Source organism: Lynx canadensis, chromosome A1 (genome assembly GCF_007474595.2).
Source record: "Lynx canadensis isolate LIC74 chromosome A1, mLynCan4.pri.v2, whole genome shotgun sequence".
In the NCBI taxonomy this organism is placed as follows: domain Eukaryota; kingdom Metazoa; phylum Chordata; class Mammalia; order Carnivora; family Felidae; genus Lynx; species Lynx canadensis.
In genome coordinates this window covers 137074571-137362928 of record NC_044303.2, presented here as the reverse complement: position 1 = coordinate 137362928, position 288358 = coordinate 137074571, and the positions used below count along the sequence as shown (strand labels likewise).

At 41.3% G+C, this 288358-nt stretch overlaps 3 protein-coding genes across 6 annotated transcripts; 1 reads left to right on the top strand and 2 right to left on the bottom strand.

The window, feature by feature from the left end:
- Nucleotides 1-47185: 47185 nt before the first annotated feature.
- Nucleotides 47186-80936, bottom strand: PTCD2 (pentatricopeptide repeat domain 2). Of its 2 annotated transcripts, XM_030322718.1 has the most exons (11): nt 80820-80936; nt 79268-79360; nt 75779-75908; nt 71735-71852; nt 68535-68613; nt 68019-68110; nt 65670-65783; nt 62094-62168; nt 53866-53979; nt 52835-52995; nt 48363-48452 (listed from the first exon to the last, which is right to left on the bottom strand). In XM_030322718.1, the coding sequence occupies exons 1-10, from the start codon at nt 80929-80931 to the stop codon at nt 52963-52965; spliced, it is 960 nt and encodes a 319-aa protein (XP_030178578.1). In that variant the 5' UTR covers nt 80932-80936; the 3' UTR covers nt 48363-48452; nt 52835-52962. The 2 variants fall into 2 exon arrangements, with proteins under 2 accessions (XP_030178587.1, XP_030178578.1); XM_030322727.1 differs by lacking the exons at nt 52835-52995; nt 75779-75908; nt 80820-80936 and having other exon boundaries at nt 47186-48452; nt 79268-79335.
- Nucleotides 80937-81044: 108 nt separating this feature from the next.
- Nucleotides 81045-174999, top strand: MRPS27 (mitochondrial ribosomal protein S27). 2 transcript variants are annotated; one of them, XM_030322699.1, is made up of 11 exons: nt 81045-81121; nt 86074-86151; nt 97435-97505; nt 99759-99817; nt 149034-149148; nt 152872-152950; nt 156144-156259; nt 159927-160029; nt 162635-162777; nt 164721-164888; nt 167393-174999. In XM_030322699.1, exons 1-11 carry the CDS (start codon nt 81049-81051, stop codon nt 167630-167632), a joined length of 1245 nt encoding a protein of 414 aa, XP_030178559.1. In that variant the 5' UTR covers nt 81045-81048; the 3' UTR covers nt 167633-174999. The 2 variants fall into 2 exon arrangements, with proteins under 2 accessions (XP_030178559.1, XP_030178567.1); XM_030322707.1 differs by lacking the exon at nt 81045-81121 and adding an exon at nt 94862-95032 and having other exon boundaries at nt 86071-86151.
- Nucleotides 175000-178239: 3240 nt separating this feature from the next.
- On the bottom strand, nt 178240-275224 carry MAP1B (microtubule associated protein 1B). Of its 2 annotated transcripts, XM_030322679.1 has the most exons (7): nt 274940-275224; nt 266584-266685; nt 203299-203381; nt 200577-200717; nt 183369-189876; nt 179725-179963; nt 178240-178524 (listed from the first exon to the last, which is right to left on the bottom strand). In XM_030322679.1, exons 1-7 carry the CDS (start codon nt 275121-275123, stop codon nt 178369-178371), a joined length of 7413 nt encoding a protein of 2470 aa, XP_030178539.1. In that variant the 5' UTR covers nt 275124-275224; the 3' UTR covers nt 178240-178368. The 2 variants fall into 2 exon arrangements, with proteins under 2 accessions (XP_030178539.1, XP_030178547.1); XM_030322687.1 differs by lacking the exons at nt 266584-266685; nt 274940-275224 and adding an exon at nt 206542-206838.
- Between the last annotated feature and the right edge of the window lie 13134 nt (nt 275225-288358).

Here is a 288358-nt window from a genome sequence, read left to right as displayed (position 1 = left end):
GGTTTGGGAGGGAAATCCCACTTTCTCATAAAAAATACAGTTTATATCTTTTTGCTTCAAATTAGAAACAGAACACGGTTTTTATTTATGCTGAGATCGCAAGAATTCACAATAAGCCTCACTGGGACTATGCCACCTATAACTTAGCAGGAAGATGAGCTGTTTTTGGAAAAGAGCTTGAATAGTGTCACCTATACTAGACTGTGAAATATTTTAGGGTTCAAATCCACTTTTTACCCTCCTTTTACAGATGACTATGAGCCTAGATTATAGTGGGCAGTAATGACTTGTGGAGGAACCAGTGACTGTAAAACAGACCATTTTTGCTTTATAGACAAGGCTAAAGTGTGGTGTGCACAGACTATGATGGAGTCAAATCAGAAACATTAAAATCAATTTCTGTAGTCTAGCTGAAGGACCCAAACAAGAATTTTATAAGCCTGGTGAGAGAATGAATACAAAGGTGTCTCCTGGGAATGTCCGTAAAATCACAAAAATATAAACCAGAAACCATTATTTTCTTTATACACTGTGAATGGAAGTTTTCAAGAGGCGTAGCAACCAGTTCAGTCACTTGCTATCCAAAGCAGACTTTGTCTCCTGGATGTGGACAAAGCCACTCATCTTGAGCCATCTCCCTGCAGGTGTGCTGTTTCTTTGCCAGCTGGAATTCTCAGTCAGGGAATCCAAGACAAGAGGTGAGTCAGTGTCCTCTATTGGTTTCAGCACAATTTTACTTAGTGCTATACCTGTACTGATTTGCACTATAAAATCACTGGGCTTGAAGTCCAAACTCGAGGGAATCTGATGCATGCCATGATAAGGAAGACAAAAATGGGAAGACTAAGTGTCGTGACAATACAAACGATTGATGTGTAATGCTAAAGTGTGAGCAACAGATTCATGTATCCACCCACTCATCCATTCAATGAATATATATTGAGGTCTTGGTCAGAGGGGCACTCTCTTACCCAGTGCAGGTCATCCACAGACGTTTCCATGCTCTGTGTAAAGTTCTGGGGGAACAATGGACAGTCCCTGCCTTCACGGAGCTCTCAGTGCAGTGGGAGAAAGGCACAAGTGCTCAGGGAAGTACAATGCAGAGTAGAAAGTCAGAAGATGCAATAGTTAGCATGGGCAAACCTGTGGAAGGCGGGATACTTGCCCAGCCTTGGGGGGATCAAAGGCAGCTGCTTGCAAAAGGCTTCACCTGAGAAAACTCTGAAGCAGCAGACAGGATCTAACCAAGCTAGGAAGAGAAGGGAGGACAATCCAGGGTGAAGACGCAGCACTCACAAATGTGAGGGTTGAAGGAGAGAAGGTGGGCCATCCAGAAGAAGTCATTTTGGATCAGCTGAGTCGACACAGGAAAGAAGAAAGCTGCCAAGACAAGAAGATGAGAGAAGGGGAGGGGAAAGGAGGAAAAGAAGAGGGAAGGCAAAGATGGGGAGAGCAGGAGAGGAGAGGACATAGCCAGTGTCCAAAGCCGGCTTGGTTCTCACCCCTCCCATGGCCTGTGGTCAGATTCCCTGGGTTTTTGCATGTGGATCTTTTCTTGCATTAGCATGTGGCCACATTGCTCCTTATAATCAAAGGCATTCTAACCATAACAGGGGCTCTCGATTCTTTTGATATTCAACAGACTGAAATGCAAGTGGGCTTTTTTATTTTTATTTATCTTTTTAAAGCATGTGGCTGATAAGCATGTGACTTACAAAGAGTAGTTCAATTAAACTGCCATCTTGATATTCTGGGTTTAAACAGCTACTCAGGACCAGAGGTGGAAATCAGCTGGTTTTACTCCTTTATTTACTGCCACTTCTATCAAACACTCCCTCTGCTATTCACTGGCTTGGGTCTGCCCGCTTGAAGAAATACTTGCTCTAAAGTCCTCCCTCTGGTCTTGAGGGTCAACAGTTAGGCATCCATCTACAGGATAATTAGGAGAAATATACTGCTGACTTTTCAAAGCCAGATTTCAACTTAATGATCAACATACCCTAATGTGAAAAGTTCTACAAAAGAGGTTTTAAAAAATAAGTAACAGGGGCTCCTGGGTGGTTCAGTCTGTTAAACATCTGACTCTTGATTTTGGCTCAGGTCATGATCTCACAGCTCCTGGAATCAGCCCCACAACGGGTTCTGTGCTGACAGCACAGAGTCTGCTTGGGATTCTCTCTCTCTCTCTCTCTCTCTCTCTCTCTCTCTCTCTGTCTCCTGCTTGTGTGCGCACATATGCATGTGCTCTTTCTCTCAAAATAAAGACATAAACTTAAAAAAAAAGGTAACGAGGGTGCCTGGGTTGCTCAGTCAGTTAAGCATCCTTTGGCTCAGATCATGATCTCACGGTTCAAGAGTTTGAGCCCCACATTGGGCTTGCTGCTGTCAGCACAGAGCCCACGTGGAATCCTCTGTCTCCCTCTCTCTGCCCCTCCCCTACTCATGCTCCCTCTCTCTTTCTCAAAAATGAATAAACATTTTTTAAAAAGTAACAAAACAAGCCCTATGTCTTCCTAGACAACAACTCTCTTATCTTCATAATTCCTATACTTAAAAAAATCTAGCTCAACGAATAATAAGTGCTTAACAACAATAATAACAAAAATGCTTTAACCCTACTTTGGACAATTCATTCATTTCTCTCTACTCTCCAACTTCCTATTCAATCATTTCTATTAAGTTTTTTTCACACCACACTCAGAAACCGATAACACAAAGTTACCGAGCATAAACATTTCTAGCCTACCTCTTTCTTGCAGTTTTGTTCCTCATTTTTCTTCCCACTTCCCCTTAAGGAGGATTTTTCTCTCTTTCCTAAAAGGGCTCAAGCCCATAATTAGTCCTGTGAAAGTTTGTGCGGGATCTTATTTTCGAATGTTTTCTCACGCAAAATGCCTTTAGGGCTCTAATCTCAACACAAAGATCTCCCAAAATACAGTGGCTATTTTTGGGAGAAAAAAGAAATTCTAAAAAGCCTGGTTACAAATGAGTAGGGTTTGCAAACCATTGGAGCCATTAACAAAAAACAGAAAGATTTTCACATGTGCCCTTGTGAATATCAGTCTTTATTTTCTTAGTCACACTTTCGAATTACAAGTCTTCTGTTAAGAATATCAATGTAACATTAGGGTCATTAATGTCCCTCTTCTCACGTCTCGCTTTCTGTTGTCTGCCTAATACTTTCTTATTACCAGCCATTTTTAGTCCATCCCATCATCCCTTTGCCTCTATACTACATGGGCTGTGCCCAAGGGCTTAAAACTGAGCATCTAGCAATCAGATGTCACCTACTGTGTTCTTCATTTCACTGACAGCCTTGAGGGACCTTGTCACTCTCCTGCTGGAGCCCTTCACATTCCCTTGGCTGAGCCATTTCCCATGCCGTGTGAACCACACTCTATCTCTACTTCTCTCTGGAAGTTTCAATTCTTAAAACTTGGTAAAACTGAATCTCTTCTTCATTTCCCTCCAACAAACTGAATTCCTCTCTAGGGGTACACTTTTCTCTCAGAATATTTTTTTTTTAAACCTTGGCTGTTACTTTCTTTTGCTTCCCCCTCTGCAAGCTTCTTTCTTACCTTGAACCGTTTAGTATCAGTGTTATCCTTCCTGCCAATCTAAAATGGGCAAATACAGGCTAATTCTCTTACTCAACTTCTTTTTAAAAAACTTAAAAACATCTTAAGAAAATGTGTTCTGCTTATTCAGGTATTTTCAAAATATGTTTAAGCAACAGTGACCCTTGAGAATGGAACTGAGGTGGTTTGGGGGTGAGGATTGAGAGGGGAACAGGGCACCCTTACATTTTATTTTACTTATTTTTGCTTAAAGTGTTCATAGTAATGTACTATTTTTGAAATTAAAAAATATTTCTTTTACTCAAACATATCTTTACATTGTTCTGAAAGAAAAAACTCCTCTAAGATAACAGCTATCCAGGTTTTCACAATTAAATCGTTATTTGCTGAAAAGAGGAAGAAAACAGAGATAGAGACTGAATCTCTGGGAGAGAGTATTGCTCAAAGTCAGCATTCCCTTTACTTGTGTTTCAGCTGTGAGCGTACAACCAAGAGCTGTGAGCACGACACTATGAGGCTGAGCATAGAGACAGTATCGATAATTCTGAACTAAAACCATGTAAATTATTTTGATGTATCTTTAGAAACTTGTGATTCAAAAGGAAAAGGTGCCTCTCAATGTTGCCTCTATACAGATTGATATTCAGAAATATTTCAAAATCAGCATATGTTGCTATTGTAGTTATACACACACACACACACACACACACACACACACACACAGACAAAATTCCCATTCTCCCAAGGTTGATAAATTTAATCAGGTTTCTTTCCTAACCTAGCACTAAAGTATGAATTTGCCAGGGTCCCCCCAGGGATCTAGGGGGCAAAGGGCCCTGCGATACAATCCAAACAGGGCAGCCTCCCAGGGCTGAGAGCAGAGTGGTGGAGGGTGGAGAAAAGATAAAGAAGAAAGAATGAGAAATATTCAGCACAGGTGTGAGGAATAGGTTATTTTAGTACTTACATTTTTATAGAACATCATATTTAAGTATTGAAGCATATATCTTAAAACTTTGTCATAGCCATTATATAAGCCACAGATAAATCTGCCTGGTGGGTCTAGGCAGCTGGGTGCTGGCAACCAGGTTTGCAGACCTAGAAAATTAGGGGCAAATTGCCAGTCTCTGGAAATACTCTTTTCAATGACAATCTATTTAATTGTGACATACGTGGGCCACGGTATTCCTGTAATCCCAGGTGTAGGCCCAGGCCCTTTAAATGATCTGTCCTTCAATTGTCTTCCTGATTCACATAATCCATTGCAAATTTCGAGGCCTTCCACCTTTAATTACTATGTCTAACATTGCAATCTGAGAGTTACCCATCCCCAGCATCACATTCCAAAATATCAACATTTTATGAATTCCTATATAAAGAAGATTCTATCTCTGTGTTTCCTGCATGTTAATTTTTCAATACTGGCATGTGTCTTAAGGGAGGAATTCTTTATTTCTGCTTTCTTATTTTATTCAAAATTCATTCCCTCTTTAGGGGGTTTTTGGGGCAACTCTCTTATCAACCCCCTTAAAATCTCTCTGGAAAGTCTCTTTCTGGCAAATGCAGTCTTACTTCTATGAAAAGCTTTTCCTCATGGTAGAATCATAAACAAGAAATGGCCTCAGAGGTTAGCTATGACAACCCCTTCATTTGACTAGTGAGAAAAACTCTTCCCGTTTTTTTCTTTTTTAATGATAGTGCTTAGATAACAACTAATCTCTTCCTCTTTGTCCTCCAGTATCATTTATCTTTCAATTAGAGTCTAAGATTGCCTATACCTCTAATAACTTCAGATAAAAACAACAACAAAAAAACCTCTGGGGTTTCTTTCTCCCAGAGAGCCTTTCCTATATTTCACTCCTCAAATCAGATTACTAATGACACTGGGATTCTTTTCCTTAGTGTCTGGTTAGGTAAATTTACAGCAGGAATGTAGAATTTTGCCACGAATTGTTGTTTTAATCTCTCAACTTGTGGGACCTAATGCCAGCACACTTTCCACCCCTAAGTATGCTTTGCCCCTGAACTTCTCTGGGTCCTTGTGGTTGAGTTGACTGAGGTCCTATTGTGCAGCAGGCACATTTACAAGTAGCACCCCCCCCAACCCGATCTTCATAAACCCCTGTGAAGTGGAATTGTTGTTCCCATCTTAAAGGGGGAAGAAACCAACACTCTGAGATCAAGTGGGGGCACAGCCAGGATATAAGCCTGAGTTTTCTGACTCCCAACATTTCTACATTATGTTCTGTATATATTACTGACTGAGTGCTCTGTTCTTCCCACTCTTTGACACTCTACTAAGTCACTCAATCTGTGTCACCAGAAGAGAGGTAGGGGAATAATAGAGAAGAAGATATCACCAGCCCCTCACATGGCCCCACCAAGAGTTAAAGTCTCTCCAAAGGCCTCTTTTTCTTTTAGAATCCCCAGAAAGAATCAACAATATTAACTTTTTGGCCACTTCTTACCCCTTTTCCTCCATCCTCTTGTGACTATTAATTTAATGTTAGGTTTACCACACCATTTCTGTAACAGTAACTTCCGTGTTGTGTTTTAAGTTTTGCTCCCACTTCATCTCATGCAAGCTCATTTGTCTTCATTCTTGAGACAGTCTTTTAGAGATATGCCAGTATGGAAACTCTTCTGTACTGTAGTTTTCCTTCAGTAGAATATTGCTGTGCATGGGGCCCCTGAGTGGCTTAGGTGGTTAACATCCAACTGTTGACTTCAGCTCAGGTCATGATCTCACAATTTGTGGATTTGAGCCCCACGTCAGGCTCTGTACTGACAGTGTGGAGCCTGTTTGGGATTCTCTTTATCTCCTTTCTCTGCCCCTCTCCCTACATGTGCTCGTGCTCTCTCTCTCTGAATAAATAAATGAATAAATGTTTTAAGTAAAAGAATATTTCTGTGCAATTTTAGGGATATAGCAAAGGGGACAGGGGAGAATATATGTTCTCATGAACCAGTTTATCGTAGAACCAAAAAGAAAAAGGGAAGAAAAAGAAAAAGCCAGTAACACCAAAAGACGATCCATAAAATAAAAATATTGATACATTGGACTTCATCAATATTAAAAACTTTTGTGCTCCAAAAGGAAACTAAGAAAACAATCAACAGGTCACAGACTGGGAGAAAAAATATTTGCAAGTCATATGACTAATGAAAGACTTGTATCCAGAATATATGAAGAATTCTCACAACTCAATAAGACAAATAACCCAATAAAAAATAAGCAAAAGATTTAAATAGATATTTTACCAAAGAAGATATAGCAATATTTAATAAGCATATGCAAAAGTGTACACACCATTACTCATCAAGGAAATGCAAATTAAAACAAGAATGACTTACCTTTTCATACTTATCAGAATAGCTAAAATCAAGATAGACAGTAACAAGTGTTGGAGGGGACATGGGGAAATAGGAACTTTAATACATTGCTGATGGGCATGGAAAATGGTAGAGCCACTTTGGAAAACCGTTTGGCAGTTTCTTAAAAAGTTAAACATAATCTTACCATACAATTTAGAAATCCCACTCTGAAGTATTTACCCCCCAAATAAAAATCAAACATCTACAGAGACTTATACAGAATATTCATCACAGTGTTATTCATAATAGTCAAATGATGCCAATTGAAAGAAGCCAAATGTACAAAAGAGAACATATTGTATTCCATTTATATGAAATCTATAGAGACAGAAATTAGATTAGTTCCTGAGCCTGAGGCTAGAGTGGAGATTTACTGCAAATGGGCATAAGAGAACTTTCTGGAGCCATAGAAAAGTTCTAAAACTGGGACTGATGATGGCTGCACAACTGCCAATTGGTTAAAAATAATTGAACACTCACAACGGGTAAATTTTATGGTATGTAAATTAGTGAATTGTTCTTTACCTCAATTTTGCTAAGTTTTTATCTTTAGCTTTATTGACTTTTCAACCTATAAACCCACACTACTTTGCTATGCATTCATTCATTTCCGGTAAAATTCTAGGATCACATAGGACAGCGAATCCAAACACATTACACTGTCCCTTGTTTGGAAACTGAGCAATCTAAATTACAATTAGACTTGAAAGTGTATGTTAATTTCCTTTAGGGGATATACAAGATCTTGATAATGTTAGTCAGCATCTTCAAAATCTAACATTAAATAAACTGACATATTTGAAATGCTGACTCCTAAGCGAGCAAGAATGGTTTCATTTTGTTTAGTCAATTAAAAGATTTAAAGACAAGTGGTGAAAAAAGACCACATATTTTGCTTTCATCAGAGTCAACTTTTCTCATCAAAATCTGGGTCCTCCCTTACCCAACAGATTAGGTTTCTTCCTAAAAAGAGGGTACTAACCTATTCTGGTTTCACATTGGTAAAAGGAATGTTTGCCACAAATCCTCACCCCATCTAAACATGATGTGGCCTGCTTTAGAGCCGTGCTATTTTAGTAATGAGAATTATCCTGCTTGGGAAAAGGGCCAGAGTGGCTGAAGAAACCAGCCAAAAGGAGGCTAATGGATATACTCTCCTTGATTTGGCTTTTGGTACATGGAAAGAAATTACATTTCCTTGTCAGACTATTTACACAATTGTGATTGCCACATCGATGATAACTGGTCTCTGCACTGAACACCTGAGGCAATTTACCTATCACATACCAAATACATTAGTATGTTAAAGTAAGAAGTTGTGAGATTCTTTGCTTAGCAAACGTTTTCAGCAACCATGAAACAGTCATGAACAATAGAGGAAACTAGGTTGTGATTCATTAAAGAACCCCAACTTAAATGCTATGATCTTCATGGATTCCTTGAGGGCTTACAAGTGTGAATTCTCCCTCTGTTTATATAGGTCATTGGTACATTTGAAAACAGAAAAGCATTTTAATAATGCCTATCTCCAGAAGTACAGCAAGCTAGTTGCCAAGAGACTCCTCATAAGGTATTTACCTTGATAATTTACTAGTGCATGCCTAACAGTCTTAAAACTAAAATGTTACGAATCCATTGCTTGACTGATTGATATTTGGGATACTGAGAATGGACTCCTCCTGCAGGGGCAGGCTCACATTAACCAAGCTCACTGGGACTGGTATACACAAACCACAATGTCAACCCGTGAATTTACCATGCATTGTCACATTATCCCAAAGACTCAAAAACTTGTGTTAGCAAATGGGTGCATCCTACTCTCACCCCCAGCCACGGGAAGCCCAGGTAAAATCAAAACTGCCGGTGTGAGAAATGCAACCGTGAAGCTGAAATAATCTTAGGTTTCCCCCCACTGCACCATCTCTCTCCCTCCTTCCCCCAACCCCCTCCTCAGCACCTCTCTCATTCTCTTTCTCTCTCAACTTGTTACATGGTGAACCAATTTACCCAAAGGTGATGATGGAATCACAACAATGGTAATTAATCAATCTTAAGGAGCATCTCTCTACTTAGAAAGATGGATGCCCTCTCACCCACCAGAGGGACAGTTTGCCATGGAAATGGAAACATTTCAGGTTGTTGGGCCAAGACCCCTCCCTTGTGCTGGACTTGGAGAGGTGTCAATAACCTCAGCCTGCTCTCCCACTCTCTTTTCTTTGTTTCCATGGTGAGCCAATTCAATTTTGACTGGCACACTCAGCCAGGTATAGTCATTTCTAAGAGGCCTGTAGTCATCCCATCTCCTTAAGGATATGTGGGTTATCTTGACTATGAAACATGATAAATTGATTTCTGAGGCTAACTTGTAATCAAGATGTTAAACAAGAACAATTCTTGGGATGTCCTCATCAAGCAGGTTTCTCTTGTGTCCTGTCTCTTTTAATTCACTCTTTGCACTAGTTCTTCCCTAGTCTCTGGAAAAATATCTAGAACAATCCCATGATGTTTCTGCTCACTCTCTGAGAACATGCAATAGGTTATGGTCTCAGTTCAGTAAGCAAAATATCCAGCTTTATGTGATCACTGAAACTCCAAACTCATTTTAAAGTTGAGAGTCTTCCCTTCCTCCAGCTTGCAGGTCACAATCAGATAGATAAAGGGGCTTGGATGGCTTCTCACTGTGTAGTCTGTTCAGGCTATCACAACAAAATACTGTAGACTGGGTAGTTTCAACAACACACATCTATTTGTCACAGTGTGAAGGCTAGGAAGTCCAAGATCAAGGTCCTGGCCAGTTCAGTTCCTGGTGAGGACTATCTTCCTGGGTTGGAGATAATTGCCTTCTTGTTGTATCCTTACCAGGTGGATAGAGAGTTCTCTCTGGTGTCTCTTCTTATAAGGGGACTAATCCTGTAGGATAAGGGCTCTACCCTTATGACTTCATTTAACTCTAAGCACTTTCTTAAAGGCTCTGTCATAAATTCAGCTACAATGGGAGTTAGGCTTCAATATTTGAAATGAAGCTGAGGGACACAATTTAGTCCACAGAACTTGCTTTCATCCCCATGCAGCTCCTGCTCCTTCCTTCTTACACCTAATTTCTGACTCATAAATATGGGGAGTGAAGAGAGTTAAGGAAGCGACCATTTGTACTTATCTGAAGCTGGCCTGAGCCTTCGGCACACTCCCCAGGCCTGGCACAGTGTAAAAAGAGATTGCTTCTCCCCGGGTTAAAGTTTGTCAGTTCTTGGGAGTCCTTCTTGATGTGGTTGCTACACTCTCCTCCTACTCTGTGCTTATGGCTCTTTGCTCAGTCCCTAAGAATTCACAGCTGAACTCCATCCTCTTCCTGCTGAAGCTCCTCCTCTGATCCAGACAACCCATTTGCACAGACATGAGTCAATTGCACAACAGCTTTCTCTTGACTGGGGGCCATTATGTCCATTAGAAACCTTCACGCTTCCTTTCACTTTCTTCCTTTCAGTCTCAAATTCTGGGAGAACAGGCCAGTCACAATGCAGCACCAAAATCACCTTTGTTCCTACAGTCAGAGCACCTCTCATTTTTAGGTTCCCCAGGCAGGGATCAGAATTCACACCCCCTCATCCCTTGGAAACTGCAAGCCACAAAGAACACATTTCTAGCTTTTTGAGTAGTGTCCCTAAAGCTCATCTTCCTGCACCTGAAGGAAATGGGAATCACCCCCCTGACACGACCCCCCCACCTAATCCTCCCTTCTATAGCAGACGCGGTGAATTGGTCCCTAGCATCATTTCTGATTTCTTTTCTTGTGAGCTTCCTATATTGCAAAATTGAAAATAATCATTTTCAGATTCTCCTGTAGTTAGGGCTCTGGATACAAATTAGGTTCTGCTAATTGATGGCACTTGAACAAGACTTAGAAGGCAGAACAGAGCAGGGAGGTGGGCAAGAGGTCTCTCAGTGTGAGCAAGGCCACAGAGGTGGAGATAGCACTCCTCTGCATCCATGTTTCAGTGTCCACCCATCATCTTCACGGACATGAAGAATCATTTCCATCAGTCATGGCAGAGGTTTCCTTATCTCTGGATCACAGCTTCGGCAGTTTGCACTCGACATCATGGTTCATGTTCTAGTATCAGCTTCTTGACGCCTCACCTCTGGATGGTGGCCAGAGCAACAGCTCCCCTGGGTGCCCATTCAGTGGATCTGTTCCGAAAGTCACTTCTGCAGGCCTAGCCTACAGTCCACTCCTCCAGCCCTTCTAAAATTTCCTAACCACCAAATTCCTTGAAATAAACCTCATTCTGATTAAAATATCTAGAGTAGTTTCTGTTTCCTGCAGTCTCTGACTAACCCACCTCCTCCACTTAGGAAAGGCAGCACAGAATGAAATTCACTGGAACATCAAACAACTAGGCTGAAACTTCCATTTTGACATCCTCGTACAAACTCCCTGGGGGCAGTCCTTATTTTCAGGCCTTGAAGAGCCCCTCACCAGAGCTCCTATGTCCTCACTGTACCTTGATCACATGAAGAGGGCCCAATGTATTTAAAATAGCACACTTCACCCACAATGAAGAACTCTCCATTTGTATATGTTTGCATACTCAAGAATCTATCCAATATTTTACTTGACTAATGACGGTGTAATCTCTCCCCATCCTAAAAACACTGGCTACATCCCTGGATGCTGATGTGGCCTGGCCTCAGGAGCAGGCAGAGAGGTAGACAAACATCAGAGCCTGTGAAGACCAACTTCTCTTCCAGAGTACTCACTCCTCCAACTCATATTGCACCCCAAATAGATGGATTCTTTGGCCCAGGTTTCGTTCCCTGACATAATGCAGATAGCCCACTCACTGTAACAATTGTGTCTATGATCCAGAAGTGCCTTTTCCGAGCTCATCCTGACCTGTTTTCAAAGCAAGTTTTGATGACAAGGAAGCAGAGAACATGAAGGCCACGGCCAGCAGTACAAAGGATGAAGTATGTGACTTGGGGAGGATCTCACTTTCTCCAATCTCCCAGAACACTTCGTATAAAGTAAGAGAAATATTGTTTGAGGTGAATAATTAACTTTCTTTTAATACTCGTAGAATGTGAATAAAAACATCTTTTGGAAACTCTGTTATTTGTCTTGCTGTATCTCATTCTCAAATTGCAGTCCTTAAGCATGTCCCCCCCCCCACTACAGAAATTGGGCATTAGATGGTGGAGGATGCCATCCAAAGTGGGAGAAAGCTGAGGATGAGAAAGTGGGGACCCAGCCAGGGTTGGTACCTCCTTTGCAATGTTGCCAGGAGGCAACATACCTCATTTTTTATTAACCTTCATCATGCTTAAGCCCCAAAATAACCACACAAAAAATCATCCCCCCCCCTCCAAAGCTTGCATCATGCTCTTTTATTCCAATCTGAGTCACAGCAATGTTCTTTGAGTCATCTGCCAGGACTTAATTCAAATTTCACAATGTCCTTCCTATGTGAATGCTTTCTGGTTTCTTCCTTAAATTTTATTTTGGCAACAAAATATCCTTTGAAAAAATGGTTCCAAGGATCTCCTGTGGTCTCTCTCTTCTCTTCGGGGCCCCTGGCAAGGTCACCAACTCCCTTTGTCCTTCCTTCTTCCCTTGCCCGTTGTGTCACTTTCCTGCCTCCTTTCCTTGTATTATTTTCTCCACTGAAAGCTTCTTCCCCCTCTCGGTGCCCTTCTAATCCCCAGGGGACAGTTGCTTCACTGGCTCAAAAAGAAAGACCCCAGGCTGAGAAGGAGGCGGACGGCTCAGTGCCCCTCAACTTTGGACGAGTTCCTAAATGTCTCAGGGCCTGTTTTCCGTAAATTCAAATGGTTCTCAGTTCATATCCACAGTTGGTTTCAGCGTTTAGAGAAAAATTGTACGACAGCATAGGTACATACATTCTCCCCTTACATAGAAAGAATCCTACCATTACATAGAAAACTTCTTATTTGAAAGTAAATTTCTAAATGTTTACTAATGGGATGCTGGCAAGATAGTGATCCATTCATTAAAAGGTATGAAGTGGCTCTTAAAGTACAGTGTCTTGAGAGTAAAAAAGTAGTTTGCAGAACAATATATGTAGTAGAGTCCCTATTTTAAAAAATCTATCCTAGGGGCGCCTGGGTGGCTCGGTCGGTTAGGTGTCCAACTTTGGCTCAGGTCATGATCTCACGGTCCGTGATTTAGAGCCCCCTGTCGGGCTCTGTGCTGACAGCTCAGAGCCTGGAGCCTGCTTCGGATTCTGTGTCTCCCTCTCTCTCTGGCCCTCCCCCCGTTCATGCTTTGTCTCTCTCTGTCTCAAAAATAAATAAACGTTAAAAAAATTTTTTTTTAAATCTATGCTACATGCTATGTGTCAGTTCTATGTTACCTATTACACATAAATCTGCGTATTCTTAGAAGCAATGGGAAAGGATTTGGACCACATGTAACAGTGGTTGGTTTGAGTGGAGGAGGAGGTGTGGGAAGGGAGAAAGGGAATTTTAGTTTTTTCTATGCTTCTGAATTGTTTGAACTTTTTTCCAGCATTTCCTCAACGATTACCGCCAATTTCTGAATCATATGGGTGGTGGAAAGCATCTTCTACATCCCGGATTAATGCTTGATTGATATGTTTAAAATCTTGTAAAATAAATTATCTTATAGTAAGCATTTTCCTTTCATCCCCATTCATAAAATGTCGTTTGTAAGTAAGTAAGTAAACAAATTAACTGACTGCTTTGCACTGTGGGAAAGCGAGAGCTCAGCTGACCCCAGTTTTTCGTTGTAGCCTCAGGTAGGAGTCCCCCTCCTTCCTGCCTGCAACATGTCAATCACCCAAGCCACAGCTTGCAGCCTCAAGAGAGGAAATGGGGTTAAAGGCCGAGGTGAAGCAGAGTGCTGAGTCTCCTTTCCCTAATGAGGCTCAAAACAAAGAACACTATTTTCTGTGATAAAGTCATTACCCAGAGAACAGGCCCACATTCTACGTTACAGACTGTAGCTTCTCTAGAGGGACTTGACCAAATTATTTATTTCAAACCTGTTTATTTGCTGCCAAACAATTTAGATGCACATGAAGTTTACTATGGTGGTGGTGGTGGGGGGGTGGTATTTATGTCACCAAGTGAAGCCATTTCTCTTGAAACCTTTTCACTAATGGAATTTCTGTGAACTTGTTTTGTTTATAGTTAACTATGGTGACGTACGGGTTATTAGAGTAGCGAAACACACACAGATGCACACAGAATCTTCAGTCTCTATATCCTCCCAGGATGACCTGATACATCTTTGATAACGGATCACGCACCCAATGCCCCAAAAAGGATATTAGTAAGGGCAACTTGGGAGTATGATTTCCTCCTTCTCTCCTTCTACCGTCCAGCCTATTTTAAGACAACTGTATATAAATGGACTGTTGCCTGCATGACTCAGGCTTTGCTAATCACAGAGAACAGGAGTTTGCTTGGCAGAAGAATCAGTCACTGTCTCTCAGCTCCTATGGTTATGGCTGGTGTAGGTGTTCCCTTCTACCCAGGCAAGAGAAGTCAATAAAAATAAAAGTTACATAAAAATTACAAGTCAATCCTATGCATTTATGTGGAAAGTGGACATTATTTGTTCCATAATGTTAGTGCATTTCTTGGGAGCAACATCAACATTAAGACACTCAATCCTTGTTATTTTTAGAAAGCATTTATTTAACTATGAGGTATATTTATTTGTGCATTTTCAGGGCCCCACTGCCATCAGCCTACAGAAGCCCCATCACCTCTCACTCACTGCTGCAATGCCTCCTAACTGGTCTCCCTGACTCTTGTACTGGCCCCACTACAACTGGTTCTCTTCGTATAATGCACAGCAATCACTTTAAGAAGCTATGAAATAAGTCCGTCAGAGAAAGACAGATACTGTATGATTTCACTCATATGTGCAATTTAAGAAACAAAACAAACAAGCAAAGGGGGAAAAAGAGAGAGAGAGAAACAAAGAAACAGACTCTTAACTGTAGAGAACAAACTGATGGTCTTAACTGTAGAGAACAGACTGATGGTTACCAGCGGGGAGGGGATGGGGATGGGTGAAATAGGTGATGGAGAATAAGGGGTGCACTTACGATGAGCATCAGGTGATGTATGGAAGTGTTGAATCACTATACTGTACACCTGAAACTAATATTACATGTATGTTAACTAACTGGAATTTGAATAAGAACTTAAGAAAAAACCAAGGGTAATAATAATGAATAATAATAATAATAATAATAATAATAATAATAAAAGAATGATAGAATCTGCCTGTTAAACCATCTGATCCTGGTGCTTTTGTGATTGACATTTTAGAAACATCTATTTGTATGGGAAAACAAACAAGTAAACAAATAAGAGGCAAACCAGGTCTAACCCCAACCTGGTTGACAAACTCGTCACTAGTTTACCACTGTATGTCGAATAAAACACCGGTCTGGCTCACTCTCCACTTCAGCGTTCGGCATCGTCCCCCTGCACTCCAGCCACACAGGCTTTCCCCAACTTCAGAAATCACACCAGGCTCATCCTGCCTCAGTGCTTTGCACTGCTCTCCTCTGACTGGGAGCTCACTCTCTGCTTGTTCCCTTAACCAGCACCTTTTCTTTCCTCTACTCAAAGCCTCCTCAAAATGTCTCCCCTGTAGGCTTTACCAAAGTGGTCCCTCCTTATTTTCCTTTACAGCTTCCTGTTTGTGCCATTTTACTACTTACTATACTCTATAATTACTTGTTTATTGTCTCTCCCCAGGTGGCTGAAAATTTCATGTGGGGATGGACCATTAGAGCTTGTGTTTTGAATGCTTCATTCGGGGACCCACCAGAACCCATAGAGATTAGGGAACTGACAAAGATTCTTTGCTTGACCATATGTGAGTCAGGCTCCTGAACCTTCTCCTAGACCCTATCTTTGCACTTCCTTGTAAAATCCTGTCTTAGCAAGAACCCTGCCGAGTCAGTTTAACCAGAACCTCCTACCCTGGATATCTGATCATCCCTCTCCATCCTTCAGGCCATGTCCCATCACCCTGGTCTGTCTTCAGTAAGGATTCTGTTAGGTTGGTTTAGCCAAAATGCCCAACCCCTGATGTTTCCTCTAAGTAATTTTCCAAGCACTGATTCCCACTCAATTCCTTGGCTATAAATTCCCACTTGCCCATGGGGTATTCAAAGTTGAATCCAATCTCTCTCCCCCACTGCAAAATTCTATCAAAGTGGTCCCTACACCTAGTGGTACCAAATAAAGTCTGCCTCACCATCTTGAATAAGTGTCATTGGATTTTTTTTTTTTTTTTTTTTTTTTTTTTTACGAAAGCCCAGGTTATGAACTCCTACAATATCATGAGTGTGAGTCATCATTAGCAAAATTTGTACTAACATTCTTGTTAACATTATCAACTTAATTTTACTGGGCAATCTGCCAATAGCAGTCTAAATCTATTAACGTCTTTTCCAGTTAAAATCTGTAAGTAAAGATTCTAGGTCAACATCAAGGAAGTAGGATACAGAAAAGAGGCAGCTTTGAGACAGAAAGTGTTGCTTATGTTCGCTTTCCATCAGTTTGAAGGGTGCAATTGCCAATTTTTCTGACGGGGTAAAGATCGGGGAGCAGTTTGATAGGATAGGATAAAAAAGTATGACTCAGCTCTCCCAAACCAAATCTTTTCACGATGACCTCACTTTATTTGAAACAATGAGAATTCCAGGATCATTGACACATTTGTACCCAAAAATAAAAAGGAAAATATTTTAACCTTCTCTTAAGTTTCGGTATCAATGTCTCCTTCCATTCAGGTTTATAATCAGTGAGATTTCTTTTATGTGTTCACACAGAAGTATTAAAGCAATCAGAGTTTAAATTTCTTTAGTTTTCAACAATAAAATTATTTGCATATTTGTGAAGATTTAATCAAAATCACAGATAGGAATCACTGTTATTTTATGAGAAGGTGGATTCAAAATACAGAAAATTAAGTATAAAGCTATTACAAGACATACTTTATATTATCTACATAATTCCACAGTTTTGAAACAAAGTAGCCATGATTGTTGCTACTGACAAAAGACTAATTAAGGGCTTATGTGAGTATCATATAACCAGTCAGTTGAATTGACACACATTTATTGAGCTTTGTTTTTTTTAAAACATTTTTTAAAGTTTATTTATTTTGAGAGGGAGAAAGCATGTGTGCACGCAGGGGAGGGGCAGAGAGAGACAGACAGAGAGAGAGAGAGAGAGGGAGAATCCCAAGCAGGCTCCACGCTGTCAGCGCAGAGCCTGACGTGGGGCGCAATCCCACAAACCATAAGATTATGACCTGAGCTGAGATAAAAGTCAGATGCTTAACCAACTGAGCCATCCAGGTGCCCTTTATTAAGCTTCTACTATGACCTCAAGAAGAACAGACATGGTCCCTCCCTGCCAGAAGCTTATGTTTAGGGGAGAAAGGTAGCACATAGGTTATTACATTTTACATTTATTACATCATTAAGTGCCTACTTACATATATTAAGTGCTCACTACCAAGTTCTCTGTTAATACCTTACATGCACTATTTTATTTCATCCTTACCATAACACATCAGGTACTTTAACTATATAGCAATTTAACATTTAAGACAACTGTGGAGGATATAAAATCAATGCACAAAAATCGGTTGCATTCCTATACACCAATAATGAAGCAACAGAAGGAAATCAAGGAATCGATCCTATTTACAATTGCACCAAAAACCATAAAATACCTAACCAAATACCTAACCAAATACCTAATCTAACCAAAAAGGCAAAAAATCTATACACTAAAAACTATAGACAGCTTATGAAAGAAATTGAAGACACAAAAAATGAAAAAATAGTCCATGCTCCTGGATAGGAAGAACAAATATTGTTAAAATGTCAATACTAGCCAAAGAAATCTACATATTCAATGCAATCCCTATCAAAATAACACCAGCATTCTTCACAGAGCTAGAACAAATCTTAAACAATCTTAAACAATCTTAAAATTTGTATGGAACCAGAAAAGACCCCGTGTAGCCAAAGCAATCTTGAAAAAGAAAACCAAAGCAGGAGGCATCACAATCCTGGACTTCAAGTTGTATTACAAAGCTGTAATCATCAAGACAGTATGGTACTGGAACAAAAACAGGCACTCAAATCAATGGAACAGAATAGAGAATCCAGAAATGGACCCACAAATGTATGGCCAAGTAATCTTTGACAAAGCAGGAAAGAATATCTGATGGAATAAAGACAGTCTCTTCAGCAAGTGGTGCTGGGAAAACTGGACAGCAACATGCAGAAGAATGAACCTGGACAACTTTCTTACACCATACACAAAAATAAACTCAAAATGGATGAAAGACCTAAATGCAAAACAGGAAGCCATCAAAATCCTCGAGGAGAAAGCAGGCAAAACTTCTTTGATTGAGGTCGCAGCAACTTCTTACTCAACACGTCTCCGGAGGCAAGGGAAACCAAAACAAAAATGAACTATTGGGACCTCATCAAAATAAAAGCTTCTGCACAGCAAAGGAAACAATCAGCAAACTAAAAGGCAACTGATGGAATGGGAGAAGATATTTGCAAATGACATATCAGATACAGGTTTAGTATCCAAAATCTATAGAGAACTTATCAAACTCAACACCCAAAAAACAAATAATCCGGTGAAGAAATGGGCAAAAGACATGAACAGACACTTCTCCAAAGAAGACATCCAGATGGCCAACCGACACATGGAAAAATGCTCAATATCACTCATCATCAGGGAAATACAAATCAAAACACAGGGAGATACAACCTCACACCTGTCAGAATGGCTTACATTAATAACTCAGGCAACAACAGATGTTGGCAAGGATGTGAAGAGAGAGGATCTCTTTTGCATTGTTGGTGGGAATGCAAGCTGGTGCAGCCACTCTGAAAAACAGTATGGAGGTTCCTCAAAAAACTAAAAATAGAACTACCCTATGACCTAGCAATTGGACTACTAGGTATTTATCCAAGCGAAACAGGTGTGCTGTTTTGAAGGGGCACATGCACCCCAATGTGTATAGCAGCACTATCAACAATAGCCAAAGTATGGAAAGAGCCCAAATGTCCATTGATGGATGAATGGATAAAGAAGATGTGGTGCATATATATACATTGGAGTATTATTCAGCGAGCAAAAAGAATGAAATCTTGCCATTTGCAACTACGTGGATGCTGCTAGAAGGTATCATGCTGGGCAAAATTAGTCAGAGAAAGACAAATATCATATGACTTCACTCATATGAGGACTAAATTAAATTAAATTTAATTTAATTTAATTAAAAAAAAAGACAACTGTGACTCAGAGCAGTTAGTTGGCTTGTCTACGGTCACACAGCCGGTAAGTGGCAGAGCTGAGATTCCTCCCAGATCTGCCTGATTCCAAGGCTCAGAGCCTTCTCTGTCATAAAAATGTGCTGTGGTCAGATACTACTCAGAGCCTTCCGAGGAATGAAAAAATAAGACTTGATAATAAGATTAGAATGTGAATTTCATGAAGGATAGACCACATCCATTCTGTTCCCCATTTTAACACCAAAACTCAGGATGGTGACTGGCACACAGTAGGACCTTCATAAATTTTTTAACTTATTAAGTGTTGAAAGCAACAGATTCTAGCTCAGAGCGGGGACATGCAGAGGGAGGTTAAATTTTTTTTTTTTAATGTTTATTTATTTTTGAGAGAGACAGAGACAGAATGCGAGTGGGTTAGGGGCAGAGAGAGAGGGAGACACAAAAGCAGAAGCAGGCTCCAGGCTCTGAGCTGTCGGCACAGAGCCCAATGCAGGGCCTGAACTCATGAGCTGTGGGATCATGACCTGAGCTGAAGTCGAATGCTCAACCGACTGAGCCACCCAGGCACCCCATAGAGGGAGATTAAAAAGACAACTCTCAGGTGAATATAGGAACCTCCTGACAGTTTACAAAGATCTGATGTATGTGTATTTTTCTGGAGAAAGGGAACACAGCCTTCATCAGATTTTCAAGGGATTGTGACCCAAAAATATTTATAAACCACTGATAAAATCTATCCCCTTAATTTAAATTATGGGAAGAATAAGGCTCAGAAAGCCAAGTGATTGGTCCAAGGTTCTGCAGCTACTTAAGGACTGGATGTGAATGCACACCACAGATATACAGATCACCTGACCTTTGAACTTCTTCCAAAATGCCACCCGTAAAAGGATAATACAGTGTTGTAGGACTCAGCCACAAGCAAATCAGGCTTTCCTCTGAAATCAACACTCAGCTCCCCAACAGAAGATAGAGAGCTCTTTATAGAACAGGCTCACTGTTGAAACAAATAATCCCCAAATCTCAGCCACTTAACACAATTAAGACTTTATTTATCACTCTCATCACATCTGATATGGATTGTGAGGCTTTCCTCCAAGTGATGATTCAAGGGCCTAGGCTTCTTCCATTGAATGGCCCCACCACCTTGGTGTCTTTTACCTTCAGGCATTCAGATAAAAAAGAAAGAGGGCATAGACGGTAATGGAAAATACAACAGGGCCTCACTAACACCCACATTCCATGGTTTCAACCCACTGCAAGAGACAGTGGGAAATACATTCTTCCTGTGGGCCCCGTAGGGTAACCAATCATGCTGGTTTGCCTGGGACTGTCCCAGTCTTAGCACCTGAAGCCCGACCTCCCACATGAATGAGGAGAGTTGATCAGCGTAGTGCTGCAAGAAGTGGCAGCGGCTGTGGTGAACATCTAACAGCCACAGGATGCTTGACAGGGCCTAATAAATAGCATTATTTAGCCCCTGCTCAACTTCTGAAACAACTGAGAAGTAAGAAACATAGATGGGGGTCACCTTTTTCACGAAGAAACCTACATTAGGTAACAAGGCTTTTATCTTTGGGAGGGGCTCCCTAATACTGAACCCCATAATGAGGTAGACTTTCCCACTCAGGCAGTGCTGGACCTCTCACATGGGAAGCATGACCTTTGGCACACAGGAGAAATCCCACTCTCTGTGAGCAGGTCTACTGCCAAAGAGAAAAAAAGGGGCTGCCCTTGTATACCCATTTGTCCCCCAAAGTTACCAAGTAGAGAAGCCACTCTATCTTCCTGGACGGTGAGGAGGGGAGGGGGTGAGTGAAGGGGGAGGGAAACCTGAGAATAAACTGAGAGTTGATGGGGAGTGGGAGGGAGGGAAGGATGGATGATGGGCACTGAGGAGGGCACCTGTTGGGAGGAGCACTGGGTGTTGTATGGAAACCAATTTGACAATAAATTTCATATTAAAAAAATAAAAATAAATAATAAATAAAAAAGAAAGTCCAGGCCACTGTAATGTTTGATCTTCCCTCATAAAGAAGGAAACATCGGCCAGAGGAAAAAGCATTCTGATGTAGTGAGGAGTAGACCACGGAGTCTAACTGCATGACTTGAGAGTAGAGGGCACCCAGGATTTCACCCCCAGAGAACTCAATGACAGGACTGGAATGTTATTGTGCTTTAGTTGGAGAAAGATGCATGAACAGAAAGGCACGGACTAGAACATAGAAAATGGAATCTAGAACACGAGAAGCGGGAGGTGGCCACCTCAGCAAGCTCTAGTTGTGAGAGGAGGGAGTACGCTGTCAGGGCCTGCTAAAAACTGACATTGTGGAGCCAATTTCCCTTGTTTTGTACCTCGAGTAAACTGTCCGCCCTTCTCCACTAGCATCACCACCACCATCACCACCACTGGTATAGTTTTCACTGCAAGCTAAAGAATCAGCATTCCGGTTTGTATGTATCAATCTCTGTGACTACAGTTAACACAGAGTTCCTGGGAAGGAGAGACCCTCCAGCAGTATAGGACAAATCAGGTTCCATGACTGCAAGGCTGAAGATGAGGTCTTGGACCACCGTGAATTCCCACGGAATAAATGCCACTTTGAAAGGCCCCTTGACAGCTAACAAGTAGCTCTCTTAGACGATACTCCACTGGACCATGCAGGGACCAAATGTTTCCTTCGAACTGACATTATCCCAGAGTGTGTAACTGTAAGAAAATGCATGCTAATTCTAGACCAAAAGGAGATTATCAACTGCACAAATACTCTCCGGAGCTGATGCTATGGTACATGTTGGGAAGTGCAGAGAGGGGAAATGAAAGGCAATAACTTTCACTGGGCACCTGACTTGTTTTTCCCAGGTCCTACCTCCTTATTTTAAATAAAAAGAATTACCAGGGAACAGACAAGGGGACGGTAAGTAAATTGACCAGAATCATAAAACTAGTAGCTCTACAGGATGGTATTCAAGCCTACGTCCATCTAGTTTGAAGAAGAATAATAATGACAAAAGGAGATAATTAGTATAGATACAAAGTGCCCTTGTAATAAGACCTAGAAATTAGAATGCATAGTTACCTAAGAGACACTCTCTCCTCGGGTTCTTTTTCAAACATTCAATAGATGCATGTTGTCTGGAATCATTTTTCAGTCCTACATGAAGGCAGAGAGATAATAAGCTCAATGAGAAACTCTGGGATAAAGGGAATCTATGCAGTGTACTTCCTGCTCCTCCTGCCCCTGACCCACCATGTGTTATGTGTTTGAACAAGGGCTGGGAGAAGTGATGGAGACTCAGTATTTATATGATTTGGTCCTGCCTTTGTGGAATCTTGCTCTTGGATTTTGAAAACGGATTAATTTCCAAATTAAAATTGCCACACTGCTGCTTAATATTCACTTTTTATAAACCTCCAACAGGAAAGATTCAATATTTGCATTGTTTTAAAAAATTTTTAATGTTTATTTATTTTTGAGAGAGAGAGAGCACAAGCAGGAAAGTGGCAGAGAGAGAGGAAGACACAGGTTCCAGGCTCTGAGCTGTCAGCACAGAGCCAAAAGCAGGGCTCGAATTCACCAGCCTTGCAAACATGACTTGAGACAAAGTCAGATGCTCAAATGACTGAGCCACCCAGGTGCCCCTGCATTGCTTTTTAAAAGAGCCCCTCGGTGGAGCATGTGACTAGAACCTTCCTCCTGGGCCAGAGGATGAGATGGAATGAGTCTTTTTTGGTGCAGATCCCGAGAACAGTGATTTAACTGGACTAGAAAGCCGCCTTTGGTTAATGTAAAATTCCAGCTAGCACCCACACCTGTACCTCTGACTTTCCTTATTCCTTATGTCTCATCAGTGCTTCTCTAAGTATAGGCATCTGGACAAGTAGGGCACAATCTTCTGGGATGAATTTTCAAAATGCATCAGAATTAAATTTTTTGGGTAAACCTTAGGATTGAGAATCACTGCTTTAATCAAGGTGGTCCTAGTAGGAAAGCTGCCTTAAGCCTCACTTTGACTCAGAGTTTGGACTTTGTCTTGTGAGCACCGGGGAAGCACCAAAGGGATTAAAGCAGAGAAAAGACGAGGTCACATTTTGGACTGAAAAACATTAGCCCAGCTATAGTGTGAATAGACTGCTCAGACTAAGAAGACAAGATAGGAGGCTGTGGTTCAGGTGAGGGAGAGTGTTGACCTAAGGTGGAGCAGTGCCAGTGAATGGGTTTGCGAGGCACCTAGGGACAAGAATCAACAGAGCCTGGAGACTCACTGGATGGAGGGTGGGGAGATCAACACATGCTGGAGAGGAAGAAATTAAAAATGAACCTCCTATGTTTGAAGTGGGAGACACTAACATGAGCATCCCATTTTACCATAGAAGTCAGATTATATCCAGATGCTCTGATACTTAGGGTTTTTCAAATATATCATACTTCTTCAATCTGTATGATATTAACTAAGTGATGGGGCTTTCATTTTACAATTAAAAAAAGGGTATTCTTTGAAACAAAATTTTTGGCTTGGTTGGGGTGGGAGGGCCTTGATAATATAATTACATAATGTAATTAAAAGAATACATTGAGGCAGCTGTTGAAGTTATTTCTCTGTTTAGGTTCTCTGAGCAGTTGAACAATGAACCAAAGCTTCAGCTCTCATGCCATAGGACTGAAAATACCCTAGTCTCCTAACTTGAAATGTGCAAGTAGCACCATCTTTTTAAATATCATTGGTAAATCATCTCTTCCTTTTCCTCTCTGTCTCACTCCCTCTATCCTAGATTTTCCTGGGAAGCTTTATTTGGAGATTTTTAGTCCACAGATAGGTGATATCTGACTGGAACTGGAGGAATTGGGAGACTGAATGTAGCAATAGTAGTAAGGAAGAGGTAAAATCTGATCATTTGATTTTTCAGTTCCATTCTTTATATTTACAGTGGCTTCTTCTTGATTATGAATCATAAAAAATTATCATTATTGGAAATTCAAATAGTACCGGAAAGTATGATACAGAAAGGGAAAAATACTCTGTCATCATGGGCTGCCCGGGTGGCTCAGTTGGTTAAGCATCCAACTTAGGCTCAGGTCATGAACTCATAGTTTGTGAGTTGGAGCCCCACATTGGGTTCTGTGCTGACAGCGGGAAGCCTGTCTGGGATTCTCTCTTTCTCTCTCCCTATCTTCCCCTCCCCCACTCATACTTTCTCTTTCTCTCTCAAAATAAATAAATAAACTAAAAAAAAATACTCTGTCATCTCAGCCTCACAGATAACCATGTTCACACTTTGGTATCTAATCTCCCAGATTCCTGCATTAACAGAGGATTAAGGTTAGGAAGGAGCCAGGCATTGAGGGGGCGGGGGCAGGGCTGAGAGAGCATGTGTTCTTAAGAGAATGCTGGACGTGGTAGAGATGCTGGGGACTCTGTATATGCTAGAAAAAGACATGTGAGGTGAACCTGGCAAGATGTGAGGGTGGAAGCAGGAAGGGACCTTTCAGAGCACTGTGTGCATCTGTGTGTGCCCATGCACATGTACTCGCTTGTGCACCTTTTAAAGAAATTGGATCATACTATGGATTCTCTTCCAAAACTTGTTTTTTCACATAGAGATCTTCCCGCATCAGTACATTTAGATATAGTTCATTGCTTTAAAAAGAGCTATATATAGCACTCTATTATTTGGATGTACAAAATTTGTTGAACCAATCCACTTTTGATGCAAGTAATTTCCTGATTTTTGCTATTAAGAGCAAATGGACATTGTTAAATAAATGCCCATAGAAAAATTTCTGATGGCTTAATTCCTAGGATTGCTATCACTAAGTCAATGGCTATGCAGATTTAAAATTTTGCATTACCTGCTGCATACAAGGTTGGCTTATTTGCTTACCCCCTTAGCAGCCTGGATGCAATTTATTTGTTGCCAATCTGATGGCCTAAAAAAAAAAAAAAAAAAAATCTCATTTAAAATTTTATTTATTACTGGGATTGAACACCTTTTCATACCTTTCTTTCCTGTAGGTATTTATTATGTGAATTATCAGTTCACACCTTTTGTATCTGAATACTTTAGGTCAACTGTATCTCTGGGCCACTAAAAATTTTACTGTAGTGTTGTGCATCGTTTTACTAGAGCATTTGCTGTGTTGGAGGAGCAGTGAAAGTCGATGACCTTCAGTATCTTGGAGTCATTTGGGCCTTTCAGGTTTTACTAAAACTGCAGGGCATTTAATCTCTTTTATAATTACCTATATTTTTGCCTGACCTTATTCTTTTGACCTGTACCTCCTTGATCTGTGGACCCCCAAATTCTTAATTTCCACCAATTTAATCTTTTAAAGAAGAAAATTTAAAAGGCCATGTGGAATGCTTTGGGCTCCATGCTTTCATTTTCTATTTATGGATTTATGGTTTTCTGGGAAGGAGATACATCTTGCCTTTTGAATATGGTCTGTCTTCCTATTTCGACTTCACAGTTCTCCATCAGCAACCGGGAGAATTTGTGCCACTAGGAACCTAAATTAGTTCATGTGTCTGTTCCAACTAGCTTTGGACTGAAAAACACCAGATTTCCCCCCAACATTTTTATACTTAGCCTGTAGCTGGACAACCTGAAATAGTAAGTTTTCCTAAGAATTGTGTCACAGACTGCTTTCCGGATCATCAGGGATAAGAAAGAAAAACAAGGTAAGGAATTTTAAATAGAAATGTAAGGAGTCATTGGAGTCATAGATCTGGGATGTTTGGAGATCTTAGAATCTGGGCATTTGGAATGAAAATGCCCTTTTGATAAGGCACAAACCACTTCCCTTGTTTTATGGGCGAGACCCAGAGGGGTCGCGTGTGCCACCTAGACAGAGTCTTTCTTTTCTTTCTAGGCTATCTCTTTCTTATCTAACTGGAGGAAGAATTCTACCTAGAAGATTAATATGTTATTAATTCCAGAAGTCACTTTAGCGATCAGATGTCACAAGGGAAGAAACTGACACTCAGAGAGTTGAAATGACTTGCTCAGGGTCACTAATCACAGGGCACAGGTGGCATGCTTTCTCATTGCCAAAGACGGCTCTCTCTTCCAAGTCACCCTGGCATTCCCACCAGGGATGGTCCCAGTCCTCAGAGCAGGTGGGAATATTTTCAAAGTGTCAGACTGTGGTGGTTTCCTTCAGAAGTGAAGCAATAAGAGACTCCCTGCTGCCAGTGCTCTGAGAAAACATTAATCTGTACTGTAAGGTAGTCTAACCCTGCACTTATTGCGTCTTATTGAAAATAAATAATCCTCATGGTTCTATTGGTTTTGTGACTTGTGGAATAGTGTGTGTATTCAGAATAAGTGCATTTATATTCTTCAAGTAGTAAAATATCTCACTGCTTTCCTACTGTGTAAGCTGGTTCTTTTGTTTATAAGGAATACTCATGTAAGCTAGCTTGAGACGGGGGTTTTACTGTAGGAACTGAGACAGCTCCAAAGACTGAGACAGCCTGAGGAACTGGTCAACTCCAGTGACCCACTGCTCTCTCTATCCCTTTCTTATGGCTTCTCGCTTCTGCTTGTGCTTCTGTTCAGTTCTTCTCACTCTACTAAATTGGCTGATCCTGTTTATGTTTCTGAGCTTTTTTAACTCTGGCTTTCTCATGGCTTTTGCTTACCATGTCCCTGACTCTCCCTCAAGGCATCCTCACGGGTTCTGCTCTTGTTGCTACAGGCTCATTCCTTCTGTGTTTCCTAGTTCCAATTCTTGAAAGACAGGGAATCTGATTGGCTTGGCTCATATTTTTGCACTGGAACGTAAGTCATAGTTAGCCTCCAGACTATGGGATTGGCTGCCCCTCGGTCAGGTGCCCATCCCTGCACCAATCAGATGTGCACAAAGAGGGGTTCCCTCACATGACACTGACTGCAAATTTAGGGTCTGTTAATGGGTCGATTTCTTTCAAAGGGGCTGAGGAATCATAAGCACATCTAATGTCTCTGCTTTTTTTTCTTTTTAAGATTCAAGTATCATGGAACTGAATCTGTCAACTGGCCTCTTTTGTCAATTTTTAAGGAATTAGAAAAATGTGTTATTCAGGAATTTTTTCAACTATCTAACAGGGAGTTCTGGCAATACTGTGATTTCCCAACTGTGGACTGGTTGGCTCTTTTCCAAGTACTTGTATTGGGTTCATTCCCTTGAAACTGAAATTTCAGTGTGTCATTGCCAGAAATGAACCCATGTGCCTTGGCCTCTGAGTTTTGTCCTGAGAGGGTCTTGTGATTTTTACATTCCTGACCTGGCCCATTCCTTGCTGATAACTTTACTGCACCTAAGTCTTATTGTCTTATGTAAACCATATTTTGTGGCCCATTTGATAGGAATTAGGACCTTGGGAATGTGTGTGGGGTTGGGTAGATACGCAGAAAAAAGGAATTAAGCTTTACTGAGCATATATCATGAACCTGATATGAACATTCACATTTTATAGTTGAGGAAACAGAGGTTCCTAGAAGATAAGGCACTTGCCCAATGACACACAGCAAACAGGTAGTGGGGCTAAAATTTGACCCAGATCTACCTAATTCCGAATCCCACTCTCCGTATCAGGCTTTGGAGTTGAGTGTTGAGGAGCGGGGTAGGAAGAGGAGGCTATTCCATGTGAAGAGAATAGAGACCATCACAGGTAAAGGTACAGAGGCAGGCAAATAGGAAGTGAGGCAGAGACTCTTGACAGGAGTGGCAGATTCCTGCAGAAGAGAGAGGGAGATTAAATGTCAGAGGCAGTCAGATTCTTGCACAATATAAAGGCCAGCCTAGGGTGTAACTGACATTTTTGGAGGCCTTGGGGAGTTACTAAAGACGAAGCATGATGTGACCAAGGCAGCTGTTTAGATTACAAGGATTAGTCTGGAGACAGGTGTCAGAAGGATAGGAATAGGAAAAGACTTGAGGTGATTTAGGCACACATAGCTTTGGCGGGTCCCTGTAATCTTAGAGCATGTCTCACAGCTGGCTTCATCGTCTCAAGCAGGGACCCCTTTCAAGTCCTCTACCTCCTCGTCTTCTCTGTGACAGTCACAAGCTTGGAACTGTCAGTCCTCTGGGAAATGAGCTCTCCTATAAAGCATCACCTTTGATGGAGAGAAATGCTGTTCATTTCTCATAATGTTTCCAACTCGAAGCTTCCAAGTGTTGCATTTTTTTATTATTATTTTTAAAAACAGAACTACTCCAAAGGGTAGTGAGCACTGGGAAGCTGAGGCTGTGGTCTAAATTTCCCCTGAAAGTCTTAACCACTAGTGAGATTTTGTATATGTATCAATCATATCATTTCCATCCTTGTTCTCTGTTCCTGTCACTCCAAGTGTGAGAAGAGATGGACGACTGAGATAAAGGAGAAGTTCCTAGGACTTTACCTTCTATTTCTCCTTTTTCTTTTCTATAGTAAAATTACCATGAAATTGCTTACAAGAAGTTGCCAGCAATCTGGGTAAGCTACTCGTGGATTTATCTTGGGACGAGTGAAAATCCGTAAATTTTATTTTCTTCCTGGCATTTTGCAGCTATCAGGGCTATTTATTTAATTTGGGCATGCCAAACAACATAAATAATGTTGGCACGGAAACAAGTCTTTCTGTCACTGGAGATTAAGTATCACGTTTGGAGGTGAGTTGGTTTGTAAGCTTTATTGCAGAGAAGACTAAAGAAGAGGGAGTTTAACCCCTAGATCCCAAGGGGTCATGTAATAATAATATAGGTGGAAACCCAGTGGATAAAAATGGTGACAGGTTGACCTGCCTTTTCCTTTTACCCAAGGCTAAACTTGGAGCCTCTCTTCCTTGAAATAGCTCAAGTCCTAAAACAAACTTACAACCTGGACAAAACAGAGGAAGAAGTCCTCTGTGCAAAAGTTAAACTGGTGATTCCTCCCACTTAATGAAATATTAATGAAACCAAATAAAAAACCTTAATTGGTTTCCCTCAATGTGTACCGCACTATGCTAGGAGCCAACACTGAATACTTTTTCCCTAAGTTTAGGTACAGAGAAAATTTGTCCTTTCATAGTTAACAGTCATTATTGAAGCAGAGCTAAGTTGTTAAAATTCTGAATTCTATTTAACAACCTCAAGGATACACTCTTTACCCAGTGGTTTCTCTGATGAGTGCTGAAGTCAACTCATGTATTGTCTAGTGCTTAAAGCATAGGCCATTCGATGTTTCAGACAATATGAGACCTATGGATTCCTTAAAAAGCTGCCTTTTCTGGGGACTCTCTGGATGTGGAAGCAGGTCCTAGCCATCAAGTCATGGGGCTTTGCTGTCAGACATGGGAGAAGGCCAGGTGCTGGGTGAACCTTAAACTAATTCCTTAATCTGGTGGCTAGAATCACCATGTCTTCCTCTTGATCCCGTCACAGATACATTGGGTGGATATAAGGGTTAAAAGAGTTTTAGGTAGGAATAGTGAAAAATAGGATCTATTCAACATAATGGAGTTGGTCCAGGCAAGCTTTGTGCACAGTTCTGTTGATATTTAGTCCTAATCCAGGGTAGTTGTGATGGTCATATCTATACAGTTTCTGTCTGTAGGAATTCTAGGATCCAGGGAAGACTAGCCATGGTAGATCTGTTGATCTGTTTAAGCTCTCTAGAAAACAAAGGGAATTGTGGGATTCTTGAACAATGAGAGTAGACTGTCTGTGCCATCCTCTCAGCAGGAAGAGGGATTCCAAGTGGGCAAAGAACTCTCTGATGTGAAGGAGGGCTCATATTCCCCATCTTGAGACATGCATTTTTCATAGTCAAGGAATGCTTTTGAGTACAACAGAGAGTTGTATCTTCCTGCCCAGGGACCAAGTAAATTCCTACATAGAGGCTGCCTCAAGGGGCCTTCAATGTCGGTGGTCACCTAAGGGTCAGACTATTCACTTATCTGGAAAAGTTGTATTTGCTTGGGGTGGGGGCTAGGGTACAAACCCTCCAGTTTTGAGAGAAACTGAGCAGAGCAGGGACTACAGAAGAATTGGAGATGGCAGGAAAGAATGAAAGCATTCACTGAAAAATGAAACAGTCTAACAGAACTGACAAATCCTTTGAGATACCAGCGATCACTGGGGAAGGGAGGGACTTAGGTTGAGTTACAGTAACACAACCATGTGAAAAATCAGAGCCAAATACCTTCTTGCCCATAATTCAAGCTTTAAATATCGCCAAGGCCTGTGTAGCCCCCCCCAAATGAGGGTTTCTCAATGTTCAGTGAAATGCTGTCTCCTTTAAGGTCATCGCCATTTTCATCCAAGTTTTGTGGTATAAAAGACTTGGGAAAGTGAACATAAGTAAGGGACTGGTCTGGGTGGTATGCTAGCTGCAGGGGGTCAGGGAGAAAAAAGAGAGGCCAAGATTAGCTCTTGGGGTCAGAACTGTCCCACTATTTGGAGACTTGACCTATAGGCCTGACATGATTAAATAACATTAGGCAGTGATAGTCAACATTTGTCTAATGTGGCAAATAGCACCAGGGGGACCTTCTCACTTTCCTCAAGTTGGTTGCTGAGAATGTCTATCTTAGTTACCTCTTCAGTTGGAGGGAAGGACAAGTCCTAATTTGGTTAAAACCAGACTTCCTTATCCATTAGCTCTTGTGAACTGAGGTGGTCAAGAACCAGGATTGACCATGTGGGACATATCTCTTTACTGATACTCACACAACCATATAATGACAGTGTATTGTTTACTTATTGCTCTGTAACAAATTACCCCAAGATGGGGTGCCTGGGTAGCTCAGTTGGTTAAGTATCCAACTTCAGCTCAGGTCATGATCTCAGAGCTCGTGAGTTCAAGCCCTGCATCAGGCTCTGGGCTGATAGCTCAGAGCCTAGAGCCTGCTTCAGATTCTGAGTCTCCCTCTCTCTCTGTCCCTCCCCTGCTTGTGTTCTGTTTTTCTCTCTCTCTCTCAAAAATAAATAAACATTTAAAAAAATTTAAAAAACCCACAATAAGAATTTATTTCAGACAATTTCTGTGGGCCAGGAATCCAGGACATGCTTAACCAGGGGTTTCTGGCTCTAAGTCTCTCTTGAGGTTGTAGTCAAGATGTTGGACAGCGTTGCATCATCTGAAGGACCGACTGGGACTGGAGGATCAGAGTACAAGATGGCACACTTGTATGAATGGTGACTTGATGCTGGCTGTTGGTAGGAAGTCTAGTTCTTCACCACATGGGCTTCTCGATAGGGCTGCTTGAAGTATCTTCATGATATGGTGTCTTCCTCTCCACCAGAGCAGATGATCCAGAGAGAACAAAGTGGAAGCCTCAATGATTTTTATGACCTAGTCTCATAAGCCACTCTGTCAATGCTCCAATGTCCTATTGGTCACATAGTTTGCCCTATTCAAACAGTGTGAAAAAGAACTGTGGATACGAGGAGGTGAAAGTCACCGAGAGCCATCTTGAGCTACTCTCTACTGAGAATTTACCGTGAGACAGGCACCTTCCCAAGCATTTTACATACAATAACCCTGAAGGGTTATTTCTTATCATCCATACTTTACAGATGAGGAAACTGAGTCTTTGAGAGGGTAAATGACTTTTGCAAGGATTTTCCATGCCCACTTTGCCCTTGATTTGCACTTCTAAAGAAAAAAGTTCATGCCACGCTTTTCTTTCATCACACAAGCACTGAGTGCCTACTATGAAACAGACTATTAGGATCTAGGAATCCAAGAATAGCAAGACCGGGCCCTGAGGCATGTGACAGAGTTACATGTGGGGTGCCTGGGTGGCTCAGTAGGGTGAGCGTCCAACTCTTGGTTTTGGCTCAGGTCATGATCTCACGGTTTGTGAGTTCCAGCCCCACACTGGGCTCTGCGCTGACAGTGCAGAGCCTCCTTGGGATTTTCTCTCCCACTCTGCCCCTCCCCCACTTGATCTGTCTCAAAATAAATAAGCTTAAAATTTTTTTTTTAAAGAGTTACATGCACAAAGATAGTACATACACAAAGTATTTAAGGTATGGTGGGGCTCAACCAAGAAAGTAATCACTATTTTGTGGGTAGGAATACCCTTCTTGTAGGCTTGATGCTTGAAAGACATCTTAAAAGGGATCAGGCACTTTCTCAACCATGAATGCATTACTACCTATAGGCCTGAGAATAGGAGTGGGACTTCCACTGATTCCTACATAGGGTAACCATCTTCAACTCCTAGTTTTGGTGTATGTTTGGTGAAGCTGGATGACACCTGATAATATGGTCTAGTGAATGGAGTCATGGGGTTCCAGAATCAGGACACAGGTTTCACACCTTGTTTTTCCACTAACCCCCTATGTGACCTCTGGGAAATTCTTCAAGTACATATGTCTTGGCTCTAGTTTTTGTTAAATGGGCATAAAGTAATCTTTCCCTACATCATGCGAGAGAGAGTAGTAATGACAATTGAATAAGTTAAAAGATGAAAAAATTTAAAAAGTTCAAAGCTCTGCTTTCAAGAAGACTGAAGTCATCTAGTCATCTAGAACTGAGCTAGTTCTTCTGTAACATATTTCTTACCACTGCCACCCTGTCCTATGCCCACCATACAAACATGGAGAGGCCGTCATTTTGACTTCATTTTCACAGTTTAAATTTAGCCAAGGGGGAAAATAATAGCTCCTGAGGATGTTTGATGTAATAGGCTACCTCTGAAACACTTTAGAGACACTTCAATTGTCCATCCAAAGTCATGTTGCTGCCAACTGTTGGATGATGATGGACAGAGAGAAAGAAGTGTAATGTTTGTGACTGTGACATCATTCGTGCTTTGTGTAGCTTTCAGGACGAGTACCTTTCAGGACGAGGTAGATGACATGTTCTGATGTTCACTGTTGCAATACATTTCATTCTCTGAGAAGTCAAGGAGATTCATTTCTGATGTGATAATCCTGTGGTTTACTATTATTATTGCATAAGCAGATGAGCAATATTTTCCTGTGAACAGTCCTTTCATACATATGTCAACCACAGAAGGATGCTGACTATCCTTACCCTGAACCGGATGCTAATGGGGTAGTATTCCAGATAAAGGTCATGGTCACTTTCCCATATATACGCTGGGCCCCACTGTCATCATAGATGAACAGACTAGATATTGAAGGGGAGTATAAAATTCCTCAGAAATAACAATTATTTCATATATGCATGAATCTGGTAACATTATTCCTATGAATAATAAAATAGGATATTGATCTCTTTTAAAATCAAGTCCCTTCGTTTCATTATGCTCTCTGCTCCTTTTCTCACCCTGGGCCTTAGAAAGCTAGCCTCACACTTTTAGGCACTCTCTTATCACTACACAACAGTGTCAGATTGATACAATGTTGTGACGTTGTATACACCTCAAAGGATGGTGGTAAACCTGCTCCAATATACATCATGTTTTGAAAATATTTTCTCTCTTCTGCCCAAGGAGGCTCAAGCAATTCTGGGGTGAAGTTTGGCAACCCTGGATTGGGAAGTGAAGATCACCTTGTTCTATGGAAAGTGAAAGAGGAATTGAAGCAAGGAAGCTGAAGCTCTTCATTTGGTTCCAGAATATCTACTTGCCCCTCTCCCTTGAACACTCCAATTACCAGTGGTCAAGGCGTTGTGCCTGGCACAACGCTTCACTGTGGTTAGAAGAATACATGTGTTAAGTATTAAAAGCCCATCATATTCTTCAGCAACAATTCTTATGTTTTTTTTAATTAACATACAGTTAAATTAAATTCTTTGATGTGCAGTTTTATGAGTTTTAATGCCTGTATGGATTCATGTAACAACCACCACAATCAGGATACATAAGTTCTGTCACCCTCAAAGCTCTCATGCTCTTCCCTTGTGGTCACACAGTCTCCCTACTCTAAGCCCTTGTAACCACTAATTTGTGCTCACTATAGTTTTGCCTTTTCCAGAAAGACACACAAATTAAGTCAGGCAGTATGTAACCTTTTGAGACTGTCTTCTTTCCCTTAGCATCATGGCTATGAGGCTCATCCACATTGCTGCACTTATCAGAAGCATATTCCTTCTTATTGCTGATTGCTGAGTAGGGTTCTATTGTCCTAAGGCACAGTTAATTTGGCACATTTCAGTATGGCGCAAGCCCCAGGAGCCCCTAGAAGAAATGGCACTTGGGTAACGAAGTAAAGAAGTAATTAATATTTACTTCTCGAATTCTATAGCTACTTGTCATACTCATGTTGGATGATCATCTGGAGATAAAAAAGAATAGGCAGTTTTTATTCCAGAGACCCAGGTTTCCCAGTGTGGGTTACTGGCACCATCTAATGCAGTGGTAACCAAAAGAGGGATATTGCCCCCCACGGGACATTTAGTGATATCTGCAGACAGTTTGATTGTCACACTGCAGGAGTGCTACTGGCATCTAGGGTGTAGGGGCCAGGGATGCTATTAAACATCCTACAATGCACAGGATACCTCCAAAACAAAAAGTATTGGTCCAAATGTCATTAGTGCCAAGGTTGAGAAATCTTGGTATAATGTATCCCAGACATCTCTTTAAAAAATACATTTAATGTGTTTTGAGTTGGGCCAAAAACATCAGCAGGAGAATAGTAGGCTTTTTGAAGCAGTAATTACTTTTCTCCAATTTTTAAATAGCAACCAAGGAAACAAGAGTCAGAAAGACGAAGACAGTGATTATTCAAACCTATAAAGAAATTGTTCAAACCTCCTTCAAACAACCCTCATTTACCACACAAATTGTGGATCCCCTAGACAACTGTGGTTGCCTATCTCTGTACCAATACATGTCCTATCCTCTGCCTGAAACGCCTTCACAATTTTCTTAGCTTGGAGAACTCATCCCTAGGGATCACTATGTTTTGATGCCTTGGTCAGGTATCTTTCTTTATGGCTCCTAAAACAACTGTCATGAAGAACATGACATTCTTCATAGCACAATTTAATTTATTGGTTTCTTATCATTGTGCTATCTTCTGCAAAGAGTCCAATGCCTGGCACAAGTTGGTGCTCAGTAATTACTGAATCAAGAAAATAATTTTTTAGATATATTTGGATACTCATTCATCCAGATGCTCAACCATTTAATAAATATTTATCAAATACTAAGTGCCACGTAATATGAGTGTTGGAGATATAGGAGTTAGCAAAAGGCATTAAATCCCCTGTCCTCATAGGGCTTACATTCTAGAGCAGCGGTTGGCAAGCTTTTTCTGTAAAGAGCCAGATAATAAATATTTTTGGCTTCATGGACTATGCAGTCTCTATTGCAACTACTTAACTTTAAATAAAACAACACAACATGTAAATGAACAAGAGCAGCTGTATATTAATAAAACTTTATTTACAAAAATAGGCAGCATTTTTGTAAATAAAGAGGACTGTTATGATTTAGCCCTCATACTGTAGTTTTTCAGTTTTAGAGAGAAATCAAATAATAAATAACTAAATATAAAACTCAAGTAGTAAAAAAAAAAAGCAGAATAAGGAATAGCAAGAAGAGAAGGTGGAATTTAAAGCAGTTGGTCAGGGAAGGCCTCTCTGAGGAGATGACATTTGACAGACATCTGAATGAAGTGAGGGGGCAGGCCAGAGGAAGAGCCAGTGCAAAGGCCCTGAAGCAGGAATGTGCTGGGGGTCTTGTGGGGCAGTAAGAAGACCCGTTGCAACAGGAAAGATACAAGCAAGGAAGGTAAGAGTTGAGGTCGCAGAGGTCAAAGGGACCAGACTGGGTTACCATGTGGCCCTGGAGTTGATTCTCAGTGTGATGAGAAGCCTGTGGAGGTTGTGAGAGAGGTAATAACCAATAAGAAGCGGTCAGGGTGACTTTTGACATCCCCTACTTGTCCATTCCGTGGATTTGGGTCAATTAGGAAAAGGAAAATCCAGCCTTGGATTTTAGTCTCCACTTAGTCCCTCTGACAAGCGTCCTTGGGATTGTTGGGATACAATTCAGACAGCTGTGCATCATGGTCCTTAGTCTTATGTGCTGCTGAAGTTGCCTAAGAAACCCCAAATCAAATGGTATCAAATAGTATTCTTGAGACTTTCTAGAACTTTGACATCTTTCGTACGCAAATTAAAGCAATGATTTCTGGGGCCCCATCTCAGTGTTTTGAGGCAAACAGGAGGGTGCTGAATCTTAGAGGTGCCCGTTCCTTTTCCCCAGGGATCACATCCAATTCCTGAGACCTTTCACCTCTCAGACAAGTACTTCCTTTTCTTCATTTTGAGATAATGTAGAGCAGTATAGATAAAATAGGACAGAGAGTAAGCAGCAAGGTACCTCTCTAAGTTATGGAAACTTGTGTAAAAGAAACCTTGTGGTGACAATGATGGTTTCACTTCCTGTTCTTTGTTGAACTACAGGTTGCCAGGAAAGCCCTGTCACACATTTGCATGCAGGTTAAATTTCTCAAAACCTGAGCCACAACAGCTTAGTACCTATGGGGAATATGATACAAATGCTGCTGTGCTGTGGTCATTGTCAGTGGGTAAATTTCTTTAGCAACTTGATGTGGCTGTTTTATTGGATCTGACTGGAACAAATCCAGTCATGGGCTATTTGTTAGTTGCTTTTCCTTCCTTTTGACATACTGTTTTGGACAGAGAGTCTGAGAGACAAGATGGAGAAACAAAATACGTTTTCATTATCATTAAATACTACAGGGACTTCCAAAATAACCCTAGACAAACTCATCATGGGCCAGCATCTTTTACTTTTCTATGTGCTTTTGGAGGTTTTGACACCACGGATGAAAATGTGCTTTCCAAACAGTGTGGACTTTACCTAAAAGTGTTGTCAACTGAGTCATAATGAGCATCGTGGTTCATTCTTTTCCCATTGTTGTCTTCATTAGGTGTACAATTTTCCCTAATCTCACATGCATACAGTCTTTGACTTTTTACCCACAGGTCTGATTAAGCATCTTCTATTCATTTATCAATGTCTAAGAATGAGCAAATGGGGATCAACTCCAAAATAAATATTCCTCTCCTAGTTGCCACGGCCAAATGCAATTTGATCTTGGCTTAAAACAATAAAGATGGAAGTGATGAAATAATATTAATTTTGTGCTAATAAGCATCTTCCAAGCTATAACAGAGGATGGGAAATGTAGTCCCAAAATTGGACTTTAAACTTGGATCTGAACTTCAGAGTTGTTAGTAGGTATCTTAATATTAGGTCTGGAGATGTTGAACTGGCACACACATTGTTATTTCTAATCTGTCCTCTCTGTTTTCCGGGCAAAATGGACACTTGCTAAATATTCTCTGTTGAACGAACTGGGAAAGTGGAAATGTACCCTAGGTTGCAGTAAAAGACAGTTTTAGCAGGTTAATCTTGCCCAAGCCCTACTTTGAGGGACTTAACTCATGTGGAAGGCTACATAAGACCCTGGGTATGGGAGTTATATTTGGGGAGCAAATGGGCAGCTCCAAATGGTTTTGTTGCCTTTCTACAGAATATAGCCCCAGAGGCGCTGGTGAGGAAGATGGGGTTTAGGCTTGTTGCTTGCTTCTATCAATATGGCCTATTCAGACTTCTTCCCTTAAAATTAGAGCTTTATGCTAGGGAGAAAACAGGACTGAAAACAAACTGAGGTTTCTCTTAAGTTCCAGTAAAGCAGCCTCCACTCTGAGTCAGTGAGTGAAACAGTGAGGGCACAGGAAGCTAAATTCCGTCACCGAAGAGCCCCAGAAAAAGGGATCTAAAATACTTTTTTTTTTTTCCAAAGGAGAACGCATTAATAAAATGATGGGGAAGACACAAAATAGAAGAACAGAGAAAGAAGAAAGAGGAAGTAGAATTCAGGAGGAAAAAAATTTTAAGACATTAGCCCATTGAAATGTGAGCAGAAGGCACAATCACATCCAACCTACTCCAGCCCGGTTTACCTGCCAAAACTTTAACTCAACGACATGGGACTCCCATCAACTATTTGTCTCAGAATCTGCAAAATGAAGTCAGGAGATCTGCTAGTACCAATGGTGTGCTGGTTATCTTTGTTTCCCCCTATGTATCCAGATGTTTTGCACCTGAGGAGATTCCAACAGAGTGAAATAATCAATAACTTATAAGCCATGTCTACAAATGCAAAGTGAAATGCAGAATTGAGATGGTATGGAGGAGGAAAAGATTTTAAAAATGAACCTGAACGATCCATATGAATAATAGATTTACACTTTTGTTCCAGAACCATGGCCCACTGAGATTCGGATTTTGATTCTAAGGGGATAACAAAGGTTGTGGGAGCCCAGGGGTACAGACGTCCAGAGTTGCCATTCATACAAGTTGGTTCACTGGTTAACTACTTAGCTCTCGACCTTGTCAAAACAGATCCTGACTGAGCTTCATGACACTGATTCTTTACCTGCAATATACGCATTATGTAATAGTGAGATCACCTCCACTCTGTGCAGTGTAGTGGAAAGTTACCTTCATATGGCCCTCTCTCTACATCCAACATCTAATGGGATAAAAGCCTGCTAACACAGCATGTAAAGACAGATTTAGTTTTGGCCACTGCACTCCAGACTCCTAGAGGAGTGTGACCAAATGCCCATCAACCAGGTGGACAGAGAGTTTTTCATTTCATAAGTGAGAAAAATCAAAGACAATATGTGCGGAATAGCATGTACTATAGGATTTTCCCCTGGGTCTTCTTTTCGGTACCTTTATCCCTGAACTGTTACACCCAAGCCATACCAACTCAGTAGGCCACATTTAGACTACTTAACACTTTCTCTCTTTAATCTCACCAGTTGCACAGAATCTCTTCCAGGTACTTTTGGTCGTTCCCAGAAGTAATCTACTGAAGACTTATGAGCAAAAGTCATCTTCAGCAAGAGCACCCACCGCTCCCCTCTTCCTGGGTCTCGGGTGTTTGTCAGGACATCTTTCACCAGAATCCCAACCCCAGCTCATGGTAATAATTAGTACTCTGCGAAATCCCAAAGTATATTAAAGATGTGTGATAATGAAAAGTTGATCTTCGACCTACTCTTAGAAATGGACAGGGATGAATACACCAGAATACTGAGATCCCCCTTACTTTAAAGGAGAAAGCTCCAAGTAACTCAGTGATGATGGCAGGAAGAGACAGGTGGCTGTTTGATGGATTTGGGTAGGGAGAAAAGACAGAACAAATAATTAAGAGCCTAATTCTTTGTTTGGTTATTTTTTTTTTTAACATTTATTTTTTGAGAGACATAGAGACACAGAGCACAAGTTGGGGAGGGGCAGAGAGAAGGGGACCCAGAATGTGAAGCAGGCTCTAGGCTCTGAGCTGTCAGCACAGAGCCCAACATGGGGCTCGAACCCACAAACTGTGAGATCATGACCTGAGCCAAAGTCAGACGCTTAACCGACTGAGCCACCCCTAATTCCTTTTTACTTCTTTCCCATACCAATATGATTTTAGTAAATAATAGCAAACCATTCATTCTGGATTTTTTTCCTCTTAATTTAGGAGGAAACCCCTTCCCAAGTGAGACAAAGGCTCATTCTTTTCTTTCATAAGGAGCTGAAGATGTTTTTTCATGAAACATCTAGCGTATGCCCACATACACTTGCATCAGAATGCTATCTACAGAGGATCATCCTGTTTTCTCTCTTCTAAAAACACCCTTTCAACACAAGAACTGTCAATATGAGTGAAGGGAATATTCTGTTTCATCCCTGAAGTCTGTCTACAGCTACCTTTGCCTTCTAGCCTGCAATGTGGACCTCTGTTCTCCCTGAATTCCAGAAATGAAAGATGCCTTCAAAAACGAACACCTTTTAAAAATAGTGACTCTGGGCGCCCTCTGCTGTCTACTTAAGTTGTTCAGCTGTATATGAGTGATAAGAGCAAAGCATGAAGCTGGGGAGGGATTACACCTTACACAAACATTAAGTATGTATGTGTCTCTATGTGTATATAGCACATGCATATATATGTATGTATGTGTGTATGCATGTATATTTTAACCTTTTTCACTCAGTGGCCCCTTCGAGGTTCTGCTGAAAAGTGCACATATGAGCATGTGCATGCACACATATACACACAGCCACCATTTGGACACACAATACAGAGACAGAATTAAAAACATGAGCTCTGGCATCAGACCACCTGTGCTTGCCCACTCCCTGGTATTACATCTATGGTCAAGAACTTAACTTCTCTCAGCTTGTTTCGTCACCGGTGAAATGGGGTTTTCCTGAGCATTAAATGAGATACTGTCTACCATGTGCTTGGTACAGAGACAGCCACGCAATCATTAACTCTTATTATGTGTTAGCAGGTTTTTTAAATGTTATAAACCCTAGCATACAAAGCATGTTGTTGTGAAATTCCCTGTTACTTTAGCACCGATGTGTCAAAGAAATGGCTCTGCTAATCTAAATTGGAAATGACATTTCCTCTGCTCTCCATAGTTTTAAACAGGATGAAAAGCCCGATGGCCCCAAAGCCTCATGTGGAGTTGCTTGATCTCTCCTGGCTTCTCAGTGAGCAGCATTCCTGTTGATTTATCTTTGGACGGGCACGTAGCCATCATGGCACTGGCTACAATCAGAACATACTCTTTCAACTGATACTAATTCAGTAATTCCCAGCCATGAAAGTGAAGGAAGGCCTCCTTAATCCCCTTGAACCTTAATGGTTACATAATGTGCCCCCCCGGAGTGCAATGGGGTACATCAGGAGGCTCTGCTGCTGAGCTACCAGGCATGTGCCTTGGATTCGTGGATTTAAAATCAATTCAAGTGGTAGGGCAGTCACTTTGTGGAGGTTCTGTCTTCCTTTGTGATGTCACTTGTAATTCGACGGGATGATCTTGCTGACCGGCAACAAGGGAGATCTGTGGAATGTGTGATGTGGTACTGCTGGGCTCTTCTGGGTGAGGAGGTTGGCCTGACTTGGGATAGGAAAAAGGAATCAGCAAAGATGAAGGATGTGAACATCACTAATCAGGCAATGCATTTCCCAGGCAGGCCTGCAGGTGACAGACCACGATTCCTTGATGTCTTCCAGGTGGGCTCAGGGGCTGGTGGTGCATTTTCCTCTCAGAGCCTAATTAAATGAGGTCTTCTATCCCAGACACCCGGCTTTGGAGTATTTCAGCTGTAGGGCACTGATTAGCAGCCAAACGTGGGGTTCTTTTCTTTCTGCTGGGCCTTCTTTTCCAGACCCCACCTTTAATCACTGTGGTAAATATGCCCCTGAGGCTCGTGGAGGTCACAGTCCCAGAAGATCAACTCAATAAGGTACGTAAGTGGGTAGAATGTGCAGTTCAGCAAGGTTCTGAACTCTTCCGTTAACAGCTGGGAAAACTCGAGTGAAACTCTTGTACCCTCCCCCTATTCCCTTTTCTCCCCAAATCACTTCTGTCTCAGATTAGCTGAGAGCCTGGAAATACTGGAGGGAAAACCCCATGCAGTGAAACGAAGATAAAGGGCTCTGGTCAGCGTGTTAATGCACACTAGTCACCTACACTCCCTTCTTGGGCATTCTACTTCTCTAGGTCTCGGCTGTCTTATGTAAAACTAAGAAAGAGCAACCAGTTTATGAGAAAGTTGTGAAATACTCAAAGCATAGCATGGGAGGCCATACATATTAACTAAAACATGTCAATTAATTCACCCTTTCAAAAAATATAAAGGCCACATTATAGTATCATAGTATAGGAATATGCTACACAGGCACTTTGGGGTCATAAAACACAGGTAGGATAGTTTGTCCTTCAGGAGACACTAGATGTACTGTACTTGGAAAAATTTCTCTAACAGCACAAGGTAATGTACTTTACATGTCAAAATGAACAACACAATTGGTGCTATGAAAGACCAGAAAAGGTCCTCTCTGTGTATGTGCCCGTATTTTCACAACGCATGCCACTTATTTATTCCACAGAGTGATGTAAGTATCACCCTGGCCTTACCCCAACTGTAAAAATGTGGTCACCTGCAGGGTTACTCACTTAATGTCTGTTCCTCTTGGAGAATGCCAAGTTCATGAAAACAGAGGGCATTTTTTAATCCCCTCGTTTTGACACATTAACAACAACAAAAATTTCAATCAGAATTACACCAAGTTTTGCTCAAGATATTTAAGTGGCTTTTTTTTAGTATTCATTTATTTTTGAAAGAAACAGAGTGCGTGCAAGTGGCGGAGGGGCAGAGACAGCCAGAAAGGAGACAGACTCTGAAGCAGGCCCGGAGCAGTCAGCCCAACGCCGGATGCAGGCCCGAACCCACGAAATGTGTGAGATCATGACCTGAGCCGAAGTCGGAAGGTCAACCGAGTCACCCATGTGCCCCACTCAAGATATTTTTGAGGTAATGCTGTTCAAGCCAACTTAATTCCTTCATTCATTGTTTATGCAGTACAAACCATTTCCTTTTAAAAACTCTCTTTTAGGGGCGCCTGGGTGGCGCAGTCGGTTAAGCGTCCGACTTCAGCCAGGTCACGATCTTGCGGTCCGTGAGTTCGAGCCCCGCGTCAGGCTCTGGGCTGATGGCTCAGAGCCTGGAGCCTGTTTCCGATTCTGTGTCTCCCTCTCTCTCTGCCCCTCCCCCGTTCATGCTCTGTCTCTCTCTGTCCCAAAAATAAATAAACGTTGAAAAAAAAAAAAAATTTAAAAAAAAAAAATAAAAAAATAAAAACTCTCTTTTACTTTTCTGAAATATTTCCACTGGGGGGTTAATTCACAATGATTTGGCTCACCGCACATTTTTAAATGCATAATGTATGTCAAATTTGTAGATAGAAATGTTATTAAGTACATTTAAATCTTGGGTTTCTGTTGTCAAGCTCTGTGCTATTCTGCCATATGCTGCCTTAGTTGACATGGATATTTATACATAGGTGTATACATATCTATTTGTGTGTGTATGTATAATTTGAAAAAACTAAATACATTTTTCATTGATCTTAAATCATAATGACCTGGGATTCCTGATTCATTGACTCCAGTGGAGAGGCTGTGAGGTGGAGGTGGGTCAACATTAGACTGAGGGTCCTCAGGAGGCACATGGCAGTCAATACACACCTCAGCAGATACTTGCTCAGGAGTCCAGGGACAAGACCCCATTGCCTGCTCTTCCCTCCTGGTCACAGCAGAGACCAGAAGAACGGAGATGGTAACTGAAGCCCAAGTCTCCCCTGCACATAAGAAAACATAAGCTTCCTAAAAAAAATAGTGGTTTAAACTACAGTCCCCAGACTAGCAACAGAGAATTTATTAGAAATTTATTAGAAATACACATTCTTAGACTCTGCTCCAGATCTGTGGAATCAAAAACTCTGGAGATGGGTCCCAGGATTCTGGGTTTGAATAAACTCTCCAGGTATCTCTGATGCTTGCTGAAGTCTGAGAACCACTGCCTTATACCCAGCTGTCATTTTATCTATGAAAAGGAGTGAAAGGAAGCTATGCAGAAAGATCAAACATTTACCTAAAGGAAAAAAAATCAAAGCTCAAAATATCCTTTAAGCAAGATCAAGTCTTCCATCAATTCCTCTGGGGTTCTAAACAGAGAGTACAGAGTGCGTAAGAAATTTGTTTGCTTGTGGGGCGCCTGGGTGGCTCAGTCTGATCTCGTGGTCTGTTGAGTTTGAGCCCTGCATTGGGCTCTGTGCTGACAGCTCAGAGCCTGGAGCCTGCTTCGCATTCTGTGTCTCCCTCTCTCTCTCTGCACCTCCCCTGCTCACACTCTGCCTCTCTCTCTCAGAAACAAATAAACGTTAAAAAAAAAAAAAAAAAAAGACAAAGAAAAGAAATTTGTTTGCTTGCAAAGAAAAAGGAAACCTCCAATTCTGCCTACCTAAATTACAGCAGATAAATCTTTACCTCCCCATTATAATTTCTCAGTAATAATCATTAGGAATTGGTTCAATTTTGTATTAACTTCTTAGATTGCTGTCAAAAAAATGTCAGCCTGAATTGCTTAGGATTGGTCTGTTTCACTACTGAGTATTCTTCGGGAAGATTTTGATCACTCTGTAAGGAGTACTGTCTAAGGAGCAATGAACAAATGACTAGACCAAAAGGTCCTTAAGTTCAACATGGCAGGGTAAAAATGTTCTGCTTTGGGAAATGGAGATGATGTGTTCTTCCTGTGGCATCTTAGGAGCCTTTCATAGTGCCTTGTCCAGTGTAAGCTGCTCAATATTGACTTTGTGAATGAGTGAATGGAGAATCCATAAGGGCTCTCCATTTTGAGAACATCTTATGGAAGAGGTGACGTGAGGTGAATCCTGAATAGGCAGAAAAGGATGGATAAAGTGGGAGGGCGTTTTAGGTTGGAGGAGAAAAGGATACAAAATAGGCTGAGCAAAAGCCTGGGGTCAGGCCTAAATGTGGAGTGTCTGGGACTGAGTAGAAGTCACTGGAGAGAAAAAGCTGTTCACAGGGGGATATGATGACAACCAACATCACTACACAGTACAAATGAGTTTTGTGAGTTGAGGAGTCCTCATCCTCTGATATGATCCCTACCGTGCTCTGGGCAAACAACAGAGAACAAGATAGACATGACACCTAAATGTGGTGAAGGATGGAGAACAATGGCAGCAGCATGGTATGCGTGTTGATAAGTGAGGCACAGGGGCACGGAAGCAGTTCACCTAACCTGAACTTGAGGTAGGTGGATGGACAGAGAAAGCCTTTCCAGATGAAAAAATATCTAAGTTATGGCCTGAAAAATGAGTGAGAGGGAAGAAGGAGTGTGGAGTAGCAAGGGATAGGGCTGGCTGGGCAAACCGGGGCCAGATTACGAACGGCCTTCTAAACCATGTTGAAGAGACAGAGCTTTATCCAGAGGGATGTGAAGAGCCCTCAGCAGGTTCTAAACAGAAAAGGACAAATTTGTTTTGGAAACCTCGTGGGCTATAGTAGAGAAGATAGCTGAAAGACACAGGACTACTGATGGCGACTTTAATTAGACAAGCAGCAATGGGAAAGAAGTTTAAAGAGCTTGCTGGAAAAAAAGTCTCCGGTAGTTTAAAACATGTGTTCCCTCGACATTGCCACCACTGAAAGCTGGAATGAATGTGCCCTCGCCTTGAATGTGGATGAGCTTGTGATTTGAGTGGAAGTGCTACCACAGGACTTCTGAAACCAGGTGGTAAAAGGTGACAACAGCTTCCGCCTGGTCCTCTTGGCACACTCCCTAGTACTCGGCCACTATGCTGTCAGGGAGCCTCAGCTGAGGACCTAGCGTCAACTGCCACAAATATTAAGTGAAGAAACCTTTGAGGTGACTCTAATCCCAGCCACCAACAACTGATAACCACCTGAGACCCAGAGTAAGAGCAGCCTGCCTGAGCCAGTCAATTCTAATGATAATGAGAAAATGATTGGTGTTTCAAGCCACTAAGTTCTAGTGGCTTAGAGACACAGCAAGACATAACCAGAACACTATCCTGATAACACCTAGTGAAGGAGGGATCTTTTCCTCTCCTCACACTGTGCTGTATCCACCAGGATGACATCTGGACTCTGAAGCAAGAGACATTTATAATAAATGAAACAATCTACAAAGGCACATAACAGGGTTGGGGAATAAGATGTTCTGTCCAAATATTCTCATTAACAGAGTAAGTGCATGCTTTAGGCAAATTATCGATTGCAAGAAAACATCATTTTTCAAGGAAATTATGAAACTTTAAAGAATGAAATGCTCATGATCCACTAAGCAAACTTTCTCCTTGATGGGGTTTTAGCCTTCAGAATCATCTATTATTTTGGGGTAAACATAAGGCTCATTAGTTCATGCTGTACTGCTGCCTCTCAGCATCACTTCTGGGAACAGATCGAATTGCCCAGTTTCTGCAGTCAGCAGAGCCACCATAGCCACCAGCTGTTCAGAGCAATAGAGCTTAGGAAGGTCATGGTTGCTATTTACTGCCTTTTTTTTTTTTTTTTTTTTGGTAATGAATGGTTGTTAGCTGTTCACACAGGGCATAAAAGGCATTTTAATGCTCTTTGTGAAAGTCAGACAAGATAAAAGGTAAGTTGGGGGACAGGAAGCATGCCCTATTATTCCCTAAGACTTTGAAGGTAGAGAAATCCAAACAGGAGGCATAAAAAATACAATTAAGATTCTACGAAGGCCCAGAGTTTTCTTTAAAAGGGGTAAGGCCTCACCAAGCATAAGCAAAAGAAATTCTTTCGGGTTTTCTTTACAGAAGGAAGAACACATTTGTTTATATAATTCTTCAACTAGGTACCCACATTCTGAGTGCTACTGACAGAAATGACGATACTTAACGTTCATTCAGCACTTGCTCGGTGCCAGCCACTGTTCGGCTTGCTTTACATTGATCACCTCATTCCACTCTCACATCAGGCCTAGGAGGTGGGTATGATTAGCTCATTTAACAAACAAGGAAACTGCAGTGAGCCCATGGCCACACAGTGAGTCGCCACACTGTGAGTCGTGGGAGCCCTCCTTTAGTATTCGAACTCTGAAGAGACATGTGCTCTAGTGGGAAGGGTATCAGACCAGGGATCGGGAGTTTCATCTCAGCTCCACCTGCAACTAATTATACCAATTTGGACAAGTCATTTCTTTCACCTGAAAGACGAGGGAGTTAAATTAGGAGATTCAGAAGATTCCTCCTACTCTAAAATTGCTGATTCTATGCACACTTCTTGCCTCTGAATAACAATCAGCTAAAAGCAAACCTTACTTTTTAAAAAAAAATTTTAATGTTTATTTATTTTTAGAGAGAGAGAGAGCGAGAGAGAGAGCGAGAGCGAGCATGCACGTGCACACGAGCAGGGGAGGGGCAGAGAGAGAAGGAGACACAGAATCTGAAGCAGGCTCCAGGCTCTGAGTTGTCAGCAGAGCCTGATGCAGGGCTCCAACTCACCAACTGTGAGATCATAACCTGAGCTAAGGCGGACACTTAACCCACTGAGCCACCCAGGCATCCCCAAACCTCACTTTTTGAAGCAGCACTGAAGAAAGAGTATACAGAACTCTAGGAAGATGGGTGAAAGGTGCGAACATCACGTGGGCCTTGAGAAACAAAAGGCACAACTCACCGGTGCTGTGTTTCAAACTATCGTGTGACTGATCAGAATGAGGAAACTTTAACCTGCTGTCAGGACACATTTACTTTTACAAAAAAATAAAGCATTCCAAGAGAAAAGAGAAGATCATCAATAAGATGAAATGTAGGACCAAATACTTAAAAAACAAACAAAAAATACAGAGAGCATATGTGTCTTTGCTGGCATTTATTTTGAAAAGCAATTGGCCTGCCTATGACCACAGTAATAACCATTTAAATTTTGGTTAACTTATCACTTCTGAGAGCTAAGTCCTGGGTTAGTTTGTGCTGCTGAGAAAACAAAACGTAACTTCAAGATATCTTCTCAGGAATCTTTTATTTCTCTCATTTTTTAGAAAATGTGACCCTAATGAAACTTAAATGAAAATTTCAAGTCAATATGCAGATTCACAAGCATCTTATTTAGGGTCACAGACAGATGATGACAGAAATAGTGAGAACATCCTGAGCCATTGCCCACAGTAGCAAAATAGGGTTTCAGACCTCCTGAAATCAGCAAGAGTATGGTCTGCAAGTAACTACTCCCCCCAAAATTTACTGGAGTTGACCACTTATGGCAATTTCCTTCCCACTAGTGCTTACTTGGTTCTACGCTGGTACCGGCAGTTGGACTGGAGACCATAGTCATGTTCCTTCAAGGATCCTTAGAACTTTATACGCAGGAAGTGTCCTTTCTGAGGGAGCGGAGCTTTCTGCTGGACTCGATTTAGATCTTCACGGTGGCACAACATTAACTTCTCAGATCAGCATGACAGTTCGAAATCAACTCAGAAATTTAAGGAGACCAAGTGTTTGTTAACAGAGCATCCACTGGAGTACAATGCCTGATTTCTTAGGAAGCCATTAACTCACTGGGAGGCCCCTTCCAGCTCAGACCCATGAGTGACTTGAGCATAGGGTTATTCAGCCCACAGAGACTGGTTGAGAGGCTGGAAGGTCCGATGGCTGACTGTCCTCTTACTTAATAGTACCATGTGGGATTTTCTGTCCCCAGGGGTGTGGCAGAGGAGAGTATCCAAAGTGCAAGTGGTGACCTGGCCATTAATGTGGAGTTTCCCATAGATCTCATCAAATTTGGCGAGAAGGGTGGGCACATCCTTCACTTTTTTCCTTGCTTTGGCCAGCTGGAAAAAGCCAAAGAGCAGATCATTATCACTATGCAAGATTTCTTCCTTGTTCTTCTGATTCTCCAAGAAGCGGAGGTCCAAATGCACTAAAACGTATAGTATATACCTATAACGGTGAAAACCAGGGTACTGGGCCACACAGAAGTATGAATAACTACATAGGATTCTATAAGCTATACAAAAAATTCACAATTAGTACTTGAAAATCATTCCTGATATTGAATAAAGCAATCCCAATCAAAATTACACCAGCGTTCTTCTTGAAGCTAGAACAAGCAATCCTAAAATTTGTATGGAACCACAAAAGACCCCGAATAGCCAAAGTAATTTTGAAGAAGAAGACCAAAGCGGAAGGCATCATAATCCCAGACTTTAGCCTCTACTACAAAGCTGTAATCATCAAGACAGCATGGTATTGGCACAAAAACAGACACATAGACCAATGGAATAGAATAGAAACCCCAGAATTAGACCCACAAAGGTATGGCCAACTTATCTTTGACAAAGCAGGAAAGAATATCCAATGGAAAAAAGACAGTCTCTTTAACAAATGGTGCCGGGAGAACTGGACAGCAACTTGCAGAAGGTTGAAACTAGACCACTTTCTTACACCATTCACAAAAATAAACTCAAAATGGATAAAGGACCTGAATGTGAGACAGGAAACCATCAAAACTCTAGAGGAGAAAGCAGGAAAAAACCTCTCTGACCTTAGCCGCAGCAATTTCTTACTCGACACATCCCCAAAGGCAAGAGAATTAAAAGCAAAAATGAACTACTGGGACCTCATGAAGATAAAAAGCTTCTGCACTGCAAAGGAAACAATCAACAAAACTATAAGGTAACCTACGGAATGGGAAAAGATATTTGCAAATGACATATCGGACAAAGGGCTAGTATCCAAAATCTATAAAGAGCTCACCAAACTCCACACCCGAAAAACAAATAATCCAGTGAAGAAATGGGCAGAAAACATGAACAGACACTTCTCTAAAGAAGACATCCAGATGGCCAACAGGCACATGAAAAGATGCTCAACGTCGCTCCTCATCAGGGAAATACAAATCAAAACCACACTCAGATACCACATCACGCCAGTCAGAGTGGCTAAAATGAACAAATTAGGAGACTATAGATGCTGGAGGGGATGTGGAGAAACGGGAACCCTCTTGCACTGTTGGTGGGAATGCAAACTGGTGCAGCTGCTCTGGAAAACAGTGCGAAGGTTCCTCCAAAAATTAAAAATAGACCTACCCTATGACCCAGCAATAGCACTGCTAGGAATTTACCCAAGGGATACAAGAGTGCTGATGCATAGGGGCACTTGTACCCCAATGTTTATAGCAGCACTTTCAACAATAGCCAAATGATGGAAAGAGCCTAAATGTCCATCAACTGATGAATGGATAAAGAAATTGTGGTTTATATACACAATGGAATACTATGTGGCAATGAGAAAGAATGAAAATATGGCCTTTTGTAGCAACGTGGATGGAACTGGAGAGTGTTATGCTAAGTGAAATAAGTCATACAGAGAAAGACAGATACTGTATGTTTTTACTATTATGTGGATCTTGAGAAACTTAACAGAAGACCATGGGGGGAGGGGAAGGGGAAAAAAAAGGTTAGAGAGGGAGGGAGCCAAACCATAAGAGACTCTTAAAAACTGAGAACAAACGAGGGTTGATGGGGGTGGGAAGGCGGGGAGGGTGGGTGATGGCTATTGAGGAGGGCACCTGTTGGGATGAGCACTGGGTGTTGTATGGAAACCAATGTGACAATAAATTTCATATTAAAAAAAAGGGTGTTTATGTGGTACATACTATACAATGAAACATACTAGGAAAAGGAGTCAAACAGCAATGGAACAAGTTTACCAAATTTAACAATCAGAGCATGAGGGACGGCCAAAATGCAGGGTTTTATACATGGTTAAGTTTTCTGGAATGTATTCTAGAAGCTGTCAGAAGGTCCAAATTAGGACAGGATCTGATTTAGGTTTAAACATCTGCAGATAATGTTTAAACGTGTAGAGAAAGGGAGGGTGGAGACTAATCCAGAGGCCAATACCACAGTCCACATGAGAGAGGATCACAGTCTAGACTGGAAAACATAGACACAACATGCTGAAGTAGACATCTATCAAGTATATCTGGGGAGTTAAACTGAAAGGATTTATTGAGGAAGAGGTCAAGGAAAGGGAGGAATCAAAGACATCTTCCTAATTTGGGCTTTAGTAACTTGGTGATGGGTGAGGTAATTAATAGAGATGGGCAAGATGGGAGGAACAGATTTGGAAGCATAAAAACATCAAGAGTTCTGGTTGAGATGCCTGTGAAAGTTCTAAGTGGGTAAGTCAAGAGGTTGTTGGATATACACAAATATGAGGCATGGAGATGTCTAAACCAAAGGTATAAACATTGGACTCAAAAGTGTAAGAATGGCATTTAATTCTACAAAAATGGGTGAGCTCTAAATAACAATGTAAAGCTACTTTTGAACAAAATCAATAGTTGACTTCGTTCAATCCTTATTTATGATACAATCCAACAACACATCTTATAAAATTTACGTGTGATCAAGGTCCCTAAGAAATCCTCTGGTCACCTTCTAGATAGATCATAACCCTATCTGCTGCCAACATACCTTCCTTTCAAATAAGGGCTCCCAGGAACCTTCAGGTAAGAAGTTTCAGCATTTTATGTTATTCTTAAGAAGAATGAATAGCTTGTTTAGTCCCTGCCCCATGTTGACCTAATGGGCAGCATATGGTTTCCGAAAGCAGCCAAGCAAACATGCCAAGCTGGAGATAACTTTGCTCTAATTGCATATACTGCATCAATTCTCTCCCATCACTACACAAATACCAAATGGTGTCACAGGGACCATTCTACAACTTAGGCAGAAAAGAGATTTTACTCCATTGTTAGGTTAGTTTCAAAAAAGAAATCAGTGAAGAAACAGTGAATGTTTGGAGAGATTTTAGTCATAGTAATTAAAAAAAAAACAACCCAACAATTCTTTTCAACATTCCTTTGGTGGTAGGTATAACCTTATCTCCACACACGAAACATCTTTTTTTTTTTTTTTTTTTTAACGTTTATTTATTTTTGAGACAGAGAGAGACAGAGCATGAACAGGGGAGGGGCAGAGAGAGAGGGAGACACAGAATCTGAAACAGGCTCCAGGCTCTGAGCGGTCAGCACAGAGCCCGATGCGGGGCTCGAGCTCACGAACCGCGAGATCACGACCTGAGCCGAAGTCGGACGCTTAACCGACTGAGCCACCGAGGCGCCCCTAGTTTATTCATTTTTGAGAGACAGAGACAGAGCGTGAGTGGGGGAGGGGTAGAGAGAGAGAGAGAGAGGGAGACACAGAATCGGAAGCAGGCTCCAGGCTACGAGCTGCCAGCACAGAGCCTGACACTGGGCTCAAACTCACAAACCACAAGATCATGACCTGAGCCGAAGTCAGACGCTTAACCGACCGAGCCACCCAGGCGCCCCATACGAGACATCTTTAATAGCTGTTGGCATCAACACTACCCAGAGCACTTGTAAAATGCAGGTTTTATAATGGAGGACTCTGCATACAGTCTTACAAGTGTTATTTAGAGCTGTTCAAAGGCTACTGGAGTTAGAGCATTTATTTATTTCTCAACGGCAGTTCCCCATGCAGCCTCACAACAGCCAGGAACACACTCAGCTAGAGGGGGAGCTTTTGAAATAAGTCAATCTTACAGACTTTGGGGAAAAAAATCAGTATTTCTCAATGTGGTGTTTGTTTGGGTGCTTCTGTCATATAATGGAGACAACATATTGATAAACCAGATCTAAGTAGAGTGATAAGCATTAGTGCTGCTGGGGAAACTGAAGTTGTGTCAGTAATGGATGCACATGCACAAACTGTGCACTTTAAAACAGGTTTACATTTCCAGTTACCCTACTTTCCTAAAACATACTCCAAAAGGGTTTGGGTGGATCACAACCTCCACAGCGCTAAGGAATCCAAACAGAAGCTTTAAATTAATCATATCCAGTTAGTTTCCTGACAAGCTCCCTTTGCCAGCAGGTAGAAGCCTTTGGGTGCAAGTCCAAAAAAGGGATAGGGCTGGGAGGGCAACAGAATGTCAGAGGGGGAGAAAGGAGCCTGCTGCCCTCTCCCGCCAACCAGCAGGCATCAGTACCGTCAGAAGGCAAGGGAAGGAGGGAGAAAAGCAGGGAGGGCGAACCAATCAAACAGGCCTCTTCATTAGTCAAAACGACAATACCAATATCATTAGTAACAAACTCATCACTGCCAGTCATTTACGATTTCCTTACAGTTTTTTTTTCCCTTTAGCTACTGATGGACAAATTACTAAATTTCAAAGGACTTACAGTAGCTCCTCTTTGTGTGCTTCAGCCATCAGTGTGAGACATAGGTTCCTTTGTTTCCTTCTGGTTTCAATTTTTTGAAACTGCTTATCATTTCTATTTAATTTTGTTTTATAGTTTTGCAAAAACATTTATACAGTTCCATTAGTTGGTCTATTCAGTACCTAAAACCAAAGTTCTGATTATAGAAGCATTAATACGGTTAAATTTCTGGCAGGTCTAGCACCCCTCCCTGCTCTCCTCTCACAAGGTTTTCCCAGTTATTCTTGTTAGTTTGTTCTTCCTACTAAACTTTAACCACACAAACAAAACTAATGGCACTTTTATTAGGTTACATTATCACAATAAGTTGGGAAGAACTGACTTTATGGGGTTGAGTCCTCCTATCTCAACACACAGTGTCTTTTTATTTGTGTAAGTAGAGACACTTTTTGTTTTTTTAATTTTTAAGATGAGAGCTACTGTAGCTTATTGCTGATGGGAATGATCCCCAGGGACGGGGATGTTCATGATGCTCAAAAGAGGGAAAAATATCTTCTGAACTGATGTCCTACAGTGGGTCTGAGGGATGGGCTCTAGGGCTCAGTGGGGAAGCCTGCTCCAGAGAGGTGCATTCAATTGCCATGGCTTCAGGAGGAAAGATGAGCAGGCGGGACAGGAGGTGGTTGGTGAGGCAGCAGTTCTCTCCTGATTGCTCTTACTTCCGCCATGAACCAGGGCGCAGGGGTCAGGGAGTGGGCAGAAGGTACTGGAGGGCTTGAGGAAAAAGGGGACCCAGGATGCAGGAAAACACTATGTGGGGGGTGGGGAAATAATGTAAGAGGACCAAGTTTTCCTAGAATTTCAGAGGATACTTCCTGTTGGAAGAAAAAAAACCTTTGCACCCAAACAGAAATCTTTTAACAGGAAAAAGAGAGATGTTGTCATACTTGACGCTCTTTAAGGTGGCGGCCTATAGAATGAAGACAGTAAGTGGATACTCTAATGCATGTCCTTTCACCTTTAAATCATCTCTGCAGCAATCTCATACTCACCACTTCTTCTGAGAACTCCTGTCTTTTCACAAATTTTGATAAATTTCCGTCTGCAGCATCCTTTAATATCTTTATCAGGGTTTTCAACATATTTGACTGGATATGAATCAAAATCTGAATACAAAGAACAAACAAGCAAAAACAAGACTGAGCCAGCGCTCAACAATGATGTATGAACCCTACATTTACAGGCATCTACCTGCTTTCATGCTATTACCTAATTCATTCTCTTGCACAAATTCAAAGATGCTTCGAATATATGTCTATCAGCCAGAACTTGGGTTTCCAACAGCTAATTAAAACACCTCAACCTCAAAACTTACCTAAAGATAGAAATGGAGAAAATACAGATTTTGGAGTCTGGCATATTTGGGCTGGACTCCTGGCATGGGCAATTATGAGCTATGTAACTCTGGCCATGTATTTAAGCTCTTCCAACTTTTGCATTTATAAAATTAGGAAAATAGGTTTACATCTCACATTTGGAATTACTGTGAATATCGAATAAAATACCAGCACACAGCAGGTACTCAAACATTACTATCAGTTTCTTCCTATTTCTTCCAGATTCGGAGCAGAGGACTATGAGACTATCTCCTAAGATCGACTGTGGGGTGAAATATACCTTTACCTTTCCTTCCTTCCTTCCTTCCTTCCTTCCTTCCTTCCTTCCTTCCTCCCTCCCTCCCTCCCTCCCTCCCTCCCTCCCTCCCTCCCTCCCTTCCTTCCTAGAAATTGCAGGCTAATCAGTTGCAGGTATCAAGAGGAAGCTGGTTCAAGTACTCCTATTTACACTGTGGCTATTAAGGAACTTGGCTTTTAAGATGGTACCACTAACTACCTTCCATCAGATAGACATATTTAACCCAAGGAAAAAAACACATTCCCCCCTTCGCTCCACCCATTACCAATATTCACTAGTACAATTTGAAAAATACATAAAAGGTTAAAGAAAATAACAGGGCGTCTGTGTGGTTCAGCAGGTTGAGCATCCAACTTCGGCTCAGGTCATGATCTCACAGTTTGTGGGTTCGAGCCCTGCATTGGGCTCTGTGCCTACAGCTCAGAGCCTGGAGCCTGCTTTGGATTCTGGGTCTCCCTCTCTTTCTGCCCCTCCCCTGCTGGTGCTCTCTCTCTCTCTCAAAAATAAATAAAACATTAAAAAAGAAAAGAAAATCAGAATGACTCAGAATTCCCCAACTAATGTTATCCACTGTTTACAATTTCATGTATTATCTTCCAAATGTATTTAATTTTCCCCCAGATCCGATTCTTTCTGTCAACTATTATACAGTGAATATTTTCTCATTAAGAAATTATAGAATACCTCATTTTTAATGATGAATGCGTATATGATAATTTGTTAATTTAAGCAGTACCACTCTTCAATATATTGGTAAGTTCAACATATTGATAAATGCATACATTAAAAAAAAAAAAAAAAACCTTGTTAATATCTAGGACTTGATTCCCAGAAGTGAAATTATAAAGTCAAAGAATATAAACATTTTAAAGGCTCTTGATCCTTTGGAAAAGAGTTTTTCTGGAAGAGATATTTCTTTTCATATAGCAAACCAGCTTAGTTCTTTCTACAGACCATTATAACAATTTAAGTTTGTTTAAAAGTTGATCGGGATGAGGGGCTAACTTTGGTCCCAAAGAACAGAATGAAATGATTCCAAGTAGGCTAAATCTAAAGAACCCAATCTAAGTTCAGTGTTGCAAAGCACAGGCCAAGTCATGAGCACACTTTTCACTGGGAGGCAACACTCTACAGATTTCTCACATTCAAGCAGAAGAAGTACTACCTGCCTTTATTCCAGACTATCTTTTCAAGGATATTCATAGAACCCACAGCCTGGAAAGACCGACATGGTGCCTCATGTAGAGAAAAGGGCAGGCATGCTTACTGCCATTTTGAGAGATCTGGGTTCTCCGGTATGTATAAGAGGCATATAGACCTCGGGTTGCCATGTGGGAACTGGGTCCAAGAAACTGATGCAAAAATGCTAATGTTGTGGCTACTACTGTTGCTCTGATTTAAGGAAATGTCCTTCACCTCTCAGTACCTTGTGAACTCTACCAGCATCCATGAAACTATGGAAGGTTTACTCATTAGCTTAAAAGTAGGGTAAAGTCTCTGACTCTCAATAGTACTTCAAATTCTTACATTAATAATAACCAATTCTGATTGGGTTGGCAATTGTCTGTCCTATTGAGGGCAAGGAGAAATTGACCTTGTTAGGTGTTAGGTCTCTAGTGCCTTGCACCTAGTAGACCTTCGCCAATAATGAATGAGAAGGAGAACAGAGGTCCCCTAGCAATTTACACAGATAAACCTCCTGAAGCTCCATGCTAGGATCTATTAATGATGTGCTCCTGGAAGATTTCAACTTCTCTTCTTAAGTCTTCCCAATTTCCCTCCCTGCCTCCAGCAACTACCTGTGATTCAGAAGGGATTTCAAGAGTAAAGTTCAATACCTCAAAATAGACTGATGAAGGACAATATAGATGAGGCAGTTACTGATAAAAGGCAAAGAGAGAATTTAAAGCTAGAATTGGTCTCAAACTGAAACCTCAGGGTACAGTTAAGGAAAACTAGATCAAGGTACAGCACAATGCTTCAATCTTACAGATTTCAAACCAAAGACTAAGAAAATTAGCAAGGAATAGGGCGAATTTAGGTAAGAAAAACTACTCTAAGAACTACAGAAGGACACCTCCTGCCCCTCTGGTTTTCTGAAACGTCAAAAAATGTTCACAAGTCTTTGGGTGCCTTTGACCAAAATAAAGGACCAGAAGCTCTGAACATGCAGAAATTAGCATTTTGTCTTTGTCTTTTAAGTTAGCTATATTTGAAGTAGAATATCATAGTGCCATAGAGACTGCTAGTTTTCTAAACAATATCAGTCCTCCCCTTCTTTTTTGATTAACAGAACTCCCTAACTTCAACTGATGCTGTCATGTACAGAATTCTAAGACTATATTTCTCAGGTTTCTTTGCTACTACTACGTATGGTTACAGGATTCAGTTCTGGCCAATAACATGTAAGTACAAGTGGCTGGGTGAGACATTTGGGAAAGCATCCTCAAAAGGGTCCAGTGTCTTTCTCCTCCATTCTTCCTCTATCTTGCTGGAAAAGACGTAATAGATAAAAATCATACGCTTACAATGGTGGTATGGAAACACAGAAAGAGGCTGGGTCCCTGATGTTATCATAAAATGTCACACCAGACCTAGACTGACCATCTACATGGTTTTTATACATGGAAGAAAAACAAAGCTTCTCAGTTGTACAGACTCCTTTTTTTCCCCTCAAGTCTACATTGCTCTTAGCGAAAATGCAATTCTTAAGTTCCAAAATCTTAAGGGATTTATGAGAAAGAGTCCTATCTCCTTGCCTACCCCATGCAGCCTAGGAGGCTTCCTAGCATGGACTGTAACTTTAGGGGGACCTTAGTGACTGCAGAAAGGGGCATTAAAACATCTATCTGGGGGAGCCTGGGTGGCTCAGTCGGTTAAGCATCCAACTTCGGCTCAGGTCACGATCTCATGGTTCCTGGGTTTGAGCCCCGCATCGGGCTGTGTGCTGACAGCTCAGAGCCTGGAGCCTGTTTCAGATTCTGTGTCTCCCTCTCTCTCTGCCCCTCCCCCACTCGTGCTCTGTCTCCCTGTGTCTCAAAAATAAACAAACATTTAAAAAAACCCAAAAAACCGAAAAACATCTATCTGTGTTGGGGAACCTGAGTGGCTCAGTCAGCTGAGCGTCTGACTCTTGATTTCAGCTTGGGTCATGATCTCATGGTTGGTGGGATCAAGCCCCCCCCTGGACTCTGCACTGACAGCATGGAGCCTGCTTGGAATTCTCTCCTCTCTCTGCCCCTTCCCCATTCACGTAAGCACACATGCACATGCTCTCTCTTTCTCAAAAATAAATATTAAAAAAAAAAAACATTTTTCTGTGTCAACAAATAATGGTAAAAGTAGCAAAACTAACCAATTGTCAATTCCCCTGCAAGGTAATTGAATTCCAAAATGGGTATCCACTTGGAGACATGCCTTATTTCTAGAGACATGATTGGAATTCAAATAGCATCAGTGGAAAGCTATCCCATGTTGGTCTCAGCTCTTTCAAACATTATTTAGAAGTGGAGATTAATCTTTTGATATTGATTAACATTGCTAAAGAGGGGGCTACAGTTCTTTTGAAATTGATGAGTTTGAATTCAGACAGCAGAGCCAACATGCATGCGCCTCCATGAGATCATCTGAGAAATCAATTCAGTATGTAGCAAGTATTAGCTGGGAAAATGGAAAATCAGGCCCTCTGGGTCATATTGGCAGCAAGAGCAGTTTTGATGAAAAGAAAATTAAGTTGAAGGGGAAAAATTAGGTAAGTTCAAATTCCAACTGGCAGCAGGAAAAGATTTTAGTAGAAGACATTAATTTCTAAAGTAGATCAGAAAAAAAAAAAAAAAAACTTCATTTATTTCTGCTAATACTGACTGAACTGACTTTCTACCGCAGCCTATTTGTCAGGTTTCCATTTCTTAATAATTAACAAATTGCCCTTAGGGATTCCAAGTAGATGACTCAGCCTTAGAGAAGCTAGGGCCCATTAAATCAGTTTTTAAAAGCCTGCTCTAATAACAGAGATCTGAATCTGAAAGATTATTAAACCTGAGAATGGCAACCATCTTTTTTCAATATCCCTAAGGAAGCCAAAACAGGTTTACCCTGAAATATAAGACACTTGGTTGGACATTTGGAAGAAGTTCCTGAGTGAGCACTTTTAAACAATAAACGATAAAATGGTCTTTTAGTGTCTGAACAATGTATATTTCTGTGACCCAGTTCATGGAGGGACAATTGATATTCAAGATGAGTTCAAGGTTCCTTATATAGTGTTTGCCCAAAACATACCCATTCCACCAAGTTTATCAGCTGCCCTTCCTTCCCAGCTCTCAGAGAAAAGAAGCTAGTCCTGCTGTCCTGGCTGGTGGGCGCACTCCCCACCATGCTCTGGGCTCTGGATTTCTCCTACTGTGAGTGGACAGCTTCACTCTCAGGCTATGTTTTATTTCCACCAAAGCACTTTCTCAGATGAAAAAAAAAATTATCACTAGATTCTCATAATAAATGTGACAGCCAAGGAGTGCAAGAGATGAAGCCTCTCAACACAAGAACATGGAGCATGTGCACTACCAGCAACTTGGCTTTTTGACACCCAATCCTATTCCTTTTCATCATTCAGGAGGATCAGCTAGTCCCAATCCTGAATAAAAAGACACAACCCTTATCTCTGCAGGTCTGGAGTGGTGGGGAAACCCTAAGCTTTGTAATCAAACAGATGTGTTTGTGTTACAGCCTAACTCGGTACATAATTAGCTTCAAGAACTTGGGTAATTTATTTACCCTTTGAATCTCCATTTTCCACATGTGTGATATGGGGAAATATTGTTCCTACATTGTATAAAATGAACCAATGAGTATTAAGTACCTAGCGTGGTACCTTAGCTAATTAAATGGAAACTGTGCTGATCTGTATCTCTTCAATTTCTCACCACCAATCCTTACTGATCCTCCCAAGCTCATTTCAACTCTAGGAAAAGCTACCAATGATCCACAGAACACTCCTCTTTCCTACCTGATACTATGAACCACTTGGAATCCTAGCAATTCTACTTCTGTCCAATCCTGAAAGGAGTTCATCTGCAGGCCATTCCCTCTCTCAGAAGCAATTATGTACTTGGATACCTGGAGTCATCAAAACCCAGTAGCCAGCAGAGAAGGCACAACACACACAGCACCTGCTGGAAGAGTAGGCTTCCTCCCGTTTGGCTTACTGATACTATTGGCTCAAATGACCTGAACTTCTGGACTCTGGACCTTTGCCACCTTGACCTCCCAGATCTCATGCCTGTGAGCTTTTCAGGCTGACCCATCTGCTCTGACCTGCAGTTTCTGCATAGGCACCCAGTCTTGGGACAGGGGCTGTCTGAAGCAGGCTGTGACGGGCAGGGTTATCAGTCCTCTTCGATTTCTATACACTGGTGCTATTTCTTCCCTGTCTTTTTCTGGGGATTCCTCTGCCTCATTGCTGTCTTATTAAACTCACTTCTTGGTCCTCTTCACTTTTTTGTGGCATTTGTCAGTTCATATCAGACCCACTGCTGGTCTTATATAGATGAGCTCTTAACTAACAGCTATGATATTCACCCCCATCTAGGTTCCTGCCCTTTAAAAACTACAAGATCTTTTTTTGGATATTTTCGTAGTATTTAGTCTCTTCCCTCCCAAAACCATGCTTTTTTTCAGTTTCTCTATTATCACTGTATCCATCTTTCTCATTCCCTGGCCATCTTTCCCTCACACAAAAGGACTTTGAAAAGTCAATGTGAGGTCAAATATAAGGTATTCTTATCTCAGATTTTTTGGCAACCTTATTCTCCAAACTTTACCAGAAAGGCTCATCTAGTCCTTCTCTCTCTTTTTTCTTATGTTTATTTTTAAGAGAGAGAGAAAAAACAAGTGGGAGAGGGACAGAGAGACAGGGAGACACAGAATCTGAAGCAGGCTCCAGGTCTGAGCTGTCAGCACAGAGTCCAATGAGGGGCTTGAACTTACGAACCATGAGATTCCGACCTGAGCCAAAATTGGACGCTAACCCACTGAGCCACCCAAGCACCCCTAGTCCTTTCTTGAAACTCATCTGGGCCCTGGTCTGGGGGTGACATTTGAGGATAATCACTATGGAAGAACAGAAAACCATGGAACCTTGGAGTTATGCCTAATTCCTACTCACTGGGTTCTAGGATTTGGTAAATATAAATATTCCTCTTTACGTAACACACTTCATTTCAAACAAATGCTTCTGGTATTAGCAAGCATTCACTGAACACTGATTACATGCCAGGTACTGTGTTATCTACTTTATACGCATTACTCTTTCAATTTTCACAATGACAGGATGGTAATATTTCTATTACTATTGCTGTTTCAGATAAAAGGAAAATGGAGACCATAGAGGTTAAATAAGTTGCCTAAGGACTTAAGGCTAGTAAGAAGTCGTTACAATTAAAAGTTTGCAGGGGTGCCTGGGTGGCTCAGTTTAGCATCGAACTCTCGATTTCGGCTAAGGTCATGATCTCATGATTCGTGGTTGGACTTTGTGCTGACAGCGCAGAGCCTGTGTGGGATTCCCTCCATCTCTCCCTGCTCTCTCTGCACCACACCCCCCTCAAAATAAGAAAATAAGTAAAAAATATTTTAAAAAGTTTATATTCTTTTAATGGGAACCCTCAGCAAAACTAATCTCCTAACAAAGAATGCCCTTTAACCCTCATCCCTTCAATCCCATGGTCCTGTCCTCTTTCAGACACTGCTCAACAACTCTCTCTTCACTGAGACCTGCTCAGTTTGCTCCCACTGGCCAGCACTTCACTCCCCAGGTTGCAACACTGCCCTGGCTGTGACCCTTTGTCCTAGTTCATACCACACTGGCATTAACACATTTCTGTTCTTTTGACAATGTTTTCCTCATCTTGACCTTGTGATGTTTCAGGAGACTAAGTTCTTGAAACTTATGGGCTTTCTTTTCAACTCCCCATAACACAAGTATACTCAGCATACAAGCAGGGCCTCAGCAGGGGTTAGCTGAATGGGGTGTATGAGGTCTTTAATGACAAGAGTCTCGTTGTCTTTTTAATTGCACCAGTAAGGCGTAGATGACTCATTGCTCACTGGGACAGATGGGCCATGGCAGGCTGGCAACACAAGAATGAAAACAACTAACATTTGTTGAGTTCTTACCATGTCAAGCACTATTTTATGCACCATAGGTATACTAACTCCCTGGGTTAGGTACCATAAACAGGATGCAATTAGCACAAAGATTATTCTCAAGTCTCAGTCAAGACAAAGTTAAGAGTCTATCTCCTTCCTCTCTGTATTCACAGCTTTCTGTAGTCATGTGTTATACCTGCAGCATTTAGCTACATCTTGTATCTGAGCATATCTACATTTCTCACCCGTTTATAAACTCCTGGAAGCACAGCCGGTTGACTCCTGTTAGAGGGGCTATAACGTAACTTTAACACAGAGCTCAATAAATCACTGAATTGAATCAAGATCTTAGGAGATCAAAATTCCTTATACACAGATTTAAAAAATCTAGACATCATCTTACTACCTTTCAAGACTTACTTTAAACAAAGAAGTCACTTACATTTAAATTGGTGCAGATAATGCTTTCTGGCTTCATGATTTGAGAAAAAATTGATATAGCTTTCGCCACCTGGTTCTAGAAGAAAGAAAACCAAGTTATACTTCAAATCATATGAACATTACTCTGCTGTCATAAAGACTTTTTAAACACAGCAGGATATTCCTATTCGTGGTGCCCCAGGGGTTTTGAAGTCCACAAAGAAAAAGGTTTTTGGTAATCAAAAATGACCTTTCTGGGCGCCTGGGTGGTTCAGTTGGTTAAGCACCTGACTCTTGTTCAGGTCATGATCTCATGGTTCATGAATCCAAGCCCCGAGATGGGCTCTGTGCTGACAGTACAGAGCCTACTTGGGATTCCTCTCTCTGCCCCTCCCCCACTCGTGCTCACTCACACGCTCTCTACATAAATAAATAAATAAATAAATAAATAAATAAATGTTTGCAGGAAAAACAATGAACTTTCTACAAAATATTTCCTACATTTGCATATTACTAAATTTTAAAAATAGTTTCCAAAATACTTTATTTTATTGAAATATAATCAACACACAGTGTTACGTTAGTTTTAGGTGTACAACATAGTGACTCAACAAGTCTATATAATAAATTGTGCTCTCCACAAGTGTAGGTGCCATCTGTCACCATACAACGCTATTACAAGGCTATCGACTATACTCCTTATGGTGTGTCTTTCATCCTGTGACCTATGCACTCCAAATCTAGAAAATTACCAAACATTTTAATAAGCTGAGTTCGTTTTTTTTAAAATGCTTATTTATTTATTTTGAGAGAGAGAGACACCGGATGAGCAAGGGAGAGGCAGAGAGAGAATCCCAAGTGGGCTCTGCAGTGACAGAGGTTCAAACCCACGAACTGTGAAATCATGACCTGAGCTGAAATCAAGAGTCAGACACTTAACCAACTGAGCCACCTAGGTGCCTCTGAGTTCTAGTTTTTAAGATGGGGGCATAAAGTTGGCATTTCTCCTTCTCCCACTGGACAAGTTTTGAAGAAAAAAAAAAGAAATCAAGATTGAGAAGCAGAAATGCGAACTCCACGCCTGACATAATTAGAAGAGCAGAAACCTTAAAGCTCACAAGAGATGGAAGTACTGCCAACAACATGGGAGACAGAGAACAGGGTGAGTTCTAGATAAAGCAGTGAGCAGAGAACATTGCTGCCTATCTTAGGAGCCCACAAAGTAGTTCTCAAAGGTGAGGGCCACGATCTGAAGTACAAAATCTGAATTCCTGTTTACAACAATGGCAATGGAATTTAGGACTACTAAGGAGAACTCCTCTGGATCCTTTTTGTGGCAAAAGTGAGGCTAACCAAAAACTTACATAGATAAGCCATACTCACAGGAAAGAGTCTGTCACTACGACAGGGGCAGAGAATGAGATTCTTCACTGAAAACTGCCTCCATGTCTATTCCCAGTAGCCAAGGAGAAATAAGGCCTAGGCATTTTTGTAGACAAAACTCAAACATAAAAAAAAGTCCTACTAGTCTAGAACATGACAACATGGCTCTGCTTTCTCCCTGACCTGGATTTTCTGTAAATGGCTGGTGTAAGAAACTTGTCTATCAATGAGTACTCAAAAATGAGCCAGCACATGATCTATATAAAGACACCATGAGGAAAAAGAAGAGCTGCCTTTCAATCAACAAAGGGATGACTGGAAAACCAATAGTAAATGAATATTTTAAAATATATGAATATGTTCAAGTATATGTAAGAATACATATTTAAATACATACAGGACTAAAACTAATGTGGGGAGTACGGTTGCAGAATGAAGCACAAAGTGTTATGTAGTTGGATAATGAAGACAACGGGAGAAACACTATATATAAGAGAAAGTATGCTTAGTTGCCTTGTCTTTATTATGTGTGGTCAGAAAAACAGCATTTAAAGCTGACAAATAAGCATACTTAAGAAAAAAATGAGTACTATGAAAAGTAACATATCAACCAAAATTGGGTGGTGGAGAGGAGGAAAACGAGAAAAAAGAGGAAATATACTAATTTCAGCATTACTCACAGTAGGGAACTAATAGGTACAGTCAAATTCATTAGAATACTAAGAAGATTAAATCAAGTTATGGTTTTAAAGTAACCACTAATGCAAAAATACAAACCAAAAAAAAAAAAAAAAAGAAAACCACCACATGCTAGAAGCAATTTTAAAAGTTGAAAACAAAAACAAAAACAAAACATAACTGAAACCTAAGATTAAATACACCACGTCTATCTAGATGGAGGACATTAAAAGACTAGCAGCATATCGTAAGACAATGTTGAAATCTATGTAGTGTACAAGAGATACACACAAAACAATTCAGAAAAGATGGCAAATAAAAGGATAGGAAAAGATGTGGGAGGCGAATGCAAACCTAATTAAACCAAAGAGGCAAACAAAAACTGGGGTTGCAGGGGTGGGGTGGGGGGGCACCTGGGTGGCTCAATTACGCTTGGTTAAGCATCCAACTTCGGCTCATGTCATGATCTCATGGTTCATGAGTTTGAGCCCCACATCAGGCTCTGTGCTGACAGCTCAGAGTCTGGGGCCTGCTTCGGATTCTGTGTCTCCCTCTCTCTTTGCCTGTCCATGTTTACAGTCTGTCTCTCAAAAATAAAAACTTTAAAAAAAATTAAAAAAAACCTGGGATGGGGTGGGAGAGATATTAACATTAGACAAGGTAAAATCCCAAAAAGAAGCATTCTAAACAAAACCAAAAGAGGCACTTTGTAATGCGACAGTGACAGACTCACAATGATATATACGTCAATGATAGAGCATAACTATGTATCTAAGCACCAAATGGCATAACTTTTTAACTTTTTAAAAAAATACTTATTTATTTTTGGGAGAGTACAAGCAGGGCAGGGGCAGAGATAGAGGGACAGAGGATCTGAACTGGGCTCTGTGCTGACAGGCTGACAGCAGAGAGCCCGATGCAGGGCTCAAACTCATGAACCATGAGATCATTCCAGGGTTCCAGCTCTAATTGTCCTTCACTGCTATGTGATGGCAGGAAAGTCCTCTCCTCTCTCTGACCTCAGTTGCCTTCATTTGTCCTGAGACACGGAGAGGCTAAAAGATCACTAAAACCTCTTCCAAATGGAGTATTTGGGTCTAAGAAATATACGATGACTCCACTTAAACAGCAAACTGACCCAGGATTCCTCATTCACTTCAAGTAAATTCCACTTTGGAGAGCACTAAGTTAAAGTGTTCTGAAACGTTACACGGTAAAACAATCATTTAAAATTTTCATTTGAATTACTTGACAAATTTCTCTCAGAGTAGAGCTTCCCTCACTTGAGTCTCCACAGAAATCTTGGCCAGCCCCTTCTAAACAGCAATGCATGTTAGGTCCTCAACTGTAAACAAAAACATCCTTTGGAGGCACAGCTGTAGATGTAGGTTGCCATGGCACCAAAGGCATTGGTCTCTTTATGGGAACTTGTTCTTTAGGATACAGTCAGAAGGAAAAAAATAAATAAAAGAACAAATGCAAGTAGTCAAGTCTTCCCACTCCCAATTCACTTATGTACACCCTGAAGCCTTATTACCTGATTCAGAGCTAGTGCCACAGCAAAACAGGATGCTCTCCTGGAGAGGACTTCTCCTTTGATTAGGGCTTCTTCTCTTAATGTAGTACAGATTTTCAAAGATTCAGGGCTATTCTGGCAGGAGACAGGATTGCTCAGTAAATAAATGTCATGTACCTTTAAGTTTAACAAAATGATTGATAGTGCTCAGTATTTCAGATTTCCTTCTAAAAGAATTTCCCAGAGCCTATATCAACCCATTTAACAGATTAAGCCCCATATACAGGCTACTTGCAAAAAGACCAAGTTATCTATATATTAGCAGTTCAAATCTAAATTAACTTCATTTGTAAAGCTTTTGGTCAATTTTCTGAATTGGGGCCTTTTTACCACCGAGTGTACAAGTCTCTTTGTATTTGGGCAGACTGGTTTCTAGACACAAGTACCACAACGTTAAAACTGTAAAAACTCAGTCTGTTACTCTGTGAAATAACAGAGTAAAGCCCAACAACACTAAAAAGTTTTTCTGAGGGGATTTCCAATCTGAAAATATCCATGTAAGTCAAATACTTAAAAACGTGAACACTTATATGAATGGAAATGATAGAATCCCATGAAAAGACAAACCTTAAAAAAAATCCAAGAACTAAATGACACACAAACCAGCAGACAGCAGCAGTAAAAGTGAATTGTCTTCCTTTGTATATGCTGTAGGTGGATTAGGTTTGTGAGAACAGCATTAGCTTTATATCTATGTATTTCTGTCATGACGCGATCCACAACTCAAAACCCAAAGTAAAACCTGAATTCGATGAGCGAGGACAGTTTCCAGAACTGGCTGGGAATCTATAGCGGCTGACTGGTTCAATTTTTCAACTCTCATCTTCAATGAGTGAAACAAGTTATTTTCAGACACAGTACAGGGGAGAAAAGTCCTCTGGCCTTCCTAAGGAGCAGAATTAAATTCTCTCCACTTTAGCACACACTCAGGAAGGCATCTCTAAATTTTAAAGGTCAGAAAGCTCAGTAACACAGAGCTGAATAAACTGATGCTCAGGTGTTGTGTGTTTGGCATTCTGTTTCATAAAATAAGAAAATGATATGATTGTAAAGGATCACCTAATAATCCAGCAAGGAGCAAACTATAAGACCCTTAGCCAAGTCAAGCTTATGGCTAAAAATGGTTTTCAAAATTTTTAAGGTTTGTAAAAACAAAAACAAAGATAGAATATGTGACAAAGACCATATGTGGTAGAGACTGTACATAGCCTCTAAAGCCTAAAGCGTTTACTATCTGGCCTTTTATAGTAAAAGCTTGGGGCTCTTGAAATCAACCCTTTCATTTCACAAATGAATTACATGACCACTTCAAAGCCAGTGAATGCTAAAGTTGAGACTATATGTTTCTCAATTTCCCAGAAGATTTTTCTTTCCACTATCACCCTACTTACTGCCTCTCTTACTTTGGAAAATTATTGCTACCCTTTTTAGGGAAATGTTTTCATGGACCATGCTCTTCCACCTTACCTGGTGTTCCTCCTTTTTCCCCATAAAAAGGTTATGTTAAGTTTCCGAAGTTTAAATAACACAAATGTCTATAGTAAAGCATGCAACCTTGGTCACTGCACTATATCAGCTGTCATGTATTCACTGATTCATTCACTCAGTAAAGAAGAAATAGTTTCTGTATGTAAAAAAACAATCTTGATATAGTAATGACATATGGACTTCTAAGTCACGTTTTCTGTCTTGAAGGAGTTTATCTTAGTGTCACATACACTTATTAAAGATCAACTATACACCAGGCACTGTTAGATGCTGGTACAAAAAAATGCCTCAAACTTAACCTCCAGTGGGGAGGATGAAACATACATCTAGTTAGAATAACATCAACCAGTGATAAATGTCACATAGGTGATATAAATAGGGCACAATGAAAGGATATTACTTCCAACTCTGAATCACAGAAAATATTCAGATGAAATTAAAGTAGCCCTTGAGTTCACCAAAGAAGGTTGGTCAGATTTCCATGGGAGAGAACTAGAGGGAGGTCTTGTCTCAACGAGTTCAGCATGAGACTGATAGCAAGGGGATCCTTCGCAGACCTTGAACCCAGCCAGCACACTGTTTCTTGTTCTCCCTATCCACAGAATTGCCAAAGAAGAGTGAAAGATGATAAAATTGCTTTCTCCATGATAAAACTGACGTGGCTAACTTGAGTTTTCTAAAAATGAACACATTTAAAATTGAAATATCTGCACCAGATGGAAAAAAAGACTTCAGAGAAACTAAATTATTCTTTGTAGAAAAAAAAATCCTCTCTCAAACACTACCCACAGTGCTCTAAAAGTTAAGAGAAGACAGTTTTACCAGTTTGTAGCAAATTGCAAAAGCAAGGACATAGGTTTCTTTGTTGAATTTCACATCTTGGTTTTTCATCTCTATCAGCACTTCCAGCGCACCTACCAAAAATGAGAAGTGGGCGGACAGTGTTAAATGCATTCAGGTGAGTTCAGAGTCGTCTACTATTGATTCCCAACATTCTAATCTGTTCAGTACCACCTACTGAAAAGTATATTCCAGAAGCAAGTCAAAGCTATCTGTCAAAGTCATTTATCAATTAACTAAATTTCAAAGAAATTATCAAACGATACAGTAAGAACTAATATTTTAAACCTACTTATACTTTCAGCATAAGTAAAATCAGGGTGTTTAGTTTAAGGTATGACATGAGATGCAATAATGTTGTTTTCAAACTTAAAAGAATGAAGTCTCCAGAGTTCAGTCATTCATCAAGAATATAAGGATCATTTTTGCATGGTCCATTGTTTTTCCTAATTGCTATATTACCAAAGACAGAATTTTTCAACAAATTCTAATACTCACTTGTATATTTGCCTTTAATAAATAACATATCCATCAAAATATTGAATGACGTGGTGTCTGAGAAGAAACCTCGTAAATGCTAATAAAAAACAAACAAACACAGTTTGGTTAAAAGTTTTTAACTATTGAGGACATATTTTTATAATTCTATCTTCTCTATACAGGACTTATTTTTGCATATACTTTATTCATTTGGTCCCCTGAATTCTCTAATAAATCTCTGATATACCAGGATTTATTTTTCCAAAAAAATTCAAATGCTGCCCACTCTATCGACTGTCATGTCTTTGGCTGGGCATACAAACGAGGCAAGCAGTATGGCAAGAGCTCTCTGGGTTTCAGAAATACAGTGAAGGACATCTTCATTATACATGGCTCTCCGGTGCTTACAAAAAAAGAAACAAGTCAATTAACTTTGGTAAGGGGGTCCTGCAATGTAGGTGGCAGTATATTAATATGAAAAGGCCAGGGGCACCTGGGTGGCTCAATTGGTTAAGCGTTCGGACTTTGGCTCAGGTTATGATCTCACTGTTTCAAGCCCTGCATCGGGCTCTGTGCTGACAGCTCAGAGCCTGGAGCCTGCTTTGGATTCTGTGTCTCCCTCTCTCTGCCCCTCCCCTGCTCATGTTCTGTCTTTTTCTCTCTCTCTCAAAAATGAATAAATGTCAAAAAAATATGAAAAGGCAGGTATAAGTATGCATGAGGACTAAGCAAGAAGAGTCTTACAAAGCTGTGATGCTCTTTTGGCAAATGAATAATACTCACTTTTTGAAATAATTCACTAGAAGAGTGTTTCTCAACATTTTTAATATCACGATAATGCAACACATGCTATTCAAATATGCCATTAAATGCCTCCTTGCTCTAGTTTGTTCTTATTTTGAAAGCCCACTATGCAGACCCTGTTCTAGGGGCTGAAAATAAAGAAATAATAAACAAGACACATAACCCTGCCCTAACTCTAGTGGGGCTTATAATCTAGTAGAGCTTAAATTCTGACATGGGAGACGATGAACGAGTAAAACCAGTGAAGAAGTAAAAATGTAATTTCAAGTTATCAATAAGGGCTACGAAGAGCAATGAAGCGGGAAAAAGGGATAGACTAGATGACAGAAGGTCATCAGGGAAGACTTTCTGAGGAGACCTCAATGGAGTAAAGGAGAGCCTTGATGACGAGGGTGTAGACCATTCTAGTCTGAGACCATGGGTGTGGCAGTTCTTGGAATAAGAAAGCCCAAGAGTGGAGTGAGCAAGGGGGATGGCAGGTGATGAGACACTACAAGGGACCTCTAAGTCATGGTCAGGGGTCTGAGTTCTCCTCTGAGTATGATGGGAAGGCCCAGAGCAGCCCTGTCCACAGTGTGAGCCATATATGTGGTTCTACATTTTCAAGTAGCTTCATTAAAAAAAGTAGAAATACAGGAAGTCAGTTTTAATGATGTTACCTAAGCCACTAAATGCAAAATATAATTTCAACATGTAATCAATAAAAAAAATTAAGCACTTTTTCTTTTTTATATCAAGCATGTGAAATCCATCATGCATTCTACCCTTACAGCCCATGTAATTTCAACTAGCCACAGTCCAAGGGCTCCATAGATACATGCAGACAGTGGCTATGATATGGGCAGCACTACAGGGTTCAGGGTAGGGGACACAATAAGAGTGGAAACAGGATTAGTCTTTAATGTCACTGGACTCAAATTCCGTTTAATCTGCTACTCCAGGCAACTTGGTTGTATATGATTATTTCATGCATGGGTCTAAGTTTAAAACAAAAAAACCAAAAAAACAACTGAAGTTGCATTTTCTTTTTGCTTTTTAATCATTAGACTCATGGCTGTCATTACAGTGAAATTTTCATTTTCCTTCATTTTCCTTTAATTACAACACATGATTACTGAAGTCAAACAATACAAAAACATATAAAGTAAAAAGTAAGAATTTCCTGTAATTCTACCCCCTAAAGATAAGCAGTTGGGATTTCATGTAGATCCTTGCAGATTTTTAATAGATATATACTAAAATATAAATATGTATATTTTTCTTTTAGGAAAAATATAGGTTCAAACCAATCCTCATTGTTGTAAAACCCCCTTTTCTCTGGTTACTAACACAGTATGATCCTCTTTCTAAACAATGGGTGTCCTTAAAAGAGGGGAAAGTCAAGAGTTCACAGCTCTACCATGGAAAGAACACTTTAGGGGTGCCTGGGTGGCTCAGTCAGTTAAGTATCTGACTTAGGCTCAGGTCATGATCTCACAGCTTGTGAGTTCGAACCCCGCATCGGGCTCTGTGCTGACAGCTTGGAGCCTGGAGCCTGCTTCGGATTCTGTGTCTCCCTCTCTTTCTGCCCCTCCCCCGCTCATGCTCTATCTCTCTCTCTCTCAAAAAATAAACAAACATTAAACAAAAAAAAAAGAAAGAACACTTTATACGAAGAGTACAAAACAGAAACACAATTTAGTAGAGGGTTCCTAAAAATACAAAAGGGTCCCAGGTGGCCAGCCCTGGCCCCAAAATAAATGTTTCTGACCATGTATGAATTTACCATGTGTCTAAGTGCCAGTTTCCTCATCAGTAAAATGGATAGAATGACAGTATCCACCTCACCACGGTCTGTGCGAAATAAATCAAGCAGGTATAGTGCTTAAGCACAGTGTTGAGGACACAGTATATGTTCAATAAATAATTACAGAAATAATTATCATTATTTTTGTCTTTAAGAAAAGAAAATCAGAAGATGTGAAGCTATTCTGAAAACCAGAAAAGCACTATACAAGGTGGCCATCAACAAGAAGTAAATAATATAAAAAGAAAGGAGAATCACAGGTGGGTAACAGGAAAGGCAATCTTAAAATGGCTGCCTGTCTTAAACAATCCCCTGCTAAAAGCTTCTCTGAGAGGTTAGTCCCAGGTCACAACCAAGGAAGGTAGACCCCTTATAATTTGTCCATACATCTCTTCCACACCTGTCCTACACCTCTGTCTGAAAAGAGCAAGGCCTCTTCATAGCAATGGACTCCAAGGAAACCTTAAAATACAGGTAAGAGCTCATTCCTTCAGCTTAGGAACCTTGATCTGAAAAATCTAAGCCAGGAATAATGTAAGAGAGATGCCTTCCCCAACATCACTAAAAACACCCAAGGCTCAGCACAAGGAAATCACACTGACAGGGACAGTAATCGGGAGACAATAACCTGGTCTTTGATGAGTTCCAATGCAGATTCCTCAAGATCCAACTCGTAGCACAACCTCATGAAAAGTGGTCCAAATTTATACTCTCCCAAAGTGACATTTCTGTTCTCTGTATGGTACCTGGTAATGAAAATGATTCAGTGAGTCAAATAGTGAGATGCAGGGAAAAGGACAGACCGACTGTGTCATGTACTCTGCTAGATGCTGGGGACACAATAAAGAACGAGGTACTCTCACAGTCCGGAGGGAGAAAAGTGCAGAAACGAGGACAATCAGAGGAATTCTGGAGTGAAGTATGCCAGACATTTAAATACAAAGGATTTGTGAGAGGCCCACATGACCACATGAAATCAAAGAATGGAAAAACGTACATTGTAATTATCTTCTCAATATATCAACAAACTGCTAGGATGAGTGCTAGCAAAAGTCAGGGAACAACAGGGCTCTTGCACAGCAAACTCGAGAGAATGGCACTGTGTCTTTGTATGGACCCCATCTAGAGAGGAACGAATCAAAGGAGTGAAGTGATGCTCTGTCCTCCTCAAATGTGACTTCTCCATAGAGGATGACAGACAACCTACAGATGTACTTTACAATTTAGACCCATCGCTGTTTTCCTCTGCTCGGGAAAAGGCATATGTGATCTACCATCACCTAGCTAAACAAATTAAATGCTGTTTTGAAGTTTAGTTTTAGCAAAACGCTAATTTCGGACAGTGACATCTTATACGTGCCTTGAGGTTTCTACAAGCAGTCAGTCCACCAGTTAGGATACAGAACTAAAAATTGCTAGCATAAATTTACTTTCAATAATCAACTCTTTCTGTTTTAGTCACGAAGAAGACAATCTGGTGACAAAATAAGTATCGCAAGATTACTTGTAAACCAGATTTTACTAAGACTCATTATGTGAATAAATCACACATACCACGGAGAATAGCTCTGACTTTAAAACCAGAACGCTTTTTAGCCTTCTGCCGAAATCACGGAGGACAGTCACAGTAACATCATGGATAGCGTATCCCAAACATACATAATGCCAAATAGAATGATGATATGTACTTTCAAAGATACACTTCGTAGTCAAATTATAGAAATTATAAAATATATTCAGTGCTTCATTACAAGTTATGAATTAAATTATATCAGTTGTACACCTTAAATATACCTGAGTTTTAGTTGTCAATCATACCTCAGTAATACTAGGGGGGAAAGAATTAGGTTATTTAAAGGCAATACAGTACGTGACTAAGGATTTTTAGATTCTGATTCCAAGCTGACAGTTCAAATCCCATTTCTTTTACTTACTAACTGTATAACCAGGAGCAAATAAGTTAACCACTCCATGCCTCAGTTTCTTCATTTGTAAATGGAGATAAAAGTTCAACTCAAAGTTTTTGTAACGATTAATTAAGATGACATGCCTACTAGCACACGGAAAATCTGCCATTTGTGTCAGCTCTTATAAAATATAAGGCATGCTGTGGAAAAGATCTTTAAAAATCAATACATTCCAAAAATAGTGTCATGAAAAATTTGTGCCAGATTAAAAATAAAATAATGCAAAAACAAAAGTTTTCCGAATTTAGAGAACATTTACACTAATAAAAGCGCTAGAAATTCACAAAGATAAAGTATTACCTCTTCTTGACAAGAAATGTTCAAATCAGAGAATCTAAAATACCCCTAATAAACCACACACCAGCATGTGGTCAAGGCTATGGGGGGGATTAAGTTGCTCCTCACTTTTGACTCCATAAAGAGCTTATGTTCTAGCTCATTACTCTTCCTCCCCAGTAGTGGGGTGCCTGTGTCAGCAAGACAGAGAACAGGTTGGTTAGGCCATGGACCTGCCCATTTTCCCACTTTTCCAGCTGTCCACCAGTAGAGGGAAGAGACAGCAACTGGGCAGAGTTATTAGCAATGATTTAGATTTGGGTAGTAAAAACTGACAATAAAACAAGCCAGAGGGTCTAATATGATTCATCTTTGTGAAACTGAGATAGTATTAGGATTCCTAATGCCATGCAAATGTAAATTAGCATAACTCTTTTGGAAAATAATCTGGCATTTGTATCAACAAATTTTAAAATGTTCATATTCTCTGATCATCTCCAAAACAGAAAGAGTATGTTTTATGCATAGAGTTGCTCATCACGGCATTATTCATACTGATGAAAATATCAAAAATCAGACATTCAACAAGAGGGGCACCTGACATACAATGGAATATTATAAAGTCATTAAAATATAACTCCTAAGGTATATTAACAAAAAAACTATGCTGTAATACTAAGTAGAAAACGCTATCATTATATATACAGTAATTATTAGGAAAGTATAAATAAACCCTATCAAAACCATACAATCTTTGCACGTAAAAAATTAGTGAGAAAATGGGGATGTCTGGTGGCTCAGTCAGCTAAGTATCCAGCCTCGACTCAGGTCATGATCTTGTGGTTTGTGGATTCGAGCTCTGCATCAGGCTCTGTGCTGACAGCTCAGAGCCTGGAGCCTACTTCAGATTCTGTCTTTCTCTCTGCCCCTCCCCGACTTACGCTCTGCCTGCCTCCCCGCTCAAAAATAAACAGTGAAAAAAAGTTTAAAAAAAAACAGTGACAAAATGTATCAAATATCAACAGTGGTTGATCCATCCGGAGGTGGAACTGTTGCTCCTCCCTGCTGAGTGTGGGAGTGCCAGGTAACTTGCCTTGACCAAGACAATGTGACAGAAGTGAAGCTGTGCCAGTTCCAGGCAGCTTTACAAGGCCTGCAGCTTCCACTTGTGCAGGGTGCTAGTGCAGCCCAGGCTACACTCATGAACGACAAGACACTCCAAGGAGAGAGGGGTCACGCGGACTCAGGCATCAGAAATACAAGTAAAGCCTCTTGGACCTTCCAGCTCAGACCAGCCAGCAGCTGACCATAGAGGAGCAAGTGACTTTAGCAGACACTAATACAGAACTAGCAGGCCTCAATTCCTGACCCACAAAAATAATAGATAATAGATAATAATAGATAACAGAAAAAAAACAGTTATCATGTTCTGGTGTGCAACAAGAGACAACAGAAATAGCAGAATCTGTGATGTATTTCTTCTACTTTTTTGGTGTTTCTCAAACTTTTAATGGATTGTGTGTAATTTTATGTTTTTTCCTTTTAAAGATAACATTAATTTTTCATATTATAAAATTGATAATGCCCACTGTAGACAAGTTTGAGAGACTAAAAAAAATACATATTTAAACCAAAAAATATGTATAATTCCCAGAGAACCACAATTAACTTTTGGTACATACTCTTCCAGTATTCTACATATGAACACACTTATACTACTCTCTCTACATTATAAATGCAGGTCCACGTGTAGAAACCTATCTTTCAAGAATCGGTTCATACACTTCCCGAGTAAGTGAAACCTTTGCTAGGTTTCCTAACAGCAGACTATGATTACACGGGAATTCCCCTGACGTGGGAAAATGACAACGGATCAGAGAAAGAGACATTTGCCGTGAGGAGACAGATGATCGAGGAGTCCATGAAGTGGTCCAAGTGAGAGATGACGAGGCCTGAGCTAAGACACTGGTAACGAGGACAGAGAGAGGAAGGCCAGAGATGAGAGATACCAGGGAAGTGGAAGCAGTAGGATTTCTCATCCTGTCAGGGAGGAGAGCAAGTAAGGTTAGAGGAAAGAGGCTCCCAGTTATCCATCCTGAGGGGTCAGTACGACAGAAAATAGTAAAAAGAAGCAATTTGTGTGAGTTGAATGTGAAGACCTAGGGGATATGTAAGTGGACTTCATCAGGCTGGTGATTTCTTAGGACATGAATTCTGGTTTTCTATCCTTAGTACCTGGCATATAGAAGGAATCCAGGAAGCGATTGCTAAGTGAACATAAATGTCTGGAGCTGGGGCAGGCATGTGGACACGAGATTTGAAAGTCATCAATGTATAGTTGCCAGCTGAATCCATGTTAAATGGATGAGATTCTTCAGGAAAAAGAAAGAAGAAACCAAACCTGGCAGAATTGTACAGAAATGCCTCACCTGTAAATGACATTTTTAGCCAGTTCCACATCATCCCGGGTATCACACAAATGAAGGAAGGTTTTCAACTCGTCCTTCAAGATGAGCTTATTCTGGGCCAATTTCTCTTTCATGTTTCTCAGGTAGGTTGCTGGAAGAAAGCATAGTGTGGTGGCCGTCACTCAGGCTGACTGGGACTGTCAGGAGTCTGACCTCAGGGAGAAGGGGAAGCTGGATTCTGGCACACTGCAAAGAGGCACTGAGAGGGGCTCCCATCACTGACTAGTGTCCTTAAGAGCAGTATCACAGAAGGTCTATGAAGCAAACCATCTGTGCTACAGGAGCACAGGGTGGGGGCCCACTCAAAACTTTCTAACATACAATCTTTGAGGGTAAAAACACAGGAATATGCAATTTTGACTACCTGGGTGATCCTTCTGCACACTAAAGTTTTAAGAACTATGTCCCAGAGGCTTAGTCCAAAAAACTATCGACAGGTGATCCATTAGGAAAAAAAAAAAAAATGCAACCAAGACATCTAAACCAACAATTGGCAGGGTATCTAGCAGGAAAACTGAAAGGAAAATGTGTACTGAAGATGGGTTTGCCCCAGTGGTTGACCCACACGATTTAGCAATATTTCAAGTCTCTTGCACTTGGTTCAACTCTACCTTTCATTTCTCTTGCTCTCCCTACTCAGTTATTAGACAGCATGACACAGTACTACATAATGCACACAGGGTAAAAAAACCCATCCTCTCAACAGCAGCAAACATTCTTGGTAACAGAATCATTTCAAAATGCTTATACTTATCTCTGTCCCGTCTTGTATCTGATCAACTGTGGAGACAAACACCAAAAGGAAACACTGCTTCTTGGCATTAGGAAGGGATCAGATTCTCAGCAGAATGTGGGGTGAGATGCAAGCCCAGCACTAAAGAAGCATCTGCTTTCTAGAAGGCAGAGCTGTTCTCAGTATCAGGAGCTGCCAAGAAAAGTCTACGGGTTTTGCTCCAAGGCCCAGAGCTTTGAAGGAAGGCTGCTTAAAGGAATGGCACAATATGTATTAAAACACAAGACTGGGAAGCTGAGGCAGACACTGCTCTCAATTTAAAGAAAAGGAGGTCCACCTGGTTTAAGTTAATACTGTGGACCATCCAATCTTTATTTGCAGAGCCAGATCATGGTTAAAGGTTTTAGAGGTGGAGAGGCCTGGACTATAAGCTAGGCTCTGCTACTTGCATGCTATGGAGAGACCCTTGTCTGTTAGACTTGATTCCATGTGTAAAGTGAGAATCGTGGGAGCTACCTCATGAGGTATCCTGACATAATGTACGTTAAGCATTTAGCACAGGACAAATCATTTTTTGTTCTCATTTTCATTCCATCACTTATTAGATTTAAGAGAATTTATACTATTAACTGTTTCTAAACAATTTCTAATCTAAATAATTCTAATGGGATGACTTACACTTTTCAATAAGCCTTAAGAATCCAAAATTTCAACAGTATAATTTGCACTTTCAAACAAATAATCAAGATTTAAGTGTTTGTGAGCAACACAAGGAAGGCTAAGGCAGGGTTCCCGTCCTGAAAGAACTTAATCTATTTGAAAAAACATGACACAGTTACGCAAAGCTATCTGAAAACAATGACTGAGGGGCACATGAGTGGCTCAGTCAGTTAAGCGTCCGACTTCTGCTCAGGTTATGATCTCACGGTTTGTGAGTTCAAGCCCCGCGTCAGGCTCTGTGCTGACAGCTCTGAGCCTGGAGCCTGCTGTGGATTCTGTGTCTCCTTCTCTGCCCCTCCCCTCGCTCGCAATCTGTCTCTCTCACTCAAAAATAATAAACATTAAAAAAATTTTTTTTGAAAACAATTACTGAGGGAGTGACAGGTGACCAACTATATAAATAGAAAGAAATCAGGGTGGCAGAAATAGACCAGGTTTGGCAGATGTGGAAAGGTACCAGAAAGGAAGTGGCTGGATAGGGTTGGAGAAACTCAGGAGAGGGGATCATTCTTGGTATAAGAATCAGCACGAACAATAGCATAGAACTGGGCACAGGGGAAGGTGGTGAGGGAAGAACTGTGATTACATTAACAGGAAATCATACTGGACTCCATAAAGGGTAAGGGGCCCATTATGGAGGAGCTGGGAAGCTGGTGGCAGTGCGTGGGTGGCTGTGTGGGGGGGGAATGTACACAATATGGTATAGGACAGAGGACCACTGTCGGTTCTTATAGTGAAGAAATGTTAACAGGATTTTTATAAATATCAATCTGACCATGGAGTAGATTGGCACTCATTACATTAACTGCCTTTCAGAACATATGCTCAATTGTGACAGCTTTAGAAACACTACAACAATTGGATGTAACTAAAAAATGACATGAGGCCCTAACTGCCAACTTCACAAAGCTCCAAAAGTGATGAGTAAAAAGAAGACTGAAGTAAAATCCAGGCTGAGTAAAATCAGAAGTAAAATGTCCACTGGAGATTAACATATTCTCCCTCACTCTGAAGGCTTATCTACTCATTCCATAGGTGGTATGATGTATATGAATAGAAAAGTGGTGAAGAAAAACTGATTTCTGGAGGGCTAGAAGCAGTGTTTATTACGTGCCCATAAACATTTGACAGTGAGAGGAAGGAGATCTGAGAAATTTAGAAGGAACAAACTAAACTATTAACAAAGGGAAGTCTTGCTACGCTTATCAAGGAATTTAAAGTACCGGAAAAAATGTGGAGAGAGGGAATGAATTCAACAAGAGTTCTCAGATGCTGACAGGAATAAGAACTAGGATAGTAGTGTGTTTTCAGCTTTTTGTAATAAAAATTTTCAAACATACCCCAAAACAGAAAGAGAACAGTATAATGACCTCTCATGTGCCCATCACCTGGGTTCCAAAATGACCAATATTTTGCTAATTAAAAAAAAAAAAATGTTTTACCCTATTGACTTTTTCGCAGAGTAGAAAAATATGAAAATGCATCCCACAAGATGGTTTTGTTTCGCTGTGTTTCATTTGTGTATAGATATGTATGTGTACAGTGGGGATGCTATGCAAAATGTACTTTTTACTCAGAGGTGTAGCAAAAAATGTTAAAGCCAGTCATCTTGAGCAGTTCTTCTCAGACCTTACTGTGCATATTAATAGTCTGGGCTTTAAGTTGGGCATCTCTATGAAACTCCCAGTTGCTGCTAATCCTTGACCTTTAGTTTAGGTGGCAGGGATCTGAGGGAACTCGTTCCAACACGAGTTTTAGTATTTCTCTGGGATCCTGGGAAAAGTGACAAGAGGAGAGCTGTAGGCTCTGTAGTAGCAGAAAGTGAGATGAAAAGTACGTTTAAGAGTAGACTAGGAAATCAAGAATAAACTATGTCAATCTCTTCTCGGACATAAGGTCATTAGAGGAGACCAAACGGATAAAGACAAAAAAAAAACAAACAAAAAAAAACCTGAATGACACATCGATGAAAGAACCAACAAAATAGATTCAATTACCTTTAGTACCAGGAAGATGATTTGCAATAACCACCTTCTTATGCTGAAATTCTTTTAATTTCACAACATTATCTGTAAGTAGATATCTTTTAGCTACAAATAAAAGAAAAAAGCAAAATCATTTTAATTCCTTTTTTTTTAATTTTTTTTTTAACATTTATTTATTTTTTTTTTTTAATTTTTTTTTTTCAACGTTTATTTATTTTTGGGACAGAGAGAGACAGAGCATGAACGGGGGAGGGGCAGAGAGAGAGGGAGACACAGAATCGGAAACAGGCTCCAGGCTCCGAGCCATCAGCCCAGAGCCCGACGCAGGGCTCGAACTCACAGACCGCGAGATCGTGACCTGGCTGAAGTCGGACGCTTAACCGACTGCGCCACCCAGGCGCCCCTAACATTTATTTATTTTTAAGACAGGGAGAGACAGAGCATGAACAGGGGAGGGTCAGAGAGAGGGAGACACAGAATATGAAGCAGGTTCCAGGCTCTGAGCGGTCAGCACAGAGCCCGACGCGGGGCTAGAACTCACGGACCGCAAGATCATGACCTGAGCCGAAGTCAGCCACCCAACCGACTGAGCCACCCAGGCGCCCCTCATTTTAATTCTTTTATAGTTAGTGAAGAACATGAATAGAGGTTGATTGTCTCTGGGGCGCCTGGGGGCTTAGTTAAGCCTCCGACTTCGACTCAGGTTATGATCTCACAGTTAGAGCCCCAAATTGGGCTCACGGCTGTCAGTACAGAGCCTTCTTCGGATCCTCTCTCCCCCTCTCTCTCTGCCCTTCCCTGCGTGTGCTCTCTCTCAAAAATAAATAAAACATTAAATTTTTTTTTTTAAAAAAAGTGTTGTCTATTTATGAGAAGGCACTCCAGAGAAGTGGTTACAGTAGGAATATACTGTTGCGCTGCCTGAGGGCAAATCTCTCCTCTACCAGATTCCTCTGACCTTGGGCTAATTACTTGGCCTTGCTGTTTCCATCTTTGTAAACCAAGAAAAGAATGGTAACTCTCTCATTGGGTAGTTTCAAGAGAAAAGGAATATACTTAAAATGCAGAGTAATAGCTGACACTAAGTGTCAAATATTTTATTATCACTCACCAGCATAATGAAATTTAATCATTCCCGTAAAGCTATTAATGGACAATCTTACAAATGAAGACACCTGCTCAAGGTCTTTTAGACTCTTAGCTCTCCAGTTGGGACACCAAACTCAGTCTAAGACCTCGACTCCCAAACTTTGCAGAACAGTACACCCAAAGGGGAGAGGGATTTCCAGACAACAGCGTCGCCCCATCTGAAGGACTACTATAGCCCCCAGGTCAAGACCCCAGCCTGGCTGTCCTCTGGTTCCCAGCAAAGGGGCTTCGACGACACCGAAGGGCCAGTGCTGTACACGCGCGCAACCAAAGGGCACAAGAGCATAGGCTGCTCCAGGCCAGTGAGCGACTGAGGCAGGCGCTTTTATTTCCCCCAAAAGCGATGCCTGTTAAGGTGTCAATCTCCCTTCTTTCCCATTCCTCCCCTCCTTCACGACCAGAAGCCCGCGGATACCTCCGAGAGGGCAGCGGCAGCATGTGGAGCCTGAGCCTCCCACCCCGGGAGACACGGAACTCTGCAGCGTAAACAGCAAAACGTGACTCGGCCGCCGAAATGCGGCAGCCATGTTATCCTGGGCCGCAACAACTACGCGCGCCGGGGAAGGGGGCGGAGCATTAGCCTGTGACCCCACCCCTTCCTTTCCCTCAACCCCTGGGCGTTCTTCCTCTTGGTATGCTCCAAGATGGCAGCCCCCATAGCGAGGCGCCTGTTTCTTCTGGCGCGGAGAGTGTCTCTGCCTCCAATCTCCCTGGCAGGTTTGTGGCTGCTTTCCTTTTGTGGGGTACTTCATTAGGCACCTGAACACTCTTCCTTAAGTCAAAGGAGCTGTGGGTTTTCATCAGGACAGGAAAGGCTTCTGGGTTCTAGTTGCTAGAGAAACCGTTTGGAGCGTTGGGTAGCACAGAAGGGGGAAGGTAAGGCCACCGACCTGTATGCTTGCCTAGAATAGTGCCTGCCAGCCCAAAAGTGCGAAGAGTAGAGGAAGTCATGGCATGAGGGCTCTTACCTGTGATTTGCAGGGTTTGTATTAGGGTGGTCGTCTCTTCACTGACCATGAAGAGCCCAAATGTGCCCACCCCAGAGCTAGAACTTTTCCTCCCCGCTTAAGTGTTCTTGGAGGGGCGTCGAAAACCTCACCACCTCACACTTGACCAGACCTTTCATTTCCACATGGGATAAGTATTTCAGTACTAATTTCGCATTACTTAATGATCTGGGGCACAACTTTTGAATGACATTTCTATGCCACAGTTTTCCATGTGTAGAGACAATAGGCACTTCTGAAGTACCTTTGACCTTTGAACAAGTCAGGGATTAGGGACATGATACCAGGCAGTTGAAAATTTGTGTTTAAGTTTTGACTCCTCCCTTACCCATCACAGTCCATTAACACTTTTTTTATGTCTTAGGCAATTTTATACTGTATTCTTAACAGTATGATTAAATGACTAAAATGCAGTAATCACAGTTGATGTTTCCAACATACCTCCTCTAACTCCTGTTAAAAACCGGCACATACACTGTTGTTCACACTTGTTTAGCAACAGCCATTAACTATGGGCATGAAACCTCATTGATAGCCACCAGGTTTTCTGAGAATTAATTGGTTGACCTGGCAGGTGAAAGTGTTTAGTGCCGCATGTTAAGTAAAGTATGTACAGTACCTGGCATCTCATTAAGAATTAGCTGCTGTACCTATTTGCTAGCATGTTTAATTATGGTGGTTACTAAATGCTTTTCAATTTAAACAAGACCTTGAATTGCTTATCAGGGAGACCATCATGGTTGCATTGTGTTTGGGGCAATCATTCTGATAAGGGAATGGAAATTAGGTAAGGGTGACTTACGAGAATTTTCAGTTAGCATTTGTTCTTAAACTGGTGAACGTGTAATTTACACCTGTGTTCTTCCATTGTGGTAGCTACTAGCTACTTGTGGCTATTGAGATTAAATTCAATTTTAGTCACACATTTTTTAAATGTTTAGTAGAGACCTATGCTTGGTGGCTATAGCTCAGAACATTTCCATCATTATAGGAAGTTCTATTGAATAAGCACTAGGTTAGACCCTAGAAGAAAGGAGTCTTGAAACGAGTAACTGGAAACTGTAAGGCAAGTAATAGAATTATGTAGGAACTTCAGTCAGGAAAGACATACTATGTGATTTCACTCCTGTGTGCAATTTAAGATACAAAAAAACATATCAGCATAGGGGAAGGGAAAAAAAAGAGGGAAGCAAACTGTAAGAGACTCTTAACTAGAGAGAACAAACCGGGTTGATGGAGGGAGGCGAGTGCAGATGGGCTAAATGGGTGATGGGTATCAAGGAGGGTACTTGTGATGAGCACTGGGTGTTTTAAGTGATCACTAAATTCTACACCTGAAACCAGTTTTACTCTATGTTAACTAAGAATTTAAATAAAAACTTGAAATAAAAAAGTACCTAAGATAGTGCATTATAACCCATTCAGGATTTGAAAATGCTGATAAGGAGCTTGACTATTAAGTCATCAAAATATTTTGAGCCATTACAGGGTAAGAGAGAAAAAAAATATACTTAGCACAAATTAGAAAAGTGATTTAAATACCTGAAGAGGGGAGTACCTGGGTGGCTCAGTCAGTTAAACATCTGAATCTTGGTTTTGGCTTGGGGATGTGATCTCACAAACCGTGACATCGAGCCGCACATTGGGCTCTGTACTGACTCTGCAGAGCCTGCTTGGGATTCTCCCTCTCTCTCTGTCCATCTGCCCCTGCCCTGACATAAATAAGCTTTAAAAAAAAAAGTATTTTAAAAATAAATAACATGAATAGGGTAGAGAAAAGAAATTTACTGGGTACCTACTACATAGTGAACATTAAACACATAATGTGCCCTTATTTAAACTGATCAAGGTAGGCGCTGTCTTTTGTATCATGAAAGGAGCTCAGCTTGTGCAACTTGCCCCCATTTCATACCATTTCTTAGCAAGCCAAGGATTCCAACTTAAGATTTTGTGACTCTAAAAGGCTATCTGTATCGACAGTCACACTGCTTTTCTTTGGATGGTAAACATGTTTGGAGACATTGGTCTAAAGGCCAAAGTAACTACAAAATGACTAAGAATATAGATACAGCCAATCACTTTTCACTAAACATTGAGATTCTGGTCCTTGGAGGTACCTTTTTAGGATTAAACGGAGAAATTACTTCTTATAGTGGATAGTTATTTTAGAGAATATGGTTGCCACCAAAGCTAACTGGCTGAAGGATAATTAAGTTCAAGAAAGGTTTGTAAATACTGCTGGGTGGACTATTCAGAGCGGAATTTACAGACTCAGACACCTAAACCTAAACCTGTGAGGCTCTTACTGTCTTTAAAAGGCTTACAGAAACATTCTTTAAAGAATGTTTGTTTTAAGGTGCATTGATTTCCTATTGTAGTTTTAACAAATTACTACAAATAAAGTGGTATAAAACAATACAACTATTACAGTTCTGTAGGTCACAAGTCTGACAGAGGGTCTTGCTATGTTGAAATCAGGGTGTTGAAAGGGACAGGTTCCTTGCAAATTCTGTAGGGGACTCTGTTTCCAGGTCTTGTCCCTCTTCATGAAACCACTTGAAATCCTTGGCTGATGCTCCCCTTTTTCAAATACATTTAACACGAGTAAGAGCAAGTCACATCTTTACATCACTCCATCCTTCCTTCATCTCGGTATCTGTCTTTTCCACTTTTATTTATTTATTTTTTTAATTTTTTTTTTTAATTTTAACGTTTATTTATTTTTGAGACAGAGAGAGACAGAGCCATGAATGGGGAAGGGTCAGAGAGAGAGAGGGAGACACAGAATCTGAAACAGGCTCCAGGCTCTGAGCTGTCAGCACAGAGCCCGACGCGGGGCTTGAACTCACGAACCGCGAGATCATGACCTGAGCTGAAGTCGGACGCTTAACGGACTGAGCCACCCAGGCGCCCCTCTTTTCCACTTTTAAAGACCTTGTGATTACACTGGGCCCACCTGGATAAGCCAATATAGTCGCCTCATTTTAAGATCAGATGATTTGTGATCTTAATTCTATCTGTAACCTTAATCCCCCTTAGCTATTACCCTAACATATTCGTAGGTTTGGGAGAGTAAGACATGGACATCTTTTGGAGGGACATGATTCTGCCTACCAAATTTGGCCACACATTTCTACATTTATTACTTGTTTCTATTGGTCTAGGAAAGTTTTCTATTTGCTAAATTTAAATTCTTCATCCTTATACCCTTATCCTTTTGTTCTACACTCAATGGAGATGGAAAGTGATTAGTTACTTTCTTAAAAAGCAAACATTAAATAGTTCATATATATAAAGTGATTAGTTACTTTCTTAAAAAGCAAACATGAAATAGTTCATATATATAAATAGTTCATATATAATAGTTCAGCTTACCTTTTGTAGATTTACTAGTCCTTATTTGTTTTTTTGTTTTCAGTTCATGTGATGCCCTTGAACAACTGCACACAAAGGGCATTCTTGAACTCCTCTACCTTTCCCCACTCTGACCACCCCTACTTTTTGTCTCATCTCCCAATTCGAAATTCTTCATTGACCTAGATAATTGTTTCTTCTGACTCCAGAATGGGGGGGGGGTTATTTTTTTATGCTAGAATGAAGCATATTCTAGAAAAATAAATAGAGAATAAGAAATTCTAATAATAAGACAATAAGTCACTGGTATCCTTAAGTGTATAGCTTAACAGTCCTATCATTAGCTCTTGCTCACATCGAGAAGGGCTGTTCCTGTTTCTGACAGAAAGGAGAGACCTTCCTGGTTTAAAAAAATTTTTTTTGAATGTTTATTTTTGAGAGAGAGAGAGCAAGAGCGAGTGGAGGAGGGGTGGAGAGAGGGAGAGGAGACACAGAATCTGAAGCAGGCTCCAGGCTCTGCACTGTCAGCACAGAGCCTGACGCGGGGCTCGGATCCATGAACCGTGAGATCATGACTTGAGCCAAAGTTGGACACCCAACCAACTGAGCCCCCTAGGCAACCCTGTGCTTTCACTTTCTTAATGGTGTCCTTTGAAACATAAAAGCTTCTAGTTTTGTTTAAGTTTATGCTCATTCTTTCTCATTCATTCCTTGAACTCCTGTCTATTGGGCATTGCCATATGCCAGTCATTGCGCCAGGTGCCCTGAATGCAGCTCTGCCCTCTAGTGAGTTACCTCAAATCTGGCTTGTTAGGTTTTTCTTATTCATAACTAGGGTGCTAGGTTACTGGGCAGGATACTCTGCTTTAGGTGAAGTTAGGGTAAATGTGCTGATCCAAGTCAGATGGAAATGTTTTTAGGACTAACGATTATAAAGCATTCAATTTGTGAGTAAAGCAATAGTTCAGCAAGTATTTGGGTTCTGAGGAGTTCTAGGGCTCACCTATGCTATAATTTAGGGGGAACAAGTGGTTTCCAGTCCTAAACTTACAGGAACAAAATTACTAGCATTCTTACCCATAACCTTATTGTAGACATTGTCAGTTTTTTCTGCATCTTCTACTTGGCAGATGTTGAATGCATGTTGTCATGTACTGAATTATGAACTGGGCAATATTGGTTAGAGTATCATACAAAAATCTTTACATAATCTAGTACATTGAAAATAGGACAAAGATATCTTTAATAAGACATATAAACTGAACTTGTTGTGAAACTACACCTGTTGATAATTGACTTTTTCTTCAGGTAAAAGATGCCTCCTTTCTGCAGCATATGTGGACAGCCACAAATGGGAAGCAAGAGAAAAAGAACATTGTCACCTTGGTAGGTACCTATTAGGCTGTTATATAGGTCAAGTCAATCACTCTATATTTACCATCATGTTCATATATTTATGAAATGATGCTCTTATGATCCCATTCAGATAAGCACATTTTAAGTCTTAAAAAGAATTAGACTGTAACTTCACACATGGCAAAATCATTTTTGCTCTCCTGTAGATTTCTTTTTAATTTTTGCCTTGATGATTAGTGTCCCTAAATTATGTAAATGACTCTTTCTTGTTTTTTGCCCACTTTTGTCATATAGTTAGTTACCATGCAGCTTGTCTCTGTTTTACATTATCTGCAGAGAAAAATATTTTTTATATTTTCATCCTTTTTTATTGTTATTTCTTAACTTGTGGTCTTCAGAGTTGTTTCTGACTCTTTTCTATTTTATTTATTTCCCTTTCCCTGTTCTTTAGGTCATATTACACAGATAGCAGCCTTTCTTTTCTAAAATAACAAAGCCTGGAGAAAATCACTGATCATATGAGCACTTTGTAGAAATATAAATACTTCATATATGTAATATATATTATGCATAACATCAATAGAACATTAATAAAGTCAGACAGTTAAAAAAGGGAGGGGGCACCTGGGTGGCTCAGTCATTCAAGCACCCAACTCTTGATTTTGGCTTAGTTCACAACCTCATGGTTTGTGGCATTGAGCCCTGTGCTTGGGATTCTCTCTCTCCCTCTCTCTCTGCCCCTCCCCTGCTTGCTATGTCTCAAAATAAATCAATAAACTTAAAAAAAATAATAAAGTCAGACAATTGGTGACAGTTTTGTGGGATTGATTTAATATTTTGTCAGTTCCAGTGCCGATCTAATCTTCTCACTCAGATTTCTTTGTCTGCTTTTTTGGGCCTATGTTAAAGAATAAAGTCCCCCTCTGTTTATGGATTCTTCTCATAACAGGGGTCTGGGGGAGACACTGTTTTGTAGCTGTGTGCAGTGGCTAGCTTAGGAAAGAGGTAGGGGTTGCAAATAACTCATTTTCTCCCCTGATGTTGTTATTGCAAGAGCAGAGTTGGTTTCTGTGTCCTGGAATGGGTGTATAGACAGGGACTAACCAAGGCAGAGCTGTGGAGAATCTGAAGGTGAGCCACTATGTACTTGCACTGAAATGTAGAAATCAGATAGACATGCAAATGGATATAGATGTGGTTGGTATACTGGCAAACTCCAATACCAGGAGCGGCATTATCATGAGCGACACAGATTTATTCACAAAATGGTGAACAACTCTTGGTAAAGTTCTGAACAAAGCAAACTGCTTTCTTCAGTTTACATGGTAGTTGCATCTATGAAAAAATTCAGCTTATTTTCAAATTACGCCCCCAAAAGTACTTTGTGTTTATATGTAAAATGGAGTTGTTAGTTATCAATAGGTTGCCTTTTTTTTAATCGTGTAATTGTCTGCCATGTCCTATATGCCATGGTATGTGGGGCAAATATTTTAACTTTTTATTTGCAAATTTTAAACTTACAAAAAATTGTAAGAGTAATACAAAAAGCATCTATAGTCTCTGCCTAGATTCACCAGGTGTCATCATTTTGACCCTTTTGTTTTGCTTTCTCATTTATCTACAGTCACACTTTTTTTTTTTTTTTTTTTTTTTTACCCATTTGGGAGTTTGTGGCATATACTATTGCCTTTAAACTGACTGCTTTGGTGTAGACTACCCGACGTTTCTTAAGAAGCGAGTCCCTTTTTTTAATAGAATATTCTTCTTTTGGGGTTTGTTTTATATTTCTTCATAATTAGATTCAAAAGGCTCCCCGGCCAGAATATTGTCAGGGATATTGTGTCCTTTTCAGGACGACTTCTCATCTGGAGACACCTGATGTCCCTCTGCCCTCACTGCTGAGGTCAACTTTGATCATCCAGTCAAATGTGTCTGATCTTTCCACCGTAGAGTTACTGTTTATCTCCCTTGTGACTAATGGGCAATTTGTGGGGAGATACTTTAATATCATGCCAGTGTCCTGCTGCTTATCAAGAGTTTCCCCCTAAGATTTAGTATCCATTCAGCTTCTTGTCTGAATCAATCTTTAATATAATGTTTGCAAAACAATGGTTTTCCAATTCTATTAATACCTTCACATTTCGTGATTAGTACTCAGTATTCTAATGTAAGCAGGAGCCCTCCCTTTTCTCCCATTTCTTTCTTTCTCTGTTTATTATCAGTATGGTCTTGTGGGTTGTGGATTCCTCTTTTACTTTTAATGATTCATTACCATCCTTGTATTTTAGTGGTCAAATTGTTTCAGAGTTGGCTGGTAGAAGCCCTTTCAACCTGAGTCCCAATGTTCCATCCTGTATCTTCCTGCTCTATCCCTGGAATCAATTATTTCTCCAAGGAGTCCTGCTTCCTTTTAATAAGGAATGGTGTTAGAAACCAAGATCTGTGCACTACTTGTCCTCTTGCTACTATGGGATTTTTGCTTCTTGGTCTATTCAGTAGATAGAGCTAGGAAAAATAAAGGTACGTATACACATAAACACATGCACATACATGCATATAAGCTTACATGTACATACATTACAAATAATTAATTCATGCTAAAACCTCCAATTCCAGTTCATACCCGGAGGGTTCTTCCTTGCCTTCCTCTAGTCCATATTTGTATCAGCCTTCTATACTGAAAACTCTGGCCCCCAACAGGGACAGTGTTTTAATGTGTTGTACAGTCTCTGCGTTGCAGGTTATCTAATTTTCTTGTCTGCTGATGACTCACTACTCCCTGTAGTCATTGTGAGAGTCAAAAAAAAAAAAAAAATACCCCCATATTTCTTTAGAAAATGGGCATTTATGCCATCTGGGGCCAATAGTGCTCTTTTTGGGAACAACCATTCCAATGATGAAACCAACATGGACTCCATGAATTATATTGCAAGGTTGTTATGATATGCCAGGAAAGCTATTCAGCTATTAACACTTTCCTAGGTACGAAGGGAAATTTAGAAAAGACAATTGTATTTGGTGCCTTGGTATAGGATGTAGTAAGCCCTGTGTATTAGGGGACAAAATTATGGAACCTTTGTCATAGATTCCTGAATAAGCAGAAGCTATTTGCCAGAGAATGAGAATTATAAGTCTGCAACCAATGTAGGTAATTGTCTTCTCTCTCTTAAGATTAGTATACTTGGAAAGTAGTAATGGCTACCATTTACTGAATGGTACTCTGCCTAGAATATCCTCTGTACGTCTTGGATCCCTATCCAGTCAGAATTGATTTTTTTGCTCACCCTGTATTCCTGCAGCACTTTGTGTCTTTGTTGTGTCGTTTGATGTGGTGAAAAGTCTGCACTTCGAGGACACATCTGGATGTGAGCCCAAGCTCTGACAGCTTTCAGAAACTGTTACTTAACCCATGTTCTTGTTGCCATAAATTAGGGAGGATTATAAAGCCTGCTTCAGTTAACACTCTGACATATAATAGGTGCTCCCGAAATAGGTGAAATGAATGAATCCCTAGCCTCTTGATTCTACACTGTATAAAAGATTAGGCCATGAAGTGAGATAGGGTTTTAAAACTCCAACTGCTCTAAAGGAAAAGAGGCTATCTGAGACAGTATTTTTTTTCTTTCTACGTAACAAAATGTAATTAAAACTTTCGCGCATGTTTTCCCTAACTCTTGAGCGTTTGGGTTGAGATGTGGGTCCTCAGAATTGAGGCACTGCGCCCAGGGCTGCATCCCGAGGATCGTACAGTAGGTGGCAGCGCCGCCTCTGCGGAGACCGCCGCGCAGCCTTTGGAACTGGGCATTTGGGTGCGGACCTTTCGGGAAGCCTCCTCCGTACGTGCGTGCACGCGCGCGCGCGGAGTCCTGCCCTTAGCATGTGGAGCGCTGTGATTGGGCGCTGGGACCTGGTGCGGGCTCGTTGATTGGGGGAGGGAGGAGGGGCGATATGAGGCATTTACTCCACGCGTCTTCATTGGAGGGCGTGGGGTGGAGTGGAGCTGGGTGGGAGAGGTAAGGTTCCTGGGTGGGTGTAGGGCTTTGGCTTCCATCTGCTTACGTGATTTCGCCTCCACGCGGGTTACTTGCGGATGAGAGATGTTCGGTGCTTGCTCTGACGGGCGTGAGGCTCTGGTGCCTCCTGTTCAGTCTCAGTGGTTTTCTATTAGAGCCTTGGGGGCGCCCTAATGGGGATCTGTCCAGCCCCGGTAGGAAGGTAATTTATTACTACGGAGGTCTTGATTAAAACCGCGGGTGCTATTTGGTACCTACACTGCAGTTTAGGGATCAAGCAGGGTATGAATGCAAGTCATGTGTTGTGGCAAAAGAGTCGAAAGGCAGCCTTCATTCGTTACTAGTTCTGTGCTGAGCACTTAAGACGCACCATCCCATTTAATGCACACAACAGCCAGCTAATGCAGCTGCTGCTTATAGATGAGGAAACTGAGGCCATATTTTGACATTTACTTGAGCCCATTTCCTTTATGCTGAAAAATAGTTTTCTCGGTGATATCTGTAGTAGTGTCTTCCCTCGCACTGAACAGTGGATTTCTTGCTTTAAAAAAAAAAAATACATTTTGGGGCGCCTGGGTGGCTCAGTCGGTTAAGCCTCCGACCTTGGCCCAGTTCGTGAGTTCGAGCCCCGCGTGGGGGCTCTCTCCTGACAAGCTCGGAGCCCGGAGCCTGCTTTGGATTCTGTGTGTGTGTGTGTGTGTGTGTGTGTGTGTGTGTGTGTGTGTGTGTGTGTCTCTGCCTCTCCCCTGCTCACACTGTCTCTCTCTCAAAAAACTAAATAAATAAATAAACATTAAAAGTTAAAAAATACCTTTTGGTTGCAGTATAATGTATACTGAAAAAGTCCATAAATCATAATGTTTACATTGGTATACTATCACAAGGTGGACAAACCTATGTAAGAAATAAAACATTCCTTCCCCTCAAGAAGTACTAATACTGGCCCCCATTAGCAGCTCATGGCTAATATTTACTTCATCTCTAATTCTGATTGTACCATGCTGATCCTTTGGTTTATTTTGAGGCAAATCCCAGATAGTATCTAATTTCATCCATAAATATTTTAATATATATCTCAAATATAAGGGTACTTTTAATACCACTATCACACTTAAATTTTTAATAATTATTTAAATGTGAAAGACACAGTGTTCAAATTACCCTGATAATTTCATAAATCTTTTTAGTGGTTTGGTTGAATCAGTATGCAGATAAGGTCCATACAATGCAATTCATTATATCCTCCCCTTCTCTTGCCTCTTTTAAAATCTTTTTTATAGAAATATATAGAAGTAGAGAGGTTGGTATAATGAACCTCCGGAGTACTGTCGCCCGGTACAACTGCTTCAGCAGTTGTCAATTCCTTCTAGACTTGTTTCATCAATCCCCTTTCCCATGACCTGATTACTTTTTAACATTTGTTAGCAGATCATTTTATGTGTATTTTCACATGTACCTCTAAAAGATAAGGATTTTTTAAAAATACAATTGTAATACCATTCTCATTTTAAAAAATTAGTCATTCCTTAACATCATTCGATGTGCCATCAATGTTTACATTTCCCCAAATGTCTTATACGTTTCTTTTTAATTTATAGTTTGTTGAAATGGGCCCAGGTAAGGTTCATACACTGTAATGTGTTGAGATGTCTTTCAATTAAATATTTTTTAATCTATAAGTTTCTTTTTCTTGCTGTTATTTGTTGAGGAAAACAGGTCTTTTGTTCCCACATTCTGGATTTGCTGTTTTCATTCTTTTGGTGGTGTTTAACATGTTCTTCTACCTTCCATTTGTCTGCTAAAGCTGGTAGTTAGAGTTGGACACTTGATCAGATTTAGGTTTTTTGTTTTTTTGTTTTTCTTTTGGCATGAATATAAGTGTTGTTTACTTTTGTCAAGAGGCACACAGCATTTGTTTATGTTAAAGGCCTCTGTGATGTTAAAGGCCAGTCATGACTATTGCTTATATCTACTCTTTTATTAGGAGCTGCAAAATGTTACCATTTTAATTCTATTGTTTCTTATTTATTATCCAGAAAATGTCTTAGAAGAATTCTCTTTCATCAGCAGTTAAGTTATCTCTTTCATCAGCAGTACAGTTTGTATGAAAGAGGCAGCTTTCAAAATCATGGGTTGACCTCCTGCCATCCTCCAAAAATTATCACTGGTGATAGATTTTTTTAAATATCAGTATGAACTCATGGATTTAAGTATTCCACACATTTTAACCCATTCCAGTTGATATTTTTATTGAAAGGGCCTTACTTTTACCAACTGAGCTTCAGAGAACCCTAGGGGTTCTTGGGCTTTCCATTTCAAGTCAGAAGATTACAGTTTTAAACTGTTTTCTGTACTGGGCTTGCCTTTGGTTAAAATAAACACTGAATTAAAGCATCGCCTCTGAAATTCCTCCACTAACCATGCAGATCTATTGAGGAGGTAGAAGGTGCAAGTTAACAGCATTAACCAGTGAGCAGCTTTTGAATTACAGACTAGGGTCCACAGTGAATGGGACTAAGGAGAAACCCTTTTTGGCAAACTGATAGGGTGCCAGTAGGAGGGCAGGCCTGATGGGGAAGCTCCCTGCTTTCTATGAGAAAAAGTTCTCTGGCTTGCATCACCTTGCTAGGGGTAAGGGCCCTGGTGATGAGCTGAATTGGATTTCTGAGCCCTACTGAATTAAATGTTTTATTTCTGATTTTTCAGTTTATAAGTAATTATAAAGTAAGGGATACCTTTAGGTTTTCAGCACTTTTTTTTTTTTTTTAAGAACTCCCTTTCGGAATCAAAGAAGTATATACACCACTGACTCGTTTGAATTAGGGTGAAGCAAAGCACTGTGGTCCTCTCTTACAAACATTTCTCTCATTAGCTGAGGTTTAGTTTTGCTGTGTCATTTCAGCTGTGGAGGCCTTTGGCTTGTTGCAGTGATTTTTCAAACCTTGCTCTTGAAGCCTGACATTTTCTGAAACCAGCTTTCCTAATCTTTCAGTTCCATATCATCCTCCGTTAGTCTCTTTTTCTTAGTATATATGCGTATAAAGCTTGCCTTTAGATTTTTCCTTTATTGAAACTGTTTGTTTTAAAGCTTCTGGTGACAGACAAATGGATACATGAAAATCTAAACATCTACATTCAGAATGGTTTCTAGGTGTTTCCTACTCCCTCCTTCCTTCTTTCGCTTCTGTACATATGTCATGTGTGCCTGTATTTGCTTTTTAATACTGGATACAGAAACATAGCTTCATATTCTATGTTCTGATCACTTCTAGGAGGTAACAACAATAATTTGTATCTAGTTTATTATGTAAATTCAATGAGGTACACAGATTTTTTTTTTTTAATGTATTCTCAAGTTAGTTAACGTACAGTATAGTCTTGGCTTCAGGAGTTAGAATCCAGTGATACATCACTTATCTATAACAATCAGTGCTTATCCCAACAAGTGTCCTCCTTAATGCCCTTCACCCATTTTTCCCAAGGTACACAGATCTTCTTAAGCCCAGAAAGAGTTTAGTGTTTACTGATGAACAGTCATGTACAGTCACATAGAAATCATAAAAAACCAAAACCATCTAATAATTTCTCACCTAAAACTGTCATATATATGAATTTTTAAAAAATATTTTATTTAGGTGTTTTATTTTCCACCTTTTTCCAGAAATAGAATTCAGTTTAATATCATCTTTGAACTTAAGAGCAATATTGAAGATGTGTTTTGTGTTCTCTCCATGGCAGTTCTCAAACATAATTCACTCTAGTTCTTGTGAGGTTGCATTGCAATCTCTTGGGGTCTTTTGTTTAAAAATTGGTATTTCCGTGGTCTCACTTCAGGCCTACAGAATTAAAATCGCTCTCTGGGTGTGAAGCATAGGAATCTGAAGTTTTAAAGTTCTTTTTTTTTTTTTTTTTTAGGTTTATTTATTTCGAGAGAGAGAAAAAAATGCAAGTTGGAGAGGGGCAGCGACAGAGAGAGAGAGAGAGAGAGAGAGAGAGAGAGAATGAATCCCATGCTGATAGCTTGGAGCCCTAAGTGGGTCTCCATCTCACAAACCAGTGAGATCATGACCTAAGCCAAAATCAGGAGTTGGTCACTTAACCAACTGAGCCACGCAGGTGCCCCTGAAATTTTAGAGTTTTAAAATCCTGCACATGATTCAAATCCTCAACCGGGTTTGTGAACAAGTACCCTCCTATACTTGGAATCATGCAGGATCCTTAAATAAAATCTTTTATGACTTTAAATCATCAATGGTATTGTTTTCTTCAGATAAGAACATTTTATACTAGTATACATTTCATTTCTTGGACATACTTTCACATTGTCTATACAGCTTTAAGTTTCGTTAAATGAAGATGCATTTTCCCATATGGCTTTTGTGGACCTCAGCTGTCTGCTGCGGTCCTGAGGAGCTGAATGACAGGGAAGAAGGCATCTTCTGTGGCACATTTTTTTGAACAAAACCTGGGGATTTGTGGGCCCCTCACTGAAACACGAAGTGTTTTTTTGGCTGTTGAAGTCCGTGGTCCAGAAGCCTATGGCGCTGGCCCTCTGTAGGCCACAGCTGCTCCAGCTTTCCTGGCCATCTCTGCTCTGTGCAGTTTTCTGCCTCATTCATCACGCCAACACTATCGTGTAAGGTGATTGGTCACATAGAATATTTAGCAGCAAACCCCTCTCTGACTTATAATATGCAAATGTTATTCATCTGATGCTTGCTATGCAGCTGTTGCTTTTTTGAGGCCCCAACCAATTTCACTTGACTGAAGAAGATGTCTTGGTGTGAAGGATTAAAATGGAATCTTGAGTTACCACGCTACAGAAGCCAACTCAATCCAACGTATATCAAAAAGATTTGGTACCATGAGACTGCTGTTTAATATCCCTTTCTGAGCAAGTAGGTTTAACAATAGTAATTTGCCTTAATGTGAAGAGGTTTTAGAGACCTCCATGTGTGTGTGTGTTTTAATAGTCTTTAATTACCTGGTGTCAATCCCTTTAAGGTAGTTGTAAGAAAAGTAATTACTTTTACATTATATCAGGTTTTTAGGGTTTTGTGTTGCTTTCCCCCAGTAGCTACTGAGTCGTTGAGAGCATTACTCCAGGGAAAGGAAAGAGGAAAAAAAATGGCTAAATGCACAGCAATAAGTCTTCAAGAATTACTTGTTGATTGATTACCTCTGCTTCTTCTAAGTGTAAAAGACAGAAAATACAAAAAACAAACACAGACTAGCTTATGTAGGCATTTGTAGGTCATAGAAAATATTTTGGATTTTATTCCAAGTATGATAGAAAGCTGTTGGCTGGTTGAGAAGAGAAAATGACAGTATTTGATTTATCTTTTTTTAAAAGTCTTGCTCAGACTGCTGTGTAGAGGTTAGATTGTAAGTGGGGGGGGGGGGCAATAGTTAACATGACTAGTCGGGAGGTGTGAGATTAGCAGTGGTAGTAGGAAAAAATACATATTTATATTTATGTTTCAAATCTAGAGCCTTTAGTACTTGTTGACAGTTGGTTATACAGTGAAAAAGAATGAGGTTGAGGAAGACATCTAGGTTTTTGACCTGAATAAGCCAGTAGATGTAATAGCTGTTTACTGAGATGCGAAAAGCAAGTTTGAGGGAAAGGTTGTAGAATTAAGAGGACCTGCCATGTTTAGATACCTGTTAGGCATCCAAATGGAGATGTCACCTCTGCTGTTGGAAACACAAGTCTGAAGTTACAGGCAGAAAGAAGTCAGGGTAGGCATATATACGTGGAATAAATAATCCGTAGATGATATTAAAGCTGTGGGAGGGCATGAGATCACCCAGGGACTGAGAAGATGGTGAAAAGTCTACCACTGAGACTTAGGCACTCCAGCACTTAGAAGTCAATAAGAGGAGATTTTGCAAAGGAACCCAAGAAAGTGAAGAAAGAGTACAGAATGGTCAACTATGTTAACATGCTAGTGAGAGGTCAAGTAAGATGTGGATGAAATATTAACCGTTGGATTTAACACTGTGGAGGTGGTCTTTGGTGTTAGTGGAATAATGGAAACTAAAACCTGATTTGAATGAGTTCAAGAGAGAAAGGACCTAAGGAAGTAGTAATAGTTGTGTCAGGGATGACTGATTTGAGAACTCTTGCTGCTGAGGGGTACAGAGCAACGGAGAAGTTATCTGGAAGGAGATAGGAGGTTAAAGGAGGTTTTTGTCATTTTGGTTTGATAAAGTTCATCCTTTGTTAAAAAATAGAAGGCAGAGTATATGTGCATAGATGCTGGTAGCTTGGAGACCTGGTGGGAGGAGGATGAAGTTCTGTTGATTGCTTCTATTTTATACTCAGGGAAAGAAGACACAAAACCATGAGCTCAAGGGAGGAAAGAAGGGGAAAGAACATATTGTAACTTTGAGAAGCAATGAGAAGGTGTGAAATAATTCTTTTGAGAGTATGTTGCTTGGTGTTTCAGATCTTTTTAGACTCTGAGATAACAATGTAATCTCAGGAATGCCAAGTATTTCTGTGGATATTCTGCTCAAAACAACCAGAATAGGAATTAGTTCAGGCCAAAAATTACTAAACGTAGTCAGAATGCCTCTCAGATTTGTTCAGAAAATGTGTAAAAGTCATTTCATAAATTCCAATCTTTAAATTTTTGAAGAGCTAATACAGCTAGCTACCTGGTTCAAAATGCAAAAAGAATAAATGTGTAAGCAACGAAGGATCTCCTTTCTTTGGTTCCCTACTATGTAATTCCTTTCCCTGGAAAGTGTCAGTGATAACACTTTCTTCTATCTCCTTCGAGAGGTGCTTTATTGATCCACTGTTTAAAAGCTAACTATATGGTCGAGGGCATGGGTGGCTCAGTGGGTTAAGCGTCTGACGTCAGCTCAGGTTATGATCTCGCGGTTTGTGAGTTCAAGCCCCGTGTCGGGCTTGTGCTGACAGCTCACAGCCTGGAGCCTGTTTCAGATTCTGTGTCTCCCTCTCTCTCTGCCCCTTCCTGGCTTATGTGCTCTCTATCTCTCTCTCTTAAAAATAAATAAACGTTAAAAAAAATTAAAAAGCTAAATAATGGTAGGATTTTAAAAATAATCCTTACTCCAGTTAAGTAAACCATTTTTAAAATATTACTAATATTCCTTCATCCTTTCTAATTTATACAAAAATGATTTATAAAAAGAGCAAGAAAGAGCATCTGTTTTAATAATAACTTCACAATGTTGGCAGCCATCTGGTAGGAGTTGTTATCTGTTAGATTTTTCTTAAGAAATATGTGTATTTGACAACGTTCTTTTTCCTTCTTTGTCTTCACAGCTGATCTAGCATCTTTAATGGATAAAACATATGAGAGAAAGCTGCCTGTTAGTTCTTTAACAATATCACGGGTAAGAAAACTTAAACGTCTATATTTTCAAAGGAGGAGGATGAGAGGCTCTTTATTTAAATGAAGCTGTGTAAATAAAGGCTACCTTTCATAGGAAATACTCTTGCATAGTAGGGTATGTTTTTGTAGTTACTAATAGATATTTTGTGGTAAAGTAGCAAATTTCTATAACTGAAATAAAAAGTAATAAATTTACCAGACTCTGATGTCAGTGATCATTGTTGTGTATCTGATTTGAATTTTTCTAGGATATGATATTCTGTTCTATGATACTATGATTTTTTTATGTTGATACACCCTTCAAAGTTGTAGTATTTCACTTGTTAATATTGGAAGTGATTTTGATATTTGAGAAAGTCTATAAAAGAATGGATATTACTGTTTAATACTGCAGTGCAGTGGAGCAGAGGATAATATTAGGCTGAAAATCAGGAATGGTAATTGATAGTAACTGTTACTGAACACTTTCTATACCAGCTATTGTACTAGCTTCTTAATGTACATTACCTCTATTAATTCATATAATGGCCGTATGAGATAAGCACTGTTAACTGCATTTTATATGTAAGACTCAGACTGGTTGATAACTTACTCAGGTACACACAGTTCACAAATAGAAAAATTGAGCTTCAAACCCAAATCTCTGTGACATCAAAGTCTTTCTCTGTTGCCTCCCTCAAGTAGATCTGATCTTTTCTTTATCATGAATTCATTTTGTGACATTAGGCAATTGAGCCCCTCTCAATTTCCTCATTTCCACTGTGGGATCAGTAGTATCTCCCCACAGGGCTGGTATGCTAAAATGAGATCTTAATTGTGAAAATTCTTTGTAGAAATTAATGGCACCATAAAATTCAGGATGTTTTTAAATTTACGTGAGGAAAAGTAAAGAAACCCTTATCCTTTTTAGTCTCAGTCTTTTCTTTCTGCCTCTTGATATTTTCCTTTTAGTAGGGAAGCAGTTTTAACTAGGTCATAACCTAAATTGTGTAGCCTCAATTTTCAGAGGGGGACTGAAAAGCCATTGCTCATCTCTTACATGATGGATAAGATTTCTGTATGCCATAATACCTGATACTTGTTTAAGCAGCACTTGAGAGCTTAAAGAGCTTCACGTACATTTTCTCACTGGAGTCTCACACTCTTCAGTGTAGGTGCCCTTATTCTTTTAATGCAGATGGACCAGCTAAGTTCCGGAGTGGCTGTACCATCTGTCTTTGCCACACAGCAAACACTCACTCAGGAGAATGAGTTCTCAACTTTAAGTCCTGTGTTTGAATTGTGTTTTATCTGCTCCTTAATGAGATTTCTAAATAAAATCCCTAAGTCCTAGACATTTTTAGAAAGCCTCTCCGCTTTTGCTCTTTTTCTTCATAAAGTTTCAATTTTAGGCACAACATGCATTTTGTCCTACTCCATCCTTTTTGCCTGTGTCTCCTATAGGATAGAATACATCCTTGGAATAATTATTTTTGTTTGTTTCTTTACTTTGGAGTTAGGAGCATACACAAGGATTTTATGGTTCAAAGGAAGACTTTGTTGGTGGAAGGATCACAGGTTGACTGGTTCATAGCAGGGTCAGAGTAGGAAAAATGGTCGTAAGGCTCCATTTTCTAAATTTAGATTTTCATCTCTTGGGCCATATTTTTTCAGCCATTAGAGTCTTTCTCCTTTCACCTACCTGTTCTCATGTTTGGAGTTTGGAACATAGAGAAAATATCAAAGGGAAATATTGATAACTAATTATAAACATAGTAGGAGGAGCTCTCTCGTACTGGGCAAGTTTCATGTTTGGTTTTCAAACAGTTTTTCTTATCAAGGTTGATCTACACACAGAAAAACAGAAGGCTTTGTGTGTTCTTTGCATTAGCACAAAAGGGTTTCAAGAATGGAGCCGTACCATGGGAACAGTGTTCGAATAAAATGGATGTCCTATCTTTTAAAAAAAAAATTTTTAAGTTTATTTATTTTTGAGAGAGAGAGAGCAAGTGAGCATGAGCTGGGGAGGGGCAGAGAGAGAGGGGAAACACAGAATCCAAAGCAGGCTCCAAGCTATGAGCTGTCAGCACAGAGTCCGACACGGGGCTCGAACTCACAAACCATGAGATAATAACCTGAGCTTAAGTTGGATGCTTACTCAGTTGAGCCACCCAGGTGCCCCTGGATGTCCTATCTTTTTTAAGGTCATTGTGTGAATCAGGTCCAATATATAGCATAATCTGTATTCAAAGTTTTTTTTTTTTCTGTCTTTCAGTTTGTGGACAACATTTCATCTAGAGAAGAGATAGACCATGCAGAGTATTACCTTTACAAGTAAGTTTTCCATTTGATCTGACTATATTCTCTCACAAAGGGTGGTAGGTATTATGCATAATGTTTAGCACCTTTTTAAGTTTGTGTTTTGGAGATATTTCCATATCACTATATAGACAGCTTCCTCATTTTTTATATGCATCATATTCCGTATTGTGAATGTATTATTTAAACCAGTTCTCTATTATAGGACTTTAGGTTGTTTGCTCTGTCTCTTTGTAGTAGGTGTAGTAGAGTAATTAACAACCCTGTACACATGTAATTTTATTTTTAAATTTTTTTTTTTTCAACGTTTATTTATTTTTGGGACAGAGAGAGACAGAGCATGAACGGGGGAGGGGCAGAGAGAGAGGGAGACACAGAATCGGAAGCAGGCTCCAGGCTCCGAGCCATCAGCCCAGAGCCTGACGCGGGGCTCGAACTCACGGACTGCGAGATCGTGACCTGGCTGAAGTCGGACGCCCAACCGACTGCGCCACCCAGGCGCCCCAAGTACACATGTAATTTTACACATAATCCTCATAAGTGTATACATTTGTAATTATAATAGCTGCTGCCAAATTGCTTTCTATTGAGATTTCACCAGCTGACATTACTGCCAGCACTGGAGTAGAAAGGCCTGTTTTTACAGGTTGGCCAACAGGTGTTTTCACACTTTGAGATTTTTTGTCAGTCTGATAGGTGAACAATTTTATATATCTCTTCTCTCCCTTTCTTATTCAGATGGAAGTACAGTCTATATCCACTATTCAGCACCTATTTTTAATTAACACTATATTATAAAACTTTACGGACATTACCACATTTGCTTCATACTTGCCCACAGCTGTGAACAATCCTACTGTGAACTACAGACACACTCACCTGTGTGTACAAAGAAAAAGAAGCTTGTTCACTATAGCACCATCTGTGGTAGCAAAAGATGTGAATAACCTAAAGCTTGTTAAATAAGGGACTGGTCAAATAAATTCTGATTTTTTTCTTATAGTTTCATCTATCAGATCAAAATGATACCTTACAACTTTTTATTGTGATTCCTTGTTGTGATTTAAAAAATGTGATTTATGATTTGTTCCAATTCCTGGGTTTCATACATAGATTCAAATTGACGCTTAAAATGTTTTGGGGTGCCTGGGTGGCTCAGTTGATTAAGCACCTGACTCTTGATTTCAGCTCAGGTCATGATCGCATGGTTTATGAGTTCGAGCCCCACATCTGGCTACGTGCTAACAAAGTGGAGCTTGTGTGAGATTCTCTCTCTCTCCCTCTCTCTCTACCCCTCCCTAGCTTGCACTTTCTCTCTCTCAAAATATATAAGTTAATTAAAAAAATGTTCTTAGTAAGCATTACAGTAGAATTTGCCATTTGTCCTTTGTTTTGATTAAGAGAGTTTTTTATTTTTTCCATCTGGGTATTTTTTATTATTTCTTTTAATGTTTATTTTATTTTTGAGAGAGAGCATAAGTGGGAGAGGGGCAGGCAGAGAGGGGGACAGAGGCTCCCAAGCGGGTTCCACAATGATAGCAACAAACTGGATGCGTGGCTTGAACTCATGAGCCTGAGATCATGACCTGAGCCAAAGTAAGACACTCAACCAACTGAGCCATGCAGGTATCCCCTAGGTACATTTTTTAAAGCTTTCTTTGTATTAATGAAAATGTATTCAATTTTCTTTTACATGATTTTGCTACATAGTAATGAGCCTTTTTTTTTTTTTCTTTCTTTCTGAATTGGGTAAATTCTGCCACCTTTTTGGTGTTTTGTGTACAAATGTAAATCTTAAGTACATTAGATTTCACACCTGAAATATACTTATTTAGAAGTTTATTTTTGAGAGAGAGAGAGAGTGTGTGCACGTGGTAGCTGGGGAGGGACAGAGAGAATCCCAAGCAGGCTCCATGCTGCCAGTTCAGAGCCTGATATAGGGCTCGAACCCATGAACAGTGAGATCATGACTTGAGCTGGAACCAAGAGTCAGACATTCAACCGAGTGGGCTACCCAGGCGCCCTTAAAAGCATTTATTTTAAATTTAAGATTGCTTTTAATCATTTCATAATTTTAAATTCTAGTCCTGAAATCATAATTGCAAGTGCTCTCCTAAATATAAATGTATTCTTTAATGAGAGTAAGCCCTGCCTTTTTTAGTGGTTCTTTGGCACCATAGGGCTCCTTTGATAGTTATTTTTGCCTGCGGTGGAAAGTGTATTCAGGCCACCATCTTCCCAGTTCTTGTTCTTTTGCTTTGTTGATGGCAAAATGCAGAAAATAGTTCCAATGTCTACAGAGAAATTATTTCTTAGAATTCTGTCCTGTGGGACACAGTGCCATGATTTTGGAAGAAATACAACCCAAATTTACAAGTACCTCTGTAGTGTATAATTGATTTCAGTGATTCAACATTCAGCAAGTGTTTACTGAGCACCTGTTACATGCCTAGGCTGTGTCCAAGGTGCTGGAGTATAGAGACCAAGTTAAAGACTGTCCCATTCCTCATACGTTAAAGTTTAACTGAGAAATTTAAGTCCCGCCTTTAAGACCATCATGATTCCTCTCATGATGTCAGTTTTGTTAGGCCTAGACTCTTACTGAAAGTTTCCTAAACTCTCTCCTGTTTCCATATAGGTTATATAGAAGACTCTTACCCATCTTAAGATGAGTCACTGTTTAATTTGACATCCCATCCTTTGCTTAATCAAAACTGAGGTTCTAATATATTGAATGTCAACTCTACTTCAATAAAAAAAAAAAAAAAACTATTGTTCTAACAATGACATCGCTTTATTTCTGTTGTTTCTCCTCCCTTCCATTGCCAAGAAAATTGGCTCTCTTTTTCTCAGCCTTTTTTTTTTTTTTTTTAAAGAAATAAACATTTTTGTGACTTCATGAAATTACTGTTATATGTGTATGGGGACTAGGTATAACCCCAAAAAACTGCATCAAGATGTAGATAATGGAGATTGGCTACATTCACTCATTAGGTAAATGTCTCATTCCTGCTTTCCAGCATTAGAGAATATATAAAGGTTGTGCCTCAGCAAAATTAGAAGTTACAAGTAATGAACTCTCAAGGTTTCTCTGCATTAATTGAAGTCAGGAATGTCGATCCAAAAGACACCAAGGGCCTGTGGTATTGCCACCAGTTAGGTCTTCAGCATGTAGTGGTTGTGATGCCCGGCATCCCCACATGGGATGACTTTAGACATCTTAGAGAAGTTTATGATCACCAGTCTAGAATAAGGAAATGAAGCCATTTCTTAATCCCAAATAACTGACAGCTTCTTGGGAGGATTTCTCACTCCCCAGGCAGTACCATCTTTGAGGGTAGGGCCCACAACAGGACTTTGGGCTGCCACTTCTGTCATTGGCTCAACTCTTTCTCTGCCTCAGCCTGTGCGGGTCAGGCTCAGCAAGCAGAGCCTGACTGCTGCGTTCTCCCATCTTCTAGTGATCGGTCTCCCCACTGATGATGTAAGCAGTATTAGAGCCAGAGAAGTTTGGAACCTTGCATGACCAGTGGAGGGCTGACTGAGGATCTGACGTTGACTCAGGTGCACAAGTTCCAGCAGTTCAGGGTGCTGCTGGCACAGGCCGGCTTGTTACCATTCTATCCTCCCAGGAGAGAATTTTAGCCTTTGACTCTCCTGAGGGACACAGGTTTAAAAGTTCAGAGGCTTCAAGATTGAGATTCCCAGGGTCTTTTAAGGAGAGTTAGAAAGGCTGCGTTTGAGAGAGTATGAGGGAAAAGAATATCCAAACACCCCTATTTGACCCCTGGGGGACTGCAACCTGATGATCAGCTTTTCCCCCTACCATTCATTAAACAACAACAACGAACAAACAAAATCAAAATCAAAAACGAGGAAAGGGCAGTGATGCTTAAAACAAAGGAATAATGTGAACTAAAGGTGATTAAAGCAGTTAATACCAGACACTATATAGGTTGACAAGAAAAAGAGTCCCTGATAATATTCTACACATCTAATGGGAAAATAAAACCAAGAGTAAAAATGAGTACAACAGCACAAGCGCTGAACTGACGTACAATAAACAAAATCCGTCAGTAAGAAACAAGAGAAGGCATGCTAAGAACTGGTGGGCTATAACAAAATAAAGGAAACAAGATTAAAATAGGAGAATAAAAAAGTGAAAAGAAAATGAGGTAAGAAGAACCCGATCCCCCACATACTCTGTTCACACCATATGTATAGATACAGCTGGGAGAGTGGGAAAATAGGCATAGGCGTGCTATTGCACTCGTACTCTCAACAGGCCGAATAGTACCTTCTTTGTGAGTGCTTTTCAAGCTGCTTCCAACAAGCCTTGGAGCTGATTGCTTACAGGGGCCTCAGGGCTGTGGGCTGGGGAGGAAAAGGCAGTGACAGAGAAGCCAGGCAATGCTGCCACCAGCCCTCTGCTTCTGTTTCTGCTTCTGTTTAAGCCAGGGAAGCTGTTCCTCCAACTGCTTCATGTATATGTTGGGGTCTGCGGAGAGAATGTAGAGAGGTCTATGAACTTCAATGAGAATAAAACTATGTATTTTCACTAAACTCTCAATATTTAGCATTTCCTTCAATTATGAATATTTGCAACAGATCACAGTATTATAAGCAACATCTGTGTCTTTCTCACTAATAAAAGCAGATTTTTCAAATCTCACACGTTTGTTGCAGATCTCTTGACAAATTATGCTCATCACTGCTTAGAAATTAAATTTGGGGGGGCCCTGGGTGGCTTATTTGGCTCCGGTCGTCATCTCGTGGTTCGTGAGTTTGAGCCTCGCTTTGGGCTCTGTGCTGACAGTTGAGAGCCTGGAGCCTGCTTCAAAGTCTGTGTCTCCCTCTTTCTCTGCCCTCCCCCTACTCATTCTCTCTCTCTTTCTCAAAAAAAAAAAAAAAAAATAATACATAAACACTGCATTTGGAATTAAACTACTGCTAGATAGTGTTAATTCGTGCATTAATACAGAAGCACATGTTCCCACATCTTAAGGATTTTTTCAATATTTTGATAATTGTATTTCACTGTAACTGGTTTCCTTTGTGATCCTGTGTGCTTTTATTTTATGCATTTAAAACATCATTCTGAGAAGGAGTTTATGAGCTTCATCAGACTGCCGGAGAATTCATGCCACAAAGAAATGTCAAGAACCCTGCTATGAGATTGTGTTTGAAAAGTCCTTTGCTTAGGTTTCCTCCAGGCCTTTTGAAATTTTCTAGGTCTTTGTTTTTTCCTTCTTACAAAGAAGGCTTTCTTTTCTTATTTTAGTTTAGACTTTATAGAGTAAGACGAACATATGGTTTATAGGTGTGCTGTGTTCCACATGAAAGCTTAAATACAGCCAGTCTCATAAGCTTCTCCACAGAACTTGAAGAAGATGTGGGGAAAGTGAAGAGATGCAGACTGGCCAGAGATGCTGTAGGCAGGAGATCATTGCAGGGGCGGGGTTGAGCAGGATACACTTCTGCCCGGTTTTGGTATCGCCACCCATCCGTTCTCTGGGCTTGGTGAGGGAGAAGCCATGATGCTGCTTAGCAGTAAGCAGAGGTGTTAAGGCACTGAGGAGAAAAGTAACTGTGCAACCAATGGCTGCTGAGAGGAAAGGGCCCTTCACAGGGCATCTGACTGCTAGGCATAAGAAGTTGACAGCTCAGTTATGCTCTATATTTGCTAAAAAAGAGTTTTATATGCCCTGTGTTAGTGTGAAAAGGAGTTGAGCAAAATATTTTTCCCTTGGGCATAGGATTAATTTCTGTTTCCTACCCATGTACCCTCTCTTTGGCGTTGGAAGAAAAATGTCTTTCTGTCTTTGTTTTACTATAAACTTACAACATTCCTAAGAATTAGATTTGCATCTTTATTTTACTGATGCCGAGACTAAGGCATAGAGATTCCCTGAGAGCAGCCAACATAGATGGTATGCACGTAAGCGGCTGTCTAACCCAGGCAGAGAAGGGAAGCCAAAAGGATGTAATGTAAACAGAGGGACAGTACTATGAAAACAGCAGTGTTTGCACAGTGGAAGATATTATCAGTAAGGGTCCCAGTATGCTTTTTTTTTCAAGGAAACTGAGACAGAAGGAATTCCATAGAGACCAGAGTATAGAGCATGGTAAAGCAGGAGAAAATTAAAATTAAGAGATAGGAGGAAATGTGTTATATTTTGTGTAGTCTCTGGGTTGTTGATGGTACTTGGTTTCTAGAGGCTGTGGTCTTAGCCTTTTCTCCACAAGAGATCCCTTTTAAAATCTGTCAACTTGAAGTCTGTTATAGTGAGCTTACCTACAGTTTTCCTTTATCAGTTGGTGAAAAGCGTCTCTTTCTCAGGCTACCTTGTCAATAGTTCTGAGCTCAGGACTCCCCAAGTCCATGTGTGCTGCCCACATATATACACGTGATCCCCGAGGCAGGCTCTAATCTCCATTTTCAGGAGATAAAACTGTATGTCATCGGTAAAATTGTGGCATCAGTAAAAGCCATTGTTTTCATGGTTCTAACAAGCTTTAACAATTCCTGTGTTGGTATTTGATTACTGAATTAATTGAATGCAAAGTCAAGCCATAAAAACTCCTTCTTTCCACGTGTATCTTCCTCTTCACCAAGGATGTTTGCAAATTACATCTTTAAAGTCTTATTTAGACTTTCCGGTACTTTTGAGACCATGGCAGTTTAGCATGCATAAAATTAAACTTGTTCCTTTTACTGTCAGAGTGTCAGTAATCAGAACTGATAATTTAATCTGCAGCACAATTATCATTCTTGAAGGCTAAGTGATAGAAATTTCTGATGTACATAACATATTCTCTCTATTTTAAGAATGTAACATTTTTTAAAAATAGTCTTGGTTTTAGCAAAAATGTGGGGAATACTGAATTCATTGCCTTATAATAAGAAGAGATTGTCACAGAGCTGCATGAGAAGGTTTTTGTCCTCAGAATACAGCTCCGTATTGTCATGGGAAGTGACCTGCCACCCATTAATGAGCGGAAGTCAAGGTAGTGAGTGTGGCAGGCTGTGTGCTGCCAACACGTTCATCCACACCGTACCTTAGCCTCAAGCATCTCTCCTGAGTTGCTTAACTGACCTGGCAGATAGCAGGCATCCGTGGTTGGGGACGGATGGCAGGTCAGCAACAGCTGGGGTGAGGCAGATGGCAGCCTGCATGTCTCCAGGTCCCAGGTTGGCAGCCAGTCTAAAAAAGGACGGTCCAAAATAGCTCCATTCTTTCAATAAACAAAAATATCCCTGTGGCTCCTTGGAAGGTGAGCGCACTACCCTAGGCCCATGTTGTAAGAATCTGTGTCTGTCTGTCGAAAGAGGGGAAGGTGGGAGCTGATGAGGAGCTTAAGCAGTAGTAATTTTCCTTTGCAGGCATGGAGATTGTGTATTACAGCAATGAAAGGAAATCAGAGATTTTTCTGTTAGCCTGTTGCCAGGTGTCATTATGTTTCAACGTTATTAAGAAACGAGTAAGAGCCCAAGAGGAGGGAAATGACTTGTAACAGCATTTTTAAAAAACACTTCCATTCTTTAATATTGCCAAGTGCTTTATTTACTTCCTATTTGCTAATCCTTACCACAGGCCTAGGAGACAGTTTCTTACTGTTACTGGCTCTGCAATAGAGAATAGTCCATTGATTGTCAGGGGCACTGTCTGCACCTTGCCAAAGACCCGCTGGAGCAGTGTGCTGGGAGTTAGGGTGAGAACTGTGTCCCCAGCTCCTTTAGACTGTGCACTTAACTCCTGACCAGTCTCACTGCAGCCTGGGGGCCTCATCATACCAGAGGGGTGACCTTCAAGGGTATTTTCCTGGCTTTTGTCCACACATGCTACCTAGCTTTCCCAGCGGGATCTGATACCTTAGATAGGTACTTTATTTTTCCGGAGTGATGAGTCCCCTGGAGGCTCTCATCCTAGGAGTCCATAACAGTCCAGGCAGCTGCAAACATCTATGTACGAAGCTTTGTAGGGACCGATGCCTTCATTTCTTTGTGGTAAATACCTGGGAGTGGAATGGGTGGAGCATATGGTAGGTAGACATTTTCCGAACTGTTTTTCAAAGTGGTTTTACTGTCTTACCATCCCAACAGCAGTTCCAGATCCTCCACATTGTTGCCAACACGTTTAGCCTTATTAATAGGGTTTAGTGGTATCTCATTGTGGTCTTAATTTATTTTTGCCTAAATGACTCATGATGTAGAACATCTTTTCATGTGTGTTTCTGCTGTGTCTACGTCTCCTTTGGTAACGTGACTGTTCAACTCCTTTTCCTATTTTTCTTTTTATTGGATTGCTTGCGTTTTTATTAGTGGGTGTTGAGAATTCTTTATCTCATAGTTGTGTTTTTTTGCTCACTTAACAGTGATTTTCAGAGGGCAGTTTTTAGTTTTGATGGAAGTCCAGTTTGTCAGTTCTTTTCTTTTATGGATTGTGCTTTTGCCACCAGTGGAGAAGTTTTTGCCTAGCCCAACAGCATAAAGATTTTTCTCCTGTGTTTCCTTTAAGTTCCTAGCTTTAGGCCTCATAGTTTGGACTGTGATCCATTCTGGGTTATGTGTTGTATACGGTGTGAGGTAAGAATCCAAGGTAATTCTTTGGCATAAGAATACCTGGTTGTATCGGCACCGTTTGTTGAAAAGTCTATTCTTTCTGAACTGAATTACCTCTGAGTTTCTGTGGAAAATCAGTTGTTTGTATATGTGTGAGTCTACTTCAGTACTGTTTTGTTCCATTGACCTCTGTTCCATTGCTATCTTGATGCCAGTACCACACTGTCTTGATGCCTTTAGTTTTATAATAAGTCTTAAAATTAGCTATTCTAAGCCCTCCAACTCGGTTCTTTTCCAGAATCATTTTGGCTGGTTCAGGTCCTTTGCATCCCATATCAGTTTTAGGGTGTGTTCTCACACACATAATGCACACACACACACACCTATGAAATAATATCCATTACAAAAAGTAAAAGATTATGTTGATCTACAGGGGCATGATTAATTATTAACAGTACAATACAGGGCAATGAAAAGAATGAAAACTTTATTCATATTTCCGATGGAACAAGTTATAAAACGCATTCAGTGAAAAAAAGTATAGACTTTTTTTATTACATTACCATCATGGATTCTATGTAAATGTAATATGTGTATATGTACTTTGATACATATGTGTGTATATGTGTTTATATGCATAGACTGTCTCTGGAATGGCATATATATACCCACAAAAACTGGTAATACTGGTTTCTTTGGGGGAACAGTCCTGGGTGTTTTTTTTGTTTTTTTTTTTAAAGACCTGGGTTGACTACTGACTGAATTCTCTCTTGTACCTTCTGAATTTCATACCATGGATATATATTATTCAAAGAAAAATTTTAAAAAGATCCTCAACATAGTTATCAGTAGATTCTTTTTTTAAATTTTTAAAAAATCTTTATTTATTTTTGAGAGAGAGAGAGAGAGAGAGAGAGAGACAGAGTGCAAGTGGGGGAGGAACAGAGAGACTGGGGGCGGGGGTGGGGGTAAGACGCAGAATCTAAAGCAGGCTCCAGGGTCTGAGCTGTCACCACAGAGTACGACGCAGGGCTCGAACTCATGACCCTCGAGATCATGACCTGGGCCGAAGTCGAATGTTTACCTGATTGAGCCACCCAGGTGTCCCTCAGTAGATTCTTGAGAAGTATGTATCATAATAAAGGTATTTCAGGAATATTAATAACAGTAAATTTTAGATTGAAAGGGATAAGTGTCGAAGGGAAATTAATTGTCTGCATAAGGTGATAAAAGGCCTGTTGTGTGGTAGTTGACAATGGAAATGAAGAGAGAAATGTTTTGCACATAGGAAGGAAAAAAATCGATCAACAGGATTAGTGACAGGTTGAATGTGATGATACAAAACAAGGATCAAAAATGAGGTGAAAATGGAACTTCAGGTAAATGAGAAAATGGCTAGTCCATTGATGGAAGTATTGAACCGGAAGCAGATTTAGACAGCAAGACAGCAAGATGGTAGGTTTTTCTTTGGTGTTTTTACTGTACATGTACAGATTTCTGAGTTTGCTGTATCACGTCTTATATCTACCAACCACATTTGAACTGTTTCAGAGGAACTAGTCACAGACTTTTGGAGAAAGAACAGCTGGAAAACATACCTATGTTGGGGTCTTCCTGATGTCCTTGTGCCAGCTGGGAAATTTTGGAGTAGGCATTCTCTCAAGTCCTGTTAACTTTCAGAGTCTATGAAATTGAGACTTGGGCAGGCAGGCTAAGCAATCTCTTACAAGCCACGTAACAAATCCAAGCACTGGCTACAGATGAAGGCCTCACTTCCAATTCACAGGCTCATCAGTTAGACCAACGTATCTCATAGTGCCAGTTCTTTGTCCTAAGGCAGCCTAAGGAATAAAGCAGAACATAAAGACTCAGTGAATACTTGAATACCTTATAACAGAGTAACATAAAACTAATTAAACTCAGAAAAAAACTAGCATATACAGAGATACAACTAAAAAAAATGCATAATTATGAAAAAAAAAAGTGTAAAGACCCTGAAGGAATCAGGATGGCAGGAAATGGGTGACATGGATTTTAGGACCAATTTAGTTTCCACTTTGATCTGTAACTTGGAGCCAGTTAATGAACTCTCTGGAGATTAGCTTTCTGGATGAGCAAATGATCTTGGATGCTTCCCAAGTCACCATGCATATCTAAAATTCTGTGTTTCTCAATCCCATTGATCTAGAAGCTAGACCTTATCACCAGAAACCTCAGACTTTGAAGGCCTGAGATTCTGGTTTTTGTTTAGTTTCTTACCCAGGACTTTACTTAAATAGTGGAGTTGAATTTTCAGCCACATTAACTATAAATATCTATAGAAAAACTAGTGAATATAGATAAACAACAGAAAGTGTAAGGGGATCTCTTAATTTCTTTTGGATTTGGGTGACATTCTTCATTTGCTATCTTCTTTGTAAATACTTTTAGTAAATCTCTTGGTATAAGAAGTTGGGTATTCACTCTTATTTTCCAGGAAGCCAGTTTTTTGTATGTTTTTGATACTTTCCTATTATCTTTCTCTGGAGGGCCCACAAAGCACCTCTTCTTGATGCTTTGCATATACATGGAATTTAAAAGCAAAATAGATCTATTTTGATAGCTGCTGAACCCTCTGTGGATTAAGCCTAAAAAAAGTTATGTAGTTTCATATAAAAAGATATATCCCAAGTTGTTTTTTTCCAGAGCATAAAGTCCTTTGATCAGAAAAAGAGAAAATCATTTTCTTGGCTGTTTTCATAACTGCAAAGTCATTATCAAGGTAGCAGAAATTATAGCTATAGGACAGAAAGACATAACTGTAATGTCTTATGCTTAGAGTCTTCAGCAGGATTTTGCATGTAAGGCAGTTTGATTTAGAGATAATTAAGAAATTTTCTCAGGAGCTGGTATGGTATTTAAGGGAAAGATAGTAGTTACACAGAAGTTTCAAGAAGACCTTTGTGAGAACTGATTTCATCATGAGTTTTGAGGCCACTGGCAAGTAAATTCCGAAGTATTTTCAGATGCCATGTGTCTAGGCGACACTTGAGGAACTAGAAGTAATTGATGTGAATTCTCTTTGGTGCCCATGCTGTAATGATTTTCTTGATAGATTTCTAGTTATGTTTGTTTTTACCATACAGACTTTATATTTTGAGATCTATTCTGTTCTTCTTTTTAATAGCAATGCTGATTTTAAGACCCATGGTGTACCACATTTCATAGCTAGTAATGGGCAAGGCTGGGACATAAAACCAGGTTGTCCAACTCTAGGCCAGTATAGCACATAATCAGTATATTTATGACACACTGGCTATTAGATGGCCGTGTGTTGGATGTACCAAGAGCTGAGATGCAGATTGGCCATTTGTCTTCATTGATGAAAGCCATGCAGAGTTTTGATATATATATGTGTGTATGTATACACACACACACGCACACACACACACACACACACACACACACACAGCTTGTTATAGCCCTCCATTTTCTGAGATAATAGCAGGTACTATCTCTTAACATGGATGGCACACTTTCACAAAGCTTTCACACTCCAACCAGAAATGGACTGCTATTCTCTGAGTGCACCACATGTTTTCTTCTCTTTGGCCTCTCCCCATCTCCTTCTGATAAAATGCAGCCTTTCTTTTAAGGCCTGTCCCAACCAAATACTGCTACATCCATAAATTTGCCCTGATTTTCACCATTTGAATATGATCTCTCTGACCCTCTTCCAGAGAATTTTCTTTTATCTACTCAGGGGTGCTTAGTTGGTTTATTTATTTATTTATTTTTTGACTAGTCAGAAATATGTATTTCTTATTTTTTCTTTACTTGAGGAGTAGTATAGTATAGTAGATAAGAACATGAATGGGGTGCCTGGGTGGCTCAGTCAGTTAAGCATCAGGCTTCAGCTCAGGTCATGACCTCACAGTTCATGAGGTTGAGCCCGCATCAGGCTCTGTGCTGCCAGCTCAGAGGCTGGATCCTGCTTTGGATTCTGTGTCTCCCTCTCTCTCTGCCCCTCCCCCTCTCGCACTCTGTCCCTCTCTCAAAAATAAATAAACGTTAAAAAAAAAAAAAAGGAGGGGCGCCTGGGTGGCTCAGTTGGTTGACCGTCCGACTTCCGCTCAGGTCATGATCTCACAGTCCATGAGTTTGAGCCCCACGTTGGACTCTGTGCTGACAGATCAGAGCCTGGAGCCTGCTTCAAATTCTGTGTCTCCCTCTCTCTCTGCCCCTCCCCCACTCATGTTCTGTCTCTCTCAAAAATAAACATTAAAAAAATTTTTTAAATAAATAAAGGAAAAGAGCATGGCCTCTGGAGCCAATCTGGTTAGATTTGAATCCCAGATGTGCCATCTCTTAGCTGTTTGATTTAGTCACTTATAGTCTCAGTCCCTCAGTTTCCTCATCAAAATAGGGATTAAAATAATTCTCGTACTTTAGAGTAGATCCTTAGAACAGTCTTGGGACCGAGTAGGTCGGTGCTCAGTAAGTTTTAGCCTTAATATTGTCCATGATGCACTGTAACATCTTGAAGAGCAAGGACTATTTCTTCCCCAAATCTCTCTCCTTAGGGAAAACATTTTGAACTCTAATTTCAGTTGCTAAGTAGTCCTTCACTATTGTCACTACCCTCACCTAAGGCATCAAGGTGCAGAGTATCAGGACTCAGGGATAGGGAGAAATAGATGCTTATGAATACTCCTAGTTTAACACTCAGATGGAAAGGATATCACAATTTGGGGAGACACTCTCTGACCCTAAGAGACAACTAATTGAAGGTCCTATGTATCTACCCTTATTGCTAAGCTTACAGCGGTCAAAAACCAGAAGGGGGCAGCAGAAAGTCATCTACTTCTCATCTGTGGAGAAGGGAGAGAAGCCCAGAAGTGATCAGTTGCCATTTAGGGACAACCTGCACCAAAACTGATGTCCGATAAGATGTTATTGAATCAATGATCACAGTGCACATTGGAACTGAAAGGAGAGGTCTCCTCTGAGGGCTGGGAGCGTGACAGAACATTTAAAGAGTTGAGATAGAAATTGAGGGACTGCTTCCAGTGATGTTAGCTCTGATGTTTGGAGTATACAGGAGCAGCTCAGAATGTCTGAAGATCTTTAATGCTGTCAACATTCCCATTTATTTTATTTTACTGTTCCCCCCCCATCCCCGATGTAGAAATTCAGAATTCCTATTTGTGTGGCCTATTGTGTTTTGGAAAATTGGGCTGCAACTTACAAAAGAAAAATCACTTTGTTTTTAGTGTATTTCCCTCCAGGCTTTCAACTACATCTTTTCATTTAATTTGTTTTAAACTAGTTGACACTAACTCTCAGATTTCTTCTATAAGCTAATGCAGTTCCAACCAAAATCTCAGCAAAATTTTTTGTGGAACCTGAAAAGATGATCCTGAAATGCAAATGAAAGAGTAAAGGGCTAAGAATAACTAAGATATTTTCAAAAAGACTAAAATGATTGGTCTACTAGATAACAAGACTTCGAAAGCTATGGTAACTAAAAATGAGATGTTGTCTTAGACTTTTGGAACTAAATGGAGAGAGCCCAGAGATGCATCTATACACATATGGAAACTACCATGATAGACTTGTACAATGGAATGCCATCCAGCATTGAGAAAGAATGAACTAAAGCAGTACATCTCAGCTTGGCTCTCTCAAAAATGTAATGAGTGGAAAAAAGCATGGTGAATAATCATTCATACAGGGGCACCTGGGTGCTTCGGTTAAGTCGGTTAAGCGTCTGACTTCGGCTCAGATCATGATTTCATGGTTTGAGTTCTAGCCCTGCATCTGGCTCTCTCTGCTGTCAGCATGGAGCCCCTTCAGATCCTTGTCTCTCGCTCTCTCTCTGCGCCCCCCCCCCCCCGCTCATGCTCTCTCTCAAAAATAAACATTAAAAAAAAAAAAAAGAATCATACAGCGTAACATTTAGGTAGTTTGAAAACATGCAAAGCAATGCCCTGGCTTATATGTTTATATGGATGCATGTAGAAAATGTAAGAGTGTCGGGGCGCCTGGGTGGCGCAGTCGGTTAAGCGTCCGACTTCAGCCAGGTCACGATCTCGCGGTCCGTGAGTTCGAGCCCCGCGTCGGGCTCTGGGCTGATGGCTCAGAGCCTGGAGCCTGCTTCCGATGCTGTGTCTCCCTCTCTCTCTGCCCCTCCCCCGTTCATGCTCTGTCTCTCTCTGTCCCAAAAATAAATAAACGTTGAAAAAAAAAAAAAAATTAAAAAAAAAAAAAAAAAAAAAAAAGAAAATGTAAGAGTGTGAAAACGCTTTAGAATGAAAAAGAGTTGAGGATATCATTTACCTGTGAAGAAGGACAATGTGATAGGAATAGGATCAGGAGATGTATATTAGGAGGCTTCAGCTGCATTTAAACTCTTCTCCCACCACACAGAAAAATAACCATTTTTACATTTGTTAAGAAATTTATTTGAATAGATTTGAGGATAATTCCTTCTTACTTCCTGCTTGAAAAATCTTGAGATAGGACTGGCCCACCTTGGAGCAGAGTCTACCTTGCCCAGAAAGATAGGGTAATATACGTGTTTGGGTGAGGTAACTACCCACTTTCTTTCTTTTTAATTTTTTTTTTTTAATGTTTATTTCTGACACAGAGACAGGGCATGAGTGGGGGAGGGGCAGAGAGAGATCGAGAGAGAGAGAGAGAGAGAGAGAGAGAGAGAGAGAGAGAGAGAGAGAGAATCTGAAGCAGGCTCCAGGCTCCGAACTGTCAGCACAGACCCCAACGCGGGGCTCAAACTCACAAACCGTGAGATCATGACCTGAGCCGAAGTCAGTCGCTCAACTGACTGAGCCACCCAGGCGCCCCAAGTAACTACCCACTTTCTAAGGATAACAATCGTGGGCCTCATATGGCTCTTTTCTGTATACAGTCCTTTAAAAATGTAAAAACTCTTTTTAGCCCAGAGCCTGTACAGAAATAGGCTGCAGACCAGATGTGGTCCATAGACCCTTGTTTGCCAACCTTTGATCTACACCCTCATTTTCTCCTGTCCTTAAAATTTTCAGAGAAAAATCCCTGTATGTCATTTCGTCCATCCTTACTGTTTTGTTTTGTTGGGAAAGAAGTAAAGACTAACATATAAACTAACTGCTGAGCTATCTGATTTTGCAACTTGGAGCTTGAGGGGGGACAATCAGTTGCATGGCTATTTTGTATCCCATGAGGGGCATAGGTATAAATTTCATCAGCCCTGTAACAAATGCTGGACCATAGCAAATGGCTGGCATGTGTTTTTTTTTTTTAACCTAGGCCCCAGAAGAAGAAAGATGACCTTTTTAACTGATAGATACCCAATTTACACAGATATTATTTATTAATACTGATAAGTTGACCTTTTACTTAGGCATTTCTCCTATATAACTACTATGCAATGATTAAAATCAGAACATTTAGCAGGACTACAAGAGTGTGATCTAGTATATAGTCCCTATTCAAATTTTGTCAGTTGCCTCATTAATGTTCTTTATGGGTCCTAGCCCAGAATCCAAACTGGGGTTGTACTTTATATTTAGTTATCATATATCTTTTCAGTCTCCTTTAATTTGAAACACTTCCTCAACTTTAATGTGTGTGTGCATGTGTGTTTCCTAACCTTGACGTTTTTTAAGAGTACAGGCCAGTTTTACTGTAGAATGTCACACAGGTTTCTATGATATTTCAGTTATGCAGTTATGGTATTTCCTAGGAAGGAAGGCATTTGTGGACAGGAGTACCACAGAAGTGATGTTGTGTTCTCAATGTATTTTACCAGGCAATGTGTATTGATCATTCATTACAGTATTGGTGATGTTAAGTTTGATCACCTTATTAAGGTGGTATCTCCCAGATGTCATGACTTGATTTTATTCTCTAAGTTATAATCCATTACTTATTTTGAGACTCAAAATGTCCCCTATATGGTGAGTAGGAAACCCTGCTTCTTGCATTGTTTTGATATGTTCTGTCCTTCCTTGAGCATTTTTTACTTTTCTAGACAAAACATCTTTTAATGTCATCTTACACCATACCTGCCCCAGCCTTGGAACCAGCCATTTTTCTAAAGAGCCCCAGTTCTTTTTAGAGGGAGAATGGCATTCAGAAGTCAAAATCTGCTTATAGGAAGTGCTGATTGCTACTGAGTTATTATGTTTCCCAGACTTTCTCAGTGGACAGAGCTAGCATATCAATGTATCCATTCATGTGGATATATTTTTATATGTATTATGTTTATATTATATATAAAAAATATATATATCTTTAAACTATCTCTTCTTCCTGATGTTTCCAATTCCAGTCTAACACTTCAAGTTTCCTTGTGGACTTGTCCCTTCTCTAATTTTGTAATTCTCTTCCGGCAGTGAAAAATCTGATTCTCAGTATCTTTTGTCATCTATCTGTTTTGCAAATATTCTCTCCCAGTATATAAGGCTTTTCTATTTGTTTTCTTAATGACATGATTTGATGAGCAGAATTTTTATTTTGATGAAATCTAATTTAGCAGTCTTTTACTTTATGGTTATTGTTTTCTGTGTCCTAAGTAGTTATGCCTACTCCTTAGTCATAGATATTCTTCTATTTTCTTCTTTAAAGTGTCAAAATTTTAGATTTTATGTCTCAATTTCATTTTACATATCAAACCAATTCTTGAATATGGTATGAGTGTGGGTATTCTTTTTTTTTTTTCTTTATGGATGTTTCTGCTTTCTGTACTGTTTTCCATTCATCTGTCTATCTTACTGCAATATCTTACTGCAATATCTTACTACTGTAAGTCTTGAAACCAGATAGTGTAAGTCCTTCAGCTTTGTTATTTTTTAATATTATTCTGGTTATTTTAGTTCCTTTACCTTCCCATAAACATTTTGGAATTGGGTGGTCAATTTTTCTTAAATAGGCCTACCTGGATTCCAGTTGGAATTTTGTTAAATCTATAGATCAATTTAAGAAGAATTGGCATCTTAATTGGGACCTTATATGACATCATAAAATATTGAATCTTCCAACCCATGGACACGGTTTAACTCTTTTTTTTTTTTAAGATCTTATTTCTCTCAGCAATGCTTTATAAATTTCATTGTAGAGACCTTGCAAGTCTTTTGTTAAATTTATTTCTAACTATTTTACAGATTTTGATGTTACTGTAAGTGAAGTTATTTTTCTGAATTTTGTTTTCCAAATTTTTCCTTCTAGAAATAGTTGATTTTTGTCTCATGACCTTATATCCTGAGAGCTTGATAAACATACTCATTAATCCTAGTAGTAGATTCCTTAGTGTTTTCTACATATCCAGTCATGTTGTTTATGAATAGAAATACATTTATATCTTTCCAAATTTTAGCCCTTTCAGTTTCTTTTTCTTGCCTTATTGCACTAGCTAGGACCTCCAACACAATGTTGAATAAAAGTAGTGGAGGCAGGTATCCTTGCTTTTTGTTCCCAGTCTTGGCAGGAAGTATTTAATATCACACCTTTAGGAATGATGTTAGTTGTGGGTTTTTCATAGTTGCCCTTTATCAGTTTGAGGAAGTTCACTTTTAGTCCTAGTTTCCTGACAGTTTTTATCATAATTGGATGCTGAATTCTGTTAAATATTGTTTCTTCAAAGATAAAGATGATCATATGGGTTTACTCCTCCATTCTGTTAGAATAGTGAATTACTTTGGTTTTCAGATGTTAACCCTGCCTTGCATTCTTGGGATGAATTCTCAAGAATGTATTGTTCAGAAGTATTCTTAAAGTAAATTTGCTAATATTTGTCAGAGATACTTGTGTCTGTGTTGCTGATAATACTGGCCTCTAAATTTTTTTGCTTATAATATCCTTGTGAGGTTTTGGCATTAGGATTATGTGATGTCATAAAATATACTGATAAGTGTTCTCTGCTTTCATTTTCTAAAATTTGGTGTAAGATTTATATTATTTCTTTAATATGTGATAGCATTCATTAGTGAAGTCACCTGAATGGACCTGGAGTTTTCTTTTAAAGATCATTTTTTTTCAACGTTTTTTTTTTATTTTATTTTTGGGACAGAGAGAGACAGAGCATGAACGGGGGAGGGGCAGAGAGAGAGGGAGACACAGCATCGGAAACAGGCTCCAGGCTCCGAGCCATCAGCCCAGAGCCTGACGCGGGGCTCGAACTCACGGACCGCGAGATCGTGACCTGGCTGAAGTCGGACGCTTAACCGACTGCGCCACCCAGGCGCCCCTAAAGATCATTTTAATTAAGGGTTCATATTTTTGAACAGACTTGGATCTTCTCAATATAATTTTAGTTTGCATTTTTCCTTATTGGTGATGTTGACATACTCTTACATGCTTAACGATCATTCATATTTCTTTGAACTTTCTTATCTTTTATCCTGTCTTTTGACTGCATCGTTGGTCTTTTATTAGTTTGTAGGACCTCTCAATGTTTAGGGAATAGCTTTGAATGATGAATATTTTTATTTTTCTCATTTCTTTTTTTGTTTTTTGTAAATTATTTTGCTTTATGATAGTTTTTGCTGTGTAGACTTTTTTAAAAAATGTGATTGAATTTATCAGGCTTTTCTTTTATGGCTTTCACATCAAACTAAGAATGACATTCTCCATCCCAAGAAATTTCCCCCTATTTTCTTTTGGTGAATGTATGCTTTCATTTTTAACATGTAAATATACAATTGACCTGTAGTTTATTTTGGTTTAATTATATGAAGTACAGATTCATACATACATATACCCACATTTTTTAAAAATGGCTACACAGTTATCCTAATGCCATTTTTTGAATAATCCCTCATTTGCCTGCTGCTATTTTATGCTGCGTTAGCATATACTAATTCCTTGTTTGAGTTTGGGTCTGTCTCTGAACTCTGCTGTTCCACTGATCTGCCTTTTCATCCAGTAGCATCATACTTGTTTTAATTAGCTTCTGAATATGTTTTAATAGCTGATGAGGAAGTCCACAATTCTGTCCACTTCTCTGCTCAACTTCCACTATTTCCCTTTCTCTTTTGTTTAATAACGTTGTTAAATTGTTAGAAATATTTTTCAAATACCTTATTTGAATATACAGTCTTTCCTCTTTTCCTGTAGTGGGGAGGCTCAAGTGATGGTTGAAAGTCTCAGATATGTGACTTGGGCCTCAAATAGCCTTTAGGTCATCTTTATGCAAACAAGAAATAGACTGCCTGTTCTAAACAGATAAATTGGGGGAAAGTACCTTTTTCTGAAAAATGCAGCCTTGTACCTGATTACACAGTTGCTAGGGCTGGGTTTTGTCTCTCTTCACACCTTTAGGCCGCGCTCACTCAAAATGAACCACTTTACAATCATAACAATCTTGAATTGTACTGCACCATGTAAATAATGTAGCCAGGGAAAGAATTACCAGGAAAGCCAGATGCATATTCCTTCCCTTGCCTCCTCCTCCCCATCTGAGCTGCCAGCCCCAGAGCTGGCTAATTACATCATTCAATAATGTGCTTCCTTAAGTGGGAGTACAAGTGGCTGTTCACACTAAACAACTCCCTGCCTTCGGGAATGCCCAGATTGGGATCAGAGTAGATAAACCTCTTGAAAGTCCAGTTGGCCACCCAATCAGTTAGAGTGACATTGTGGGCCATCACGATAAAGGTCAAATAATAATAATTACTTGTATCCATACAAAAGTACCTTGTTATCTCATTTTTGTTTATCATCCTCTTGGAAAAGTTTGCAAAACAGAAAGGGCAGGTATTGTTTTTGCCCTTCTTTTGTGGGTAAAGGAAGTCAGCCAGAGCAGAAACATTTCCAAAGTCAAACAGCTAGTGAGTGACAGCTTACTTGATCTTACATCTTTTGAAGGTTGAGGTTCTTCCCCTCAACCTGAAAGAACACTTATTTCTGTTACATGTCACATAATCTTATAAAAACATTATTTGTTAATTCCACAAGCATTCAGGCAGATTAAATGTATATCATCAGTAAATTGTGGTGGTATGTTTTATCTTGCTGAGAGTACACTCTCATATTTCTGGCATGTTCATATCACCCTTCCCTAGTGGTACCAGAATACGTCCTATTCAGAAATACTCAGTGATACAAAGAGAATAATAATTGTTTTGATGTGTTGGTAGAGGTCCATAAGCTTCCGGGCTTTTCGACGATCAGAAGAAAATGATTTTGAGAGTAAGGTTATGTTGTGGGTATAGTCCTATGATAAGTTTGTCATGTTTATGATTCTATAAATTACCATATTTTAAGGAGTTGGCTTTTTGATCCTTTTTTTTTTTAATGTGGTCTTTCTCTGCCATAAAAACAAAAGTTAATTTCAAGTCTCTGGATACAATATAGATTTGGAACCGAGTAGGAAAACTACTGAAGCTGCTTTTGAGGTTGGGAGTCACTGTGAAAGTAGTTTTTAATGCCTCTAGATTTCTCCCTGCCTTTCTCTCTCTCTCTCTTTCTAAATATTACTTTTCTTTTTAGATAGTAATCATTTGGACTCTCGTGTCAAACCTTTCTGGCCAAGTATTTTATAGTGATTGACATAGTTCACCAAGATATTTATTTAGAAAGCAGCATCTGAACACACATTGTTTTTAAAAATCTTGATATCTTGTTACTGCAAGATAGTACAGATTCTTTTTAATTTGTTTTGATATCTGCATATTTGGTAACAGAAAATTGGGTTTTCACTGTAGGTATTTTTGACTTCAAACAAAATGCATTTCTAGAGAACCACCGATCTCAGGTGAATTTTTTGAAGATAATGATTATATCTTATCTCATTTTGTATTCCTAGTGCTTAATCCATGCCTGGAACATAGCTGACTCTCAATAAATATCTGTTAAATGAATGATGGATTGAAGTCTGTAGCAAATTAACGTCATTTTTAATTCTGACACTTTGTCTTCTTTTGTCTGTACATTGTTTGAACTCATTTAACAACTAAGGATAAATTTTTTAGACATTTCAAATAAATTTCATTGTGAAACAGAATAGAAAAGTAATGTGGTTGGCAGTAAGCCCTAGACTGGAATTGGAAGTTCGATGTGCTTCTTGAAAATGATTATAGTCTGATCCTGGTCAGGCCACTTAGCCTTGCTGACCTCAGTTTTCTCATCTTTAAAATAAAGATGGAAAGTTATATAGAAATCACTTAGCTCATACATGTCGGGATGTTCTGGAAAGGTTAAAAGCTTTCTCGATGTACACGGGTACTGCTTTCTTGATGGCTTTCCCTAGAGCTCTGAGCCAGAGTTTGGGAAGGTTTGGGGTCCCTTTTGCCATAAAACTCAGCACTTTTTTACTATGAAGAAAGGTTCATGAACATAATGGTAACACATAGCACATTCCTGGTTCCTTCTCAATTGCTGCTTCTCAGTAACATTTTCCTTGTCATTTCTCTGCCTATAACTATGAACCCAGTCAGCAGCAGATACATAGAAGATGAAAAAAACACATGGTGCCACTTTGGGGACCGCCACCTCCATTCAAATCCAGGCCTTGGGAAAGGTTAGGATTTGAGGCAGTTGTGTATATACTGTACTAGTGGTCCTTGAGGGAAGCTGATAGAGATACTCCCTTCCTTGACACATTAGGCGTGCATCAGACAAGAAAAGTGTGGGTCTTAGAAATAAGAGGAAGCAGTGCAGATATCTGATTTGCTAGACCCAGTATCTTTTCAGTTCAGTGAAACTAAGGGAATTAACGCATAGGTATATACATGTATTCTCTCAAATTGTCACCCCTTTCTATTGTTCTTCATGACTTACTTGAAAAAGTCTAACATCTTTGGTTTATTTCTTTATCTACTACAGCAAGGCCTATTATTTCTCTCTCTATATTCTTGTATCTTCCCCTTCTCTCTCCTACAGAATATAATCCTATGTCAAGCTCCAACCTGTTTTCTGTTTTTCTTTCTGGTGTCCACATTCAAATTTTGTATACAGCAAATCTTCAAAGAAGAGAAAATATCATTAACAGATTTCAAATCAGAATCCTGCTTTCAATTCAAAATTTTAATCATTGGTTTAAAATAAGGTATTGACCTTAGTTAAATTCATTAATGTCGTGGATCTACTTGAAGTCATATTCTTGGTTTTCCTAACAGAACCAAGCTCCTTTTTAAAATTAAGACACTAGATATTGCTTGTATTTTACAAGTTATATGTATGGCTCCTTTGATTTACAATTCCCAGTGGTAAAATAAAAATGTGGACATTATCAGCCACCTATTTTATAACTCTTTGAGAAGACATCTATCAAAATAAACTTTGTTTACTGAGGTGATAAAGCTATGTGACTCAGATGTTCTGACATTCATCAGTAGGTCCACTGTCATTTACTAGATTAGAAGTTATAAGAGAAATAAAATGTTTATCCAGCCTCCCCACCCCTTATGGCTCAATCCTGTTCTTTTTTTTTTTTTTTTTTTTTTTTTTTTTGACGTTTATTTATTTTTGGGACAGAGAGAGACAGAGCATGAACAGGGGAGGGGCAGAGAGAGAGGGAGACACAGAATCGGAAACAGGCTCCAGGCTCTGAGCCATCAGCCCAGAGCCTGATGCGGGGCTCGAACTCCCGGACCGCGAGATCGTGACCTGGCTGAAGTCGGACGCTTAACCGACTGCGCCACCCAGGCGCCCCTCAATCCTGTTCTTGATGCTACATATTTCAAAGATAGATCAGACTGTTTATATAATTTGGTTCCAACCTAATTTTCCAGCCTGGTATCACTAATGCCTATCAAAAATCCTACATTTATGGAATTATCTTTTCTGGCTCATTCAGTTTGCTTAACAAGTATCGTGTTTCCTTTGTAAGGGCCATGCTCTTGCCCTGGGAATTCATTCCTTTCCCTTTAAAAGTCTTCCAGATATTAAGGGTCCAGACTCCATGATCCCATTTCAGATCCTTCCATCCAGCAGTAACCCCCTGACTTGCACACTGGTAGCACTTAGTTTGCATCACTCAGGTTACATTGGTCACATGTGGCCTAGCTTTGTGAAAATATCAAACGATGGGATTGTCTACATTTTGAGTAAACCATATCTAATAAAATCATAATTGGCAAAAGGCCTTAAAAAGTATCCTATAGGGGCGCCTGGGTGGCTCAGTCGGTTAAGCGTCCGACTTCGGCTCAGGTCACGATCTCGCGGTCTGTGAGTTTGAGCCCCGTGTTGGGCTCTGTGCTGACTGCTCAGAGCCTGGAGCCTGTTTCAGATTCTGTGTCTCCCTCTCTCTCTCTGACCCTCCCCCGTTCATGCTCTATCTCTCTCTGTCTCAAAAATAAATAAACGTTAAAAAAAAAGTAAAAAAAAAAGTATCCTACATGCAATAAATGTTCAATAATTGCCTGTTAAATAAATGAGTATCTGCAACTGTTCCATGAAATCTTGTTGTTTTCTTAAGCATTTTTTATAGTTCGCCTCATAAAGGTGCTCCGAATTTCATGTCTGTGCCCTCTTCACAGTCTAATTGCTCTTCCATGTTTTTCTTTATTTCCTTCTCTAAGCCTACTACCTACTTGTTTCTCCATTGTGTCTTAGTTTCTTTATGTATTCTCAATACTAGACCCTTATCAATATATGATTTGTAAGTATTTCCTCCTACTCTGAAAGTTGTTTTTTTGCCTTTTGGTAATGCCCGATAATGCACAAAATTTGCTTTTGATGAATTCCAGTTTATCTAACTTTTCTTTTGTTGTTTATGCTTTTAGTGTCTTATGTAAGAATCCATTGCTAAATCCAGTGTCCTGAAGATTTGCCCCGTGTTTTCTTCTAAGAGTTTCATGGGTTTAGGTCTTATGTTTAGATAACTGATCTGTTTTGAATTTATGTTCCTAATATGCACAAAACTGGATACTGTGCACAAATATTGAAGAGCGCCTGCCTCAAATACCTTATGATCTAATGTTCTTTAATTCGCTGTGTTACGAATACAGAAAAGCCCTAGGAAATGATCAAGGACAAACGTTTTAACAGGTATTAAAACCAGAGTGCCTTTCATACCATGAAACATGGCAACCTTGTTGCCAATAGGAATAAACCTTACCTGTGTTTTTTGGGGGAGTGTGTGTGGGGTAATGTAGTGAACCCAGTCATGAAAATTATTGAATCAAATAGGGGTTTCATTCAGTACTTACAGGTTATATTAGTCTGTGTTCTCCAGAGAAAACAGAACCAATAGATACACACACACATAAAAATGTCTTCAAGGTTCATCGATTTTATAGTGTGTGTGTGTGTCTCTTATTGATTCTGTTTAATATACCTTTATATTATTTATATCCTATCACATAGAGATTGAGAGATTGTTGGGTTTATGTTTGTTTATTTTTGAGAGAGAGAGCACAGGCAAGCTGGGAAGGGGCATAGAGGGTGAGACAGGATGCAAAGCAGGCTCTGTACTATCAGTGCAGGGCCTGATGCGGGGCTTGAACTCACAAACTGTGAGATCATGACCTGAGCTGAAGTCGGACTCTTAACCAACTGAGCCACCCAGGCACCCCGAGAGATTGTTTTATTAGATTGTTTTATTGTAAGGAGTTGGCTCATGTGGTTGTGGAGGCTCAGAAGTGACAAGATCTGCAGGGTGAGTCAGCAAGCTGGAGACCCAAGAGAGCCAATGGTTTAATTCCAGTCTGAGTGAAAGGCGAGAAGACTGATGTGCCAGCTCAAAGACAGATAAAGAGAGTCTTCTCTTAACCATTTTTGTTCTTTTCAGGACTTGAACAGATTAAATAAGACCCCCACACAATGAGGAGGACAATCTGTTTATTTTTCAAATGTTTGTGTCATTCAGAAACACCTACACAGGCATATCAAAATCTTGTTAACCAAATATCCGAATACCCTGTGGCCCAACCAAGTTGACACAGAATTCACCATCACATAGCTTATGAGAGGCAGGCATTCCTGGGATAATTCCTGTGAAGTGTACATTCTCCCTTCCATCAGCAAGATGGAGCGCTCTTCTCCTTTTCTTCCATCCACTTGATTTTATTACCCTCGATCCTTACGGAGAATTAGTTCATTAATGTTCACTAGAATGAAGAAGTTTGCATGTAGTACTTGGTTGCCTTCTAATGGAGTGTACAACAGCAATCCAGGGGTGGCTTTGTCATATTTATCTTTGTATCTCCAGCATTCAGCAGAGCCTGGTATCTAGTATTTACTGTTTGCTGAGTTGTTAAGTGCTAAACTTTGAAATGCTTTTTCTGGGTTTGTTTATGGGTGTGGTTGTTTTTTGATTGGGGGGTGAGAGGATGCTACAAAGTAACAGGCCCCACAAAACAGCACTTCATAGGGATGATAATATCAACAGCAACAGCCCTTCTTTGAGTGCTGACCATATTATCATGTTACTGATTGAGTTGCCATAAAACCTTTGCGGTGGACCTTTTATTTTCCTTACGTTGTAGGTAAGGACATCAGGAATCAGAAAAAATTAAGTATCTTACCTAAAATCCCACACCAGGTAGGAAGTAGCTGGCCATGATGTCAAACCTAGGCTGTAAGAGTTTAAAGCCCAATTTTTTTGCCACTATGCCATACCATTTTTCCCAAATGGAACTTAGTGTAGTGTGCATGGGTATATATGTTGGAACTTGCTGAATGGACAGATTTTAGGGGCAGAGGAGATCGGTGTTTTTATAGGTATAGCAGATAACTTATATTTGTACCACCCCAATTGTTGTCTACTCCTGTCTACTTGATCATGGACACATTTCAGCTGTTTTGACTCAGCCTTAGAATCCTCAATGCAGCAATATACTGACCACTGCCAACAGACTGGAATTGGCCTACAAATGAAATCTATGTTATACTGATCTTAAGGCTGTGGCGGAGTGCAGGGTAATGGGCAATGGACAAGAATGAAATTGTGGATAATTTTACGACTAATCTTTGTTTTGCTTCATGATAGAGATACTACATGTCAGCAATTCTCTCATGATACTCATAAATACTATATGAGGATCAGAGCTATTGCTGCTGAAAAGGTTTTTTTTCCAGTTTTTCTACTGTTAATTATGCTTTCATAATCTAGTACAAAAATGTAGTACAGCATCCAGAATGTACCAATAGTTTTGGGCTTTTTTTTTTTCCATGAGTGTATAGCAGCTGCATATATATATTTTTTTAATTACAGTTTCCTGATCAGCATTTTAATCACACAAGTGTAGCAATATTCAGAAGCATGGGGAAGGTGCCACTTAAATGTAAATGATTTAATTATTGTAGAAAGTAGGAAACTTGGTGTTTTGTTGCCCTGGAAACACTGGCTCCATGTATATTTTGAACCACCTAATTACTTGTAATAACATTTTGACTACTTGACTGCTTCACTATTAAGACTAGATTCTTTTATATCTGATACATATTTCATTATGTAGTGAATTTACATGCTGTCTCAATGGCCATCCATTTTATCTCTGTACTGTTTTTAGCACTAAAAGATAAATAGGGTTTTTTTTTTTTTTTTTAAGTTTGTAAGATAAGGAGCAGGAGATGCCCTCTACCCTTTGTAATTATACTGTGGTAAACTTTTCTCTCTATGAAATATGTTGTAACTAGAGCCTTGTTTGATTTAGAACGCAGCAGTCAAAAACCTATGTGTGATTATCTTAAAATTAGGAATCAGCAGATAGATTTCTGAGAAATAGTAGGGAAAGCAACAATCAGTGCCTGAAAGACTGGACATATAACTTAAGAAATATATAATAGGAAGATACTCTTTAGGTATTCTTATATTCTCATACTAGAATAAATTCCAAGTGACTAAAGATTTAAGTTTAAAAACTGAAACCATCTTACTGTGTGAAAATACAATAGGCAAATGCTCTTGTAATCTTGACACATGGAGACCTTTTCGAACATGACATAAATGTCAAGAATCATGCAATAAAGGACAAAAAATTTGTCCATAAAGAAATTTAAAAAGTAAAATATAGGCAGAGTTCCTTAATCTAAGTAACATGATGCAAAAAAATAAGAAAGAGTAATTAAAACATGAATAATTTGTTAATAACCTTAATAAATAATGCATTCTAAACTATAAGTGATAAACAAACAAACAAACAAAAACTACAAAGGCAATTCTAGAAACAAGGAAGACAAATGCCCAGTAAGCATATGGAAAACTGTTCAGCCTTGCTACTAAATAGAATATGCAAGTAAATAACATATGAAATAGTTTTTACCTGTCAGTAATGAGGATGATTAAAAGGGACCAATATTCATTCTCATGGCAACAGACATTCTCAACCAACTCTGGTAGGAACTTAAATTGGTACTTTTGGGAAGAATTTATCCTAAGGAGAAATTTGTACATAGGTCAAGAAAATGAGCTGTTTTTGTTTATAATAGTGAAATATGCCCATTCTGAGGAGATTAGGTAAATGACTAGAGAATTAGTTAAATCAGTAGTGGAAAACTAGCTCTTGGTGGTAAGAATGCAGATGATTTTTACTTCTCTGTACTTTTCTATACTGATTAAATTTACATTGAAATTACTACATTTTTATCAGAAAAGATAGTTTCTCACACTTAAAAAGGGGGGAGGGGGCTCTCAAACTCAAGCTTGTAAAGAAGCCACTGAGGAACTAGAACAGAGGCTGAGATATTCAAGAGGTCTGGTAGTAGAATTCAGATCATGGAATTTGGGTGATTTTAGTGATCTTAGGTCATTAAAGATCAAGAATACAGAAAGCTTAAACCATAGTTGTAGGAGGGAGATACAGTAGATATGCTTAGTTGTGAATATGGTGTGTGTGAAGAACGTGTATGGGGTCCAAATGGAGATGTCTAGGAAGCAGTTGAATATATGGGTCTGCAGCCATGGGCCATATTTGGGCTAGAGATGTAGATGCAGTAGTTATCTGCATCTAAGCTATTTTGTTACCTACATTTCTACCCTAAGTCTTTTTGGCCATTGAAATCATGAAAACAAAATGGTTCTTACTCAGTCTTGATCCTAGAAAGCACAAAATGTATTGTTTCCCTTTACTTGATAAGCCTCTAAAAACAAAAATCAGAGAACATAGTCACTCTCCAAGTCTCTGACCTTCTTTCTTATAGACCAGATCCTTGGGTGAATTAGCAGGGCATTCTGCTACTCTAAGTAATCACCAAATTCCATCTTAACTGAGACGGTCATTTCTAAAATCTCTTCTCTTTACCACCACTACCTTAAACCACACTGAATTAATACTAACAAGATTGAAATACTACTGTATTTGAAGTGTCATAAAAGTCTGATTCTTATTTTGTCCCCACCAGGCCTGGAATATGAAATTTTGTTCTTAATGAAACACACTAGCCATAAAACCTGTGCACAAGAATCTCCATGGGAGCAATAGCACTACCACCAGACCAGATTCAGTTGATTCAGGTTTGTGGGTAAATGTAGCAGACACAGTGGTCAGTTTTTCTCTAGTGGCCCATGGTGAGAGAAGAGAAAGACTTACTGATTAGCCAAGAGGAAAAAAAAAATCTGTAGTCATTTTCAGGTAGGGAGAAAAAATATTATAAGCATTTGTGGTCTTCCAAAGGCAGGGTTATATATAGACTCATAGTCTATTTGAGCGAGTTGTTCAAAATATTGTAATTTACTGAGTTGGAAACTATAAGAGAGAAGGAATAAAAGATTTTCCCAAAGGTATGTAGCTATTTGTAATAGGGTACAGCTATATAAAAATTCCACCAAAAAACAGTGCAATGATATAAAGAAGTGTTGTTGGGTAAAGAGTCAAAGCTCAAGGTTTATGTATGTGGTATACCTTATGGTGGTTGGGTTTCCTTCCTGTTGGTTGTATGTAAATGACATATAGTTACACATCTGTGATACTTATCTATTGTACTTGTATTTGTATTTCTTTAGGAAATAATCTTAGAGCCTGCCTTAAATCCTGAGGTTACCAAGAATGGCCTGATTATTCTGTACAAGACATACAATAGCATCTTGTAGGAATAGTATTATCCTCTGATGATCAATGGATGAGGGCATTAGACTTCAAGGAGTCTCTTAATGTTTTCTTCTTGTTCTTGAGTTCTAATAACAGAGCATGAGTCAGCATAGAGGCACTGAGTACCGAATTGATGGGCATTTTATGAGAAAATGAGTACTGTCACAGGCTCATTGTTTTGAGGATCACTTAGGCAAATGTCAAAATCAGGGCACATGGAATAATTCCCCCTTCTCAGTGAGGCTTCTTTCTGAACTGCTTCCACTCTGCCTCATCCATATAGTTCTGCAGTCACACCCACTACAATGCCAAATGACTTTGGATAGCTGGGAAAAAAGAGAGAGGGCAATACATGAAGGCTCAGTTAATATAATTTACATAATGAAATTGTCAAAGAGCTCTTTGCCAAGTTTGCCTTATCATTCTAAGCTCACTTTTTTTATAATGAGGAAAGTAAAGGGGTTGAATGGATAAGTTGAAGCGTCCCTTAACAGCTCTACAATATTCTTTCAATGGGATGCCTTGCCACTGAGTCAGCATGGGTCTTTTCTCCTCTTAAATTTTATTTTAAATCTCTACCTAACCCTCCCCTTAAATTTTAACTGTTCATTTATTAATACCTTTAGGTTTTTAAATTTTTGGAAAGGCTGTTGCTGTGTTTAGGTATAAGGTATATATTATTCCATTTGATAGCATTTTCTTATATGTGAGTATATATATAAACATGCATAGGAATGAAACACATAATTCCATTATGCATGGAATATGTCAGGTATACACAGATATACTTGTCTGTGATATCATTAGGTGCATTATGGTCATTAAGGAGATGTGATAGCAAATGGTGACATTTGATTGTCTTTAGTGAATAATAGTGGAAATTCTAGGGCTGAGGGCTGAGGTCGCTTGCTAAACATCTAGTTATAATATCGCATTCCAGGATCAGGAGAGAAAGGACAATGACTTTCAGTATGATTCAAACCAAATTATTTTATCTCTAATTTCTGAAAATGACAAATTTTCTGGCCAAAAGCTCCTTTTTCTAGGGGGTAGTCTTAACTGGAATAGCACCTTCTGTATTGTTATTGATGCCCTGATTAGAGGATTAAGAAGTCACAGTTTTTTTGGTAGAAGGTTAACAGAAATTTTGTCTTTAAAATCTACCTGATTGGGGTGCCTGGGTGACTCAGTCAGTTGAGCGTCTGACTTCGGCTCAGGTCATGGATCTCATGGTTTGTGGGTTTGAGCCCCGGGTTAGGCTCTGTGCTGACAGCTCAGAGCCTGCTTCAGTTTCTGTCTCCCTCTCCCTCTGCCTCTCCACTGCTCGCTTGCTCTCTCTCTCTCAAAATAGATAAACATAATAATTAAAAAAAAAATTTCAAATCTACCTGATTAGGGGTGCCTGGCTAACTCAGTCATTGGAGCATGTAACTCTTGATCTCAGGGTCCTGAGTTGAAGCCCCACGTTGGGTGTAGAGCTTACTTAAAAAAATAAAGTGTTGTCACAAAATTAAAACACAAATAAAATCACCTGATTATAGTAACAGGCAGTATAAATGAGTGGTCAAGAGCTCTGGAGTCAGACTGTCTGGGTTTAAATCCTAACTGTGTGACCTTAGGGAAGCTATCTAACTCTTTTGTTCTAACTCAGATGTTCCTTATCTGTAAAATGGAGATAATAAAATACTTACCTTACATAGAGTTGTTCTGATCATGAATGAAATAATTTTTAGAAAGCAGTGAAGAGAGTGACTGGAAAAACATAAGAGTTCAGAAATGTTGGGCACTATTTTATCATTGAATACACCATGTAGGTGTTTTCATGTTGAGTGCCTACAGAGAGAAGAATTATCGAGGCATGGCCCTGGGAAGTAGTAAAGTAATATTACTCGATGAGTGTAATATCTGGGACAGATAAGTACTGACCTAATATATAGGCCTTAAGCCTTTTGTCCACGACTGCCATCCTTATTCAGATGTATATGTGTATGTTGAATGCATATCAATAAATATGTTACATTACAGGTGTGAAAGATAAGCTCTTCTTTACAGAGCTACTAAATCTTGCATATTTATTTGATTCAGTGAATAAAAATGACATTCACATTTCTTGGAGGCAGGCCCTTTTCTAAAGCAAAGGACAGTGGTAACCAGAAACCCAACAGATTATTAAACATATGAAACAGTCCTGATTTTTGAATGACCTGAATTCACTGAAGTATAATTTTTAGCCCAACCATTTGAGTTTTTATTATCCCTTGAATGGGTGACATGGCTTGTGTGTAATGTCACATCCTGTGTGGCATTTATAAAGAATGAAAAGTTGAGTGTATATACTCGAGGAAGCAGGTGCTTTATGTGCTGTATTGTGTCCTAATGCCAGTGTTTCTCCACATATGCAAAGGAAGAGGTCCTTATTCCTTGTTCTAATGTGGCACTGTATTCATTAAATTTTCTGACATTTTTCTGTCTCTTTTAGACTATGGCTGTCCTTTCCATATAAAGTAAAGGGGTCCATGTATAGAATTCCAGGACTTGGGGAAATGGTGTTAACTTTGTTTTAACCCTAAGGACAGTAAGTAGGGGTGGCTATTGTATCTCTCTTTCCCTTGTTTCCTTTCTTTATTCCTCTCTTCTGATAAATAGATGACTATGTCTATATGGCATGATGTACTCCCTAATTTCTCAAGGCTTGTGGTAACCTGCTGTAAGAAGTTGACACATAAGGGGGTGCCTGGGTGGCTCATTCGGTTAAGCGTCCAACTTGGGCTCACGTCATGATCTCACAGTTTGTGAGTTCGAGCCCCGCGTCGGGCTCTGTGCTGTCAGCTCGGAGCCTGCTTTGGATTCTGTATCTCCCTCTGTGTCTTCCCCTCCCCCACTTGCAGTCTGCCTCTCTCTCAAAAGTAAATAAATGTAAAAAAGAAAAAAAAAAAGTTAACACATAAATGCCTTGGTGCTCTGCTGGACTTAAACCTAATTAGGTAATTCTGTTGTACTGGTTTCACAATTTTGTGAGATCCATTCCCCTAGCTTCTTGACCCTTTACATAATAGATAAAACACTTATTAAAAAAAAAAATCGTCAGAAAAGAGAAAGTTCTATGAATATGGCTAAAGTTTCATCTTTTAAGACACTGTTGCAATATTACATAATTTCCTACTTTCTTAAAAGAGAATTTGCCAAAACTAGTTTTCATTTCTCAAGAAATCCTGAATAATGTTGTTAGATGTGATTATCTTTTTTTTTTCCCAGAAAAAAGAGGAAATAATACAATTTAGGGACCATGTTTTTTTCTTTTTTCTTTCTTTCTTTCTTTCTTTCTTTCTTTCTTTCTTTCTTTTTTTTTTTTTTTTTTTTTTAAGTTATTAACATAGAGTATAGTATTGGCTTCAGAAGTAGAATTTAATGGTTCATCATCTTGTGCTCATCCCAAGTGGCCTTGATGCCCATCACCCATTTAGCCCGTCCCCCCACCAATCTTGCCTCCATCAACCCTCAGTTCTCAATATTTAAGAGTCTCTTATGGTTTGCCTCCCTCTCTGTTTTTATTTTATTTTATTTTATTTTATTTTATTTTATTTTGTTATTATTATTTTTTCATTCTCTTCACCTATGTTCATCTGTTGTGTTTCTTAAATTCCACATGAGTGAAGTCATATATTTGTATTTCTCTGATTGACTTATATTCACTTAACATAATGCTTGTGGTTGCATCCTTGTGGTTGCAAATGTCAAGATTTCGTTCTTTTTGATCACCGAGTAATATTTCATTGTTCATATATATATATATATATACATATATATACATATGTGTGTGTGTGTATATATACATATATATATACACATATACACACACACACACACGCTTATATTTACACATATATACACATACCATATCTTCATTATCCATTCATCAGTTGATGGACATTTGGGCTCTTTCCATAATTTGGCTGTTGTTGATTGTGCTGCTATAAACATTGGGGGCATGTGCCCCTTTGAATCCGCATTTTTGTATCCTTTAGATAAATACCTAGTAGTGCAGTTGCTGGGTCATAGGGTAGTTCTACTTTTAACTTTTTGAGGAACCTCCATACTGTTTTCCAGAATGGCTGCATCGTTTTGCATTCCCACCAACAGTGCAAAAGGGCTCCCCTTTCTCTACATCCTCACCAACATGTGTTATTTCCTGAGTTGTTTATTTCATCATTCTGACCGGTGTGAGGTGGTATCTCATTGCGGTTTTGATTTGTATTTCCCTGATGATGAGTGATGTTGAGCATCTTTTCATGTGTTTGTTTAGCCATCTGGATGTCTTCTTTGGAAAAGTGTTCATGTCTTCTGCCCATCTCTTCACTGGATTATTTGTTTTTTGGGTGTTGAGTTTGACAAGTTCGTTATAGATTTTGGATATTAACCCTTTATCTGATATGTCATTTGCATGTATCTTCAGGGACTATGTCTTAATGTTTTCAACACTTAGCATACCATCCATGTACTAGGCTTTTAATATATGTACACATATTTTTTTTAATTTTTTTTTTTTTTTGAGCAGGGGAGGGGGAGGGGAGGGGCTGAGGGAGAGGAAGACACAAAATCCAAAGCAGGCTCCGGGCTCGGAGCTGTCTGTACAGAGCCTGATGCGGGGCTCGAATCCACAAACTGTGAGATCATGACCTGAGCTGAAGTCAGATGCTTAACTGACTGAGCCACCCAGGCAACCTCCAGATGTTTTCAATACAATTTTCTAGGTTGAATAAGTAATTCAAATTATAACACTGATTTATTTTGGGCCTTCGTTGAAGAATTTTAGAGTTAAAAGGGTTATTAAAGGACCGTTCTCTGATCTAACCTTTTGTTTTGTAATTTACTGAAGTGGATATCCAGAGGGTTAAATGTCTTCCTCTAGTTGTGTTCTTCTGTTTTAAACAGAGGATATTACTGTTGAAATACATTTGAATGTTTGAAGTCCATTTTCTTCACCTCATTGCTTTCAAGTACATTCCATTGACTAGTTCACAGAGATCAACTGCTTATAAACGTCTTCTGATTAAGCAGGACAGATTGAACATACGTTCTTATCTCCATTCCCTTGTAAAACCTCCACAAAAATGACAATAAAAGGTAAAAAAAAGAAAAGACAAAAACTACAAAATAAAGAGAACAGAAGAGGAGACAACAGGAACAAAATTTTGAAAGCTAGAAAATGGATGGACAAGCGGTAACACATTTAGCAGAAAGAGAAAGCTACCGCTGAAGCTGGCAAGAGAAGAAATTTGGCAGCAAGAGCATCCATACCATAGGACCCTAGATCATAAAGATAAAGTAGTAGGAGAGGAGGACTGATTGGAAGTTTTCATAAGAAGTAACGAAATACCAGAGTGTTTCTCTCCAAACCTAGTAGAAGACTTTTCTTTCTGGAGAGAGTGAACCAGAAGGACTCTGGACTTGGAGATGCAAGGACTGTTATCCCTCTCAAGGAGGAGCCTGGATGAGTCATCTCTGGGGAAACTGAACACCCCAAGAGAAAAGACCTCTGGATTCTTGGTGCTGGGTGCAGGGTGGGGACATCATCCAACAAAATAGCATTATCAGCCTGCCCTAGCATGAGAACCTGCTGTCCTCACTTCCATGTTCCCCTCATAACATGAACATCCTGCCATGCCAAGTGTAATTCTAGTGTTCAGGGTGCCACATTTCTTATAAAGCAGGCTGTCTAAAGGAAACTAACTACTGATGCTCGACAGCAACTAGTAGTTTTATTTAAACACTGTAGTAAAAATAAAAAACCACCTGGGTTGGCTTGGTGGCAAGCTCCTAGGCTCGTTTGTATCCTTTTTAGTTTTCAGTTTCCTACTCTGTAAAAACAAAAAAGTGTATGTAAAGTACTTAAGATAATGCAGATAGGAAGTGTTCAGTACTTTTTAATTAACAATGCTGTTACTTATTTTCATACTCCTCATCATTCTCACAGTTAGATGAGGATCCGGGAAAAGGAAGCTTCCCTTCAGTGTGTTGTTTTTTTTTTTTTGAGATCTAAATATTCCAGAAAAAATCACGTTTCTCAGTATGTTGCACCCTTTTTTATAAGCATTCATTCCTAAAGATATAGTTAGTACAAGTGTGGCTAATAAATCAGACTTTTCTATACTTGCACGGAATTAATGGAAAATCCTAGAGATTATCAAATACTGTGGTCACCATAGCAACAGCTCTGTCTCATTTTTGAGCCTATCTTAACATAGGATCCTAAAACCCAGTTATTAGTGATTAGCTATATTCACAATATTTTTTAACTTGAAAAAAGGTTAACTCTGGCCCTTTTGCTGTCATGTGGGTGCCATCAAACACTTTTTCCAGGTTGTGAAAGGGCTGATGGATCCATCGGGGTTGGGGGCAGGAATGGGAGCTTTCAGTCTTAAAGTCCTTTTAGGTTACCACTGGTGGATAAGACAAGGAAAAGAGGGCTCATGGCTGCGGGGGGTTGGGGCTGGCACAGGTTACAGCAGCTTGCTCAGCAGCAAATGCATTGCCTTTGTTGCTTTTTTCCTTTACTTCCTGGGCTTGGATGGGTGGTATGTCCCATATAGATACTTATTTCCTTCCTCTGAGATTCTGTCCCAAGCATAGATCAGAGCCATGAGCAGTGCTTGGCAGCTTCTCTTTTGAGTGGTTCAATTTGTCTTCAGTAGGTATTCACACTCCTTAGTTGTTGACTCCAGCCAGAGGCTGCTGGGCATTGAACCGACAGAAGACTCAAGGCATAAACTCTGTTGTGTTGTAACTCTGCCTTGCCAAACTTGTGAAAACCAGTCCAAGGGCAGAAGAGCAGGAATGGGTAAACTAACTCCTTATTAGGTCACCTTCTGACTCCCATCTCCCTGCCTGGACCTTTTTCTATCATAAATAAGATCAGAAACCCTACTACCAGTCATCAGACTGACTGGCACACCCCTGTACTGGTTGGCTTTGGGCCTTTGTGATTGTGAAAAGCCTCTCTGTTTTCCCCTCTGGTTCGCCTTCCAGCTCCTCATTTGAGATTGTCTGTAGAGGAATGGGGCACATGGGATGCTTCACCCTCTTACCCTGTCCTTCCTGCTCTTCCCAGTTGGCTGATGACAGTCAAGTATTTGCTGCTTGTGTGTGTCTAGCATTTTGCAGTCACATCCCATGTGGAGGGAATAGTCATAAGAGCTCACATTTAACTCTGGGCTTTTGCACATGGGTGCTGTCAGCTGCTCTGTCCAGCTTGTCTGAAAGTGCTGTGTGCTAGCCATGTATTTAGGAGTTTACATGTCTTATCTCCTTAATGCTCAGAGCAATCAGATTGTGCCATGTGAGGTGGGTACAACTTTTACTCATATTTTACAGGTTAGCATCCTCAGGATTAGAGTCCGTTTCCTGGGGGTTATAAAGTAGGAATGAGGTCTACCTGATGCCAAATTGTAGATCTTAACTGCTACTCTGCTACCAAGAGCAGTTACGCCACAGGCCTTAGTCTTAGGAACGATAAACACTTACAGAAATTAGTAAGCAGTACCAGACAGAATGCCATCAAGTTCTATATGAAGTAAACCATAACAATGATACTATGATCATTTTTTGCATACATGCATTTTGTATATATGATCATTTTTTGCATATTTGTACTCTCTTTGGTTCCAAAGAGGATTAAAAGTTGTTAACATACTTACCTAATTCTCCTTTGATTTTCACAATAACCCAATGATAAAGGTATTTTTCACCTCTATTTCATAGATGATAAAACTGATTCTCAGGTTAATTTAACCAAGTCAGTGAGTCAGGACTGCGTTCCAGTCAAATCAGAGCAATCACCTTGTCAGGGATTTTTCTGGCAGCAGTGCTGATTAATTTCCACGGTGACAGTGGCATGTGATCCCCCTCATATCTGAAATAGCCATAATTTTGTCACTTCTGTCCTTACTCTTCTGCCCCTGGAGAATCACATATTTATTACTGTGGTTTGGGTCAGTTCTCTATCGGACAGGCCTTGAATGCAGAGTTAAATGGCAGATACATGTACCTTAAACTGGATGCATCCCTGGATGATAAAGGTATAAAAACATGTATGAGCATGATGGACACCAACGATCCTCCTCAGAAAGCGGCAGGAGGAGGTTACAGCTTTATTTTTGTCTGTAACATTTTATTTCTTAATTATGTCCAAAGAAAGCAAATAAGTAAGAAAAGACATACTAAGAAGAAGAGAGGGAAGTTGGATTCATTTTCCTATTGAGAGCCAATTTTTAAAAATTTCTTTACCCGGGCATTACAAAATAATCAGTGTTAAGTAAATGAGGACTTTCATTGATGGTAATGAATTAACCTTCTAAGCTTGTTTTAGAAGTTCACAAAATACTTGTGTTTTGATACTCCCAGTCTAGCTAATTGGAGGCAAGGAGTATGTGTGTTTATCTCTTTCCCTTAGTGCCCAGCATAACATCTCGGTTCATAGTAGGTTGACAAATGAGCACATGCCAGTGCCAGAGTAGAGCTCTTCTGTCTCTAGTTGAGCATTCAGCTTTTCCTTCGGTATTCTCTGTTTTTATTTTTATTGTTTAAATTAACTAGCTCTCTTGCTTTTTTGCCTAAAATTAGCAAAGGAAAAATCGTACCTGTTCATTGAAGGCTGCACACACTGTAGCAGCCATGTACAGATGGATAGCCTACAGCTGTTGCGGTTGAAATCCACTTAATGTGCACTCATAAAGGACAAGCTACTGCCCCTTCCAGCTTGCTGTAATTGTCCAGCATATGAGCTAATGATGTTTCTGAAGCTAGGGAAGGGGAGGTATTTTCATAGTTCATTTCTCTCTCCTCTCCTACAAAGCACAGCCACGATCTGACACATGATCAATGGGTCCAGCCCTTTTTAGGATGCAGAAGATCCTTCCCTGCGTCTGTGGCTCACAATGCAAACAATAGAGACTTCTGCAATGATATTTTGCCTCTCTGGGGTTCAAACTTCTTCAGTTAAGCCTGTCTGGATTCTATTTAACTATTATCCATCAAAGGGTTTTTTTTGTTGTTGTTGTTTTGTTTTTTGAATAAAATAAAAGGGGGCGGGAAGGTGGAACCAAAGAGGAAAGGCTGTATCTTTGCCAAGATGCTCTCTCTCCTCTCCCTATGACTCATACTTAGAGAAGCAGAGGGACTTTGGAAAGCTGCCCACAGTCACACTGAGACAGCTCTCCTGGCACTTTTAGACATTTTAAAATTTTTTCTTGGGGAATAAAGATGTTTTTCAAATTTGTTCATTCCCTCCTTTTGGGCCAGCCAAAGAGCCTTTGTTTAGCTGTAGCATGGTGGTTTTATGGAAGATCTGACACCCAGAACAGTTGAACCCAAATCTTTATGTTTGGTGTAGTACTAAAAAATTAGCTCTTTGCTGTTCAAAATTTATAATTGATTATCATATTAAAAGGAATTGTCTCAGACCCTTAACATTCCTATGGAATGAAGTGTGCATTTGGACATCCTTAAGAATTTTCTTAGTACATTATGTTTATTTGTAGAATTTCAAATATTTCCATTTTTTTTTTTTTTTAAGTTTGGTTTTAGTGGTGGTGGGCGGGGGGCTAGCCTGAGCTAAATGTAGAGGAACTGCTTATTGGGTATAGTCATGCTGATTTTAACCATGTGGCAGCACAAGAAAGAAAGAAGGGCCACCTTAATTTTCCAACCTTCATCTATAAATAAGGAGTTACGTTGTATTGTGTTGTACTGGTAAATTAAAGCTTCCTGAAAACCAATTGCACTGACAGATCCAAATCTCAGTTTTCCAATGTCTTTCCTCTTTAGCTACAAAAAAGTGATTGTGCCCTTTTATGGTTCCAGAAACTGGCAAATAATTTAATATCCCTATGACCACCCCTATTTCACTCCCCCTTTTTTAAAGGGTTCAGCTATTTATTCTCTAGAAATAATCAGATCATAGGGGGTTTGATACCAAAAATAAGCAAGTTATGATGGTAAGCTCTTTGGATGATTATGACTGCGTAGCTGTAATTCATTTAAGGAGTAGGAGAAAATAGCAACATACAGAACAATTTGTGTTGTATAGGAAAGTTACTTTGGATGGCTGACTCTTAGATATAAATTGACTACAATAAAGTATTCATTGGAGTAGAAAATACTTTACTAATGGATGGATCAATTACTGAAAATTTTATTTCCTGCAAAACTTGGTCTCCAGTTAAAATCTACTTTCAGGACCTTGAGTTCAACTTCAGTGGTTTTATCACTTCATCTTGAAATTTTAGATGCCACTTTGCAAGTTCTGCTGTCCCCATAATTATCTGTGTTGACTGCCCAAACTAGGTTAATTGGTGTTCGGCTGGTAGGGTAATGGAGGCTAGTGGCTAGTGGAAAAGAGTAGAATGGGCTTTGGGCTGAATGGCTGCTTGTTTATCTTTGAATCTGTATTCACTTATTTGTATCACTGCCATTTTTCTGGCTTAATAGAAACATGTAAATGACTGATGTTTTAATGAGCAGATTAGGCTTATTATTCTTCAGAGTCATTAAACTAAAGAGTTGGAAGGAGTTTCACGGGATCTGGTCCAGTCCACAGTCCCAGTATACTTTTCTAATGTGCTTTCAAAAATAGTCGCTACTGTATTTGATAGTACTACAAACAGCTTTGCACCTATTGTGTTACATGGTTCTTTCTTCATGCATTTGTGTTAACTGACTGGCCCCTGTGGACAGTTGAGTTCCAGATAATCCTACCTCTTCTGTTTACAGTTGCAGGAATTGAAACCCTGGAGGATCAAGTGACTTCGCAAAGTCAAACGGCTAGTTTGACTAATTCCAAAACTATTTCACAGTTTGAGTATATTTCTCTGAGTTCTGCTGCTACATTTAGAAGAGATGTTATTTATATTTCAATATGTTAGAGACCTTTGTCAAACTGCAGAGATGCTTTTTAAAGATGTCTTATACATAAAAGAACTGAGAGGCATTGGTGGAATAATAAGAGTGAAGAGTCTAGTTTAAGTCCTGTTACAAACCATGCTTATCTTTGGTTAAATCTTTTCATCTCACTAGACACCAAGATTTCTCATCTATAAAATAAAGGAATTGGACTAGGCGGTTTTGCATCACCCAGTACAGGGCTTAGAAAATAGTAACTTTTCGGGGATCCTGGATGGCTCAGTCAGTTAAGCATCCGACTCCAGCTCAGGGCATGATCTGACAGTTTGTGGGTTCAAGCCTGGTGTCAGGCTCTGTGCTGACAGCTGAGAGCCTGGAGCCTGCTTCAGATTCTGTGTCTCCCTCTCTCTCTTTCTACCCCTCCCCCTCCCCCTCCCCTGCTCATGCTCTGTCTCTATCTCTCTCGCTGTCTCAAAGATAAACATTAAAAAAAAAGAGGAAGAAGAAGGAAAGAAAATAGTAAATTCTCAGTAAATAGTTCCGTAAACAGTGGGTATTCACAGTCCCTACCAGCACTAAATTAGATTCTCTAATTGTATATGGAATGTTTCTTCCTTCACCTATCCCCAGTTTACTTGGCCTAGATGACTTTCAGAGTCTCTTCCCATCTTGAGAGGAGTCTTAAGTTTTTTGGTTTAGAACCCGTTAGGGAAGTTCTTTGAATCCATGTATTTGGTCTTCTATTCTCATGTTTGTGGTTTTACTCTTCCATCAGCTTGTCTGTTCCTGAAACTACTACACTGCAGAACCCATGGATCTTTTTGATGGGAGGGAAACAGCAGATAGAGGAAGTGAGGAGTAGGTGGCTTTGCAGAGTGACCACATGATTCCACATTCTCTGCCATCTCTGATTGCCTCCTGCCTTGTACAAAAAGAGGCAGCATTTCCTTCATCTATTTGTAGTCAGGATGATATTTCAAAACTGAAATTGCATTACTGTTTCAAATATAAACACTGGTCATGAATTTCAGCACGTATTATTGGGATTTATACAGTCTGAGCAGGCCTAGTCACTATTGCCAAATCATCGAACACCTACTTTGGCAGGACATGAGAGGCTAGAAAAATTCTCCCCTACTTTTAAGAGATCCAAAACTTTATAGGGAAGTCAGTGGAGTTAGAGAAATAGAAACTAGCAGTGACCTTGGGGTGCATAACTGAAGTAAATCCAAACTTACCTTTTGCTATAAACAGTGAATCCTCAGGGAATTCAACTTTTCCATGTATTAGAGAATCAGAATGTTTAAAACTCTGAGATAATTTTCTTCTTTATTTAAAAAAAAAAAAAAAAACTGACTCTTAAGAAACCCAGATTAGTGCTGAGCTTCTCTTCCCTACCCATAAAGAAATCTGTAATCTCACATACAAAAACACATATAAATCAGCTCAACATCAGCTTAATGCTTCCCTGCTTTTTTGCTGGTATGCTTCATCCCTGGGCCAGGTGTCTTTGCCTTCTCATTTCTTTTGTAGCAAACTTAATCCTGACAACTTTACTAAGCCGAGAATACTCCAGAAATTGTGATTTTTTTTTTATTTTCTGCCTTTGTTTTTCTCCATTTTGTTTCTCTCTTCCCCTTCCTTGGAACTATTCATATGTACAGCCTACCAGTGATTAATAAATACATGTGATTTTCCTGTCTTAGTCATCGTATTATTCATGATTTTGCAGAAGTTTGTCTGAAGTTCCTAGCCAAACTATAGAAGACATCAGGCAATGTTTGCATCTTTTTGAAACTGGCTCATTTATTGCTATAGATTTCCTACCGAAAACCAAAAATATGTCCATTGTCTCTGCCTAAACCAAGGCAGTTCCTACCACTTTATGTGCTTCTATATATGGGACTGGTTCCAACATCCAGTTTTTCTCAACTTCCTGTTCCTTGCTAAGAGAACTTGCTGTTCCTCCCTTTTGCCTCACCTTGCCCTCTAGTGACTGTATCTCAGGTGTGAAGCTAACCTGTGCGTCCAGCTTTAAAGTGGCTAAGGAACCCCACCACGTGCTTCTGGGTGTAGTTTCACTGACAGGTCTGTTGTGGGCCACAAAGACAACCATTTTCTGCTCTTCGGACAGTCACAAACAAGAAAACACCCCAGCAATCACTGTATTTTTTTCTCCTCCCATTCTCACAAATAATCCTCTCCTGTCACCCACATGCATCACCTTTTGGAGGATGATAAAAAGGGAGTTCCAGGATTCAGACAAAGAACACTTCACTTCATTTTGGCTCACTCCTTACCTTTATGTTATATACCTTGAGAGAAAGAACAACAGTACACCCCTGCTCTGTTTTTCTTTCTCTCAAGTGTTCCCTCTGTGTCAGAAAGGGAGAGATGTCATCTTCAAGACTGGAGTTCAAGGAAATTAAGTAGACCCACAGGGATAGAATATGGATTACCTGGCACAGGGTAGCTATTTGGTAAAAACTTGCTTCATGAATACAAAATATGTGTCCTGGATTGAGAAAGGTCAATCTGGCAAAACAATAGCCAGGTCAGAAAGAAGAGAATGAGGTAGTAATCAGGGGCCATAATATCCTACTTTATCATTGCTTTCTTCCTATTCCATGATAGGACTCATGGAAAATTGAGTATTTCTCTTACTTTTTCATATGTCATACCGGTGTGTTTCCAGGTGAAACACATTTTTAAGCCCCGAGTCTGACAAATTTAGGTTTTGACTTTGATATCTAACAAGCCCCTCTGTTATCCATCTTCACTTCAAAAAATGTGTCGTTATGCTGCATTTATTTAGCACTTCACATTTGCAAAATTCTATGCCTGTGTCATTCTCTACCAAAATCCACTTACTTATCACCCTTTTTAGAATGGCAAACAAGGATACCAGAAGGTCTTATGCAAACTGGGTTTTAATTTTTTCAAATTCTTTTTGGAAATTGGCAGGATGTGAATTATAAACTAACTGATAGAAATTGTAGGTTTATATTACCTTATTTGCTTTCCTTCTCATAAAATTAATCACCCCAGGGGTAGAAAGAAATATAAAATTTGCTTAAACTGACCGGCACACCCTAGAGAGGTGGACTACAAAGGAAGTGTTAAGGAATGTTTAGGGGTGGCAGAACTGTTCTCATAATCTTTGTGGTGGTAATCACACAACTGGACACACTTGCCAAAACTTGATAGACCTATACACTGAGAAGTATGAATTTGTTTGTACACTATCTCTGTAAACTTGTCTTTTAAAAAAGAAAAAAATATTAGAACTTTAAAAAAACATCTTTTTTTCAATCTGCTTTACAAAGTAGGTAATGAATTCACTGGAAATGTTTGAGCCACACTGGTTGCCCATCTGAGGGAAGAGCGTTTTGGAACGGACTTTCGTTCCTGGGGCTTCTCTTAGTGCACTCTTAGGACAAGTTTGCTGAAAGTAAAATTAACTGAAGTTCCTGTATAAGAATAAGACTCTGGGGAGGTGCCTGGGTGGCTCAGTCAGTTAAGCGCCGACTTCAGCTCACGTCATGATCTCACAGTTCGTGAGTTCGAGCCCCACGTTGGGCTCTGTGCTGACAGCTCAGAGCCTGGAGCCTGCTTCATATTCTGTGTCTCTCTCTCTGCTCCGTCCCCACTCATGCTCTGTCTCTGTCTCTCAAAAACAAACAAACAAACAAACAAACAAACAATAAATAAGACTCTGGGATCTCAAGCAGAGAAGAGAATTTAATTTATAATACTGTGTCTTTATTATCAGTTCCTATAGTAGACTCTACTCCTTTTTTTAATACTTGACAACAATATAATAGTTATTAGAAAATTATCTCATCAAAATTTGATTTTATTTATGCTTTTGGGGGGCAACTAATAATTGATGAAAGCAGAATTTCCAGAGGGATGCAAAAGAACGTAATTATCCATTTAGAATGAGAAAGTCGGTGGCAGTGATTGAATCAGATTCTGGTTTAAATAGTCACACGACACCCTCTTACTCTTTGGTTCCAGTTCAGGAAAGTGCTCAAACCTTTTAATAATTACACACTTTGCTTCACAGATAAGATTCCCAGTCCACATGACACGCCTTGGTGCCAGCTGTATTTTCTTCTTGGCATTCTTTCTTTCCTCTCTTCACCCTGGCCCCTCAATCGTCTTCATGTCTGCCCAGCTCAAAGGCGCAGGTTTCCATCTGCAAAGCCTGTTGCCACAGGATACAGAATTCACTAGGGAGGAGGGAAAACTGCATGTGTGTGTTTAAGGATGGTGGCTCTCATAATCAGATAAACGTTGTGGAAAGCTTGCTCATTCATATGGAAGAGCCAGTGCTGCAGCTAAATGGTACAGCCACTGGGCTCCAGGCTCTGGCATCTGTGCATTAGCCTTGCCCAGCCGGGAGCACTTTCACTTGTTATTCGGAAGAGCTGATGAGCATTGCCACATTTGCGTTCAACGATAACCTTTATATGAATCCCACGGAAGAAAAGGCTGTTTCCCACTTTTTTTTTTCAATGAAATGATGAAATTGATTACAAATAGGAAATCCCAGGTGACTTTTTCACACAGTAAAGTGCCTTTTCTGTAATCACACTAAGTCTCTGGTGTTTTGCTTTTTTCACTCTTGACTTCTTTGATATAACCTCTCTTCCCCTCTAAAAAAATCTGTAAGGTATCAAAGACTTTTGCCCCCAGTTTTCCATCCTGTGATTCTGCTCTGCTTCCTTCCTGGTGCCATTAATCTTGAATGGGCAATGGTACAGGCGAATGCCCTGAGCAGCCCTGAATATAGCCTGATGTGTAAGGAAAGGAAGCCTCCCAGTTCCTGCTATTTGACTGGCTATGATTTGGCTTTTTAGGCAAGTTCTGTCTTCGCCTGGAAACTCTACTTAGCACTGTGGACAAAAGTATCTTCAGCTTTGGGACACCACCTCTGAGAACTAGAAGTGGAGCTTGAGAATGTACTCCTTTATTCTCTCCTTCTCCTTCTTGTGCCCTTCCTTACCTCGGGAGATACTCATGTACTTAGAATTGTTGTAAGTTTACTTATATTTTTACAGGTTGGAAACTCAGAATGTCCCTGGCCTTCATGAGCACAAGCATTGTTGAGGTTGTTTGGGTTGCATTTGTTTATGTTTTCCACACTCACACGGTTTGCCTAGCTTGGCAGCCTGTTGGCCTGGACAATAATAAAGCTTCTGTCGAGGTGAGCAAACAGCTGATGGCACGGGGCACAGAGGGGACTCCTACAGTGGCCGCCTGTAATCTGCCAGGCCGGTGGTCAGAGCAGGCAAGAACAAAAGCCAGTCTGTTTGCAGGCAGATTGGAAAATCAATGTGTTAGTTGTGTTCTCGTCTCTTTGCCTTTCTCCTAGCTGAAAGGGAGAATGCTCGTCCAGCAGTCCACAGAATCATTCGAGGCAAGTACCCATTTCAGAGACTTAACCTGCCTATCATATTAACCACCAGCAGTTCTGAAAACGGCCCAAGTTTATCTGTCTGAACTGCTTGAAACGTCATTGATAGAGGCATTCTTCTCAGACTCACCATCCAAAGTTGGATGGACCCTACTCTCTCAATGTTTTGAGTTGTTTGTGTTTTAGACAGCTAGATAACATACACCAGTGAGGGCTTAGAAAGGAGTTTATATGCTGCCTGGCTGGGAAGTGCAGGAATTGCAGTTTGGATAGCATATTTCATGTTAAATGTGTTTTTCCCTCTTATTTCTAAATTGATTTAATGTGTTCACTTGGTTGAACATCTGATAGACTTGGTGTGTGTCTGGATTACTAGGCCTCAGAGAGAAGAGATCATAGCAAATAGCCCTGTTCCAGGATGAGGGAGAGAATGGACTTATTAAAGACCACTGTGAGTCTGTTGACAAATCTCTCAAAGGCTGCTCCTATGCTGAGATGATTATATTGGATGTATGAAGTCTTGAGTAACTTTCCCTCTAGGCTTCTAAGAAATAGGTATGAGAAGACGAGACCTTTGAGAAGATAAAACTTTTCTGTTCTTCCATGTATGAAGGTTAGTCTCAGAAGTTTAAGCAGTTTATACAAATTTTAAGAAGTTTATACAAATTTTAATTTGAGCTTTGAAGGTCTAAAGCTAGATCCTATTTATCTTTGTTTTCTTCAGAACCTAAAAATGGTCTGTTGATTGTGAATAAAAGAAAAGGGTATTTGGTTGGAATTGGTTGTGGTGCTCTTAAAGTCTATCAGAAAGAAAAGTCATAACTTGTGTAGTTATTGGAGCCATCCTAAGGCAGAAGATTAGATCTTAAAATGAAGTTTAAGTTTAAAATAATCTTGGGTAAAGAAGGCAATTGGCTTTTTAAATTATGTTTGTTTGTTTGTTTGTTTTTAAAGGAAAAGTGGACTGAACCTAACAGTCACTACCACCCCAAACACTTCTAAGCAACTAGCGATGCCCTTTGTCTCCTTAGCACTGTGTTCCACCTTGTACTATTGTTAAACTATGTTTGTGTACTTTGTTTTTGTGATGAGATTATAAATGCCGCCGATTACAGGGAATTGACACTTCTTCATATATGCCGTACATGTTAGCAAAGTAATTAGCACATAATAGTGTTTTATACGTTTGTTGATTGAACTCATTTTTTACTTGCTGGAAATGTCCTCTGGGCCACCAGTTGTATCCGGCACTGAGGAACCAGTGTGGGGCAAGGTGGCATGGCTCTCCTTGCCCAGGGAGCTCACAGGCCAACAAGGCAGCATCGCCATCATTTAGGCAGTACACCTGGTATTTCTCTTGAATCGATTCTTTGAAAAATAAAATAAACTTTTAACTGGCCATTATGCTTTAAATCTCAGATTTTTCAGAGTAACGAGGGGAAGAACTCAAGTAGCTCAACTATTGACTTTAAAATGTGAGGGAAAGCATGAAATACTAAAAGATATATTTTGTTTCATGTCTCTGCAGAGCATCTCATTAGATCTAATATCTTGGGCACCTATTACAGTGTCTTTCTCTGGCTGGGTCATTCTCATCCTGAACATAAATTGGCATATTTCTCTCTTTCTGCTTTTATGTTTTAAGAGCTGTATATTTATGTATTTTTATTTTTTTAAGTAAACTACCCTCAACTTGGGGCTCGAACTCATGACCCCAAGATCAAGAGTTGCATGCTGCACCCAACGAAGCCAGCCAGGTGCCCCATCTATTCTTTATGTTTTTTCTCTTTTAAAGAGAAAGAGTGAGAAATAACTTCCAGCAAAATGTAAGATATTCAAAAGTCTGGAGAGGTCTGGGTGACTCCATATCCATAAAACATCTTCAGATCTTATTTTTGCCAAATTTCTCACCAGAGCACTAATAAATATCCTAAATTAAATACTACTTCACACTTCCTCTCTTTTTCTCAGCTTTTACTTTGGCAGAGAACCTGTTCAGCAGGAAACTATCCCCATAGCAGATGGCAGGAAATAGCAGGTGGCAGATTGAATAACCAGCTTCTAAAAAACACTAGTATTAGCTGTATTCTTGACTCATATATGACACAAAATCCTTTCGCTCCAAGTTTTTGTCTTACCTTTTTTATTTAAGAAAACAGTTTGATTTTTGTACAGCCTAAGATTGATGTGCTTCCTGGACAATTAAAAGACGGGAGCTTGCTTCCTCTGACATGATACGAAGTGTGAGGATGCGTCCCAATCAAAGCAGATAAACAAAAAAAGGAACCACGGAGCTCTTTAAACCCCTGCTCATGGCTCTGTCTCCTCTCTCCCTCAGTCTGTGTCAGGGATGCCCCCTGGACAAGAAGTGGCTCCAACCCCAGGTGTCACCAATGTGTGCAAACTTGAGGCACTGAGCAGCACTCAGCATCCATTTTGAAGTTCCTTCTTTTGTATGATAGTATTGACACATACACCTGGCTGCTTAGGCTTTTTAAAGCCATGTCGAGAGCTACAGGAAGCAGGAGGAGAGGAAATGCAAAAACTGAAGAGCTAGAATGGAGCTTTGAAGGAGGCAGTGGGTTGGGAGTATGGATCCTGGACGACCTGGATGTTAAATTTTGTTTTCCTTTCTGCTTTTTTGTTCTCTTTTGGTTCAGTGAAGAGTACCCCAATATCTCCTACATGCCGTAAGAAATATCAGTATAACCCAAAGCTGATTCCCCTCCAGAGTAGCTATGCCATTCCTTTCTTCATTTTTGCATCACCTGTTTTATTTTAAACTTCAAAAGTGTCAGCTTCAGCCTCATCTCTCTTCTAATGAAATGATATTTATATAATGCCCTGGTTAGTAAAACATTTTCACCAGATCATTTTTTACAAATCTCCTATTTTAAATTTTTTTAAGTTAACTTTTTGTGAGAGAGAGCACGCGCACACACACACCTGAGCAGGGGAGGGGCAGAGAGAGAGAGAGAATCCCAAGCAAGCTCCATGCTGTCAGAACAGAGCCCAGTGTGGGGTTCAGTCCCATGAACTGTAATATCATGACCTGAGCCAAAACTAAGAGCGAGACGCTTAAGCGACTGAGCCACCCAGGTGCCCCTAAATTTCCTATTTTAAAACAAGGTGTTGAATCAAGAGGCATTAAATAAGGAATACAATTTTTATAATACTTTTATTTGTTATTATTATTCTACCTCCCCTTTCCCATTTCATACTTTATAGTTAACAAGTTTTATCTTCAAGTTTTTATTGACCGTTGACTTTTATGACTTTTGGTCACACTGACTGCACATCTGTAAATATCTAAGGAAGGACCTACTTATGAGGGGTGTATTTTGGCGTTGATGTTTCAGAGTTAACAACCAGTTTTCTCTCTTCTTATGCTTTATTTAGATTTCGACACAGCCCCAATTGTTGGTACCTGAGAGACTGGACTATCCACACCTGGATTAGGCAGTGTTTAAAATACGGTGCACAAGACAAAGCCTTATATACTCTTGTAAATAAGGTGAGTGGTTTCCTGGTATTTGTACCTTCTTTTCCTCAGTTTAGATGATACACCTACTATATAGTACAGCAAAGAATAGGACAAGAAATAGCTTTTGATATTGCTCTCAGATATCCTTTTTAGAATGGAACTGAATAGAAATTAATCAACAATTAAATATAAAAATTCCCATAGCCTGTGCTTCTCCACACCTAGTGACTTGGAAACGGACAGGTAAAAGCAAAAGGAAGTTGAGTCAAAAGAACTTGGCACTGATGGTCATTTCATTCTTGATCCCTAAGACGTGGATTTCTTGCCCAGTTCCCTTTGGTGATGTTTAGGGGAAAAGACATGACCACTTTGCTGGAATATGATCTCCAGAATATTCAGCCTATCTTACACAATTTTTAAAAGACAAGTATTCCTAGGCTACTCAAAACATGTCTTTCTTCTAAATTCCCTGACTCCTCTCCTTGAGCCCCAGAGTCCCCTATGATTAGGGTTTTTCTGAACATTACATTCCATCAAGGGTTGAGTCTTAACCTTTATAGTATGAATTGAAGTATAAAATAAGCAAAATATTTGAATGTTATTTTTGTGAGTCTCAAGGTATAACTCTAGTTTGACCATAAAAAGATTTTAACAGTATTTCTGTGAAAATATATTACCTCTTTAGTGTCAGTGGGCTTGTATGTTAGAACTCAAAAGGGTATAAAAGTTTTGGTTTTGGTAGCTTTTGGTCCCATGACTTGGACCCAATTCAACTTAATGTGCATTGCAGACAGTTTGTATGTGAGACATTGCACTGGGTGTGGCATTGTCTGTAAAAATGAGCAGTATCCTATCCTTGCCCTCAGGAAGCTTATCATTTAATAATGCAGATGAACAGGTTTGCTGATAAATCTGTTAGGCCCAGAGGAAGGAATGAATCAAATCCTATTCTTATCAGTTCAGAGTTTAATGACACAGATTATACTCACAGAAGGTGTCTGTGAAAACAAAACAAGAAGGGTATAGAAATGCAGAAAAGTTTATCTCATTTTCTGTTGCTCTAGTCTTTTCGTGGAAAGAACACTGGACAAGGAGTCAGAAGAGCCAAGCTGTAACCTCATAAGTTCCACCAAGTGCCCATAAGTTCAGGCACATAATTTTATCTGTCTAGGTCTTAGTGTTTTCAACTCGGAGTCAAGTGAATTGTACTAAACCGGTGATCTTCAACCCTGGCTGTCCATTAGAATCACACAAGACACTTTTAAAAATTAGAGATGCTTTTCACCACCCCCAAGATTCTAATCTAATCTTTCTGGAGCACAGACTTTAACTTTTTTTTTCTTAATATCTTAAAATTTTTTTTAATAGACTTTATTTTTTAGAGCAGCTTTAGGTTCACAGCAAAATTGAGCAGAAGATACAGAGATTTCCTGTATGCTCCCTGCCCACACATGCACAGCTTCCCCCATTATCAACATCCCCTATCAGAGTGATCCATCTTTTACAATTGATGAGGCTATATTGGCACATCATAATCACCCAGAGTCCAGAGTTTACATTAGGGCTCACTCTTGGTATTGTACATTCTGTGGGTTGGGACAAATGTATAATGATATGTATATATTTATAGTGTCACGTAGTATCATATAGTTTCACTGCCCTTAAAATCCTTTGTGCGCTGCCTATTCATCCCTCATTGGTATCCATTTAAAGCTCCCAAGTTGATTCTCATTTGAAGCCAGGGTTGAGAATCACTGACCGATTGATATCTAAGGCTCCTTTTAGCTTTAATGATTTATCATTCTAAAATATTTTGGTTTTGCCGTGCCCCCCTGAGGACTAGTGCTGAATTGGATGACTGCTTTGAGAAATAGAGAAACTTCCCACGAGCTCCAGCCTTTAAAACAATGGCTTCTAAACCATTTTTTCATTTCAACATATCTGAGGCATCCCATCCAGCCTACTGTAACAGTGACTCAATTCAGCAGTGGTTCACAACTGGGGGGTTAGGACTATTAGACTCCCCTAGGGGGTGTGTATAATTTGAAAATTTTCCTCAGGTACTTCTGGTAGTTGGTGGAGGAAGAATGGGGCAGGGTGGAAGATGGTTGTTAATCCTCCTCAAGCAAGAATTTAAAACAAATAAATATATAACCACAATCTAGATCATTAGTAATCACACTTGATTGTGCATGAAAATCACATAGAAAGCTCACTAAAACTTCTGGTTTCTTTGCCCTGTTCCCAGAGATTCTAATTCTGTAAGTCTGAGGCTTAGAAATCTGCATTGTTTAAAGCGCTCCTAGAAAATTCTTAGGCAGATGCTAAAGGATCCACATTTTGGGAAATCTGGATTCTCGAATATTTTACTGCTCATGAACAGAAGTTCAGTTAGTAATATTTTGTTAGCATATTTCTAAGGTCTTTAAAAAACAGTCTAAGAGACAAGATATACCAAGTGCTGGTGTGGGTGTGGCAAAAAGAGAACCCTTATTTACTGTTGGTGGGAATGTGCACTGGGTGCAGCCACTATGGGAGATGGTGTGGAGATTCCTCAAGAAATTTAAAAAAGAACTACCATATGATCCAGCAATCCCACTTCTGGGTATATACCCAAAGGAAATGAAAATAGGATCTCAGAGAGATACCTACTCCCCCATATTCATTGCAGCATTATTCACAATAGTCAACCATAGAAACAACCCTTGTCCAATGACAGATGAATGGATAAAGAAAATGTGGTGTATATCTATGCAATGGAATATTATTCAGCCATCAGAATGAAGGAGATCTTGCCATTTGTGACCACATGAACGAGCTTTAAGGTCATTATGCTAAGTGACATAAATCAGTCAGGGAAAGACAAATACCCTATGATCTCAGTTATATGTGGAATCAAAAAAGCCAAACTCATAGAAATAAAGTATAGAATGGTAGATTGCAGGGGCTGGGGGTCGGGGGAAATGAAGAGATGTTAGTCAAAGGGTACAAAGTTTAAGTTAAAAGGTAAGTAAGTTCTGAGGATCTAATGGACAGCATGGTGACTATAGTTAACAATAGTCAGTGGTATCTCAAATTGCTAAGATCATAAATGTTATCATTACCACACATACACACAGGCACATGCGCACACACAGTGGTACTTATGTGAGATGATGGATGTGTTAACTAACCTTATTGTGGTAATCATAATCATTTTCAGTGTGTATATATATATGTATGTATTATATCATCGTGTTGTACACCTTAAACTTACGTGTTGCATGTCAGTTATAGCTCAATAAAGTTTGAGAAAAAAATAAAGACCAGAAAACCATGCTGCATTGTTTTAATGCTGCATAATGTGATAATGTGTACTTCCTCGTGAGAATCCAGTTTTGCATTGATAATCATACCTTATAAAAAGAATCACAGAACCAGTGGCATATCAGGGCGGGGGAGAGTTGTTGTTTTGGTTTGTTTTGTTGTTGTTGTTGTTAGCTTTGATGAGGTGTTAGAATTGAGCTTTAATTTTCACATACCGTCTTATATCAGACACCCACTCACAACTTTCTTACCCTGACCAAGTTCCAATTACTAAACCTCATGAGTCACAGGTTTTATTTCACTGTCACAGATGCTGTAAAATGATAGTCAAATGTCTGAAAGCTAATGGTGGCAAGTTTTGTCATGAATAATGCATAGGCATATATTATAAACAATGAAAGTGAATATATTTCTCTTATTTTCCTTTTATTTTCATTGCCGTTACAGGTCCAATATGGAATTTTTCCAGATAACTTTACATTCAATATACTGATGGATTCTTTCATAACAAAAGAAAATTACAAAGGTAAGAAACCAAACCCAGGTCCATTTATAATGGAGCTTCAGCTCTTAAAGGTAAGTAAATATAGGCAATTTCGTTTTCTAAATTTCAGAATGACATCTCTTTACATCACTCTTTCAGTCAGAAATAGATGCATAGTTGATTTACCATACTACTTGGCCAGATAGGACAATCATATCCAGGTTTTTTCCTGAGTTTGTCAGGTTTATTTGTTCATGTCTCTTTGTGCAAAGGACAATGAGTTTAGTTAAGCAATAAACCTTGCCTGAGCTCCCATGGCTGGTTAAGATTATAGTAATGCAGTTCTTAGCTTGACTCTTTTTAGTACCATTTGCTAATTTTAATTTAAATCACAGTTGTTATTCTTTGTGGAATGTAAGACTATAAAATCAGTTGTCTTCCTGGAAAGAGCAGTATACTTGCTATGAAGGAGAGTCATTTTACCTCCCCAAGCTTTTGTTTCCTCATCTGTAGAATAAGTGGATGAGTAATCTCTGAGATCTCTTTACCCTCAAAATTCTCTAATCCTGTGCAATTAATTCAAAGTGACTCAACTTCCACTGCAATAAGGGAATCCGAGGAAAGATGGGGATTGCAACAGACTACAGAGGAGTCAGATGGACCCCGGCCAGTCTCCATGGGACAGGGAATCCTATTACGGCATGCTTGTGTTTGTGGCTGTGCTGACAGTGAAGAAGGAAAGAGGAATCTTGCCACTGTGTAAAGACACACACTGGCTTTCCCCTTCTACCATTTAATCCTCAGGGTTGGTACTGAGAAGCCACAAGGGAGCCAGGCCTGTGTTTGGGAGTTACTACCTCAGGAACGTGGTTATGCCCTGGCAGGCAGTTTTATCCTGTGATTCCTGCCATTGGGTTCCATCCCCTCATTCCTGCACACCAGCACCGATGACCTTTCCTGCTGCTCAGGCTGGGGACTGGACCTTTCTGCCCTGAGTGTGGACACCTCTCTCCTTTCTCTTTGGATCTCTGCTTTATCTTCTCCCTCAAAAGGCTTGCAGTTGTTGACTGCCAAAGATTATTTGCTATATGTTATTTTTTGAAATATCAATTATCCCTTCTTGTCTATTTCTTACTCAGTGTTAAACCTACATTTCCTGAATTCAAATGGAAGGTAATTAGCTTTTCCCTGTTTCTTAATCTATGCTCCATGAACATCACATTTAATAGTATATCATTGGAAAATTATTAGAAGCAGTTTTCTGCCTGCACTCTTTCTTTAAAAGGTATGTTAGAGGGGTCAAAGGACTTTTTTTGCCCTAAATGTAGAGTAAATAATATTGAAGATTTCTAAAAATAAGGTTTTAATGAAGATTATTGTCATTTATGGCAAAGATTTAGAAGCTATTATACTTTTGGGGCACCTGGGTGGCTTAGTTGGTTGAGTATCCAACTCTTGATTTCAACTCAGGCCATGATCGCAGGCAGGGTCATGGGATGGAGCCCTGCATTGGGCTCCACAGTGATCATGGAGCCTGCTTAAGATTTTCTGTCTTTCTCCCTCTGCCCCTCTCCCCTGCTCATTCTCTGTCTCTCAAATAATAGTAAAAAAAGAAACTATTATAGTTTTTATTGTTAATAGGATAGGCAATTATCAAAGTACATAAATGATTTTGGAGGAAAAGTTAGCTAATTATATAAGACAGTCTAGTTTCACTTCCCAAGCTGAATGATCTGCAGAATATAGATAAAAGATAAAGTAAGTTTGATTTATTTTTCTTGTGTAATTTTGGATTCAGTAATGAACAATTGAAAAAACAGATTTTTTTTTTTAAACTGGAGTTTTAGCTTAAAATTGTGTTCTTTTAAAATATTGGTTTGTTTGGAGTTTTTGTTTGTTTGTTTTAAATCCGTTCCAGGTCCTTATTTGCTACTGACTTAGTAGATGACTTCTTGGTCTGTCTATCCCCATTTCCCCCTTTGCAAAAAGAATATAGAAGTTCTTGCCTATGGCCTCATTAGGAACCATAACAACATGTACAAAACCAGCTGGATAGGAACAGCTGCAAGTCAGTGCTAACTCTTATAATTATGATTATATGTAAAAATTGGTTAACACAGCAACTTACTTAGTCAAAAACATGTGTTGTGCCTATGTTATGTGCTGGCACCATATTTTAAACCAATATTAGCATTCTCTAATTTAACAACAAATATTAAGGAAAAGAAATTGTCTGAACTTGATTGTCTTGGCTTCCATCTATGTTGTAGAATCTTAAAGGAAAATAAAAATTGCTCAAGGTCTGAACTTCTATGATCAGCATTCATGTGGAAACATTGTGTGTTATAGTCAGGGCCTTATAGTTTCTGAATGAGCATTTTTCTTTCCAGTGTTTCAAGTCTTTTTAAACTGAGCCTGATTATCCTTTTTATAGCCATCAGTTTTCTGTCTCTAAAACAATACGTGGGATTTAGAATCCTCTCCAGCATTTGTCTTCTTTTGCCCCAACAGGGAGAAGGTTCTGGAACACAGAATGGGGCAGTCAACCCAGCTTCTGCTCTGCTTGTCAGGGTGACCTGGAAAATATATTTGCCTCCTTTCTGTATGCCTTAGCTCCTCCAGCTGATGGACATGATACCTTAAATTTGCTTCACAATTTATGAGGCATTTTTTATATGTACTATCTTGATGGACTGTCCAACAGTCTTTTGAAGTAGATGGGACAAATGGTAATCATTATGAAGATGATACTGGAAAGATTTAAGAGAAATTAAGATTATTCAATGTCCTTGAAAAGATTGGTGCAAAAAGCACCTGACTTAGTACATAATAATAAGCACAAGAAAGGTAAAGACTTTGGAAAGATCTGGTTTGTGGAAGAGCTAGAATCAGAGTTCACATTTTTTGCTTCTTAATTCTGTTTGTTTTTCTATCATGCCCTACTTTAAAAAAAAAGTTTTATTTATTTTTGAGAGAGAGAGAGAGAGAGAGAAGAGGCAGAGAGAGAATCCCAAGCAGGCTCGGCACACTGTCAGTGCAGAGCCTGATGTGGGGCTCAAACCCATGAACCGTGAGATCACGACCTGAGCCAAAATCTGGAGTCCAGACACTTAACTGACTGAGCCACCCAGGCACCCCTCTCATGCCCCACTTTTTAAGACTGTTTATAGTTAAATACAGATTTGGAGATGTTACCTGAAACTAATTTCCTCTCTTTACTTGGTCTTCTTGCCAGATGCTTTATCCGTGGTTTTCGAGATCATGCTGCAAGAAGCCTTTGAAGTGCCTTCTACTCAGCTTCTGTCCCTCTATGTATTATACCATTGCCTGGCCAAAAAGACAGACTTCAGTGTAAGTGATGGACCGTAAAGTAGTACTGAGAGCCTTAGAAGCATACAGTAACTCTTTAGTAGGGATGAGGTTCCTGGAGAAAACCCTTGCCACCAGAATCTGAAAGAAGCCATCTGATATACAGCTCTGAGACCCCAAACAACCAGGAATGAGTGTTCCTTCTGTACATTTTAGTGACTGGCTTTTGACAGCGTGGAACTGGATGTCCCTTCACTTGAAAGAATCTCAAGCGAAAGTCCTTAGGCGCATTTTGAAACTTGAGCTAAGCTGAATGCACCTCAGACATTCAGAATTGGATAACTGATTCTCACTGACAGTGGGACTTGCATATCAGAGAAGCAATGAGGCAGCTAACTGACCACAAGCTTGGGTGTGTTCACTTCACATCAGTGTTTTCCTAAGGTTGCTCTTGGTCAGTCCAGAAGACCAAGTTTCATTTTCCTTTCTTAGATAAGGCTATTTAATCATTGTTTCTTGTTATCCTAAGAATAACAACAGTAACAACAGTAACCAATATTAATATAGTACCCACTTTACACCAAGCTCTGTTCTTGGTGTTTTAAATTTATTAATGCATATAATCCTCACAACTCTATGCAGATGAGCAGACTGGAGCACAGTGATGTTACATAATAGCCACCCGGCTAGTAGGTGCTGAAGCCACCTGGAGAAGCCACGCGGTCTGGCCCTACAGTCTACCCTCAACTTCCAATGTAACATCAGAAAATCCTAGTTTGGGTAGGAACTGAAAAGGCCATCGAATCCAGCTCACATTCATTAGTTCGTTAAATTTATATTGAGCAACTGCTGCCTTCCATATATTTCCAGGCACTGGTTGTACAGTGGTAAACAAACATTTCCTGCTTCCAATCAAAGAATACAGGCATTCAAGGCAAAACAAACCAAATACATGCATTTAAAATTATAGCTGCAATGGGTCTACAAAGACCTCTTGTATGAAAAGTGTCTATATTGGGGAGTTTTTGTTTGTATCCTAAACTTAGGTTAGGAATGGCTTCCTTCAGGAAATATTTCTGGAGTTAATACTTGAAAGATGAATAGGAATTAACTGGTTGAAGAGAGGAAGAACAGTCCAAAAAGAGGAAATAACACATGCAAAAGCCCTGTGGCAGAAAAAACATGACAAGCAGAAAGGGGCTGGAAAAAGATAGGAAGACAGTCAATGTAAATGCAACAGAGAGCATGGTAAGAAGGGCATGGGGTGAGGTAAGGTTGGAGAATGTAATTCATGCTAAGCTGTATTATGTACATCCTAAAAATAGAGGCATTTGAAAAGTTTTAAGAAGAAGGGGTAACATGATCCAATTTGAATTTTGAAGAGATACATCGGCTATAATGTGGTTAGGAGATTAGATCAACTATGGTTGTCTCAGTAGGCAGTAATGGTCAGGTGGGGACCAGAATGTATGGACTTAAGAGTAGCCAATGAACATATTTGGGAGGCAGATAACATATGGTGGAGAACTATATGTGGAGGCAGGAACATACTGGTGAAATCATCTCAGTTTTTGACTTGTGTATCTGGATGGAAAGGTTGTCATGTGTTTGCAAGGGGAACCCTGGAAAAAGACTGAATTTATTTGGCTATGAACATATTGCAGTTTGAGATGCCTTTGAGACAACCAAGAGATTTCATGAGGGAAATTGAGATCTTCATGGAAACATTTGGACTGGGGACATAATTTATATACATAGGTATAAATTTCTGCAGGTGAAGCACAGAGGAAAATGGGCAATCAGGATTGTGTTAGGTCACAAAAACCACAGGAAAAGAGCGGTTTATAGTTTAGAATGCTTCTGAGAGGGTAGGTCAGATGAGGACTTTTAAAACATTCATCGAATTGAGTGGCCTAAAGACACTCAATTGTAACCTGTGTTTCCATAGAATAATGGAGCAGGAAAGGAAATTAGAGTGGATTGTGGAGTAAGTTCAAGGGGCAGAAAGGAGACAGCTAGCGTAGGTGGTGCTTTGAGATACCTAGCAGTGGAGGGGAGTGGAGAGGAGAGAGGGAGAATGAGATTTGCTTTGTATTAATGGGAAGCACCAAGTAGGAAAACCTCGAGGACCCTGGTACGATAGCACCTGACATCGTCCTTGATTTGTACATACAGCAGAAGCTACAGGTTTGGAAGAGACCTGATCTCATACATTAACACATAAATAGCTTCTCATATAAGCAGTGGTGGTTGTATTATTTTCAGGGAATCATCCCAAAAAAATCTGTAAGACTTTCGTTTGTTGGTTTTCATCCATCTAAAAGTGCCTTCAGAAGTGTCCCTGTTCCAGCTGCCATCGCCACCCCTGCTCAATTCCTGGAGCAGCAAGGATACCGTTCTTTTGGCTTTTCACCGCTATCACATTTAGATACTACAGATCATGATTTTCCCTAAAGAAAAGAAAAAAAAAATTTAAGGCTCCTTATTTATTATTCACTGGGTCCCTTTTCATGCAGCTTTTGTGGGGGGAAATCAAACCTTAAGGTGATTTGCTTTTGAAAGTGAAATGCCCTGGTCTTCAAATTACCAGCTTTTACTTATCTGTGCTGCACAAGTGCCTGAGGAGGCTTTGTTTTTCCTCCCAAGATTTTTGCTTTTTTCAAAGGTTGAGAAAAACCTTAAGAAATTACGCTTGTAGTACACAAAGGCCATTCCCAGGAAAGAGGCTTGGGTGCCCATTAACACCCAGGGTGCCTCGCTTATACCTGGCTACAATTGTAGCCTGTACGCCTCATTCGTTCTCTGCTTCCTTCCTGACCTCTGACTGCAAAGACCAGCGCAGGGCACCCTGAGCTTTGTGTTGTTTGTTTTCAAGCCAGGACAAGGGCCCTGGCTGACGTGCACCCATATGGCACCAGGAAGATCACAGCTCTCATTGTCTGGATGGTTGCCAAGGCTGTCCTCTGAGCCCAGAGTCTGTGCAAGCCCTCTTCACTATTCTTGCTGCCCTGTAGCAGGCTCAGCAATGCTTGTATTTTTGCCCCTTCCCCCCACTCCATGTCTCAAAAAACTCCAATTTTAATGAAGTGTAATTTTGCACCCTGAGTTGAAAGAAATGATCACTAAGTGTTTCTGATTGTCCAATTTATTTTTAAGAGGCACAAATCTATCTAAAAGCAACCTAATAGTTGTATTTATTTTTACACTGTGAAGTAGAAGGAGTCTTATCATTGCTGAATTGTTTAAAATTCAAAAGCTGGCCCCAGCATGCTATAGCAGTGTGAATGAACATTGGGCTGACAGCATGTGTAATCTTTACTGATTGTCTCAAGGCATTGTTGGTCCAGAGTGTACTCTTTATTTTTGTTTTGTTTTGCTTTTCTGATTGCAAAAGGAACTCTTATTCATTGCCAGAAATGTGGAAGATAATGAAAGTATAAAGCAAAAAACCAAAACTGCTCATAATTTCATTACCCAGAAATCTGTAAACAGAGGGTATTTTTTTTCTATGTTATTCATTAAACATAAATATCTTCTCTTTATAAAATTAGGATCATAGTGAACCTATAGCTTTGTTATTTTGTTATTTTTTTTGTTTTTTGTTTTTTTTACTTAATGCTATATAACATGTCCCCCCCCCCCCATTAAAAATCATTAAAAATCAAATTTGTTGCTTGGCTGGACCATGATTTGGTTTATTCTGTTGCAGTGGGAAGAGGAGAGGAATTTTGGTGCATCGCTATTACTCCCAGGCCTAAAGCAAAAGAACTCAGTGGGGTTGAGTTCCCAGTTGTATGGCTATGCACTTCTTGGTAAGCTAAGTGATCTTTACAAATATTGTTCTTCGTGGATAAAACGGATGCAGTCTTCTACTTTGTAATAAATTTTTATTTTGATTTCAGTGTGCTAATGATTTTATTCATACAGCTTTATTCATACAATATCATGTATGATTGTATTCATATGCTACAGCTTTCATTTTTATACATAAAAATAGACCTTGGTAGCTTTACACTTATGGGCTTATGCCTTAAGAGACAGTAAAGAGGCTTCTAAAACCTGTTACCACTGGTAAGGTGAAAACTAGTTCTGGTGGCTTTGGATCATATTTTGTGGTAATCAATGTGAGGAAGGGATAAAGAATGGAAAGTTCTGGCCTTCTCTTGGGAAAACCAGCCAGCCAGTAAAATGTTTCCCAGTATTAACAAAGATCTTTCTGTCTCTTTTAGACCTGAAGTCCAGGAGGTAAGAAATCAAGACTTAGGGTTGAACTCGCATCCTTGGTATCGTTTTCAGGTGAGGGAAGGGAAGCTCAGACAGCATGTCTAGTAACACTTAGAGAAAGCAGAGAGGTTCATTTGGCACAGTGTGACTGTGCCAAGCTGGGGATTGGTTGCTTTACTTTCATTCCCTGACTGAATTGAAAGACAGGTCAGGAGATCGAAGCCTCAGAACCTGAGTTGTATGAAATCAGGGCAGTTAACATCCAACCTAAGTGTGCATAAAATGTGTCCTGATTTACAGAGTTTCTTAAATGCATATTATTTCATTGTTCTTCCATTCTTTGTCTTAAGTAGACAGGCATTTCAGAAGGTACCTTCTCTTGACCATGCACTGCTTTGACTTACCTTTGTTTTATGAAAATCATCAAAGTTTTAGCAGTTTTGAAATTGATCTTCACCAACAAAATGTAGTGTGGCATTCTCGGGTGCTGATTCTAATATAGACTGATGTAGGGAGAGGAATTTAGAGTTTATCAATTGGCTATCATACTAGCAAAAGAAATTGACCACTCTTTTAAAAATTGTTTTCTCGGAGCACCTGGGTGGCGCACTCGGTTAAGTGTCTGACTTCAGCTCAGGTTATGATCTTGCAGTTTGCAAGTTCAAGCCCTGTGTCAGGCTCTGTGCTGACAGCTTGGAGCCTGGAGCCTGCTCTGGATTCTTTGTCTCCCTCTCTTTCTGCTCCTCCCCCACTCACACTGTCTCTTTCTCAAAAATAAATAAATGTTAGAAAAATTTTAGGGGCCCCTGGGTGGTTCATTTGGTTAAGCATCCAACTTAGGCTCAGGTCATGATCTCATGGTTCATGGGTTTGAGCCCCACGTAGGCTCTGTGCTGGCAGCTTAGAGCCTGGAGCCTGCTTCAGATTCTGTGTCTCCCTCTCTCTCTGCCTTTCCCCTGCTCGTGCTCTGTCTCTGTCTCTGTCTCTGTCTCTCAAAAATAAATAAACAAAAAAATTTTTTTTAATTTTTTTAAATAAAAAATAAAATCGTTTTCTCCTTATATGCCATCTCCTTTTGCTGTTGGCTTATGCGTTTTGCCTTTGCCTTCAGGTGATCATTCGGAACTGTTATACTATGTGAATTATTTAGAGAGCTGTCAGGACTAAGAAAATGTATGTGGTCACCACTGTCTCTGCACAGAGGCCCTGGTGCTTCAGGACTGGTGGCTGTCAGATGAAAAGCTCTTTGCTTTCACTGCGTCATGTGCTGCACGGCCTCACCCGGCCCCAGTGGAAGCAGCTTTCCCAGAATGTGACTGCAGTCCAGCCCCAAGTATCTTAAAGTCTAAAATTAGCTGTCACCTGATAAGCTTTGTCTATTTCTGCCCTACTATAGCCCTCCCAATCCTCCTTCCCAGGAATGATAAGTTAAGGTGGCTTTAAGACCTGGCAGCTCAAGGTGACTTTGGCCATCCGTGCAGAGAGGGCTTCTATTCCCCAGGAACACAGAGACAGCCCCTCGCCCCACCTGAGGCCCCTGGTGTCTGGTGTCCACGTCTGGAGCTCCACTTGTGACGGTTTGAGGAATCAAGAAAAACATTCATGTCCCAAGATCCAAGAAGGATGATGCAGACTTTATGGCTTAAGTACCGATGAAGCTCAAATAAAGGACAGTCGATGGGATGTTTTGGAGCGTTTTGAAAAATGTCAAACATTTGCTGGCAGGGAAAGTTGTCATATGTTGACGAGATTTTCACTGTAGGAGAATTGTGGGAATTCTTTTTCTGAGGAAGATTTTGTTCTTGAAACAAAAATAGTATTTCAGTTGTTTGACTCGTTTTATAAGGGTAGTTCCACTTAAAGAGACAGATATATCAACCTCTCTAAACTTCCCTCAGCCCCGTGATTCATACAGCCTCATGATAATTTCCACCAGCCCAAGTGCAAAAGAAAAAAAGCAAATTTGTACAGTTTCGTATTTAAAAAATGGATTTGGTGAATTTACCATATTCTTCATCATCCATCTGACATGGCACCAGGTCACTCGCCAGGATGAAGCTCTTGGTACATATTTGAAATGATTCTTGATTTCTAGAGCTGCCAGGTGCATATTCACTTTGCTTTCAAGTCCTCAGCCTCAAACGTAGTGGGAAGCCATGCCTGAGCCATCTTCATTGTTCTTTTTGGCCACAGGGAAGGTGGAGTTGCAGCGAGGGCTCCGGGCTGTGTACCATAACATGCCTCTGCTGTGGCAACCCGGCTACCTCAACAGAGCCCTTCAAGTGATGGAGAAGGTGGCCTCGTCCCCGGAGGACGGGAAGCTGTGTGCAGAAGCGGTACGTCCTTCGGCTCTAATTCAGTGTGCTTTAGCCGTCTCCTGTTCCCTGTGAGCCAGGCTGTGAATCTGTTTTCATTTTCTTCCCCTCCCCCTCCTTTCTGTACTTCTGTAGAATCATGTACTTCTCCAGTGGAAAGGGAATGAAAAACAGCACACATTCTCAATGTTCCTGACCAGAAGTATTAGAGAATAAGGGTAGCGTTGACTCTCTAGCTCAGTGTGTGGAAGAAAACTATCCCTGTCTCCTGAAATTTAAACTGAGTTCAGTAAAACACTGCCCACACTACCACCCTCTCCCCCAGTAAAACTCAAGAGAGGTTAATATTTCATCTTATTTTTTGGCCTTTCTGTACCCTTGTAGCCCTGGGAGACTGCATGGCAATTATTATCCCCCATAAAAGCCCTCAAGAGAGGAATCTGGGGGCTAGAGATGGCACAGTCTTGTTTTGCTTCTATGAAACGATTCTGTGGTGAACACACGGTGCTGGAGGATGTGGGTCGGACGTTCCCTGCAGAGTCCTCAGGGGCTCACTCTACCTGGACTGGGCCACTGTCTCCCTATGGCCCCAGCGCATCTCTCAGTCACCTAGGACTCTTGACACTGGAACCACCAGACTTAGCCCACAGGAAACGTATTATCTCAGAGCCACATGAAAGCCTCCTGCCCCACAGACAGCCAGTGTCCGCTCCTGTCCAAGCCGTTTACATCTTCAGAGGGAGGCCTAGATGGACGTTGGTTGTTGCATTACCAGGATGTAAAAGTTAACTTTGAGCTCATTCTTTGTTTTCCCTTGATTCCAGTCACTAGGGCTCACTCCTTGGCTTCATTTTCATCATGAAGATATGCAAGTCTGGTGCCTGTATTGACCAGATACTGATGTCTAGTGAATCATCATGTTCTTTGGTAGATATTTGTAACAGAACATCCACATTCCTAAATACATACTCATATTTAACCCTGTTGTAGTCAGTTCTAGTGGTAAAAAACACAGTATTATACATAAATCCTTTGCCAGGGAAATTAGTCCTTCCAACCTAAGCCAGATTTGTATTCTTTGTGATCTGTCTTAATAGGAATATGATTCGGATGTCAGCAAGAATGGGATATGTGTTAGGTGTGGGTATAATGTAGTAATGGCATTAAAAGACTTGGAGTATTTCCTAGATTTTTGTTCTAATGTGACATGGTAGGATTAATTGGTATCTAAGTAGGTGCTAATGCTGACCTTGAGGTTGTAGAATGATTAGGCCCTCGGTGGGTTAAGGGAAGGTGTGCTCCAAAGTGAATGTGGTGGGCGACAGGCCAAAAGAAAAAGGAACCCTCTGTTTTATAATTTATTTACTTTCTAAGTCACAGAGATCACCTCATTGTGGATTTCACGTATGCCTGTCAAGTCTCTGTCAGTAGCTTATGAGGGTTGTGCAGCTCCCTAATTTACAGAAACCTCGCGAGCCACAGTCTTTCTGTGAAGGAAGTGCTTGGCCTGGATTCAGAGGCTCTCTTGCGCACATTCACAATGGTCCTCTGTTGGTTGCGCTCTGTGGCAGTTTTTCTCTCCTTCTCCCACTTCCAAACTGGTTGGGGAAGAATGACCTGGAAAAGGGATTACTTTGAGTACCCATTGAACATAATTTTTGGATTCCTGCCCAGTTGACTAAAGGTGAAATCAAATGCCATTGTGCTGACTCATATACAAAGAATTCTGAGCTTGCTGATCTGTACCATTTGTTTTGTACTAAGTTGTCCATGCCATCTGACAGGGTGTTTCTCATGTAAAATCATATAACCGTGTCTATTTCCTATAATTTTATAAGAGAAAGAGTTCACTAGTCTTCAGATCCCAGCTGTTCCTTCCTATCCCTTCCCTACCCTCTCTTAACAGTGTGTTTTCAGGGTGCTTCACAGGATACTTAGTCCCTGCCCCTTTGTCCTCTCCACAGCTGGATGTGCTAGACAGAGCGCTAAAGGCTGTGACTGCTCCAGCCTGTGGGTCTTCAGAGGCACAGCCCCAAGAAGAAGACAGCCAGGGCTCAGAAGAACTGGTGGAGCAGTTGGACGTGGAGGAAACTGAACAGTCCAAGCTTCCCCAATACCTGGAACGATTTAAGGTGCGTCATAGCAGAATTGAGCCCCTCTGAGCTGTGCATTATGCGTGCTTCTTTTCTGTCATGATAGGCAGCCCTTTCATGCATCAGTGTCCCACACAAAGGCATGAAAACTGACATCAAAAATCATGCTTCAAACAGGAAGTGGTCTTAAAAGTAATAAATGGAATTTTTATGCTCCTTTTTGTACGTGAGCTAATCAGTCACAGTTTTGTCACTGGGGCAGCATGTCATTACCCACTCATCCCTGACATGTGCCTGATGCATGGGTAATAGCTTGCCGCCTCAGAGCAGTCACCTGACTCCTTCCCCAGCTGGAAAGGATCTGGTCATTTCTCTATATTGCGCTAATGTGCTCGATAACCCAAAAACCAAAGTAGAAATAAAAAAGCCAAATTTGAGTACGATGGAGATTCGATGCCAGTATCTTCTGTTGCTTGGCTTTGAGTTGTGCACTCAGGCCCTGAGAAGACTTACTTGGACTGCATGGAAGAGGTGAACAAGTTTCCACCGTGTCTTTTCAGAACAGATCTGAGCGCTCAAGCTGCCATTGGTACCTTTCAACTGTATGTCCCCAAATCCTCTGTGATCAGAGTCAGGGAAGAAGAGCTATGTTCAGAGGTTAACCCCTTGGCCTCTTCCTTGCTTTGTTTTTAATATATTTAGTGCAAAGAGAAAAATATGCTGTCTAAAGGAGAATTCTTTGCATGAAACAGAAAACCTTCCCATCCGTGCCAGCTGACCTGTTGTGTCATTTTGAGACAGGTGTCATTTTTCCTGATTATTACACTTAGATCTGTTCAGTAATTATATTGAACCAGCTATGGGATACCTATTTCCCCGTGTTATAGGGAGGACTCCACTGTACTTGTAGCAGCTGTTTCTCCTGGTACTTCTGTAAAGTCATCGTTCAGTGTCCCTCTTTTATAATTTGAAAACTAAGAAAGAAAGGTTAATATTAGGTACACAGAGAATTGGCAGCTAAGTTACGAATTTACATACCTGTTCGTTTCTCTTAACTTTGCAGATTTAAAAAGGCTGAAGAACAAACAAAAAATCATCCATAGTTTATCATCTACCATATTCATATTGACCAAGGCTGCCACAACACTCCTCAAGATGACCACCTCTTTCTCTTGTTTCTTACATTTAATCTCAAGAGAGTAGAAATCTGTGCTGCATTAAATTCTTAGTCCTCATTCTTCGACAGATGCATTTTTTTGAAAAGCAAAACAAAAAGAGACAAATATTTATTGGCTGCTAGCCGTGTATTAGGCACCAGTGCATTTCATTTATCTTCCCTATGGCTCTGCGGGTCGGTGCTGCTTTTCCTACTTTACATGACACCAGGCTGAGAGAAACTTGCCCATAAGTGACTGATGGGGGATTTGAACAGAAGTTTGCTGGCTCAGATTTCAGTTGTCATTCTGGTGTCCCAAGGTGTCTCCTTGGCCTCAAACCACATGGAAAGTGATACCAGAACGAAATAATTTTCATTGTACATTTCCTTTTCTTCCTGTTGCCTGATTTTTATAGTCTCAGGTAATTCGGGGTCCATTTTCATAGGCTTTACCCATCACACTAGGCCTGTAGCCACGGCTTGACACATGCATTCTGCCCACCTTCCTCCCCTTATTGGAGCAGGCCTCATCACCTAAGCCAGTGAATGGCATTTGTTTTTGGAACATGGGGAGGTGTGGTTTAAGCTAGAGCTGGGGCCATTAGTGACTCTCTCTTGATGATCTACATCCTGAAGCACTTAAGTGTATTAGTGTTTTTAGTACTTCACTTCTCCAGGAATATAATACCGACCAAACCAAGATGCCATTTCAGATGGAGCTGTGAGCAGTCAGTTTGTAAAGGTTGACCTGCAATGGAACACAGCAGGTGGAAGCTTATAATAGTGCAAGGACTCCTGGGAGCTGTTTAGCATGCCATTAGTAAAAAAAAAAAAAAAAAAAAAAAAAAAAAAAAAACAACTCCTTGCACTGGGTTCCATCTCTTGAAGGGAATGCTGGTAGACAAGCATTTATCTCACTTATTCAGAAGGAAAAGATACAGACCGGCTAGCTCCAGTTTATCAGCTGCTTCTGCCATTTTGTGTGCATCTTAAGAGTTCTTTGCTCTGGGAGTTGGCTGCTTGGTTTGGTGTAAGTCAGAGTGGAAATGTAGATTTGTTATACTCGTGCTGTCTTTGTGGTTTAAAACAAGAAATTACATACAGAATCACAGCATATGGAGTTCCATTTACCGTTTGTGAGTGAAGGGAGAGAGAGCACATGTGGTGCATCTTAGCAAAATTGCTGGACTGAAAAAAAAAAAAAAAAGTAAATGCTAACAGTGCCTAGATGAAAGGCAGCATGACATGTTCCCAGCAAAGTGCCTTTGCCTGTAAGCAGAACGTGTGGACATTTTGCAAGTGATTTAATCTCTTTTCCTCTTTGTATTCTCCCACCTGCACCCTCCTCCCTCACCCCATCCCCTCTTTTTTTCTTCGCTTCCAACAGGACTTACATTCTAAGCTTGAGGCTTTGGGCAAAGTTGAATCAGAAAGTCCTTTGACTCTGACCATCCAGCTCGTCAAAGAACAGCTCCCCACCTTTGAAGCAGAGGATATCGCAACCTATGAGCAGAAGCTGCAGCAATGGCATCTGGAACGGGTACACTTGATTCAGAGGGAACAGGAGCAGAGGGAGAAGGCAAAGCAGGAGCATGAGGCCCGGAGGGCAGCAAAGGCATCTGCCTAACAGGCCCTCAGGCCTCCAGACCCCACAGAGGAACTTCACTAGGCCCCGTCCTAGGATTCTTGCTGACCATGATGGCAGCCTCAGTTTCCTCTGCCCGTCGTCTCCTTTTCCTCAAGCAGGCTGCTTGTGACAGAAAGCCACAGTGTTCAACATATTAAGGCACTGTGACTTCCCATCAGATGCCTAGGAGGGCTGCTGAGCTCTGAGTGGCAGGTGATCAGACTGAAGCCCCAGCTAAACACCTTAAAAAGGTGCTATCAAGGCTTATGGTGGGGTTTCCGGGGTCAGGTATCAGTGTTGAATATTGAAAGTCCCTGATACATAGCAGTGGTGGAGGGAGAGGCCGTGTTTGAACAGCCTGGTCTTGAGCACAGGCTTCTGAGTGGCCTCTCTCCCCAGCAGGCAAACTGCACGTCCTGAGGCCTCCTCCCCCTCAGTGTCCTCCCAGCCTGAGCTAGGTGTGGGACACCCACACATCTCACTTTCTCCCTCCCCCATGTCTCTGCTCTGCAGACCTAAACTGGGAAGAAATTGAGGACAGGAATGAACATGACACCATGAACCCACTGGCTTTCAAATTTCAGGCACCCACAGTAACATTTTTAGAATGGAAGCATTTTTGAGGAGAAAGATAACTCTAGCTCTGAAGCCTCCTGAGCTTGGCTTCTCCATCACGTTGGGGTAACTTCTTTCCAAAGCATTGTCTCAGCTCCTTCCTCAAGGAGGTAAAGTGAGCCTTTTGTGTCCACGCATGCACACATGTGCAACTTGTGAACACACATTGCCGTTGGAGAAATAGGAGAAAACGAGAGGCAGGATGGGGCTTGTAGTGCATAGGAGACATTAACTGTGAACCTCCCAGGGAGTGGTAATTCCTTCCTGAAGTTTCTCTGTGAAAGGGGTCAGGGGCAGCTCCTGCTTGCTGTATACATTTGCCTGGAAGTACAGTGGTATACTTTTATTCAAGGTCGTGCTCTTTTAATCAAGAACCTGTGGAAATAAATGTTCTGGGATTATTTTGGTATATTCTTTATCTTTGTGGGAAGGGAGGGAGAGAGGAAGTCACACCATCAGCATGGTGATTCTGATTGTGAACAACAAATTTTTAACCTTTCGTTTCCATCAGACTTTGCACCACACCCGGTAACATTTTTTGAGAACTAACTGTGCCGACACCTCAAGCAGCCCTGTGACGGAGGCCGGAGCAATCCCTTTCTTGAATGAGGAAACTGGCTGGCACTGCTGCCCACCCTGTGTGTTACGTCCATCCATACCTGCAGGCCACGTCCAACGCAGGGTCTTGTGGGTGGGCAAAGCTGAATCGTACCTAGGTAGAAGGTCATGACCAAAAGTCACTTGTGACATTTTAGTTGATCAGGGGCTGGGCTTTTTCAGCCACTCCCTTATATCCAGAGGAAGTTTCAAGATAAATCAGAAGGCCCCTTTGCTCAGTAAATTACTGACCATCACGGCCTGAAGCATGTTGTTAATACTTCAGCTCATAATTTGGCCTTCTGTTTCCTCCCCATCTGTCCCTGTCGCACTTGATTTCCAGTATTACCAGAGTGGAGAGCATGAAAACTGCTGAGCAGCAGCGAAATGCCCTACTCTCCTCTCGGGCTCTGTTGCCTTGGCACCAGACTTTGCATTTTGTTTTCATACCTCGTAGCTGGCCATGGATATCAGATACGTGCGTGGTATTTTTGTTGTAGGTTTTACATGCAGTCAAAGGCCCCCAAAATTTGTTTATTAAAGTCATTTTTTCACTGTGAATCAAATAGCATCTAGTGAGTAAATGCTGCTAAACATCGTACGATGCAATAGGACAGCCCCCATGGCAGAGAAGTATCTGGTCCAAAATGTCAGTAGTGCCCTGAGGTCAGAAGCCATGGCCTAGGGTGTGTGAGCAGGGCATCCACGGGCACGTGTGTACAAATGGCTCATTTACAAATGGTATTTCTCAAGCTAAAAAAAATAATTAACATATCTAATTATTTTAATATTTAACTAATAAAATAATAAGTTTCTTATCTAAATGAGTATAAAATACGCAGTAATATAGGGTGGGCCATTATTCTTCCTAAACAGAGTCTATTATGGAAAAGAGTAAATGATGATTTGTATGATTTTGCTGTATGGCAATATATAACTGGGGATCTGCAGTGATATGGCCTATGAGTCAGTGGGACTCAACACCATTGCACCCAGTAACCTTGCTGGGAGTGCGTGGTGAGGAAGGGATGAAGTTTGAAATGGGCTCAGAGAGCTTTGGCTATAGTGAATCATAAAAGCAGAAAATGTGGTGTGATGGTATTTTCATTAAATGGTAATTAATCGTCAGAGCTGAGTTTTTCAAACACTGACAATGATAAATTTTTTACTTATAAAATCTTACCTTAGAAAATGGGGAATGCTTTTCAACATCATTATGCCAGGGAAATTGCCTTTTATTCTAAGTAACAGCTTCTTAGCTTGAAAATAACCTTTCCTTCCCCCCATTGAGTGGGCCTTTTTGCTGACATTGCACACTGCCATGAGGATGCTATTATGGTATGGTGTCAAGGAAGTCCAAAAAAGATAGTAGCAATGCCCCTGAGATTGTGGCGGTTACCACTGGGATCTTTGTTTAATACTCTTAGGCTGTTTACTCTTAGGCTGTGTTTATTATATATGAATGTTAGGGATTCCAGATCTGAGCTGGACATGTTCAGAAAACAAAGTTTATTCTTGTAAGAAGCATCTGAAAATAAATTCCATGTTAGGATTTAAATGCTAGATCAAGGACTACAGGGAAGATTTATAAAGGATTTCTAAGAAGTACATTCTCTGATGGACCCAGTGATAAGAGAATGTCACTTGCTTTTTTGGTTTCCACGATCCTTCATCTCTGCAGAGTGCAAAATTCTAATCTTTAAAATACCCTCCCTGGTTAATATGCCTAAAATAGTATGTGGAGTAAAACCAATGCCCATTAAAATCTTCCTCCAATAACCGTATGCTGGGCCGCTTTAGGATGTCTGTGTTTCCTAGGCTCTGGCTTATTGTTGCACCCATCTTGACTACAAAAATTACATTCAACAACTCCTCTTTGTGAATGCCCCTTTCTACCTAATTTAATTCCACCTACTTACAACAGCCTAGCAGGGCAGGGATTATTACCCTCATTTTGCAGAGGAGAAAACTGAGGCTCGTATGACTTGCCCAGGCCCACACAACTAGTAAGTGGGTTCACAGTGCTTGAACCAAAATTTGTCCGATTCCAAACCCACTTTCCAACAATCACAGCATATAACCACTGTGCCAGTCTAAGTACATTCATTCATTCAACAAATATTTATTGAATACCTATTATGTGTCGGGCAGTATTAAAATAGTCACTGAGGATACAGCAAGGAACAAAGTAGACCAAGATCCCTTCCTTCATGGCACATACATTCTATGGAAGGCAACAGTTAATTCATAAGTACATAATAATGTCATGTGGTAATACGTGGCAGAGAGACAAAGCAAGGAAAGGAAGGGAACACTGGGTAGGGAAGGCCTTCCTGAGAAGATGACTGTTGAAGAAAGATCCATGGGGGTGAGGGTGAGAATCACAGTGTTACCTGTGGAAAGGTGCAGCAGACAGAGGAACCAGAGCCCAGATGGAAGCCCGCCTAGAGTGCCAGACAACTGGCAAGGAGGTCGGTGTGGCTGGAGTGGAAAGTGTAAGGTGGACAGGAGCTGGAGAAGAGGCCAGAGAGATGGGTAAGGGAAGGGACAGATGCTATAAGTCTTCCTGGCCCATTAGGAAGGGTGCTGGCCTTCACTCTGAGATGACTCATCTGAAGGATCCAGTGGCATGCTCTGATGTAACATTTTCAGAGGGTTTGCTGGTCTAGCTGCTTTGTGGTGAGTGAATGCGGAGACAGGAGGATCAGCTAGGAGGCTACTGCAGTAATCCAGGAGAGAAATGGCAGGCTTAGACAAAGGTAGTTACAGTAATGTGAGGAGAAGGGGTAGGACTGGGTGAATTTGGAAAGTAGAATCCACAGACTCGCCTGAGATTTTTTATCTGAGCAACGTGGAGTAATGTCTTTGCCATTTCCTGAGGTAGAGAAGCCTAGGGAGAGAAGGAGTTTGGGGAAATTAGGGATTTGTTTGGGGGCATGTTAAATTTGATTTGGGTTATTTTAAATGTCCTTATTGGCCATTCACACGGGGCTCTTAATTGACAGATGGATATGAGTTTGGAGACCAAAGAGGTACAAACTGGAGATACAAACTGTAAAAGTCATCAGCTTACATGTGGCATTCAAATCCATGAGACTGCATTACAGTAACATGCAGTTTGGGTTTGACTGAGGAGAGTCTGAGCCACAAAATGGAGCTGTGCCTGTTTTTTATGGTGAGATCACCCCAGGAAGCAGGCGTCATTATGATGCTGCATCATCTGTGAAAACACTGCCAGGTACCCCCCCCCCCCGAGAAATACCCAGAAGAACTGCTCATATTAAAGGAACCTGGGGTGACCAAAAGTCAATCTGCATATATGACTCCAATAGATTTTCAAGATGCACAGGATAAGATCAAAGAGGAAATGGTGATCTGGGATTATGCAAGAGTCCAAGAAATCAAGAGTGAGGAGTTTATTGAAAGATCATTGTAAGGACACAGAGAAACATTTGGAATTCGCACTATAATTATAAAGAGAGAGAAGGTGGAGTCAGTACCTTACCAGACCTTTGCTGATTTGCCTGGAAGACCAGAAAAAAACTGAAGGAAGCTACTACGTCCAATGTCTAGAAAAGGACCAGCTGGAAGGGCATTAACTTTCTCCATCCCTGCTGTGCCTGGGTCTGGAGGGAGTGGGATATAAACACACAGAGTGTTGGGGAGTGTGAACAATGGTTGGGGGGTTCCCTGGGACTGCCGCCTTCCTGAGATGCAGGACTTGCAGTGCCCAAACTAGGGCAGACCTGGGCTAACCCACATGGTCCCGCACCCTAGGATCTGGCCAGACACTTCCTGGAACTGAATAGTTGGGCAGTGGAATAGAAAATAACTATGTTTAGTATGACCGATGTAATTAAAACCTCTTGATGATGATTTTCCATCCTGAGTTCTCACCTACTTAACCCTTGAACTTCTGGAGGCATTTCCGAGTTCCTTCTGCCAAACAGCAACTTCTAATGGGGCCAGTCAGTAAAGTCCCATAGTTTTTTGGAGACACAATATTAAGATCAAAAGGAGTGTATGTAACAAAGGGACGTCGTTATTGACTCAGGACAGGATGCTATAGCCTTTTGAGTCCAAAGGATCATCTCTGAAGACAGGACCGTGTCCTGGAGATCTCTGCTGAGCATTCGTGGGCATATTTTCTCCGGCCACATGGAGGAAATGGAGATGCCAAGGCCTCCTACTCTATACTCTGCCGATGTGAGCTGAGTGAGCTGCCCAACATAACTGCTCCTGCTCCTTTGTGTGAGCTGTTGCCTCTGTCTAGAATGTGCTGTCACATGTGCACACACCCATGCACGCACACTCCAGGTCTCAGCTTAGACATCACTTCTGGTGCTCCTCCTATGTCACCAAGGCGCACCCTTGAATTTCAGAAGCCTGTCACTGCAGTCAGTTTAGGGCAGCACTTAAGTTTTATCCCCACAGTATTACCCACCACTGGGTAGAGTGAAGGTACAATGATCATTTGAATGACTAAGAGGAATTCCTTCTTTTTTCAGATACCCTTTGTTATTTATAATCACTTTTCCTAAACAGCTTTTAGTTCTTGGGTGTCAGTCAAATCGACAGAGTATTATGTTAGTTATATAAGCCTATTCTGTAACTGAACAAGAAAGCAAGAGGGAGATAAGGTATTGGATGTAATTACTGAATATGATGGCTTTGTAGAGCCCCAGAAAGTCAGTCTCGGGAGGGATTTATCCAGTTTGACCATCCTGTCAAATCCTCTCATTTTACAGGTAAGTAAAGGAACTTCTGACAGATAAAGTGACTGAGGTCAGGCTGCTGGCTGTGGCAGAGTTAAGATCAAAACCTGCTTTTTGCTTTGTATAGGAAGCCCTCCCAATAACCCCTTCATCTACACTGGTCTATTTACTTGTTCTTCTTAAGCAGTAATGGTAATTATCTTTTTCCTTCACCTCCCATTTTCTGTCCTTAGGCCCCAACATTTTCTAGGGGTTGGTTAGAAAAGGGAACGATGTTAGCAGTTACTGAAATGGTAGCAAGGCCCTCTCTGCAATTTGCCAAAAGCCAGGGGGCCGCTGAAAAGACAGTCAGCCCTCATGAATGAATGTGTCCCCCCCCCCCCCGCCCTCCCCCCTCTCCTACTGTGGGTGGCAAATCCCAACTGATGAGCCCGACTCAGGACACAAAAGACAGCACAGCACACACATGAACTTTTGCCACTTTTGTATTTTATTGTGGAACTGAGTTTTTTTTTTTTTCTTTTACATCAAATATCCTCAATGGAAGAGGGGATATTGCACACAAATATCATAAAAGCACTACATATTACTTTCACTGAAAACTAATTTTCTACATTAGATATGACTGGATAGGATAGAAGTGATGCAGGATTATAAGACATAATACCATACACAGCTGCAGACTGACACAAACACCATTCAGAACAAGAGAGAGGAGTGGAGGTGCTTCTCAGCCAGGCTCAAGACTTTCCGGGGCCGGAAAGAGGGCTGCGTACAGCGTGGGTAAGCAGGACTCTGAACGGCCGCTGCATGGTGTTCTTGAAAGGGCAGCCCGGTCTTGATGCCTCATCTTGATGGCTCCCATTTGGGGAGCTCCAAACGAGTGCAGAGAAGCTACTTATTTTTTTCCCTTCCTTTTCAGTTTTTGATGCTGCCTTTTAAATTAATAAAGTCAGATTCTTAAAATAGTAAATAGTTTGAATACCAGGTGAATAACCTAATTGCTTTCAAAGAAATGCTCGTCCCTAGGCTGCTTTTGGTGTGTTGTTCAGTTGGTTAGAAGATAAAAGCTTACAGTTCCTTTCAAATGGAAACAAATCTTCTAAATCTGAAGCACACAAAAAATAAAAAAATAAAATTAAAAAAAACAGAAGAAACAACTTATTAATCTAACTTACAATATCATTACCGAGCAAGAACCTCCTGTGACAGGTGACTAAAGAGGCAAGAAAAGCAATTTCAGAATTATAGAGCAGCTCCTGAGAGCTGAAATTTGGTAACAGAAAATGGAAGGTGGTAGAATTTTCATTAGCAAATGACTGAATCTTATTAAATGAGTATTGAAAAGCTCCTAAACTGCATAAGCTATTGGAGACACTTAAAACATTCATATACACTGGGGAAACCATTCACTAGGATATGTAAGGTTTAAAAAAAAAATTTTTTTTTGAACTTCATGGAAAATGGCATGGGGGGGGGGTCAGTCATTGTATCCAGTCCCACCACAAGACTGAGAAAGCATGCACGGGGATTGGGTTTTGAGAAAGGGGATAGAATTCATTAAAATTGGAAGTGGAGGATCATCTCTAACATTTAGTCTCTGTAGAATTTTGCTTAAGAATACTACCAAAAAGTTCATGATCATGAGTGTCCTCTTGATGGAGTCTCATCATTTAAACAGAGTGTAAATTCCTTTCACGCAAATATTCAATCTGTACAATTGGATTAAAGAATCAGTATGAATAAAGCTCCTAGAAGTCTGTGTCAATCCTTAGCTCTCACCATGAATGTACATGGTACATTGTGATGGGTGTTACTAAACTAATTGTGTATTTATGGAACTAGCAAAATTAGGTTAGTCACACAGGTAGGAAAGGTGTCTGGAAAGACAGGAGCAAACCTGCAATGCACTTAATTGATTTTCCTGGTACACTCAAGCTCTGTGGTCATCACCGAGAACAATGGGTAGAAAAAGGTACTGATCTATTTCATAGGAAAAAGAGCCAGCTGACCAGTGCCAGCTTTTGTATATTTTTCCCATTAACGCCCATAGCAAGAAAAAAAGAAAAATGAAAAAAAAAAGAAAAAGAAAAAAAGAAGAGTAAGATAGAATGCTTATTATCGAGGATCGGCTATAAATGTTTGTATTTTTTTAAAAAGCAAAATAATGCACCTGTTAAATAACTTTAATTTGGGAAGTCAGAAAATAATTCCCTCTTCTATCAAAGAAAAATCAACCAGCGGTCTGGATTTGGCAAGAAGGCCGGAAATCAGTTTTTCTTCCCATGTATTACATGGATCCAACTGACTCAACTTAATAACTAATTATTAAATAACTACTATCATGAGTATCTTAGGTTGTCTCATAAAATAAGTTTGAAGTAAAGTTTATACTCAATCCATTTTTTTACAATGAGTTTTCCATTTTGTGTTACGTTTTTGTACCCTTTATCAATGTGTTGTTCTTAAGGATTTGAAAGAAGTGGGGTAATAAATAAAAGCTGCATTTCTAGAGAAGCCTAAAAAAAATAGAATATTAATTTTAAAAAAATTAAAACATTTGAAAAATGTAATTCACAGCATTAAGTAGACTGCATAGGTCCTCAGTGAAGGGACCCTGAAGAAGCATTGTTTAAACCCTCATAGTAGTTAGCAGTGCAAAACATACACTTATCAGACAAAAATAAACTAAAATGTTAATTTTGAAATAAATAACTAACATAGAAAATAAAATGAGGTCATTGTTCACTACTCCATAGATCTTAAGAGTCTGCAGGAAACACAACGTGACAGAGCACAGCACAGTTGTCACTGAGAAGTTTGCCACATCCGAACACTGGGTGCATTGATCTGCAACTTGAAACTTGACGTCAGTTTTAATCATGATCTGGCTTCCAGGTTCATAGTTCAATGACGGCAATGATGGAAATGATCTCTGAACTCTACGTGATGAATCGTAGGAGATGGGAATTCATTTGCTTTCAATGAATTATTTCTTTTACATTTTTTCCAGAAAAGGAAATCCCACAGCAAGTTTTTGCTAGGGTTCTTTGATCTTGTCTTGGCTCTTCTACCTCATGGTTAAAGATCTTGAAAGAAGTATGTAGAATACCACTGGGTGATGTAAAGGCCTAGAAAAGTAGCCTACCATGCTATTCTCCCCCACTCTCAAATAACACATATTCAGATTTTTATGTTATGGGAATCAAGGGGTGGGAGGTATCACTATTCCTGATAGTTATGGGTTTTAATAAATATTACTGCAATATCAGACTTCAATCTCACCAGAACTTCAAAAAACATTTTTCATTGTTTGTCTTATGAAAGACTTAAAAAAAAAAAAAGACTGTCACTTGAAATTTTCTTTGCATTTTCCTGTAAATGAAAACACCTGTTAAAAAGTTCATCTATGAAAAGTTCTCACATATCTAAAAAAAAAAAATTCTGTACACTTGTTCCCATAATTATGCTGAAATTAATGGAAAACTAAACAAAAACAAAAAGCCAACGTAAGACAAAGGAAGGTAAATACTGTACACTTGCCGAGAACCTCTTCCACCATAAGACTCGCTGTTTTCCCAGTTCTGATCATAGAAGCCATTTCAGTCTTGGAACTTGCAGTAGTAAAGAAGCTATGAAAGGCTCAACTTGTTTGGCTGAGGGCCACAGGTACACTGAGGTGGAGGTCAACACACGTGACTCAGCATCAAACCACTGCACCAATCAGATCAGCTTCTAGGGCCCCCACACGCGCACACGCTCCTTTAACTGGAGTATCTATAATCCTACACGGATGTTTTATAAACTTGCGGTCTCACGTTAAAAAATTAAGTGCATCAAGTATCTTTGTACATTCAAGTCACTTTCTAAGGCAAATTGTCTACCGTATGTACTCCCAACCGCTTTGGTATTTGCTTATTAATTGGGGTGGACTTGGGTGTTTCTGCATGCAGGTTCATCGACTCAGAGTGGACTAACCGGGTGGACAAATGCTGGGAGCATGCCTTAGATCTACTCGTGTGTCTGAAGAGTCTGAGAGTTCTGAATGGGGTTCAAATCACTCGCACATCCAGTCTACATGCACTACATTATGTCAGTGTGCAGCCTTCAAACTGAAGGAGCTTAATTAAGGCGTGAAAATCTCACATGCCCTCATAACGAGTTTTGTTCTTTTTGTTTCCTTCCAGCTAACCTGTTTTAGAAAATTAAGACCTTTTTGATGACTCAGACTGACACAAGTTGAGAATGTTTAGTATGTAGACTACAGAATACAGACTGCCTGAGAAAATGCAGACCTAAGCGTTGGTTATTTTCTCCTCCTTACCCCACCTTGCTCTCTCTCTTTCTCTCTGGGTATCTCACCCGCACTCTACCATTCCGTCTCCTTCTCCTGCATTCTTTTTCTTTCTCATCCTCTCTCTCTCCTGTGTTCTCTCTCATTGTGCGCGCGCGCTCTTTCTTTCTCTCGCTCTCTCTCTCGCTCTCGCTCTCTCTAAGACAAATGCCTCTACCTAGCAGAAGTCAGTTGGGTTTGCTAGTGCATGGTTTCCAAATGTTTAGCAGAGATGAACTGGGGTAGGTAATTTTGCAGTAACTTGAACCCTACTGTGGGAATACTGTTACTTCCCTTAGCAATCAGCAAAAACTAAGAAATATTAGTGACTTGCATCACCGTGACACAGTATAGCGTTTGGCAGGTAACAGTTCGGTGACTTATTTAGATGAATCGACGTTTTAGAAAAGGTGGTTTCAAATTGAAGAATTTCTGGAAACAAAGTTCAAATCCTGTGGTGTGGCTGGCCTTGGCTTTTACAGTTCAATCTTGCATGCAGGGAAGGATTCATCTTGCATAACCACTGTGCTGCTGCTGGCTAAAACCATGATGTTGAGGTCTTGTTGTTTCTCATGGGTCTCTTGGTACCATTCCCTCATTACTTCTGAGTCATGGGTAGGGATCAGGGTTACCTGCAGGGAGAGAGAAAATACCTGTTTAAGGGCAGAGCCAGAAATGAGATGAAAAAGTAAGACAATAATAAGGTATTAGACCATTAAAAGAAAAAGGGGGAAGAAAGGAAAATTTTCTATTTTTCCCCAGACATACAAAGGACTTTTCAAGTTACATTTTCCAGGAATCAAAATAAAGCTGCAAAAAATGAAGTTTTTCTGGGAGAGATGAAGACTAGAACCAAAAGCAACTCAGGACTAGTCAATTAGTTCATCTTTACTCATCATCAGTTTTTCAATTCTTTAGTGGTAAGAGAAGAAGGGCTTCAGTTAAGGTGGAATTGCTTGTATTTCCTCTAACTCACTTGGTAAATTTTGCATTAAAGATACGGAGGATTAAATCCAGGAGCTTTAGTTATCAGTGCTGCCCAATTGTGTGTAACTAATACTTCATCCTGAGAACAAAGATTCATATCTGTGTGTGTGTGTGTGTGTGTGTGTGCGCGCGCGTGCGCGCGGATGGCGATGGTGGGTGGGTACCGGTTTGAATAGTAAAAATTCCATGTAATATTCATTAGGAGGCCACTGGGTGCTTCTCATGGGACTTGATATAGTTAACTACCAAATAATTCTATTTAATATTAATATTATGCAAATACATTTTACTATGTGGCAGTGCAAAATCACAGGTAAAACTGAGATAAGCGAAGGTCACAGCCAAAATAACACAGTGGTTCACAGCAAGTTAGGATGTTTGTGAGCTAGGAGTGTCCTGTTGGGGACCAATGTCAGCAGTGCTCCTCCTGTGGGATTTCACATGGACAGGTGATTTTCTAAATGGCTATGCCCCCAGCTTTGGTCTATTCATGAAACACAAAGTAGTAAAGACAGTTCCTTAGTAGCCCTCACATGGAAATATCATTTTGACTCATACACACATATTCTTGGTATATTAGGGGGAAGGGCAAGTAGTCTTGGGCCCATTTTGTAGATAAGTGAATTATGCCTTAGGATGGTGAAGTGGCTTTCCCCCCAGGCATGGTTATTGGTGGTGCCAAGAATAATATTCTAGACTGTCTCCTCTGTGTGAAATCCACTTCATCCTCCGGATATCTCATGTGTGACAGACCCATGGGGCACCTTATGCGATAAACATGATTCCTTCCCTCTGCCTCTGGACACAGCTCCATGTGCAGTGCAGATACTGTCCAGGGCTCTTACCTGCATGTTGCTGCCCCACTGGGCTTTCCCTTCCAACAAGGCATCCAGGACAGCCCGGCTGGGCTCCTCAGCAGCAGGGTCATTCCCACTCACCACGTAGTAGGATGACCTCACTCTCTTGAAAAATTCGACATCAACATTCTTACTATTGCTGTGATTGGGAATATAGCACAGGTCCAAATACACAGGGGGGCCTGGAGGCACAGCTGAGGGCTTGGAGGGCTTGGTGTTTCCTGGTCCTTTGGTAAATAAACAAAGAGAAAAGCCAGGGTCACAGAAATGCAAAGAGACCCACTGGTCTGGTACTCCTTCCCTACTCATTCCCCAAGGAGGTCCTGCAGGACATGCCAAAGGGGGCACTGGACATTTCTCTCTCTCTTGTATAGGGCATTTAACACTGGCAACCTGAGAAAATACAACATGGTTGAATGGCATGGTTTCCCTTTGTGGACAACCCATTAGAAAGGAAGAGAGTTTAAAGACCTTCCCAAAAGATGGAACTAGATAGTAATATTCCTCCTCAAAAAGCTGCTAATGTGCACCCTAATTTGGAAAGTGATCTAATAGATTTTGAAAGTCAAAAGGAATCCTCTGCATTTGGCGAACCATGGTTAAGCAATTTTAGTAATCCATGTTAGGATCTCATGTGATAGCAACTCTACTCAAAGCTGAATATTAAACCCCAACATTTGACTTAGTAAATGATTCAGATCTTAACCTCCTATGATCTCCAAGGCCCCCAGAACTCAACCTTGTTCATAAACTGATGAAATGCTGTATTCTCTCCTAGCACAGTACTCTGAAAAGTGAGACATCTCTCCCTAGGCAAGGTTGGCTACCAAACTTTGGCAAGAGAAAGGTTCAGAAAGACTGGGCTTTCTCTAGCCAATCAAGACATACCAGACTGGGGAAAGGGGAATCCGGCTGTCTAAACTCCTGGTCTAAATCAGAAAGCCCAAGCAGGGGCACCTTGGTAGCTCAGTTGGTTGAGTGACTGACTTTTGATTTTGGCTCAGGTCGTGATCTCACAGTTCGTGGGATTGAGTCCCACGTGGGGCTCTATGCTGACAGCAGGGAGCCTGGTTGGGATTCTCTCTCCCTCCCTCTCTCTCTCTCTGCCCCTCCCCCATTTGCTCACTCACTCTCTCTCTCTGCCTCTCTCTCTCTCTGCCTTTGTCTCTCTCAAAATAAATATTTAAAAGAAAGAAAGAGAACCCAAGCAAAGTAAAGATTCAGATTAACCCAAAACCTTCCTGGCACCTTTGTCTGAGGAGATGGTTTTCTGACTTGTTCTGGTTAGAAGGTTTAAACTTTTTGAAACAGTAATAGAACTAGCATTCTAAGGCAGTGGTTATTCAGCCTTAGCTGCATAATTAGCATCGATTAGGAAGCTTAATACTGATGCCCAGGCCCCATACCCCAGAATCTGGTTTCACTGGACTGGGGCAGGGTCTGAGCACCACCATCTTTTAAAAGCATCGCAGAGGGGCGCCTGGGTGGCGCAGTCGGTTGGGCGTCCGACTTCAGCCAGGTCACGATCTCGCGGTCCGGGAGTTCGAGCCCCGCGTCGGGCTCTGGGCTGATGGCTCAGAGCCTGGAGCCTGTTTCCGATTCTGTGTCTCCCTCTCTCTTTGCCCCTCCCCCGTTCATGCTCTGTCTCTCTCTGTCCCAAAAATAAATAAACGTTGAAAAAAAATAAAAATAAAAAATAAAAGCATCGCAGATGATGTTAATGTGCAGTTGGGTTGAGACCACTACTATAAAGTCATTTAAAATACCAGCTGGATCCTATATATTTAATCCTCTTTCCTTTCTCCATAGGATCATTAAAGACTGTCACCCCAGAGTCAAAACCACCAGTGAATTCCATCACTTGTCCAGTTTTACTTGTAGAGGCAAGTGATGAGAATCAGCCAAACTGATATTTGGTTAAACGGACTCATTTTAATGAATACCTAGCCATTTTAATGAATGTAAGCTAAAGCCGTTAGGATGTCCATATTTAGGCCTATCAAAGAATTCTGACTTACAACAGAAGCTTGTGAGTTACAGTTCCAACAATTAAAAATGCAAGTTTTTCTTGCGCATGAAATCACTACCATCAACACCAAATGAACGCTGCTCATAGAAACACAAACTGAGGGAAGCTGACAGCAGTCAACCCAGGTTTGTTTTAAAAATCAATTAATAATGCAGTTTCGTTGTTTTAAAAATCTTTTGGAAAAGTAAATTCAAATTAATTCATCTTTATTTATTACTTGGCCTTGAGAATATCTCTTTAAATGACAAAAAAAATTAAAAAAAAAAATTGTGTGGGCTAGAATGTATATATTTGGCAAGTTTGATAGCAAATTTCAGTTGGCTTTTATCTGTTTGAAAGGGTTTTACGTGTTCCCCTAAGTACAGGTCAGGTGCCAACTCTTTCAGACCAAGAGGTTAATTACCTGGTGGTTTTCCATTAATTCTGAGCATGAACAAACTCAGTTTGTTTTCTGCATGCATGTACAAAGAGGAAAACTGATGAGAGGTCAAGCTTGAAATTGATCCCCCACGTTGCTTAAAGCAAAACTTGGCAACTGTAAGTGATACTTCTTAAAATGTACTGAATTTGAGAGTCCCACAGTTCAGCTATCAGATTTTTCCCTAATAAATGAATAAATGTTATTTAAGTCATTTTTTGCTTTACATGTCTAGGTCAATTTTATTACTTTGTGAATAGAGGTCTAAAATCCCTGAATAACTACATAAAGGAAATAAAATGTATTAATGCAAAACCCTATGATTGGTTTGAAGCAACAAAATGAAGCTGGGCCATCGAAGACCCAGGTCATCACTGAGAACTTGATGAATAAGGGAACTGTTACCAACAGGAATGATCAGAAGTCAGGGATATCTCCTCCTGCCAACTGAATTTCAACCTGGAACAGAATTCTGACTCTCTATGAGTGAGACTGTGGTGTTAGAGGGGGATAAGAAGAGACTTTGATGCTCTTCTCTCAATTTGTACTGGGTACTGACCAGCTGAAATTAGGATGTTCCCTGGCCAATAAGAAAATAGCACTGCTTTTAATGTGGATGTAGGTCTAAAATGGTGATTTTTTAATTAAAAATTTTCCAATTTTTAATTTTAAGTGTTACAACTTTTATTTTAAAAATGTTATAACTTCACTGAAAAAAAATTCTTTATGAAAAAATTAAATCTAAATCTTGGGCCCACACCGGTCATACCAGGCTTGGCTTGGCACTCTGGCTCTCCCTAGGCTTTTGGGAGCTCCTGGCCTGTGTCACCTTAGCTTGACTCTGAGGCCTGTGCCAGCACAGGCTTCCAGAGGAGTTTCAAAACACATGTCCTTGGTTCTGAAGATTTAGAACAAGGCTGTGGTCACTGTATTGCAGGACGGAGCAAACCCAGACAGTGGTTACCTGGCGAATCAGAGCCGCTCTGGGCAATATGCTGCACTACCCTCAAGCCTGCAGCCACGTTGGGCTGAGATCCACACCTTTTGGCAGAAGACAATAGTAAAAGGGAAGGGAGAGATGTACCCTCTCCCCTTCCCAGTACCAAGTTACATGGCAACTCAAAGACTCCAGTCAAGGCGGAACAGCTGTGGACCGTATCAGGACACTGGCACCCTTCCACCTACCTGCAGTTGCAGTCTTTACCGATTTGGATGTGGAGGCGTTGGCGGCATTCTTGGTGTCCTTGTCTTTCTCTTCCCCGCGTGCAGCTTTGACCTCCGGAGTGGTAGTGGTTTTTGTTGCTTTTTCCACAGATTCCTTCTTCTTAGGAGAAGCCACTCTGGATACTTTATCTGAGGATTCTTTCAAGCCCCCTGGTTTTGGTGAAGCTGCAGAAGGCTTAGACTTCCCATCACCCTTTTTGACAGGTGAAGATGACTTGGTCTTTGTGCCTGGTTTTTTGGTTTTGGTCTTCTCTTTCAGGTCTTTCTTCAGAGCTTTGCCCAGGTTCTGCTCAATGGCCAAGGCCTCCGGGTCCATCATGGACACGTCAGGGTGGCGTGGAGAAGGGCTGCGGTCCTGCATGGGAGCCGGAGGTGGGTCCATGTGTTTGTATGTGACAGTTTTGTCTGTGGGGATAGTTTCTGATTCATCTTCAGAGTCGATATTTGCATCAGCTGTGATGGAAGGGCACTCTTCAGTCTCCGGGGGGACATCAGAATCGGTCTGGGATGGAGCTGACTCGCTGACTGAGGTGGGAGGGGTTTCATCACACTGTCGCCCCTGTGGCTTTCCTCCTGGAGGTGGTGGGGCTCCCCCTGATTGGGTGAGAGGCTTCTCAGCCTCTTCAGTTGGCTCTTCACTGGCAAACCACTCGAGAGGATTGGGATTAATGAAGGAGGGTGAGAGTTCTGTCTTGGGATGCTTGTATTCACAGGAGGACACAAGGCATAAATCAACATCCTGGCGTGCCTCTGAGGGAGACTTCTTTTCTACGGTGTAGCACTGCTCTGAAGTCTCGTAGGAATACGTAGATGCTTGTGGGGTTCTAGTGATTTTCTCTACGGCTTCATAATCATAGGTGGAAGTATCAGGGGCTCGTGTAGTTGCCGTCGATGTCTCGTAGGAATAACTTTCAGACTCAGGGAAACTGGCGATTTTCTCAGTGGTCTCGTAAGAGTAGCTGGAATCCCCAAGCGTGTGGCCGCCATCTTCGGAGTCATCATAGCCATTGCTGATATCATCCAGGAGCCTTCTAGAAGACCTCTCGGTCTTTTCATAGCTGTAACCACTCACTTCAGGGGTCCTCATGGTCTTCTCACTTGCCTCGTAGCTGTATTCACCCTCTTCAGGGGTCCGTGTGGTCTCCTCAGTGACTTCATAGGCATAACCACCATCTTCCGGGGTCTTGGCGGTTTTCTCAATGGTCTCATATGAGTAGCTGCTGTCACATGGGGATTTTGTGGTACTGTCTGTCTTCTCATAGTAATAGCCACTCACATCTGGGGTCCGGGTGGTTTTCTCATAAGACTCATACTCATAACCCTCTTCATCTGGGGACCTGGTTGTTTTCTCAGGCTTTTGATAGGCATAGCTGAAGTCACCAGGTGTCTTCCCTCCAATGTCCTTCTCCATGCCAGATGTGGTCAAATCTCTGTTCAAGGCCAGCTGGTGTTGCACCGTATCAAATAACATCGAGGCACGGAAGCCATAGGGCTCTGCGGATGCTGCATCCGTCGGTGGAGGAGAGGAAGTGGGGCAAGCTGCTATGGTCTCTTTGACGGCAGAGGTAGAATCTGAAAAGCTAGGTGAATATAAAGGAGAGGACTCTCTTGGGGTGAGTGGAGAGATATCAGATTTTGGTGACAGCTTCTCTCCTTCTAGACTTTGCACTTTTTCTGAGGTGAGAGAGGCATATAAGGATATATCTCTGGGAGGAACGACGTCAGATAGAGTGTCTTCTTGGAGAGGAGAAGCTATCTGAGAGGGGGTATGTGCTGAAGAGGTGGATGGGGAGGCCTCAACCTGAGACACTGAGATGAGCTCAGAAAGATCATTGTCTTGGGTGTAGGACGGCTCCTCCATTGGTGGTATCTTGTGTGATAAACTAGAGTCCTGCATGTCAGGACTGTAATCCACTTCAGTTGGCCCATTTTCAGTGATGTGAAGCATACTTGCACCCACTGTAGGGTGATCTGGAGACTGTCGACTAAAGTCCATAGCGAGCGAGTGCTCAGGGGATTCTTGGCCAAATTCAATAGACATTGAGGACTGTTCAGATCTGTGGTCTTGGACTGGTGTCCTGGATTTGGCTGTTTTAGGGGAGAAATCTGGTGGAGAAATTGACATTGGTCTTGGACATTCTTCTTTAGATGGAGACATTTCTGTTTCCTGGAAAGTGGTAGGCGTTTGCACAACAGACACAGAAAGGGAGTCATCGACTTCTGTAGAATGTGGAGAGCCAACCTCAGCATGCAGAGAAGGAGACACGTCATCTGTTGTTGGCTCTGGAAATGAGCTCGTAGCCACAGAAGCTGTGGATACTGAGGCCACACCCTCCATGTGAGAGTATGTGTCTTCTGCTACACCCTCATCAACAGGAGTAGCTGACTTGTCTGAGACAGTGCCTTCTGAAATGGACATCTTAGTGTCTTCTTTAAAAGACCCAAACTGACTGACATCTATTTGTGTAGGAGAAACATCTCCTAATTTTCTTTCATCTAAAGCCAATCCAGATTGAGAACTCATGGCTTCAACATCGTCAGGTTTCTTTTCTTGACCAAAGTCTTCCTTTATTGGTATAAAGTCTGTGCTTTTCTCTTCTGGTTTGTCTTGTGAAAGACCAGTAGAAGTCATGTCAGAGATGGGACTTATTTCATCTGGAAAGCCTTGTTTTCCATCCTTTCCTTCAAAGGGGCTTTCAGTACCTCTACCAGAAGTCTTGTCATCAGCACTTAGAAAACTTTCATATGCAGATTCGGATCCAATTAGGGGAGGGCTCCGTAAAGGAGACAAAACTTTTTCAATAGGAGATTCCGAGTCAGGCACAGGTTCATCCATGGGGCTTATGGAAGCCCTTTCATTCTCATCTTTGGCATCACTGAATTCAAAACTCACTGGAACTGCTGGTGGTTTTTCAGTTACTTCTGTGGGGAGGTGACTAGATTTCTCTTCAGTGGGCGACTGGTAGTAAGGTGTGTGGCCAGCACTGCCAGTTACAGACTGAGATGGAGACACCACTTCCAGGGTCTTATCCTCAGGACTAGCACAATGTTCTTCAACTACTTCTTGGGTCACCTCAGGAGACACTGGGACTGCTTCTGCCTCCGCTGAGACTTGAATCTCATTGGGCGTCAGAGAAAAGTTCACACTGCGTTCACCCAGGGGGGTCTTTTCTATGGGTGATGGAGGAGATGGACTCAGGGATGGGCTCTTGGGTGGGCTAAGTTTTTCATCTGAAACTGCTGAGATGGTGTCTTTGATCACCAACGTGGCACTGGCTTTCATGTCTTTCTCTTCATTGTAGTAAGCGTCACGTAGAACAGATCTGCTAAATTTGTCTTCCTCCATGGATGACGGTGGTGAGATGGTGGAGGCTGAAGCGTTGTAGTCCTTCCCATCTGTGGCATCTGTTTTTGATCCTTCAGATAATCCATTGAGTGATGTAACAGCAGGTTTGCAGTATTCCTGAGAATACAGTGAAGACTCGTATTTGGTGATGTTTACAAATTCTTGAGATGGGGACTCTGTCTCTTCATTGTTGATCTCATCACTCATCACGTCACGAGGAGTAGACATCTCATCCATTGGGGTGGGCTCACTGGATATCTCAATGGTAGACTGAGTGTAGCCAGAGGTGGCAGTGAATTCTTCAGGCTGGTCTTCTCGATTCTCCTCATCAGATGCGGTGGCCTCACTTTCTGAGCCTCCAGGTAAAGTCTCATCGTGAATTGAAGATGCAGGTTCTTGGGCAGGAGACTGGGCTCCTGGTTGCTTGATTGATGTGGTGAGGAATCCATACTGATCCTCGACACCGCTAGCCTCTGCAGCCTTGTCAACCACGGCCATGACGTAATCTTCAGCTTCGGCTTTTTCGGGCTCATATTCTTCCTCTCTGGCATCCTCAGCTCTGTCCTCCTCATCGCCCTCCTCCTCAGATTGTTCAGCTTCTCCCTTCTCCACCACCTCATCCATGTCTTCTTCTGCTCGGTCATCTCCACTGGCCAGAGACTCCCTCTTCTCCTTGATGTGCACATCTGCCTCAGCCTTTGCGCTTTCCTCCTCCTCCATGAGGCTGTGCTTGGAGGTGCTCACGCACACAGTCTCTTCAACGTCCTCTTCTGGCTCCTCAGCCTCCTCAGTTTCTGCCTTCTCTTCATAGTCTCCAGTCTCTGAGGATTCTTCAAAACCTGTTCCTTCATCTTCAAATTTTTCAATGTCGTCTACCCCCTGTTTCTCCACCGGCTCCAGTTCCTCAGGGGTTTGTTCACATTCACCCTCCCCTTCAGTGGTGGTGATCCCCTCATCGGGAGATTCGGCAGGGCCTTTGATGACTTCCGTCTCTTTCTGGAGGACGTAGGCTTCGACTGGTTCAGTTTCCTTCAGTTTCTCCTCATCTTCGATCAGCTCCAGCTGAGGCTTGATGTCTTTTGCTACATCGACCTCTTCAGCCTTTAACTCTTCAAAGTCCTTAGTCAGATCCTCAGGGGATGACATAAGGGACCTCTCGGCCTCGAGTTCTTTGGCAGGGCCAGCACTTGCCATTCCAGCTGCTGCCGCCACAGCCGCCACAGCGGCCACAGAGCCAATGGCTGCAGCTGCGGCCTCTGGTGTCTTGCCTTCCTTCTTAACGACTTTAATCTTCCCCTTCTCCTTTGGCTTCCCAGCAGCAACAGAATCTTTTTTGACAGGCTCTTCCTTCTTGGGCACTTTTGGTTTTAATGCAGCTGGTTTTTTTGCTTCAGATAGAGGAGTAGATGGTTTCTTTGCGTCTTTAGGAAGTTTCTTAATTTCTTTTTTGGGTTCCTTTTCTTCCTTTTTAATTTCCTTCTTTTCTTCCTTCTTCACCTCCTTCTTGGCTTCCTTCAGTGGGGTTTCCTTCTTAACCTCTTTCTTGGGTTCTTTCTTCTCTTCTTTTTTGATTTCTTTTTTCACTTCCTTTTTCACCTCTTCCTTTTTTGGTTTTTCTTCCTTCTTAATGGGTGTTTTGTCCTCCTTTTTAGCCACTTCTTTCTTTGGCTTTTCTTTCTCCTCTTTCTTTTCCTCAGATTTTGCCTTGGTTTCCTTTTTTACTGTCTTCTCCTTAGAGACTTTGGGTTTGACATCTGTGGCTTGCTTTTCGGCCACCTCAGCTTTCACCGGAGGCAGCTCTTCTTTGCTCGGCACCTCCTTTTCAGTCACTACAGGTTTGGTCTCTGTTTTTACTGGCTTGTCTTTTTTCACTGTTACCTTTTCTTTGCTTTCAACTTTGGGCAGCTTTTCCACATGATTAGCTTTTGTGACATCAGGGGTTTCTTCTTTAGACTCCTTTCGCACAGATTTGCTAGGAAGTGGTTTTGCGGCTGGCTTCAGACTTTCTCGGCTATCGGCTCTCTGTTTCAGTTTTACTTGTTTCACAGCTGGGGCGGCCACCTGGCCGGTTAGGTCCTTCTGGGTGGCCAGTGGCTGTTTCAGAAAGTCTAAATGTTTGAGCTTTTCCAGTCCTTCCAGGATATTGTATTGGGTGCTATTGCCGGGAAACAGGACTCGAATGATTTTCTCTGCGGGGTTTGCCGGATGCCACACGATCAAAGAGGAGACTGAAGTTAAGTAGGAAATTGGGATATCTATTTCTTGACCATTAGGCAGGATTAGTTCAGCCTTGTCTTTGTTGGTGCCAGTCCACTGCTGCATAAAATACAGCATTTCCTTGCTGTTCTTAACTGGGTTGAGCACATACATCTCAAGTTTACCAACTCCCATTTTTTGGAAAAGAATGACAGGATCGATGGTATTGCCTACACTTCTGAAGAGAGGTTCTGGTTTCATGGACAATTTATTTAGGTACTGGAGAGTGAAGCAAGCTTCTTCTATGCTTCTCTTCATCTTGATGTTTGGCTCTGGGTTTTTCAGATTTTCAGGTACATTGAGAAATACAACTCCCAAGTCAGGGGAGATGAGGTTTTTCATCCAGTCACTATTTGTGGTGGAGCCCTGGGACTGTTCTTCCTCGAGCTCTGCAATTTTCCGCTGTAGCATGCTGTTTATTCCAGGCAAATTGTCATCCCCAATGTGGGTGAGTAGGATGGAGTCCACTCTGTCCAAGTGTCGGATGAGCTTCCAAAAGCAGGATTTCCTTTCCGATCCTCCATTGATGAGCATATTGAATCCATTCACGGCAAACAATGCAGAATCGCCCCTCCCTCCTGGAAAAATGTAACAACAAGGCTTGGAGAGCTTTAGAAATCCACCCGATGTGGGAGGTTCTAGGATATCAAAGGGAGATGGGACTTCCACTGATTCTGAGAGATACTCAGTAAACTCGGAAAGTCCTTCCATTTCTGGCAATATAGAAGCTGAGTTGAGTTTAATATTGATGAAGTCTTGGAGATTGTGTCTGTCAAGATTGGAGTTCTTCCAGTCCCCTTCTTCAGGACAGAACAGGGTTAAGCTGGCTTTGTTGGCAGGATGGGTGGTACTCAGTAATTCCCCAATCTGGGATTTAAAAAAATAGTAATAAAGGAAGAAAGAAAAGTTTTAAGTGACTGTCATCACTGATCCATCACCTCCATCCATTACTAAGTATTACAGGATCATTGGGTGTGCACAGGGCTGATTTCAGAGATGCTAGTTGGGTAAATGCAGAAATATTTCCATTCTGGTAGGTGAATAGCCTCTGTACTGTCCCCTCCTACCACTCCCTTCTGCCTCAACCACCCCTCCTCACCACCAGCACCTCCTCTGGGACTCCTATGGCATCTGTTCTTGCCCAGGAGGGGAACTCCAGACCTCTGCTCCAGTTCTAGGACCAGTGACCATCTGAATAATCGTGCCTGTGCCACAGCAGTTATGAAATACTTTGGATCTCATTCCCAGGTACCTGCCATGCAAAAATGCCCTTTAAACAATCACAGGGAAGCCTATGTGAATCATTTCACCACTTATATAAAGTGTTTTCTTTTATTCCATTGGGCTCGGCAAAGAGGCCTTACTGACACACTAAAGGAATTTAGATCTAGTGCACTTGTTGACTACTTTTAGAATTTGGTAGATACAAAAGAGAAAAGTTTGATGTGATTTTCCTCCCATTGGAGACAGATAGTTCTAGACTGCACATGACAACAAAAAATTACTGATTCTAGCATCTTTAAAACATGAGTGGTCCACCCAGTAGATTCTCTGCAAATACAAATACTTTGATTGAAATCACGAAGATTAAAGCAATTGGATAATTATATCCGTCTGCTCATGTTTAAATTCAAAGGTGAGACATTCTACTCCCTCACAACTCCTGCTCTTCTCAGGGCAAACTGGATATGAGTGGCTAAGATCACAATGCATTGTTTACTACCATAGGATGGGAATGTAGAAGAGTAAATTGGAATAAAAACAGAGAATGTCAGTTTAATAAAAATGCTATTCTCTTTCTCACTCCATATGACAGCCATATGTTTCATGGTCTTGGCTTAGTAAATAGTGAGGAAGAATCATGTTATAAACTGCACTCTTCTATCACTTACAGCAAAGCTCATAAATCAGCCCAGAGTTTCAAGTGAAAAGAGCTCTGTGTCTTTGATGTTAAACTATGAAAGGGTAACGCAAAGACTGTACTTGGCCCCGGCATCCCCAAGCCAGCAGGTCTGAACTCTTGCCTTCCGGTCTTAGAGTGGTGTCCTCTGTCTCACACAACCTCCTAGTGTGGCTACTCGTATGTGTATTTGTAGAGGGATCATGTATAGACTCTGAATTTTCCTACATTAGATTACAGTAAAATGGCCATTTTTGTTTTGTTAGTGTATCTGTCCTACATTTTATGTGAAGGGTCACAAGATAGCAAAATAAGAAGCCTTTGGGAGAGGAGTTAAGATGGCAGACAAGTAGGGAGACCGGAATTTCCCTTGTTCTCAAACACAGCTGTATTGAGGCCAGAACACTTGGAACAGCCAGGAATAGAGGTTGCGGAGTGACAGAAAAATCTCCACAGGAGGAAAGAGACAGCTTGGTGGGACAGAGGTGCGTGTTTGTGAAGCGGGAGAGAGAAAATTAGAAGCCTAGGCACGGAGTTGGGGAACCCCTTCTGTGGAGAGACAAAAGGAAGAGAGAGAGGCTGTGGAAGTGTGGTATTTGTTTGGACAGGAGAAAAACCTCTTCAGAACACGCACTGGAGAACGAGAAATATGGAGTGTGCCAGTTTCTACTTTAAAAACAGCCTTAGGAGCTAAAGATCGGAGTTTTCAGGGGTGCGTGACTTTCTCTGCACGGGAGCTGCTGCGGAATGCACGCACCTGGGTGGGGGAAGAGGAGCAGGCCCCAGGGCTCAGTAATGATCTCAAGGGTGCCCTGGGAGAGAACAGTCTCCTCCCTTGAGTATGGTGGGAAGTAGGTGTATTGCTCCCCGCCCCCAACGATAAAAGACCCTTCAGGTATCAGCCAAGAGGCCCTTTGTCAGCTGGGCGGAGTGGCACTACCCCAAGAACCAGGTCCGTGTGGTGCAGGATCCTTTAAGACATCGGGGTTAGAATCCCAGCTGAGCACCTTGGAGGCGCAGGAGACTGGGAGATTATGCAGCAGGGGCAAGCCAGCCACCTGTGCTGCTCTGGGAAGGTTGCCTGAACAGCGTGGTTTGAGACACTGGTCCGGGAAGGAGAGACTGGGGTGTTGCCATTTCCCTCCCTGTCACCAACTCGGTGGGCTTCAGGGAACGGGGACAGCGGTCCCCAATGGAGGCAGACCCGCCTACACCAAACCCCGCCCCTCCGTGCCTGGTAACTGCATATCTACCGGAGTGGGATTGACACTGAGCAAGCCCGCGGGCCCCTCCTCCAGACCAGCATAGCCACAGGTTCCAAGACACCAACAGACAACTGTCCTGCAGTGTTGTATGTTAGGCTGATGGGTTTGTTTTCTTTCTTCACTTTTTCTTTCCTTTCTTTATACCCTCCTCTTCCTCCCCCCACCCCCCACTTTGGAATCAGGCTCATAATTTCTGATTTGACTTTTAGTAAATTCCTCCTATATATAAATAGGTCTTTTCTTTTTCTTTCTTTTTCTGTTCTGGTTGTTTAATCAGGCATTTTTACTCTGTTCTGTTGATACCTTTTATGTGTCTCCTTCTTTATTTTTCTCTCTTTCTCTCTCTCTTTCTGGATTAAGCCTTAGAGTTTCTTTGATTCTGTGCCTGGTCTTTTTTTTTTTATTTTTTTTTTCTTTTTCCGCTCCTTTCATTCCTCTCTTTGTATGGGGTAGGCTTCCCCAACCCTCCGCCCTTTTTTACTTTTTCTAGGCACAAATCAAAGCACACCTGATGGAAGGTCCAAACAATCCACCACTATGAGTAGGGAGATAAAGCAACCCGAGTCACAACAACAGAGAGCACATAACGTATTCAAAAAACACTTCCTGAAGTGCCAGGCCCTGGACAGTGTATGACCCCATTTTAATGTAGTAGTACTCACAGGTGCAGGACACATAACAAGCTATTAAAACACACAAAGGACAGAAAACTAGCCAAAATGATGAAACAGAAGAATTCTCCTCAAAAGAAATTCCAGGAAGAAGTGATAGCCAGAGAATTGCTCAAAACAGATATAAACAACATATCTAAACATGAATTTAGAATAATAGTCATAAGACTAAAGCATAGAAGGCAGCAGAGAATCTCTTGCTGCAGAGATCAAGGACCTAAGAAATAATCACAATGAATTAAGAAATGCTATAAATGAGATGCAAAATAAACTAGATGCAGTTACAGCAAGGATGGAAGAAGCAGATGAGAGAATAGGTGATACAGAAGATAAAATTATGTAAAATGATGAGGCAGAGAAAAGAGGGAAAGGAAATTACTAGACCACAAGGGGAGAATTAGAGACCTAAGTGATTCAATGAAACAAAATAATATCCTTATCACAGGAGTTCCAGAAGAAGAGAGAGAAAGGGGCAGAAGGTTTAGGTGAACAAATTATAGCTGAGAACTTCCCTAATCCAGGAAAGGAAAAGGACATCCAAGTCCAGGAGGCATAGAGAACTCTATTGAAAATCAGCAAGAACAGGCTAACACCAAGACAAATCATAGTGAAGCTGGCAAAATACAAAGATAAAGAGAGAATTCTGAAAGCAGCTAGGGACAAACGGGCCTTAACTCAAGGGTAGACACATAAGGGTAGTAGCAGACCTGTCCACTGAAACTTGGCAGGCCAGAAAGGCATGGCAGGAAATATTCAACATGCTGAATAGGAAAAATAGGCAACTAAGAATCCTTTATCCAGCAAGGCTGTCATTCAGAATAGGAGAGATAAAGGCTTTCCCAGACAAAAATTAAAGGAGTTCATGACCACTAAACCAACCCTGCAGGAGATCCTAAAGGGGGACTCTGTGAGTAGAAAGCAACAAAGACTACAAAGGACCAGAGACCTCACCACAAGCACAAAACCTACAGGTAACACAATGACACTAGATCCACATCTTTCAATAATCACTCTAAATGTAAATGGACTAAATGCCCCAATCAAAAAACATAGGGTATTAGAATGGATAAAGACAAAACAAAACAAAACAGGATCCATCTATATGCTGCCTATAAGAAACTCATTTTAGACCTGAGGACACCTGCAGATTGAAAGTGAGGGTATGGAGAATGATCTATCATGCTACTGGATGTCAAAAGGAAGCTGGAGTAGCCATATTTCTATCAGACAAACTAGATTTTAAAACAAGGACTGTAACAAGAGATGAACAAGGGCATTATTTCATAAATAAGGGCTCTATCCATTAAGAAGATCTAATAATTATAAATGTTTATGCCCCCAATGTGGAGGCACTCAAATATATAAATCAGTTAATCACAAACATAAATAAGTGTATAGATAACAATACTGTGATTGTAGGAGACTTTAATGCTCCACTTATAGCAATGGACAGATCATCTAGGCAGAAAATCAGTAAGGAAACAATGGCTCTGAATGACACAATGGACCAGATGGACCTAACAGATATATTCAGAACTTTTCATCCAAAAGCAGCAGAATACACACTCTTCTCAAGTGCACTTGGAACATTCTCCAAAATAGATCACATACTGGGTCACAAAACAGCCCTCAAAAAATATAAAAGGATTGAGATCATACCACACATATTTTCAGATCACAATGGGAATGGGAGAAAATATTTGCAAATGAAATATCAGATAAAGGGTTAGTATCCAAAATCTATAAAGAATTTATCAGGGCACTGGGGTGGCACAGTCGGTTGAGAGTCCGACTTGAGCTCCGATTGTGATCTCACAGTTTGTGGGTTCAAGCCACGTGTCAGGCTCTGTGCTGACAGCTCAGAGCCTAGGGCTGTTTGGATTCTGTGTCTCCCTCTCTCTGCCCCTCCCCCACTTGCATTCTGTCTCTCTCTCAAAAATAAACATTAAAAATTAAAAAAAAAAAAAACTTATCAAACTCAACACCCCTAAAACAAATAATCCAGTGAAGAGAAGGGCAAAAGACATGAATAGACACTTCTCCAAAGAAGACATCCAGATCGCTCACAGACACATGAAAAGATGCTCAACATGTTTCATCATCAGGAAAATACAAATCAAAACCACAATGAGATACCACCACACACCTGTCAGAATGGCTAACATTAACAACTCAGGCAACAACAGATGTTAGCGAGGATGCGGAGAAAGAGGATCTCTTTTGCATTGTTGGTGGGAATGCAAGCTGGTACAGCCACTCTGGAAAACAGCATGGAGGTTCCTCAAAAAATTAAAAGTAGAACTATTCTATGACCCAGCAATTGCACTACCAGGTATTTATCCCAAGGATACAAAAGTGCTGATTTATATGGGTATATGTACTCCACTGTTTATAGTAGCACTGTCAACAATAGCCAAATTATGGGAAGAGCCCAAATGTCTACCAGCTGATGAATGGATAAAGAAGATGTGGTGTATATATATATATATATATATATATATATATACAATGAAATATTATTCAGTAATCAAAAAGAATGAAATCTTGCCATTTGCAACAACATGGATGGAACTACAGTGTATTATGCTAAGTGAAATAAGTCAATCAGAGAAAGATAGATATCGTGTTTTCACTCATGCATGGAATTTGAGAAACTTAACAGAAGACCATAGGGAAGGAAAAATAAGTTACAGAGAGGGAGGCAAACCATAAGAGACTCTTAAATAAAGGGGCACCTGGGTGGCTCAGTCGGTTAGGCGTCTAACTCTTGATTTCGATTCCGGTCATGATCTCACGGTTTGTGGGTTCAAGCCCCATGTTGGGCTCTGTGCGGTGAGCAAAGAGCCTGCCTACTTTGGATCCAATCTCCCCCCCTCTCTCTGCCCCTCCCCTTCTCTCTCTCTCTCTCTCTCTCTCTCTCATTCTCTCTCAAAAATAAATAAATATCCTTTAAAAAAAAAAAAGAGACTCTTAAATACAGAAAATAAACTGAGGGTTGATGGGGGTGGGGGTAGAGGTGCAGGGAAAATGGGTGATGGTCATTGAGGAGGGCACTTGTTGGTATGAAAACTGGGTGTTGATGTAAGTACATGGGAATTTACTCTTGAAGCCAAGACTACACCGTATGTTAGCTAACTTGACAATAAATTATTAAAAAAAAAGAAGAAGAAGAAGAAGAAGCCTTTGACTTTGCTGTTTACCTCTGACTTAACAATTTCAAATATCAACTATTTTGGAAGGCAAGAAAACTGAAAAAAAAGAAAAAAAAAAAGCACATCTGGGGGAGCTTTCACTCAAATTATCTGCTGACCAAAGCAAACATGAGCACCAAATAGGGTTTGTCATCCAATAATTAGCTTAGACCCTCATCACCATTACTAGAGCCAAAATAGGGTTCTCTCAATCCTCATTTTCACGTAAAGTACATACAAACTCTTCATGCTTTATAATACATTTTACGTGAGAAATCTAGGAAAACTCAAACTGCTGAGTCTTTAATAGTGAGATTTTAAAATTAAGTTTAGTTCATTTCAGTTTTTGAAATTTCCCTCTGAGGGGTATGGTAGCTAAGGGTACGAGCTTAGAGGGTTTTTAATCACAAAGTTCAAGGAGAAGGTAGAAAGACTTGAGGAATACCTCCCTACTTTCCATCTTTTCACTTCCGGCTGGGAAGTTCCTATGAAACAAAGAAGATGTGACCCCAAAAGAAAGCAAGTTTGCACAGAATTTTGAGGAAGTCAAGGGTATTGAAAAACCGTAGAGAGCCTGGTGAAAAGTATGGAATACAAGGGAAAGCAGGAAAAAAAGTCAGCACTGGACAGGTTTCGTTTCAGAAAGGGAAAATCTGGTCCCTCTGGAGAAGCAGCAGCATACCAGGCATGAAGAGCTAGGGATGCAGAGGCCAGGGCTACAGAGAGGCCGTCGTGAAGGAGACAGATGGATTAGGAGGAAAAACTGCCACAGTCCTGGAGCTACACAGCAGAAACAGCCCCTGCCTCCTCCCATTCCCAAGCCAGCTTCCAGACCTGCATACCAACAGGCATGCTGGAGTGAGAGCCTCAGGACAAAGACTAAGTCTTAAGAGTGTCTACTCACTCAATGCTTATGCAACTCATAGAGGAGAACCGCAAGGAGCCAACAGTGTTAGCGGCGGCAAGGAAACTTGTGAGTAAATCTTGGGACTCTGAAACAGTCTTCCTCTAAAAGAGTTTGGAAATTATCATCATAGTAGGTAGTGTAGCCCATTATAGTAAAAGCTCCCGAACAGAAGGAAACACATCCTCGTAACTCTGTATCATGATCTGTGTTTCCCTCATACACCATCAGCTCCATAGATGTTTGTTAAACTGCACTGAACTTGGCCAATTCAATATGTACTATCCTCCGGGAGTGGCTGCTTTGGAAGTGATGTGAGCCTGCTAATGCTTCTCAAGCACACTACCCTTCCCTTGTTCCCACAAATAGAGATGAGAGACATGACTGGAAGAAATACTGGGGCAAAGACAGTCTTTTTTGTTAACTAATTTTTCTAATTAAATGCAGGCATACTGGAAGAGGAAGGAAGATATAGGAAATAAATGGCTTTATTGCAGATAATGAAGTAAGACTTGAATTTCTAAACCACGAGACCTACTCTAACTACATTTCCTTTTGTGATTAAGTTACTTGCTTGGCTAATGAGGAAATACAGTGGACAATGTATCTCTGGGTTTTAGCAAGACGTTTAATAACATCTCTGAACAGTGTGATAGCAGAATTAGATGGATTTGAAGTCAGTCATAAATCCTGCTGCTTAGTGTCAACCTGGACAGAGGTCTATGATGGGCTGCCCTAGGGCTCATCTATGTCCTGGTGAGCACTGACATGGATAAAAATGGTGAAGACATGCTTATCAAATCTGTAGGTGGCCTGCAAATAGGAGGCATAGTAAAATGTGGGATGGCAGAACTAAAACATTTACAAAAGCCCTTGACATTGGGATGATGATGGCTAAGTCAACTCTAACAGGATGGCATTCTAAAGGGATAAATGCAGGGTCCAATAAACCAGCTGCATGAAGTACAGGATTGGAAAATGCGACTTAACAACAACACTCATGAAAAAGACTCAGGGATTTTAGCTGACAGTAAAATGGATTGATCATAAAGCTAAAGAAGCTTAAACTTCAAGGCTTCTTACTGACATGGTCCCCTCCCAAAGCCCCGTACTTAACTGTGTATTGATAATTTTGTTTTCTTTTTCTTAAGGGGAGCCCCCAATTTATGTAAATGACAGCACTCCTTAAAGCCTGCATTCCCTCCCCACTGACATTTGATTAGGATGTTGACAGTCAAAAGTTACTTTCAGACTTAAAAGATGATTACATTGAAAACTACAGAAATCACTGACACACAATCCTAATCCGGTTAGTGACCCTTGTAGTACAGTGTCCAGTATGAGTCATGGCATTTTACAGAAATTAGACTAAAACCAAATGAACAAGCCAACTGAAATGGCTGGCTCCTTCTCCTTGGCCATGACCTCTAAATGCTAGACTAGAGCCCCTTTCTCTTCTAATATGCTTCTGTCTCTAGATCACTTCATCTGGTTTATAATATGCTGATGGCTTACACATATCTCCAGCTCAGCTGAGTTCCTTGAGCCCACAACTCATGTATCCAATTGTCTCATAATGCCAAGGCACTGAAACATGACCAAGACAACTCCTGAATTTCTCCCATATCCATCTCATCCTGCCACCAGGTTTGGTTGAGAGTGACCAGAGAATGTAAGAAACTTTTACTATCTTCTTTTATGAAGAACAGTGTGCAGATCTGAAAATAATTATTCTGAAAGAAAAAAAAAAAAAACTGGCAGTGTTGGTGAAGGGTGTCAGAGACATCACCAGGTGGAAAAGGGAGCACATTCCTTCCTTGAAGATACAGTGAGACAAATAAGGAAAAACTCACTAAGAGACAGACTGAAAAATGTCCCAGGAGATGTGATTTCACATCCTCGGATTTCAGGGAGGAATGGGTCAGCCAGATGACTGTTCTATCTGTAAGTTCTGGTTTTGTAGTTGACTTCCAATGACTAAGAATCCCAAAACCTGAAGCTCAAAATGTACTGATAATTATATTTTTCAGTCCATTTATTTTTAGCTATTCTTATTCTTAAAAAACTGCAGTTTTTTTTTTTGTTTTTCCTAAATGGTGTTTCTGGTTTCTGTGGAGTGACTAGTATCTATCAAGGACTGGATAAATGTAACAAAACTAAACACCAGTGACCTTCACGGTCACTTTGTTACTGACTCATTCTGAACTCAAACCCTTTTTCCAAGGCCATAGTAGGCAATCATGGTGACCATTGGTCTAGTCCAGCGATTTCCAATCATGCAGGCTAAACTCTAGTAGCCTTAGAGGTGGACAGATAACAAGCTCTGGAGAAAGATGGGGCAAAAGCCTTCATTTTCAAGTGGTAAAGATGGTAAGGTAAAGGGGCCATGAGTGTACCCTGGGGCCCCTTCTTGCTGTGGGGAGCCAGGGCTGTCTGCCTCAGAACCCAGCTGACATCACACCTTCTGAAAGCCAGGGCTTTAAATGTTAAGTGAAATGTTCCTTTTCACAGTTTTTTATTCCCCCAGTGGGGGGAGAGTGAAACACTGTTATGTCACCTGGCCAGAGCTTTCACAAAGCCTCCGGGCAAGCCAAACAAAGCCGGGAGGTTTATTTACCGCTCTTGCCGGCGATGACAGGTACACAGGGACCTCTCTGTGAACCCTAGGGTTAAAGAAGCTTAAATGCAGAAAGACAGATGGCCCTTTGCAACACGCGGGAGATAGAGGGGCCAGCATCTCAGGAAGTTCTCAGGAAGATGGTTTCAAATGGACACAGAGACTCCTTCCGTGCACACATCCCTCAACCCCTCCATGTTGAAACCTGTCATCCACTATGGACAGGTCCCAACCTGCTAAGCTGGTGGCCCTGAAGTGTCTAACTACTATAAACAAAGAAACAAAGTGAAAGAGGCAGTTTTTTTGGAAAGAGAATTTTCCCAGCCAAAATAAATTCTCCAGCAGAAATAACCAAATTAAACTCTTCAATCTGATTTTACCAGATACCACTAATGTCCTATAGTATTTAACACCTCACCTGTATCATCACCGAATAAGATTTATTTATTTGAAATATTAATGCCCAGGTTTAGTCCAGCGACCTTAACCATCTTTTTCTTGGGGCATGGATATGCCCCATTTTCCTACTTGCCTTCCTTTCTTGAGCCCTGCCTTTGTTGGGCTGTTCAAACATTGGGACCAGGCATGAAGAGTAAGACCAATCAGAAATAATTAGACCAGGAAAAGTAAATACAAATTTGAAAAGAGATCAGGGCAGTTAAATCCTACCAAAAGTCCAAGAGATCTTTGGAGTAGTCTCTCAGAGAAGACGAAACCTGGGTTTTCTTTTTGGCTCTGTCATTCCAGTTTTCTCCATCATTTTTGCCATCTAAACCCCCTCCACTGGTATCTCCAGCACATTAAGAATGGTACCAATCCATTATAGATGGGTGCTCTAAATTCTTTTGGTGATGAGTCACAGAACTGTCATATGTCATATCATGCAGTTTTACTTATTTGAAAGGTGAGACATTCCCTCCCCTTCTCCCAGCTCCACCCAGTGCTTTCAAAGTGGAGCCTAAGGCTACAACTGTAACCAAACAACTGTAAAGCTTAGATATTTCTAGACAGGAGCCCACCTCTTGATCGGTGAAAATCTCTATGAAATTCTGGAAGGAGAAAGAGCCGGACTGGAGAATGAGCTCTCCGGTATTTTCAAAGCACTGTCCTGTCAGCACGAGCAGCTTGTGTCGAGCAGCATCAGTGATCATTAAGCGCACCTGAAACAAAGCACAGGGAGCAAGACGTGAGCCATATCCAACGCCACCATCCCACTTTCAGGACAGGGCTGGCCCAGGTAGGGCTTGAAATCTATTACCAATGAAACTCATTCATTTTCCCTAGGGAACTGGACAGAGCCAACGACTATGGTCATCAGCTTGCCCAGGAATGCCATTTTCCATGTTTGCGATGGCCAAGCCAGCCGTGGTAGTTGACTTTCTCCCCCTAGTTTCCTTGCCTTTCTCAAAGCAGTCTATACAGTTGGCAATCATTTCCTCCACAGCTGTGTCTGCTAGCAGCACACAGCCTGTGAGACTTGGGGATATCTCACAGGTTGAGTCACCAAGTATAGTCCAGATCCCCTGACTGCTGCTTCAGGAAGCACAGGTTCCCAATGAGGGTCCCAAGTCAGGCCCTCCCTTACAGGACCCCTTTCCTTCCAAGCCATACACCAAAAGCTCATCTCCAAATGCCAGCTCCAGTGGGATCAGCAAGGTCCCTGACATTGAACATAAACAAAAGGCTGCAGCAAATGGGAATCTTTTAAAGAGAATCGTAAGTGGTTTGCACGAAAGAACTCTCTGTTCTTTAAGTGGCAGGAAGCCAGCCTGTCCTTCAGCAGACACGCTGCTCCAAGCACCAAGGTATTCGTTCTGATCACAGCTCAGTTCAGCACAAATTGCCAGGCAGCATGCTAGACACCAAGGGAGGGATACAAAAGTAAACAGGATATGACCCATGGCCCCCAAGAACCCTAAGCTCTGATTAAGGAAACACACATGGGCTGAAGTAACTGTTCCAGCCCCATGTGCTCTACAAGCAAGCCTGAATTCCTTAAAGAAAGTCCTCATTTTTCCTTTTCCATTTCAAGTTGTCTTTACTTCCTGATTCTGTTAGTCACAGAGAGACTACTACCCTGCTATGTGCCTCAACCTTGTGCCTTGATGGACCGTCAAACAGGTCCTGCTGATCTGGAGCCAGTGGAAGTGGGATGAAAACAGTCTACACAGGAGCACCTGGGTGGCTCAGTTGGTTAAGCATCCAACTCTAGATCTCGACTCAGGTGATGATCTCAGTTTGTGAGTTCGAGCCCCACATGGGGCTCTGTGCTGACAGTGTGGAGCCTGCTTGGGATTCTCTCTCTCCCTCTCTCTCTGCTCCTCCCTGCTTATTCTCTCTCTCTCTGTCAAATAAATAAATAATCTTAAAAAAAAAAAAAAAGAAAGAAATAGTCTACATAATGAGAGCCAAAAAGTAGAAGCAACCCAACGTCCATCAACTGATGAATGGATAAACAAAATGTGGTACATCCATGCAGTAGGATAGTATTTAGCCATAAAAAAGAAATGAAAAACTGATACATGCTACAATATGATGACTCTTGAAGACATTATGCTGAGTGAAATAAGCCATACAGAATATGGTATGATTCCATTATCCAAAATACTCAGAAAAGGCAAATCCACCGAGGCAAAAAGTAAATTAGTGCTTGCTGGCAAGTGGGAATAGGGATTGTTGGCTAATGGGTTTGGGACTGTTGAGGGGCGACAGACATGTTTTGGAATAGACAGCGATGACAAGCACACAACTTTGTGAATATACTAAAAACCAATGAATTGCACACTTTAAAAGATGGATTTTGTGGTATGTGGATTATTTCTCAAATTTTAAAAATAGGCTCAAAGCATGAGCAGAAGAGATGCTGTGGATAATGAAGGCCCCCCAGGGACTATGGCAACTTTAACGTCCAAGAAGCAACCCAATCTCAAAAGTACTAAACTGTAATAAAAGAAGTGGGAAATGGAGATATATCAATTCCTCTGGCCTGGAGGGGGCCAGGGATTCTTGGCTTCAGCCAAGTTCTTATCTTCCAGTAGTCTATGAAATACCCAGCTATTCTTTTTGGCAACGATTTCGAATGATAGTAATAATAATATTAATAAGAACAACCAACATTTATATTTCAGTGGTTACACACTCTGTTTTAAGCGTTTGATACTTCTAATCACAACACGGTAAGTGCTGTTGTGACCTCCATTTCACAAAGATGGAAACTGAGACAAAAAGACAATAAATAATCTTCCCCAAGGCCACCAGCTAAAAAGTGGCAGAACCCAGGGAGTCTGGCACCAAAGGCTATACTCCTGATAGCCATGTATCCTCCTTTCAGTGGTGATTAGAGGGGGAGCAGAATGGCTCGAAGGGGGTTTGCCTCAAGATACCATTTTTCTCCAAATTTGTGTGCTGAATGTCCTGGTTTGAGGGCTTGTAGTCTATTTCCCTCTGCTACATCCCAGCCAGACACTATCCCGGCAGCACAACCTCCATAAATACCCAAGATTTCATAACTCCCTGCCTATACAAAGTATTCTAGTTCTGGCTAGCATCTTCCACCTTGCCCTCATCGGGAAGGGCAGTCTGGCATGGTAATCAGATACAGAACCAGCCGCTGACTGGGGGTAAAGAACTTCTCCTCTCCTGCGTCCTTCTTCTGCCCCACCCGCCCCTGCCCTTCCAATATGGTGGTCTCTGTCCACCGCGTGAGGCCCTGCCCCAGACCCCGCAGAGCCAGATGCTTACCTCAGTGCTGACTGCTTCATCTGAAGGGTTGATCAGGACCACTGTTTCTAAAACGTCACTTCGGTGATGAAGGATCTTTTGTCCTAGAGACACAAAAACACAGACAAAAGGGGAGACCTTTAGCTTTTCCAGATTAAAACTGCCCTGCTGGCTGCAGGGACAGCAGAGACTCTGCTGGGCACGCAGCCCTGAGACTCTCCACGCGATCTTGGGAAACACAATTGGTGTTCCTACACAAGGGCACGGACCCTGCAGGTTCCTCCCAGAGTTGGGTACGGGTGTCTGGGGCTCCTCATGCTTGCACAACCCTCGAGTTTTCAGGGTTGCCCGCCAAGCTGCCTCAGCGCGTTAATGGCGGTTTTCATCTGAGAGGAGGGGTGGATGCCAGGAAAACTCAACGGGGCTCTTGACATTTCCTTTCTCATGGTAATTGGGGATGTTTCTCCGCATCAGCCTTTCTTCTGGTGAGAATGGTGCGGAGATTAATTAGGAGCCCGATTGTGAGATGAATGACATCCAGAAACCCCAGCTAACAATTACCCAACAACCAGAATGGCTGTCTGAGGCAGGCTTACAGGCTGTTGGAGTATTCGTTAATTAATTCACTTGCTCATAGAAAAGTGGGGAAACTGTGAGCAAATGAAGAGTGGAGAACAACTCTCCGGCCGGACAGAGTGGTCAAACTGCCTGTAAAGACAAGCAAAGTTGATGGAGAAAAACAAAGCAAGGTGTTGCAGGGGTGAAGGAGCCTAAGGAGGACTGAAATCTTAGAGGGCTTCTGGTTCCACATCACTGATTTCCCACACCTTAAAGGTTTTAGGGGCATCTGGGTGTTGGAAACCATCTCCAGTCAAAGTAGACTGAGGCCTGTAGAGGCCTATGTATACTCTCCCCTTTCCTGGACAATTAGACAAGTGACCAGGTAGATGTGTGGCCACAGTGGGCTATATATGCTCTATCAGTTGATGAGGAAGAGAAAAGAGTGGTGTTCCCTCAGACATATGGAGGGGAAACATGTCGTTGGAGGGTAGACAAGAATATGTCTGCTGCTTGGAAGTATAAGGAAACTTGGGTGACAAGACAGAATGGAGTGAAATCTGGGGGAAATAAACACCAAAGGAGAGGAATACAAGAATAGAGAATGATCAAAAAGCAACTGCTTTCCAGAAAAATAGCTGGGCAGTTCTTGAAAAAGCTAACATAGAATTACTATACGATCTAGCAATTTCACTCCGAGGTAGATTGAAAGCAGGGACTTGAACAGATACTTGTATGCCAATGTTCACTGCAGCATTATTACAAGAACCAAAAGGTGGAGACAACCCAAATGTCCACCTATGGATGACTGGATAAACAAAAAATGGTATATCTAGGCAATGGAATATTACTCAGGCATAAAAAGGAATGGAGTTCCAATGTGTGCAACAACATGGAAGAACCTTGGAATAAGTATGCGGAGTGAAGTAAGTCAGAACAAAAGGACAAATACTATATGATTCCACTTACATGAAATATCTAGAATAGGTTAATTCATAGGGTCAGAGAGCAGATCAGAGGTTACCAGAAGCTGGGAGAGAAGGAATGGGGAGTTACTACTTAATAGGCACAGAGTTTCTCTTTGGGGTGACAAAAAAGCTTTGGAGATAGAGGTGATGTCGCACAACATTATAAATGTAACTAGTGCCACTGAATTGTACATTTAAAAATGGTTAAACTGGCAGATTTTGTGTTTTGCCAAAATTATGTATTTTACCAAAACTTAAAATTAATAGTACACCCAAAACTGTTGAACAGTTTCCAAATGCACAGTACACTTTAAATGGATGAACTGTATGACATGTGAATTGTACCTCAAGAAACCAGTCTAGGGTCCACAGGGATTTTCTTCCTTTATATCATGAAGGACCAGAAGTCCTATAGAAACAAACATACTGAAATACCGCCATCACATCATCAAACCCATTCTCCTCCATTGTCTTCTTTCCCAAGAGCTAATATCTCTCAATAAACCCTTCATTAGAAATAGAAGAAGCCCAAGCTAAACAATAATGATGTCAGTCTAAGGTCTAAGCACCTCACCAGTACTAACTCATTTAATTGCCTGGAGGGCTCTTTGACAGAGGTACTGTGATTGTCCCCTTTTACTGCTGAGGACAAAGAAGTCTGCAAAGGAGCACTAACTAGTCCCAGGTCACGCAACTAGGGCGTGTTCGAGTGAGGACCTACACCTGGTGCACCTGGCTGTACAGCCCCCAGCTGCCCCGCTCTGTGGGGTTGGCAACTGGAAGCAGGATTTGGAAAAACAGGCGCAGCAGAACAGTAAGCACCAGGGGAGAGTTAGGGGAAAAGCCAAGGGAGTAATAGCACGGATGTGCTTCAAGAAGCAAGAAGCCAGAAAGCATTCACAGATTATTGGCAAAAAGCGAAAAAAAAAGTCAAAGGTGGCAGAGTACCGACACATTAAAAAAAGAGGGTGAAAAAAAGTGTGTGGTATCCTACTCCAAATGCCTGAAAATGAAGAAACCCCAAAACAGAACAATGGCACACAGTTCGAGCAGACGAAGGACTGAGCTTCGAGAAAAATAAATTCAAGCCATGGGAAAGAATGCTTATTATGAATGCCAAAATCTATAATTTGTTGGGCATTGTTTTTTTGGCTTGGTTGTTTTTGCTTTGGACAGCCATATGCACTTAACGCTAAAGCAAAAGAACATCAAATTGAATAAGCAAATGATAGAATGACAATCAGCAAAACCCAGAAAACCACCCCCTTTCTAGGTCCTTTCATCAGTGGCCTCCTTGAAACAAAGACTGTGGGGGAGGTTCAAAAGCACAGAGCTGAGACAAAATCAAGCAAAAGCCGAAGACCAAGGAGAAATGAATGGTCATTTCCTTGATCATACTTTTGACGTGACTATTTCCGACACACAAAGCCGTGCGCAGGGAGCACAATGCCACGGTAGAACTGCAGTCCTGGCTCTATCCTGTAGGAACCCACAAAGGGAGGCCTGAGCGAGGTACACACAAGCGGCTTCCTCCCCAAGAGATGGTAAAGGAATCAGAGCCCCTTTCTTTCCAAAGGGATCTATGCAGTGCCCAATTCTGCTAACCGCAGCTTCCAAACGCACATCTAAGCAACCATAGCCCAGGGCGGTCCGAGCTTCGCCCACTCAAGCAGGTCCTTCCCCAGACACACAGCAAGGACCCTGCTTCCCAGGCGTTCCCTGGCAGAGGGCTTCTTACCAACCACGAGCAGCTCTCTTCCTCCTTGGCTTCCTCACTTGCAGCCCCAACAAATGCCATGTGACAGCGCCGGTTACCTCTACTCCCTCCAAGTCAATTTTCAGACCTGTTTGCTCAGGAATTCAACTAATGATGTACTTTCTGTCCATCTTTGGAAAGACTGAAGGCAGTGACACAGACGTGCACCAAGATGCCATGGCTGCTCCCTCAACAAAAGCCTTTTTATAGGATTGGATTTGAATGAAGGAGGGGATTTAGAGAGAGAGAGAGAGAGGGAGAGAAGCTTCAAGGTCTTGTCACAGCCAGACTGCTGGACAGATTCTTTCCCTGGACGATGTAACCAGGGGCTGGGCCTTGCTGGCATCTGGCGAGCGCAGGGGCTGCCGAAGGGGCTGGAGCCCCATGCCCCCGCCCCGGCACCCCCCCCCCGCCCCCCCCCCCAGTGGAACGCCAGCTCTCCCGGGCGGCAGGCAGCCGGGATGCTTGCAAAGTTGCATATTTGGGGAATGTTTCACACTGGGAAACAGGCCAGGCATTCTGAAGGAGAGGCCACCACCCTCGCCTGCAAAGGTCTCATTCAATTGCCTCAGAAAAGAAGTTCCCAGGAAAGAAAGACAACCTGGTTGCGGCCTCTCTCTCTCTCTACCATTATAGTCTGCCTTCCCCAGAAACTGCTCACAGCCAAACCATTAGGCAGCCCCCGTGAATAGTCAACTCTCCTCAGCATCGATCTGAGGGAAGCAAAAGAAGGGCTTGAGATGGAATGACTGTGTTGCTTATTGCTTTGATAAGAAAAAAGCCTTTTGAGGGATTCCCCACAAAACTCACTGTAATTGTGAGGGCTCGATCCTGGGGTGAATGGGGCAGGGACTGTTGTATGACAAAAAAGAAGTCTGTAAAATCAAAAGAGGATGGCCCGGGGGACCCCTGAAGCAGCAGGGTCCTTGCAGACAATGAGACCTCTGTCCGTACACTCCCAAAGGCTATCTTTGAGACTCACATAAGCCTGTAATTTTCAGTTATTGCTGGGACTTTATTCAGTCATTCCAAGTCTGACAGATTATTTCAATCTATGCATTTTTAAGGGTTGGGCTGTTTTAGTGTTTTACGGTTTACTATATCCAGGAGACTCTGAAATCTCTGAAAGCAAAATGTTATTCTCTAAGTATATAACTTGTAGGATGCTTATAGTCTCTTCTCCACAGAGTTTAATATCCATCTAAACACACACATACAGGCTCCTTCCTGGTTTCTGAACAGGTTGACCATGACAGAATTCACTAGCACCCACTACCCACCAATCCCTGTAAGACTTGGAACCTTCTCTCTCACACCCAGCTGAGCCTTCTCTCCCAGACATATCCCACACATAAGTCCTAGAACACACTGGCCTAGCAGTGACACCGTCCCAGCTGGGACCAGAGCAAGACCCCCAACAGTCTCAGCGCAGACAGGCAGCTGCTTAATGAAAGAGCCCTGCGCAAGGGAGAGAATGCCAGATCCAAAGTCAGAGAAGCACTAAGAGGAGGAGGGAGCCCCTGATGAAAATAACAACCAGCGATGATGAAACCTTTCAGATCGCCCATAAGAGGGCAATCGCTCTGTATGTCTTGAGCCTGAACGTTTAATTTTCATCTCCATTAATGATCACCATGCAGAACTTTATTTCTACCACTTCCTTTTCCTGAAAAATGAACACTTTGCAAGCATCATCTAGAAATGCAAGTCACAGAAAATAAAGAAAGACTCAATATCTATTCAGTATGGAAGGAAGAAAATGAGAAGGGTCATGACTAACTGGTGCAAATGCACTGATGACCAGGAGAGAGAGTCAGGGCCAAGGCCTCCAGGAAGACAAAGAGCCCTCGCACCCACCCACCTCTGCCCCTCATTCCCCCCTCTCCACCCCCTCACTCCTCCTGCCCCATCCCCAGGTGAAAACCAGAGGGAATTCTTTTTGGAAATGGAATTTGATATTGTGATTCAGCACTAGAAAAACTTCCAATTTGAAGAAGCAGAATCTTAAAAAGGATTAAAGAAGATTCTAGAGTTAGAAAGGGAAAGCCTGGGGTAAAGGACTGGGATTATTTAGCCAAAAGCAAGGGCTGGGAGATCAAGAAAAGGCCACAGGCACAGGATGTCTTGATGTTAAAGTCTGTTTTCATTGGAGGGAGAAAAGAAAAAAAGAAAGGAGGGAGGCAGGGAGGAAGGAAGGAAAGAGAAAATAAAAGCAATGACTTCTCCGAGTCTACCTCCTCACCGAAGTGGATTTTCCAAGAGAAAACCTCTCACCTCCAACCCCCAAGAGCAAAAAACATTCCCCAGGGTAAAGTTTAGCTAAACGGGTGAAATCAAGAAATGAATGGTACTCAGTGCAGGAACTAAAAATTATTTCCCGATGGGTCTGCCAGCAGCTTTTAATAACAGCTTTTTATTTGGAATAACATCCAGGCCTCCTTTCTGCAGGAATCCATAGGATAATGCAAAGCAACTATGCTAAGAGCTGGGGGAAGTCTGAAGAGAGAGAGAGAGCTGGTATGGAGAGAGGGGAGATGCCTGCATCAGCAAAGGTCTTGTGAATCCTCTTTCCTTCTCTATCCTTTGCAGCTAACCCCCAGCCCTGGTGGGAACTTGGCTCCTGGGCTCCCTTCTCAGAGGGAGGCAAGCCAGGAAGCCTCCAAGCAGCAGAGGCCCATTCTCAGCAGCCTTTGTTCGTTCTCCCTGTGTTCCCTCTATCCCACCTCATCATGTCTAAGAAAGAAAAAGAGAAAGAGAAAAAAGGGGGTGGACATGGGTTACACAGTCACAGTGCTTCTGTGAGGCTACAGGCAGCCATGTCTTTCCCAGGGGCCCCAGCGTGAGGGCTCAGAACTGGATGCAGGAAGGCTGAGGAGCCCGACCTAACAGCCACCCCGTTCCCTGAAATAAGGAAGAAATCCCCTGAGACATGAGGGAGAACGTGACCACGAGGGAGGCTAGATAGCTCAGCTCCTGGTTCCTGCCACCGCGACGCCTTTAGAAAAAACAGAGGTGCTAGGAGGTTTGGTACCTCCTGATGACACGGTCCCCAAAGATCAACAATGTCAGCACAGGACACAGAAAGCCAGGCATAGCCAGGAGCCCACACAGCTTCCCTCCCAGGGAAGTAAAACTCCTGATGTTGGAAGGAGTCGGATTTCCCAGGGGCCTTCACACATCAAAAGCAACTCATTCATCATTCACCTTTGTCAGCTCACATAGCTCTCAGCCTCACCCCCCTTCGCGATCCACCTCTGTCCAAAAGAAAGGTCTTCAAGTTGTGACGCCAAGAGTCTCCTTGAACACACAGCCTGGGTCAGCCACTGGTCAGCCAGTGCCTGCTGACTCCCTCGCCCCTCGGCAGGCACGCTGGCCTCCCACACGCACCCTGAGACTCACTCCCTCTTTGTTTCTGCTGCACAGTTGGAGCCCAGTTCTCTCCCACCTTTCCCCTGATATTCCTGGAAATGGCGTTTCTTCTCAGTTGGAAGTAAACTTGTTTGTCTCTGCTTCTGTTTCACCTCTGATGTATGTTCCTGCAAGTCACATCGCTCTCTGAATGTTGAGGGTTCACTTGTTTTAAGAGAGTAAGAACTTGAATTCCATTATAAACGCGTTCAGGAGACTTCATAAACCATTGCTTTTAATTTAAACACGTTGATCATTGCTTGGGAATTAGACAGCTTTTTAAGGATTTTACTTTCGACATCTTTTGTGTGATACAGAATTTAGTTATCATAGAATCTGAGAATATACCGGTTTTCCTCTACATTTCCTGGATTTAGCTCTTCTTGCTTGTTGTCATTTGGTTTAGTTTTTCATGGGTCTACCAGTCTTTCCACCCTATCCTTCTCTCGGGTTCTGCACTGTCTTCTGCTCTATGTTTTCCCCACCATTAGCCACCCAGATAAGCAAATAAGGGATGCCTCCTGGACCCCGGAGGCTTTCTCCTCGTCCTAAACACGTTCCCTGCATGCAGATGCAGATGTAGCCTTAGCAACAGGCCGGCCAGCAGGCCCTGCTCCTGGTGGCAGAGGGAGCCTCATCTTGCACCCCCTCCTGTTCCAGCCGCTGGGGAACTGCTCGCACTGGGGCACAGGCCTGGTGGGGGATGGGGACGCCAGGCAGCAACAGCCCCGATCCCTTCTGTAGGGTTCTCATCGTACTACCCTCTTTCCCAATCCTCTCTACAGCATTGTTCTCCTCCCAAATCCCATTCTTCTAGGGTCTCCTCTCCCCTCTTCCCCTTTTTTAAAGGCCTCAAGGGAGAGGAATGAAAATCCAGGCTACGAAGGGTTACAAGTGGGAGAGAGTGGAAGAAAGTAGTTGGGTTCGTTTTTCTTCTAATCTATTTTATGGCCTAGCTGAAAGAAGTAGAAAGTACCATAGACGGTGTGGATGAAGGCCTGGCTACCTGGAGAACAGCTAAGGAAAAACAGCAACACCAACGTGGACACCAGCTAAGGGAGAGACGACAACCGGAAAGTTGTTTCTTCAACGAGGTAGATTTTAGAATGCTACAAATGGAGGGGAAAAAAAAAAAAAAGGCACCACTAGCGAAGGGCTATATATTACCTGTCAGGGGAGCCAACTCCAACTGTCAGCAAAAACAGAGATCCACATCTATCTAGTACTTTCCCGTTTACAGAGCACTTTCCTCTGGTTTGCATTTAAAACTTGATGATGGTGTTTCAGGCCTATGAACCGGGTCGTCTGGGCCAGGGCAAGGTGGGACGTCCCAGTGCCCTGTTCCCCAAACGAAACTTGCTGCAGACAAAGAAAAATACGTATGCTCCTCATGCACAAGAAAGAAATGCCTTCTGCCTTTAAAATTCAAGGAGTCCAGCAGCCAAGGAGAGAGCCTGTGACAAGAACTTGTCACTCCTATGGCATAAGAAATCAGAATTTCCTCATCTCACAGAACTGGAAGGGGGGGTGCCTGAAGGAGCTCTGGTGACAATTCCATGCCCCCCACTATCTTCAAAGATGAAAAAGACAAGCCTCAGGGGTGAACTGTGGCCTGATCATAGGTGAGTGACTACTGCATTTGTATGGCTGCCAAAGGCAATTCCTATGCCTGCCCCAGATAGTTCTATTTGGGAATAGGTGCTAAAATACTAAGAGCACTACCTTTCATTTGTGATGCACTGCATGGTTTATAAAACCTTTTTTTTTTTCATGTTTGTTTACTTTTGAGAGAGAAAGAGTGCAGCAGGGGAGAGACAGAGAGGGGGGACAGAGGATCCAAGCAGGCTCCACGTGGACAGTAGCGAGCCCAATGTGGGGCTTAACCCACCAACCCACGAGATCATGACCTGAGCCAAAGTCGGATGCTTACCCAACTGAGCCACCCAAGCGCCCCTATAAAATCTTTTGACTTGCATGTTACCTCGGTGTATCACAAAGATTGTTATTATTATTCTTTCTCTACAAACACAGAAATTGAAGTTCGTGGGGCAGGCTGTTTTACTAAGAGCCACCTGCCTTGTCCAGCAACACAGGAATAAAATAAGCTATAAAACTAGGTGTTAAATCTAGCCCATTTGACTCCTGATCCCACTCTTGCCATTGCCCCTCAATGCTTCTCAGATTGTCTTAGGAGTTTACAAGGTCTAAATCCTAATTTTTTAAAAATAAGATTTGCCTGGGGCGCCTGGGTGGCACAGTTGGTGAAGCGTCCAACTCGGTTTCAGCTCAGGTCGTGATCGCATAGTTCATGAGTGTGGCCCCTGCATGGGGCTCTGTGCTGACAGTGCGGAGCCTGCTTGGGATTCTGTCTCCCTCTCTCTCTGCCCCTCCCCTGCTCTCTCTCTCTCTCTCTAAAATAGACATTTAAAAAATTAAAAAATAATATTAAGATGTGTTTGAGATACATTTGCCTTAGGATATTATAGAATACTCCCTGCATTTGGGATATAGGTTTGGGAATTCTTTTTGTTTTGAGGGACACCTGCCCTGTGCCAGATACCCTGCCAACTGTTCAGTTAAACCATGAGATTGCCAATCTCAACCTCGCATCAACTCAAAAATGGCACTTTCCTGTGGTTCGACAATTAGACCTCACCTTCTTGAGATCAAAGTAGGTTTCAGAGAATGTTTTTTAATCTTACTGGGCTTCTCCTGGCCTTTGTAAGAGATGCTATATTCCCTATTTACTAAGACAATGTGAGTTAGTTGAAGGACACAGTTTTCTAGAGTTCAATTCGGGCAAGTTAGTGCTACCTTCATAAACTAGCATTGAGATTAAAACATGGGTGGGATGCTAGCCCTAGCCTGAAGGGAAGATAGTTTAATGGGGACACTTGGAGTTTTGACAGTGTCTCCTTTGGGAAGTAGAAGTCAGAAGTAGTGTCTCATACACAGCAGGAGCTCAATCAATATTTGATAAAGGAATGAATAATAAAAATGGCTAAGATATATTGCATACCTGCCCTGGGTCAGACACTGACCTAAGTTCTTTATGTTGGGTTATTGCATTAAATCTGTACACTAATCCTATGAGGAAGGCCCTATTCTCATCTTATTGATGAGGAAAATGAGGCATTGGGCAGTTCAGCAACAGCCCACGGGAATACACAGTGAAACTAGGATGGAAACCCGGTGGTCGGTGTCCAGACCCAGGCTCTTAGCTAAGAAGACATTTTAAAGGGAGGACAGAAGACAAATGACAATCAGTCTGACTTGGGGCCCTCTGGGTTTGAAGTTCCTATGGGAGTTCCCAGTGGTTCTGTCCAACAAGCAGGCAGAAATGTGGATGTGAGGCTGAGGCAATAGGTTGGACCAGATCTGGGGGCATCAGTGTATTTTTAGGTTGGTGCTCTTAGAGAATGCTGAGAGCCTTTTGCTGCAAAAAGTCTTAGGAAACACCACTATACAAAGGGCAGATAAAAGCAGCAAAAAGCCCGTGAAGGTGATGGAGCACAAGGAAAGTGATGGTACCACTGCCTTCTCTCCTCCCCTTCACCCCCAGCCCCAGAGGTGACCTACACCTGCAATGCCATCTTGATTTGCAAACTTAATCCACCTCCGCAGAGAGGAGAGGAGACACAGAATATTCCAAAGACCTTAAAGAAGCCAGTAACATCTCGTAGGCGCTTTTCAAACACAAAACATACCACTGAGACCTGCATATCCACAGCAGCATCACATCGCTTAACCAGCGGGCATGGCTTTTTCTTCTGTCTGGGACACATCCGCCTGGTGGAGCAAAGACTGCACCATTCTCAGAGGGTAATATGCCCCAGGATGCTCTGAGGAACTCAATAAAAATGTGGATCTGCATGGCCCACTCTCAGACAGTCTGGGTCAGAAGGCAGGGGTGGGGCCGGAGACTCTGCACTTCTGCAATCTTTCAGAGAATTCTGATCATTCTGTGGCTCCTTCTTTGAGAAACAAGACAGTGTGTATAAAGAATATGCTATTGATCAACAACAACGTAGTAAGTGATCTTATTTAAAGTCATCCTCACACTGCTTTTAATGAATTCCTATCCTAATGTCTGAACATAGTGCTAGAATTATTTCCCTTGGGAGCAAATGTGATCATTAGAAGCTCAAACTTTTCCCAGTAAGTATTGATTCTAGGAATCATCTGACGGTTTTATCTGACATTTAATTTGCCATCCAACTCCTGCCATTTATCAAATCCAGGGAAACCGCCGACCTTTCACCCTCATCGGTTACTATTTAGAACCAAATCTTCACACTATTCACCCTCAAAGCCAGATACCTTAAAACCAAAAATCAAATTAGTCCTTTTGGTCCTGGCTATTGAAAAGGAAACAGAAAAAGAAAACTATAAATGGCTGACATAACAAATATCACACGTAGTATCGAACCCCTTGGATACACTCTTAGCTCTAGGCCAAGGAGAAACAGCATGAATCGATTTTTTTTTTCCCCAGTAAAGTCCCAAATGGACTGGAGGATGATGCTGCCTCCAGTGGCGGCATCAGGCTAGGGCAAAGCAACAAGCCTGGTCATCTACCAGGAAGGTTACTTCTTAAGATCAAGACCCTGAGCTGGGGAGCGCCTGGGTGACTCCGTCAGTTGAACGTCCCACTTCAGCTCAGGTCGTGATCTCAGGGCTCATGAGTTTGAGCCCCGCATCAGGTTCTCTGCTGTGGGCATGGAGCCTGCTTCAGATCTTCTGTCTGCCTCTCTTTCTGCCCCTCCCCAGCTCATGCTCTCTCACTCTCAAAAATAAACATTAAAAAAAAAAAAAAAAAAAAAGGGATCCTGACCTGAAAGTATGGGGCTCAAGGGATCTGATCTTAGCTGATGACCTGAGACCTGAGATCTGATCTTAGCTGACGTGGTGCCTCAGCCACCACCATCTGTGACAGGTAATGGAAAGGCGGATAGTCACATCCTATGTTCCAGCTGGTAGGAATAAATCTGGCCGTTTCTTTTCAAGCATTTGGCATAAAGCCTCAACACCAAAGGAAGTGTGATTTTTGTTGTTTGTTTTAGTGTTATTTATTTATATACTGCCTCGTTCAGAAGGCGGAGGCAGAGACGGCTAATTCACACATGCTGGTGGAATTGGCACCTGTATACTTCCACTGTGCGCTGTGTCTGTGTTAACCGGTCACGGCTCAGCGCTCAGGCTGCCCAGAAAAGTACACTCAGTTCTTACCAACCTGGGGTCTTCCCTGTCCTGGGGCCGGAGGGGGATTCTCAGCACACCAGGACCGCAGCCCTGACTCCTTTGTACTTCCTGTCCTTTGCCCTCAGTTATGTGGCCCTCTGCTGACCCGGAGTGAAGTTTCACTCAGAGCCTGGTCCTCACCTTCTCTCAGTCAGGTGCTCTCCTCACATTTCCCTGACTCCACAGCACACTCTCTCTATTTTTAAAGGTCTGTTCGTTAAACTCATGGCTCCTAGCCTGTCCTTCATGATCTCCACCACATTTCAATCCCTTGCTGTGCTCTGACAAATGGCCCCAGAAGGACCAACATCTTGGTTCATGTTTTCCTCTTTAGTGTGCCCCTTCTCTCATTCTAACGGAGAAGTTAAGTCTCCCCTGGCCATTTCCACGTTATTCTTTTCCACTCTCTGTATGTTGTTCTAATAGGCAGCACTGGCAGAAGAGAGCCATTTTTGAGCACTGCATAAGACATCTGACCACAAAGCCTCGGGTGATATTTGAGCCCTGCTGACTAAAAATTGAAGACCATTGCAACAAAGTCTTCACAGGCTAACTGCTCTGAGCATGTCCTCAGAGATTCTGTCACAGGGGATACTGAGCCCCTGTGTATGGGGTGGTTCCAGCTCCTCTTGGTGGGCCCAGAGACAGGAAACGTTTATCAGAAGAACTCTCTCCAACTATACAGCCTTTGCCTCTCACCTCTCCTCCCTCAACCAAACCCAAACCCTACTTCTTAGTGGCAAAATATCGATTAGAAGAGCAAAGGAAGCCATTACATGAACTAATTCAGTATTCTCTTAAGAACGTCATACACAGAGTTTGCCTTCTTATGGCCTTTCATACCACTTCTTATTTTTAGAGGGGAGGGGCGGGTATGGAACCCAGCTCACTGCTGACTCAGGCCTCATGTGGAATCATACGTTGATGAACAGGAAGCAAGACCTTGACTTTCAACTCAGCCACTCAGTTTCTTCATTTCACCCAATAGCATTTCACTTCACTGAGTTATCCTATTAAAAGTTTACGTGAAATAAACCAGTAATTTATAGTGTCTATGTATTCACTTAATTTACACTAAGTAACTGAAATTTTCAGTGTATCAGATACTCATGCCAACTGGTCACTGCATTTATTTTTCACCCCAGTGGGACAGTTGGCTTACAGGTTGCTTTAAATAAAGGGTGTTGTTTGATGACACCATTTACTATGTCATAAAGTAAGCCCTCATACCTACTTAAATCTAATCAATCCCTTGCAGATCCCGCCCACATTTTGTTTCCTCTGGGAAGATCTCCTGTCCAACTCCCAGAGTTGTCTCTTCCCTCAAAGTCCTGATGGTGGTTAACGGTCCCTAGATCACATAATTCTATGTGAGCTACGGCATCCAACTAAATTAGAAGGTATTAGTTAACAAAATGCTTTCACAAGCTTGTGAAAATCACGTGCAAGATCTCATTTGGACTCCTTGCCAAGTTGGCAATTTTCACGTAAATCTCAGAGAACCCAGATCAGGCATTCCACTTAGAGGCATTCAGATATTAACGGTCTTTTTCAAAATAGGACAGCTAAAAATACAGATACCTGTCGCTGCACACACCATCCATGCAATTTCGGAATAGGATTTAATATAATCATGTAGATTGAAATTCAGCCTTTAGAAATGAGTAAGTCAGGTGATATACCTTTCAGGAACTGGAAAATATACACCTGAGTCACCATTCGTAGAAAGCTCACTGCCCTACATAAATAAAAAGGAAGCATTGTCTAGTTCTTTTTACATGATGAAGGCCTCCAAACGTCCCAAAGTGTCAAGAGTTGTTTGTTTTTTTCACAAGTACACTGAATTTTGCCTCTGGCCATTCAGCCACCCCTACTGTTCCTTAAAAAAAATTAAACTAGGGCATCGTTAGGAAGATTTCATTTTGATTTTATATTCAACTACAAGGCAAGGGCACTCCCACATGTCCCCACACCACACTTGACTTTCTCTGGAAGATTGTAGCTGAACAACTCTATCTGCAGATCTGGGTAAATTTGATATAGCAAACAGGGAATAAATTCAGGGCCATGTAGTTGGTTTAAGATTTACTTAACAAGCAGAGATTTGTTTCTGATACAATTCAATAAAATCTGGCTAAGGGGAGTTTTCAAAGCATCGATAAATGTATTCTGAACCAACAGACATAGCTTTCCTGGGGATAAAGGTCTAAAATCTACCATGCAGAAGTGATTCAGACAAGCAGTCAAGTAAATTCTACTGTCTTCGATCTTCTTTTAACAAAAACTAAAATTCTGGGTTAGAATGAGTTCAGAGAAGAAGGCAAATAAACTGGGGACTTTCAAAAATGCTTTTCAGAAAATCTCCAGATTTTAATTTCCATGAGAAATAATAGGTTTCCCTAAGAAAATCAGCATGCATAAAATCACTTTCTACACTCCTATCTTGCATTGTTCCCTATGGGTTGGAGTATAATGCAATTATCCATATGCACGCTAAGCAAAGTTCTTATGATGCACTACTCTTTGCTCTTTCACAAATAAAACGTGTACACTGAGAGTACATTTTGTCCCAGTAAAAATGCTGACGGGTAAGCCAGCTCTGGAGAAGAATGCACTGACCCCGGCTCCAGAGTGTGTCCTCAGAGGGGGCTCCAGAGTAGAACTGAAAGAAAGAGCATCTGATTCTGCTCCAGAAAGTGGCACTGAATACTTCCCATCTGTTTTGAAGGAGATGCTGTCCCGAGAGAAGATACAACGATGAGACAGGCACACAAAGGTTGTCGAGGGCACTACTCACTCAACACACTCAGATATCAAGAAAAGGCAAGGATTCAAAATTAAGGGTTGGAAAGGCAGAAGCCGAGCACGCCTGAGTCCTCGTTGGGTCAGGGCCTTGAGGAGCAGTGTGAGCTGCACAGGGAGGGGAGCCAAAAAGAGGTGAGCAGCGCTTGACCTGTCCCCTGAGGTCTGCAGTCCAGGGACAGGAGAACCTAACCTGTTCCTGATTCCCAGCTCCTTCAAAGACAAAAGGGACCCCAACACCTAGGAAGTTGTGACATACGTCCTGGGTCAGGTTTAAGGCTTTGGCACTTTTTTCTAAGAGGCTAGAAAAGTCTACTACATTCCTAACTGCAAGGCTGGAGTGCAGAAGGTCAGGGCCTAGTGACGATCACAATCAGGGATGCACATTTGTCCTAGATGATTCCTGGCACTCTCCCTGGTCTGGCATCTGGAATTCAGTACAAGCTTATCTTCCATGGAGAGGCAGGTACCAGTGGGTTTACCAGAGTCCAGTTATTATGCAAACCCCATGGAAGAAAAAGGACCATTTTGGGCACCTGGGTGCCTCAATAAGTTAAGCGTCCAACTTCAGCTCAGGTCATGATCTCACGGTTCATGGGTTCGAGCCCCACATTGGGCTCTACACTAACAGCTCAGAGCCTTGGAGCCTGCTTCAGATTCTGTGTCTCCCTCTCCCTCTCTCTCTGCCCTTTCCCCACTTGTGCACACTCTGTCTCTCAAAAATAAATAAACATTTAAGAAAGCGGGGGGGGGGGGGGGGACATTTTTCTTCCTGCCTCCAGGCGAATCGATGTGATCCTCCCTTTAAAGCCTGACCTTTTTCAGTGAAGAGGTACCAGGACCTGTAAAGGCTTCCCTCTTGCAGAGGACTATTCTGGATTAGGCTCTGGATGTAGCTCTAGAAGCAGCTTCCTAAATGAATGTCAGCTCCAGATGAAGAGAATGCACCTTCTCTTGCAAAAGGAATCTGCCCTCAGACAAGGAGCATAGAAAATGGATGAGAGGGGTATCTGGGTGGCTTAGTGGGTGAAACGTCCAACTTCGGCTCACGTCATGATCTCGCAGTTGACAAGTTCAGGCCCCATGTTGGACTCTGTGCTGACAGCTCCGAGCCTAAGAGCCTGCTTCGGATCCTGTCTCCCTCTCTCCCTGCCCCATCCCTGCTCACGTGCTCTCGCTTACTCTCCTCTCTCCCTCTCTCTCTCTCAACCATAAAAAATAAAAAAGAAAAACAAAAAGAAAGAAAGAAAGAAAGAAAGAAAGAAAGAAAGAAAGAAAGAAAGAAAAAAAATGGATGAGAAAAGGAGTTTAGTATATAAAACAGAGGTTTCCCCTCATTGGCATTTGACTATATATTCAGTATCTTTTGTGTACTGTAGCTAAAAGTTTAATTTTAGAAGTTTCAAGGGACTTTTAAAACATCTGGAAAAGAGGCTCAAATTCATGTCACTTTTTTCCTTTAAAGGATATAAGCTGATGCTTTAATGTGCTTTCTGTAGTGTTCTGGAAAATATCTGTACCACCTTTTTTTCATACCCAGTAAAATGCATTATGAAACTTCCTAAATGTCTCATTTCTACAAAATTGATTTAAAGAATAAATTACATCTTGGGGCGCCTGGGTGCCTCAGTCAGGTAGACATCGGACTCTTGATCTCAGCTCAGGTCATGATCTCACGGTTCATGAATTCGAACCCCACATTGGGCTCTGTGCTGACATCGCAGAACCTGCTTGGGATTCTGGCTCCCTGGCTCTCTGTCCCTCTCTATCTCTCTCTCAAAATAAATTTTTAAAAAATTAAACTTAAAAAAATACTTAAAAAATAATAAATTACATCTTTTTCTCATTCTAAAAAATTAAGGGTTCTTGTGGTAAAGATAAGTCCACTTACCAATACTTCAACCTTTGGAATTTTGATGTCAGATGTGAAAAAAAAAAAAAAACAAACTTTTCTTCCCTAGCCCGTTTTTCTTTCCAATATAAAATACCTATGCACTTTTATAAGCTTCATTAGAGAAACCATTCTTTTAATACGCTGGTCTGTTTTTATTTGATTTGAAGAATGACAGTTGCCCAAGGGTATCTTAGCAAACACTATAGGCAAAAAAAATACTCGAAGTGAGTCTTTCCTATTAGTGGGTAATTAATTTAAGTGGGTTCCATTGTGTGCCTTCCCCTCTCAAGTTTGCATCTGTGTCTTATCTAACCAGAGAGGTGGGTGTCTTGTCAGACGTTATAAAGAGGGAACCAGCTCATATTTTCTGCAAGTTATGGTAACTCCTCTAGGAGTTCATCTTGCCAACTTGCCCTTTTTGCCACAGGTGGAATTTTTGCCAGGATTTAAGAAATCCAACTAACCAATTTCAGACTGTGGACCAGATGCTGCAGAAAACATCACACACCATTCTGCTTACTGATTTTCTCTACAACTTGCACAGAAAAGACAGGTGCTGACCGAGCAGCAATGCTCAGCCATCTTGTAAACGCGAATCCTGTTTCCCTTTGTTCCCTCTCTCTTTTTTTGTCATGTCTACATTTTGGCATTTCTGTGTTGCCTCTTTGGTTTCGGAGCTCTCCGACCGAGCATTTCCCGTGAAAAGGGGAAAAAAAGAAATATAGCAATTAGCATACATTATGCGGCTGCACCAAACTAGCATACTCACAAACATGTCTGTGTGAAGGACAAGTCGGCCCTGTTTTGTCTTGTTTCCTGGACCGTCTTGCCCTGTTCACAGCCTGCCAGTTGCCAACTAGAGATGCCCGCCCTTCCCTTCCTCTGCCTGCAACTTTCCCAGCCACTGCACAGCCCAGCCAGCTTTACTGGTTCGAAGTATTTAATGAGTTTCTAATTCAGTTTTGGCTCTGGAACCCAGCCAGCTACTGCTGCCTGGGGCTTGCATTTCCCTTGACACATTATCAGAGAACAGCCAGAAAGACAAGTCTTGTCACTATCGGACTTCAATGGGGAGGATCCTCTTGGCTTCACGTTATCAGGCGGCCTTGCTGACTGTAGACAGTACAAGGGCTAAAAGCTGTCCCTGAGAGAGCAGGGGGAGAAAGGGAGGGACACACCTCTGGATGCTCGGAACCAGCTTCCTGGGTAGGAACACTGCTCTGTCATCACCGGGCCGCAGTCCAGCAGGACAGGGAGAACTAGACTACACCAAATACTCATTGGGCCCAAATCCCATGCATTTTACATACAGGTGCCCGTCATATAACAGAACCCTGGAATACCCTCCACCATGATTCCAGGGGCCCATGCTCTCCCCTAAGATGGTAGGAATGGAAACGGGTTCACATGCCGCCCTCACTCCCCTGGACTCCCAAGTGGCTCACACAGTGGCACTCCTCAGAGGAAGGCTCTGTATAAGCCACAGAAGCTGTTACCGCAGGAGAAAATAGCAAGAAAACATTCTGACACTTAAGGGGCACGGGGGTGGCTCAGTCGGTTAAGCATCCGACTTCAGCTCAGGTCACGATCTCACGGTTAGTGGGTTCGAGCCCCGCATCGGGCTCTGTGCTGATGGCTCAGAGCCTGGAGCCTGCTTCAGATTGTGTGTCTCCCTCTCTCTCTGCCCCTCCCCCACTCATGCTTTGTCTCTGTCTCTCAAAAATAAACATTTAAAAAAATTTTTTAGTTAAAAAAAAAAACATTCTGACACTTAAAGAGCTGAGACATGCCTCATAAATTATTCTGTTTTTATGTTAGTGATGCAAACCACAGCTAGGATGTTTCAGTCTGCTCCACCTGGTCTTTCTGGGGTTTTGCATATGCTGTTCCCTCTGTCTGGGATACTTGTCCCCTCCCATTTACTTGACTGCCTCCCACCGTTCCTTCAGGTCTTGGAGACACAGCAGCACCTTTGGGAAGTCTTCCCCCAGTGCCCATCCAGGAGCAGCTGCCGCTCGCTTCCTATGACCACACATGCCACACGGGGCTTCTCCACGCAGTTAGCATGGAAGCCCACTCTGATGTCAGAGATCAGATTTCAAGATGGAATCCAGTGCTTTCTCACTGACAGATGCTTGGGCATTTATTTAGTATTCGTGAGTGGAGAGGACCATGTGAAAAAGCCTCCCTAATTGAAATTGTAGTTCAAGGTTTTTGAAAAGAACACAGTAATTATCAACGGAATAACAGATGTAGAATAGTTGTAAAGAGGCTTTGCAAATGAGGTAGATAGGAAAAGAGGTTGATTTAGACTAAAAGTTATAGTTAGAGATTTTTAAATAGCTGCATAAATGTATCCCACACAAGCTATGATTCTACCTATTCATAAATATCCAGGAACAAGTTGTTAAAAATAGGTAACTGACTGAATGTAGTCATTAAATAAATGACTATATTTTACTTACAAAGATGGGTTTTAGATCCAATCAACTGATAATTTAAAGCACTTTAGAGTCGAGGCACATTTCCAAAGACTGGCTGGATGGGGTCGGTTACCTCATGAGGTAGTAAGGCACCCACTGTGGAGACAGACATGAAGCTAAGAGCTAATGGTTCACCTGGAACTAGCTAGAACTAGCAGTCCTAGAAAGGTGGCTCCTGACTCCAGCTGACCCATCAGAAGTACATAGAGTGCTTGTTAAAATTACATATGACCATCCCAATCTAGACCTGGCAAATCAGAATCCTTGGAATCAGGGTTAAAATCTGTGAGTTTAAAACTACAGGTGATGATTCTGATCACCAGGCAGATGTGGGAGGGTTTAGGAAGGCTTCCATATAGGATGGCATCTAGATGGGACCTAAAAATGGTGGGTAAAATGAAGCAAGAAGGCATAGAGCAGGTTATCTCCAAGACCGGGGAAAACAAGCCCTCAGGGATAGGGTGATGCAGTCCAATGGGAGGGCTCACTGCCAGTAACCCAGTTTGTAGAAATGTGAATCTGGACAAGTCTATTCTAAATCCCTGTTTTCCAGACATTAAGTTTCAGGAAGGCTCAGTGACTTGTCCGGAATCACAGAGCAAGATCATGGCAGAGGCCGGAGTCAAGCATGGGTATCCTGGAGCCTAAGCTTTTTCTTCCCACAGGAGCCATTGCAGAGACTAAGGATGATCCCACAAGGCTTCCTGTGTATGACGGGGATGCCTTCCTCCTATACCTGCACTCATACAGCAGACAGAAGCCGTGGTATCATCCATTGAGTGGTATCATCTCAAGCGACATCAAAGGTCCTTGATTCTTAACCTAAACATTGCTCAGATTCCTTATTAGAAGCCAAAGATGGGCTGCTGGAGAAGCAACTTAAGCTCAGTTCTTAGGTTACCTATTTGGGGGCAATGATGGCAGAAATATGGAATCTCATCCACTTAGGCTGAAACTGTTGGACACACATCCTCTCTTCTTTTAGAAAAAGAATACACTTGGGGTGCCTGGGTGGCTCAGTCGGTTAAATGTCCAACTTCGGCACAGGTCACGATCTCATGGTTAATGGGTTGGAGCCCCGCATCAGGCTCTGTGCTGACAGCTCAGAGCCTGAAGCCTGCTTCGGATTCTGTGTCCCTCTCTTTCTGCCCCTCCTCCAGCTCATGCTCTGTTTCTCTCTCAAAAATAAATAAACATTAAAAAAAATTTTTTTTAAAGGAAAAGAACAGACTGACTGCAAAGCCTAACTGCCTGACTTACAAAACGCTTTAGAGTGGAGGCAGGGGACTCTAACACAGGATGTCCAGTGAGTCTCCTCTCCTTGGGCTCCTCTAGGTTTTGCTTTTACAGCCCTCAGAGACCCCTTGTGGCAAACTCCAAAAGACGGATGAAATGAAAATCCCCACACACTGTACTGGAAGGCTTCGCACCAGGCGACGTAATCACCCTGAGCAACCCTCACGGTGCTGTAATTAAATATTCAACCCGCGTGCGTTCATACAACGTAAAGGTCTCCAAGCGGAGTGTAGGGAGTGTTTTTTAATGATAATGATGTAATACTGACTAAGTCCCTACTGTGTTGGGTCCCTCACAGTGCACGGAAACAGCAAAGCCTCTGGGCTCCACTGAGGTAATAGAATCCAAGGTCAGAAACAAAAATTGTGTGATCATCCTTCTATTTCTTTAGAGATATTTCATGAACACGACCATACAGTAACGCATGTAACCACAGAGAGTAAGGTAGTCAGCTGTTTATAAAAAGCTACTTCCTTCTATTTTAGGTTAACTCTCTTTCAAAAAAAAAAAAATGCCTTCCTTTTCCTTAGAACCATTTTATTTTCATCTCATCTCTCCTCCAAGGAATAAAATAAAAAGGGAGAACAAGATGTCCTTCCCATCATGTCATGGCCCCCCCATCAAAGATTTCTCAAGTTAGCAACTCTGAGGAGATGTCAGAGGAAACGAAGAGGCCTTTATGCTATCCTATTAACAATGACTCGAATGGAAAAACAAAACAAAAAAAAACCCACTTCTGCCTCTAACTTTCGGCTCTTCCCTTTTTCCCCAGCTCAGACACTCATCTTGTCAATCACCCCCGTTTTGCCAAGTGACATGCCATGTCTCTGGTCACAGAACATCAGGACTTAAGCACCACCAGATCAGCCGAGCGCCCTGGTTCCTCGTGTGGAGTGAGGTCGCCTACGGCGCTGTCTCAGACTCAACAGCCCGTGAGGACTCTGAACTGGCTGTCAAGTCCGGCTTTTCCAGCACCTGTTTTTTTCACCACACCATCAGTAAAGCCAAATGTGAGCTGAGAGTGCAGAAATCCCAAGGGTAGGAAAGCAGGGCAGAGGAAGTCAGGAACATCACCAACCACACTAACTGGAATTTTCTCCTGTCCGTCTGTACGCCAGATTCCTTCCTGGTGTGGGGGCTGGAGGCCCTATGAGCGGCACACAGTCTCTGAGAGAAGCGTTTTCAGCTGGCTCATCCCGGCCAGTACCAGTACTAGTAACCATACAAACCATACAGCTACTATTTATTGACAGCTTAGTATGTGTTCCTGGCATATTGTAGCATTAACTCGAATTGTCAACAAGAGCGATTCAATGAACTTCACTGGCTATGTGGAGAAACTAGGTACAGAGAAATTCAGTAACTGGGCCAAAGCCACGGCTGGTGAGTGGCAAAGCTGTGATTTGAACCCAGGTGCATCTGGAATCAAAGCTCATCCTTTTGGTCGCCTCAGAACCACCAAGTCAAACACCCTGGCCGACTTGAGTTTGTGCTCTTTTCTGTCACCTGACCCAGACCTGGGATTCTTCCGGGTGACGATACCAAAATCTAAGGGAGAGGCAACATGTTCTTACCAGGACCACCATGTTGCCAAGGTCTGGGAGCACTATTAACTACTCACCTGACGCAAGTGATGTGCTCCGGAGTTAAGCAACCAAGTGGTAGATGTTCTGCCGTCTTTCTGGCACATGGAATCACCAATTCCCTAGGCCTAAGGCTAGACCTCATCTATCCAGGTAATACTCCAAGGCCCAAGACCAATGAGCACTTAATTCCATGGTCACTGTAGCTTATTCTTAAAGATCCCCACAGGGGCGCCTGGGTGGCGCAGTCGGTTAAGCGTCCGACTTCAGCCAGGTCACGATCTCGCGGTCCGTGAGTTCGAGCCCCGCGTCAGGCTCTGGGCTGATGGCTCAGAGCCTGGAGCCTGTTTCCGATTCTGTGTCTCCCTCTCTCTCTGCCCCTCCCCTGTTCATGCTCTGTCTCTCTCTGTCCCAAAAATAAATAAACGTTGAAAAAAAATTAAAAAAAAAAAAAAAAAAGATCCCCACAGGCAAAGATTCTCCAACAGCCTCTAGCAAGTCACACAGGATTCTGGTCCCTGAGACGGAAAGGGTATGATTCCTCCTCCTTGCCTGTTTTCTACTTGCTGAGAATTAACAGATCTCTTACAAGTCTGAAGTTGCCTCTATACCTGTCTCAAGGAACACAGACCAGCCCTGTCACTCTCCGACAGACCTAAAATAATATATTCTAGCATAAAATGATGGCATCACGAGGCTAGTGAATTGATGCAAAAGAAGGCACCATGAAACAACGAACCACAGGAACGTTTATAAACCCTTCTGCCTTAAAGAGACTGGCAAAACAAAAAGGCTTATTTCTAAACACTGTAGTCATCCAGGCTATTTGCAACCTACACTCAATTCCTAGACAATAGTCATGGGTGCTGAAATAACTCCAGCTATTTCTAGCCTTGCAAAATAAATACAGGCTGAAAGAAAAGCATAACTTGTAGTAAACGATCTAATACTATTGCTCTTGATTAAAGATGCTATTTGCTTTTCAGAATCTTTTCAAAAACAGCTGGGAAATGGTTACAAGAAGGGTTTTTTGTTTTGTTTTGTTTTGTTTTGTTTTGTTTTGTTTTGTTTTGTTTTGTTTTTGGGGTTTGTTTTTTTAAGTTCTCAACCTACAACACACAGGAGGGTTCCCAACACCGCCCATTTTCTCTGTCCCTCATCGACAGTATCTTTCCTCTGCTTCCAGATTCTCGTCGACGCTCAAAGTGAAAATGGAAATACAAGAAGATAAAGCAGTGGGTGGCACTCCTTCCCTTGCTTGGTTCAAAAGTACATTTTTGCCCTCCTCCACAAAAACTAAAGCAGTCCTGCGTTTTAGCTCTAGAGGACACCAGAAAGACAAGGCAATGACAAGGAGCTAGTCAGGTATCATCTTACCAGGTTAAAGGTATTATGTCATGTGGACAGAGGCGGCATGTCCCTGCTTCTCAAGTTCAAACAACCACGAGTGAGGTCTGGATCCCACACTATTCGCGGAAAGTTGTTCCCCTTAAAATCGGGTTCAGACTCACATATGAATTCGGCATGAAACTCTAGTTCCTGGAAGACCCCTAAAATCCATGTGGAATCTTCCCAAATGTTCCTTTCTTGATTTCCATCATTCCATGCCTACGAGGCTCCCTCTAAAATCCATCAATACCTGCTTTTAGTGAACATTCAGAGAGTCTAGAAGGCACTTCATCCTCCAGGGTGTAAGATAAATCACTGGTCTAATGTTTCTCAGCAATATAAAATGTCAATTTAAACCCATACTTTCATATACAATGCCAAGCTGGGAGATATTATTAATTATGTTCCACCCTTTAGGAAGTAGACACCCAGTAATACTCTTCTTTATGTTAACATATCATATTTGCCTTTTCAGGAGTTTTCACAGCCTGGACATTTTTATTCCCTCCAAAGACTTAGAGAGGTGTTGCTGCTTTTAAGGATTCCTATGAAGTAAGTCAAAATGTAGGCATAATGGGGTATAATATATTGTCTTCATATATTAAGAATATAATATAATATAATATAATATAATATAATATAATATAATACTTATGTCATTTAAATATAATAGATATATATTTAATATAATTAATATCTTTAATATATTATTAAGCAGTAGTATATTGACTGATTCCTAAATTCTTTCTTCAAGGAAGGATCATCTTTCTATAGTTTTTTATAGAAGACGGGGTTTTGTTGTTGTTGTTGTTGCTGTTGTTGTTGTTGTTGTTTTTAAGCCTTGACTGCATATGGCAACTTCTCTCCCAGAGGCAATGAAAGAAGCTGTGGAAATGGGCAACCTGAGTTCAAATCCAGATGTTGCAATTTGCTACCTCTCTGCCTCTGACCTTCAGGTTCCTCATCAGTAAATGGGATGAACAGGACCCACATTTCGTAGAGCTGTAGGAAGAATGAAAAATGAGGTTTTGTCCATAGGAGCCTGGCATGTGGGCGCTCAATAAATGGGTATATCTATAATCACTATAATAATTGAAATGGGTAGATTGCCCAAATCCCAAAGCTCCTCCATAAATGAACCCTTTCAAAATCAAATTATATATATTACATAAAACCTCCGCAGCCCCAGAATTCTTCTTCCTGTCTCAAAGATGCCCCAACTCATTCAGGGTCATTCAGGGTCCTCTACCGGTGGCACTCACTCCTAAACGGCTCTGCCACGACCGTCCAAGAATCAAATGGCACAAGTGCCTTGTATTACCTCAATCTTGCCTCTCAACTTCTTTTTCATTTCCACTGATGCCAGGTTTTGCATCTCATTAGGAAATGACCAAAATCCAAGTTGCCATTGCTCTACCAATGAATACATTGGTGATTCTCTTCAAATTAGTCATTCTAAAATCGCACAACCAAAACACCATTGAAAACTTCCCCCACTCAGCCACAGGACACGCCCCTTGGGTATCCGCTGCTGCTGTGTTTAAGGGAATCCAGTCACATTTTCCAAACACCTATCTTCTCTCCGATGGCTTTAGCTGCCTAAATGGTTGTGTGAAATTAGGACAAGATTTATGGTTCATTGAGGTCTGCATCATTTTAGAGTTTCTGACTATCCTGTACAATATATCTGATTATAAGGACTGTAATAAAAATCAGAGGAAAAAGAATAATATTAGCTAGCATCTAGGAACTGCTTTCTATGTGCAAGGCAAGAGTGCTGCATGTATTATCTCCCTTACTACTGTCATTTCCCATAGTCCAAAAGCAATTACTGGAAGGTTTCGACTTTGCTTCCCCAGCAATGATCCATTACGGGATGGCCATGAATCTTACCAGGCAGGTATGGGCTGTGTACTCATTTTTTCTACTTTCAGGGACTGAGATCAATAATTTCTTTTAGATTCTTCTGCCCACTTGTCCCCTAGACTCTCCCTCCTCCCCTGTAATCAAAGATGTCCTCCCCAGTCAATCCCCGGGGAGGGTGTGGGAGCCCACTGCTGGTCGTCCCCAGGAATCCCGTCTCCATCTTGTGCTTTGGCCCCCACTGTCTGCAACCCACAGCTGCAGCTGTTGACCTATGTTTTGCTGCTATTTGCATTTCAAATAAGTTAATAAGAGCAATGAACTAAATAATAAATTGGAGATTTGTGCTTAAAACAACGATAACAAAGGCCTTTGATTAACCCAGAGTACCACAGAAAAGCAACTCAGTGATACCACTGATGATACTTTATACACATTCAGGGCCTCTCAGCTGATTACCTCGGGATTTTTATAAACATTACCCTCTCAATGCAGAGTGAAAAATAACATCTTTGCGTAGGAAAACTAGGTCAAGACAGATATAAAAGAAATGTACTGATTTGCATACGGTTACAATTAAAGTCAGTCAATCATTCATACATCTGTTTAACACACATTTACTAAGCACTGACTAAGCGCTAGTCACTGGGCCACCAGCCAGTTAGGGTGGACGTGGGGAGCTTACAATCCATTGCCCTACACAAATAAACCTACTGCGATTAGGAGTCGGGAAGGCCAAAGATCTGGTCCATCATGTGCTGCTTCTCAGCGTTGACTCAAGAGGTTTTCCTGGGTCTCAGTCTCCTCAACTATAAAGTGAGAGCAGGTGGGGAGGGAGTTTGTACTGGCTGCTTTTGACAGTCTCTTTATGCTCTGACATTCAAAGGTAACTCAGGCACTTTGTTCTTGTTCTGTGTCCCTGTTTATGTCAGAGAAAACACTGTTTCCCATATTGTGCAGGAAAATGCATGGCAACAGAAATTGGAAACCAGGAGAACCGTGCAGCCCCTAAATCTTACCAGGCCCTGGTTTCCTAGTATACAAAATGGGAACAATGACAATTCTTATCTACAGGGTTGTTCTAAGACTTAAAAGAGGTAACGTATGAGAAGTGTGTTGGAAAGCATGGTACAAATATGAGTTGTCACTAACATCCTGAAATTTAACAATCACCATCAGGATTAGGAATCAATAGCTCATCTTTCTTCTGTGCTTAAGCATCTCTGCCATATTTTATGCTTATACTACTCAATTAGCACACAATGGCTTTTATTATGTGGTCATGCAATTCCATTTTCACGTTGCCCTTTTTTTTTTCTTTCCTAAGAAGATGAGATTCTAAAATTTCCTGCCTCCATCTGTTGACTCCTTGGTCCATAAGTGTTTATTTGGCCAGAAAGATTTCTGTTTTGTCTTCTAAATCAAATGCTCATTCCCTCGGGTGATGGTGGTGGTCGGAGGGGAGCACTTAAGAAATTCCATACTGAAGAAAGGTAAGCTGAGGAGCAGGGAGTGGTCAATGTCACGGGTAAGGTCTGCACCCACCAGGCTGGTGCTTTTTCCCTACTGCCTTCAGCCAGTCTGGCGTAGCAAGTACAGTCCAGTGCAATGGCGAAAGTCGTAAAGGACAATCAGTGTTTGAGGAGCAGAGGAAGTGAGAAGCAGGGAATGGGGTACAGAGCTTCAAGCCTGAGGAGCTAGATGTGTCCAAAATGAAAATCCTTAACAACCTCCTGTGCTCTTTGTATCAGATGTTCCACCAAAATGCTACTCAAAGCGAGGAGAAAACTGTAAAGAAATGACAAGATTCAGGAAACACCCTAAAAATGGCCATCATGGATGGCCACTGCTCTCCCAAATCTGCTGATGTTGGGAACACAGTGTGGAGACCCTGAGTGTGGCTTGTGTGTGCTTGGAAATGATGGTTGTGCAATCCCTTGATAAAGGACATTACCCTTGCACAGACTTAAACACTGTGCCCTATTTACAGAGAGATTTTATTTAATCCATCACATATTTTTGTTGTTAGTATAACTACCAGAAACTTCTAAAAACAGGAATACACGAAACCACAACCTCTGTTTCTGAGCCAAAACATTCTCACTAAATCATATTCTCAGTCACTGCTTTTGTTAAGTCAGTCCACCGCTCAAGAACCACCAATGGCTCCCAAGTGTGCTCAGGACCGAACCCAAACTCTTCAGCCTAGAATTTACGCTCTTTCACAAGCTGGCTCTTTGCTATACTCTGAAGGGAACAAACGTACAAAACATGGGATTATCACTCTTGAGGAGTTTAATATTCTAGTCAATGAGGCCAGATCTTTACATAGAAAATGTTTAGAAAATAAGGTATTCTAGTATAAAGTCAGTAACTGAGCCAGTGAAAAGGACACAGTGTGTAAGGACATAGATTTATCTCCCATTCACCAGAATGCCCAGCCTTCCATTTCTACTCTCTTCAGAAAAATACCTAATCCATTGTTCAGCCCGAAGGCTAGAATAATCTAGGCTTTGGAGCACCATGATGACACATGAAAACTTGCAGTGCACCTATATTTGTCAGGGTAAGGGCTCCCCAGCTGAAAGACTCCCAGCTTAGAAGACACTCTCCAGATGTACAAAAGCTGACAGGAACTGTTCAGGTGCCTGTTCACAGGGCACGGAGAAATACACAAAGGGGAAGGCCCGAGAACGCCCAGGACCTGCTGGAATCCCCAGAACCAGTGGGTCTGAGGAAAAGAGGCCCCAGGAGTAAGAAGCAGCTTCCAAAATCCCCCGATGCTGGTCACAAAAAGCAGTACAAGTGGTAGGCCTGGAGGCCTTGTTCTACGTGCACCTCTCTAGCTGGTGGGGGTCCCATGTTTATTTACTCAGGAAAACCATGGTTGGCAAAGTTTAAGAGCTCGGCTGGGCAGGATGCTGGGCACGGCTGAGACGATAAGCCTCAATGCTCATCCACTCCCTGTGATCTCGCCTGCCTGTGGCCATGTGCCCTGGCCACATTAACTAAAACTCGTCAGACCTCCTTTTGTGTTGCATAGGCACTACCTCTGTGTCTATCTACAAATAGACAAAGCTGTTACAGCAAACTGGAATGGGACCAATGGCATCCAAATGGTCCCAAAACAAGTCAACCCAACATACAGTTGGAGGAAAGTCACTCAGTCTGTGTGGAGTCACACACGGGCACTGAGCAAGGCTGTCGCAACTCCTTGGGCCCTAAATCCTGTGCCCTCTGCTCATGAGGACACTTCAGGTACATAACATTTCTAGAGAATCTGACAGTGTCAGTGACAGATACACAAGAGTGACCTAGGCATGGGAGACAAGTAAGAAAGAAATTAATTCCCTGGTGGAAACATAAGCAAAATAATAAAAGTAATAATAACTCCATCACAATACACTTGCTTTGGTTTTGCTTGTGTTCAATATGAGAGACGTGCAGGGCATTCGAATCAAGAACTGCTTGCTAACTGCATTTCCAACCTGCAAGTTTTAGTCGGGAATTATGTGTTGAAGGTTGTCTTGTCAATCTAAAGAAAGATTTTTCTTTTAATGGAAATCGTAAACACCAGCACAAGGCTTTGGGAAGGAAGGAGTCTGTGTAGCAAGCACCCTGGCCACAAGGTCCCACAGCTGAGAGCAGGAGATGTCTGGACATTTCCATTTTCATTTGTTATTCAAAGTTGACCTGCGGTCTCTAAACAAAGGGTGAGGGATTTCCTCTCTCCTTGTTTGAGGACCAACAGAAGGGAACACGGAGAATTAATAAGGAAAAGGAGACTTGAGTTCGTTACCTTCAAGGGTTTATATTCCTAACTGCCCATCTTATTTATCCCCCCCCCCACCCCACCCCACTACCACCCAAAGCCGCAAACCATCTCGCTGCCCGGGTGGCCTTGCTCAGTTCCAATCCACAATTATAAATTATCACCACACTCTCCCCAGCCCTCAATTCTGCTTGTCGTCACTTTACCCTTTAGTAAGACTGGAATGGAAGATCGGTACCCACGAAAACGGCAAAATACTATTGCTCCTGACAGTTATTTCCAGACTTTAGCCAATTAAAAGACCTTATTACCTTCACGTGACTAAGCTTCAGTGATTCTTCGGGGATTCTTGTCAAGGCAGATCTGGTCCCCCCCTCGCACATTTGGGAAATCGTTCACAGCAGGGAAGACGATGCAGGTTTGGGACCAGTACACTCCCTCCCTGCCCCCTCCTACGAGAACTCAGGCGGCCAGCAGCACAGCCTGTTGCTATGTAACAGAGCAAAGCTAACATGTGGTCTCATGTGTGCAAATGAGAAGGGAAAGGAGACAAATCTGTGCAAAAAGACTCAGCAAACAGATATCTGAGGCAAATACAAGGTAACTGAGTAAATATTTGTCTACAATCTGCTCAGAATTCATAGAGCCAGATGTCAAACATAGCCATAGTACAATTTCCTGACTTAAATTTTGTTTTCTTATTCTCACTCCTGGGACCTTAGACAAGCTTTCTTCTCAGACTTCAGACGGCCTTGGTTTCCTTGTGGTTCCCCTTGTGGAACCACATTGCTTCTGGTTACAGCAAGGCCGGCCACAGGCCCAGGATCCACATTGTAGCCACACTGATTGCAAAGGCTTAACTGTACAATGTTCTCCCTTGAAACGGTCTTTTTCAACAAAAGCTACACTTCTTTTAAAACCTGGCTGATTTATAAGAAATGCCATAAAAAAATAGCATGAGATTTTCCAAGCACTTTCTTTTTTCTGCCTGTTTCCTTCAGAGACCCGCTTTTGGTCAACAATAACACTTCGAGTAGGCAGGGGAGAAACCACGGTTAGAGGCTTGGGTTTTACAGAATTTTACAAATTCCCATTTTAAGAAGTGAGGGGCTGACTGCTTAACTGTATCACACCACTCCTAGAAAAAAAAAAAAAAACACCTTGTTTTTTTATGTATATAAAACAAGATAGGAAAAGCTACATACATACTCTGCCAGAATGCCGTTCTGATTTTACCTTTAAAAAGAACTACGTTTGGGGCACCTGAGTGGCTCAGTCAGTTAAGCATCTGACTCCTGATTTCAGTTCATGTCATGATCTCATGCTCCATGGGATCGAGCTCTACTTCGGGCTCTGTGCTGACAGCACAGAGCCTGCTTGGGATTCTCTCTCTCTCTCTCTCTCTCTCTCTCTCTCTCTCTCTCTCTCTCTTTCTCTCTCTCTGCCCCTTCCTGCTTGTGCACTCTTTCTCTCTCAAAATAAATAAATAAATAAACATTAAAAAAAAAGAAAAAGAAAAAGAACTACCTTCTAAATGAACCGAGGAATCCCCACATTAGATCCTGGAACAGTAAAAGGACATGAATGGAACAAATGGGGAAATCCAAATAAAATCTGTAGTTTATCTAATAGCATTCTACCAATGTTAATTTCGTACTTTTGATTAAAGTGCCATGGTTATATAAGTTATTAATAATGTAATAGGAGAAGCAGGGTGAAGGGTGTACAGGAAGGCTCTGTACCCTCTGCATAAATCTAAAATTACTAAAAATTCTGTATATCTAAAATCTAAAAATTTTTCTGTAAATCTAAAATTATTCAAAAATAAATGCCTAAATATATAAATGTCAAAAGTGATTAAAGACACGCTCAGTCCAACAGTGGTTATTTCCTATCTGAAAAACAAGGGAGAGAGCTGTGAGAACCGTGAATTATTCTAGAACCAGGACCCGGGGTGAAGCTGGCCCCACATGGTGGGTTCGGGAGCCGAATGACAGGGAGGGCAGTGACACCACACTCCTTTCAGTCCTGAAGAGATGGCCGTTCCAAGACTTTAACAAATTATGAAAGAAAATGCATGCCTACTGTGGACAGCTGGGACACCATAAGCAAAGCAGCAGCCAGCATTCACCTAAATCACCTTCCCTGGAAGCAATCTTTCTTGCTCCTCTCTCACTTCCATACTTACTTTTTTTTTTTTTTTTTTTTTTTTTTTACAGTGGAGGGCATATTGGAAAACCGTGGTCCTGCTGTCTTCCCTTCCTGCCCTATCACAGATGACTTCCCCACATTAATCCAAAGCTCTGCAAATACAAGGGTCAATGGCTGCCCACTAACTCCACAGTGTACCAGCTTTGCAATTCATGGAACCACACACCAACTGCTGTCGTCAGGGTGTCTCAAAGTTACGGCTGTGCGGTTGAGGAAAAAAATCAGTCCTGTATCCAGTTCTCTCTGGGTTTTAGTTACTCCTCACTGGTAAATTCGACACAACAGGTTGTTCCAGAATGTTTGGGTCCATTCGGACTCTGTGGCCAGCTACTGATGCTTAGAATAAAATACCAGTCACCATCAGAGAAAATCTGAGATGAGAACACAGAATGGAAATTAAGTGCCCGGAGTAATACTGGCATAAAATCTTAAGTGGAATCCGCAATTAAGTGTATAATAAAATAAAAATAGCAGACATCAAGACCTAGAAAACTATGGCGTGGATTTAAGTGAGCCAGCCTGCTTGTATTGCACAAGAAGTCAACACATTCATATTTGTAAAAACAAAGTGGGAATAAGTAACTGCCCAATTGTAAGAAATGGGTGAAAACTTAGGGGTGTAAAGGATACAGAAATGGCCCAGGCCTAGCTCCTATTCAGGACAGTGGGATCCCACATGACACACACACACACACACACACACACACACACACACACATCCTAAAATAAACTTAATTCTGCTAAGATTTTCCTCTCCGTGGTGCACTCAAGTGGCTACACCAATATTCAGGAGAGAAAACCAAACATACACAGGGAAGTTGGCTTTGAGGAATAAATTTAAATTCCTCTTTGAATCTCATTTGCCTCACTGCCTTCTGGCTCCAGGGTCTATCTAGAACTAGAAGAAAACTTTTCTTTTTTTCCCATCTCCTGTCCCTACCGCCCTCCGTTTTCTGTTCCAACCTGTGTGTCTCTCAGGCTCTGCATGAAAGTAGAGAGGAGTGACAGAAGAAGCCAGAGGCATCCCCGCTGAGCAAACAGACCCTATCCAGAGGGCATCCTGGGAGACTTTAGACAATCTGTTTGGAAAGTCAAGATCTCCATTCCCAGGAAACTGGACACAGTCTTACTACCGACCTAACAATCTTTTCAACAAAGGCAGCAAATCACCAACACTTCTTGTCAAATGCATTCATCAGATATATGTCGAAAGTGCATAGTCTAATAAATGTCAGTTCTGAAGAAAGGGAAATTAAGATTTTGCTTACCACCTCTCCTAAGTCTCAACGTGCTTTACTAGTACATTTTTCCAAGGGGAGATAAATCATTTGGTTAGAAACAGGAAATGTCTTCCAAGATAGTTTGAAGGAACAGTGTTGCCCAAGACCTCAGGGTGGAATACTACACTCTCGACCATGTAGCTTTCTAAAGTTTAGAAAGAGCAGAAAACTGTGTTGGGATTTACATGTGAATATTCACTAAGATAAATATACATATTTTTTATAGATAAGAATTGTTCTTATACTCAAAGAAAGTTACCATTTCCCTAATTTGGGTGATTGCCCCTCCTCTGTACCCAAAAGAAGTTCTGGAAACTACTATCCTGAACCCCACTTTGCCTGGGCCCTCTTAATTCTCACATTATTTTTTTCCTTTGGGTTGGGTAACAAGGTTTTGTTTCTCAGTCTATAAATCTGTCCGTGAAGACACCAAACTGGATCCTCCTCTGGTTCACTCTGTAATTGGCAGGGTTTCCCAGGCAACAGCCACCAACCCCAGTCCATCGAATAGCCACCAATTTTCTCCCTTGACATCTCTCCCAAGCCCTCCCCTCCCAGCTGGCCATCCCCACCACCCCACCACCCCACCACCCCACTAATCTTCTGTCTGCAGTGGGAGGAGAGAATGGGCAGTGCAAGCAAGGCCACGTGAATCCCGGCCAACTAATCACCTAGCGGGGTGTCCCCTGTGGGCCTCACTCTGAGCTGAGCAGAGGGACTGAGGGACTCACCCAGGGACTGAGCAGCTATGTCAGGGCCTCTTTCCCTCCCAGATTATCTCCCTCCCTCCTTTTTTTTTTTTTTTTTAATGTTTATTTATTTTTGAGAGACAGAGACAGCATGAGTGGGGGAGGGGCAGAGAGAGAGGGAGACAGAATCCAAAGCAGGTTCCAGGCTCTGAGGTGTCAGCACAGAGCCCGACACGGGACTCGAACTCACAAACCGCGAGATCATGACCTGAGCCGAAGTCGGACGCTTAACTGACTGAGCCACCCAGGCATCTCCCCTTTCTTTTTTTTAATTACTAAAAAGGACTCTTCCAGTAACTCATATAACCTGGAACATAAATAGCTATAGAGCAACTGATAAGGCACAGGTGTTCTTCAAGATGTTGGCCCCGTAACAAAGACAGGCTTTTCTAATACAGCTACATTGAGAAAGGTGCCAGCAGTGCTGATTCTAAGCTTTGCTTTTTTTTTTTTTAAAGAGGATTTTGATAAAACAGATCCTTCCATCAGCTGTGTATAAGAGTACCCCTTGGCACATCCCACTGCCAATTAGGCTCTGCTTTTTAAAAAGGTTTTAGGTACCCCAGAAAGAAGCCGATGCTGCATGTCAAAAGCATGTACTTGTTATGCTTGAAATCTATTTGCCCCAGACCTACAAGGTCCTCAGACTCTCTGCCTGGGGATACTGGAGTTCTTTAACTAAAGAACACCTTCCACTGGTATTCGAGGGTATTCAGAATTGAGTAGTGAGCTCTGGAGCCAGAATGCTGGAGTCTTAGCCCCATCTCTACTACTCGCTGGCTGTGTGACCTTGGGCAGGCTACTTAACCATTCCATGCCCATTTCCTCAGGGCTAAATGGGGATAACCGTAGTACCTTACTTGTGGGAGGATGTGAGGATTACATTAGTTGATACACGTGAAGTGCCTAGAACAGTGCCTGGCACATGGTGAGCATTCAGCAAATGTTAGTTATCAGTATTATGAGCTGTCATCAAGGATAAAGATCAAGTCAGGATGGCTTCATGGAAGGAAAGGAAACAAACCCAGACTCAAAAGCCACTAGCTCTAAGGAAGGCAAGGATTCTTCCCTAGAATCTGATTCACCACATATGAAATCCCTAGAAAGGTGGCCTGCCTGAAAGTATTTTTAGATTTAATGAAGAAAGCAATCTAGTCCAAATTAGATGAGAGCTGCATGACTGTGGGACACAGCCCTGGGGCACTCTTCAGACTTTTTGGTTCTGGCGTCATGCTGGGCTGAAATAAATTGATTTAAATGAGTTAATAAAAAATTCGGTTGCCCTCTTTGCAAACGGTTTTGCACAGGTTTCTGAAACAGCTCAACTGAACAAACTCTTTCCTTGTAAAAGAGACTCTCTGCTTCAAAAAGAAGAGTGGACATTTAACCCATGTAGCTTTTCTCAAATCACTCTCAGTGAGTCCCTGATTTGGCCTAGCCCTTTATCCAGCTTCAGCCTTTCTGGTAGGATTCCCAGCCAACTGCCCATATTTCTGCGTCTCACTCTACTCCTGAATGGAATTTAATGGATTTGGCTGGTTGTTCATCACTGGGTCCACGTGGAACAATATACCGAGCTTCATGCATAATAAATAAATGGCATTTCTAAGACAATGGGATGAACCTATCTGCAATCTAGAGTAAGAGCCTCTAAGTGCCCACTGGGCATTCTCATAATTAGCACGTGATTTAGAGCAACTCAATTTCCCACCATCGGTGCCTTGTGCCTTAAGGAAATCCACCAACACTTCACTGCTTCTTGGAGGAGATGCTTGGAGACTGAATGGAATATTGTCAGGTGAAATTAGGCCACTTCTGAGTTGTGCAACATTCCCCTTCAAAATTTGCTGATTACGCAAACACTGAATAATTACACTGATTCATGCATTATACTCCATCAGAATGACAAAGCATTCGCACTGGCACCCCATTTCACTTTGCTAATGAAAAACAGCAAGCTTTTAAGACCACCATCCATCAAGAGAGAACTCATTCAGAGTAACGACAGGTGCACGACAATGAAAACGGGATTTTTTTAAGAACGTAGGCTGCTGCCAAAGATTAAAATCATTCTATGTTTAATATCATTCTCTTTCTTTGCGTTCCTCTGAGCTTTGGCATTTTCTTTCAGCAGAGAAATAGAAAGGTTGATGCAAGAGATGTCAAATTCCCAGGAAGATCTTCTCTATAATTTCAGACGGTGCTGATGAGCATCTTCCACCAGGGTTTCTATCTAGAGGCCAATGCCCTTCCCTTCAACAGTCCAGTGGGTAATTCTGCACAAGGGTGGTTCTCAAAAATATTAATAAACTGAACTGAGGAGGGAGTTTGTCCCAGACAGTGCCCCCCACAGCTGTACAGAATGTGATCTGCACTGACACAGAGAGTAATTCACAGGCAGCTCTAGAGACAGGCAGGGATGGGGCCCTTCTCTAAAATCACGCACAAGAGGCAACAGTCGCCAGCAACTCAGATGGCCAAGACAAGAGAGGGACTTGTGTTTTAGTTGTAAGAAGGAATGTATTCTAGGATTCCCCCCATGCAGCCTCCTCTCCCACACTTCTAGTTACGGCCTAGACTACACCTCAGGAGCACTACTTGTGCTTGTTTTTTCCCTTGCAACCTGAAAAGCACTATTGAAAAGATCCAAGCATAACACTTCATGTGTGCAAAAGTCCTTCATCCAGCAGTCTCAACTATAAGACATTTAGCCTAGAATCCAGTAAAAACAGGGGGGAGGGAGTCCTAAAAATAGATACTGCTAAGTCAAAGCACTAAAGTTCAAGGACTTTATTCTAGGGAGATCCCTCGAGGTTTATCACAGATCAAGCCTTTCTGTCTCTGTCTCTCTCTTTTTCTCTTCTTATGATAGTTTTAATAGGTTTAATGGCTAGGCTTTGATTCTATTGAAGATTTGAAGGAATAAAACTGAAGGAAGGTACTGGGTGGAACAGTGTCACGTTCACCTGGAACTTCAGAACATGATCTTATTTGGAAATAGGGTCTTTGTAGACATAACTAGTGATGGTAAAGTCATATCAGATTAGGATGGGCCCTAATCCAACAACTGATGCCATTATAAGAAGAAAAAAAATTGAGACTGAGACACAGGGAGAACATACCATGTTATGACAGAGGCAGATATTAGAGTGATACGTCTGTAAGCCAACCATGCCAAGGATGGCCAGCAACCCCCAGAAGTCAGGAGCGGGCATAGAATAGTTCTCCCTCAGAATCTCCAGAAGCAACCAGCCTCCCTGACATCTTGGTTTTGGACTTCTGGCCTCCAGAAGCATGAAAGAACACACTTCTGTTGTTACAACTGCCCAGTTTGGGATTCTTTGTTAAGGAACCCGGGAAACTGATCCAGAATGGGTACACAGAAACAACTAAAGGTAATTTAGAAAGAAACAACTATAGCACCGTACAAGGGAGGAGGCCAAAATGGATAGTATGTTTTCTAAAAAATAGCTATACCTAAAAACCACAGCTGGGACCATTTCGCATGGTGGCAAACCACCAGGTTCTCTCCAGTAAGATGCTGAAGGCATAATGACATAATCCGACTCTGGACATTCAAAATCATCACCTTCAACTGGTTTTTAAAGGGCTGTATTCTGCTTAGGGTGTTCAAACGAGGCCTCTCTGCACTGCCTCACCCTACAGGCCTAAAAAGGAAATGTATTTGTTTGCTCCTTGAATTGCACTAAACATTCTCTTTATATTTAATATCTCAACATGGCAGTGTATTCTTTCGTTCCTATACCCTCGGGACTAATAGTTCATATTTCCTTTTCTGGGAATCCTGGTCCACCTATACAGCTTATCTATAGTATATGTTAAGATTTTTCTATATACTTAGTCAATATTTGTATCTTTCTATAGCAACTGCTCATACACACATACACACACAAACCACACATACCCCTTAAGAACACAACAGAAAAATCCTTTCTTTAAAGTCTAACCTAGTGACACCAAGGCGATCAAACCTTTCACTAAGGATTTCACACAAGAACCAGAAAACCTTATTTCTGAAGGATGAACTATGAAGGTGGCCTTAGAATGATTATATCTTGTCTTCAAATCACCTAAAAACTCTCATGCCTCAATTTACCAGCACCTCTCCCTCTATCAAGACAAGGAAAATAAAAACCAGAAGTTAAACATGTTTAAATATAGGCTATGGCCCATATAAAAAATGGCCCGTTATCAGTTCTGATTTAGTCTATTCGTTTCTGCATGAACACCATGTGCTGAAGTCAGTTTACCAGGCTTTTTTTTTTTTTTTTCGCTGAAACTTATGCTGGGGAATTTTTTGTTCCACTTGGGGTACACTTCTTTTCCTGAGAAATTCTTTTTCTTCATTTCAAGTCTCTTTAACTTGAGAAGTCTAAGTCTCCTCAAATCATCTTTGAAAATGAGAAGCACACAACTTTATGTAATTACTTTTAAAATGATCTTTTTAAGGGTCGATATTATATTTGTTTGCCTGTCACTTTTTCTCAACCGGCTCCACTATCCTGGCCTAGAGTCATCCGGGCACAGTTTTCCCTGCCTCTTGCCTGATGAGTCAGAGGTTACAGGACACTGCCCCTCCTCCTTGCCGAATGAAATGATGTGCACTTGGAAATGCAGGCCCCTCTCACAGGTGGGCGGGCTTCCACATTGAGGTCCCATCCACGCCTGGAACCGCACCCAGACCCCTCTACTGGGAGAGGAACTTTAATGAGTCCCTTAACCTTGGCTTTAAAAGGGTTCAAATTTGCCCTCTTCCTCCTAGGGAAAGTGGGATGGTTGGGGGGGCGGGAGTGTCACACAGTGGGCCCAGAGAGGGTGGCCCAGCCCTGGGCCAGTCCCTCATTGCTGTCACCCCTCCCAGCAGGGACCCAACGTGGAGAGGGTCAGCAAACTGTCGCTCCTTAAAGCTCCACATGTCTCTTAGCTTCAGCCCTGTCAGCATTTTCGGAGTTAGGGCTGGGGGCTGCGTTCCAGAAATAATAAAAACCACCCATTTGCAGAAATACGTGGCAGGGCTGTATGCCTCGCAGCCTCTCTGCAGCCGAGCTGGGAGACTACAGGCAGACAGTGTCTGGTCAGTGAGGCCTGTCTCGGTGGGAAGCATTCAAGATGCAGGGGAAGGTCAGCCAGAGCCAGTACAAATGATGGATTTGCTGTCGTCCCCACCATAATGCAGAATCAGGGTGGAAACAATTGGAAGGAGTATTTTCTTTTTCTACCAAGCCTCTTAGTAATATGATATCATTGCCTTTGGCTTTTCTTTCTTTTCTCTGTTTTTTTTAAACCATGATCCTCTTACAAACCAAACATAAAATAGTCTCAGAACCTCTCCATATAAGGAGTCTCCAGACAGACTGATTCTGCACGTTGTTTCTTGGGCTGAATGGAGAAAGTAATTCTAGGGCACTTGCAAGCTCTCTGAGTCATGCGTTATGGGGTAACTGAGAGGGTGGCTCACTGGGGAAAGGGCCTAACCTTTTCCAGGTCCAGGCTGGCCATGAGTAGGAAAGGTCACTCTGGCTACTGGTCTCCACTCCACGTGTTAATGGTTTCAAAAGACCCATTTGGCCTGAAGACAGGGCTGATCTGCTGGTGAAATGCCCAGCACGAAGGCTCAGAATTCAGCCCTTCTCATCTATTTCTAACTGGGTATCAGAGGCGATTAAAAGCCTGCCCGATGAAATTAAAGGCCTGTGGCTACCGAGTCGTATTCAAAGACCTCCAACCATTTTAAATCCCAGAGCACAGAGCGACAACTGTTCAGCCCTGCCAGCCACACTCTGAGGTATGTCATGGTCACCAGAGCCACTGGCAGATCAGGGGCAGAGGAGAGGGGAAGAGAGGAAAAGATGGGAGGGATCAAGGAAAGAAGCTGGAGTGGGAGAGAAGAGCAAAGTGCAGGAACAGCTGCGGGGAAGCATGTGGGAGAGTGAAGTCCTGGGCAGGGCTCAAGACAGACAGATGCTAGAAAAAGCACCTGAAGTCTTGCTGAACGTGAGACTGAGGGCAACTCCGGTAACAGAGCGACCCAAAAGGTGGGCAGGAATGGACCATGCACTGCCCCCACCCGCGGGAGCTGCTGCCTGGGGCCGGGTTATTGTGAGGCCAGCATTTCCATCACAAGGACCCACACACTGAGATCAGGATTGAGACACAAAGGGGGAAAAAAATGTGATGGACACCAGAAACCAAACAAGGCCCCCTTGGATCCTGGCCCTTTAATTCCCCCAAGTTATCTGAAGTTGAAAGGGATTTCATTCCACTGTGTGAGCGTAATGTGATTGCTTCCATAGTACAGCTTTACCTCTTTTCAGGTGCATTTTTTAGTGAAAATTATTGGAGATGTGGAAATCTTCTCTTTAACATGCTCCTCCTATGTTGTTCGAGTTTTTGTTTCTATCACAAGGAGCTTAATATAGAAAGGATCTATTCTTTTTTTCCTGTTTCTCTGCAAAGAGATTTGTGATATTTAATAGTTCTCAAGGATATTTAACATTTTTTTCTCTCCATTCTGGAAAAAAAGCTTTATACCACTGTTCTTCAAGATAAAGCCTGCAAAACTTCAGTGTGGCATAAAATCAAATTAGTGCATTGCAACCAGTATTTTTCAAATATTAGAATAACGTGGAGGAGAAAATGTCACAAGGCATTGCAGATAGTTAAGGACGGGTTTTGTGAGACTCTTGCTTCATTTTATAGGTGGGCACGGATCACCATATATTTCTTTGTAATGTAGTTAAGACAAAAAAAGTTTATACAACATTCCCATGCAATACATCTCTGAATATAAGTTTGCTGTCAGCTGAAAGGATAAAATCCCCCATACCGGGCCCTTCTTATGTGCTGTATACTGGATGTATATCTGCCATCCCTGTAGTCTTAATTCTAAAACTACCACAACCACTGACAAGATCAGAATTAACTTAATAATTGCAAACTTGAATTTTTATATAGAAAAAAATATATTGTAGAACTATAAACCAGCTTTGTTCATACTCTGTGACGTATCCTTCTATTTTATGATCTCCAGGAGAATTAAACTGCCTTTCTGAGCCTCGACTGCAGCCCTTTTCCCCGACTCATGTCATGGTAACTTATTATTCAAAAATGACAGGACCGGGATGATGTCAACCACATCTGATCCAAGGGTGTGACCCAGAAGAAGCCTCAATCTTCCTCAGCATCGCTCAGGCACCACCAAGAGCCTCACCCCTCACCTTGTGAGGCTCAAAACGGCATCAGAATGCCAAACTGCAAAAAAGAATAAACATCCAAGCACTGGAAGAAAGCTCGGAATCCAGAAATTCTGGAGACGTGCCCAAGGGGAAGTACAAAATGTATTAGTACAGCAGCCAGAACCAGAATCCAGGCTTCGGAGTCCCAGCCCCAGTGCAGTGCGCGTTGATATAGATTAAACGTGGAGGCACAGAACGACCCTAGAGGCCACCAGAGCTGGAGATAAGAGATTAGTGAATTTCTGTCTCAACTGGCTGTTCTATGTATCTACTCTAACCTCCTTAACTCAAAGTGACATCTGTGGCTTTTCATACCATGTCATTATTCCACTACATTCTAGTTTGAGGTTTCTGAGGTTAGTATGCATAAGAGCTTTCCAACCTCTGACTCAAATGAGCTCTATTTTCCCCAAACATATAACTTACTATTGAATCTCGTTTTCATGAGAAATACAAAAGCAATCGTGATTCATGTCTCCAATGCGAGGCTTACACGATTTTTGAAAATGTGCATACTTTTCTCTGACCGTAAAATAACATCTGCCTGCCGTAGAAAATGTAAATTATTACAGAAAAAGATAAGGAAGAAAACTAAATTAACTTCTTGACCTACTACTCAGTGATAACCCATATTAAAATGTGGGTGTATTTAATGTATCAAGATACAAAAATTCTTTCAGAGCACAACTGTGATTAAAGTGAAAAATACCTTCATATGTCCCGCCTTTTTACTCAACATTACACATCAGTAAAGATTCTTTAAATATAAGCTTTATATTGTGGCCAAATATTACATCCTACTGATGAATTATTATTCATTACACCATCCACTGTTATTGAAAATGGGGTTTTTCCACTTTTTCAGATATAAATAACGTGGCAGTAAGCAGCTTTTTACCTCCGCTTATTTCTACAGAATATACTTGCAGTAGGGAATTACTGGGTCAGTGTGTGAGCAGTGGTAAGACTCTTAATATATATTGGAAAAGTCCATCCCAGAAAGGTTGTTTATATCCAAATAGGAGAATATGTAGGTGCCTATCTTGTTCTCTTTGCCAATAATGAGTAGTATCATTTTTTAAAGGCTTGAAACTTACATGTAAACATTTTAATCTCGTTCTGTTCATTTGTATTTCTTAATTTACAGGTTGAAATTTTTTATGTGTTGGTTTATTGGCCATTTTCCTCTCTCATTCTCTCCCAGACCGCCTCCCTTCCCACTGTGTGTGTGTGTGTGTGTGTGTGTGTGTGTATGTAAACTGAATGTTCATATCTGTACCCATTTCTCTACTGAAATGTCAAGGTTTCACTTATTTATTTGTAAGAGATCTTTATATAATAAAGATGTTAAACTTTTGCCTGGGGTAAAATACATTGGAAATCAATTTTAAATATATGAAATTTAAAGTGACAAGATGCATTAGTTTCTAAACTGTCACTAGCATAGCAATAACTCATGCCACCTGCTGGTAACAAAACAAGGTAAAATTGATTAATTCTTCATATTTCCAAGATAGGATGCAGAGTTAATGCTTCTTCCATGCTGATTATATTAAAGTGTTAGGAACAAAAGACAAATGGTCAGCTGGGGTTATTTATGATATTTCATACACACGGATCTTATGACTAAGAATCTTCGTTCACATTTAAATTTTTTAAAGTTTACTTCACTTAACTGGACAAAAAAAAAAGGACCTATTACACATTATTAAGAGAAAGGAAAGTTTAGTCCTGAATCATTTCAAAGCCATTTGTGAACACAGGTATTAAGGAAGTAGAAGCACTGAAAACCCAAATTTAACAATTAGATGAATGGAGAGAGGCAGTCTTACTATTTATTTTCATACAAGGCATTTTTAGCAAGACACCTATTCAAAGCAGAGTTTCTCCTACACGCTGATATGTTCCAGCTGTAGGTCATTTAAAATCAACAGAGACTTGATTTAGGTAAATAAATTAGAGAAGCTGCCGCTATTTCATCCTGGATGAAGACGGTTCAAGTTCAGAAGGTTTCCATGTAATTCAACTGGAAAATATGGTTTACTGTGTGGCTAACATAAAGTAACAGTTCTAGAACACATCCGTTGCCTGCATGCCTCTAATAAACTGATCTAGGAAACACAATCTACTCAAAGGTTCTACAGGAACAAGCAGTCAAGATGATCAACTAAGTACAGTAACAGGGCCAAGACAGGTCATTGATTTCACTCATATCCATGGAGGTCAACAGGCGAGCTACAGGATCTATTACCAAATGGTCTGACATCCCCAGGAAGATAAATGGAACAGCTGCTTTGTAAAAACCCATCCCAATAAATGAATCGAACCGACTTTTGGCACTGTGAATTATTACTCAGCCCTTGAAAGTTCTGCTGTAAATAATAGCGTCAATCACTCCAATAAACCTGCTGATCTGGCGTGCCCTAACTACAGCTTTGGTAACAGTGAAGGCACTCAGTCCATTGGATGAAAGAAGATGCAAAAATCCGAATCTCTCTACAATTTGTAATGACCAAATGTAAAACATTCAAAACCGATTTCATAAATTTTAACAAAATAAATTTTATATTATCCTTGTCAAACAAAAAGTTTCATATATTATTCATTCATCTTAGCAACCTCCGGACAAGAGTTTTTGTGAAGGCTGACTTGGATGTAATGGACAAAATTTACAAGTTTGTAGTTTATAATCGGGGGAGAACAGTTGCAAAACAATTCAAGAACATACTCTAATTGGAAGGGAAAGGAGTGGTTGGCCAACACTCAAGTAGAGAGAACAAAACATTAGGCCAGGTCTGATTTGGAGCACAATCTGACACACAGTAGGAATAAACCAATTACGTCTCCCAATGAAAAGCAACTGAGAGTATCTCCCTTTTCCTACCATCTAGGTCTAGGAGGTGGTGGGCATGGCAGGAAGAACAGATTTTAAGTTAAACCTGCAGATGAGGACAATCGTAGATGACAGTACCATGTTGAGAGCTTAGAGAGGGCATAGTTGAGGCACTGGGAACATGACCCAATAGCCCCATCAGCCACCTGGGAAAAAAAGCATCTGGCCATCTACACACAACAATTTCAGCTTCTAAAAGCAATTGCTGATTTCCTGTTTGGAATCTGTTTTTTTCTACGAATTCCATTTATATTCAGGAAATGTGTGATAAGAGAGCTGCCCTGTATTTCCAACAGTCCAAGGAGCACTTGGAGGTAGGCATGAAGGAAACAATGGCAATGTTCTACAAACTCAGAAGAGAAACTCAGGGGAATCTCAGAGAAAGGGCACATGGGTGTGTGTATGTCAGTAACTGGCAATTTACACAGCAGGCAAATGCTCAACACGAGTCACTGCCTTTTCCTTTCTCTCATTCCACACAAAGGCAATGGCACATGTGATTTGGATGGTCTTGTCCTTTCTAGAACATTCACAGAGCTTGGCATATCCAGGTTACCTTCCAACCAGGAACACACTGACCTTGGAGAATTGCAACTGAAGACGTTTGGTCAAATCCAGTTGTGCTATACCCCAAAACCAAGTGTGATTCAGAATCTTATTTCTAAAATACCATTCTAATAAGCAACAATCGGCTAGGTAATCGGACCTGAAAAGTCAAATGAGGAAAAAGAAATAGCTCACCAGTTGCCTTTCAAGGCAAAACAAAAATGAAAATGGAAAGGCCCCAGGGCAATCTGGATGGAAAATTATCACCTGGCAAAGAGGGCCTGATTTGGGTTGGATTCATCCTTCTTCACAGGAGAACTCTGTTCCAAAGAAACTGGATGCTAAGAAAATTCTGGTGCCCAAATATAGAGAAGTGGGAAACATTATAAGGATTTGAAAATCTCCCAAGAAAATCTGCAGAACTTTTAAAAATACTTCCAATGCTTTGGCAAAATTGAAAAAGATTGAAATTCCAGAGCCTGTCTATTCCAGGTACCCTCAATCTCCTAGCTCCCAGGTTTACTGCCCAGGGAGGGAATCTGGATTAGCAAGAGTCTGTCTGCAAGACCCTGAGAGAAGAGGGGGAGAAAAAGGAAAAGAGGAGGCTGCCACCTTTACTCACTGGAGTAAGAAGGTTACCTCAGAACACTATCTAGTTTTCTAAAAGGAATTCATTTTTGGAGATGAAAAACAAATACCAATAGGTACCAGGCACAACCTGTAAGGTATAGGCACTGTTGCTAGTTAACTCCATTGTCCAGATGGACAAACTGAGGTGCAGATCCATTCAGTTTCCCAAAGGCACAGAGCTAAGTAAAAGGCGGAGCTGGCATTTGAACACAGCTTCTCGGATGCAGTTATGGGTAGATTGCTCAAAAGAAGACAGGACTCCCGTTCCTCAAGTCTGACTTTAATTTTCCTCCTATGTTTGTTTTTGTGGAAGGAGTCGGAAATGATTGAGAAAACTTACGTTTTTCCATGGATTCAGCTCTGGGCTCAAAGCATCTTTGACATTAGGCCTCTCTTCCTGATTTTTTTTTTTTTTCATACGGGAAGGAAACTAACAGCTCGACCCTGAGATAGACATAGGCAATGAAACCTTAAGACATACTCGATCCATGCCATCGGGAAAAAGAGAAAACATTGCAGAGGTCTACGGGACCAACCGCCTGCACACCCTTTCTACCAGCAGTGGCCACAGTCTTTGCTTTCCCTTTTCAGGGGCATTTTCTGCAGCAGGGCCCAGGCCATTAAGGGCCTTGAGAAGAATGATATTCTGCCTTTGTAAGAAAAGAAGCAGATTTCTCAGGCATGCTTTGTGTCGTGGACTCTTTCACTAATTGACAGAGTGGCACAACAGCACACATTTCCATCCATGCAGCCAGTACATGTCTGCTTCTACGTTCTCAAGGTTTCCCTGTTCTTTTTTTCCACTTAAAAATTTCTCCTGTGCAGCAGGACGACAATTCCAGTTAACAAAATGAAATAAAACCAGATTCTTCTTGATGAAAATAAAAATGTCAGTAAGACTTCTCTCTTCATGCTAATCCCGTTTGACATGCATGAGATGACATCATTCCACAAAAGCTGGAGACAAATGCCACGTCTGCTGTAATCACAGGCTTAATATGCAGGGTAAGGGAGGTGGCTGTGGGGTACAGGCAAGCCGTCCCGCTGCCCCCTCTGGGACACAATGGGACCCTCTAATGCAGTGGTGGAGTCTTGCTGAGGCAATACAACAGAATCAGAAATCAAAGGACTACCTTGGCCGTGGGTTCAGGCTTGATTTTCTGATGCAAACTTTTTATCCCCCAAGGGACCAGTCAAATAAAATTGTATTTTTCTCATGCAACCAAGTCAAACTGTAAGATCACAAAAGACAATGTGTAAACACATAAAACTCTCACACACACGCAGAAACTAAAGGCAAAACACAAAGCTGTAATTCATAAGGTTTTCATATGGTAACAAGAATCAATGTAGCACTTCTTTGGGCAGAAGCTAGAGGTTGCAGGAAGGGATTTTCCATAATAGCATAGAGAAAAGAGGGATTTATATAAACTTGAAATGTACAAAGTCCTTATTAGATAAAGAGAAATGGAAATATTTCACTCTAGGGAGCTTTAAGTGCAGAGAACTGATAATGTTATAAAAAATAAAAAATTAAAAAAAAAACATAAGCCTGAACAAATTACAGTTGAATAACAGTATAGATTTTATAGAGTAGCCAGTGGTTATAGATCATTTGAACATTACATCAAGATGAATCAGCTTTTCCTGCTTGGCTAACATTTCTTATTCATTTCCTTAAAGAGCAGGTTAAAAGCATCAATCATGAACAACAATTTTCTCCTTTTTTTAAACACTTTTATCTAAAAATCTATTTTAAGAAAGATAACATATTTGGTAAACTACTGGTTTATAATATAAAATATCTACACATTATTTAGACTAAATATAGTAGGCTGATTGATGGAACCAATCAAGTATACCAGAGAATTTGTTTTGTAGAAATGACCTGTGTAATTCTTTAAAAATACGATTTTGAAGGGTATTCAAGATGCCAAAATGGTACCACATTTTACAAGCATTACAGATTTTTTCAAATGAAGATTATATCATTTAATTATTACTTTGGGTTGGAATTAGTTAGGAAGGCTGGTGGGTTAATACGATGGCAGAACAAAGAGCTGAATATACCATTATCCAAATCTGTGAATTTTTGAGATATTCATGAAAATACACAAGACCAGAAAAACTGGCCATGGTGAATTAAAGGAAAGAAATGGCCATACACTGGAAGGTAGAGAAGAGGGGTTCAGTGGGGGCAAGAAGAGGTATATCAATAGGAGTTGAAATACATATTCTTAAATGCTCTAGAGCATACACGCCACCTCAGGAAAACCATATATACATTAACAATAGCTAACATTTATAGAGCACTTAATATGTTCCAGCTACTCTTCCAATGCTTTACATGATAGCCACCAAATTTTCAAAACTTCTCTACAGCACAGGTTTATAGAGAAAACTGAGGCACAGAGAACTTAAGCACGAGGCGGAACCTGTATTTGAATTTGGGCACTCCCACCTCCTGAGCCCCCACCCTTCACCATTCTGCTGGACTCAAAGAAGGCTGGAAAAGCTCTGACTCTCTCTTCAAATATCTGCCCCTAAGCCTACAACGCAAAGACCAGAAAAAGAGCTCTGAGTCCCTTACTGAAGTGAAACGGATACCTCCCTTCCCACCGCTCCCAGCTTCTCCAGCTCCTCGCTTCAAAACCCAGCAGAGACTGGGATACAGGAGAATTCCCACCCAGCATTACCACCTAAGCCCAATGGTTTCTCAGGAAACACACTGGCCAACAGAAGTAGGAAGAACCCAGAGAGGAGCACACGCTGGTGTGTGGTCTCTGTATCTTATTTGTATAAAGAAGTATCGCAGGTCCCTCTAATTCTCTGTCAGAGGCAGAAGCTCTGACAGTGAGCACAATCTCTTCCCAGGCCAGCAAACAAATGACCGCTGGACCAGGGACACAGGCTGGGTCTGGGCCGGGGATATGCACCTGAAACAGGCTTAGAGGTTCTAAGTATGAAGAGGTGAAACTGACAGTACCCAAGTGGGCAGTGAGAATCACTAAGGAGTCCCTACAAGCCTGTTAGCAACTGCAGAGTCCGGACAGACCTCTCCCTGTACAAGAAGGAGAAAACAAATAGAAAAATGGGGCCTCTGAAAAGATTCTGCATCACAAGAAAAAACTGAGCACTGTCTTGAGGCTTCATGGAAAACCCTATCCCTAAAAAAGACTTTCTACAGGGAACAAGAGAAATTTTTAGAAAAATGATACTTGGTATCTACAAATGATGGCAGACACAGTCTCTATGAGATGACAGAGAACAATGAAAACAGACTGGGCTGAATCACAGGCAGAGATTCAAAAAGAAGCCAGAGGAATCAACAAAAGAATTGCAAGAAAGACCAAATGCAATAGCAGAATGAAATCTGCATCCAAGGAAGTAAAGAGCAGAATGCCCACTGCAGAATATTGACAGTGATGTACAAAACACACGTGTGGGAAAAGATCAAAGAGAAAATGATGAGACAGAAGACGAGTATAAAAACAAGATATATTGTAAGAATTATACATATTCTTAAGGCTGAAATCAGAACAGTAATAGAAACAATGAAAAGGATAAATGCGAAAAGAACTTTGCTACTTGAAAAAGACTGAAGTCTGAAGACTGAAAAAGTTCAGACCATTTCACCCATGCTGGGTGAAACACACTTGTAGCTCAACATTTCTTTACAACATATTTTAATTTCAGGTAGAGTCAGGAGAGTAGCAAAGATTTGGGAGTACACCAATGACTGAGAAAGTTAATCTGCCTGCAACCGAATTTTTAACACCTCCATAATAAATCCTATAAAGAACAAGAAAATCTGTTCTGTATTGGAGTTAATGGTGAAGGCAGGTTTTGTTTTTTCCAATGAGAGGCACTGGTTTCATATAACACGTGGGTTATTTGTTTCAGTCATGCCTTACAAGCTACAAGAAAAGTATTCTTATATGCAAACATTGAGATGTTTTATCATCAACTAGGACCAAGAAATACCAATTAACATGGAAGAGAAGAAGCAGACACTTAAGTCTGAATAAAAGAAACATCAGTAAGAGATGACTGGCCTAACAGAGACTTGACAACCACCAAGTATCCCTACAGGAGGCACAGGGAAGATGCTGGGAAAAAGATACTGAACTTCTAAGTGCCATGGACATGAGGTATATTCCAGAGGGACACAGGAACCATAATGAAGTTACAATACAAACCTTCGAATTCTGATCCAGAAATGTTGGTTACTTCACTTCTCTATCATCAGGATGTTTGCGGCATTAGCCCATGCTTTTTAAGAGGCCAATGAATACTCAGTCCTCCTTTACTTTCTTTCTCGACTCAGAGCAAAGTAGTGCAATCTTTACAAGAATGTTTGTATCTTCACAGACATATCTTTAAATCATGTCTACGTAATTGTTCCTGTTTCCTAAGAAATATACTATTGTAACTTCACATTGAGCTCTGTGAAATTCAAGAAATATCTGTACACCCTCGAACCTATAACACCAGGCAGAATTGCTAATGCATTAAAAGGAAAACATAAATACAGTGTACCATGTCTTAAATGTAAAATAAAAAGCATTCATCCCAAATCCCAAGTTTAAAGTTCTCTCACTTCTCCCGTCCTAGATCAGTTTCCTCTTTACATCCTTATATAGCACCATATTCTCTTCCCTGGTACTTATCACAGATGGCAATACATATCTGTATGGCCATTTGATTGATGTCAACCTCCTTACCTTGACCGTGAGCTCCTTGAGAGACCAGGTACAAACTGTGGTTATATTTGTTTTGCTTATTTCATACCATACCAGAATCTATAAGACAAGCAATATATATCTGTACAAAGAATAGACTGAGTGTACATATTTTCACTCACTGCTAAGCCGAGCAGATCGCTGCATCCTAAGAACTCCAAAGCACTTTATATAAATAACACAGCTTGACTTTACACATTAGCTGTGCTTATCAACTTGATATGCAAGCCATTTTTTAAATACCTGAATGGCTTTTTTCACTACGGGTTAATATTCTATCACAGAATATTAAACACAATACAAAAGAAACTTAGAGATAATAAAACTTAAATTCATAAATGCTAAGTAATTTGTCCATAATAATCCAAATGTATTTAGCAGCAGAGGTGGGATTAGAACACAGATTTTCCACTCCTCATCCCCATACTCCAGTTGTTCTGTCCTTTGCTTCTCTAGACACTGGCTCTTAACCAGAGCTTCTCGAATGCCAAGACTTTGAAAATAATTGGTAGTTTGTAAATAAACATTTTGCCACACATCAATGTTGAAAGGAAATCTACAATAAAGAAACTGTTGGCAATACAAATAATCTGCAAATTTTCAGGCTTCGTATGCAGCTTGTTTTTCAAACCAAGGAGCTAAATATAGTTTTTCACCTCATCATTGTCATACAAGTTCTAGGCCAGTACTAGGAGCCAGGAACGGTTCTAAGGCTCTTTAGCAAGGGACATCAGCCTAAGGCCTCCTTAGTTCTATGATTATGAGACAATTGTGTTCCTTCTCTCTTATCATTCAATTACAATTGGGAAAAAGTCATTGCTGGATAGTAAAGTCCCAAAAGATTTAAAAAATCTAGTCCTATGACTACTTGATTCAAGCTCTTTGGTCTTTCATCATCTCATTCTTGGACCTACTCAAAGTAGGTTTTTTGTTTGATTGGTTGTTTTTTCTTTTCCTTCCTTTTAAATTGTAAGTTGGAACTTTAGGGGGGTGGGGGTGGGAAAGATAACTAATTTCATACTTTTGATGAGTCTGCCTACCAAGCATAGGAAACCCATTTGCCGGCTAAAGGATTCCAGCAACAGAAATTTCTATCTGATGATGGAATCATATTTCTAAATGACCTCAGACTGAGTCAGTTTGCCAAATTATTTTCCGTGTATTTATATGCTGGAATGTTATTCCAAAGGCTCCAAATAGTCTCTGTTCTATGTATAAAATAAGAAAACAAAAATGAGACACAGCATAATATGTGTAACTAATAGATAATGTAATGCTCCTTCTAAAAAGCAGACAACCATCTCATTAGATGTTTTAAAATAACTTGGGGGTGCGTGGGTGGCTCAGTTGGTTAAGCGTCCAACTTTGGCTCAGGTCATGGTCTCATAGCTTGTGGGTTCGAGCCTGCGTCGGGCTCTGTGCTGACAGCTCGGAACCTGGAGCCTGCTTCGGATTCTGTGTCTCCCTCTCTCTCTGCCTCTCTCTCTCTCTCTCTCTCAAAAATAAACATTAAAAAAATGTTTTTAGATAAAATAGCCCGAACCAGCATTATTTGTACAAAAGAAAGCTGCAATTGGAGAGTGCAGAGGGCAAATTAGGAAAAAGGGAAGAAGAGGAGAAGAGAAGCAGGCAGGAAATAGGTGACATTAAGTGGAGGAAAAAAGGCATGCATGAGTGATCCAAACGAGAAAACAACAGAAGGAAAGAAGGTGAACCCACAGGAAATGTCACTTTTTCATCAACAGATATGGACTTGGATGCTCTAATGCTTCTTTAAATGGAAAGGATGTTTTTGAAGTAATATAAAAACAAAAGCATCCACACACACACAATTCTATACATGTGTGCAAGGGTACATGCAATTTTAGCCATAAAACCTTTCTACTTCTAGGATCTACAGCTATTCTAGACAATCTGAAAGCACAGGCGATCGAGACGCCTTTAAAAATACTCTCACTTCTCATTTCTTTTACCGCTTGGTTGGGATTTTGTGTTTGTTAGCTCATCAGGAAGGTGATGGAGCAAGGGAGAAGACAATTATCTATTTTAGAAACCATGTTTTCATATACAAGAGAGAGAGGAAGTAGGCAGGAAAAATGGTTGGGACTTAAGAGTGGGATGCACCAGTTGTATATAAAATAGGACAACGTAAATGCAGCTGGCTAATATGTTGGAACCGCTGAGATTTTTTTTTTTCTAAGCTACCTGGATAACTGCCATTGTCTGTTTCTCTACAGCAGCTCTAGGTCCTTTTGCAATATCTAGAACCAATAACTCTTTTTCTAAAGCAGTGTAATAGGGAGATCTGTCGTCCTACACAGAAATGAAATCATATCCATATGGACGTGGCCATTTGGCCAACTCCGTACAAATGGTTTGCTCACTAATATTTCAGTAATAAGAACTCACTTCTCATCAGCAAACTCCCACACGGACAGTATAGTGACCATTAGTATTAACAATGAGGATCTGAGGCACAGAGGACTTTCCTCCTGAATCGTCCAAGGAAGGCTCAGTTAGATTATTCTAAGTTTGGGTTCCACAGGGTGGGGGAAAGTGCATTCTTCCATGTGAGTGAGCCTCCCTTGGTTGTATTTCAATAAAATGCCAATATCTGAGTGCAATGACTCTTGTAAAAGCTATCTTTGAAAATACCACTCTATTTTGGAGGAAAAATGAATTACAGATTTCTAAGGGGATGTGTTGTAAGAAAATCCCAGGCTATCATATAAATTTGTTTTAGAAATTCTAAATGTATCCTAGATAAGTTTAAGGCGTTCATTTAACAGAAAGGACTGTATTACTGGATTCTAAAACTTAAAATAATACTAATCACACACGGAATTATTGGCAACTCTCTGTTAACTAGAATACTTGATGAACCAAACCACCATTCTTCTCATCCACAGAGCGAATTTCATTAATTTGTTGTTGTACATATTTTATTTCATTCAGATTTTAGAATACTCTGTAAGGCTTATTATAAAAATAATATCAGTAGGTTCCAGTGAGCGATTTAAACTTTTGGCAAACATGATCACATTAGGAATAACACAAATTGAAATTATTACCTAAAAGGTGTTAGATACCTTTTGATGCACCAACATAAAAATCACTTTTCCTTCTGTATAATCATGGCTTCCTGATAATCATTACCTGCATACAAGTTGTTCACTGTCAGTAATGATTTGTTTTGAGCTTTGCTTCCCGAGGGCATTCATATCTACATGTACTGACTTGTTAGATTACGTTGTGCTAATTGATGGTTCACATGACAAGATATGCATAGCTGATCATGCTTATTAAAATGCAGGCCATTCTCAATTGTCCACAACAAATGATGTCCCTGGCACTTTTAACACACTCAACTGACAGATGAACTCATGAGGTTCAATCTTTAGCCTCCTTTCAAAGATCTGTGAATAAGTAGCTAATCTAAGGCTTAATGAAGTAGCAAACATCGATGTGGAAATTCTAATTTTAATGGGGAAAAAATGTAGTTATTTACAGTTTGGCATTATGTAGATAAAACACTCATGAATTTGACTTTTGAGATACTTTCAATGCAGGTGTTTGGCATTGTGCAAACATGTTTAAGTTTTGTCTTATTTGGTTTGTCTGCGAGGTAAAGACAGATGGGAAAAGTCAAGGGCCAAGAATTCCCACTGGGAAATCAGCCTAAGTGTCATAAAGCTGTGCATCTTCCCCTAAAATTAATCCTAGCAGATGGGACAGGCAGATTTGCTAAACTAAATTCTTTCATTGATATTTTAAAAGCTGGATTAAAAACTATTTTAAGCTAAACAGAGAATAGGACAAATTCTCTTCCACACGTCAGTGATGAGGCAATTTAGTAAAAATTCAAGGAAACACGGAATAAAAAAACTGGAAGGGACTCCGAGATCATTTAGTCCTTCCTCTCCCAAATTGTGTTTGACAGAAGTCTAGATCCCTGAGAAAGAGTGGTGGTCAAAGGGACTAATCAAACAGGTTAAGGAAATGTGTGGTTATATAAAACTAAACAAGTTTATTTACATAGAGCTACATACTTTATGACTCCTGAAAAATCAGATCTCGCATGTCATGGTTCCCAGACTTATCTCACATGGACTTGTTTTCCACTGACCATCTATTGTTTTACACAACTCATAGCTGCCGGAAGGAAGTTCCAGAGACCCTCATCGAGTCTAATCCCTTTATGGTGCAAAAGAGGAAAGCCATCACAGCAACTTTGCAGGGGGCTACTTGAGTACTATTAGTAGTCTCAGGTGCCTCAGAGCTGCAACATGAGGTCAGGCTTTGAGGTCAGGGGAAGGGAAAGTGCTGGGGAACAGCTCACAACACATACTTCACTGCTTCCCTGGATAGAGGAACAACTGAATCAGGTGATTTCCATCTCCAAAGTGTCCATTCTAGCCTTTGGGCAGTCAACCAATTACTACACATTTATTTTCATAAAAGGTTTCATCTCATGGTCTCTCCCACGTGTCTCCAGAGTCTCCCAATGGACAATTTTTCAGCGCTCAAAGATGGAGACAATCTTAATACCAAGCCCATACATTCAGTTCAGCAGTTTTGCTCTCACAGGCTTTCAGAGGAGGTGAATCCTTAAAAGAGCCATTCAATCTTTTCATAAATTAAAGAGCTTAACCCATACTAGGGACCAATTCAGTTTGGGTTGAAATTCCTTGATCACAAAGAGAAGGCTGTACATTAGGTCTGTTGTATTTATGCCTCTATTTGTATAGGGAATATGATTTTATGCATATTGTTATGCATGTGTATGTTTTTAAATAGCCTGAACAAACAATTTACGGAAGGATTCTCCTGCAAAATTCTCATTTGACACAGACTATACACTGACCTGTTCTGTTAGTTATCTTATTTCCACGTTTAGTTGTAAATAACTCTCAGGCCAGGACTACTTATACATCTTCTTAGGGCCTGCAGAGCCAAGAACTGAAACCGTGTCTAACTGCAGGAACTACTACATAAATACGTAATGACAGACTGCTCAAAATAGGGCACCTTCTAAAACGATATACCATAGACTGTGAAAAGATGATCTTCTTTCCGATGGATTGGACTATGATCAGGAATCCCTCCCTGCCTCCTTTCCTTCCCAAATCCCTCTAGCGCTTGGTCACAAACACGAAAAAGGGAGGAGCTCCATCAAAAGGCTTTCACACCTGTTTCTTTGGCCTTTAACAGACGTCAAAACCCCAGGAGAGTTTAGAAGGCGGAAAACAACTGCTCAAAGTGGCTGAGGGGCCCTGCACCTAGAAAAGGTTGGCTTGGGCTGCAGAATGTAGGCCATCTTCAGGTTTACCACTATCGAGTTACCTTGCTCAAGTGTGACAGTGGCATCGACCGACATTTCAGGAACCAAAAAGCAACATCTATATAGAACATTGATATGTCCTTGGGGCAAGGTAGGCTGGGAAAGTGGTGCTCCCTCTGGGCAGCAGTCCTTCCTTCCCCAGACTATCCTTGTGAGATGCAAACAAGGAAGCTGTGAATCGGGTCCAAAATGCTCAATTGTGGCTCATTTACTGATAGCCTCCAGTGATAACCTGTTTGATTAAGAAAGAAAGGGCTGGTAAAGGGCAGCCTTGGAGGGGCCCCTGGGTGGCTCAGTCGGTGGAGCGTCCGACTTCTGCTCAGGTCATGATCTCACTGTTTGTGAGTTCGAACCCCACATTGGGCTCTGTGCTGACAGCCTGGAGCCTGCTTCCGATTCTGTGTCTCCCTCTCTCCGCTCATGCTCTGTCTCTCAAAGATGAATAAATGTTAAAAAAAATTTTTTAAAAAGGGCAGGCTTGGAGAACTTGCCAAACCAAGGCAGTGTTCGAGTGGTTCACAGTCTATCTGAAACCCTCAGGAAATTAACCCCGCAGGGCAATTTTTAGAGGCAACCTCAGGTGGAGTGTTTAAAATGAGGTGTGGTACTGCCGCAGGAAGGAGACATCCGGTGAAACCCCGGCTGCCCTGGGCTCGGAGTGGTTGTTTTTAATTAGATAATTTTATGTTTAAATCACATTTGTAGCCTCTTGTTGCGTTTCGTGTCAGCAGACCGCTCGGCGGTCGCCCCGTAGGCAGGTCTTTACCATCGGCTGGAACACTGCGTAAAATAACATTATTTTTGTCTTGTGTTTATGTTAATTTCTACGGTCCCTGTGGTCCCTTTTTAAGTGTGCTTCCCCAGAGGCGCTTCTTACTTTCTCACATTTCTCTAGGACCAAGGCAATCTGACTTCACAGGCAATAGAAATTACCCTTAGACCACAGAGAGAAAACAAAAGGCGTAAGCCCTGGAGTATGATGTTTGAGGATACTTGATGGTTGCCTGGGTAACGTTTAATTAGCTCCGGGTTGTGGCTGGGGCTGGGGGTGCTGGTACCTGGGTAACCTTTGTCATTATGACTGAATCTGCGGCTGAACAAACCGCAATGCTTGTTAGGATCTCCATTCTTACCCCTTGTCTTCCGGAGGAATTGGGAGTAAAACTCCTTTTTCCCTCTCCTCTTTCTCTCTTTCTCTCTGTATGTGTCTCTGTCTCTCTCACACACGCAGTTTGTAAACTAAGAACACACCCTTTGTTAGTGTTTTTTAAAGCTGGGAATGACTTATTTTCCCAAGTAAATCACAAACAGTGGGATACCTCATTCTCCCAAACATCCCTTAACAATTTCATGCTTCTTGATTAGCACTCAAAAATACGACTCGATTTATTTAAGAAATCTATTAGTTTATACTTGATTCCTCATCTCCCACCATTATTTCCAGCATACGTCCGTATCAGCTGAACAAAATGCCCCAGAGAGAAAATGCAAAATCAGGCAATCAAAAGTAAAGGGACTGGAGTTGCTTGGTGGTTTGAGGACATTGCTGCTTTAAAAACAACAACAACTACAAAAACAACAACAACAAAAAATCAACAACAATAATAAAACTCTGCTAGCAAAAACCACGGGCTTTCTTTGCTCACTGGAAATGAAGACAAAAGCGCTGACATTCAGCGTTAGATGCTGTCCTTGGTTGGCAATGGTAACAGCTGCTCTGAAATCCACTTAGTTGGATTTAATGGCGGGTTATTGACATTCCCCAAAATGGCTACTGGGCCCAGGCAGCCAATTTTCTGCCACCTTCCTGCCTATGCATATCTGTGTTGAGTGGTTTCACAGTGCCCATTAGAAACCGCTTCAAAACCATTACAGTCGGCAGAGTAAAACATCCCTTTTACTCTAAAAAAAAAAGTGAGATGAATAGGTATTTCCAGGGTGGTCTGAATGAGCCATCATTAAGAACCCTGAGGAATAAAGGCACATGAACACGGCAATCAAACACCATTTTACTCCTCTCTGTTGGCCACACTTCCACCAGAAAAAAATCACACTAGCGTGTGAGGATATGCAGACATAAAGCATCCCCAAATTGCAAAGTTGAGCCAAATACACACCTTGCAGGAGTCACCTTGCGTTGCATACACTACAAAACTCTGGTTCTTCACAGAAAGTTTGACCCTTTCACCGTTTCAAATAAATGCAGGTGGGGGTGACCAGGCAATTTGATGCTCCACGCTCTGGGCTACGTGTGAATGGGAGCAGTGGAGCGGGAGCTGGCAGCAGGAGGAGCTGCCAATTCCCCACCAACCACAACGGGGTGGGAAGGCCAAGGGCAGGGGGCAAGTGGGAGAAAGCCCAGTGGTTTGCATTAAAATGGGAGTTCCCTTCCCAGGCACCACACATTGACCTCAATGGATGTTAAACAGAGGTCTGGTTGCTTCAACAAAATAAGACTCTCTGTGGTTTTCTTCTCATACCACAGTTCCTCCCATAACCTTGGATGATGGTACCATGAGAAAAGACAAGCCCTGCAGGCATGTGGGCAAGTGCCTGTACCTATGCGTGTGCAATGTGAAAGAGAGAGAAAAGGAAGATGAAGAATTTGCTTTCCCTCTGAAAACACAGGTTCCCTGAGGGTTAAGTCAGCCTCTTGAATACAACTAAATATGTATATCTGTGTGCTTTATTGTTTAAAGGTTGGGAGCTGGGCTGAAAACCCATTCATTACTCATTGTCATAGAGCAGTTGATGCATTCTAGGCACATACAATTAAGCTATAATTCTGTACAACGACAGACTAAACATACAAGTCTAGACTGAGTAAGAAGGCAACTAAAAATATTCTCAGACCTGTTCTAAGAGCATTTTAGCATTTTCTTATCATTCTCCTGGCAAATATTGTTAAAACCCTGCCTCATTAATGTCAAAGGGAGTAGAGGATTCGCATGACTTAAATTCAAAAGGCTTGCTTTTAATTCTCCATCAGAAACCAATCTAGAGGGCAGATATTTTTAGCAGTCATGCAGCACAAATCTAAGGATGCTCAGCCACGGTTTGTCTTCCAGAGAGAAGGTTCTTAAGCAGAACCACCCAAACACACCTGCATGAAGATCTTTGGGATCTTGGGATCTAGGAATTATAAAACTACTGACAAAACATAAATATGCCAAGGTCTCGCTACGTATCCAATTGACTAAGAATATAAACCACCAGAAATCTCAGCTTCTTAAAACTGGCAAAGGCTATGGTCACTTGTTGATTGGAGAGGGTAGGAGAGAGAACCAAGTAGTAGAATGGAGGGGAAGGAGTTACCAACAGATGGGTTATCACAGCGAGAAAGCACACTAGTGTCCCCACCCACATCAGCCTCTTGGCATTGACACCAAGACCCTTTAACAAATGGTCCCCAGTGCTGCCCAAAGGTTCTGTGATGCCAGCACCTTCACGGATTGCCTCCCTTTTGCTCTCGTGCTCAAAGGACCTTCCTAAACTCAGTCCTACAATGTTACTGCCCCTGACCCATAACCAGCAGTTATGTGTCTTCTGCCAAGTCTAAGGCAACTGTTTCTCTGAGAAACATCTTTGATAAAAATTTTAATATTATTACAAAAAGGAGCCGCTATCTCGGGCCAGTTTTTCCCACAGATAATAATAATCAGCAAATACACAACGCAAATAGACTTTCAACAAAAGAGACAATGTTAACACTAGTTTACATTTTACCATGTGACAAGCACTGTTACAAGATCTTTACACACATTAACTCATTTGATCCTCGTGAAGATTCTAGGAGGTAGAAGTGACTGTCCCTGTTTTACAGACATTTAAACTAAGGCTTAGAATGATTAAATAACTTGCCCAAGATCCTACAGCAAATAAATGTCAGAGCTAGGATCAAAACTCGGGTAGGTTAGGGGCTCCTGGGTGGCTCAGTCAGTTAAGCTTCGAACCCTTAGTTTCGGCTCAGATCATTATCTCACAGTTCTCGTGAGTTTAAGCCCTGCATCAGGCTCTGCACTGACAGTACAGAGCCTGCTTGGGATTCTCTCTCTCCCCCTCTCCACCCCTCCCCTGCTCACGCATCATGCATTCTCTCTCGCTCTCAAAATGAATAAATAAACTTAAAAAAAAATTCAGGTAGGTTAACTCCAGGATCTCTACTCTTTTTTTTTTTTTTTAATATTTTTTTTTCAACGTTTATTTTTATTTTTGGGACAGAGAGAGACAGAGCATGAACGGGGGAGGCGCAGAGAGAGAGGGAGACACAGAATCGGAAACAGGCTCCAGGCTCTGAGCCATCAGCCCAGAGCCCGACGCGGGGCTCGAACTCACGGACCGCGAGATCGTGACCTGGCTGAAGTCGGACGCTTAACCGACTGCGCCACCCAGGCGCCCCTGGGATCTCTACTCTTAATCATTATGCTATGTTGCTGGTATGAATTTTGGTTATCAAGTTTTTAAAATTATTTTAACAGGCAGATCAGAGTGGCAAATGATGGGGGAAAAATTGAAATTAATTTTCAGTCTGGTGTCCCTTGCCCTGGGATGAAGTACTTTTTTTTTTTAAGTTTTTTATTTTTATTTTTATTTATTTTGAGAGAAAGATAGAGCCAAGTGGAGGAGGGGCAGAAAGAAAGGAAGACAGAAACCCAAGCAGGCTATGCACTGTCGCTGTCGTAGGCTTGAACTCGACAACTGTGAAATCGTGACCTGAGCCAAAATGAAAGAGTTGGATGCTTAACTGAGTGAGTCCCCCAGGCACCCTTCGTTTGCCGTTTTAAAATGATGCCTTTCTAACACAGATAATTATGAGGCACTTCTTGTAACCCCTAGGAGATATCCTCCTCTGTTATTACAAGAGATCGAAAGTAACATTAGGCAGGGAAGCAAATAAGAATAGAGAGTGAAATAAATTCTATACAGCACGGTCGACCTAGCTACTCTTGTGGTGGGACTTACAAAAATGATTCTCACTCAACATGATCAAGGTACAAAACACATGCCATAATATATAAATAAAATTTTTTTGATAGTATTTGAATTGATAAATATAAGGAAACAAGACATTTCCTCTATTTTGAAAAGACTCAGTTATTGGACTTGACTTGAGCAAAAGACTGGAGAGCATTCATGATGGACCACCTAACCTTTTCTCTCAAGATAGTCTTGCTTGGCCCTAGCTTAGATGTGGCCAAGAATGGTCTTACAATAGGGTGAGGCAGCAGACCTGCCCAGGGCACACAGCAGAGGTTTACTGAATGTTCTTTTAGGCAAATCAATGCTACAACACGTTCCAGAGGGTAAAAGATGATCCAGATGACCGATCATTCTGAGAATTAGTGTGTCAGAGTGGGGGAGAGCTTAGGGATCCCAGTACACAGCTTCAGGGATCCCAGGGAGCCACCAGCTCACCATTCATACCACATGACCCCACCTTGTACAGAGAAAGCACTCACATTTCAGATTCCTGCTCAAAGGGTATTTGTTCAAGATGACTAAATCTTTCAGACTGGTCTTGAATGAGACCTGCAGTCTTAGAGTTAGCCAAACTGAATCTCAAAATCATATTTAAAAACAAATACAAGGGTTAAACTAGTTCCAGAGAATAAACGAGGCTGTGCCACCTGCATGATCTGTTAGCTGCATTGGAGGCTATCACCAGTCTTTCATGAGTCATCTCCAATCCTTAAAAACAACAACAGAGGCATAACACGACTGTAAAATAGGTAAGAGCAACCCTAGCTCCCAATCTATTTGTGTCAGGGAAGACAACGAACGTTCCACTGTAACTCTGCTAGCCTAAAAAAATACCAAACCAGGAGTGCCTGTGTCGCTCAGCTGGTTAAGCGCCCGACTTTGGCGCAGGTCGTGATCTCAAGGTCTGTGGGTTTGAACCCGGCATTGGGCTCTGTGCTCACAGCTCAGAGCCTGGAGCCTGCTTCGGATTCTGTGTCTCCTTCTCTCTCTCTGCCCCTCCCCCACTCGTGCTCTGTCTCTCTCTGTCTCTCTCTCAAAAATAAATTAAAAAAATAAATAAAATAAAAAACTGGAATTGGTGCAGCGCACTGGAGGTTATGCTAGCTAGTCCGCATGTGACTGCTGGATGCCTCCTCTCCCACAAGTAAAATAGTGACTATGTTGGTTTTGTTCATCACTGTGTTCACCCACCCTGACCCCAGAGTGCTTGGCACCTTGCAGGTGCTATTTAAGTACTTTGTAACTGAATGGCTTTATTCTTTTAATGAGCCCACGCTTCATCGTGTGCCTTGACTCTAGGTTAACTTAGAATCTTGAAACTAAAGGAAGAGGTGCAGCTGGCTCCATTTTAGGAGGCCTGAGGTACATATATTAGCTTCTACAGAATTTCAGGGAGTAGGGAAGAGACCACCAGACTGGGACCCACTTAAAAACAGACTTCAAATTTCCCCTCAAAGCTTTCCAGTTTGTTCAGGAAAAGCTAAGGGCTTCACTGGGTCTAAGCCAAGGATCATCCTGTGATGTCTACTCACCCCAATTTGGCATGTGTGTCCTCTAACATAACGTCTCTTCTCTCTAAAACACACTTACCTGAAAATGAATCTGACATGTGCTTTCACCATCTATTATAGTCTTGGTTAAACACCTTCAAGCCACTCTGAACACTCTCCACACAAGGGCAATACTCCAGTGGCTCTGTTCTAGATGTTCAGTCCTCAGTGGGGAGGCCCAGCCCTGCACCTTGCACTCTTAGGCTTAAAAGGGAAGGTCATAATACCCACCCTTTCTGGAGTCAGCAAGAATGGGAGGATTGCTACGGGTCCAGAGGCCCATCTCTAAACAGAGTGTCTAGCGTAGCACTGATACAACGAGGTGGGTAACCAATCCCTACTTCAGGTATAGCAGGAAAAGGAGGGAGAACAGGGTATACTGGGCTAAAGTGGTGATTTGGAGAACCTGACCTTCCTAGTCCACAAAACTAATCTTAGATCTTTGGTCCGAAAATGGTAAATTCCTCAGCGGTTCTTGTAGCCTTTCATTTTGCAATGCACAGCTGTCATTCCACAAAGTCAATCCAAGGATGAATGAACACAATGGCAATCACATGATTTGTTTACAAAAAAAAAAAAAAAAAAAAGTGGTTTTACAAACAATCATATAAGAAAGCCAGAAAATCTACAGAGAAAAAACAAAAAGTTGCCTTTTACATTTTGAAACATACTTGTTGAAAAGGGTACTTCTCTTATTTTTATTTTTACGAGGTGTTTTTAAAAGTTACGGAGATGTGCAAGACATAAAAACACAACACAATAATGTAAGAAGGAACCATATACTATACCTTTACTTCAGCAAACCATGTGCTGTCTGATAGTCTCTGGATCTCTCTGTTTTGATCTCAAAGCAAAGTTACATAAAAGCTGATTTTTTCACATTGCTGTGCAGCAAGTTAGCTTTTAATGAACCCGTTCCTGCTATGTTTTTCTTAGCACATTGACTCAATTCCACGCTGGAAAGCAACAATTCATTTGGACAACAGAAATGTATGGGATTTTATTCTAATCTCACACTCAAAGCGAAGAACTGGGATTGTCTCGTGGGCATGTTGCTGCAGCCAAGTGTGATTCATGGAATGATGACATTTTACAAGTGGTTTCAACTCTTGCCATGTACAAGGCTAATGGCATATGATGTAATCAATGGGGGGGAAAAGTATGAGCCCCATTCCCGATTTTATATCAATGCCAATAAAATTAGCAATCATCCAACAGAATCATGCAGATAGAAAAGAGTTTTCACCACTTTACATAAAACTTGAGTGATATCCAAGAAATAAAATGCAATACAGTTGTCTATGATGGATCAATGGCAGAGCTTTTGAGAAACACAGGTTTGGAGGTTCAGGGTCTTTATGCTCCAGCACCTCTGCTCATAATCCTCAAAGGTGACCAAGAGAGAGACCTACGGGTCACTCTCACAAGAGGAAGATAAAGTGGGCGAGTCTCACTATATCCCCAGGCTTAGAGGCATAGGTCAGAGTACATCCCTAGTGAGGCAGCTGGCTCTTGGTAGCCTTTCCACATATAAGAGATTTTTGTGTCCTTACCTTTACTCTGTAGAATTCTTTGCCATCTCTGAAAGAAAGGCTATTTTAACAGCAGTTTGGAATTTCAGACTCTTTTACCCGCACCAAGAAAAGTGAGTGATAATGGAATGATGAAATGATGAGGTATATTTCATTTTGAAATGGAGATGTTTCCATTTTCTAGGGAGGGAAAGAGGTTGTGGCATGGGCAGGGAGGGGCATCCAACTTACAGTCATAGATTTATTCGAATAAAGTTAATATTTAAATAGTTTGCAATCCCCTGAAGTCAGAGTGCAATGGAATAGAAAAAGAATGTACCCCAGAACTTTAAAACTTTTCACTAAGAATCCGCAAAGTTGATAAACCACACAGTGATAACTCACAATTGATTTTCTTAAAATGTGCTTCTGGCTAACCTCGTTGATAACAACAAATACAAAGAAATCTTTAGCAATAAGAACTTTTTTTGATGCCCCAGGCAAAGCTTTCCAGTCATCAGCCGATCCCTGCCCACCCCCCCCCACCCCCCCACCCCAGGTCCTTTCAAAGTCTAGGCTGACTAATACTGAACCAAAGCCTCACCTGGGACTTCAGGAGAGAATCTTGCAGAGTGTCGAGACACAAAAAGTTTCAGTTCTTGGTCCAGGTTGCATTCAATCAGGTTTGTGTCCCATGATCGGATTCCTAGGGAGGAAAAGGAAGAGAATTGACAGAGTTCCAGTTAGTCACTTCAGAGCGGTTTGGAAAACATCACTGTGACATTTCTCAGGCTGTAAGGGAGGATGTGGAAACCTCTTTTCTCAAGAGCTTGCTGGCTAGCAGTGGATGCCCACAAAATGGGAGGGCCGGGGAGGTCTCTGTACCAGGCCACAAGAGAGGGGTGACTAGCAGTGTGGGTTGAACTTCTGCCCCTCATAAAACGTAAATGCAGCTTTTCTGGGAGGGTAAAGAAAACAGTTATTAGGAAAATGACAGGCTTTACTCTAGGGAGGGAATGAATAGAAAGGACAGGGAGATGGGAAGTTCTGTTGCAGTTAAGTGGCCGGGAGATAACCTCTACCTCTCCCATGGTCCCCTTGTAGGTGGCAAGAAAATGTAGAACGAGGGTAGGAAAGCGAGCATTCAAGTCCAGGCCTTTGGTTTTCAAATGGTACTTTCTGCAGTGTGCGTGTGCATTCTGTGTGCACGTATGGTTTCTTTTCTTTACCCACCTCATTTTGACCTGGGTTTCCCAACTCCTACAGATCAATCCAAAGCTTGTGTGACCTTTCATAAGAAGACTGGATCTCAATCTTAAGGACTTCACCTATCTGTCCCCTCCGCCATTTATTCTACCGGACAAGCTTAGCGGGGTAGTTCTTTCTTTCACAATTGTTAGTTGTACTGAATTTTCCTACCCTGAGGCAAAAACAAAAGGGGGGGGGGGACAACATTTTATACTTTAGAAAAATTCTACAGAGTCGGGGGCCACAAACTGTCTATTCCATTCACTAGGCTGATAGCTGGGGTAAAAGGAACTTGGACGGACTATCTCCTTCATCCCCTCTCCTCCTGTCCTTCCGAAGGGGATGACCAGAGGGGGGACGCAGAGGACACGGAAGAAGGGAGAACTGGGGAGCAAGCCAGGGAAAACTGGGAAGCCACAGAAGTCTGGAATGTGTTTGTTTTTCTGTATTTTTATACTTTCCCAAATAGGTAGCTCATGGTGGAGCCATTATGGAACATCCATGATTGTACCCTTCCTGGAGCATCTTCAATTGCCAGGAACAACCCTCTGGGACAAGAGTCATTTACTGCATACCTACTAAGAGCAGGGACTTGACCCTGTAGGTAAAATACAGCAGAAGAACTATCTCTAAATAAACACGTCATTTAACCATTTTTTGCTGGTCATGAGTCATTCAAACAGACTTGGGGCAGTACGAACACCTGTAAATCCTTAATGCTTCTCTGTATTCAGCCCCATTTATATCTTGTTCAGTCTTCTTATCTTGCAAAGAAACAAAATATATGTGTGTATATACATGCGTATACATGTGTACATATACATATGTATATGTCTTGTATATGTATAAATATATCACACAAAGATTATGGAAACTCACTTAACTACATATTTAGACTATCTTCAGATTATACGCCAAACACCTTTCGACTCTGAGGAATATTTTCACAGATGGATGTCCACTAAATAGAGGCAGACATTTATCATACAATAAATGGGATGAATTCAGGTGTGGAAGAGTTAACATTCCTAAAGAGAGGTTAAATTATAAGGGAGAATTTTATGGGTCTCCCTGGAAACATCAACAGCCTCAGCTTGCATTTGTGCTAATGGAGTATTTAAATTTTAACAAGAAAGGCATGTTGAGATTTTGCAGATCTTTTTAGTGCAGAAATGATAAATGGGTTCTTTTTGTTTCACAGAAAGCTTGACAGGTTGAGAGGCCTGAATTCATTAGAATATTTTACTTCAATGTATACACTACATACTCGGCTAGTATGAAAAACCGTCGAGCTCCTGTCTGAGCTGCTTAATTAGTAATTGTTAAGTGGGCTCTCTTTGCTCCAGGTCTGAGCTCCACTTTGTATCCTGGCTTGTCAAGCTGGGTCACTAAGTTAATAAGCAGACATATGTATTTAAATTAAACTCATACGATTTTTCGGCCTTTGTTCTATATTATGTCCAAATTGCTACATCACTTGAATGACTTCATCTAGGTAGACGTGCTCTTACATCGTTGTTTGCCATTTTCCCTTCGGCTTCAATAAACTCGTCATGACACAAGCAATTAAATGTTTGCTTTGTACTTCATAAACTCCTAGCTGAATGATTTGTAATTTAGCAAGGGAAAAAGCACAAAACACACAAACCAGTTAGAAATTAATTTTTAAACTACACTAGGAAACAGTTGATAAAAATAATAGTTCTCATTTTTATAATGCCAATGAAAGAAAAAAATTAGGGTTCTCTTTTCAAGGGAGCGATTTCCAGCCAGCCAAATTATGCCTTAACAATGCATAAGTCACTACTGCCACTTATAAAATAATGACTACAATGGATTTGAAGGTTATTTTAATTGGAGAGGAAAATTTGGGAACAAGGCCACTTTCTATCCGAATTTTAGAAATAGCATATTTTGTAATTACTTCGTACCTTCCACTGAATAATACTAGTAAAGAGAAACAGTATTTCTCAAAGAAGTTTCACATTGCATTCAGTAGGTTTAAATATCTTCCCTCTGTGCATAAGAGGAAGCCAACAGTGGGCCCTCTAAAGTTCATAGGACAGAAAGACATCTTTGGCTCTTGCCACATTCTTCTGTCTCCAAATTCCTGGCTGGGGGCTAGTAGGGTGCTGATCAAGAGGTTCAGGAGAGGCTTTCAGAAGCAGGTCATCCTGGCCTCTCATGGATACCACAGAGGCCAAGGCAAGATAATTTCCTAGGCTTTTTAAGAATTATCCCCCCCGGGCGCCTGGGTGGCGCAGTCGGTTAAGCGTCTGACTTCAGCCAGGTCACAATCTCGCGGTCCGTGAGTTCGAGCCCCACGTCAGGCTCTGGGCAGATGGCTCAGAGCCTGGAGCCTGTTTCCGATTCTGTGTCTCCCTCTCTCTCTGCCCCTCCCCAATTCATGCTCTGTCTCTCTCTGTCCCAAAAATAAAATAAAAACGTTGAAAAGAAAAAAAAAAAATTTAAAAAAAATAAAAAATAAATAAAAAAAAAAAAAAATTATCCCCCCCAAATGCTCCAGGTCAAACTTCCTGAGCCTTTGCATCTCCAGTACTCTACGAAGACTGTGCCCCGTGCTGGCTTACCTAGGTTGGGCCAGAACAGAACAACTACCAAATGGAGGTCAACCTCCATTTATTAAACTTCTGGGCCCAGAGGACATCTGTCACCCCTGAGAAGTTGGCCTATGGCGAGGCATCCTAAGAACTCTCCCATCTAATCTGGGGCTGTTGCCCAGCCATGGAACAGGGCACCATCACCGTCCGCAGGCCAGTCCTCCAGCCAAGGTGACTGAGGGTAACAAAGGATCTTCCCATTTCAGTTCTGTGAATCCAGGGGAATGCAGTGCACAAAAGGGAGGCTAAAGTGCGCATAAAATTTACAGATGGAAAAGGGAGAAATGAAAAGGTTGTGTGTGTCGTGCTGGGGGTGGGCATGTGTTCATTACCAGACAAAACAGGATGAACAATAAGGAACCACTTTCCCTTACTTTATACAGGTTCTATCTTGCCAAGTTAGTAATCATGCAAGCATTTTACAACATCACTTAATAAAGCCAACAATTTTCAAAAAGCACCTCTCATGTAAAGACTAAAATCTGTACTCCTAAAAGAGGCAATAAGTTGGAAAAATCCAACAAAATGACCATTCATTACATGTTGAAATGGCACATGAGTTCTGACAGTTATTTGGGCCTTTGAAAGTTGATTTTTTTCTATGAACTTTTTAGTTGATCGCTCTGATCCAGAGGCTTGTATTTTTTTTTTTTTTGCTAGTACCTAAATGATTAACTTAACTGTAAGATTCTATTTGTAAAACCATGCTAAAAAGTGATCAGAGGGCAGATTTGAATCATAAACTAAAGAAACAGAATTTTTTTTAAAAAAAGAGCTAAAATCAACGTTTATCTCTCAAAGAAGTTTTCCTATTTTTCCCCTTTTGACCAAACTTTCAATTGGCTTTTTTCTTTTTTTTTCAGCCAACAACTTGATGTTCATAATATATATGTTATGTGTAATGCAGACAATACCTCTCCTAGAGATCATTTCAAAGCATTGGGGATAAATCATTTTTAGGTCTTCTGATAGCATCCCACATTGGAAACAAATAAAAGAAGTGATTTATGACTATTATTGGTTTAAAAGTTAGAAATTACTTTAAAAAGTAAACCTTTAGAGAAGATTAAGCATGAATCATCAATCTAATAACCTTAAGTTTGAGGACTGGCTTGGATTTCTGCATAGATCACAGAGCCCTTACTAGATAATACCAATGAAGCAGTACAAGCAGAAATCCATCTGCCTTTTGACTTTGAAAAGTATAAAGATGAACATAATAAATGTAACACTCTCCAGCATTTCTTCTAACCTCCATCATGTGTTGGTTTTGCCCTGTTAAAATAAAATGAAAACTAAACCCCAAATGTTTCCTGGGTTCTCAGCCACCTTGAACTGAAAACAATAAAGTAACATCACAAAGTTCCAATGTTATCAGCTAAACTTACGTCTAAAAACTCAGGAGAGTCAATGTCACACACGTCTACCTTTTTATAAAAATTCTTGCTGATTCCCGGTGCTAACTACAGGAAAGTTACACTCTTTCACAGTAATTGAAAGCACCAAACTGACACTTAGTATTCCTTAGATGTCTTGATTCCCGTAAAGCAATAAAATGAAGCAGTGACAACTCCTTTCATAGGCTCTAGAATTCAGTTCGCAAGGCGTGGATGCATCATACTCTATGTTCTAATATACACTAGAGAAGTGAGGCTCTGCGAAAAATGGTGATGGCTATTAAGTCTAAGTTGGGGGCTAATGAGGAAGAGGGTCAAAGAGGTGCCCAGGAATGGCATCTGGTGGTAGCAACCATGGTCAGGCATGAAGTGCTGCATAACTAACAAAATAAAGCTAGACCCATCCAAGTGTTTCAGACTTGAGAAGAAATTACCAAACCTTACATGGTACGTTTTGAATACAGTTGAGAAAATGAGGGACCATCTCTCATCCTTGGTTTCAAAAAGCATTTCCTAAGCAGTCACATCGGGATGTCTCAGGCCTGTCTATTGCATTATCACCATCTTCCTACGGATCTATTTTCTAGGCTCCCCAAAGAACCCTCAGTCATCAGATGGCAAAATTCCAAGTCACCAGGGTCTCCCAACCCACAGAACATCAGTTAAGAAGAAAGGGGAAATAGGACGCAAGCGTAACAAATGACGAACCGCATGCCCAGCCGGCACACAATCCAAGCGGAGCCCCCTGCAGCATCTCCATCGCGCTTCTCACAACCTGGCCCTGGCCCGCGGGCACCAGCGACAATAGCAGTGGTATCAGAGTGACCTCTGGAGGAGGCCCAGCTGGGATCCGCAGGCGGAGGCAGCAGCGTGTCAGGCACAGGGAAACAGAGCCAGCCTGCCCTGTTGCTAAGTCATCCCAGCCCGTCTGAAAAGCTAGGGGAGCAGTGTCACTTAGTACCACGAGGCCCTGTAGCTAGCTAGAGCTGCATCCGGGATCCCAGGACCCAGGAGAGCAATCTCCAGAGGAAAACCAGCATCTGCTCCCACATGTGAGGAAATGGCTCTGCTCCCCCTGGCTTGATTGATTGTTAATGGGATCAATACAGCCATTTTGGAGTTTTGTGCAAAAACCTGACCAAATTAGGGAATTAAAAATCAGGAAGGCATGGTGATTGAGAAGGGAACATGAGGAGGCTTCTGGGATGCCAGTAATGTCCATTTCTCCATCTAGATAACATGGGTGTGTTCATTTTGTGAAAATTCACTAGGCTCCTCATCTACGATCGGTGACTTTTCCTCTCTATTTTTATTTCAGTATTTTTTTATTTTAATGTCAAAAAGACAAATCTGAACTTTATGACTGCATGCTAGTTGTATGAAAAGGAGTAAAGACAGAGAGCACTTCATGGCAGTACCTGGAGACATCAATTTTCTCCTCAAACAGAAGAGGACTGAATAAACCCCCTGAGGAATGGGGTACTGAAAGGGTGACCAGCAGAATAACAAAGCAGGAAGATAGCAGCGGTGGAAGGTGATTGCTAAAACACCTCGCTGCACGGGGCGCTGCCCACAAGTGGATGACCGTACAAAGACAAGCTGGGAAAACCCGTGTTTGATCTTCCTCTGATGTTATCCTGCCCTGCACTAACATCATGACAGGACCAGAACAACAGTAATGGTGCCGTGCTGGCACTTGTGTCACTTATGAATGATGTGACCTTGAGCGGGTCCTCTTATCCGTCCTGCCTCTCTGGGTCCCCATCTCTAAAATGGGGGTGACGGTGCCTCTCCTGGCACCACATCGGGAGGTTATGAAAATCTTACAGATAGCAAAGCCCCTCCTCATGTATTATTATTCCGCGGCAATGGTGTGGACAGTAATTGCTTTTAATCCAAAGTCATTGATTCATAGAGCAGCCACACCCAAAGTCGGTACGTAGGAAATTTCCAAGGAGAAAATGTGCAACCAAACTAAGATCAGATTAAAGGCCTAACGTTTGAAAATGAAGGGTTTTTGAGATGCTCAAAGAAGGCATTTCACTATTGAAATCTCTTCTTGAAATTTTTTTTTTCGAATAAAATAACACGACTGCATTCTGCTTTTTTTTTTTTTTTTTTTTTTTTTTTTTTTAAGCTGGAAGGAAAAAATCAGTGCTTTAAAGTTAAACAAAAGACCCAGGTCTGCAACTCCAGTCCCCACCCTGCAGCCTTTTGTTCTGGGGACAAGGGGCCGTTTCCAAATGCAGAGGCAGAAAACAAGCGTTAATTTTTTCATCGAAAATAAGGTCTTCCTTTCGTCTTTTATGGGGTGGGGGTGCGCCGGGAGCGGGGATCGAGGGCTGCGTGAACGCCCTTTGTCCGCCTCGGGCTGCCGTAGAGACCGCAGTGCGGACTGCACCACGCCCACCAGCCGGTGTCTCCAGGCAGAAACGCTTCAGCACCACCCCAAGAGAATAGAGCGCGGGCTGGGGCTGCGCAGGGACCTGGCGACCTCTGTCAGCGGCGAGGGGAGGTCCGGGACACTGGGGGGGAGGCAGAGACCAGAGCGCCCTGCTCGGGGAGGGGAGGGGGGGGGGGCTTCGAGCGCAACAAAGCCGGGCTGACGGAGAGGTGGGGGTGCGCAGCACCAAGCCCGAGGCCCCGGCAGAGCGCACACCAGGCGGACCGCGCCCGACGGGGGCGCCGCAGTGCGGGGGGCAGGTGCGGCGAGCGGATGGGGGCACTGCGGCAGCCCGGGTGGGGCTGGGGGGCGGGTCGGTCTGCGCGCCCGAGGCTGCGCCCCGCGGGCCCTCACGGCCCCGCCCAGGGTTCTAGGCGAACCGCTATTCGGCCTCTGCAGAGCGCGCTCCTAGTGCGCGCACCGGGCGAGGCGCTGGCCCTACCCGCTAACCACCCCCACCCCACCCCGCCTTCCCCCTGAGCCATCACTACCAAGGCTGAGACTTTTGAAAGAAGCCCCACCCCGCAACTTGGGGTCCCATTGTCCTTTCTGAAAGCTGCAACCAGGATCCCAGGGGCAGTAGCGAGGCGGGCGCCGTCTGGGAATCAAGCGCAGGAGGCAGGAGGTTCTACATCTCTGCGTCCCGGGTGAAGCGCGGGGGGGGGGGGGGGGGAGCGGGCGTGGCCCCAGGACTAGCCTAGTCATTGCAAGGAAAGAACAAATCGGGAGGTTTTAAGCCAGAAAAGGCATTTCTCGGGGGCTGAGGTGGCTGTGGTGAAGATGATTCCCATGCGGGCCCTGGCACATGGTGCTTCAGCCTCGGGTCTGCCGGCAAGGGGAAGAGGGGACACCCAGCATTTTGCGGGGGACAGAGGAGGACTGAACGGGGTGTTTGCATCAACTCCCCACCCCCGTTTGCTCCCTACGGTTTGGGCTTTATTGTGGCCGCCGCTCCTCTGTCACCTGCATTTCATTTAGCTGGAGAGGCGGTGGCCAGCCAGTATCTGCAGACCCAGCCTGATGACATATCCCTCAAGGTTAGAAGAGACTCTCCCACTGGGTCTCAAATCTAATAATTCGCATTATTCTCCGAAATGAGCCCAGGAAAGAGTCTGGACCGAGTGCAGGAGGTAGCGGGGAGAGGTGTGGGTGCGGGGCGCGCCTAAAGAGGAGGGCAGCCGTCGCGCCCTGGGTGGGGTCGCGTTTGCCAGTCTCCTCGAGCGCGTCCCCAGGGGACGCAGGGCCTCTTACCGAGTTCGATGTTGCCGATGGCGCGCCGTAGGTGCTCTTCGGTCACGATTTCGCCGACGACCACCAGCAGGTAGAACTTGCTGTCGAGGAAGCGATGCGACAGGCTGGGCGAGGTGGATGCCGCCGGGTTGGCAATGCTGCCGGACGGCTCCGGCTCGGCGGCTTCCACCACCACGGTCGCCATCCTGCCGGCCCGCTATGCCTCGGCGAAGTGTCCCGCTCCCGCCGCTCCTCTCCTCTGCGGCAGGAGAAAGGATTATCTCCGAAGGTGCTGTCTCCGCTCCGCCCCCTGCGTACCCCTCCTCCTGGCGCTGCGCGCCGCCTCCCCCTCCGCCCTCTCCTAGAGAGCGCGGCGGAGAGGAGCGGGGAGTGTGAGAGGGCGGGGAGGCGGCGCCGCTTTTATATGGAGACTAGGCTCGGAGCCGGGAGGAGGAGGAAGAGGAGGAGGAAAGGACCACCCGGCACATCCTCACGCGGTGGCTGCCTCCGCTCTTCCAGCCGCTGGCCCAAGGCTGATGTCATCTGCAGCAAATCAACTCGCCCGCGGCCCGGAAGCTGGAGGGAAGAGGTGTGCGGACAATGGTCGGGGCAGGGCCGCGAGTCAAGGGCCTGGGGGGCCCGAAGGGCCCCTGCTGCGGCCGTGAAGGGAGAAAACACCCCCCCTCTTACACCCCCCACACACCCATTGCCGCCTGCAGGCACCCACCCACCCCGCTTGGATTTCCATTTTCATCGTGGGGAGATTTACCTTGTGCGAGGTGCACAAGTCAGGCCTCTGACTAGTGTCCCCGCCTGTGATGAAACCAGATTCTCAGGTGCTGTGATAGTACAGCGGGTGTAGTGCTGAGGGTACCCCGCCCAAGAAGATGGAACCTGTCTTTTCTTTGACCTTGTGGACTTGAGAAGACATAGTTACCAATATTTACCACCTTGACTTAATACATCAAAAATGCAAACCGATGCCTAATATTGTTCAGGCTTTGGACACTAGTCTGCCAAGTCCCAATGGTAAAAAAAAAAAAAAAAAAAAAAAAAAAAAAAAAAAAAACGTACTGGCTTCGTGGTACCCCGGGAAATGAGAGGACTACAGATGCATTTTTTTCTAGATACAGATTTCTTTTCTTTATATGCTGAACAGATAGCATCAGGCATAACAAAGAATAAAGAGAAGATACTGTCTCTACCCCAGCAGGATTACAGTGACTATTATGTACTTTTCAGTTCCCTAGGGAACACACAGGCAAAATTATTTCATGTGACAAGGATATCTTTAAGTATATATATATATATTGCATTGGGAATTTTTATTGCCTTTGTGTTTAGAACACATTAAAATGCTTAAAGGCAGCCCATCCACAATCATTTCCCACAGATCTACTGAATATAGCTTCTGTCCCAAGAAAGGGGTCATGGTGGTGAAGAAGGGACAAAATCTACCTACCATAAAAGACTGAGGGATTAGAGGCTTAAGAAAGAGGAGAGGGTGGAAATTAGACTAGTCAGTATAGTTTTTAATACTAGAAAGCGTATTCGTAAAAAAAAAAAAAAAACACCTGGATCGACTAAGATTTCCAAATTAGCCCATTGTCTTACCTATTAACCACCATGACTTATTGGCGATATACTCTTTGCTTTTAGCTCTTTCCTGAAACCCTGGCATGGGAGACATGGTAGGCAGCCAAACGTCATGATTCCTTTCTACATGCCAGTCTGATCAATGGGGAATAAGATACCATCTGGCCCATAGCAGTTGAGGTCTGTGACAAGCTCACTGGTGAGCCACATTCACCAGTGAACAGTGACAAAGAGTTCCCAAGTGAGGTAGTAACAGATTACTTCTTGGTCGAGAGGAGGCATTCAATTTCTGTTAGAGAGGTAAGGCCAGCACCAAAGCCCATAATTGGGTGATGAGTTCTGGTAAGGAGCATTGTTTCCCAGAGTCCGCTGGCATCTAATGACTGTCCTCCCTTTCTCTGAACCACCGTTTACTTTTATTTGTGTAATATCGGTAGGTCTATTCCTTTTACTTAGATTTATTTTTTAGTGAAATTCTTTACTGCTAAATAAATGGAAACACTAATAACACTTATAAGTAGAAGGTATCCCTAAGCATAAACATAATGAAAATAATGTAATGTAATTTCTGCTCTACGCTATTATTTGCTGAAGACTCTGACACGGAGGTGTGCTCTCTCTAGGTTCACGACAGAGATTAGCAAGTGTTAGAGCGGTGTTACTACACATTACCACCTAACTGAGTTGTTCTCCATGTCATAACAGAAGGTTGGATGGAAATAACAGAAGACCTTTCTTACTGTGTGAGTCAGTGCAATTAAATGCCATGACCACGAACCACCGAAGTCATTGCCCAGACTTTGAAAAATAGAAATATAATGCCAGAAAACAGACTAGAGATGCTGACTGCTACTGTACAGCTTTGTAACTTTGGGCAAGTGACTTATTCTTGATCTTCAGCCTCTTCATTAATATACTGGGAGAATAATATCTTTATAAATGTGTGAGTAACTTTGTAAGACAGGTGTAAATGATACAACGTGTAAGTACCTAATACAGTGATTGGACTAATAAGCATTCAAAGCATGGTTGATGAATACGCCTGTTTTGTCCCAGTTTGCTGGACAATGGAGTAACAGCATTCTCACAAAATGTGTAGGTGAAGGGCACCTGGGTGGCTCAGTCAGTTAAGCATCTGATTTCGGCTCATGTCATGATCTCACAGTTCGTGAGTTCAAGCCCCACATTAGGCTCTGTGCTGACATAGCAGAGCCTGCTTTGAATTCTCTGTCTCCCTCTCTCTCTCTGCCTCTCTCTCTCTCTCTCCATCTCTCTCTCTCAAAATTAAATAAACATTTTTTAAATGTGCAGGTGACATCAAGTTGGGCATAAATACCAACACCTCTGAAATGGGAATAGAATGTTAAGTATCAGTACAAACTAGAAAAGTAGTCCCACGCTTCCCCATCTCTTATATATATATACATATGTGTATATATATATACATATGTATGTATACATATATATGTATATATATAAAACTATATATATATATATAGTGCCATAATCATATAAAAAGGAATTAATTGATGTGACTTTAAAACTGCATCGCTTTGCGACTATATATGTGTGTGTATATATATATATATATGTATGTATATATGTAACTATATATATGTATATAATATATATGTACATATGTACATAAATACATATGTAATTATATATGTATATAATATATATGTACATGTATATATATTATATATATAGTTCTGAGGAGGTAAATGGGGAAAACTAACATAGAAGAGTGCCTGTTACCTGTTGACACCTATCATCACCTGGATGTCCCAAAGATACCTCAGACTTCACATGCTCCAAACCAAAATCATCTTTGCCTCTCAAGCCTAATCCTCTCACTTTTCCTATTTCAGTGAATAGTATCTCCATCTCTCCTATGATGCAAGCCAGAAACCTCACAGGTGTCTGAGACTCCTCCCTGAACCCTAGTCCCATGTACAAGTTAGCATGAAGTCTGGTCAGTGTTACCTCCTCAGTATATCTTCAATCCATCTGCTTCTCTCTATCATCAGCACGCCTGTCCAATCTACTCTCATTGTGAGAGGTAGTAGTGTTCAGGTTAGAAATTGGTTTCTGAAGTCATTCATACACAATAGTCTCAGAATAACAATAAAAATGTTAAAAGCAGTTTAGGGTGTTGTGGGTTTTTTTTTTTTTTTTTGCAATTTTCTTTGTTATTAGCTAAATCGCAAAGCCATGCAGTTTTAAAGTCACATCAATTAATTCCTTTTTATATGATTATGGCACTAACTCAGCACATAATTGGGTTTATTTGTTTTGTTTTGGTTTTGCTTTTTATGAATTGATTTTTATACTTAATTTTGCTTTATAAATATTTAAAATATTTGGTCCCAAAATCAAATCTACAAAACAATTTGTATTCAGAGAACTTCAGCCTCTCTTTCTCCTGCCCTTCCCCCCTCCTTCTCCCCCTATAACTTTTTCCCCAGGTTTAGATTTCCATTTTTAAAAATGCTATTATAGGGGCGCCTGGGTGGCTCAGTTGGTTGAGTGTCCAACTTCAAGTCATGATCTCACAGTTTGTGAGTTTGAGCCCTGAATTGGGCTCTGTGACAGGTTGGAGGGATTCTGTGTCTCCCTCTCTCTCTGCCCCTCCACCGCTGGCTCTCTGTCTCTGTCTCTCAAAAATAAATAAACATTTAAAAAGATTAAAAATGCTAATATATATATATGCATATATGTATATATATCCTTCCTACCTCTTTTAGATAAACAGCATATATACACACAACTTTTCCGTTTTGCTTTTTTCACTTAACAACATATCCTGGAGATATGTTCACGACAGCAGAGATGAATACGTCTCATCCCTTTTATAGCTGCATGGTAACCCATTATCTTTATTTACTATAATTTATTTAACCAGTCCACTATTGATTGGCATCATTGAGCCATTTCCAGTTTAATTTGTATTATAAACACTAGTTATAACTGTTGTTTTGTCCTGTGCGGTAGCAATGGTCACCTGACTTGCATCAGTATATCTAATGGGACCTTCATCCAACCATCTTCACACCATGGAGGGTGAGCTTTTCTGATCCAATCATGTTACTCACCCCTACCTGAAACTCTCAAGTAGCTCCGTATTGTTTTTGGAATAAAGATCAAACTCCCTAGCATGGCTTGCAAGGTCCCACAAAGTCTGGCCCCCGTTTATCTGCCCAGCTTTATCTAGCTGCCCCCTCATCCTTACTTTCCAGCCTCACCTACATGACATAATATCAGAGCATGCTACTTCCTTTTTTTCTAACTTTGGTTTTTGTTTTGCTTTGATTTTAGAGAGAGAAAGAGCACACACGCAGTAGAGGGAGAGAGAGAGACTCTTCAGCAAGCTCCATGCCCAGCCTGGAGCCCAACGTGGGGCTCCATCTCGCTACCATGAGATCATGACCTGAGCTGAAATCAAGAGTCAGATGCTCAACCGACTGAGCCACCCATGTCCCCAGAGCATGCTCCTTCTTTCTTAATTTTATTATTTTGAATATTTTATTTATTTATTTTCAGAGAGTGTGAATGGAGGAGGGACAGACATTGAGAGAGACACAGAATCTGAAGCAGGCTGTCAGCACAGAGCCCCAACGTGCAGGGCTCAAACCCACGAACCGCGAGATCATGACCTGAGCCTAAGCCGGACGTTCAACCAACTGAGCCACCCAGGCACCCCAGAGCACACTACTTCTAAAAGCAGGAACTTTTGCTCTCTTTTACTGGCCTAGAGCACTTAGTGGTTAACTTCACTAGTTAATGTCTGTTCGCCCTGTATTTGGCATCTCAACTCTCACCTCCTTAGGGAAGCCTTCCTTGACCTTCCTTACTAGGTCAGTTAACCTTTTTATGCGCACTTATACCACTCAGCTCCATGCTCCACTTCTTATTTGTAGCCCTTGTCATCAATGTAATTTCATACTTTTATATGCAATTTAAAAAATTCGTCTGTCTTCACCACTGGACTCTCTGCTCTATGGAGGCTAGAACCATGTCTATCCCTTGACACTCACACATAACCATCAACTCAGTGCCCAGTAGAGATCATGGGCTCAATCAAAGTGTACCAGTGACTTGTACTCTGTTGTCAAGCAAACTGGGACATGAGTAGTTTCTGCAAGCCAGGGTATTGTGCTAGGTAGTTCAAGTATATTGCTTCAGTGAATTCTCACAAACTTCTTAAGAAATTGGTATTGTTATTCATCATTTTCATGGCCTTAAGGTCTCTTTTACATTTCTCATCTTGGTAGTCGGTATTTTCTGTCTTTTTTTTCTTGTTCATTCTTGCTAGGGGGTTATCAGTTTTGATTATCTTTACAAAAAAGAACTACATTTGATGTTACCAATCAGTTCCTATTGTATGTACGTGCATATGTATTTTCATTCATTCTGTTCTTAGCTATCCTATTTCACTCCTTCTGATTTCTTTGGGTTTTATTTTACTTCCTATTTTAGCCTCTTGAGAAGCTCAGACAACTGATTCTCGGTTTCTCTTCTTTTCTGATATATGCAGTAAAGACGATACATGTCTAAGTCCTGCCTTGGCTGCACCCTATACATTTTGATTTGTAGTGTTTTCATCATATTCACTTCATATTTTCTAATTTCATTGTGATTTCTTTTTTTGCCACAAGTTATGATCTTGCTAGCTGGCAGATGAAAAACTGACATGCAGAAAAGTTAGACGATCTTCTCTAAATCACAGAAAACCTATGAAAACTCAGGTGTGTTGGGTTTCAAAGACCATCACCGTCCCTATATAACCCTCTTCCTCCATGCTATAGGAATTAAGGCAAATTAAAGGAAGCCAAGCACAGCAAATTATTGGTTGGGAAGAGGAATAAGAGAGAAGGACCTAAAAGAGTAAATTTCACGTCAAATGAGACTCTAATATCATGTTACTGTTTGAAATTAAAGTGACTCTAGAATGCAATATAAGGCAATATGTCATTTAAGGGTTAAGAAACAGTCTTTATTTACTCAGTCTTGGGTAGGCCTTTCTTTCCAAATTTTAAGTTCCCTGTAGAAAAATTAACAGTCTGAGGAAAAGAAAAAAGAAAAAGAAAACTTAGGGCAACGATTTATAAGATACAGCGTATTTGAGAAGATTTTAAAAGTATGATCCATGTGCCATGTCATGGTAGGTCCAAGCTATTCTCCATGCCTGTAAAATAAAAGGGTCTCACTCTCAATAATGGCTCTTCAGGTTGGTTGTAAGAGGGAAGTATCAGAAAATTCAGTGGTGTCCTTCATAGCCACAGGAAAATGTCTCATACTTATTTCTATTTAATCATTCTTGACTCAGAATGTGCCTCTTCTTCTTTTCTTTTGGTGGAACAGTGGAAAAACTATCACACTGGGAGGCCAATTAACTGAGATCAAATCCCTTCTCCAAGTTGTAGGAACTGGGTCCTTCTCATCACGAGCTTTCAGCAACAAACAAAACAAAGCCTTATAAACATATAGAGCACAAAATTAAAGTCCCTCCCTCCCCACCACTAATTCTACTCCCCTCCCTAGAAGTAATGACAGTTATTAAGCTAAACTGTGTGCGCATATGCGTATATAATGTATGTGTACATTGTATAAACATACGCACCCACACTTTTGTTTATATATGTGTGTATACATACAGGTATATATATTCTTTGTATATGCACAGACACATACCTATCCCCCTACATGCATATATATGTTCATATATATAGCTTTTCCCCCCAAAACAGAATAATATTTTATTTTATTGGCTCAAAACAATATTGATTATCTCAGTCTCTGTAGGTCAGGAGTCCAGATACAGCTTAGATGAGCTCCCTGCTTCAGGGTCGCTCACAGGCCTGCCAAGTGTTGGCTGGGGCTGTGACCATCTGAAGGCCTGACCGGAGAAGGATCTGCTTCTGGGCTTAGGCACGTGGGTGTTGGCAGGATTCCGTTCCTCACTGGCTCTAGGCTGGCCTCGCTTTCTTACCACGTGGGCCTCGTTATAGGGCCATAAGCAGAATAGTATTTTACATATTGTACTTCAGTGGCATTTCCCTTTGGAGCTCTTTTCATGCAACTATGAAGAACGCTACTTCATTTTTTAAATTATTAAGCAGTAACCATAGAATGAATTTATTTTGGTTCATGCATGCTTTCCCCTATTGGTGATCCTTAGGAGATCTTTGTTTTTTTCCCATTATAAATTATGTTACAAAGATGATGCTTTTAAGTACCGCTATGTGCATACATGTATCTCTCACCACAGAGGCCTAAGTCCAATAGATGGGTTGAAGGTGATACATATTTTTAACATTTAATGACTCCTGCCAAATTACTCTACAAAGAGAATTTAATGATTTATATACTCCCACCACATCCTTGACTGTTTCCCCACACCATAGTATACATCTTTTTTTACTCAGCTAAAGGAGATAAATATTTATTTAAAGTAGAATATTTTTTATTTGCTTGTCTTTTTTTTCAACTAACTGCATTTTTCCTTAAAATATGCCCTGTTATTTCCTATTGGACTGATGGTTTTGTCTTTGTTGGTTTGTAGGAGCGATTTATATAATCTGGATGCCTTTGTCATCAGTATCTGATGCTCAGTCTGTTAGATTTTTGTTAAGTCCATTTATGTCTTTGACCATATAAAATATTAAATTTCTTATAGAATTAAGTCAGTCTTCTTCCTTTATAAATTTTGGGGGGGTGTCTTGCTTAGGAAGGATCCCTCACTCCAAACCTTAAAACCATTCTCTTGATAATTTTATACTTTCGTTCAATCAAGAGAGTACTTAACTCAGGAGATCAATAAAGGTTCATAAAGGAAGAAGTATTTAAAGTTGTCCTGGAAGAATAATATTTTTCCATAGGCAGAGATGGAGAAAGGACAGTCCACACGAAGGGAATAACATAAGCAAAACAGCCAGTAAAACTTATACTGAGCTTATTCTTGAAAACAGCGAGTGCCTTAGTCCTCCCTCCTTTTATGCTAAAATGCAGCTCACTGAACACACTGTTCTGTGCCTTGCTTTGGTCACTTAGCATATCTTTGAAATATTTATGTAATTGTCACAAAGCACATCCCCATTCCTTTTTTTTAACATTTTAAAACAATGTTTATTTATTTATGTTGAGAGACAGAATATGTGTGCACGAGCAGGGGAGGGGCACAGAGAGAGGGAGAGAGAGAATCCCAAACAGGCTCTGAGCTGTCAGTGCAGAGCCCGATGAGGGTCTCAATCTCACAAACTGTGAGATTGTGACCTGAGCCAAGATCAAGAATCAGACACTTAACCGACTGAGTCACCCAGGCATTCCCCCTCCATTCCTTTTGACCAAAGTGTAGAATACCATTGTGTGTGAATATCGTAATTTATCACTCTACTATTTTTATCATTCATCTATTGAGGATTACTTCAATCTTTTGATAATATAAAAGTGCTGCAGCAAATGAAGTTCTGTAGATGTCATTTTCCATAGACCAGAGACTATCCATAGGCTAATTTCCTAGCAAAGTGCTGAGTCATAGGATATGCATGTCTATGATTTTGATAGATGCTGAAAATTTGCCCTCTGTTGGTGTCGTACCAATGGGTACTTGTTATGAATGGTCTGCTGATTCCTCACAATATAAGTGTTTTTAAACTTTTTTATATTTGCCAATTTTTAGGCCAAAAAGTATATCTCTCTGTAATTTTAGTTGCATTTCTGTGATTATAAGTGGCATAGACCATCTTTTCTTATGTGTAAGGGCCATCTGCATTTCCTTTTCTTTGAATGGTCTCCTTATACCCTTTGCCCATTTTTCTTTCGGGATGTCTACTGTTTTCTTACTGATTCATATATATCCTTCATACATTAGAGAACTTAGTCTCATTCTGTAATATGACTTACAAATACTTTTTCTCAGTTTGCCAGTTGTTTTTTTAATTTTATGTATTAAAGATTTTGCTGTGGAGAATATTTTATTTTGTCATTAACTGTAACTAGTCTTTCATTAGCAGCTTATCAGTCTTATGTTATATTTTAGAAAGGTCTTTGCCATTGTGAGATTATGTAAGAAAAATTCTCCCAGGACTTCTCAAGTTTTTGTAAGACTCAATGTTTAATATTTTGGATTTATCCGGATGAAAACTGTGAGATCTAAACCACTTTTTCCCCCAGCTTCAGAGCACTTTGCTGATAGAAGATTTCACAGGATTTTGTAATGACTTGGTAACTCATCTTTCTCCCCAATTGATAGTGAAATGTGTCAGAGCAGAAACTTTGATTTCATGCTTTTATTCCCTAACCCATCCTGCCCTTTAATCCACTTCAACCCAGCTCCAAGCTTCACCTAATGTCTGGCAATTCAACACCTCTTACTTCTGCATTTCTTGACTCCTGGGGAGGTAAGAGTTCTTCTGGGTTAAGGCGAGGCCTTCCCAGGTCCTGGCTGAAAATGAGATTTGGACATCCTCGGCTAATGCCTTTTCACCAAGCACAAGCTCTTACCAAGGGCAGGTGCCAAGTGAGTCACTCCAACACATGTAGAGGATGGCATCCTGAGGGGAAGAGAATTATACTGGAAATAGTCAAACCTGCTTGGAGACAGAGCTTCTCAGTCAGCCCTGCAGACAAGCAGCCACCGCCATGGCAAATGGCAAAGCAATAACAGGCCTGGCTCGCGCAAGGTGGAAAGCTGGAGACGTGAATGCAGTTTCCCTTCTCAGGCCACCAGCAGCCCCCAGGGACAATGTATTCTAAGCAGACAGTGACTGTGGAGTCCAATCAGTTCATAGACAGGGAAGCTGTCACTTGATAGCAATGGTGCTCTAGGGTAGGGGTAAGGGATTCTGTCTGGTACTCTGGGAGAAACATCTGGAAGGCACCAGGCCCAGGGAGAAGTGGCTCACATGGCATGTGCTGAGAGCTAGCGGCAACAACTGAGTCCTTGCAATCTGCCACACTGTTCTGAGTCCCCAGAGGGCACAGAGTTGGCTCCTGGCTCAGGTTGTTCAGGGAAGTAACGTATGCATATACAACTATGGTGTAAGGCAGCAGAAAGGAATGCCCTCAGTGTGTCCAGTTTGCTCAAAGGAGTATGGACAAAGAAGCAGGTGCATCCAGCTGGGATGACCAAGGAAAATTCAGAAGGAGGAAGTGATACAGAAGCCTTCAGCAGCCTGTGAATGTTCTTGGCACTGGAAGAAGGGAGGACCTCAAGGCCACTTTATGAGGCCATTATTGTGGGCAGAATAATGGCTCCCAGAGGCATTCATGCCATAATCCTTGGAATTCATGAATATGTTACTTTACCTGACAGGAAAGAGGTTTGACTGACAGTAAAAGAGTGTGGGATGATGACCAGAATCAGAACAGGCATTTGTACTACCTGCCAATGTGTAGCAGGCTTCAGAAACATTGTCTCTCTGAATCCTCATGCTTCCATTTCCCAGAATGCAAAGCCAGTCCAGGAAGGTCATTATGATTAGCACTAACAGATACTATTACAACCTTGAGGAAACACCACCATAATATCTTTGCAGATATGATTAATAAGGATTTTGAGATGGGGAGATTATTCTGGATTATCTGGAGAGGCCCAAAGTAACCCCAAAAGTCCTCCTAAGAGGGATAGAGGAGTGTCTGAGTTAGAGAAGGAGATGTGCAGATGTAAGAGAGATGTGATGAGTGTGACGGACAGAGTTGGCGATCTGAAGATACACAGCTAGCTTTGAAGATGGAGAAGGGGCCACAAGCCAAGGAATGTGGGTGGTCTCTCAACGCTGGAAAAGGCAAGGAGACGGATTATCCCCTAGAACCTCCAGAAGGAACCAAACTCTGCTGATACCTTGATTTTAGGACTTGGAACCCCTAGACCTGTCAAATAATAAATCTGTGCTGTTTTAAAGCACTAAAGTTGTGGCAGTTTGTTACAACAGCAGAGGAAACCGACATAGGTAGGTTGTTAGTGGCTTTAGGAGATAGAATTCCTTGTGTGATTCCTTCTGAAAAGCTCCCAGATAGCCTGGCCTCAGAGATGGCTGTGCCCCAATTCTTGCCCTGCCCCCCCCCCCATAATGGGCAGGGTTATGAGGACAAGTGAGAACAGACTGCCTGCGAAGCTGCCTGATTCAGCGTTTTCTCATCTTTGTGCTTCTCAAGAGCACAGTCAGGGTACACAGTACTGCCCCTCTGGGCAAGAACATCTGAAATCCACTGGGATTTAAATTAGCAATAACATCAAAGCTGCCCTTTAGAAAATTGCGGGCAACTTCCCTCGAATCCTATGGTCAGCAAGTATCTGATTTCCCGTTAGATGGCATCTTAAGTTTTGCCATTTCTGAAAAACGCTTGGTTTTGTTTAGAATTCCACAGTTGTTTATGCATTAGCTACTTCAGGGATGGAATCTTCCTGTGAGAGAGAGAGAACTTTTTCAAAGCAATAGGAAAAAAGGGCGATCATATACAAATAACAGGAATTTCAAGTTGTGATACCAGGAGACAAGGGGAGAGTCGTTTATTTTGTCACTCATACATTCATTTAATCCACACATCTTAAATAGGCATCTGCCATGTACCAGATATTGTTGTGTTCCTGAAATTACAATGATGGGAAAAATAAGCTTGGTCCCCACTCTCATAGAGCTTACTTTCCAGAGGGGAGCGTGCAGATGTAAAAAATCAGGGAACGTGGAGAAACGGCATTTTAGACGCTCTTTAGAAGAGGCTAAAGGAAGCTTCATGGGACAGAATGCCCTGAAAGAACTGGGAAGTGGCACGGATTCCACGTGGAATGAAGCAGCATCTTGAATGCCCTTGAACCACTGTTCCTCCATCCACAGCAGGGAGTGAGAAGCTGGCCATACTAGAGGACATGATGTGAGAAAGGTTCGACTGACAGTAAAAGAGTGTGGGATGATGACCAGAATCAGAACAGGCATTTGAACTACCTTCTTCGAATGTGTAGCAGGCTTCAGAAACATTGTTTCTCTGAATCCTCATGCTTCCATTTCCCAGAATGCAAAGCCAGTCCAGGAAGGTCATTATGATTAGCACTAACAGATACTATTACATCCGTGAGGAAACACCACCAACCTTTTAAACCGCATGCCCTCCTGTGGTAAATATAAAAATTGACTGCCTATTGAGCATTTGAAACTTCAAAATATATTAATCACCAGGATTAAAAACAAACCAAACCAAAGCAAAGGGTAATCACAAGAGAACGTTCTGATATGATCTGGAAAAGCATTTACTGTAATCATGACATCAGCGTGAAGCAGGGGCACATGGTGTGGAAGGGAGTGCTACTTAGGGTGTTCATTTTAGCATGAAGGCCACTGTGCTCGTCTGAGCTATTCATGATTTCCCCCAAGAGTTTGAACCACCGCTCCCCTCACTGCCACCACTGAGGTGATCCCATTAAGTGATTTTTTAAAGTTTATTTATTTATTTTGGGAGAGAGAGAGAGCATGGGAGGGGCAGAGAGAGAAGGAGAGAGAGAATCACAAACAGGCTTCATGCTGTCAGTACAGAGCCTGACACGGGGCTCAAACCCATGAACCGTGAGATCATGACCTAGGCTGAAATCAGATGCTTAACCAACTGAGCCACCCAGGCGCCCCCACCCACCCACCCAACTCACAGTAAGTGATTATTGACAGCAAGGAAGTTAGACTAATATTTGTGGGTCTGACTTCTTCTCATCCAGCAAATAATTACTAAATATTTAATCAACACATCTGATGGGAAGTTGTCACATTACCTAAATATAAATGATCTCCCCACACTTTATTTATATGGTATTAAAGTTTGGTGTAGAGGTTGATGAAGTGAGTCTATAGTCTG

Excerpts from the sequence above, each read along its gene's own strand:
- MAP1B (XM_030322679.1), bottom strand. The coding sequence starts at position 275,123 with ATGGCGACCGTGGTGGTGGAAGCCGCCGAGCCGGAGCCGTCCGGCAGC. Across the intron at positions 266,686-274,939 it reads CATCGGCAACATCGAACTCG|GAATCCGATCATGGGACACA; the intron begins GTAAGAGGCCCT and ends TTTCCTCCCTAG. Across the intron at positions 179,964-183,368 it reads GGTAAAGACTGCAACTGCAG|GACCAGGAAACACCAAGCCC; the intron begins GTAGGTGGAAGG and ends TATTTACCAAAG.
- PTCD2 (XM_030322718.1), bottom strand. The coding sequence starts at position 80,931 with ATGGCTGCCGCATTTCGGCGGCCGAGTCACGTTTTGCTGTTTACGCTG. Across the intron at positions 75,909-79,267 it reads TCATCTTCCTGGTACTAAAG|CAACCTACCTGAGAAACATG; the intron begins GTAATTGAATCT and ends GCTTTCTTCCAG. Across the intron at positions 62,169-65,669 it reads TGGCACTAGCTCTGAATCAG|AACCAGGTGGCGAAAGCTAT; the intron begins GTAATAAGGCTT and ends TCTTTCTTCTAG.
- MRPS27 (XM_030322699.1), top strand. The coding sequence starts at position 81,049 with ATGGCAGCCCCCATAGCGAGGCGCCTGTTTCTTCTGGCGCGGAGAGTG. Across the intron at positions 149,149-152,871 it reads TATATACTCTTGTAAATAAG|GTCCAATATGGAATTTTTCC; the intron begins GTGAGTGGTTTC and ends TTGCCGTTACAG. Across the intron at positions 156,260-159,926 it reads CCAAAAAGACAGACTTCAGT|TGGGAAGAGGAGAGGAATTT; the intron begins GTAAGTGATGGA and ends ATTCTGTTGCAG.